At 42.8% G+C, this 211,355-nt stretch overlaps 3 protein-coding genes across 3 annotated transcripts; 1 reads left to right on the forward strand and 2 right to left on the reverse strand.

Moving 5' to 3' along the window:
* Positions 1 to 4,477: 4,477 nt before the first annotated feature.
* On the forward strand, positions 4,478 to 193,501 carry tenm1 (teneurin transmembrane protein 1). Its single transcript, XM_063499046.1, has 38 exons — positions 4,478 to 4,822; positions 18,871 to 19,143; positions 22,767 to 23,090; positions 62,687 to 62,930; positions 70,110 to 70,348; positions 88,582 to 88,755; positions 99,143 to 99,345; positions 101,113 to 101,320; positions 105,381 to 105,482; positions 108,058 to 108,252; positions 110,698 to 110,898; positions 112,747 to 112,932; positions 113,107 to 113,136; positions 113,248 to 113,394; positions 118,943 to 119,177; positions 120,447 to 120,566; positions 120,656 to 120,917; positions 123,108 to 123,393; positions 132,407 to 132,550; positions 133,259 to 133,511; positions 134,284 to 134,304; positions 143,377 to 143,609; positions 164,561 to 164,715; positions 167,649 to 167,732; positions 168,223 to 168,417; positions 174,789 to 174,876; positions 176,444 to 176,640; positions 177,570 to 177,883; positions 178,530 to 178,702; positions 180,330 to 180,574; positions 181,263 to 181,556; positions 182,793 to 183,037; positions 183,604 to 183,746; positions 185,434 to 185,645; positions 186,108 to 186,409; positions 187,355 to 188,061; positions 188,740 to 188,882; positions 191,935 to 193,501. The coding sequence occupies exons 2-38, from the start codon at positions 18,927 to 18,929 to the stop codon at positions 192,688 to 192,690; spliced, it is 8,277 nt and encodes a 2,758-aa protein (XP_063355116.1). The 5' UTR covers positions 4,478 to 4,822; positions 18,871 to 18,926; the 3' UTR covers positions 192,691 to 193,501.
* Positions 193,502 to 194,683: 1,182 nt separating this feature from the next.
* sh2d1ab (SH2 domain containing 1A duplicate b) lies at positions 194,684 to 197,809 on the reverse strand. The gene is made up of 3 exons (XM_063487741.1): positions 197,393 to 197,809; positions 197,027 to 197,090; positions 194,684 to 195,305 (listed from the first exon to the last, which is right to left on the reverse strand). The coding sequence occupies exons 1-3, from the start codon at positions 197,527 to 197,529 to the stop codon at positions 195,042 to 195,044; spliced, it is 465 nt and encodes a 154-aa protein (XP_063343811.1). The 5' UTR covers positions 197,530 to 197,809; the 3' UTR covers positions 194,684 to 195,041.
* A 3,316-nt stretch (positions 197,810 to 201,125) lies between these two features.
* LOC134637342 (type-2 angiotensin II receptor-like) lies at positions 201,126 to 204,192 on the reverse strand. The gene is made up of 2 exons (XM_063487751.1): positions 204,020 to 204,192; positions 201,126 to 203,535 (listed from the first exon to the last, which is right to left on the reverse strand). The coding sequence occupies exon 2, from the start codon at positions 203,470 to 203,472 to the stop codon at positions 202,135 to 202,137; it is 1,338 nt and encodes a 445-aa protein (XP_063343821.1). The 5' UTR covers positions 203,473 to 203,535; positions 204,020 to 204,192; the 3' UTR covers positions 201,126 to 202,134.
* Positions 204,193 to 211,355: the final 7,163 nt, after the last annotated feature.

Consider the following 211,355-nt stretch of genomic DNA (forward strand, 5'->3'; position numbering starts at 1 on the left):
TGTGATGAATTCTCCCGAGAATGTGGTGCCTATGCCAAAACTAGACTCCCGTGGCCTTTTGGACCTCTAAGTTTTATAGACACAGCATCCGCACAATGTATATTGATCCCTGAGACACTGCAAAGCAAGTGCTGCGCAATGTGTTCTTGCATTTAAATACAAGAACATCATTTAAGTGCATCTTAATTTAGCATATAAAAACAAGCAGCACACAAATATACGTGAGCGCAGACGGAGACACGCACGACACTCACACAAATGTTGGCAGTGAAGTAGGCTCGGTATGTCTTTCATAAGCTGTGTCTGTGTGTGGGCTGCTGTGGCATGCATAAAATATTATTTTCTCAACAACTCGAGGTTGTGGAGGAGTTAGTTCAGGAAGGGGTGGGAGGGAAGGCCAGGGGATATACAGTATTTGGGCAGCTGACAGCTGCGTGCGCGTACGTCTGCGTGGGAGTCTTGGAAACGGGAGTGGGAGTCACTGGCGTTTGAAATGCAATGAGGTGCTTTTGAAAGGAGCGCCTGTCACAGGTAAGCAGGGTAGCGAGTGCAAGAAGTGTACAGTGATAAAAGGAGGAGAGGAGAAGTGCCCGTGCTTTAGGGTGGCGTTCGGTATCTGAGGGCTTTTTGCACAGTCTGAGGAAAGCACTCAACGCCACACACACTTAAATACAAAAGCTGCTGAAACATACATATACACTTTGATCCTTTTGGGAACAATCCTCAGATTTTAGGGGACCAAAGTAAAAAGCTTTTTTTTTTTTTTGCCTTGGTTTTGGGACCAAAGAGTGTGCATGAGTGTGTTGAAGCTTTGTTAAGCCCAGAACAAAGACTTGATTCCATTGCTCAAGGTGATTGAGAGATGCTCTTGATGTTCTCTTCGCTTTCATGCATACTGTAAGGATAAAGATATGCCTTATAAATCAATAATTCCTGCATCACGTGCTCGGAGCCCATCTTTGGTGCAGTGATGTCCTCCCCCCTGTATCATTCTGCGTCCTCTGTAGTGCAATCTCCTCCTCGCTCTTCACTAGCTATTGAATGTCAGAGCAGTGCTGCTTAAAAATATAGCTTTCTTTTAAATCCTGCTCAGTTTATACATGTGGATTTTGAAGTGGAATTTATTAATGTCATGCCCTTTCAGGGATATGACTAATTATGAGAGAAAGGTTTGAAGGAGAATGTGTCGCCTGGGTGAGGTTATATAGCTGTTTCATCTGTCAACACTTTGAAACTGGTTCACCGTGCTCACACATTAGGGCTCTTACTGTTGTTGGTTAATCAATAGCTACCTCTCCATGCTCACTTCTTTTCTTCCCCTTTCCTTTTCTCGATGGGAAGCAGATGACAGGCTTAGGAAAGGACAGGCTTTGAAGATGCTGTCAAAATGTGTGTGTTTTTCAGGACAGATTATACCACCCCCTTTTTTTCTAGAGTGCTGAAGTGCTATCGAAAAGTTTTTTTTGTCTTTAGAAAAAAAAAAGAAAAGAAGAAGTAATAATTGAAGATGAAAATACTGGATTCCTGCCTGTAGGTTGAAGGCTGTGGAGGTGTTAATTTGGTTGTGAATGCTTGGAGGAAATGTAAAATGAAATCTGCGAGAATTTATGGTCGTGAAGCGTATGCATCGGGAAAGGTCACAGCTCTGTCATTTAAAAGGGGAGAGAAAAAAAAAAAGATTTCAATAAATGGTTGGCTCTGTCTCCGGTGAGATACTCGAGCTGCGTATGGCTGACTGGGTGATGCTGGAGCACTGGTGGAGAACAGAGGGGAGAGAGAGTGATGGAGCACATCCCTAACACCCTTCCGGAGAAAGAATACCCCAGTTAACTCTTAACGTCCCCCGAGATCAGGCCATCCACTGCAAGGGCAGAATAATACTGTATCTCTGCTGCAGCTGGTGAGCATTGTTGACAGCACTGATCCAAGATCCCTTATTAGAGAATGAGAGAAACCCCTTCAGCAACGTCACCCTGGAGAGAGGATGGTGCTAGGCAGGGGGATTGAGAGAGAGAGAGATGGGGGTGAAATAAAGCAGAAAAATAAGAGAAATTGTAGAAGATGGAAGGAATATTTTTAGAAGACTGCACAGGAAGAGGCAACCACACCGAGGGGAAAATAAAGGAGATAATCAACAGAGAGAATTACAAACTATTGAGAGAATAATTGTTAGTTTCTAGTTGCAACGTGCAACAGCTGCCTTTTTTGGTTTCCGTGGTGGAAAGATTGATCACCGGCCAATCGAACGCAGCCCACAAGGAGCAAAGAGTTCCGAGAAGTAGAAGCTGTGTTGGCTTTGCAGTTTGCATGTATGAGACTAAGTAATGCTCAAGGAAACTGCCTCCAGCTGTGAAGTGAAGTAGTGCAGGGATACTTGGAATCCAATATCAGTGCTAAGGCTTGAAGTAGCTTTAAGGCAAGGCTGCATTATAGATCTAGCCCTTGTTTCATGACAGCATGTGAAGTGCAACGTACCCCGAGCGTGCAGGTTTTAATAGATGTGTCATAGGGGATGAGCATGCTCGTAATCAAGGGGAGAGGACGGGTGGCAGGACTGCGGACAACTTCCCATTAAAGTGATTCCTGCCAGACTACCATCTTAGCATTCACACCAGTAGCGGTTGCTTTCTCTTCAGACTCTCACATCGTCTTTTATGAACCTCTAAATCCACCTCTGTGCTCGCTGTTCCTCCCTGTACACCCCAGCTGAGCTTCCATGTTTTCCAAATAGGGCAGGAATAATTAGATGAGCAAACGTGGTCTTATGGAGAAGAAGCTCATCTTTTTTGTTTCGACCAACTGCATTTATTTATTTATTTATGGCCTGATGAGATACTGTTTAATTAGGTCGTGTCACTTTAACTATAATGCAGTGACACCAGATTCAATGCAACTGACATTACGTCTGAAATGCACTCTAACCAGCACCATACAGCTTCTGCGGCTCTAATGAGGCTTATTATCAAATAAAATGTTGTCTGAGTTCGCTCCATAAACTTTCCCCAGCATGAAGTGTATTAGATACACTGTATCATAGCTGTACGCCAGGGCTAGTTATAAAACATTACTTTCATTTTCTGTGTGTCATCCTGTCTTTAATAAGTCTCTCCTGTATAGCAAGGCCAGTCCCCCCCACCCAACCACCCCCTCTCCACATCTATTATCTCTCTCCTCCATAGACAATAATGTTCAAAAAGAATCACAGTAAAACACTGTGACATTTCAAATCTCTGCAATGAGCTGGTTGTCAAGGAGATGTCTCAGTGATATGTGTCAGGCAAAAAGAGGAAGTGCTCTTTTAAAAGAGCGTTTACCCAGCCACCGGAGGTGTAATGTGCCTGCCATTAGGACTCTGCAGGCAAATAAGGGAGTCAGAGAGACGCACTGTTCTCCACAGTGTAAGAAAGCACCTTTAGAGATCCGGGGGGAGTCCTTCTGAATCCTGATCAAAATCCATTAGAGTCTTGTGCAGTTAAAGGGAGCATGGTCCTGTAGTGACCAGGCAGCTGCATATTGACACACTGACACACACTGGTCATTTCTGCATCAGCCAGGCACCGCTAACATCAAACGGACAAGGACCTGGAGATCTTTTCCCCTCACTGAGGTCTCCTCTTGGATAACCTCATCCCCTGCGGGGGGGCGGAAACTGTTTAGAGCGAACTGGCCGATGAAACTGACGAAAAGTGCCAAAACCTATTGTTGATAAAAGATGCATACTGCTGTGTTGTGTTGGGGGGATATAGCAAGACAGGCTGAAAGGCGGGTAGACTGAAGCAGCTGTCAAAATGGTTGTTTGTAGCCCCGCGCGTACAGCGCTTTGGGGAAATAATAAACTGCATCATTAGAACCCCTGTCATTCACAAGTTGTTTGTAGCAGGCTGGCTGTAAATACCCACTCCAATGCATCGCACATAGAGCACAGGTCAGAATCATTAGGTGGCTAATTTAGCAAAGAAAAACACATCTTATGAGATGGTGTGCAGGTGTAATAACACACCAGGCCCACTGCAGCCATAAATTAATGCCATATTCCATCTTCTGCTTAAAAGTAATTGAAGAGAATGCTGTTGTTTTTTAAGGCTTTCTTTGGGTCCTATATATTTCCTCGCAACAGCCAGGAGTTTATTTTATTTATACTTATTTGTATAATTTTTATATTTTTTTATTATTATTATTCTTATTCTTGGGGGGGTGGGGGTTGAAATTGCACCTCTGCAGCTCTCGGGCCTGTTGCTCCGTGGGACCGGATGAAAAAGCGAAACTTTTCCTTGTCTTAATGAGTCAGCATTCCAGCGCAGGACCACGGTGTGCAGCCATATGGCATCACCTGAACGAGTCTGACTAGTGATCCAGACGACCTCCTGACGCCTGCAAGTGTTTGTGTCTGTGGCCGGTCTGTGCCACACCCCCTTCTCCTCGGTGCGGTGGTATGATCCAGGGATACTGTTATAGCAGCACCGAGCCTCACCAGCAACAGCATCATCGGGTTCAACTGCGGCTAAACGCACCGCGCCGGGATCCCTGTCACACCGCACAGCGGAGCTGGCTCGCGCACAGCCCCGTGCGAGGAGATCCCTTCCTCCCCGCGCAAAATCGTCTAGTCGTCCTCCATCGGCATTTCAGAGCGAGCATCATCAGCATCATCAGCACCGCCGCCTCGAAACCAGACCGCGGAGAGAGGGTGTCTCGTCCACATTTTTTAACCGGAGCTCAAGTCACATTTCTGCCGGTGGTGGGGAGGGGGATAGCACACACTTCAGCTTTTGCAGGCTGCTTATAGCACGGAATCGGACTAAAGGGATGGCTTTACGTCGGGAAGGTAAGCGGCACGTTCAGTTCTGGCCTTTTTAGTGGGCTCATTAAGCGGGGGAGGGAGATCGGGCTACGGTGCTGCTTGGCTAAACGAGGCTCGGGTGCCGAGGCAACGTGAGTTTCACGGGAATGGTGATTATCAGCTGTTCTGATGCGCCGTGCAGTGCTATGACCTGTGCGTGTCTGTGTGCGTGTGTGTGCAGTGTATGACAGACTGAGGCAGACACGCAGAGAGGGAGAGAGTATATAAACGTGTGTGTGTGTGCGTGTGTATGTGTGTGTGTTTGTGTACGTGTGTGTGGTTGGGCTTTTATGAAAACCAGTGCACCTCGTTTGAAGTGTGAGGATGCAGACTTTGTGCCTGTGTGTGTGACAGCCTGTCTAAATGATGACGATCCGAGTACAGTGCGCGGAGCAGCAGGCTGCCAGCTTTGTATGTGTCGTAGCCGTTTTGCTTCGGAACACTCACAGCCTTGAGTTGTTGGGTTTTTTGTTGTTGTGTTTTGCTCCACTTCTGACTCGTCCGCTTCATCTCCATCAGCAATCAGATCCAGGGGGTGTAGCTCTCTCTGACGCGCCTACCCGGGCCCGGGCTAGACGTTACCACCAGTATAGGTCCAACAGGCACCGTGACCCACTGTATTTCTCTGTTATTTTTACATCTCTCATGTCAACTCCTAGCCCTTCTGGATGGCTGGTGAGGCAATTTCTGGCCTAAATTATTGAGCTGCGTGATATCTATTTTCCACGTTGGCGCAGTTTAAAAATGTGTGAGGGTAAATAATTAACAGGCGGCAAATGCATTTTGATAAATCATAATTATTGTGAAGGCAGCGCAAATTGCACCGAGATGGATAGGCTCTGAGAGACTTAAATTAGACCTCCTCACTTCTCCCCTTCACAGCAGATTATAAATAATTGCTTGGAGTAAACCACTCAAGGCACATTTCCAATAAATAAATAAGTCATAGATAAGGCAACAACAAATAAGGAAAACAAATATATGAATAATGCAGATTTCTGAGGAATTCTCCAGATATATTATTCCATTAGCTTTGAACTCTCAGAAGCATTCCACATCTTTTCCGATGGTATTAAATCTGGCTTTGTTTGATTGAGGGGAGGCAAAAGCATTTTAATCATAAGCTATAATTCATCAGCATCTCTAATACATGCATCTAATGCACCACCCACTACAGCCACTGTACACATCTCTCAGAGAGCTGCATTAGTGTTTGGGCTGTTTCACCCATCTGGCATACCTGATTCCTGCATTATTATTTTGGAGTGTTCAAAAAAAAGAAAACAACAAAAGCAAACCAACCCGGTGTGCTTCTGCTGCAAGCTTTGAACTGTGGGGATTTTTGTCACACGGTGTAACCCTCCCGTGTCACTGCCCTACCTGGCTTTGCTCACAACGAAGCTGTAGCTGTGCTTTATTCTTCTTCGGCTCGCACGTTATTGATAGTCATGATAAAAATCAGGCACTTTGTCTCAGCTCCATGTGATTAATAGAGTGCATCTTGTACAGGAGGCTTGATAACACACATACACACATGCTCTCTTCTTCACCATATGGACGCACACTCTTTTAGTCACATGTGCACCGAGTAGGGAGATGATGTGCATGCACTGGACCAGCAGAGGTTGATGGTTGGTGCTCTGGTGTAGATTAGCTTCGCGTCGTGGTGGCGGCCTTCAGTCCTTCCGTGATGATCAACAGTGATTAAGTGCATATTTTTTTTAAATGGCACACCCATAATGGCAACACCTTAACAACCACAGGACAGGCCTTTGAATTGAAATGTCACTTCAGCAATTAAATGCTGCGCACACACCACTGATAAGGCCTTCCTGTCAGTCAACCAACTCACCACACCACCCTTCAATCACTTGGATATTCCAGATTGTACATTTAAACTCGAGCTAGCACACACACACGTACACACACACACACACACTCTCCGGCTTCACTCTCAGCAGCAGTTAGCAGTTGTCGCTGTGCTAATTATCTCCCTCAGTTGTTGCACTTTTTAATTTTCACAATTGTTGTTCTTAAGCGGGCGGTGCATATGGTGTTTTGGAAATCCAAAATAGCTGCTTAGCTCCTTGGCTTGGAGTCACATCATTATTTCAGTGCAACTTCCTGACAATTTGGGCCCCGAGTGCCGATTGTTAGGATGCTGGCATTTTGCCTCGGCTGTCAGCAGATCCCATTGTCCTGAGTCAAAAAAATACTAACAAAAAAAAAACCAAAACAAAAAAACTGTTCGCTTACTTCCAATAATTTGTGTTTTTCTGAGATTTGAGTGATATTGCATGGCCTTTGGATAGTGCAGTGCTGTGCAAGACAGCGGGGGAGTTCTTTTTGTTATCCAGCTCTGCATTATTTATGAATTTTCATTCCAGGAATGCAGTAGCCCCTGGCACTGTAATGCTCCCTTCTCCCATGGAATCGCTCACACTCTTCCCTTCTGACCCACAAGTTTGTCCACAAAACTCATTTTCCTTAATAAAATTGGGGTCATGAATTAGCGAGAGGACAATGTGAAATGCATCAGAGGTTGTTTATTATATAGAGTACAACACTCAGTGCTGCAGCCAGGCAAAATGTGGCCCAGTGGGAGTTTTTATCCCTCTCTCTCCTCTTCTTCCTCTCTCTCTCTCTCTGCATGTCCATCATATAGTAAGAATGTAATTGCTGGAAAAGCAAAAAATGCGTTTGCGTTCGCCACCCTGCTGATAATTTCAAAGTAAAAGCGCTCACGCCAGCCGGCTAATCAGAGTGCTAGACCCCTAGACTTGCACACATATATACACACACACACACATACGCAGCGTAGACACTTAGAGATGTAACCACTGCACAACTTCAAATATTTACCTTCTTGCTGCAATGCTGCTCCATCCTCAAGAGGAATTGTTTAACAAATCCTGCAGTGCTAATTAGCGTTTCCTCTATTCATTCGCCTGTGGTTGGCCTCTGCAGCAAGGAAACTGCCAGCCTGTGATTTTTTTTTCCGTTTTTTTGAATAAAGGAAATACAAAAGCAATATAGTGCTACCAAATTACCCTATAAAAACCTCACATAGTGAGCCCATCATTTAGACTTGACAATTCAGGCACTTGGAATAAGAAAGCAGGGTTGGTACCAAAGTGATTACTGCTAAAAAAGCAGTGAATATGAAAATGGTTCAGCTGATGGCTTTGCAGACTCATTGACATCTAATTATAAAAACAAGATTCATCAAAACAGTTGAACTCTTAGATATTTGGTCGCCATTTATTGATAAATATCACAAAATATTACTTCAGTAAGTATCATGTATTGTATTTTTCTAGTAACTGACCATTATTAAGAATTCAGTAGTTACATATTAAGCTTTGAAGATTTTTTTTATTAGTGAGCGTGTGTGTGTCTAAACCAAAACCTGGACCGACAGCAACAGAGAAACAGATAGAAATAGTAACCAAAATCACCTTCTTTGCCAATGCTACACACACACACACACACACACACACACACACACCTAGAGACGCATAGATACAGTATATGCCCGAGGCACTCTTCTTTAAAGTACTCTGCTAAGTCTCAACTGGCATCTCCAGCCCTCTGTTCTCTCTTGTCTTCTTCCATTGGGCTATGGGCAACAGTCAGGAACTATGTACAGTTCAATAACTACTCAGGTGTTATGTGAAATTTGTATGGCAAAAATGCAATCACAGCCTCCCTTCACACTCCTCCACTTTCATCCTGGTCCCCCTCCTTTCAGATTTCTAGTCTGCACACAGAAGGATCAGAACCACGAGAGGCTGGCTGGTCAAGCCCACTCTACCTCTCTTTAAAATATGAGATTAATTTGTCAAGAGGTGTGTGTGTGTGAAGACCAGTGCTGATGGCACACACCTAGACAGAAATTTGAGATAGAGAAGCTGTCAGAATATTTTTAATTTCAAACCTTAGCGCGTGCGCGTTAAGGTTTGAGGACCTAATTTGCGTATTTATGTTGAATTATATTACACACAGGGATACAGCAGGCAATCTTTTTCATCGCTGATTAATACATTTTCTTGCTTTTTTTTTAAAAAAAATTATGGTTCTTAGAATTTGTAGTGATGCCTTTAAATGTCAGCCCAAGAGCCCCAAGCACAAACATAAAAAAACAACAAGTTAATGTTAGAAGGAGCCATAACCTCGCAATATGGAATATTTTTGCTTGAGTAATTACTTTTAACCCTAGCAGATAAATGTTATTTCAGTCAATCGCTGAGCTATTTCGGTGTAATTCTTTCTTTCATGACAGTACTTTATTTTCTGATATTGCTGTACTGCAACTATCGTAAAAAATGACAATGCAGTATCTAATGACACACATAGAAAGCACTTCTACATGGACACACATCCCACTGTAAAATCTTTTATTAATTCAGTCAGCAGACAACTTTAGCAGAAGAAAAATCAATTTTTGTTTCTTCCCCAATTTATTACCACATAAATTGTCCTTCACCTCCAGGTCCACATCTTGGAATTAGTGTCAAAATAATTAAGTTTAAACCAATTATATCATATCCTGCATTTGTTCACACAGAGGACAAAGGGGCAAGCTGGCACTGGCTAGCTTATCGCCTGCAGACACGGGAGCCATCAGGAGAGGGTACCGGCTGAAATTGGATGCGTCAGATATGCCGAAAAACTGCGCACGATCCACCTTGAGGGTGAAGCAAACAGCCATGGTTTAGCCAAGTTACTAACTGGAGACTAAGTCGCCTTCACGTCTGCTCCATATTAGCGCACAATGAAGCTTAACAGCACGTCACACACCTACAGTTGCACCTCAAGACCGTGATTAATAACTCAATATGAATAAGTTGCATCAGTAGCTTTGTTGCATGCCCATGAAATGATTTATTTAGCACTATGAAACACAGTGATATTACACTGTAGATCTCTCCGCTAAACGAGTTCATCTATTTCCTGCTGACTGGTAAATAGCCTCATGTGTATCATCAGTAATATTCATAGCTCTACTTTCTAGATGATCATGAATTATTAACTCATAGAAAAGATGAATAGCGCCAAAATGGTGCTTGATGCATCTCTGCTGGAAGCCACATTTTGCACAATGCAATGTACAGTAGGGTACAGTACGGTTGGGTTGGGTGTGTTTTTCACTGCCTTGCGAGGAGGTGAGTTGTTTTCATTGTTCAGGTTTAATTTCAGGGAGGAGACTTGATCCACCGTGAACTCAGGGATGTATTTCAAGCTCGTGCATCATCGCACCAAATTGACTTCTGTCTGTAGAGACACATATTCTTCGCTGATTGCAAGCCAGGATGTCAAGCCAAACTGCACAAAGCAAAGTGATGTGAGAAAAAGGAAAACCAAAAAACAAAGCAATATGTACTCCAAGAAAACCAGAGAACGGCAGAGCTGCACAGCCATTTTTCATGCGAACCAGACTTTGTACGCCGCGTTTCCGGACGTAACAATTCCGAAATCTGAAATTTTACCAGATGCGCTCACGTGTCATACCCGCCTTGGTCTCAAAAAGGAATTGTTTGGGGGAAAAAAATCCTTATTTTGTTCTTGTTAATGTGCTCGGATGACACAGTGATTCATTTGACAGGAACCAAAATGAGAAATGCAAATTGGTGAGGAATGTGCCCACTGCAGATTTTGCCTAACAATTTTGAGGAAGGTGAAAAAAAAAGGACTGCAGTGGAAAATAAGATGCAGGATAAATGAAAAAGCAAGGCGGAGGTATGAGATATCGAAGGAAAAAGTGCTTCAAATGTCTCTCTGCCTCTTCCTAACTGTAAATACATTTTACAGTATGTGTGCTATTGATTTCAAATTTATGTGATTTGTTTATCTGGAAATCTGCAACTCTTCTCTTTCGCTGTTACATCTCACCGTGGGCTGCCTGTGCGTCTCACATATATATTAAAGCCTTTAGGGCTGAATACACATTTCTAACAATCCTGCATTCATTCTTGGTGAAAGCTCGAAATTTTTATGTCTGTCTCAGAGCATCGTTAAACAGACTGTCTGCCATAACCTTGAGGCGGATTTATATGTTTATATAAATTGAACAGACGTATAGGTGGGATGTATTCAGCCCATCGCTTCTGTCTCGTCAGCTCACAAAAGAGCATTGCGAGAACGTCGGCTTGTTCCCGACTGAGTCCCGTGGTCTTTGAAAAGCTGCTCCTCTCTTTGTTGAGAAGTATTTTCCTGTGTGAGGCTGCTGAATGCCATCCGTGGCCTCAGTCTCTGAGCCGCCAGGAGAATCAGAGTGAAGGTGAGGGCTGAGAAGAGATCTGAGGAGCAGCAGGAGCCCTCTGGACTTTTGCATTGGGAGTGCCGCAAAAAAGAAAGAAAGAAAAAGATCTCCTCTTACACGCTCCTTGGTTTTCAGAGGCTGAGAAGCATCAAATTGTAACAGCGCAGACGGAAGATTAGCCCACTTAGCATTCAGAAATCAATCTGCTGTGCTGCTCAACAGCTACTAGTACATCGTTTCGGCTGCTCCTCTGGAGGACTAATGCTCTTTACTCACTCATTTCTCCGTAATCAACAACTTCATGAGTGAGGACGCACAGGAAATACTGTCTAAATCGCAAGTCACCAAATCCAATTTCAGGAATCAATGGCATTGATTTATCAATTAATTTTGCATCCCTAATGCTGCCACTTTGCTTGGCTTTGGGTGTTGGGAGGGTTTTAGCGGTCAAATGCATTATTGAAAGAGGCTTTTTTCCAAGCAGTGGCTGATGCAGAGAGCTTAGGAGGTTGTCACTCATGATGTAAAGCTTTATTTGCAAAGCGAGTTAGTGCGAACAGCCTTTTAGTCCTCCGAGGAGGACAGTGACATGTATTTATCTTGCGAGAGAGGAGGAATATCAAATGTGTTGAATAAGGCTTTGCCTTGTCAGGAATATTGATTAAGTGGTTTTGGGTGGTGTCTCTTGCTCCGTGTGTGTGCGTATTTGCGGTCAAATCCCCGTGTGCCCCTTCAAGTGGATGTGAATACAGTACATGTGTGCTGTTGCATACTTGCATCATATTTTGTGTTTTCTTGTTTGCTCTCTGGCCTTCTAGGGAATCAGCAGAGGGCTTTAGATCAGAGAGGAGCAGGAGTGGAGCGTGAATAGAAAGAAGCAGTGGGGGAGACAAAAAAGACTATGGGCTACCTTAGTCGAGATCTGAAAGGAAGAAAAAAGTCATAACTGTAGTCAAGATATAAAAGAAAGCTTTGAAAAGTTAAAGCTTAGCTACTCCCTCGCTCTAGGCCACATTCAGAGAGCATGAATAGTGTAGGACCTTATGGATTTCTCCACACTGCTCAGGCATGAAGCGCTGATGTGGGATTTGAGCCATGTCCACTATAAATAGTCAAATGGCCCAGGTTGGTCCTGACAGCTCCTGACAGCTCCTGACAAGGGCCGATCTGCTCCGTGAGCGGACACACGCAGACTTTATTTCCTGCTTCTTGGTCATGCTCTCATTCTAACACGGGTGGGAATACAACAAGGATTTGCAGGGCTACAAGTGTCACCTATACGACTTGCTTTGCACATGCAGCAGATGCATTAACCTTGGGTTATACGGTGTGCGGAATAATGAGGGCGTACGGTGAACCGGAGGCTGAATGGTGAAAGACACTGCGACGACAACACAGGAACAGCAAGCGGGGGTTCGCACAATGCTGCCTTTGCTGAGAAGGCCAGTGAAGACTGTTGAGCCTCTGTGGCATGTGGGTGTTCAAGTGTGCTGTTTGTCAGCTAGCGTGAAATGCTATAAGAACTTGTAGGCGCAAGGGCACTGAGTGTGTGTGTGTGTGTGTCCGTCTGTGGATGATTGTCAGTGTGTGTTTCATCTTCAAACCCAGGAGCTAATAAAGTCTGTATGCTGAGGTTTATGTGTCCGAGCATGCGTATGTATATATATATTTATATATATTTATATGTGTGTGTGTGTGCTTGTGTGCTACAGTATGTGTTCTGCTGGTAAATTCGGCATTAGCAGCAAGAGATTTCAGGCTTGGTCAGCTATGAAAGCACAACTACGTGACAAGAGTGCTGCTGCCGCCCACAGATAGCTAGCCCTTATCCACTAATTAAAACCCTCTATCACTCCATGTCTCACTTGGCAATCTCTCTATCCTTCAATGCTCCCCATTTTCATAGTGAAATCTCTACATCTCTTATTATCTATCCATCACTCCCCTTATCCTTGTTCGCCGTTCATCCCTCCCTCCCTCCTCTCAGCAGGAGCCGAGGGCTCCCAGTGGGTGGTGCACTCTTTTGTTGTGTTGTGGGTGGTTTAGGTATAACAGGGTCCTGTGGGTCCTTCAGGGCCGCTCGTCATCGTCGTCCCTGTCATATGCCTGAGGAACCGTGGTGGTGCTAACGAATGGAGAAGATAGCTTTTTAAGCCCTATCCCCCCCACACGCACACACGCACACCTCCTCCTCCCATCTCTCCATGCAAACAGCCACAAACACACACAGGAGGCACACACACACAGACACATACACCCTCGCTCTAGGAGAAGCGCTCTCTCTCTGACAGCTCACTGTTTACTCCCGTAGGACCTGTAGCCTGGATCTGCATTTGCAGCTACAGACTGTGCCTCGATAGCTTCTGATGATTAAGCCATTGTAATGGTAGACAAAATGAAAACCTGCAAACAGCGACAGGATTGTCATAACTTCACTTTGGAGCATCTGGGGCGATAAGTCTATGCTGCGGCATGAATATATTTTCTCAAGGTTCCTCATCGTCATTCCTGCGACTCGCCGGGCCTGTTTAGCGAGCAGAATTAGCTTGTCTCTGTGCAAACAAGCTTCAAGGAAACGTATAAAGGCGAGAGCTAACAAAGAAAGTAGCTTCCTACTCACATGGGGTCTCCGGCCTGTTATGAAAATAAGAGCCTTCTCTGCATGGTGGATGTGTGTCTGTAATCCTGGAACGATACTGTATCAATAATCTGAGGAGCTAATATGGTTGGATGCCACTCTGCTCTCCCCGTCCTCCTTGTTTATTTACCAGTTTGAAACTCAATTTCACTGCTTCTGCCTGGCCCCAATCCTCTCTCTGCCTCATTCTCTTTTTCCATTTTGCATGCTCTCTCTTCTTTTTGCTTCATGACTTCAGCACATTCATTTGAGATTGGGAAGCGTAAATCGGTTTTGACTTGTCCTCATGGTCCTTGCCTTTTCACATGACAATCTCGGCCGTGCTGTTTGTGTTATCGTCGCTGCTGTTGGACATCTGAGGGACCCCGCCCCTCCAGAGGAGACTCGGAGCGTAAATCCTGTTTAAAAGCAAGTTGTGTATGTGAGCCTCGATCACTTCTCTAAGCAGATTTTGTCCATGGCTGCACTGTTTGAATAAATAGATAGATAGGACGGAGGATCAAGTGGGTGAAGGGTCCCATTAGATATTATTGCATTTGTGTAGCCATGGATTATCACTCCCGTGTCACTGTGTGTGTATGTGTGTGTGTGTGTGTGTGTGTGTGTGTGTGTGTGTGTGTGTGTGTGTGTGTGTGTGTGTGTGTGTGTGTGTGTAAGAGGGATTGATAAGAAATAGAAAAAATGGCTAGTGGCAGTGGATAAGCACTGGAAGGGGATAACAAAGCAACATGATGCTTGTGTTGTACTCAGTGTTGTCACTTTGTATTAGTTTGGTAAATAAGGAGGATGTAGTCCCCACATACTGAAATAAACACTGACGTTACCTATGAATTCTCTGATTTGTACCACGCTGCTCAAATAAAAATGATAGGTGCACTTTGAAAACGTCAAATTTCAACGGGAAAAAGTCGTACTGGATATCTACACTGATATGGATGAGTAATGTGTTAGGAATGAAAGGATGCCACTTTGTTTGATGGAAATGAAGATTTTCCTCCTACAGAGGGCTGAATTCAGAGAAACCCAAAGTGAAAGGCTAGTCCATTTTCTTGAAATTTCATTGTAACAACTCAAAATGGTCCTCGGCAGTTTGCATGGCTCTCACGTGCATCATTGATAATCTGAGAACTCCTAATGAGATGATGGATGGTGTCCTGGGGGATCTCCTCCCAGATCTGGACCAGAGGATCACTGAGCTTCTGGACAGTTTGAAGTGCAACCTGGCAGCATCCGTGGAACCAAAACATAATTTCCCAGAAGGGTTGTACTGGATTTGCTCAGGCGAGCATGGGGGCTAGATCATTTTGATCATTTCCTTCATCCTTCAGGAATTGCCTCCAGACTCTCACCACATGAGGCAGAGCACTGTCATCCACCAGGGCGAACCCAGGACCCATTGGACAGATGTGGGTGTGATAATAAGTCCAAGAATTTTGTCTTGATACTTAATGGCACTCATGGTGTCACTGACTAGCTTGTAGAGGTCTGTGTGTCCCACCATGGATATGCCTCTCCACACCTTCACCGACCTACCACCAAACCGGTCATTCTGAATGATGTTACAGGCAGTATAATATTCTCCAAGGCTTCTCCAGACCCTTTCATGTCTGTCTCATGTCCTCGGGGTGAACCTGTTCTCATCTGTGAACAGCACAGGGCGCCAGTGGTGGACCTGCCAATTTTGGTATTCTATGGCTAATGCCAGTCAGGCTCCACAGTTCTAGAGAGTGAGCACAGGGCCCACAAGAGGACGAGTTCCTCAGGCCACCCTCATGAAGTCTGTGTCAGGTTGCCTGGTCAGAGACATTCACACCAGTGATCTGCTGGAGGTCATTTTGTAGTCGGCAGCGCTCATCCTACTCCTCGTTGCACAAAGGAGCAGATACCAGTCCTGCTGATGGGTAAAGGACCTTCTACGGCCCAGTCCAGCTCTCCCTATAGTAACTATCTGTTTCCTGGAATCTCCTCCAGGCTCATGAGACTGTGCCACCCTGGAGGAATTGGACTATCTTTGCAACCTTTGTAGGGTCCAGATATCACCCCTAACTTTAAAACCTAATAAAAAAAACCCCCACATAATCCTTGATAGCTGCAGCGATGCAAAAATTATCTATGGGAACAAAAAATGATTTTTGTTCCAGACTGTAATCCTAATAATTTCCTCTTTAAAGTTCAGTGTTTTTAACATTGAAGACTATGGAGATTGACTCACTTTTGGAGCCTGCTTCAAGTGAGCTGTGAATTTTGGCATCTCTACTTTGGCTTCCTTTTTCAGCCTCCAGGGTTGCTGTTTGTGAAATAAAGACAGTGATTGTGGCTGCTTTTGACACCCTGAAAAAGCTCACTGTTCATTTCAAACAGATATTGATAATGTACCTCCAGGGTCAAGGCCTATAATCTCCTTACCGATGAAAACATTAACAACCATGAAGAATGCAAAAATGAGATATTTCTGGCTGCCAGAACAGCTAAAACTAAATTCAAAGTTATACTAAATACATAGCTCCTCCTCCTAAGATGCAGGCTGGTTAATCACCTTAGCAACAGCCCATATGTTTCCCATATTGTTTGTGTCTATCTAACAAGTGAGAATAGATTTTCTATTTCTATTTTATCTCTGCTTTCCATTCATAGCAGAAACAAGTTTATTATGCTATTCACCGAAGAATAAGAGATTCGAGCGGTATACACATTGTCAGTGCATAAAAATATTCACCCATAATCGATTTGTGACACATATCTTATAGCTTATACGTTTTTTTACAGTCTACCAGTCAGTCTGTCTTTGCATTTGCAATCAGACTATGATCATTTTTAGTAACTGGCAGTATGGTGATACAATGAAGCACTTAGCTTAACAAATGCACCGTGTAGTCCCGTGTTCTACAAGTGTATAAATAAATGATGAGAGATGATACAAACCTTGTAAGGAAGGTCTGAAAGAATCCCATATTAAAAATTTACTCTAGCACGGAGCTAATTATAACAACATCTTTGGACCTTTTCAGAGCAATTGTGCTTGTTCTCTTGGAAGAGATGCCAGTAGCTGAGCCAATATGCCCACTCTGCCCCAAGGTGGTTATTCCTCAGCTGTGAATCTCGCCTGGTGTTGAGCTCAGGTGGCACATGCTGACTTGTCCTAGAGAACGCCCCTGTGTCTTGTTTGAAGCGAGCTTGGCTCTAGGAAACAATCTCCAGGTTTCAACATCAAAACCGAGAATCAACCCCCCTAATGGGCACCCTACTGTGGGCTAGAATTAGCAGGAATAACCCCCGCCAGCAGGCTTACTTCTCTAAACGCAGGAGCCTCGAAGGACGAGGTGGAGGGCGGAGAGCGCGCGAGGCAGGGGAAGAGCGGAGAGGAGGGAAAGCAGAGGTGGACCGGTACAAGAAAGAGGGAATTATACATGTCACATACAAGCGCAACTACATTTATTAAGAGCAATGTTCGCTACACCGTCTGTGCGAGTTCAAACGCGCGGCGGAGGAACAAGATGGTGCCCCTTTGTGCCGCGTTGCAGTCTTTCATTTTTCTGTGTAAATGTAAGACAGACATAAAACGGGACAGAGAGCCTCTGTAGAGACAGACAGCAGTCAGTGCCTGAAGCAAGCTCAGAGCTCACAGAGTAATGTATACTCGCTCCTCACCGTACCAGAGAGAAGGTGACACCAGTCAATCCCGTTCTGACAGGGCAGCTGAGATAATAGCGGGCTTTGATTCCTTGCAATAACTTCTGCCAATCAAAATGAAAGGCATCGTGATTGCAGAGAGAACCACAAGCGTGCATGCGTGCGAGTGAGTCCGGAGAAGCTTACTGTACGCTACTGTACGGACTGAGAAGTGAGATAATTGCACAGAAAATGCTCTTGTGCACTTTAAAAGGCCCTGTTGTGCTTAAAGGGGGAAAGATGGATGCAAGCAAAGGCTAGTGGTGAGCTTTTAGGGTTGGGGTGTGTGCAAGATGAATGCGCGAGTGACTTGGCCCATTTTTTGACTGTTTGATGTCAGAGGTCAGTGGGTGGTCTGCATGTGTGTTTGTGTGTGTGCATGCGTGGAGGGGATGAGGAGGGTGAGTGCAAGGCCAGAGGAGGGAGGCTTTCAGGTGGAATAAAAGCGTTACTGCAGTGGTAGAAAGGTCAGCTGTAAACTTGTATCAGGCTGGTGGTGATCACCCTATGCCGCAGATCTCTGAGGTATTGAGCAGGCACGCTCTAATGGCTTTGATATATGGACTACAGGACTCCCTGAAGAGGTCAATACCATAGCACTTTGTCTCTATGAGCAATGACCCTCTCAAGCTCCATTTAAAAGCTTTATAACTGCAGGAAATAGGCTGGAAAGGCCTCGAGCAGGGCACGATGAAAGAGAACTAATATGAATGAAGTATTTTCTAATCACTTCTTCTGTGCTCTAATCGTCGTCCCAATCAATCATTAGTTTGGCGGTATAAGTATATAGCGCTGGACGTTATCGGAAGCAGATTTTGATGTGGTTGAAAGAAGAACAAGAGAATCGGAGCTGAATAGAGCCAAAAGAGCTGATTTATCATTACTCCATTCGGGAGGGCAATGACACTGTAAAGACTGGCTTCTAATAGCATTTCATCATTACTTCAGAATCTGGTGAGTCACAGCGTTTAATGAGAGTGAGAGACACGGCTCTCAACGACAAATTTGTAGATTTATTCGTAGCTTGTCAATGCTCGTCTGTAAAAGAGAGATAAAGCTTAAAGTAGCGAGAGGAAAAATAGAAACCGCAACTGACAGAACACTAAGCTTTGCTTTATTTGGGCCAATTTCTCTTCAAACACGTGCGGACATAATGGCTACCATCGCGGTCCCTTCTGAGCGTATTGATTTGGAGCTAACCTTTGGTGTGAAATATGAAAGAAGCCAAATGCTGTTTATGAATGTCTGCTGTAATTGGAATGAGCAGATGTTGCAATACTGTTCCACTGTGTTCAATAATAGACTTTTGCGCTATTTTTCTCCTCTGCCCCTGTCCGTTTTATCCCGTTTCCTTTCATTTTCCACCGCTGGCCCATCCTTCTTTCTCCCTGCTGCCCTTTTCCCTCCCTCCCTCGCTGTTTCTACCCCATTGCCCTCCGTCTCACCCGCCTCGCCTTCTTCCAGACTCTGTGCTCTGTGCTGTGGCTGTGCTGAGTGACTAAAGTGGAGCCCTGCGAGCCATGGAGGAGATGGACAGCAAACCCTACCAGCCGTTGTCTAAGGGGCGCCATGAAATGGAGATGTCCTACACCAGCTCATCCGACGAGAGTGAGGATGGGCGCACCCATCACCGCTCCTACACATCACGCGAGACCCTGCCTGACTACACACACGAGCTTCGCCTCACCCTCGGTTCGCATCGGGAAAGGCAGAGCAACTACAGCCAACCCCAACAAGGTACAAGGTCACACTTATCATGCTATCAGAGCATGCTTAGGCTGGATATAGTTACCTTGAGATATACGTCCGCAGTTGCAAAGACACTGTATGTGTACTCATATGGATACTGGCACCAACAGATAGGCAGACACACTCATATGCACACACACACACACACACACACACACACACACAGAGGTCTTTAAAAAGACCTCTGTGAATTACCTATTACAGTCCACAATGAGCCAGAAGGACAGTCGGAGGCAGCCAATTACCTCTTCTCCACGGAGGTGATATTTCTCTCCCACAGCTAAACTAGGTCAACCCCAAACCTCTCTGGCCTCACCTGGGGTGGAACACCACCCTTCATTACACACACACACAGATACTGACACGGGCAGACAGAGGCACGCATACATGCACACACGCTTGCATATACGCGCGTGCACACTCCCCGACGCGTACACACCGAAAAATTTCTTCCCTGTTGGTGACAGGAGGAGAAATGGGCCAGCATGCGCTGTGATGGATGGCCTTTATGCAGGTCATGTGTGGTGTTAAAAGAGAAGCAGCGCCTCATCGGTAGCACGCCACTGTGCAGGGTTCATGGTGATCAATAGATACTCTTTCCACTACCTCAACCTTGTGCTCCTCTGCAAGACCTACCCACCATGCTAACAAGCGACATTAGCCATTCATAACGGTTACAACTCCTGACAAGCGGGCCGCTCCGGGGATTTCATGGTTTGAATGCCACCTGCTATGGATTTTGTCGTCCTGTTCGCCCATACGGCAACCTGTCAATGGCCATTAGTCATAATGATGTTGCCTCGATATATTCCACGACACTGCGGTGTCAAAAGAGCACTTGCACTCGCCTTTTTCAGCAGTTACTTGCCTTTCTGTTTCCATAACAAACAACATCCCCTGCCTTCAGTGTCATATGGTAAGGTGCACGAGACCCCCCCAAAGCAGCTTTTCAAATGTCAATGGCAGCCGGTTCTGCAAAGCACATCTGTTCATCTTTGGGCCGCACAGTTATATATAGTATACCCTACCAAAGTAACCAACTGTTAAGGGGGGACATTGCCTCCAGTGACATTTTTAATGGATTACGGTGTTCGTGACAAAGATCAGCCAATTCGTTTCTCATTTAATTCCCCACCCATGTTCTTCATATTTTCCTTCATCTTTTAAGCCTCCCCCTCTTGCCCTCTCCTCCCGTTCCTTCCGGTTCCCATCCTTCCTTTTCTTTTTCCCACGTGTTTCACTATCCACTAATATTACAAATTCCTCTCTCTTTCCATTTAATCCCACATCACCTCCTTTCTGCGCTGCACCTGTCTGTGCTAAGCCTGTTTACTTTGGACCGATACTGTTGATAGATGGCCAGATAGACAGCCAGGTCCCCAGCGACGTGACCATTTTACAGAGCTGAAAAAGGAATGACCAAAATAATTACATTTTTTTCCCCTACTAATGGATGCTAATTAATTCGTGCTTTTTCAGCATGCTGTTTAGAAAGCCAGAAATGCATCACAGTTTAAATATAGGAATTAAGTAAGAATCTGATTATTTATGAACCTTTTTCCACCTAATTCATTTCACATTCTTGCAAAATACCTTCTGATGACACCAAATAGACAAAACCAGAAGTTCTCTGTAAATTGCTCTGTTATTAACATACATATACATAAACATACAAGGCTCCTGCCAACTCTTATACTAAAAAGAGCAAAAAAATAAACAAATAAATAAAAGGGCTGCGCATGAGCCCAGCCGATCACACAGAAGGGCAGTGTACATGCCCCGAGTTCATTAGGTTTACAAAGATTATTGCTAAGCGTGCACAATAACAATTAAAAGTGTCTCAGAGGGGTTCTCGGAGTTTCTCTCCTTTTAGAGAGACTTCAGCTAGTTAATCAAACCTAATCTGTAATTAAGAATAGATTTTAAAAAGCAAGTGGCCGTTTAGAATCCTCAATTAACCTAACCCCAATAAATGCACGTCTTTGGACTGTGGGAGGAAGCCGGAGAACCCGGAGAGAACTTACACAAACACGGGGAGAACATGCAAAGTCCACACAGAAAGACTCCGGCCACACGGCGGAGTCAAACTCAGGACCTTCTTTCTGTGAGGCAACAGTACTACAGTGTGGACTCTATATATGACCCCAAGTTTAATTACATATTTGATTGAAAGAGTTAGAAATACTTTTATAAATGTGTCTTAACTCAAACAGAGAAAGAAACACAAAGCTAAAATTTGGGATCCAATTCAGGGATTTTTTACATTATATTCAGACTACTTTCTTGTGATTGTTTTTACCCAGACTGCTTGGCAAATAATGATTTTTGCTCATGACAGGTACTTACGAGATTGGAAGGAAGCACAGTAATATATAACAGTCACATAAATAGTCCAGAGGCCTGAGCGGGTGACTGTAATGGCAGGAAATGGGAAGTTCTTCAAAGAAAAATATTGTCGCTCTAATCACTTCCACCCCCAGCCTCTTGTTTTATCATAAATACGTTTCAAAACAAAGCGGTTAGACGACTTTTCAGTTTGCAGTCAATCCGTGTTTGTTGCTACTGGGAAATGGCCAATTTGCTCCCAAATTGCCCTCTTGCAGCCAATTTGAGCTAAACAGTAGTGTGTAGTGGTGACCAATCTTTGGCTGCTTTAATTCCAGCAGAACAGTATGTGAGCCAGACTTGGTCTTGACCCCATCAAACAGGCACAGCAGGACACATCGCTGGTCAATGGAGTGGTCAACAGGACTGCGGCTTTTATTGAAACGCTGCGGTTCATGTTCAGAGGACCTGACCTAACACGCGTATTAGCTGAGCTAAGTGAGAAGGAAGGGAAGTGTTTCTTTCCTGTGTTCTCAGAGGGGCCTGCGGTACCAGGCTGCTATCTGTATGGATTTCAATTTATGCCCTCATTTCTTCACAATTACATCAGTTCCTTCACTTCCACTTATACATTCTAAACAGAAAACTCATGTGGTGAGAAAGAAAATTTACTCAACTGCCTCTACAGGAAAAAAAAAAGTAGCACTCAATTGAATTGAATTGAATTGAAGTGTAACCAGAGGACTAACACAGTATATCTGATGTTCTCAGATAACAGGTTGATGCTCGGGATTGGAGGGCGTTCTAATACCTGAAAGCATATGAGGCTCAATTTTTCCCTCAGTCTGAGTCAATATTAATAAGGTTTGATCTTTATCTGATCTCTTCACCCCACCAAGGAGAATATAGATGAGATCAGTGCTCTGTTTGAGCAGCAGTTCAATACATCTCGAGCTCAATAACACACATCAGGCAGCCCGAACAGGATATAGCCTCACTGCAAATGGTTAAGAAAAATTGAGGCTGGCATTTTGATTTGGACCTCTGCTAAAAAAAAAAAAAAAACGAAAAAAAAAAAACTTTTAATAAATGCTTGCTCAAATAACAGCCTGCCTGTTGGAATAATTTGGGAGGTGTTCACTGTTTGGCTTGTAAATGCCTGTCTCTAGCAAACACCTGGTCAGCTTAGTCGCTAAAGCAAATAAAAAACACACGCCAGTATTAGAGGCTTTGCAGTTCTTTTTCTGTGCGAGCTCATTTTGCATGTCTCCTCTCCCTCCCTCTAGATTTAGACTTCTGTAAGGCCGGGCAGTTGAGGAGCCCAGACTTTCACATCCACCAACAGCAGCAGCAGCAGCAGCATCAGGAGGAGGAAGAGGAAGTGTTGTGCTCTGGACCGACCGGGCACGTCCACAGCCACGGCTACTCCCTCGGCGTGGGTTCGGACGTGGACACGGAGCCGGAGGTGGACCCGTCTCCCGCTCACGGCCTGCAGCACATGTGGATGCGCGGCCTCAAGTCTGAGCAGAGCTCCTGCCTCACGAGCCGCGCCAACTCCGCCCTCTCTCTCACTGACACCGAGCACGACAGGAAGTCTGAGCCTGACAATGGTGAGTGGGGGAAAAAAACCCTCTCTTCTTACTCGTTAATGGGATTGTCCATCAGCAGTGGAGATCGGCTTGGCAGATAATTTAGTAGCACACCTTTGATGATTTTCTTTTCTACAAGCAAGGAGAATGCGGCATGTTGCAAAGTGAGATGGTGTTTCACATCCTACACTTATAGCCTCATTATAGAAAAGAATACAAAAAAACGGGCTCGTCAATAAACGCAATAGAAAAACAACACCTAACATTCTCTTTTTTTTTGAGATTTAAGTTACACCCCTGGGCAATTGCGTGATTGAAACTCTCAGTGTTTGAACTAAAGCTAATGCTTAAGTTCCTCTTTCTTTGAAGGCTCTTTGATGTGACTAAATAGAGTAAATGTACTATTGGCTATTTAGTCTCTGAAGTGAGCTCTTATTGAAGGTGAAGCTGGGGTTGACTCTGAGCTCAAGGAAAGTCCAGTGATGAACATCCACAGAATATGAGTTGGAAAAAGGATTGGAGATTTTGGATTAAAGGAATTGTAGAGGTCCCATGTCTACAGTGCCTGTCTGGCTGCCTGAGGGCAGCTGACAACCGCCTCTGTGGGAAGACTCTAGCCTAGAAGGAAGGAGAAGTTGAGAGGCAGTCAAGGTGGGGAGGGGGTGAAGATACTGGGCCAACTAGAGAAGAGCCTGGGATGGTGCCAGCTATCTGTCTTGCGCTGCTGGGCTTGGCTGGGCTCCCTGCAGATGGAGAGTTAGTTAGAGGTGCACGCAAACAAAGACAGAGCTCTCCAACCCGTCCCCAAGGGCACTGTCTGTTTATGTGCCGCAAAAAAGGTGGAACGTATTCAGTGGCTGAGAAAAGGAAGGGTGATGGAGAAAAAGAGAGAGGGGGGAAGGAGAAGGGGCAAGCAAAAAATGCAAATGAGAGAATAGAAATGGTAATGTAATGGTATAATTAGAATGAGAATAAAAGGGAATGAGTGGTTGAGGGTAAAACAGGTGAAGGAGAAGCTAGTTTCAAGTGAGTGCTAGACAAAGATGGTGAAAGACTGGGAAGACAGAGGAGAGAGCGAAAAAGGCGCTAGAAAGGTTTTGGGATGCTTGGGAATAACTGGTGCACTGGACAGGAAGTCAGCGTCACTGAAAATGAGCATGAGAGAGAGTGGGAATGCTTGCAGCAGTACACGGTAATCAATTTGTGATGGCTGCGTGCATATGGTCGAAAGATATTACCATTTGAGATGAGGGACTCTGTCTTTATCCAGGGTCAGAATTAAAACTGCAAAAAAAAAAAATAGAAAAAAAGGTGGAGGCAGCTTTGAATGCAGCAGACAGCAGGGAATAAGGATGGATGAAGTCACAGACGTAAGAGGGGAGGATTAAAATGTTCAAAGTGTTGGGCTTTGCTGCTACAGTGCGCCAGGAAAGCCGGTTTATGTGTGGATTTCATGTGTCACATGATGATGTAATGCATGTCCTGTGGCTCTCTCTCCAAACTTTTCTCAAGAACACGCTCTCCCCCTTTTCACTCACACCTATGCTCCTCTGCTGCGTCCGTATCCTTTTTACTCGGCAACCTTATTCCCTCTCCACCACCGGCAGCAGCCCATTTATTCTTATCCTCTTCCTGTCCATCTCTCTCTGAGACATGGCCAGGTGTGCCCATGCGTGGCATCCTCTAATAGGAAATGTATTATGGATGTCACATTTCTCTCCATCAGCACAACAAAGTCTCACACGCCCCTCTGTTCCCGGCGATAATGAAAGTTAGAGGCACTCGCAAAAAGATGTTGGCGTGAAGGGGCTGAAATCAAAAAGCTAACGTCCCTGCCAAAATGAAAGTGCATTTTAAGTCGGCCCGACCTTGCACTCCCTTTGTCTTCAGAGCTCACCCCCTCCCAAACCTATTAATGATGTCAGCTTCAAACTGGCAGGAATCCTTTTGTTCCTCGTCTGATTGAAGCTGACAAGTCAATTTAGTCCCCGTGTGTGTGTGTGTGTGTGTGTGTGTGTGTGTGTGTATGTGTGTGTGTATGTATAGGTGTGAGAAAATAGAGAGAGGGCTCGACAGATTAAGAAAGAGTAAAAGAAAAGGAGATTCAGCTTGTGTGTGAAGCCACATTTGTACAGATGTCTGTCTTTATTCTCTTTCATGTTTGCGTGTGTGTGTGGGAGGGTGTGTGGTGGGGGGTGTGTGTCCAACTGTGACACCTCCCTTGAGGAAGGCTGCAGGCATTTTCAAGCGCCAGTCAGACCTGCTGACAAACTCAGGAAAACATCAACACCCCGAATTGACGACAGTTCATCGCAAGAACAGAGGAGACTGGCAGTAGAAAGAAAGTGTAGTTCAGCTGGAGTTTACTGCTGGGAGATGCACACACACGTACACGACTTACAGTACATGGACAAAAGTATGTGGACAACCAGGTGTCAGTCTAAAATTATGGGCTGCAGTATACTTTTATCTGGGAAAGCATTACATAAGACTTGGAAACCTGGAGTGGTAGTGAACACTGATTCTAAAGTACTTCATCCCAAAAGGAGCTGGCTGGGAATGCTCCGGAGTGAGTGACCTGAAGGTCCAACTACAGGTTAGTGAGAAAACATACGTGTTATGATAACAAATCGTCAGAAAGACGATAGTTGCGTTGCAGAATAAATGGATTGGACAGTAAAACTGACTGAAGGAGTTCAGGCCTCGGGTGGCCAGCATGCAATAAATCTTTTGACTTGAGCTTGTAAACTGTGTAAGTCTGAGTGTGACCGCTTGTGTAAGTGTAGCAAAGCTAAGGAATCCATTTGATTGTTTATGTTTTTAGGTGTATATATGAATAATTTAGAATGCCATCCCTGTTGTGCTGCATGCATAAATGTGCACAAAACAAATCTTTGGCTTTGGTGATGCACATATCAGTCCTCCCTCTGTAGCTGCAGGGATTTATAATATTAATAAACCTAGAGGGAAGACTCCTACATTCAGCTGTAAGCAACAGACTAAGTCCAGTCATGCTCACTAGTTCTATTTTTGTGGACTTGAAATCAAAGTGAATCAGGCAGAACTGTGGTCAAATGAAACACACACACACGCACACACACACACACACACACACACACACACACACACACACACACACACACACACACACACACACACACACACACACCTCCTTAGTCTCAGGGGCTCTGTAATTTTTATAGACTAGATTCTGCAGCTTCTCCCGTGTGCAGGAGAAATCCTGTTTAACCTATTACAAATATTTTTTTTCCCAAAAAGCAGAGGCTTGAGACAGAGCCTGGGAGCAAGTTCAAACCTGCCATTAACTATGAAGCTTAAGCTGGAAGCCCATTAGTTGATTTCTTTGAAGAGTAGAGAAACACAGAAAGAAGCTAGTCTCACCACCCAGTTGCGCTTTTGTGTTTAATCCATATAAAAACAGGGATGTAAAAATATCCCTTTATTGAGAAAGATACATAGTATTTGTTTAACTGCTATTTTATGTGTAATGCTACAGTCACAAAATTGTGTTGGAGACGGCAGCGCAAACTAAATTATTGCAACCGTGTTCAATGACCTCTTGATCTTGTTGGCTTTTGAAATGGTTATTTGGTGCACATAGATGACAATAAAAGGGCAAACGCAGTCAGTCTGCCATCTGTCTGCAACTGAATGGGGTTAAGGTAGCAATTACATGCAATCTGCTTGTGGTAATACGTGATTATCTGTGGTAAACTGTCAAACAATTGCAGGTTTGTTGCCGTCTGCAAACACATAAATTCACATTAACTATTCAGATTTAGAGTCCTGGCAGAACCTCAAAGATTTGAAACAGAAATTCCTCCAAAAACAGTGAAATTGTCGCTGCAGGAGAGTGATTTAATGTGAAAATGATACGAGGTGCTCAGCAACCTTGCTGTTTTACAGGAATATAACCAAATAAAACCAGCTAGCAAACAGTTAATTTGAGTCCACTATTGGAGAGAGACGCGGTCAACACATTGGCAGTCTGTTCTAATTTATAAGTTAGATGGTAATTTTTCGCAAACCTTCACCAATCAGTCTGAGTCGGACTGCAATTGTTTGGAGACAGGTTGCCTCCCGCCAGGCGACCTTGCGATCAAAAACCACAAGATTGCCAATTTTTTTTTACAAATCACCAGCAGGTTACTGCCTTTTTTTCTTCTATTGAGACTGAACCTTGAAAGTTTGCTCCTCTATTCTGTACATATGAGTAACATCTCTACTTTATGGCAACCCCGCTGTGCTGCAATGACTTCAGAAAGTCACAGTTGCCTTTTACACTGCTGCTTGCGTATAAATTAAGTAAAAAAGACCGGGTTAATAAATAGGTTTATGATGGCGAGGGTCATTGACTCTGGTGTTCAGTTACTTTGTGATGGTTAGAGGCCTATTGTAAATGCTGAGACACAGACGAGAGAGGGCTGATGAGAGAGAGGTGTCAGTCTTCTGAATTACTGCAGCGTGGAATAATAATCATAAAAAACAAACATTAGCTATATAATCTGAGTTACAGCGCTGTCATATAATGAGATGCTAATTACTTGACTTGTTTTTCATCAGTTGAACAGTTTTACTCTTCACCCTCTTCTTTAGGCTTATCTTTCTCCCCGCTACTTTTGAGATTGACACATTGACGTGTATCAGACAGCCTCCTGGTTTTATATCACTGCGCGTTTCATCCATCGTCCTCTGAGCAGAACGGTTTCCAAGGCGTCAGCAAACAGGAGTCCAGTGAAAGGCCCTATCGCTCTTTATACTAGATAACTTTCTGTGCTAAATGCAAATATCTGTGTAATTACCCGGGCCTGAGTAAGCACTTGATCCCGATTGGCCGCAGGATGTCCATTACTTTTTAAAAACTTGACAACTTCCTTAAAACTGTCTGATCGCGGCGCTAAATTAATACTCTAGAAAGGTCTGAATGTTCTATTTCCGCCATACTCTGCAGATAATGGTTTGAAGAAAATGGGTTTTCAAATTGCCTCAAACATTTACAGTCTCCGAGTTACCAATCAGGCTTAATGAAAGCAGTGTTACTCTGAAAACACGGCTCAGCGTGGATGTTGTTCCCACGGGTCGAGGTAGGTTGTCCCAGATTTGCCGATCTGACCCGTCGCCGACGTTGTAAACACATTGAGACAAAAAGCCAAGCAATCACAAGATGGCTTTAATGTGTAATTGATTGTTAATTAATTGAACATTTGTATTCAGTGTTGGGTGTTATCTTTTGTCACTGCTTAGCAGCCTGGTATTAGATGAAATTTTCAAAGGAATCGTGTCAATAAATGAATATTAAAAGCCTTTGATCATGTGATCTAACGCCCAAACATAATTTGAACAGAAAAATGCAAGTCCCCTCCTCGTTCATTCTCACCAGACATGAATTTATTTACACTTGACAGCTTGCGGGTCTTGAATTCAATTTGCCCACACTCATTTCTCAGACAAATTTTCCCTCAAGTACTAATTTCTTTGTTGATGTGTTTAAAATACGTTTCAATTTTTTTTTTTCAAACGAGGAACTGTCCAAGATGGATTGCAGAATTGCCATCAATTTAATCATTTTTGCATCTCAAAAATTAGAATTTGATCCCTTTTTAAAAAAAAAATCTTTGTAAATGGAAAACATTTGGGACGTGTGTCGTCGGTTAGACTAACCAATCTTTTTGGAGACTTTACAAACAGGCGTTGAAAGTCAGTTTTTTGTGACAATGAAAAGATTAATTGCTTAAGTTTGAGGCTTTTTTACGAGTGGAAAAATATTTGGCAATTGTAGCAGTAAAGCAATTTTAAAAAACAAACCACGAGACGACAGCAGTCTCACTCACACGTCTTTGTGAGAATTCAGACATGATTTCAATGCGGCGCTTTCCATCTGCATTACAAACTTACCGCTAATTCAAAGTGCACTATAATTACTGGAGAAAGGCTCTAGAAGGCAATCCTCACTAATTGTCATTTCTCTTAATATGCTCTTTTTTTCAGTAAATGAACGATAAGCAGTATTAATGTTCTCTGCCTTGAATTAGAGTGCGGAAGTTACCCTGTAACAGAGTAGATGCTGCAGGGTTTATACTTACCAACACTAAATGAGGCAAATTGCCCCAAAATAGATTGCTCCTTTTTAGACCTTCAAATAAAGTCATTTAAAATATTATTTTTTTTTCATAGTGTGGCTGTTGTCCTTGCCTTGAAATAAGACAAGCATGAATGTTACCTTAAACATAAATGTTACAAGCCGACTATAAACTAGGTTGCTCGAGGGCCTAGGGGACTGCGCAATGTCATAGAGGAGCCTCATATCCTTTATAAACACGGCCCATTATTTTTATAATGATGTGCCAAAGTTTTTTCAGTCAAGTTTGACCAAGCTGTGTTCAAGTAAGAAATTGCGGAAGGTTAGCGAGGGCACGGAAGGCGACTGGTGAGAGAGCGGAGTACAAAAACTGACCACACGGTTTAATGAGCGCGTGAACGGCTCGGAGAAAGACAAAGCAGGAGAGCAGAGAGTGGAGAGAAAGCCGGAGAGGCTCGCTAAGATTCATCATTAAAAAAAGCACTGGTGAGGGTTTTTTTTTCTTTGATAGCAGTCATTTGATGCGCGTTAAAGCTATGTTTGAAATACCATTCCTTACCATTTCTATGCGCTGATGGAACTGAGTGAAACAGCAACAGGTGTTAGATTTCAGATGGGATTCTGATCCACGTGATGCAATTCTGACAATTATTAGGCAATCTGGACTTTTAATTAGATAGTGAGGGAATTACACATGGCTCGTGTAAGCTCTCTTATCCAGGGGTATCAGATAGGAGCGTTTAAGCAATGTGAACGAAATGGATTTTGTGTGTTTTCCCCCCTTCTGATGTTGCAAGACACAAATCTCCTCTTGGCAGCTCGGCGACCTCGATAACCTCAGGGGAATCCAGAAATGACAATGCCCTCGGAGATTGAGATGTCTGCAGATGTGCCGGTGAAACCGCACATGTGGACACGCACGAGACACACAAGCTCCATCCCGCTGTCTCCTCCGACCTCTTTGGTGTGTTTTGTGTGCGAGTGCAAGCGCAGCTTTAAGTGGACACATCAGGCAAACAGCCACGTACTTTAACACCCTTCTTGCCTTCCAGAGGCCCGAGGGGTTTTGCAGGAATGGATTTGTCTATTAGCTCGTAAAGAACATTGCTCAGTGCCATATCGATCATCGGAGCTGTAACGTTTAGGGTCTTTAAGTTGTAGAGTTGATCTAGAGGTACATGGGCTCCCCTGGCTATTTTACCAGAGTGAGAGATGATCAACTTAACCCTGGTGTTGCGCTTGGCCAGAGGAAACGCTATAAACACGTCCGCTGGAGCCAGAAAGCGTTTTTATTGAACCGCTCGTTCAACCATCCGGGAGAGGCTGAAGAGTTACCATGAATCCGCCAGGTGCCTTGTTGTAGCAGCAGTGCAGTTGTATGGTTTTCCTCTTCTTTAATGGTGGTCTCATCACGCAGTTAGCCATGCAGGCCTCTGTTCTTGACAAGCTGTCAGGATGTCGGACCCCACCCTGTTGTCCTAATGATGGACTCGTACAGCTCACTGATCCAGTGAAGGACCTGCTGGACTGTAGAGCTGGTTGATGCGGGGTTAGGGATGTGTGTTTGTGAGTGAGAGAAAATGAGACGAAGAGAAAGAAAGAGTGAGATGCGGTGGGAGAGAGAGAGAGATAATTTTCTGTTCTTTCTCCCTCACCCCCTCCTCCATCATCATCCCGCTGCCATGGCAACAGTCATCAAATCAGAACATCAGCCGTAGCTTTCATCTCAAGCTGTCCACTGGCTGCCTACAGGCTGTATACATAAAAACACTGCAATGGAAACATCAGAGTCCAGCCATTTTAATAGGCGGCTAAATTGTACAGAATCCTGCAATCACCTACACAGCAGAGGAGGTGAGAGGCAAACATATTTTTTTTCTCTTTTTTTAACATAAACAGTCAAATAAGCAGTCTTAAAACCTGTTTTTAGCTCGCAGCGCTGTTGGTATTAAAATGAGAGGAGAGCACAGTGAGTGGCACATGAATAAGCTCGCAGCAGAAAGGAACAATAGCCCCGAGAGTGTACCGAGAGATTAGTGCAAATCAGAGTGTTCTGCACTAGGGAAGAGAGGCTGAGAGGGGGTGGAGGACACAAAGGTGCCTGTACGGACACGCACACATGCACACTCGGATGCCCACACACGCTCCTGCTGTTTTTTGCGCTCTCTGTGTGTGAGGGGGTCAGTGGGCTATGTATTTTGGAGGTGTGGTAGAAAGCATGAACTGTACCGATAAGGCAGTAGTTGGATGGGAGGATGAAACAGAAAAAAAATGAAAAGAAAAAACAGAAATCAAATAGGATTCTCTTATATCTCAAACGCTTGTATGAGCAAAGACGCCCGTGTGAATGGTTAGCTCGAAAGCCTAAATGAACAATGACTGAAAAATAGGGAGAACAAGTGAACGGGGACTTTTACGTCCTGCACAATGCCATCCTCGGTGTTGATGAACCGAACCTGTCGCTAAGCAGTCTCCTGTAATAAAAAGAAAAAAGCACAGATTCATCGTTAGTCTGACGATCAGAATGTCTATCTGAGCCTGCACGGGGATTCGAATGCCAGTCACAGCAATAACGGCGCGCCGGTTTTCCCACCATTACCGGTTGCTGCCATTTTAGTTTAACCACTTGTAGTAATGGCTGCTCCTCTGTCGCATCAGTCCTCAAACTGCCAGGGATTCTTCTGCCATAGCTGCATCAGTGCCAGTGTTAAAGGCTGCCATTACAGTCATGGTGCCAGTAGTGAAGGCTGTTGTTACGTGGCACGATGCCCTGAGCCTGTCAGACCTCCAGGGTTTGTGCACCACCTGTCATTATCACCGCTCGGCCCTGGCAGCTTCGGACAACTAATAGTCCGCTGGGTCTCACCCAACAATCTGCTGACCAATAGGAGTGCCGCTGGTTGAATGGTCGGACATGCACACGCATGCCAGGGAACACAGTGACATGAAAACACAACCTGTCTACATCTGAGGAAAAATTACTTTTATTTGTTTCCTTTTTTTTTTTAAGTAAGGTGCGAGTTGAAGCTTAAGCCACACTGAGAAAAGTAGTGATGTATGAGTCTATTTCACTCATTCACTTCAGCCCTGGGATGGAGGAGAATTGTCTGTATGATTTATAGGATTGGATTGCAACCTTTTTCACAGACAGCTTTTAATTGAAAAAGCCACAATAGGACTTTGGAAAGCCATTAATTGTTACGGTTAATTAAGGTAAACATTAAATGAAGAGATTTTTAATTGGTTTGCTCTTGATGAGGGAAGGGATCTAGGGTGACCAGAATCTGCATATGTAAATAACTGAAAACTCCTCCAGGCCTTGGCTTATTACTCGCTCCCTCGCCTTTTTTTTCTGTTGCTGTTTGTTTTCCCGTCTGTTTCTGACACTGTACCTCTTTCTGTCTGTGCACACAGTATATGTGTGCAAACACACACACACACACCTTGAGGCCCTACAAAGCTGTCAGAAACACAAATGGGGCGCTTTCGTCTCGTGGCATTGATGTGATGTATGTACATGCTTAATGCTAAACTGGCAGTCCCCGAAGAGATACATTTGCTATGATGAGACATGACAGATTGGCAGAAGACGTCACCTTCATATTTACGACACACGGGATTACCCCCAGGCTTTCAACATGCAAAGGAGGCTGTTTTATTTTTATATATATGTATTTTTGAAAAGTAACTCCTTTAGAGATGTGCGTGCCACCACAGAATGCTAGATTGACCACCATACTGTGGCAAAGATTGTAGGTTTGAAAACTTTCACACATACGTCAAGAATTAGTCTGTTTTTTTGGTGGGGTGGGGCTTCTCATTTGCTTGTCCTCTAAACAGCTGCCACCTGTGCTGGGGGAGAGGGCGGTAATAGCACACCCAGTCGCTTAGCTTGATAGATCGCTCTAACACCAGATAGATAATCATGCTGTTAAATAAATCGCTTCTTAAAATGTTTTGGAATGCCTCTAAAAACTAAAAGCATGAGCATTTTATGGGTGACTTGGGGAAAAAGAGACTGTTGGTGTCAGGGGAGGGGATGGAACTGAATTTGCATTGCGTAGTCTGCAGGTGACGGTGTGTGCGCATGTGTGTGTGCATGTGTGTGTGTGTGTGTGTGGAATGAAGCAGGCAGACAATTGGATGGCTGCTTGGTCACCCGGTCACCCTGCTGCAGTAGGAAAAGCTACTCGTGGCCAATGCAGAGCTCTTGCCAGTGTTTTGCAAAACCTGAATGTGCTAGCGCTGTCCAAACAGATGCACAATGTCATTTCCAGATAGGGTTTGGATGTGTGTACATGTGTGTGTATGTGGCGGGTAGGGTGAGCGTGTGCGTGTGCTTGTCTGCGTGCGCTTCCAAGGGAGTGTTCACTTTGTATTCGTGTCTGTGTGTAAGTGTATTTTGCTCCAAACAGATGTTTTTTGTTTTTTTGTTGTTTTTCAATGTGTGTGTATACGAGCAGAATCAGATCAACACCAGCCGGTGCAGTGAGTTTGGCCAATGTGGATAATATTCAGTAATTGCTGTGGCCAGTATTACACACGTACACATAACACTGAAGAGACGAGGTAAAATGAGATATGGAAAGAGCACATGCAAGCAAGCTTTTACATGAAACGTACTGTGAGATTTTATGCTTCGGCTGACTCTGTGCAAACAGCACATTAACTCAACATGAATCATCATGATTATAAGTAGCTTTGCTATTGCAGGAAATAGCACACAATCAATTGTATACCCCCCCCCCCCCCACCCCCCCATTGAGTACTCAAGTGTTAATGACCAGTTATACTTGTGTGCTTCACAACATACATACAATAGGCTTATTGTTTTTACAGCCTATGACTTTACTAGACCTAAAAGATCTCCATCTCCATTACATTTATATATGTATTTCCAAATCATAATAACAATTGTCTCAATTAACCTTATATTATAAGATAAAGACCCTACAATAATATGAGAAATATGGACAACCCCCTATGTGCAAGCACAATGGCAACAGTTGAAAGGAAAAACTCCCCTTTAACAGGAAGAAACCTCTGGCAGGACCAGGCTCAGGGAGCATCAGCCATTTGCTGATGGGCATCAGAGGAGGAAGACGTGACAAAATACATGCTGTGGAAGAGAGCCAGAGATTAATAATAACTACCGATCAAATGCAGAGTGGTGTATAAACACATTATGAGTGAAGAGGAAACACTCATTGAAAGGCCCCAACAGCCTTGACCTATTGCAGTGCAACTAAGGGAGGCTTCAGGGTCACCTAAACCAAACCTAACTCTAAGCTTTATGAAAAAAGAAATGTTTTAAGCCAAATCCAAGCTGGGAGCTGGTTCCACAGAAAAGGGGCCTGAAAGCTGAAGACTCAGCATCCCATTGTACTTTTAGAAACCTTAGGAACCACAAGTAAACCTGCAATACATCCATCCATACATCTTTCCCTATACATCCGCTTTTTGTGTTGGTATAATGCTGTTGCTTAACATTATATTTGTTGCATCATTTCCTTCTGGAGATCTCCTGCTAGGTTTGTAGCAGTGATCGTTGTAATTGGGGGCAGATGGAGACTGGTGGTTCATTGATCTTATGTATTTATGTCAGCTGAAGTACTTGACATTTGTTCCCTGGGTTTGTTCTGCTCCACAAATGGTGCACTTTTACCTGGTTGGTGATGTTTCCATTACTTGTAGCCAGCACCTACGTCATGACTGTGTTAGGCATGACAGTTCATGCTCACATTATAACAGTGGAGAGCGTCCGAAACGCTCCACTTTTTTGTCTGATGTTCTCACAAAAAAAGGAAAACAAATACTAAATAGATCCAAGAAATTAACAAACAACCATCTGTAAACACTGATGTCTAAAGAAACACATTCTATACCTTGTTGGATCCTAACGGGATGCCTCCAGGTGGAAAAACGTATACTTTTGCTACAAAAAACGGATATTATAACACTGAATAATTGCACATATGCAACCATAGATCTCACACATCTCTCCTTTTATAGGATTTCTGTTCACATTTATCTCCCAACGAGAAACATTTGTCACTCAGAACACAAGAACTTAACAAATCCCTAACTCCAAGAAATTCCAGAAATAAAGTACACCCAGTGAATTAATGAAAAACCGTGGGCACTGTTTGGAACTTGTGCTCAGTTTTAACTCATCACATGGCGACACTTGGTCTCCATGTGGTCTCCCTTGGCTTCACATTTTAAAACACAGTGTTCCCATTAGCGTAATTTCCAACATCAAACACAACTGCTGTCATTTCCTAAGCCCAGTTTTTGTCCCTGAATCGAAGATGGAACGAAAAAGATAATGGCACTGATAAAGCTACCACACAGGACACACGCTCAGTGGTCACGATATTTATATCACCTCTACACCTCCGGCTTCCTTAAAGCAAGAAAAAAAGAAAGATGCATGTGTTTGGTGTCCAACGTTGTTTGGGCACCATGTCAAGGCACAAACATGAATTAAATTAAACTCAATGTTATCTGTTGCCCAAAGGGTGGCGTTGTACTTATAGTCTTTGAGACACCCAGAAGCAGCCATGCCAAATGGTAAATGGACTAGTGCTTTTCTAAGATACTTGGCAGGCGGATTGGAGAAGCCAGGGATGAACCGCGGCACTTCCAACAAGTAGACTTGCTCGACCTCCAGAGTTACAGCCACCCCACAAGTGGTTCCAAGGATTTGAACGTAATCCCCATCTTTATGTTGCCCAATAAGAGACTCTTCATAAAAGACTAAAAGCAAAAAAATCTGTACATTTAAAAAAAGAAAAGAAAAGGCAGCAACATGATTGACAGCAGCATTAATCTGCGAGGTATATGCAAGGATACATGCTGTGACTATTTTTAGTAAAGGCAGCTTTAAATGCCGAGGTACACAGTGCACACCTGTGCAAGCAATCATTAGGAAAATGAAGGCAGGAAACAAAGTAGCAATCAAATTCAAGAAAATGAGGAGGAGGAAGTGGCTGTATAGGCATATCATGAATGAGTGGACTTCATGCTAGTCAGCGGGGCTTCTGTTTGTGTACTGCAACTCTTTTTCTATGCACTTTATAATCCTGCGCTAGTAAGAGGGGTTCGTTTACTTTTTCCCTGCCCGCACTACCCATGTTTGGATAAAGTATCCCGCATTTACACGAACAACTCAAGTTAAAGCAGTAGATTGTATTTGTTCGTAATTGCAAACGAGACGAGGATCTGACAGTATTTCAGAGGTAATCCTTGTTGTAGATTGTAAGCCATCTGGATATGTTAATGTTTGAGGCACATTTGAGGACAGATAACAATGTATAATTGATTCACCTAAGACGTTTGCGCTTGTATTTTGGTTTTAGGAGATTAAAAGACATTGCATCAAGTCTCTTTGAATATCAGTCCTAATAAAGACTTGCTACTCCAAAAGCTTCAAAGTGCCTAAATTATGATTGGACGGCTGCTGTTTGGGGGAGGGGTTTGATTTAATTTGTTAATTTGGAGGAAAATGATGAGAAGGATATAAAATGAAGCATGAAGGTGAGCATCATAAGCCACTTTCCTTTTTGTACATCTCTGTCTTTTTTGGGTTTTTTTTTTTTAAGACAGTAGATATTCTCCTCTTAAGGTCTCTTTCTGTCCCTCGAGGGTCTGGTGTTACATCCGAGGTACATTCATCTATTGTTTTTCTGTCTGTGGTGGAGTAAAAAAGGGAAAGACTGCAGCCCGGCTGGGCTGGATGCACGTACAGTTTGAGAACGAGCAAAAAATGAGTCCGGTCTGTGAGATGTGTTGAGAGATGATCACCTCGGGGGAAGCGTGAGCTGAGCCCCCTCGTAGCTGCAGAGTGAGAAAGAGAGAGAGAGAGAGAGAGATAATGGGCTGTGCAGCCGACAATAGGTGGACACAGGCGTTTCTTCTTTTTCCTTTTTGGGTCAGCACCAGAGACGGGTCGGCACACAGGCAGAGTGAGGGAAATAGATGGGAGCAGGAATGAACGAGTGCTAAATCTTGCCCCCTGGTTGCCCTCAGTCAAATCCTCGCCATTATGCTCTCTTGGCTGATTTATGTGATGCGGGTGGTGCCGCAGTACCTTTTCTTCCTCCTTTGCGAGACAGGAAACAGAGATGGCAACCATCATAAAACCAGATTTCGAGCCGTATGCTTGACCTGTGCCACACAAAGGCTCCAAAAACCCCCCCAAAAAAGCAACTAAATATAAATCTTAGTTTAGTCTGAATGCAATTTCTCGTTCTCAAAGCCCTCTTTTTCGTTCCTGGTGTGATCTCGATTAGGAAGGACTTACGCAAGAGCTGTTTACATGTGGACTATCTCGGCTGAATGGATCTCCCCTGACAGCTCAACCGAGGGGATGTAAAGAAAAAGGTGAGGGAGGAAAGTGGGTGAGACGCGCAGTTGTGTGCTACATTAGCGGAATGAATGTAGGATGGTACACAATCACTTCTAATGTTTGGCTAGAGGCGTAGAGGGAAGATATGAGAGAGAAACATCTACGGATTAATGTTCTCATGACCACTGCACGGCGAATGAGAGGCAGCTCAGTATGGTTTTGTTTTTTTTCACAGATGAAGGTTGTGATTGCGTGGATGTAACACAGGCTATAATTGCCGCTGGAATAAATATGGCTGGTTGGTGGTGCTGCAATCATCGGTTAATACTTTAATGAAGACACGATGGCTCAGAGATCAAAACGTCTCCAGCTGAGATAGCTGCTCCCGCTAATTTTACTTAAACAAGCACCGAGTAGCTCTACACTCCGGCGCGTTGAGCTAAACTATTTCTTTTGTAAAGTGGGTTCTTTCATGCCACAGTGTACACTTTGTAGTTTTGGAGCAACATAAAATAAAAGCCAGAGAGTCGACGTTGAAGTTAGACTAGATGTGTTTTGTTTTGCCAACAGATGACATCCGGGGATCAACCTGCACATGGTGTTCGTTCATTTGTCAAGCTTCTTTCTCTCTCTCTTCCTCCTCTCTCCCTCCGTTTCTCAACACCTCTCAGTATCATCAGCCACAGACTCTAACCACCCGCGGCGAATGTGAATTAACAGACGGCATGCTGCTAGCAGCACCTTGCTTGCCACTGAAACAGATTCATCACACAGACCTAGATTCTGCCTCCCCCCCACTAATACACACATACAAGCATAAACACACTTTCACCCTAGAATAGCGCCTCGCATATCATGCATCCATGGTGTAACACTCTTCGCACTTCCACACTGTACTTTGTGGTCAGGAGAACAAAAATATCGGTAACAGATTCTTCTCTGTGGCTTCCTTCAGGAGGATGCAAAGCCTTTTAGCTCGCCGTGGTTGCAGGTTAGCGGCAGATGAAATGCTCCCCTGTATTTTCTGATCTGCTCAAAGCCCGGTCTACACTTTAAATACATCCCCTCTCATTTCTCCTCAATTGACACATTTATATGAGTGGGAGTTGCTTGAAAATCAATCTCCATCGGAAGTTGAAAGGGAGAGCGAGGCAGGTTTGCCCACAGGTCAGAGGTGCATTGTGGGATATTGACTAGTCCTCGGTGCTGCAGTAGGCGCGGTGAGAAAACACATCTACACGGATATTATTGACAAAGGCAGCACAACCCTGCACCTCTGTAAAGATGACAGATACTTTATTATCCTCTGAGAGGAAATTCGCTTTCGCAGTCGATACATGAAAACACGAAACGCACTCAAATGGAGGCGTACAGGAGGGGTTCGTCTTTGCACTGAAAAGCATATTTCTTTACCACAAAAAGTACTCACGACACTCATCCGCCATAAACAAGTTTCTGACGGTTAAAGATCGAAATGTGGTTCCAGGCTGGTTTAAAGTAAGAGCAGCATTTTCCAATATATGTATCGCATGATGTATACGAGTCATACAATTATTAATGAGTACTCTATAGTTTAACAGTGGTTTAAAAGCACTGTCTGTGCTTTGTCGGTGTCTGTCAGCTGTGGACCTTGAAAGCACTTGCCCAAAGACATGGCAGCACTGCTTCTGGCTTGGCTGAACACGCCATCAAGCATAACTGACAGTGTTTGTGGGTGGGAAGCCAGTGCGGGATCATGTTCTTGTCAGCAACAACAACTGCCCCGTGGGGTCACCTGTATGATGGCAATGGGCTCTAAAGCAAGAAAAACTCCTTACAAAAGAGAAGCAAATAGTTTGTCTACTCCCTCCTAAGGTCAGCAGTTGCAGGGACTGTAACGTGGGGTGGGGGGGGGTAAGTGTCCGTTGAAAAGGGCTATCATGCAGATTTTATACATTTTTAACTAGCGTGATGTTTACGGCGGCACTGAGAGGTCAAATGCACCGTGACTGAAGAAAACACCAGCGAGTAGAAAAATGCTGCTAAAGGAGACACAACAGAATCAAAGCTGAATAAGGCACAACAAAAGTACAATAAAATGAAACCTCACAACAACATAAGAGAAGCGTCTTTGGGGAGATATTAATGTGACGGAACAGCTGCGGAAGTCAAACCAAACCATACAAAGGACTGAAACACACTTAAAGGAAGTGGGGGATTCATTGGTGCAGCGCAATGTGTTGTAGTCACATGATTCACATAATGCTGTAGATAAAGGTTAGCCGTTTACAGTTAGCTTGTCACTTTGCGGTTAGCTTGTCACCTAAAAACACTTCTGTTGTGTTTTGTGAGTTTTATCGGTCTTTCGTTGTGTTTTGTGTGCTTTTACAACATTTTTCTATTTCCTGGTGTTTTCTTATGTTCCAGTGCGTTTGACCTTTCAGGGCAAACGTAGATATTTTTTCTTAAAGGTCTTTGCAATCATCTGGCTCCACAATTGTACCTTTGAAGTTAGAAAAGTTGAAGTTAAAAATGGTTCTGTCCAAGGTAGCTTCTATTGGACTCAACTTTTCTGATTGTGGAGAACAGCCACTAGAAAATTTGACAAAAACAACAAGGTATGGGTGAATGTTGGCCAAAAACAACTCATGGAAAAAAAATACTGGCGCATTATTAAACCAGAAGACATAAACTTTCTTCTTTTGCTTGGTAAAGAATGATTTGTTCTGCTTAGCTTATCTTGAGGTATTAATTATATTCCGGTGAGAACAAAAGTGAATAGAATAGAGACCATGACATAAAGGGCATCTAAAGTTCAGCCAAATCAAGCATTAATAAAAAGCTTCATTGGCTTAATTATTTATTTGTTAGTGCTGCTATAAATCCTGAAAATGAATGTAGGCTCTTTTTTGCTCGTGCATATCAGAAACAGAGTACACCTACAGCCTCAGAAGCATGATCTATCTCTTTGCAAGTACTAGATGATATAGAGACAAAAGCAACAAGTCTTTGTGAATATCAAATTCGTTATTTCTTCTTATTTTTACATCAAATGATCATTTAGATCATTTAAAAAGTCAATGGTGTTCAAGAAAACTCGATTTTGTGCAGCTGAACAAAGTCGAGGTGCACATTAAAAAAACAGAGCATTTTATTTCTTCTTTGTAATTTTCTCTTGTGTAGGATCTGAAACTAAGATTGATAGAACTACGTAGCTTACATAGGCAGGATTAATAGAATGATTAATCCTATCAGGACTTCAAGGCCACAATGCACACATATGTAATTGCTTGTGAAAGGGCACAACGCTTCTGATAGCTTCTGTATATGTGCAGCCTATCAGGAGGTGGGTGAAACACTGGTTGAGGGGGTGTTCGAGTTGTTTGGAATAATATAAATTACAGTAGAGTTAGTCCGCTAGTTCCACACTCCCCTGGAAATACTGACGATTCAGGTTTGTTAGGCTTCTGAAAGAAGCTTGTCATTTCACATTAAAGTAGCCCAACATTGCTGCTTTCATGGATCTCCTCCTCACCGGACAAAGAAATGATATATTTATGTAAAGATTTAAGATGGAAGGAAGACAAGGTTGTCTGCTCTTAGCACATTACCTTCTATGTGTGTGTGTCTATTTGAATACGCGTGTGCTCTTGTGAGTGTGTGTTTGTCCCTAGCCGATATACACAGTATTTCCATTATAAGGCATATGCCATCCTGCGTTATGGTGGGAAGAGATGCTGGCTCTTACTGTGACTGTCACATCTATAGAGGAGAAGGGAAGGGGATATTTCCTGTTTAGATGCCACCAATTTCCTCTTCATGCATGGCGCGCACGCACATGTAACGCGCACACGCACACAACTGATAGATTTATTATAGCGTGTCAGGAAAGTGCAGGCTTCACATTTCAGCAAAATGGACCCATTTGGCGGGTGAACTGCTGCATACACCCCTCTCCCCCCCGAACCCTCCGTTACCTCTCCCCCCACCCAGCTCCTCTCAACTCCCCACTTTCTCCAACCTCACCCCCACCCAGCCGGCGTGCCAGCCCGCTCAGCCGAATCCATAACGGCACCGAATACATGTTTCTGTCACAAGCTTCGCGTCAGCTTTTTCTTTTTCTTTTTTTTAACGCGAGCAGGAGAAATGGGGGAAGAACGGGTCATTCTGACAGTAGGAATCACTCTGTGTGGATCTTAAATGTTTTACCGCCTTAATGGGACTCCAGAAATAGATGCAGCGCTAATGTCCTCTGACGCTAGGAAAAAAGAAGGGGAAGAATGTGTCTATGCTAAGTGTGTGTGCTGGGAAGTTTGTGTGCATGTCCATGTGTGTTTGCAGCGGCCGGTGTGCACGATTCAAATGGGCTCAAGTGAGGGATTCACGCATGCAAATGAAGCCACTTAAATCTGGGTCCTTTCCCCTCTATCTCAAAGGACACCCTTTTCTCTATTTAGAGCACCACTTTGACATCAGCCCTACGGAGGCAAGGCCCTTATGGGGCTTTGGTCTTAAGTGGTGCACTATAGAATGTAAGGAATCATCCAGATTTGCCTTATATAATCTCTCATCCTTGGAGATATCCACAGCAAATCTTCAACAAGCACCTTGCTTGATGCAGACACTCAGCGTAACTTATCGCCCAGCTTGAGCATTAAGCATTACCTTTTGAAGACGTGTTCAATATCGTGGGATTCCTGGCATTGGTTGCTTCCAGACAGCATTTGCTGCTTTAGAACAGTTAACCATCTCCCAGCATGGTTCCTCCTCTCCAGACAGACTCTGACTTAGAATATTGATCTCTCTCCTAGCTGTATCCTTACCCCCTCAGACGATCCATACTAAATGTATTAGCTGTGGAGAGAGCTACAATGTCCTCTGCAGCTAATCATATTTAGCCACAGAGAGAGGTATCTTTAAAGAAGCAGCCCGTTTTTGTGGGGCCAGAGTGAAATGTTCAAACTAGAGGATTCTGCTGCAATGTGCAACATCAAAAGATGGGCTTCAAGGCTGGCGTATTAGAAGACCACTTAGGTTCATCACGAGAGATTAAGGCGTGGGCTGACACATGCTAATGCACGTATGTTCGTGCATTATGGGGGGGGGGTGTCATTTTGACTTGTTCGCGATTTATCGTAATTTCTCGCCTCTCTCACCAGTCGCACACGCCCTCTCGCACACGCACACACTGTTCGTTTCGCACCACGGCAGGCATCATACGGGAGAGCGGCGCTGATTGTTGAGTGGGGCAATCAAAGGCTTTGATGCTAATCAGAGCTCTCTGTCCTGCCAGTTTGGAATGACGCTGGAAATATACAATAAAGAAAGGCTTTTATAGCAGATGCCCGACGCCTGGCTGATGTGATTGCTCTCTACCTCATTCACTGGGTAGCAGGGGATAGAAATCAGACTTGAGCTGAGGGATAGAACTGTATACTGGCTCGTGTGAGCTCCTAATGCAGTGCCACATGTAATGAGCTTTGGATTTGGGCCCCCATCATGCATAGAGTTTTTCCACCTAATCTGCTAAATACTTTGTGAACCGTTCATTACATTTGTTTGGGTTGATTTCCATGCTGCTACTTGTGCAGAGATGACAGTAGTACTTTGTTTGGCGGGATCTCCTGTAAAGCGCTCTGATAACACCTGTGCTTCTTGATGCAGCGACTGTATTCCTGGCACTCATCTCCTCTCTCGGTGGGGGGGCTGCCGGTGATGTGTGTTTTTCTAACTGCCGATTTCTCTGTACGTGCTCGGAGCGCTTCCGTGTTCATCTCTTGCCTGTCTCAGCTCTTGCCAGAACCTTTTTGGACATATGTGCTTTAGCTTTTCGATTTTTTCTTCTTTTTCCCTGTGTGCCTGCGTGTGCGACTGCTTGTGTGTTTAAGAGAGAAAGCGAGACAGAGAGAACAAGTAAAAGAGGGAGTTTTGACAGTCCGTCTCCATTGTGGGGTTTGGGGTTTTTTTTGGTTTTTGTTTTGTTTTTTGCTTTGTTTTTTTTTTCTTTTTTGGGAGTCTGTGTATGTGCTTGCAAGTGTGCGTGTAACCTCTCCTTGTTGGTTGACAGACCGTTGTTCAGCCTTCTGACAGACAGTTCCATTAAATCATGCTGCAGTAGTAACCTGCAGTGACAGGACACCATTGCCTCCCTGGGATTCCTCCATCAGGGTCCCTCATGCGCTTAACGAGGAAGTAAACATGCTAAATTGTCTGCTGGAAGATGAAGTGGAGAGGCTGTCTCAATCCCAGATGTCACATGCGACACCTACACACGTTACTTACCTTCCTTAAATCACACAAGGTTTCTGATTGCTCCTGCCTTAACATTAGCTTATGCGAACACAGGTAACTAATGTTAAATTCTGTATGCTGCCACAACAGCAGGAGACTGTGTGGGCCTGCAGAGTGATGGACCTGCAAACACTTGTGAAAGACTTAATTGTGGTCACAATGGTTAAAAAGAATAATAATGAAAAAAAAGCATGGTGAGGCATAATGCTGCAAAATACTGTCCGCCTACAGTTTTGCAATAAAAATAGACGAGCAGTAATATTTTGCATTGGTTTAACAAACAGACATTTGTCTGTTTGTTAAAGCACAGCTGCTCCGACAGCCTTAAAGAAACAGTGTTGTGGTTTTTGTGGCCAATGGTTCTGCAGTCAATTATTTTCAAGTGCACAGTAGGAGTAGCTGTGCCGTAGTTCCTGGAAGGTCATGCAATAATAAATGCAGCTGCCTTTGATGACTTGTCTAATAAACGAGCGCAGTATTTGGAGATGCTGTTTGTTGTTGCGACTCTTCCTGCAGATTGAGGCAGAGGCTGCCCGCGAGCTGCCTGGTGAGAAAACGCTGAGTGGATTTTGAAGAGGTGTTGAGTGCAGGGGATGATGGCTCCGCTTGTTCCTTTTAAGGTTATTTTAAGCTGCAGACCTGCAGGGTGTATGTGTGTGTGTGTGTGGATGCAATGTGTGTCAGGGTTGTGTTTTAATTAGAGAGACAGGAGTGTGTCCTTGGGCTGCCGCAGAGGGTCAGGAGAACCTGGTAGTCTGGGAGAGCAGTGGCTGGGACAAGTCTGGCAGGCCTGCTAAACACCCATTACCCGGCCGTGTAGACGTGCTCGAGAGTGCACGCTCGCGCCCACACCTGTACACACGGGTGCACACGCAGACGTGCATCTTGGCGCCATTCCTCTTGGCCAGCGATACCATGGTAACTGAGCAGCCCGTGTCTCCATGTGTTCCGCGGCCTTCTCGTGTCTCTGAAAGCAAAATTACCGCTGGCACTGCTCTCAGGAGATGGAGGGAGGCGGGCGGATCGAGAAGGGCCACAGGAGGTGGAGTGGAAGGAGCAGGGGGAAGGTTGAAAAGGTGCTGAGGGGATTTGAAATAGGAAAAAGTTGAGAGGGGAGCGGAAGGATGCATCTGACATTTATGTTCCCGACCGACAAAAAATGCCACTTGAGGCTGGCATCTCTCTTTCATTCTCTGTTGCTCTCTCTAGCCTCCCTCTGACTCTTGCCTATACCTTGGCTATTCCTCCCACCTCCCATCGGTCACCTCTCCTCTCAGTCCCCTGCATCAACCTCTTCTCACTTTAATATCTGTACTATATGACCTCTGGCTTTTATCCAGGCATTTCTTCATCTCCCTCCAGTCATTTCCATATCACAGGCCCCCACCTACGCTACATCACGCCCATCTTTCGTCAGCCTCCCTCTTTGATTCTTTGCTTTTGAATCTTTAGCCTGCCCTCTTTCCCCTCCCATAACGTTATTTGCATCTCCTCCTTTTCTCTCTTTTTCTCCCTAGCTAATCCCCCCCACATCCTTCCCCACGCACCTCCGGTGTGCGTAGCCTGGGTTCCAGGCGATGATGGGGCTCATACAGCCTCCCAGATGAGGCGATAGCTAATGGCTGTTGAATAATGCATGGCAGGCAGGATTTAGAGAGCCCAGTCTATTAGCCTGACCAAATACTCTGGGCTTTTATTAAAGACCAACACTTACAATTACAAACTACATTAAGGCCCAGGTCCTGTCTGAGCTCAGCCTCTCCCATTCGTCGATGTCTTCGGAGTCACAGCTAAGGCAGAATATTATCTTTGCTTTTTAAGATTTTTATTGCCTCGGAGCACCTGACCCTTTTAGAAGGGATCACTGACTGTCTTTTCTGGATGTTGTCTTTTTGTGCATTATTGTGTCATAGGTTAGTGGCCCTTTTAGTCACAGCTGTGGACAGGAAAAGAGATGGGCGAGGCGAAGGGCACAAGTGTCGCATTTTCACTGCTTGTGCCTGGTACAATCACGGCAGGCTGAATCATACATGTACGCTTTTTATGTTTCTCCCACTGTTTGATTTTATGGCTGTGTTGTTTCCCGGAGTTGGTGATAGTTGGTGTGGGGTTGTGTATGTATGCATGCGTGAAATATGTTGCCATTTATGCGTTTTGTAAACCTGCATTGTGCCCCTGTGCTCCACCGCTGGCTGCACAAGTGTCACCAGAATTTAGTTTTCCCTGTGTTTTCTGTGGTGACTGCGGATGAGGCTCCCTTGCATATCATTCCACATGATTATACATGAATGATAATGGCTGCTAATAGCGCTAAGTGTCTGGAAGTGTGTGTCCTGTAAGTGGTTTCTGAATAGTCATAAAGTGCAGTTAGCTAATGGCTATGTAAACATCCTTCTAACTGGAGAAGTGTAAGTGCATACGTAGCTGTCTCGCCGTAATAGTGTATTGACTTATCTTTTAATTTTCAGACTGCTTTGCATGGTTTCATCTTGCATTTGCATGCTATGCACTGACACGTCTGCATATTCTTGACGGGTTTGCAGAGCCAGGTGCTTGGGTGTCATAGTTTGTTGAGATATTTTCAGCATGTGACCGTAGTCACAGGACCAGTGGTCACTGGGCTACTGCCGTCTTTTATGCTCAAGGGCTCGTGTTTTTTTAATACACTGACAGGTCTTTAATCATTTTATTCTGGAAACCAGGGACTATTCAGGCTATGACAGATACCAGAGTAGATAACATGAGGGATGATGGATTGATGTCAATCAGTTCATCCCTGAAAGTCAGCCACAAACCCTTGATCCATCCACACATCTTCCTCCGCTGTCCCTCGCCTGTCACATGTCTGGAGAGCTAAGTGATTACATGTGTGACCAAGGATCACATAAAAAGCTTGTATTTAATTGGTGTTCAACAAAAAAATCGACCACTTGAGCTACCTCTTCTCTTCTGTGTGTGTTTGTCTCTCTCTCTCACTTGCTGATGTTTATTTAATCTGATCTCCTGGCTGACCCTGCAACCAGCGAGTGCACTATATAATAGATGCCCTAAATGTCACCGGCTTTAAAGCATGCTCCTCGAGTAACAAGCACAAGCTCACGAGATTTTTTTTCACATGTGCATTTTCAGTTCATTCGTACATTTATGTATGAATATGTGATAATGAACCAATTAATTCAGTATTGAGCCATAATATATATCCATCCATTCTCTATTCCTCTTTTAAAATTCAGGGTTGCGGGGGCTGCAGCCTATCCCAGCTGTCATAGGGCGAGAGGCGTATTACACCCTGGACAGGTAGCCAGTCTAACGCAGGGCTAACATGAGAGACGTATGATATGTTTAACTGAGAAAATGTATAATTTTTGCAGTAGGCATCAACTCATCTCAAAAAGGTTGGGTTGGGGTGCCATATTTCAGAAATGCTTCTGTGGGCAAAAGATCCTTCAAAATACATTGATGCAAACTGGAAAACTGTTCTGTGGTCAGCTGAACTGACATTTTACATTATATTTCTGAAAATATGCAAAAGCCTGCATCTTTGTTGTCATCAGTGACGGTACATCAGTGCCTATAGAACTGGCAGCTTGTACATCTGGAAAGGCACCATCAGGCACCATCATCACCCATCCAGATGATTTATTTTACAGGGAAGGCCTTGCATATGTCTCCCAGACAGTGCATCTATTACAGCAACATGGCTTTTTAGTAAAAGGGTCTGGGTCTTGAACTGACCTGCCTCCAGTCAGGACCTTTTTCCAACTGAAATTATTTGATGAAATAAAAGATAAAATAAAGAGCCACAACTGTTGATTAGGCAGAATGCTATTCCTGACAGGTATGGGACAACATTTCTCTCAAAAGTCCAGCGGGTGGTCTCTTCAGTTCCCAGATGTTTACAGACTGCAGTTAAAAAGAGAAGGGATGCACAGATGTGTTGCTGCCATCAAATTTACAATGACCTTATTTTTTTTCTGGACACGGTAGATTTAAACATTTTCTATCTGCTGTTACTTTCTATTGTGACTGCATATTGTTTACATACCAACTCAACTTTTTGGGGTTGGGGTGCTGTGGCTCAGGGGGTTGGGAAGCACATCTGTAATCAGAAGGTCTCCGGTTCAATCCCCGGGCTCTCTGTCCTGGTCGTTGTGTCCTTGGGCAAGACACTTTACCCTGCCGCCTACTGGTGTTGGCCAGAGGGGCAGATGGCGCAATATGGCAGCCTCGCTTCTGTCAGTCTGCCCCAGGGCAGCTGTGGCTACAACTGTAGCTTGCCTCCACCAGTGTGTGAATGTGAGAGTGAATGAATAGTAGAATTGTAAAGCACTTTGGGTGCCTTGAAAAGCGCTATATAAATGCAATCCATTATTATTATAAAGTATATCAGCAACAGTTAGCTCTAGCTCCATCTCCACTAGAGTATATTTGATTAGATTAGCCTTTACATTGGTCCCTCGCTATAATGCGGTACACCTTTTGCGGCCTCGCTGTTTTGCAGATTTTTTGGGTGCAATTTTGCATGCTTTTTTTTCCTTGCAGCGCATTGTGTTCTGCGTCCTGATTGGCTGTAGCCCATTGTCAATCAATCTTGTGCCGTGTCTCCTGTACAGTACAGAATTCGTTCAGCTTGTCAAATTTACATAAATCTTTGATCGCTAGCAGTGTGACTCTGAAGTGCTGTACTGTATGTTTGTAAGTTTTTCCCCAACAAACACAGCAATGCCGACGAAACGTCGTCACCTGCAGGTGCCTTTGGTTTCATTATGTAATACTGGGCTTATTTTTCTACAAAGGTTTGAACTGTAAGTGTTTAAACAAGAGAGACAAGCGTGAAAATGTTCATGCTTGTCTGAGAAAAGTCTATAAAGTGTGTTTTGAGAGGTTTTACAGGCTTAAAACATCTGTAATAATTGTAAAAAATAAAGTTGGCTACTTTGCGGATTTCACCTATCGCGGGTTATTTTTAGAACGTAACTCCCGCGATAAACGAGGGACCGCTGTATTGTCTCTCTTATGAGAAATTTATCTTGGAAAAATGAGAGAACACATCCATCATATTCCTCTTATACCTATCTGAGTTACAGCCTGGTATAAACTGTACCTTCTTCCTGAGGGCATCAACTCATACTCTAATCTGAGTCATGTCTTTGTGCCTTTTGGAGTATTTTCAATTAAACTGTCTGACCTGCTGTGAGGTACAGCCTGTCCAAGAAGTTTGGGCTCCAGTTTTGTCAAATGAAAATCTAGTAGTTATATATAAGTTACAAGCCTGAATTAATATTTATCTGTGTCTTTGCATTGCACTCATGAGGTTTATGTATGCACTTGTTAAATAAGCTTTCTGGCATTACCTGGTAATTGATGCACTTTGCTGCCCTTAAAACTGGTCACTTCTTGGTCCAAAAGACCAACATGGCAGCAGCCCAAACACTATGACTGAGATTCACTTTAAAAATCATGGCGGTAAAGCGTGTATGTTAATCTTTTATATACAGTCCTTGCTCAGTATACAGCTAAAGATGCAGCAATAGATATAAATCAAACTTAAAATATGTCAAAAAAATAACAGCAACAAAAACAGGCTACATAGTTGAACTGAACTGCAGCCTGTATTATCATAAATATATCACGATCATTTTGTATCTGCGAGAGATGCACAGCCCTTTACCTTAAAGAGAAAAATTGAAGCTTTCAACAAAGAAGTGTTTTTATTTTCCGCCTCGGTTGAATGTCTGGGTACAAGAGGGTCACTAAATATCTTGTTTTCCTCTTCACCTATCAAAGAAGCTCCTTGAGTTCAACAAGTGAGTAGAGGGCAACAGCAGCCAGGATAAAAAGGAGTCACGTCCCCAGAAGAAAGAAAGCATAAGGGAGGATTGCTTAGAAGTGTTTACAGCAAAAGAGGGAGATGTGATTGGGAGGTGGGCATGAAGCAGGTATTACAGATATTCTGGTTGTATCTCTTAAGCTTTATATTGATATAGACATTAACAAACGACGCAGAAATGTGTGTGCGTGTGTTCTCCGTAGGCATCTGTTAAGACAGCAGAGGACTGCGGGGTCTTATCTTCGTTAACGGTATCCCTCTGTCTCTCTGGAGGCATACAGGGAGCAGAGGGCAACTGCAGTCTGATGTGGGGCATCTGTTCCCACATTTGTTAAGTTTCTCCTGGTGTGTGCGTGTGTGTGTGTGCGTGCACAAGTGTGTGTGAGAGAACGATTTCAAAAGAGAGGTAGACAGATAGAAAGTGGTGGAAGAACGTGAAAGCGTATGCATGTGCATGCGCTGTGATTGGTGTGATAGGTGCGGTCGGTGGAGCAGAACGGTAAGATGTTGCTGCAATAGAGGGCAAGTGCTGACTTGTCATTGGTCTGTGTTAATCCTGACCCGGGGCGTCGGCCGCTCTCACCTCATTGACCGCAAGATGGCCACCAGTCGAGTCTGCAGGTGGTGCTGAAGACACGTCTCTTTCCTCTTATTCTTTCTGTCTCTCGTCTGCTCTCCCGTTGTATCTGTATCTCACTCCACCATCTATTACACCGTCTAGTCGGAATACCAAGCAGCCCCTGGTTCCATCTGCTCCTCTTCCTCTTCCTATATTCAAACAGGCCTGTCCTCTTGTGCAGAGTGCACATATGCGTGGACCTCTCTCTGTGCTTTCCATACTTTAATCTCAGTGGGGACATTACATGCATAATCTACTCTATAATAAGACTCTAGTTGGCCCTGGAAGTCTGGTTAAGATAGAAAGGGAGATGTGTTAATTAGGCGCATTTACTGCACTGGCTAGTAAAGAGCAGGACCCCTTCACAGACGACCTGCTTCTCCTTGAGAGAAGCTGCAGAGTTACTGATCAAAGTTTCACATGGCAAACCGCTGGGAGTCTGCAGGTGAGCTACGCTGGTACTGGTGGGCATCTCTAAGTCAAGAGCAATGCTGGTGGATGTTTTGGGAATAGGAATTATTGACTGGAGCAGCATGGTATGGAAATAGTGTCTCTGGTGTGCCATCATAGAGATGGAAAGCTTATAGTGCCCTGATTTATGACTGCTGTGGAGAATTGAGTGCTTCATAAAGATTTGCCGCTGGCTGAGATGGAGTAATCAGTGAAGTGATCTGACTTTGGTGCATTACAATCCCAACGAGTTGTAAAGTCGGTGACAATGCCTCGACTTTGTCTGTCGGACAATGCATGTGGAAGGAGTTACGGTCTAGCTGTGGCCCTCTGTCAAGGTCATATGGATTAGAAATGATTGGGTTTCCAATACTCTACTGGGGAGTTCTGCATGATGAATCATCACTCCGTTCCAAATCGACACCAATTAAGAAGGGTTTGTTTTTTCCGCTGTGGGACATGCAGTGGATGTTCGCTTGGAACGCACAATTTCACTTTCTCTTTTCATAAGCAACACTGTGCTGTTTGTAGGGATTAGTATAATGTGTGCGCGCGCCTGTGTTGCGTATGTGGATTTGTATCTGTGTGTGCTTCCCCACGCACTGTGGGGTTCATATTTGTTTCATGCCTGCGGATTCGCATTTTATTTACACACCCGTGCACGTCTGTTTCCGCGTGCGGACACGTTGGCACGTGCATGTCCACAGTCGTGTCACTCAGTGTTTACCGTGTAGCCTGCCTCTGTTTGTGCCAGTAACTTCATGTCTGTAAGGCGTGCTATATGAAAAGTGAGGTTGTGGAGCCCATTGCCGGAGCCAGTGAATTCATTTGCATTCATTCCACTGCCTGTCTCTCCTCAGAGCCCATTCTAATTACCAGCAGCTCAGGTCTACTACAACACTGCACATACTCTCTCACTCTCTCAGTAAAAAAATGGATTGCTGGTGGTGCATTCCTGTAGCTTTGATACCACTCTCTCTTTCGCCTGCCAGGAATCTCTTAATGTTGGTTTGTTTGCTGTCAAGCCCAGGCACTTTCTCCTGTTTTACTGTCAGAGGAAATACAGTGTATGCATGTGTGTGCAGGTGAAACTCCTCCTCTATGTACACGCTGTGTGCATGTTGTGATTGTTTTGGGGTTGAGGGAGATGCCGTGTGTGTCGATGTATAGAAGAGAGGGTGAGGGGGATGGAGCGAGACAATGGTAAGGCTTGTAAAAGATTAATGAACTCACTAATCACCGTAATGGTCGCCGTGAGTCTCAAACACCTTTGCCACACCCTTTTCTTGCTGGTGCAAATTTCTACCAAGACTTAGAACTCACATGACATCGTGCAGCCGAGCACGCTCCAAATCTCTGTCAGACTCTAATGTGCATGCTTACGACAGATTTAGACATAACGTAGAAGGCCAACGCTGTTACCAGCAGTCATGCTTTTGCATGCTGTTTAATGTGTTAATTACCATGTGGTCACGTCCCAATGTGTTATATGCAGTACCATCCACGATAGAAACAAATAAAATGCTGGAACATTTTTCTGTCGTCTTTTTTTTTTTCATAGGTTCATTTTTTTTTCAAATAGTTGGAAATGCATGGTCTAAGTTACTGCATAGTTTTTGGTGTACGTTACGGTGTAGGTTTTGGTATAGTCTCTGTGTAGGTTAGCGTATATGCTATGGCATAGTTTGTGGGGCAGGTTACTGTGTACGTAGGCTATGGCGTAGTTTACAGTGTAGGTTATGGTTAGGTTGTGGCTTTGTTTGCTGTGTAGTTAATTGTGGCTGAGTGGTTATGGTATAGTTTATGTTATGATAGATGTTATGGCATAGGTTACAATGTAGGCTACAGTGTAGGTTACGGTGCAGATTATGGCGCAGTTTATGGTGTAGGTTATGGTATAGTTTACAGCGCACAGTAACCTATAGTGTAGGTTATGTTACAGTTTTCGGTGTAGGTTTTATGGGGTTTATAATGATGACATGGTTATGTTATGATGTAAGATATGATATATGTTATGGCATAGTTTACTATGTAGATTTTGGCAGAGTTATGGAATCGTTCTGGCGCGTAACACAGGTTACTTTGTAAGTTACCATGTAGGTTATGGTATATGTTACTGGGGTAGTTTATGGTATAGGTTATGGTGTAATTTACTGTGTAGTTTACTGTGTAGGTTATGGTGTAGGCTATGGCATAGTTTGCTGTGCAGGTTACTGTCTACGTAGGTGTAGGTGTAGGCTATGGCGTGGTTATGGTGTAGGTTATGGTATATTCTACAGTTTAGGTTATGATATATGTTATGGCATAGGTTACAGTGTACGTTATGCCATAGTTTACGTTGTAGGGTGCAGCTTTATGGGGTTTATAGTGATGATATGGTTATGTTATGGAGTCATTTATGGTGTAAGCTATGGTATATGTTATGGCATAGTTTACTGTGTAGATTTTGGCATAGTTTTGGTGCAGGTTACTGTGTACGTAGGTTTTGGCATAGTTTACATTGCAGGTCACTTTGTAAGTTATCATGTAGGTTATGGTATATGTTACTGGGGTAGTTTATGGTATAGGTTATGGTGTAATTTACTGTGTGGGTTTCGGTGTAGGTTATTGTATACATTATGTTATGGTGTAGTTTATGGTTTTAAGAGGTTTCAGAGGGGTTTAAAGTGACAACATACACATGGTGCAGATTTAACACAGAAGAATAAATCCCCTATCATGAGTGTATAGATGGATGTATGGCATGCCATGCACACACACACACACACAGAAATACCTGTACTGCTTAATGGCAGTGGTGATACTGACTGGGCACCCTGCAGCAGTCACAAGGTCAGGAAGGATCAGGACACTGCTGTGCTCTCTGGACAGATGAGCTGAGCTCAGCTAGCTTTTTCTTCTTCTTTTTTTTCACTATAAGCCACTTTCAGAGAAACCTGCTCTGGCCTCTTTTGCCTCTTCTGGCAAAACAGCCAACATTGATTAAGATCAAAAAAAGTTTGGTCGGGCAACTCCTGTCTGCAAAACATCAGCTGATTAATTAGGACTTTTAAGCAAATCATTTAAATTGGAGCTCACTCTACTGAAAATGTAATTTGAGCGCAGGCCCCTGCAGTGAAGTGTTTGAGTGATGGTAAGCCTCTTGCTGTAGCACCGAGGAGCTCGACTCAGGAGGTTTCATGCCTTCTCTTGGGAAACGCTACTTTCAGAATCACCTGCAGCCTAAACACGAGTTTGTGGAGTTTGTGCCGGAGTTGTTTTTGGAGATGGGGGTACAAATAAGCAATTACACAGCTATGCATATCCACTTCTGCATGCATGCATCCACGCACCTCCCAGCTCCTACGCACACAGAGTTCTCTGATATGAAAAAGTCAGATGATGCATGGCTGCTAATTATCAGCCTCTGTATGAGAATCGACTGGGTTCCATAAGAAAGGGGAAAGCTCTTAGAGCACTCTGCTTCTTCATTTGTATTTTCTTGCTTTAATTGGACAACATGATTGTGTCACTTTGTTAAATGGAAATCCCACCGTTTATCCCTGCGTCTGCAGAGATGAATCAATGGCTGTTTTTATTCTAATTGCTGTCTCCGAGCCCACTGTCATCAATGTAATTATCAGTGTTTCTGCTGCCATCGCTGCTGTTTTCATCATCATTGTTATCGCTGTTATTACTGATGCTATCGGCATTATCTTTGTTATTTCCATCGCCACCAGCGCCGCTATCGGTAACATCATTTTCTTCAACATCATCGTCGTCGTCATGATCATTAGCAATATTAGTCCCCGTTGTCAAACGTTCGCTATCATTGTTATTGATATTGTGATCCCTCTTGCCAACTTCGTCAGCATCTGGCTGATGAAAGGAGTTATTGGAACTTATAATGTCTGATGAGATAATGCGTTATCTGCGGTCAGAAGACAGAGACAAGTTATTGCAGCGAGTCCGATGGTCAGTTAGGGCAAGATCCTTTCTCATTATTGCAAAAAAAGAAGAACAAGAACCAGTTAGTTCTAATTTTAGTTGTCTGACCTTTTTATAGGGTTAATTATTTATTTCATTGAAGCACAGCAGCGGAATAAACTTTGTGGCAATTTAATGCAAGTCAATTAAGAAGGAAGATAGATGAAAAGCTATCCTGGGGGAAATTATTAATCTGTTATTTTTAGAGTGGGGTGGGTGATGTGTGTTTTTTTTGTTTTTTTTGTTTTTTTTTGCTGGGCCTGGTGTTAAATGTTCTCTAAAAACGGTCACATTCCTCTGTTTGTCAGGCAGGCTAGGTATTGTTGAGGTCAGGCTCTATGGATTTTATATTGCTTCCCTGGAATAAGTGAAATTAACTCTATGCTAGAGGGCTAGACACAATAATGAAGAGAAGGGGGAGTGAGAGCAAACACGGGGAATGAAGAAGAGGAGAAAACCTCCTGAAATTTAGGCTTCAATATTTTTGCGGCTCCTGTTTTTCTGGTCTGCTTCACATCAAATGCGGTGTGGTCTCTTTTTATTAAAGGAGCTATATGTTTTGGATTTTCTGCTTCCACACTTGACTGTATGGAAATTAGTGGAGTGGGGAAGGTCTGGAAACTTACATTTAATTTTATAAAAGTAAACAAGGTGATTAATTATTTTTTGTTTGAACCTCTACTCTGACTTTGAAAGAAATTGCAGCCCACCCCTAATACACCAAACACTGAGCTACACAATTTTAATAAGTACTGCTAGAAAACGGAGCATAATTACAGTGACTGAATGAGTGAATGGAAGAGCGTGCGTACTCGTGCTGTGGCGAGGCGTTCCTCATCCATCTACAAGTGCTACACTGTTGGGTTTTTTATGGACACTTTTCCATTTTCCTCTTAGATTAGTGAAACCTGCACACAGCACAATAACATGAGTCAGATGAGCCACATTCACGTTCCTTCATCAGATTATCACACAAGCCCTAAAAGTAGAAAAAGAGAAGCTAGTTTAACATTTGAGAAAATACCATTAAAATTTGTCACTTTCAGATATTGCACATCTGTTAGGGCTGTTATGTGCACCTTTGCTTTTGGTAATAATGGGAGCTAAATGTTTCCCGCACCTGTTGATCAGTCCTGTGGAAATTTAACTTATTCCTCTGTAGAGAAGAGCTTCAACTGTGGGATTTTATTGGTTTTCCTCACACGCATTATTTGCTTCAGGCCATTCCACGCTATATCTGATATATCAGGGTCAGGAGTGAGTTGCAGATTTTTGTTTTCTTTAATTCTTTTGTAACCGTTCTTTTGCAAAACAGCTTGTGTGTTTTGGTTATTTGCCCACTGTCCTCCGAGATTCAGGTCACAGGCAGACATCTCTACATGTTGCTGGTATGACTGAAGCTTAATTGCTCCATTAACGATGACTGTCTTGGCTCAGATGGGATAAGATCCGTCCAATATGCTTATAGGGTTGTTCAAATAAATCAATACTAAGATCCTGCAGATTACTATTGTATTAGTAATTTCCAACTGTATTATGGTCTTCTAATATGTTGGACATCACGTCACATGGACACAGGCTTCACCTTAGCAGCAGAAGTAGCTAAAGTTCACAAAACTTCACAGTTTCCTGTCAATAACACTAAACAGTTACCATAAATGTTAACCTGCCCTGCTCACAAGTTAACGTTAGCTGATGACTGCATTAGCCATCTGCTAAATCATCATTAAGGTAGTGGCTAGCTGCTAATGATAAAACGATAATGTTAATGTGGAAGCTATAGTAAACATTAGCGGTGCCCATCTGTAACATTAATAGGCAATATTCATTTAACGGGACAAAACACAATTATCTGTGTCTAAACGGTGTCATGTTTCTCTTAAAGGTCCACAGTGAAGCTGGGGACAGTGTAACAGTAGCAGCCTACCTCACTATGTTTGATCTGCAAATACATAAATAAAATAAAATACTTACTGTAAGATCTACATGTAAGATCGACATTTTAAGATTCTTTTAGGTAGCAGTACTCGTACTGGTTACTGCTATAGATCTTACAGTTACTGTATTTCAACAACCTTGAAAATAGAGTCGTTATTGTTTGGATTTTTCCAATCTTTATTTAAAAAAAAGCCTTTTGTCTTTTTCCCCCCAGTGGTACTGAAAATGGTATTGAGTATTTTCCTGGGTATCAGTATCACGTTTGAAATTCTAGTGTCGTGACAGCCCTGCGTGCTTATGCTTTGTCCATGTAATCCTTAGCAAACTGCAGATGGGCAGCAGTGTTATTTTTGGAGAGCAGCGCTTTCTCCCTGCAGTGCTGCCATCCACACTATTGTACTCCAGTGTTCTCCTGAAGGGGGACTCATGAACATTAACATTAACCAGTGAGAGAACGGCCTTGAGTTTCTATCTGGGCTCCTTTGTGACTTGTCAGATGGTTGCATGCCTCACTCTTTTGGTCAACCACTGCTGCGGTGAGTAACATTGGTCACGAATTGCCTTCATTTGCAAACAGTCTGTCTCGCCAGGCTCTTTAGAGATGGCTCGCTAACCTTTTCCAACCCATTATAAATATCAGTGACGCTTTTTCAGATCTCCTCAGAAATCTCCAATTTTTATCCAATGATTCATTTTCTCAAAAGTGTTGTGAAGATCAGTCTTTCATAGATAAAAACGTCATGCCATTGACTGAAATTACCTGACTCCAATTTCACCTTGAGATCAGCCCCTAATGGCAAATTACAGACTTTGCCACAGAAATGCGTAAAACTCTAAAAGGATTCACAAACACTCGAGCAGTGCTGCAAAGCCCTGATACGTAATCTTGAACTGTTGCTCACTCCACGCAGCCAAAGAAACCCCCTTTTCATGCTTCGTCTTTTTATTGTTTAGCTTTTCCTCTGCCCATTACGACGACAGTTCCATGTGCTGTTAGCGCTGAACATCTTTCAGGCTAATCAAGAAAGAACGTAGATAATTTTAATGAGCATGACAAGCCTTCATTTACAAGATTATTTTGCTCAAGTTATTCATTTCTGCGCTCAGTCAAACAGTTTTATACCCACTTGTTAATATCCCTTCAAGAGAGAATTGTGCCATCATGACAGCTAGCTCATTACGCACCGGTGCTATTACTCAGTGTATGCATACTTGAGTCATGTTTTACTATGTTCTCCTCTCATTTCATTAGTAGGACTTGGCTTTAAATGCCCAAATTATCATAAATACTTAATTACCGTGCTATTTTGGGCCCATCTCACCTCCAGTAATGCATTTTTAATACCTGGCCCCAATACCTGTTACCTGTTACATATCCCAGTAAATCCCCCCAGATCTGCCTTCTACTTGCTATAAAACGCTTTTTCCTCATATCTCGCTTATGTAACCAAAAGCTGATGATTCCAGGAAAATATCTCATAAGCGACTTTCTAAAAGTATCTTTTCTGGAGGACTAAGTCCCAGAGGAACCCCGGGGCAGAGGATGTTCTACACTGTCACGAATGTCATCGAGAGCCTCGGTCTGCTCCCCGCAGACTCGATTTGATGTTTCTGAACTCCTGGCCAAATATTACACGGCCTCTGCCCTACATTTCCAGACCTATTTGGGTTGCTTTTACTTCTTAACAAAATATCACAGCTTGCGTGTTTGATGTGACTTTGTTTGAATGAATGAGAGAGGAGGACTCTTTTCCTGCCATTTGCGTGATTGTGTGAGGAAAAGTTTTTGGATCTTTGGAAGCGCAGACCCAAAGCTGCCTTTACTAAGCCTTCTAAAGCACCATCTGGCAGCCAGGGCCCCTGTGTCACCCTACTCACCAAGATTACATTCTCCTCTGGCCCTCTATCCCTGTCCTCTCTCCTCCTCTCCTGTCCACTTTATATTCTTTTCCTCTTTCCCTTGCCAGAAAACACAAATGTAGCCGGATGAGGGTTTTTTGTGTGTGACTGCAAAGCCTGGGCTGTTGTAGCCTAGGTTTTCTAAAATGAATAATGCACTGGCAATCAGTTGAGACTTAACAGGCAGAAATAATTTGCATGTATTATTTTAGTTTCAATGTAATTGTGACCCATTTGGGCTGAAAAGAATTTCTCATTAAATTTCTTCCTAATTTAAAAACCACTTGCCTGCTTGAATCCAAAGATTGTTGGCAGCCCATTGTGGTACAAATCTATTAATGGCTTCACCTGTTTGAATTTATATGCATTGTTTAATTTGTGGTGTCATATTTGCAGAAAATCACTGCAACGCAGATTCTGATATCACCTCATAATGATGTCGCACATAGAAATGAGTACATGGCATCATCAGATTGTGATGAAGAACTAAAGCTGTTAACATCCAGCATAAATGTATGTACTGGTGTACAGTGATGTGCAAAAATCTTGAGCCACCCCTTATTTCTTTATGTTAGGAGAAGACTTTCTCATTAATATTTTAAAAATGATCTTGAGCAGTAGTTTGCCAGGCTTTCTGGAGATCTTTCTCCAGCTGCTTTTGTTTGCTCATTTTCAGTCCAGTCCTTGTATGAAATTAAAAATTATTATAATTAAATTGTATCTTTAGGCACTGTTGCAAAAACACATCATTTGTTCCCAAATCTTAAGCTGACTCTATGAAAAATGCCAAAGATAACACAGTTTGGCAGGCATAAAATACTGTTTTTCATCAACAAGGTGATTCCCAGAGAGCTGTTAGCTGAAAACGTGGACTATGTTGGACAACTGGAAGCTAAAAAAAGTGTTAGGTCTGAAAAAATCTACAGCAAATGAACAGTATCTGAAAGCCATGTCCTTAAGAAACTGGGGGGGAAAAATCCATGAAAGACCTGATGCAGAACCTGTGAGATGCATCCTTATCAGAAGTTGTCTCAGTGGAAGGGTGGCTGTTAAGAAGCCGTTCTTAAGGAAGAGAAACAGGGAGGAAAGGCTGAGGCATGGCAAATTACACAAGAGCTGGGCTGAAAATCAGTGGCCCAGACCTGAGCATCGTTGAAGCGGTGTGGGATCATCTTGACAGAGAACCAGTCAATATCCAAAATGAGCTTTGGAATGTCCTTCAAAGAGTCTGGAAAACTATTCCTGAAGAGTACCTGAAACTTGAACACATCACAAGAAAGTGATGTGTTGAGGAATAAAGGTGGTCATTCCAACTACTGACTTTCATACTTGTTAGAATTACACAAACTCTGTTGTTGCCTTATATACATGTGTGTTTGCACGTGTTTCAATACATTTTCCTGGCATAAGACTTTTTCACAGTACTGTATAGTGTGTTCTTAGACATCTAACTGACCAGCAGTTAGTTATTATTATGTATTGTTTAATAAATAACATTTGCTTTAGTCAACTGAATTAAAAAAAAGAACTGCATCTTTTGTAATTCAGTATCACTTTTATCTGGCGTTTGTCATGTGAAGCAGAATCAGTCACCTTTGAAGAGAAGTGTTCAAATTTTCTTCACAATTTCTCAATGCCTTGTCGTGTCCTTAGGTGCCACATTCTCAATGAAGTTGACAAAGTCCCACTTAAGTTTGAAGTCTTAAGCTAATTCACAACCCTAAGTGCGATTTGAGTACAAGTTGCCAACTCAAGTGCCCAGTGCTGGCTGGGAATGCACTTCATGTGTGTTTTTTTCTCTTTTTTCCTTTAAACATTTAAAAATATCACAACTGCTAAAAACATCTACCTTCAGTATTTAGAGCTGTGAAAGCAGGGGAATCTGGCAGGACTCAAAGGACTCTAACTTACTGATGAATCAGATCCTTCTAAAAACCGAAGCGCCACTTTAAAAATCCTGCAGCATTACAGCGGCGCACTACAGTGGAGCCCTCACTTTTCCCTAAGCGTGTAATTTTTAATACTCAGGGGTGGTACAGTCAAAAATAACTTCCATTTTCCACATGCATTAGTTTAGACTAAACAGCACCTTCAGGTGATGGCACAAATGCATTTCCTGTCATTTTACTGGGCCCTACATTGTCAGATTGAGCACAGCCTGGCTGTCTGATGAGATCATCGAGTGATGTATTATAGTAATACCAAGCAGATGTATATGCTACAATATCATATTGTCTCAGGAAGCAAATTAATTCTCTGGCTTCACACAAAAACAGTTTGAAATGTGGAAGAAGTGTAAATATCTTGCATCCAGTTAATGCACATTTTCAGCTGCTGTCATGAACTGCATAAGATGTGAAAAAAACTACCAATTTAATGTGTTAGTATAAAATGCAAAGCCCAATAAAGAGTAACGCCACATAAGGGAATAGAGTCGAGCCTCCTTAATTGTCTCAGTGAAACGGTAAAAGGAACGTGTTGCGCGAGAAACGGCGCTTCGTGAAAATCAAGAGCAAATTTTATTATTCAGAAACACATGCTAACTATTACATGCTCTGCATTTGTGCTGTGACAGTTCAGGCATTTTGGGAGATCAATAACCAGCAATGTGTCACAGAGGATGAAAAACCTGTCACGTCTTCAAAGAGCGATTCGACAGCATTCACACACTTATTATGGCGATATTTTTGTCAGATATGTATATATATCTGACAAAAACATGTGCATGCCCACATCCAAACAGTGTTTGCTACTACAAATAAAAATCTTGAAAAATGCCGTTAGAGCTGGACAGATGGCACCGTGGCAATATTTTAAGGAAATGATTACAGGAGCTGTTTTTGTCTCGCCATTATCATTGTTACATTTCTGCCGCGACGTACATATATCTTATAAATATGAAACTTTCAAACGTACGAGTAATAATGTGATGTTTCAGTGGATATGACATAGCTTACTGGCTCACATATCTGCACAGAAGGCAGCAGTAATTTTGAGGAGATCAAAGCACCAACGTGATATCGGTGCCTGTGCACACATTTTCTTATTCTGAAAATATTAACAATAAACCATGCTCTATGTAACGCCATGAGTAGATGTTTTTTAGTTGGAACAGTAACAGAGCTACATATTTCCGGAAACGTGCCGGTGATAGAAAGCACAAAAAATATTAATTTTTTAGTTTCTCAGTGTTCATCTGCCAAGAGTCAATAAAATGTGTTTTGCGGTATTATCTGTGTAATACTTACACTTGAATAGGGAGGGCTGAGGTAATCTCCCAGGTGGACTACACTTCCAGATACTAAATTATTGCTGACATTTTGGCAGCAAATACAATTGAGGTCCGAGAATTCTGGCGGGCAAACTCTTTACCCTCTGGTTTGAGGCTAATGTTACATTCATTGTCAATACAGCTGGACAGAGTCGGTCTTTTGGGACGGAGGATTTGCCTCGTTCGTGGAACCATGCTGCAACCGTATGGCACGAGCTGTCCCCCCTAAACAGTGTTAGCTGTCGTCCCAGCTGATGCACATTCATGAATTCACGCAGCCTGTTACACACGCATGGGCGCATGCACGTATGGAAATGCATGCAAAGCAGCTTTATCTGAAGCCATACCCATACGTTAAGCTGACATGTGCGCGCGCATTGCATTTAATAAAACTGTAATTAGCCTGCTCAGTTATAGAAGACAGGCAGGAATGCGAAAGAAAGCAGCAGGGAGGAAGAGATGAGGAGAGGGAGAGTTATAGTGAAAGAGAATGATAAATGATGGATTGAGAGCGCTCTCTCTAGACCCCGGGGTTAGCAGTGTGAGGGAGTTACAGCTGGCTAGCTCATTCCGTCCAGCCACAGATCTCATAATAAACATCACATGGGTAGTTTGGGCTGGCGGGTGCAGATTAAGCCGGAGCTGTTAGCTCTTTAAAGACTGCTCAATGTTGCAGCCAGCCAAGAACCTATTTATAGGGCAGCTGGAAGTGTATCAAAGCAGGTAGGCAGGAAGGCGCAGGACAGAGACAGTTTTCAAGCTGATTTATGGCTCTCAATCAGTGTAATAACAATAAACTGTCAACTAACACGCCACTTTTATTTGTAATTTATGGTACTGTGCTCCTAATAAACCTCTGTTTATTTCTCCCCTGTCCATCCCTCCCCCTCGTCCCGGGCCTTCTGTTGTGTCTACTCTACGCAGAGCTTCCCAGCAGTCCGGGCGGCCAGTTCACGTTCCGTCCGCTGCCCCCACCTCCGCCGCCGCCCCACGCCTGCACTTGCGCCCGCCCGGCACCTTACACTCAAGTCAGCCTACAGAGGAAGACCATGCCAACTCGGTGCCAAGCCAGCCAGGGCGGCCAGGGGGCAGACACCAGCTCGAGCGTAGACCAGGCACAGCTTCACAACAGCTGGGTGCTCAACAGCAACATCCCCCTAGAGACCAGGTAAGGGAATGCTTTTTTTCTGGAGTTATTTTTAGCGCGGGCAAACACAGGGCTGCGCTCCAAAAAGCTTTCAGTCCAGACTGGATGTCATTTTGTAATGAAATTCTTCAAGTGAAAATATCTTCAAGGCAAACCGCCCTCCCTCAGCATAATGTCACTTGATTAAAGACATTTCTTTAATCTCACAAATGAGGTTCATTAGATTAAAGAAAATTCTTTCATCAGGACTGTGACTTGGCAGACTTCCACAAAATTTCTTCAAAAAAAATCAGAGTATAATGATTAAGAATGAATGCTGGACTAAAGGATTTGTTAGGATGGGCATGTTTTGCACATGTTTGGAGGAATAAGTGAAACACCACGCAGGCCTCTGGGGTATTATTAAAGGACTTCCATCAAAGTAATCATGAAGCTCGTTTTTTTTCCAGTTATTTGGAATTGTTTTTGTTCTCCTACCACACACACCACCGCATTTACTAGGGGACCTGCCTTTGTGTAAAAACTATCCAAAATGAAAGCAGAAATCCTCTTTTCAGGAACACATTGTAATTTCACTTTCAGCTTTAGTACTCCGAGAAATTTTTTTTCTGCCAAAATGCTCGGAGACAAGCCACTGGAAGTCAGTCCCATCAAACAGAATTAAGCATACGCTTGCCGCATAGGTATTAATTGATCAGAGAATTATTTAGGAGATCCTCATTTGTGGGGCTGCTTTCGAGAAGAAGGAGAAGCAAGGTGGAAAAGAATATGTTTGCATGTGTAATGAGCGGCTGGGCGCGGGATTCTGGTATATTATGCGCGAGGATGAGATTGGCAGGCTGCCACACCAGAAGAAGAGATTTTAATAAGTTATGCATTAGGCCATAATTAGATCTTACCTCATTTAAAGGGAAGGAAGAATAAAATTAGATTCAGTGACAATTTAAATTAATCATTGGCTAGACATGAGTATCAATGTAAAGGCTTGTCAGGAGTGCATTGTAATTACATTACTTATCGGTGAGCGTGTGAGCGCGCGTTAAATGAAAACTCACCACAAACAAAAAAATTCGGATCGTTCAAACAATATTTGATAAGCTCAAAGAACTTTTCTCCCAAAGTGAGATGTTATTATAAAAACACAATTTCCGCAGTGACTCAGTATATTAGATGGTGACTTCTTTTTTTTTTTGTAGGAATACATTTCGCGCGTTTGGGACTTTCTAGTCAAATATGTTTTATTTGATAGTGCGCTATTAGTTCTGAACCATAAAATGTAATCATATTCATAGTCAATAGAATAGTGTCCCTGCGTAACATAATTCAGATAATATTGGCTCTTTTCTATCTAGTTTTTGAAGAGAGAGCCCACAAAAAAAGATCCAACTCTTCACTGCTTAACTGTTTTGAGTTTGGATTTAATATTCACGCGCCCTCCCTCCTCTCTCACATTCTCAGATACACTGCTAATCTAATGATTTCATATTTCTGCTTTTACCCTGGCAGCGCTATCGGCTCGATCTCCAGATTAAAGATTAATCAAGTATTTACAAACTTGACACGGGGGCTTATGCTGACAGAATTCTAAGTGATGCTGTGACCTTAATAAAAATGGCAAAACATGGATAACATCTCTTGTTGTCAAGTGTGCTTCCATTTTCCTCGACTTGCGCACTTGATGAATCAGTATTCAAATGTATTGACATTGCATCAGCTGAGATTAAGATTGTTTGAAGTGTGCATAGATTTTCCTTTTCAGCTGCGCATCCGTTATGTTTCTGGAGAGGCCAGCTTGTGTAAGTGGAGGCTTGCGGATATGGATATTCAATCTATCTGACTGGCTCTAGCTGTGGGTGTGTTAAGGGGTACAAATGTTGGGACTGTAATAAATTGACTTGTGCCCTGCCTTCTCTCCTTCCTCTTATTGATAGGATGTGAGTGTATGTAAGTCACACGCTGTGGGTGTGCACCAACACTGTGAAATCAGCTTCTGCATCGCACACACCGCACATTGCCATGCACCTGTGAAGAAAGTCCTCCACCTACACAGGCAGACACACACACAAAGACACACACTTATCCAGGTAGAGACAGCCCCTGGGCCTAGACTCCGACCTCCTGGAGAGCGGGAACTCTCATTTTCTTCCTGTCTCGGGGGAAATCTGCCCTCTGATATGAATTCAGAGCTTCCTGGGCGTCGCCCCTAGATATTGTCTGAGAAGATCAAAGGCGGGGGAGCCAGGAAGAACAGTGAAGCATTTTAAAAGCACCGCACAAGAAGAATAGAGTTCCACTTGCGTTGACAAATGCAATTTCTTCAGCCGGATTCTGATCCCTTTCGCTCTAATCCACCTTCGGCGGAGCAATAAAAGCGCCGTGGTCTTCTCGACCCGTGTGTTGGCCTCGAAAGTGTGAAAATGCTGTATTTGACATCTTTTTTGTGCATGTTTGTCTTGCGCGCCATTCTTTGAGCCGAGCTATGTGTCTCTCTCTATTTGTGTGGCTGTGTGTTTCTCGGGTTTATCTCTGGCCTTTCAGAGTTGAACTGCCATTGACCCGTAGGTGTGTAGCTGCTCTGTGCGCAGTCTCCTGTGTCCTCAATCTAGCTCACAGCCTTCAGCAGATGCTGGATGAGAAAGGAAAGGAGGCAGACAGTGAAGGATGGATGTCATCTGTCAGGCACTGGGCCGCGTTGGAGACATACAGAGAGAGAAACACAAAACAGACATGGGTTTAAGATGACTGAGGCAATGCTCCCTCACATGCTGCACACAAAACATAAATAACATAAGTTTACTGACAATATAAATATAAAAAACAATATATAAATACAATTTATTGACATGTGTTTGTGTGACACGTGTGTACTATTTAATATATATGTTATCCCGCTGTTTTTCCCATGTTGGTGAGGATTAACTTTGCAACTAACCAATCACTTGTTGTGATGTCATAGCTTTGCAATGTGGAGAAAAAAAACGATATGTAAAACTGTCTTCTGGAATATGTTGGGCATTTCAAGTATTTTCTTTATGTAGTTATACAATGTAATAAATTAAATTATCAAGTTAGGTTTACAAATTTGGTTTTCTCTTAATAGTTAAGCCATATTCCTGCCTTATTCTATTAAGTACTTAGCTAATTAGCTACAAATTTAGCATTAGCCATATTCTTTGCTAATGCTAACAGCTCAGTTAGCATTAGCAAAGAATATGGCTAAACTATTAAGACACAGCACACATTTTCCATAAAAATCGATGTGTGGACTGAACATTATTAGTTATTTACAGCCTATTTGTGTATGTATATGTATTATACATACACAAATATATGTATATGTAATAAACAAATTTCCCACGTGTGGGACTAATAAAGGTTATCTGTTATCTTATCTTATATCGATAGATACCTGAGGGTTGTAAATATACTCATCTAAAGCAGTAGAATATCATATTAGTTATTTACATATAATAAAATGTACATCAGAAGCAATCATCCAAGGAGTAATATGTGGAATTAGGCAATAAATCAATAACAGGAGAATACAAACATTAATTGAACTTGAAAAAAAAATGCAATCTAAGGCCAATGTAAGTCCTAGAGAAAAATCCATTAAAAATCTTGCACTGGGGTTCCACTTGTCCTTTTTCTTGACTGCTTTGATGCTGCAACAGCTGTGGCCACAGATTTGACGTTTGGCCGGTCGTATGTCCTCCCATCTGTCCCTTTGTTATGAACACAATATCTATTGGAGGTACTCACAAGAATTTCTTTGAGTCTGGCACAAATGCTCACCAAGTACTCAAGGCTGAACTGACTGTGTTTTGAGAGATCAATAGTCAAGGTCACCATCAACTCACATCCAGCATGTCCTCTTGAATGCGAACACCTGGAAGACATATGTTGTTCTCCTGTTTTACTTTTCAATAAAGCTTATAGTTCTCAGTTGAAATTCAAAGTCCTTCATGGAGAAGTCCACTGTCGCCCCAGCTTTCTTGTTTTTAAGTAAAATGCGCCTGCAGGGCAGGATAACAGTTAAATGGATAAAGGAGATGGATGTAGTTTAGCCATGTATGAGGACAGCGTTAGAGTCTGGAGTCCAGCGATGTTGTCAGTCTGCTGTCTGGCACCACTTTAATGGCCTGTCTTGTGAGGTCCCTTTAGAGACTGGTGTCCTGCCGGCAGCCTGTGACCTCGCACCTTTTACTGCATGGACAGAATAACACTCTGGCGAACTGCACATATCCCCCAACATATCGCACCAACAGCCAATATTAACCCCTGGAGAGCACACAGTAATCTGGAGCAATAATGCTGTCTGTGAATTGCAGGAGCTCAGAGATATTTTCTTGTTGTTTTCTTTGTTTGCTTGGAAAAACACACACACAGTGCAGAGAATAAGACAATGACTCATAGCTGTTTTCTCCTTCTGATGCTGTCTCATAGCCATCCTTTGTTTCCCACCACCAGCAGTCTTTGTTCATTTTTTTTGATAGGATCCGGTATGGCCAGATCAAGCTGGAATCGCTTATAATTGCTTTACCCAGATCTACTTTTCCACGTTGCATAATTTCTATTCCCTGCTTCTCATCTGACACCATCCAACCTTCGCCCCCCATTATCCAAACACAATATAGATGAAATGCTACTTAGATTAATTGCCCCGCAGCTTAGTTTCCTATCGTCAGCGGCAATCTAACACACTCTTTTTCATAATGAGAATAAACCTCATCGTCATTTAACGAATACAGCCATATGACTTAAGTAGTCGCTTTGATGAGTCAAAAAAGGAATAGGTAAGTCATTGATCCTTGGCTGCCGGGGCTGTTTCATTCTCTTTCATATCAGTGCTGCTCTGCATTACAGTAGTGGCTCATAATGTTGCACCAGAGAGAGATACTTGGTCATATATGCCCTTTTTCAGCCTGTCAGCCTATACTTTATCTATAATGTGTTACAGGTGTATTACATAGCTGTTTCTTGCATGCAGTACGTCCCAATACTGTCCGTTGTCTGACTTGTTATAATGCAGTAACTTTGAATAATGTATGTGGTATACATTTGCCACAAAAATTGCCTGCTTTCCAGAACACATTATAAATTACAAGTAGAATCCTAGCGCTCAGGGACTTCCTCAGACTACTCTTCTTCCTTGGATTTGGTTCCTGTATTAATTTTTGATGATGCTTTTCTTGGAAGTTTAACAGATTCCTTAGATTACAGGCACACAAATGCAGGCAAACATGTAAGATATTAACAGTTTAGGTGAATTACTTTCGCACAGCACTAAGTGCTTATTCGGGACAGGTTCAAAAAAGGACTGAGTGTTCATGCATTGGCAAAGTGGAACAGTCTGTCCTCTTTGTGATATGTGAAACCCGAGTCTGTATTCATCATTCAAAAAATAGTGGGAGAGGGGGTCTCTTCTAAAGTCCCCCACCTTGGGGGCTCTTTAAATGAGCTTCAGTCAGGCGTGCATCAGTGTGAGACTGAAATCCACCGAGTACAGATTTGCATGAATAGAATCAGAATATGATACTGGATACCTGAGAAAAATGATGTGTGCGCTGTGCTAATTGGTGAAGCGTTGTAGCACTGTCCTAGATAGGCCTGCATGGTTACTGTGATTGTTTCCAACTGTGTACTGTAATCTGCTTTAGAAAAGCACCAGCAGCGGTCCCAGAGGTAGGAGTTACTTTGCAGAGTGCCGAATGCAGAACAGCTCCTCGCTTGTAAGATTAGGGCAGCAATTAATAGGCCGCTTGCTTAACCTGTCGCCTTGAAGACCAACGGTCCAGTCATAGCTTAACCGTAGCTCTGCTTAACAGAACTTTCAAGCTTTCTCCACTTGAATAGGTGATGTGTGGAGTACTCTAATTGGGGTGAAAAATACAGTATTTAAAGGCTACATGTTATAATAGTTTCAACAAGTTCATTCAGAATGTGTCTTAAAGTTTCAACTGAGAAAAATCCAGATTTTCTTTTCTTTTACTATCAGTATGCTGTAGATCTCTGGCTTTACCCCATTCAAAACAGGCTGTTTGAGTTTCTGTAGCTTTAAATGCACTACACTCTTCATTCAATGGCAGAGAGGAGCAGCAGAGCGTATATAGGTGACCACATGACAGATCAGCAAGTCTTGTTTCAAATTATACAAGATCAGGATTTTAACAGGGGACTGGCAACGGTTTGGAAGTGTAACATCTAGGCTTAGCTTCTTCCCTCATCTGATAACAGAAAAATATATATCTGAAAAAAGCCTTACTGGAAAATTAGCTTTATTAATAGATTATATTTGAAATCAGAGGGTGGGAGAAATGCAAAGAGATGGATGGTCTGAAATGAGCCTGTAGCTAGCACAAAAAGATAATTGTACAGTTTTCAGATTGGTATTACATGGTAATGTCAGCCATATTAGACACAACATGTAAATAGTAAATGGCCTGTATTTGTATAGCGCTTTACTTAGTCCCTAAGGACCCCAAAGCGCTTTACACTACATTCAGTCATCCACCCATTCACACACTGGTGATGGCAAGCTACATTGTAGCCACAGCTGCCCTGGGGCGCACTGACAGAGGCGAGCACTAAACATGTATGTTTGTTTGATGTTGTTGGATGTTGTCATTGTAAATAAAAAGAAATGATGATCCTTTAGTTCTGTATGTATGAATCCATCCAGGCTTCTTAATCTTTCTCAGCTATTTGCGATAAAATAAATGGTCATTTGGTTTCACTAGTTTTGGCATTTTGTGTCATTTTCAGTAATTATCAAATTGTTGTACTTTATCAAATGCAAAAAAAAAATCCTCTAATAAAAAAGGACCCAAAAACCAAACTTGTCAAAAAAAACTTTTTTTTTAACAAGTAAAAATTCTGGTTTTGAACCAACTACCAGAGCCAATGTTAGCTTAATTAGCTGGCTACAGTTGATTAAAATGAGTAATAGCTGTCAGGTCAACTGCCATAATTAGCAGTTCCTGGCGAAAAATAAAAAGCATGATTTGTTTGCTTCTGGCTGGGGCCTAAAAGCCATTTTTTCCATGAACAAAAAAAATTTAGAATTTAGAGTAGTAAGGTCCCGCTGTTATAACTGAAAATTGCACATGAGAGAGCGAGAAAGCATAGCAACAGTAACTGAGGAAGGTAACGGTAAACGGCATTTTGCAATAACACCTTTTATGTATGTTTCTCCTGCAGACACTTCCTGTTCAAGCAGGGGTCTGGTTCATCAGCTCTGCTGTCAGGGGCGGGGCAGGGATACCCCCTGACCTCTGGGACCGTGTACTCCCCTCCACCTCGGCCTCTGCCGCGCAGCAGCGTGACCAGACCACTGTTTACCTTCAACAAGCCTCACCGCTGCTGCAACTGGAAGTGCACAGCCTTGTCCGCGTCACTCCTCACTCTCACCCTGGCCCTGCTGCTCACTTACGTCATCGGTGAGTTGCCGTCACGCACCGAGCCCGTCTCATGAATGAGAAGCACGAGGGGTTTCGCCTTCATTTGTTCTGAGTTTAGCGGAAAATTTACATTCTGAAAAGGGATTGTTAGAGGAGTTGGAAAATTGTGGGACTTGCCAAGAGAGTACCTAATTAATTCATAAAAGGAAGCAATAAAAATACAGAAGCAAACTGTAGCCTTCTAACAGGGAACCTTACGCATGCACAATGTTTCTGTATTCAAAGGGTAATATAAATATAGGAACTTAAATAAAAGGAAAGAAAAAAAGAAAGGGCGATCGATATGGAATCAAAGCAGGCCTGCTGAAATTTTTGCTCTTACTTTGAAGCAGTATTGCATTGTCTTCACTCCAAAGGATATTCTAAATTGTAAATTAGCTGTTCTGGACCAAAGCTCACAAAACTAATATTTGAGGAATCCACACATGCAGTGACTTATTTGATGTTTTTCACACAGTCTCTCTCACACACTCACACATACACACAGCTACACAAAGTTGCACAACCTTATTAAACTTCTCCCTTGGTGATTTTATTATATTAATCAATCCAGGTTTGTCTAAGCTTTGCACCTAATTGCCTGCACCTTTTCTTCTTTTTTTTACTGTTTACATATTTGTCGATTTTTTTTCCCCTTTAATGATTAATTCATTTGATTTTTCATTCGCTAAAAGCAAAGACTTCCTATTTAACCCCCACATTTTATTTCGGATTAATCACAACTTTGTAAATGTCATTACTGCACTTTGTTTTGGTTATTTTTCATCCCTTTTGTTTTGTATCGTTTTCACTAATAAACCAAGATAACCTAAAATTAATAAGCTCAACACCGGCTGCAGAACTATTGCCTGCATTTTAGTATGCTGCACAAAGTACTAGTTCACAGATTTAACATATAAACTGTGCCTATATGTCCCCTCAAGACCATTAAGGTCTGCTCCTCAATCACCCCTGATCATCCTGCGATTGAAGCTTATTTCAAAAGGAGCTTGTGTCTTTGATGCTGTTGCATCAAAACTCCCCAATGACCTCAGACATGAACATGAACTGTGACTGTTTTTAAGTCTAAGCTGAAGGCATTGCTTTTCTGTCAAGCTTATGGAAACTGTTGATTGGTTGCTGTTGGACTGTTTCATGTAAACATTGTGAATGTGTTTAGCATACATTTTTTGGGAATCTGTTTATTCGGTTTAAGTTTTAGTGTAAAAGTGCAACTTTTTGGTTTTAAATGTGCTACAAAAATAACATTTACTTACTTACTTACACATGAAATATTAAATACGGTGTGCTATTATAGATTAAACTAGACAACAGCAAGAGTTAAGCTATAAGTAGCAATAAGCAACAACCTATTTGAAATAACTATTAATATAAAAGTTCTTACATTTTGTCTTCTTGCATAAAATTTTATATTTTAGTATCATCTTAAATTAGTTAAATTACATAAATTGTATTATTGTTCAGCACCCGAAAACATGGCTGATTGCATTTCATCAAGTCTTCTGTTAGTTACGAAGGAAATAATGCGACTCTACTCTGCACTACCTTGTGAAAATTAATGTTTGCCAAATAAAAGTTCAACAGTAATTGCATCTGTGTGACGCTAAATGGAAATGCGGGATCAGACTCAGTTCTGGAGAGGAATAAAAGTTGGAGAATTTAATAAATCAATAATCAACTTAGACGGGAAGGTGTAAAAATAGTGAAGTTAATAATTGAATTGTATTGTCACCGCAGGGCGTTTATTGGTCATACCTTTAATTGTAACGGAGTGCTGTTAAACTGCAGTTTTGTTAATTTTCCTTGTGCAAAGGATCTAAATGTTCTCATGAAAGCAGATCAAGTTCAGTTTTTATGACTGAAGCTATCTTTGCAGTAATTAGAGTCTTAAAAACTGGAAAGTTGTTGAGTAGCTCTGTGGTCTGGAAGATCATTAGCAGAGTTTGTCAAAGTCAAATACCAAATTTAATCATCGATCCCCTCCAATTGCTTCATCTCCCTGCTCAGCCTTAACCTTGGCCGGGCCCTCGACCGCAGCACATCGGCTCCCCTCCGCTGCCCCAAGTGCAGATATCCCAACCCTCCACCCAGCTAGTTCATTTCCCTCCTGTGGTGGTGCTCAAGGTCACGCTGGAGCAAGGCGGGGGGTTTGCATTAATCACACACACACACGCACACACACATCACAGACAGACATCACACATACACAAGCGAATCCATGCAGATTAATCCCCAGGCTGAACCATGCTATTCCATTAATGTCCCAGCCCCGGTAATTAGTGCATTAGTGAGGAGTGTGAGTGATGACTCGGAGACGACATCACCTTTTAATTGGTGTCATGCTCCGCTCCTGTTTGGCAGTGATTGATCTCCGTGTTGACGTCACCATAGCAACCGCACCAAGACGTATGGGATGTAAGCACAGATGATATGTTAGCCTGTAAATCAAAGGCATTCAAATTGCAAGATTAAAGTGGTCATGGACTTAATGTCTTTGTCTAGGGGGAGAGGTTGAGACACAGGCCACAGGATGATTAGGTTCTCTCATTACATAATGATTCAGTAATTTTAATGAATTAATTAACAGCCACTGACAGGAAGAGGGGAAGAAAAAAATGTCCCAGTGCACTTTCTCATCTTCATCGAAATGCTCGCCATGCTGACTTTTGCCCGTTTATTGATTTCAAATCGCTTCTTCTCATTATCATAATATAATCCAGAATGAAATGAGTTCACTCTGCTTTGAAAATGCAGTCATGTTTGTCTTTAGTTTTGCTTTTCACATTATGATCAGTGCCTGCCGTATCCAGTGTCCAGTTGTCAGACTTATGTTATATCTATTTATTAGTTTTACATGTTGAACATGTTTCTCAGCCAAATTATTTTTACCTTTTTCACCCACTAAATGCTGAAACTATTTCTGACAGCCAACAGAAACAATGTGGATAACTGATGAGTCATTTAGGTGAACTGAAGTCAAGCGAGATGTCAAACATAGTAACAGTTCAGCTTCTCAACGTGGACAATTTGTTGCTTTTCTTCCGGTTTTATGTAGGTTGACTTGAAAAACTAACATTTACTACATATTTTGCTTTATTTTTCCAATTCATTCATTTATTTGTTTTGGCTCTTCAAACCTTTTGCGGATTAATAAGAAGGTAGATTCATGGATGCCCCACATACTTTTTCTTTTCCTTATCCTGCAATAGGTAAAATGTTGTGTGTATATCTTCTGCGGTTTTATTCCGCAGACACTGCTGATTATTTGCAGGATATGAACATGACATATTCCTTTACAGTCGTGCCAAGCTGGAGCCTAACATTTCAGAGCGTTGGAGATGGTTCCTCCCCTCGGTGGAAATCGTTTTAACGCAGCTGTCAGTTTTGGCTCAATCTTCGTCTTTTTTTCATGACTCTCGGCCAAACTTTACACTGCTTTCCACAGTGCTTCCGCGTGTAACTAAGCTTGTAACTGATCCCGCGTGCTCTGTGAGGACGCGGAGTGGACGAGCGGTTTAACGGTCAGCGCCGTCCTGGCAGCGGTTTCTTAACAACTGGGAAGCCTTTCCTGACACCCTTCGAAAACCATCGTCTTTATTGTCTCTAAAGCTCTGTGTGTAAGTTATGTGACTTTGTTTATTAATTTGAAGCAAAGTAACCCACCAAATAATGAAGCAATAATATTGTATTTCAAATTAAGAATTCCAATTAGCACAACAATAGGACGATGCATGATTGCGGAGATAATGCTGTGCCTAAGTGATTGCGGTGTGTGCCCCCTGTTGTGATTAGCTAAGGCAGCCATCCTCTCTTTCTTTACTGCCCTCTCTCCTCTCCTCCCATACCCCCTGGTGTTGCAGGGGCTGCGAATAGCTTTGTTAATTTGTTTATCCCCCAACGCGCCCCTCCCTCCCCAAGTCATAGCTTGTTATTAAGCACAACACGGCCATCAGATATGAGAGGCAGGCATTATGATAGTGAAAGGGGCATTTAAGGAGAGATAGAGGACAGATTAAGATTGCATCTGTAATCTTGAAGAATATTGCTACTGACAACACTACCCGTAACTCATTTTTCTATTTTGAGCCTCATTTAAGCCTGCGTTAAAAAAAAAAGAAGAAGAAGGAAAAAAACTACCTACCATTGCTTTATCATGCTGTCAGAAAAAGCTAATTAGAGTATTTTCTGCATTAATGAATGTCTTGCTGTTTTAAATGGTTACAATCCTCAGTTGCTCAATCAAATATGAGAGAGGGTGGGATGTTTCACTTGTGAATGATAATCATCTCTATGGCAACAGGGAGAAGCTTCTGATTCAGGTGAAATGAACAAGTCAGCAGCACCCTGCAATCAAATAATCACCTTCAAATCACATTTGGTCCCACAGACACACACACACACACGCATGCATGCACAAAGACACAGCGTGCACTTTCAGCTATGATCGTCTTTGTGGTTCTGCTGTGCAATATGTGTCGCTTTGGGGGGGCTTTTGGTTCCATAAAGAGCCAAATGACTTGTTAGTGGCTTTAAGTTTATTACATTCATGTCTTTTTTTTCCTTTGCGCAAATCTACTTTCACAGTTTGATGGCAAATCCGAGCATCTGCCCTTAAACGTTACATATTAATCAGAGAGGTCAAACACAGTGCAGTTTCCAACTGTGCTTAAAAGAAAAAACATGTGTTTATTAGAGCTAATGATTATTTCCATTAAGATAAAGCCACAGATTATTGTCTTAATTTGATTTTCCAGAGCCTAGGGTGATGCCTTCCAGTGAATGGCTTTTTCCAAATCTCCAAATATATTCTGCTCACAGGAATAAAAGGCAAAGTAGCACACCAGTCTCGGAGGCTGGAACAAGCAAATGTTTGGCAGCTGTGCTTGAAAAATTCTCATGATTAATCAGTTCTCCGTTGTCAGCTCCAATGTTTATGTACACGGTGCTGAAATTGTTTTTCACTTCAGTTAAAGTTGACAACAAAATGAACTGATAACATTTTTTTTTTGTAACGATTAATGAAATTCATGTTTTGGTTTCGTATTCCTAAATGTGATAAATTGGTGATTTAAATCATTTTTCTGTTGCACAAAACAAGCAATTTCACACTCTAGACACTCTGATAAATCAATTACTATCAGAAAATCAACAGATACATTTATAAAAAATTTTTTAAAGTATCTTCATTTTATGTATAATATAACACATGGTATGTTTGACAGCTTCAAACTGAGGCAGGGTTTTTAGGTTCTTCACTCTCAATGTGGATTTCTCCTCTAAACGTCCTAGCAGGCCTGTCTGTCTCAAAGCTCCGAGCTGATTACAGCTTATCATAAATGAAGTGCTTGTTCTAGTCTGTGTTGTTGACCTCCCTGGCTTCCAAGTTGGGCAACTGCAAATGTGATTTGAGGAGAACATTATGCAACAAAAACAGTGGAGGAAATTGACTTGATGTACAGTCCTTTGCAAAAGTCTCAAGCCACTCCTCATTTCTTTACCTGCCCATTTTCAGAGCAATGTTGTTGTTTTTTTTGTTTTTGTTATTCTATGCAAACACTGACCCACGAATCATTAAAGCATAAAAAACTAAATCAAGGGATGAACCACTGCTGTGTCTACATTTAACAGACAGATAGACTTTGTTAGGAGCAGACTGACATAAAATCCCCTTTTTTTCCCCCAGGATAACACAGTGTCGCAGGCATAAAACAATTTTTTTGCACCAACAAGTTGATTCCCAGAGAGCTATTAGATGAAAACTTTGGCATGGTGTGCAGTGCGTCCTTAAAAAACTGAGGAAACCAGACAAGTGGAGGACAAAAGACGACGTGGCCAACCTAAAGGGCTATCTTGAGCAAACGAACAGTGTGTGAAAGTCATGTCCTTAAGAAACAGGGGAAAAAAATCCAGCAAAGACCTGACAGAGGAGCTGAAAGATGCATCTGGCCCTTCAGTTGATCCATCTACTGTTCAGTGAAGCCTCATCAGTAATGGTCTCAGTGGCAGGGTTGTTGTGAAGAAGCTGTTCTTGAGGAAGGGAAACAGGGAGAAAAGGCTGTTGTAGCCAAATTACACAAGAACTGGACTGAAAATCAGTGTCTGATGGAGTCATAAATCCAGATTTTACTTTATTTAGTTGTCAATTTGTATGGAAAAGGTCAGGAGAGAGTTACAGCAGCGAGTGTCTACAGCCATCTGTAAAACACAGTGGAGGCTGTGTCATTATTTGGGGCTGAATTTCAGTCAGTTGTGTTGAGGTTTGAGTTATGAACACAGAAACTATAGTCAGATTTTGATCCATCACACAATACCATCTGGAGACCATTGCAATGGGAATAGGAACGCTATCAGTGATGGATTGGCCTCCCCAGATCCCAGACCTCAACAGTATTAAAGCAGTGTGGGATCATCTTGACAGAGAATGTAGCAAAATGCATCTGACATCCAAAAAAGAGCTTTGAATATTATTCAGTAAGCCTCCATTTATCAATATTATCATTTTCCTGGCTGTTTCCTGTCAAAAATCGTTTAAAAACAGATAAAAGACACAAATCTGCATTCGTATTATTCTAATTCTTTGTTCATAGCAATTAACTCCAAATTGTAGATATATGCAGATCATAGTTCATAAACTGAAATGAAATCAAAGCTAGAATTAGTCAAAAAAGTGTAATGTGTTGTCTGCTGCTGTTTTTATATACAATGCCTAAAAATGTAGCAGCTGATGTTACAATCAAGGCGTAAGAATTTTTACTCTTTAAGCTGCTTCACCTGCTTTCACAGTGTGACAGAAGACGTTAGGGTAGAGACACTGGCTTTGCAGATACCCACTGCTGTCACGATTGCTGAGCTAATGTGAGCCAAACAAAGAGCATCTACTCTCTATGAATGAATTACAAATCATGTCTGAGATCATTAACCAATAATCTAATATCTAGCTTATCTAGGAAGACTAAGAAAAATCTTCTTACAAAACAAACAGATCTCCATTACAGTTTCCAGCCTATCTGATACAAACCCCACCCACCTACCAGTGGGGCTTGTTATATATATTTTTAAAACACATAAATCCATATCGATGTTTAACTCCAAAAAGTGAAACGTTTGACAAACACAGATTTGTTTGTATCAAAATGACTCATTTAGTACAAATGTTGTAACAGACATTTAAAAGAAGTGACTATTAATTATAAATCATTCATAATTTTTTATGAACATTCATCACTCCTGTGTTCCAGTAGCACATTGTGTTACCAGAAGTAATTTTTTTATAGTTAGAAAACCAAAAAAATCCCAATTATGCAAAAACCTGTTGCACTGATTAAGGAAGCAATAAATTTGGTTATTTGAGTGTGTGTAGCAACAGCCTCTGTGGGTTTGATTATAGCCTGAAAATGGCCATAAAAAAGAAAACAACAGAAAAACAACAACAACTTTGTTTCGAAACTCGTCAGAATAATCGTTCTGTAAAAAAACGAGGGCTATACCTCGTGGGGAAAATGCCATAAAAAACATTACGTTTTAGGCTGCTACCTTCACAGAACAGCACCAGCTGGTCTTAAAATGAATAAAAGAAATGTGAGCAAGAGGACAAGTACATAAGGGTCTGTCGTTTCAGAAGGGGTAACCGCACATAGGAGCTGGCAGCTGCATTAAATGGCACCAGTCTCAAAATGACCAGTTAGGAGGCAACTCCAGCATGCTTACCTTTGAGGCAGAGATGTTGTACATGGGACTGACCACTGAATGGAAACTATTAGGATGGGTGAAAGAGAACCAGTGTTGGATATAAGAACATATGAGGGAGGTGTTGAGATTAAAAATAAGAATATTTGTAGGATCAAGTAAGATGTTGGAGTAGTGCTCATTAGGGTTGTTTGGGTGGTACTAAGTGGGAGTGTTCTGGAAGATAACTGAGAAGTTGAACCAAGAAGGCTACCACTCTATTTTCCAACCCTGTGTCATGCCCTGTGGACATCTATCAGTCACAGCCAGTTCCCTCGTAAACAGGTCAATGACCTCTCAACCGCATCCCAACTGCAAAAACATCAACCACACTTAATGCGTACACAGTAATGTGCATACAGTAATGAACATGATGCAGAGTAGAAACGAACACAATCTCATTTGCCTTTAGAACCTGATTGATCCTGTCTCTGTGTAGGGAATAATTAATAGCTGTGAATAATGATGATGTTACCTCTGTTGTACCCACTATGTAAATGCGCACGACTCTCTCGCTTTGAAGACGCTCGTGGATGGATCCTGCTGCCGTCTGACGCCGCAGCTATTAAATAAACTCCGCAGACGGGCACAGCTCTAAGCAACAAACACAACTTCAGCTCTTGATAATGTTTTATCGAAGCACTTTTATTATACTTGCTAGACATGCCAGCGAGTCTCTCACCACTCACTGGTATGACTTTTTTACGGACATTTCAGTTTGTAATAGATGTGAAATTGCGGAGCAAAGTGAATGAGGCAAGAAATGTGGAAAAAGCCTGCTGTTCAGACCTGGAAGAAAAAAAATAATGTTAAATTTTACAACAGCTTTTTTTTTTTTTTGGTCGTAAAGGCTTTCTTATTTAGCATGAGATTAGTTTGGGCAGTATGAAAGCGTGACACAGACATTGAAAGAGTTTGACGTATGCCAGAAGCATGAGAATTGGCCATTGTGCAAAAAGTCAAGGTTGATTTTTTTTCTCCTCTTGGTGAATTTTATTCTCCCCACCTAAAGCCACTTGGACCCTTTACATCGTCAGACCCCACAGCTTGAGCCCCAGTAAGCCTGTGCTTTAAAACAGTGGTGGCTCCGTACTTTCTAAGAGCTGATCAGAAACAAAGTCAGGTGGTCTCTGCCTGTGATGGAGTGGCCAGCACAATCTCTCTAACTCTCAACCCTGTTGAGCTGTTTGGGGAGACAGCATGACCGTGTAATATGTGAGAAGTGTCCAACTGCCTGTCAAACCAGTTCGTGGGAAGCACTTCAGGAAACATTAGGTGAATACCAAAGATTTGCAAAGTTCTATCTGCTGACACGTGACTTCGTTTTATAACAAAAACACATTTTTAAGGACAAAATTTTTATTTTATTTGGTTTTATTTTATTCCAACCTTGTCATCGTGTTCAGTATAATTCTTTGTCACCTTGCATAAAAGTTAGATTTTTCAAATAAAAACATTTTGAGTGACTTCAAACCTACATAAAGGATTTTTTGTAATGTCCCAGACATACTGTGGTGACAGACTAAAAGTGGCTGTTATATGAGCTAGAGCACTTGCCGTGCTTTAATAAATTACCTTATGTCTGGTCAAAAAGTTCCTGTGGTGTTTTTAAAATGTAGAAAAGTAACAAAGCTAGTGAAAAAGTACGTAACAGAAATAGAGTCAGAATCTTTATTTTCATTGCACAAAAGGTACAGCGAAAATAAATGCAGCCCCATTCAGAGTGCATGAATAACATTGTGTGTGCTTTTATCGTTACTGATTACACAGTTATTCAGAAGTATAGAGTTGGAGGTAGATCTAGGCTGAATATACAGAAACTATATGTAAAAGTAAGACTGAATAGATGTGCATGGGACCTTTAGGCTTCTCCTACCTGTCCATCCATTTTCTTCTACTTATTGAATCACAAGGGGTCACAAGGGGTGGCTATCCCAGCTGTCACAGGACACGAGGCAGGGTACTGCCTGGACAGGCCATCAATCGGGACTAACACATAGAGACAAACCACCACTCCCACTCAAAGTCACACCTATGGCCAGTTTCTGATCACCAACCCCAAGCATCTCTTTGGAATGTGGGAGGAAGATGGTTTACCAGGAAATACTCACATAAATACATTCAGCCTAAACCTTCTTGCTGTGAAGTAACGGTGCTGACCAGCACACCACTTGTGATTCCTGAAAGTTGAATATTATTTGCAAGTGTTTAGATAGTGTAGTTCCTACCTCAGACACAATGCTTGGTAGCTTTGTTCTTTTTCAACACTAGGACCTCACTTTGGTATGGAGCTGAGAAAACATGAAAACTGGTATTGCTAGTGAAGAAAATATTTAGCATTCCTTGCTTTACCTAAGATTTTTTCTCCTGTTGTGACAACACAGCCCTCTTCTTCCTACCAACAGCCAAACACAGGGCCTGCATGTTGCACAGTTAACTGGTATGAACGGTAATAGAAGTGAACTTATTAAGAAATGTTTAATTTTACTAGTAAATACTAAAATATTGAACTTTTAAATGTGTCACAAACTGTGGAAAAAAGCCCCCACTATATTGCTACGTTTTACTAAAACAAAATTCTCAATGTAAATATGTTTCCAGTTGAATTAGAACAGTAATTGCTGTGAATGAGAGTGAAAGATCCATGGCCTGATTTTCAGCGCACATATAGAAAGGACAAAGAAGCAAAGACTTTGAATAAATCCATCTACAAGACAAAAATAAAAGGATGGTCCAAGTCTAAATGGGAAAAGCTCAACTGTGCTGATTCACTCTGCTGAGGATCTCCTACTTTTATTCCATCTGAACTGAACCCTATATGCAATCAGACAGCACAGTCTTCCAGCTACTGCGCAGCATGCTGTGCTAAGCAGTCAGTGCAAAAATGCTTCATGGATTTTGAACCTTCAGTGACATGAGCTACTGAAATAATCGGCATATGGACAAAATCTGGGGGAAAAAACACTGCAAGAATGTGGAGGCAGTACTAATGAGGTCTTTTTAAAAATACTGCATTGCAATGCATTCGTTAGCTTACAGAAACTAGTGTGTAGCAGTAATGACCTCAATAGAGTGAGCAGTTTGCATGAAGAGGTTTGCAGTCTGTTCTGATAGCAGGTGGTGGGCAGTAGGCCAGAGATTGTGTATAGAGGTAACGTTAGAGGGTCAGCTCAGTCTGGTGATGGCTGTCGGGACGAAGCCGTTGAGGTGCTGAGTTGGCGTAGCTCTAATGAAATGTTACCTTCCCCCGAAGGAAAGCTTCTGAACAGGTGGTTGCCTGTTTGTCTGGGATCAGCGGCGATCCTCTTCATTGTGTGGCTCTGTCAAGGAGGGCAACTGGCAACCAATTATCTACTCAGCAATGCTGAGTGGGTAAGATTGGCTGCTACAGCTTGTTTCCAGTAGTGCCGGGAAAGTAGAATCCTTTCTGTTCGGAGTGTTCTGGCTGAGAGCGGTTAAGTTGGACACAAAAAACGCTGTCACACACAGAGCGACTCAATCACAGTACAGCAGCTAACGCAGAGGTGCTCTGTGCTGATGTTGGCTTTATCCTTTTTGTCCCGACAGATGTTTTCAAGCATATTTATCTCATATTTACAGGACAGTCACTTTACCGTATATGCTGTGAGCTAATGACTCATTAGTTAATTAAAAAATATGTATGTATTCAGATTTTGAAGAGTAAAAACATTATTTTTTTAGCACAAATACATGTATTCATACAATTTGCTGTATTTTAGCCATGCATTTCAGTTATTTATTTATTTCTAGGCATACAGAACGATGCATAATGGTGTGTAACTGGCAGCACATTTGTAGATCCTTCTCATTTCTCTCTTTGCTTTGCAATTAATGGAACCAAAGTCTGCTTGCTTACTACAGTCTATCGTGCTCGGTGTTCTTTTGTGTGAATGGAGACCAATTCAGGCTGAATATTGGTTTAAACTGTATTATTGCTTAAATAATGATCCTTAAATACTCGTCCTTGATGAGTCCAAACGTGTGTGTGTGTGTGTGTTTGTATGTGCAAGGCGGTGCATGTGTGACTTTGTGATTGGATTCTGTGTGTTTCCGTGCATGTGAGCACGCGCCTCACCTCCAGCTTCTTTCAGCCAGCTGCTTCATGCCTCATTGGGGTTTGTATTGATTGTTCCAGTTTCTCTTTGTTTTCAGTCCTCTATTTTGGTCGTCTAATGCAGCTCTAAGAAACCCGCTGGCCTTTGCTAAAACTGCCCTAACAGCTACAGGAGCCTTTGGTAAAATTGCTTTAAATGGGTAGACAGACTGTGGTCAGAAAGCTCTGAATGGTGAGAGAGCCCTTTGGTAAAATGTCTCCAGAAGGTCAGAGAAGCTGCAATAAAATAGCCTCAATAACTCCAACGGTACACTGGGCGAGTTCACACACGTGCACGGTAGGCATTGCGCGGCAACTCACACACACGCATTTCCTTATCTTCCCGATCCTCTCTATTACACACACAAATGCAGGCATGCACCCACGCTCCAAACCAGCAGAGATGGAGCTCGTATGTGACCGGCGGTGCTGCGTCGCTGTTTGTCTGCAGCATTTCAGCTCGCAGCGGTTGTAGATGGTGGCTGCCAGAGGGAAATGTAACATGGCGGCAATCCCCTGCTCATTGAGTAATATCCTGCCCGCCGTAACATTACTCAGCTTTCAGTAAGAGACCAGATCAGTGAGACAGCTAGTGGGAGACAGATGGAGAGAGATGGGGGGGCTCTGACAGAAAGAGAGAGGAGGCGTGATGGGAAATGAAAGAACAACAGAGAAATGCGTGAAGAAGAAAGCTGTGATCTGTTGGACTTGGTGTACTGTCGCAACCGTGACTAACTAGATAAGTGTGACAGCGAGTTTTACTGGTAAATAAACACCGGCGTGTACAGCAAATCTCATCATTCAAGACGCGTGAAGTGTGTCACCACCTCCGCTCTTCCTTTATCCTTCTTTCCGTCATTTCATCCCTTTATCCGAGCGAGACGTCCCATTCCAGATTAGCAAGGTCAAACCAATGATGAGTCCTGAGGTTTATACCGGTTAAGAAATTGCGGCAATGAGCCTCTGCTCATGCTCTCTCACACACACACGAAAGACAATCCGTCATGCATGCAAGAAGCACACAGTTAAACAGTCTTGACAGTGGCATTAGTAGCTTTCAAGGAGTTTGTGGAGGGGAGTAAGAAAAACACTTTAGCACCTCTCGTCTGTCAGAGTGAAGCGAGGGTCGACAGGCGAAAATGCGGCGGGGCACGCGGACCCTCGGGCTCTCAGTCTCTACTCTAACGTTGACTTAGACACAGATTTGTTTTATTGGCTCTGAAGTCCCTCTCCTTCACTCTCCTTCACACTTGTTTTTTCCCCATTTGTCTCTCCTCTTTTTTACTCCCCCCGCCTTTCTTTCTCCCATCCCTCAGAAGTTTTGGCTTAGCTAGAGGCTGACACAGCCATGCAGAACTTGGATGAGCAATTGCCTTTACTGTACATGCTAAACTACACACTAAATCGAATGACTGATGTGCTTGAAAGTGTTTGCTGCTGGGCAAAGCCGGCTGTAGTCTTTGGTTGTCAGACAGAATATGGTCGGCGGTTAGCCATGTCTACGAGCGAAAAAGGACTTGGCAATCAGGCCTGGATGTGTTTCCACTTGTGTGAGGGTATTGATAAATCATTTTTAACTGACTGCAGTGCTACCTTGGCTGTAATGCTTATCGATAAGGCAGTATATTCACAGTCAATCACCCCCATTGTGCCCCACAGCTCTGCCCAGGACTGATACAAATACTTGATAACGACATCTGGTTTACTTCAGTGGTTAAAGAGGAATGAACACATGCATGCTCACACGCACATCTCCCACTTTCTCCCACCACAAGTGTGAAATCTAATCGTCATCAGAGCACACAATCATTTTTAATCTAATCTGGAGACACATACATGCCTGACAACAAGAGCGAATGCTGCATGCTAGCATTGTCGCCATGTCGACTACCTGAAATGGTTTGTCTCCTATGTAATCTGTACGTCTTTGCGTTTTAGCCGCTAATGTGAGAAAGCTTATGATGCTGCTGCTATCTCAGCAAGCCTCACTTTGCTACTAAATTTCCACCAGCTTGAATTCTTCTCTGTTCTCTCATTTCTCTCCACGGTAGTTTAAGAAAACCTGAAAAAAAGCCACATCAAGTACCTCCTTCTTTTAATAGTGAACTGTCTGTTTCTTCCTCCCTCCACCCCACGCTCTTCTCTTCAGCTTTCCTCATCCTCCGCACACATCTCGGCGGGGTAGCCGACAGCGAGGGTACAGCACAGAACCCCCCTCACAGCGGTACCGTCCTATTACCTCTGGCAGTCATCTCACTGTCACACTGATCAATGATTCATGTGTGCGCGGGCCTCAGCCTGTTAGCTCACTGCACTGCTGCTCATCGCTGCCACTGTGCTGCTGCTGCTGCCGACGCCGCCGCTCCTTCACCAGTTATAATGACTGGACTAACTCAGAGTCCTCTCACTAACGTGTGCCTTCGCCAAAGCACAAGAGAGAAAGACGGACGCTGAGAGGGATGGATAGACAGGCAGGAGGAAAAGAGAGCGAGAGTGAAGGGTCAGGCTGAGCACATGCTGCTCGCATAACTGGCTGCACACTGTGTGGAAGTGTGAGTCTGTGAGAGCGTCTCTGTATTTTAAATGGAAAGAGGTGCCGGTGTCTCTCTAGATGAAATTCTTGCCACTCAGTAGCCATCTTTGAAATGTCTCCAGGCAGTTATGTGGACTAACAAGTTCAGATTCTTGTGGGGGGGTTTTCTATTATATAAATACTTTTACAACAGTGGATGAGCATGTTACACATGACCAGAGTCTGAAATCATGAGGTCAGTATATCTGTACATGTATTCCTCATGATCTGAAAGCACAGGCTTCGGCTCTCTGTTCAGTTTTTTTTCTACTCTTGGCTCTACATAGTTTAAACTCCAGTGCATTTCCTAAATATGCTACAGACACTGCTCTGTATATTAGCTCAGCAGCACTTCCCACCCTTTTGTTTCTAAGAGGCAGGAAATCGGAAGAAACTCAGTCAAAGGGAGAATCTGCTCAAAGGGAAATGAGTTAAACAGGCAGTGAATTAATGGACTGGACTGAGGCCTTGTTTAAAACAAATAAGAAATATATGGGGCTAAGCTAAGCTAAGCTAATTAGCGGCTAGCTGTACCTGCATATTTACTCTACATATTGCCCTGCCAAGAAAGCAAGCTTATTTTCTGAAACATCAAGTGAAGGTTTAAACGTTCTACATGGTTTTGTGGGAAAAATTATTTTCTATTAAGTTATTTCTTCTTTTGATCTAATAAAGAAATGCGAACAGTCAAAATATCAAGGTGTCACAAAGGGCCTATATTAAACACTCCGTTACTAGCTTATCCAACATTGTTTGAGGGGGTTGTAGTTGACTTCTTTTCTTATATTTCCTCAGGAGAATGTTTGTCCTTTTATCAACACAGATAAGAACTAACACCACAGTTCATTTGACAATATAATCCAGATTCTCCAAGGTCTCTGTGATTTTCTAGAGTGTAGGATAGCGTAACTCAGGACGACAGGACATCTCTATGACGACTGTGCCAGTCTCGTTTGTGTGTCCGAAAACGATATTAATTTGTCTGTGACTCAGGGGTCTGTCAGAATAAAGGTTAAGGTCAAGAATAAACCTTCATGCTCAGCAGTTGCTCATCTTTTTTCATGTCTCTTTGGCACTGAATAACCTGCAGCAAATGAAACCTTGTAACCTCTACATGCCTAAAAGATAGACATATATTAAACTCCCATTCCTGTCCACATTATGGGCTCTATGAGTGCTCAGTTTTAAATGCCCGGAATTCATTTGCTCAAGTGACAAACCAACAAATATGTCCTCACTGGTATTAATATTACTGTTAGGACATTAGATCCTCAAAAGTACAAGAGCATATGCTCAAACGCTCACTCTTCCATCATCTCCTCATCACACTCAGAGGTCCTTGTTCCCTTCTTGCTCCGGTGTGTGTTTGCGTGTGCATGCATGCTGTGCAACTCTAGATGCTAAGTGTTCAAGCAAAAGGTCAACAGCCATAAAGCAAGAGAGTGAGAGAGACAGAGAATGGGGGGAGGGCTGATGAGGAGGAGCAGGAGAAGTGGGGTCTGAGGGTGTTTTGAGGAGAGATGGAGTGGTGACGAGGAGAAGGTAGGAGAGCCGGTGAGGACTGTCGCTGCAGAGTCATAACTGGAGTGGGTAATACTTGGCCAGCAGAGGTGTGGGGGACACCAGACAAACATGGAGAGCAAGAAAAGCAATTCAGATGAGAGGAAGCGAGGAGAGAATGGAGTCTGAGAGACTTAATGGTGGAAATGCCAAATGTATCAGTTTGGGAATAACTTGTCATCCCTCACTGAGCACTCTTACAGACTAATTTATGAAACTATGATAGGTTGTTCCACTCCACTGCCAAATATAATGCTGTACAAACTGTGACGAGGAATACAAACCTACATTTTTAGGTGCGGTATGATATTTTATGGTGTATCTTAAGAGAAAGATAATTGCTGTGGTCGAAAAGAAATTTCAGCGGCGTTCTCGCTAATTCTGTCAGTGTCAAATAAGTGCGATTTTGACCACTGTCACTGTGTGTGTGTGCTTTTTTCATGAGTTTCTTTCTACCTGCTTGCGTTCTCCTCCCACCTGTCTGCTAAGGATGCAGTACGGGCAGTACCAGACAACCGAAAGGATTTTGCTGGAAGCTAAATCCATGAAATTAAATGTACAAGGAAGATCATTTGGGTTACTGTTTGTCATCCCTTTTTTTCCAGCATCAAAATGAATCATCACAGGTACTTTCACAGCAAGGTGTTTATGCGAAAAATCCCCCACGTCGCCTTTTTTTTAAAAAAGAAAAAGAAAACAAGAGATGTTTAAAAATGACTGACTCGTACTCACGCTGACGTGAGGAGCTTGTGCGTGTCCATGTCTGGTCTCGTCACAGACTGACAGTTCAATTAGTTTGAGCTAAATGATGCATGACGTCTCCCTCATGGCCCTGGTAATCGTCAGTGTTCTGCTTTGAAGAGCTCATATTGTGCATGAGTAGATAGCTAAACCAATAGTGGCTAGTGCTAGTCAGAAGTAGAAATGTATGATTTGCTGATCCCCGTAGATGCCAGAGTGAGGCATGGGACCCTGTTGGCTTCAACTCTCAGAGCTCATCATAGATTTGCTGGTATTTTTCATTGAAAACAGTTTTATTTCCCCGCCTTGCACCCCTCTCCTCTGTGCTTCTGCAAAGGAAAGTAGCTGCAAATGGCTTTGAACTATTTGGAGTTTTAATTAGGTATTCTTCATCAGGAGGGGGTGGAGTGTGGGCGACTGTGGAGGCGTGTGCATGCATGCATGTATGCACAGATGAGAAAAGTGCGAGCCTGCGCCGTACCTGTGTGATTGTGTTGGTTGCGCCGTATAATTGTGGATTTGTTTTTCTAAGCAGCCATTTTACGCGAGCGTTATCAAGCTCGTGTCAAGTGCTTTTTCTGGGTGTCGGCAATCAGCAGACAGAGGACAGACAGTGAAGATGTTTGAAGTCCTTAGAAGTTCCCTACCTTGATCTGCATGCAGCAGCCATCCTCTGACTGCCACCAGCACATAGTAACTTTTTGATTTAAGTCTTTGCTTTTGTTTGATGTTCCAAATGTGTCAGAGGAGGGGAGAAAAAAAACTGCAATGATTTATTTCATTTGCTTTGTTCTTCCTATCAGCAAAGGCACATTACCTTTTTAGATTCTTTTAAAGAAATAAAAAAAAACTAAATTAAAGCACTGCTCAAGTATAAGCCTGAATGAATGGAACCTCGTGATTGGTCAGAACACAGCTGAATGTTTTACTCAACACTTTACTGACAACACTCGCAAAATACTAATTCATTTCCTTAATGGGCGTGTGTTAGTTGTTTTTATTTAACAGCATGTTGGTTTCCCGTCCTAGTAAACAATTTTATGAGTGGGAGGGGGGAATCCGGTATCCTCTCTCATACCCTTTGTTGTTTAAAAGGCCCATATGGATTGTGAATCGGCAGCAGCTTTCAAAGCATCATTAGTCATGCATAAAAGCCTGTGTTAGCGCTTTAATACTAGCCCTGGGCTCAGACTCACAAGATCTGCCTTAATTGCCCACCACTGCCACGTTCTGTGTTGGTGTGCACATGTGCCGTGTGCGCAGGCATGCACGCATGTGTGCGTGACAGTTTGTCTTCTCTGCGTGTTTTCTAATTGTCCTTTGCTTTGCCGGACACTAATAAGCACATAAAAAGAGTGAGTGCTCTAAGATGGGCATTAAAAAAAGGATTCAGACACACCCCTCTTGCATGTTTTGAATAATGATCTCCTCTGTCTGTTTTCTTTTCTTTACCCTTGGCTGCCAATCTGTGTGTGTGTGTGTGTGTGTGTGTGTGTGTAGCGGTCCACCTGTTAGGTTTGACCTGGCATCTGCGTCACGGTGAGAGCCAGCTGTATGAGAATGGCCTGAGCTCAGCAGACCATCAACAAGAGGACCGCAGCAAAACCAGACCGACGAGCTCCGTCCACCTGCTGGACACGCTCAACCCTGAAAACACACACAGTGGTGACAGAGGTGAGCTGACACGCACACAGTGTACACTGTAATAACAGATGTTCTGCACTCAGCCACTGACAGGATTTGCCCGTTAGTAACAACAAAACAAATGTAATACAGCAGCTTGAAAAATTTGTATTAAATGTATTGACTAAAAGCACAAGTGATGACTTCGAGTGCTTCACTTCATTTTTCTTGATCTGTGCCTGGCTGTTTTCTTTTTCTTTCTATCGACATTTTTGCAAGCAAAAAGGCAAGGAAAGCATTTTTGACTATTTCATTAAGCATCCCCAATATGGGCGTATTTTGACAAATAGGAATTATTTTCAGGGCCTTCATATTTCAGGTTTTCATGGAAAACCACCCCTTCAGAGTTGCTCTGGACTTACCTTCATGTCAGTCTTTAACCAGACTTATGCGATGTTAGTCAGCTGGGACTTTTCATTTTAACAATGTTTTTAAAAACTGTCTGCGGTGTAGCTTCGAAGTTCTGCAGACATTTGCAGAGAGCTCCTCATCTTTGCTTTAGGTTGTCAGCTCAAGGCTACAAGCCTTTACAGGTGTAACACACCCGACTCATCAAATGGATTATCAGTAATGTACATGCCAAATTTTGAGACAGGAGAGGAATGTGTTAAAAAATTATGGACATGAAGTTGTCTTTGGATAACTGTTGAATCTTTGCCTAAATCCTGGAGAGCGCTCTTGACGGGCTGCAGAGACATAAATGAGTTTTTCTTCTTCATGCAGACTTCTTGCTTTCATGCTGTTTGCCATTTTTTACTTTTGCTGGGTGCACCTGGTTTTTTGGAAGGAGGCCAGCTGTTGGTTTTGATGGTACCTGTGATAGCGCTCTGATAGATTTGTGCTTTTGTGTGAGTCCTGGTATTATCTCCTTCATTTGCATGGCTCCACTCTACTCCTCATATTATCACCTCTGCATAAATGGCAACTTTCAGTCAACTGTCGGTCACATGGCGGCTCTTTTAGGCATGAATTATTGATTAAAAAAATGAGACACATCTGCCCACTTAGTGTCCCAGTTACTTTTGGACCACGGCAAATTGTGCACCATAGCTTAAGAGGATTCTAGTTGTTTCTCTTTAATGATGCTGTGAACCACAGCTGAGACTTCAATTTAGGATCCATTAACTTCTTCAAACTAAACATACGGAACAATGACATGTAATGTTTTAATCACATTTTTACAAACACCATGCACATAAGCTAAAGATTAAGCCTGTCATGTTGTGTTGCTGCAGAGGCTAAAACGAGTACAAAGAGTTGCTGATGAGCGAAAACTGAAGATGCACCAAACACATGCGCTTATATTCAAATCTTCAGGTGCAGGTCTACAAATTTCAATCAGCTTCTAGTGCATTAAGTCCCTGGCTTCGTAAATAACACTCTTCCCACAACTAATGATCCAATACAATAGAGAGACATTAGTCCAGAGATAAGCCTGGCTCTGATTACTCATTTTTTAGAAAGGCTAGGAAACTGGTTAATCGCGTTTTCTTTTTCCTGCTACGTGACTGGAATTGCTTTTCTCCACTCTGCCTTCTCCCAACTAGCCAGAGGAATTACTAACACCAGTTTAACCCCACGATATGGGACATTAATTGTGAGTATCTCAGGTCATGAAGTCAGACAGGACAGAGCAACCTTCATGGTTGGTGTGATTCTGATGGATATTACATCGGAGGCTGTCGGAGCCCACGTTCAGCGCTTACACAGAGAATGTGCGAGGCAAAACTGCAACTCGCTGCAATTTAGGCAACCTGGGACATCCCTGAAGCAACTATTCTTGATGAATCCTCACATTCGGAGGATTAACGCTCTCATCAGTATCTAAATCCTCCAATAGAGCACGCAGGGGTCGTGGAATTCACTTCTGAGTGTTGCGTCACAACAATCTATTGTTTCAGCTCTTATTGCTTTATATGCGCCGTGAAAGCTGGGAAATCAAAATGGGCAAAGCTAAGCTGTTGATGCAGGGGGCTCAGATTAATAAAATTGGCACGGTGGAGGTGGTCCCCAGGCAGAGGAGGGCCAGGGAGATTAGAGATTAGGCTGTAATCCAGTGTGGCAGATTATCACGCTCATCCTGCTGCATCCATCACCTCTCACACCAAGAGACCACACAATCCCCTAGATTACACCGCGAACGATGGCGAGGGAAGGGAGGGAGAGAGATAAGGGGGCAAGGGATGGATACACGACGAAGCTAAAAAAGAATTGCTGTCATTAAAGTAGCAAATTCCTTAAACGTCTTAGAAGAAGCTTTCACGACTTGTCTGCAAACCACCCAAAAAAAAAGAAACCCAAAGAACAACAAGATGCAAAATGTTCAGTTTTTTAAAATTCGGAATAAATTATCTTAGCCTCAACGCACTGCTATAAACACAAGGAACACAAGTAACAGTGGGAGCATGAAGATAGCTGAGGCGGCTGATTGGAGGATAGTCATCAGTTTCTGCTTGTTTTGATATAAACTGATGACACAGTAGGGAGAGATGAAACGAGCTTGGCGGAATGATTGGAAGGTAGTAATCTTCTTGTATTCTCGTTCATGTATTTTTAGTGTTGTTGTTTTTCTGTCAACTTCAATGCCATAAAGATGATTTGTTGGCTCCACTCCGAAATCAGAATCCGGAGCCGCAAGACTTCTAATCCACCTTATGAGGCGGCTCGCGCCACTGTGCGTGATGCTAATTGACATGTTGTGTCATGCGCGTATGGCTAGCGTCTCGTCAAGCCGCGCGTGCTGTTTTATATTCTTCACGCTATCTCTCCTGCAGTTTCCAGAGATCACCAGCAGCCCCTCTAAGCCGACCACACATAAAAGCTTCTCTAATTAGTATTACAGTAATTGCCACTCGCCCCATGATACCCAACCTCGCGCTGATGTGCATGCATGAATGTGTGCTCACAAACACACCGCCTTTCCCTTATCTCTTCTCTGTTTTTATATCAAACAAGCGAGGGTAAGGGCATTTAGAGATGGCCAGCTCACACACACACACACACACACACACATTAATGGAAACTCTTGTGGCGTACATGAAAGCAGATGTGCCCAGAACAGATTTTTTTTGTCGGTGGAATCCCTTCCTTAATGAAGTACATCAGAGTTTGAGAGTAATATTTCACTCAATGTGCAACGTCGGATGTATTAACGATATGAAATGATACAAAGTGACATACAGTAGAGTGGCGCGGTGCCTCATTATAATGTGGAGATGATGAAATGTGGAGCTTGTGGAAAGCCATCTGAGCCTATGTGATGATTGTATAAACTCCTGAGTTAGTGCCGAATTGTTTTCACTCTGTCTGATGGTGTGGTTGGAAAATGGTGTGTAGATGGATGAAATGTGACAGAGACAGAGAGAAGGGCTCTTAAAGAGCACATCAATATTCTAGACTGCGTGCAGAGAGAGTGGAGGGGAGTGAGGCCGAGCAGTCCGCAAGTGTGCACAAGAGTAAGAAAGTGTGTTGATGCTGCGAGCAGAGCGAATGTGTGTGGCGCAGAGGTGAGCGCGTGCGCGTGTGTGCAAATGCTTATGGACTGGTCCCTGTTACACTGGTCTCATTGATTTTCTCACGCTGGGATACAGTCTCAGGATGTAACACATGCGCACACGCCCGCGTTCACACAGACACACACGCAGAGAGAGTATGGATCACTTAGTGAACCCCCTGCTTGAGCGCCTCAAGTTGAGAAAGCCTAACAGCAGTAGCATGTCTGTCTGTTACGCGGCCGGCATTCAAAACATCTCATCCAGCAATATCGGAGGAAATGAAACATAATTTCAAACTACAGCCAGAGTTTACAGTGTACATGTCACGTTTTGTCAAGAGCAGGAACTTTTGACATTTGAGTAGTATGTGCCACAGGCTCTGACATCAATTGTAAAATAAACAATAAAATAAACTCAAAGCTGGTCAAAAGGTGGTCAAACAAGAACTTTATTCAACTGTTTCCATTTGATACTGGTGCACTGTACAAAAGTATTGACCCACCCATCAAGTCATTATAATTTGATTTTTGAATTTTTGTTTGCTATTGCTCAAGGGGTCTAGAGGAATGGTTCTCTATGCTCTCTGAAGGTCTTTTTAAAGCTTTTCTTTGGACATTGGCTGCTTTTTTACTTATTTTCAGTTCAGTTTTGTTTGTTAAGCTACTTTGTTACTGGCAGCCTGTTGCAAAAACAACACATTTCTTTATTTTTCTATGAAAACTGACAGAATAAAAAAGTTTGGCATACAATAGTGTGCAGTGTGCCCTTAAAAATGAGGAAACTTGGCAACTGGAGGACAAAAGAATAAAAGAAATGATAGTGTAAAAAAAAACATCTGTAGCAGATGAACGGTATGTGAAATCGATGTCCTTAAGAAATAGAAAAAATCCAGCAAAGACCTAATACAGGACCCGAGAGACCTGGCACTTCATTTAATACTACTGTTCACTAAAGCCTCATCAGAAATGGTCTCAGTAGAAGGGTGGCTGTCAAGAAGCCTTTCTTCAGGATGAGAAACAGGGAGAGAAGTATGCCGAATTACACAGGAACTGGACTGAATCAATGCCAACAGGTCTGATGGAGTCATGAATCCAGAGTAGTTTTGGTTTAAATAATCATCAGTATGGAGGAGGTCAGATGTCATGTGGTGGAGGCTCTGTCATGGTTTGGGGCTGCGTTTTAGCCAGTGGTGTTGGGGATATTTAAAAATTGATGGAATTATGAATGTCGAAAAGTACTGTCACCATGATACAGCATGTGGTACACGTGGAAAGTTTTATTTTTCACTATGACGCCAAAAACACTGCCAATGCAGCAAAAGCATACCTGGATAGAAAAACGCAATCAGTCATGGATTGGCCTCCCCAGAGCTCAGACTTAAACATTATTGAAGCAGTGTGGGATCATCTTTATAGAGAACAAAATGCAGCCAACATCCAAAGAAGAGCTTTGAATTTCCTTCAAGAAGCCTGAAGAACTATTCCTTAAGACTGCTTAAAGAAATAACAAGAAAGCTGCCTAAGAGAGTTCAGGCCGTTTATTATAATTTAAGCAATCTCTGTATGTATGCACCTATTTCCCACCGTCCTAGCAAAATATAAAGAAATTAGGGGTGGCTTGAGACTTTTGCACAGTCCTGTTAATGCAGTTATTAATGCGTTTAATTAACAGCTTCCTTACAGATTAAAATTACATTACATGCCACATGCCACAGTGAATTGTTAAACCAACCAACAATATCATATTCCTGACTCAGAATGTGCCTTTGGGGAACGGCTCCTCACACAAACATGATGAGTCTGCTTTCGCTGAAGTGAATGAGTCTTGTACCTTAGTTGACAGAAACATGAGTATTTTCCTGTTGTTTCTGACCACATTTTGATTATGCTTGTCAGTTAAATCCCTAACAACAAAACTGGTTTAAAAATAGATCATTTGAGCACAGTGCTGGAGTTTTGTTTCTTTTTTTCTTTGGCTTTTGTTGGAACAAACCTTCGAGTTCCTCTGCGCAGGAAAAACTGGGAAGATACAATTTTTAAAAAGCAGTTAAAGTAGCCTTGCCTTGATTTGTTCCTACATTCAAACGCTATTTACATATGCATCAGCATTAACAATCTAATAGCATAGCATGACATAAGCACATTTGTTAAGGAAATATATATTTTTATTAAGCAGGTAAAAATATCTCTTCACATATCTTTATTAATAGTTTTTAAAATTTTGGAAAACATATTAGATACAAATATTTCATACAAGTGATGTACCAAAATGTTAAAAACACTACAGAGAAGGAAGCCTGTTTTGTTACACAAAGTTGCATCGACCTTGTGCTCTACTTTTTTGGACATAAATATCCAAGAGGGGTAATTTAAGATACTTACAAGTAATTTTCAAACCGCATCACAGTAGTTAAGCCTCTAGACCTGCACCCAGACTACACAGGTAAAGCTTGAAGAAAAATAATCTGTAGGTACTTTATCCATGTTCCAATTGACACAACACATATTACATGTGTAACAATGCATGTGTCGTGCAGTGAATGCGTTTGCTAAGGGCCAGACGTGTCTGTCACACACGTAGCCTGGGGTCTGATGGTAGAAGGTGAGGAAGAGAGAGTAATGGAAGGGCCTAAGGCCAAGAGCATTATCTTCTCCTGACTCTGACTGACACTCATTAGGCTGCACAGTGGAGAGAGGCGGCTGAAAGCTTATTAAGCCACCTGCTCAAAAGGCCCTTAATTGAATCCAAGTAATTATAGAGACCTTGCCCATTGTGATATTTTTATTCATCCTGCGGCAAACTCAATCTCTCTTGCATTTGGAACACTATTAATGTTGTCTGCACCAATATGTGTGAGATTCTGACACAGACCTACGCGTCAGTATTGACGTGCGCACGCACACACACACAGTTCCAGTCCCCTCAGACGTGTCCCGTCACCAAGACCCTGGCTGCACTTTTTAGTCTGTTCTCTGCTTCATTAGAATCTGAGGGATAATAAAATTAATTGCAAAGACAGTTTAGTTCCTTTGAAAATAGATTACAGGTGTAATTGTTTTACCTGAATAACCCGTAGGCAAGAGAAATTAATTAGACCTTGTGTCCCAAGTCCTAATGTAGTTCCGTTCCTTCATTGGCCTGGTGCACCCACACACCCACACGCACACACTCAGAGACACACAGCACATTCAGATGGATGGGCAGGCAAACTCACACTAACTTTTGGAAGCACGTGCTTTGCAAAGAGGAGGGTGAAGGAGGACAATGTGGAGGTGTTAGCGAGTCATTAGAAATGGGAGAGGTTAAGAGTTCAATTGTAAAGCCGTCCTGATCCAGATGTCCTGCGGCCTGGGAACATTTTCAAGGGCTAATTTAGCAGAAAATATTGCAGTGTGTACATGTGTTTGCATATTGCGTGCGACTAGTGTCAGTGGGGGCATTAGGAGCACTATGTGTACAACCAGTATAATTGGCCGAGGCAGCATCATCATTATTATAATGCTCCCTGTGTTGGTTATATCAGACTGACCCACTACCAATTCATCATTCCCATCAAGGCCATGTTGATGGTAGACATGAATGAGCAATGCAACGCTTTTATCTGCCCTTTAAACAGGCTCAACATTTTCAAATATTCCAATTTTTTTTCTTCCCCTGCCAACTAATGATAAAAGGAGGCTTATGCGATGCTGTTGTATTTTTACTCATATTCCAAGCCGCCGATAGCAAGTGTGAATTTCAAGCTGCTTTTCTCTTATTAAAGCCACGAGATAGCAAGGTGCGAAGGAATTTTTGCCTCCCAGTTTGCATATCATCTTGTTTAAGCTTGTATTCTTTATGTCTGCCAGATAGGAATAAACACAGATTTGCTGTTTTGAAAGAGTGGGCTCAGGTTTTGTGCTGAGACACACGGCTGGAACACATTGATTGACAGAAGTAATCTGAGCGGCTTGGCGGTCCTCTAGGAGCCCCCGGTCACCATGTGAGCCGTCTGGTTTCTGTGGGACTCCCAAAAATGCCTCGATCCTCTCCCCTCGTTTTACTGGAGCTGCAGTATTATTCTCTACGTGCTGAGACAGACGGAGAGAGAGGGAGGGAGGGAGAGAGAGAGATGCAAGGAGGGTTTTTCTTCTTTCTTGCATCAGCAGTTGTAACTCGACACAGCCACCTCCTCAATGAGCATGGTTCTCTCATATGTGCTCCCCCCTCCCTCCTTTTTACATCTCCCCCGCTTCCCCCATCTCCCTACCACCCTTCCTCGCGGCTGACCTGAGTGCCGCTTTCTGTCCCCTTGTTGCATCACACTTGGAGAAGCACTGTACAGTAATTAGCATCAGTCCTGCTCATCTGCCCGCCAGCCTGCCAGTCAGCCTGCTTGTGCGCCTGTCTGCCTGCCAGTGTTCCGCCAACTGCCATGCCCTATTCATGTCCTATTCATCTAGAGCTGAATAAAAGACTGCTTTCCTCGGGACATCCATCCCTCTGCTGGCCTTTATATTTTTGTAGCGAGGCGCAGGAGTGAGGATTAGCATTAAAAGGAATAGACTGCTGAGGTAGACTCGGCAGGAATGCATGAATGCATACTTTAGTTCGGCCAAGCTGCTTTTGTTCGGTTTGGTAGAGATTTTAGTGCGGGAACAATTTATGCCTCATACAGACACCTGTCTGTGAGTGTGTGGAGTTTTGTTTTTTGCTTTTGCTTTTACTTTCATTCAAAAATCTTTTTGAACAGTTTTTGTTCTCGTCCCAATCTCATCGTTTTGTCCCTTTGCATTTTTTCCTCTCGTCGCACTAGTTAAGCGCGTTACCGAATTAATCACTTTATTATTTCTTTTCAAGTGTCGCCTAAATGAGATAGAAGGGTAGAAAGAGATGATGTATGATCTTTTGGCATTCATTTGCAAAATTTTTTAAATTCACTGAAATTCAAGTATTCACTGTGTGTGATTTGACGAGTGAGCTGCGAATGTCTTTTAGTCTTGGCTCTAAGATATTTGTCTTGCGTTAAGGTTCAAAGCTGACCCTTTCCACAATCTCGCTGCTACAGATGGCCTGCCAAAGTGTTGGCATCGTCACGTCCACTAACCAACCAGATAGGAATGCAGAATTAGATAACACACACTGATCAACTTTGACACTGGCACACTGGCACAAATTGTAAAGGAGAAAAAAAAACACCAAAAGAAATGGAATGAATGGAGGTAAAATGTGGAAAATGAAGTGTTTGGAATTCCAGCAACGAAGAAAATCTAACTGAGTCGTGGCGGCAGAAGCCACGTTTGTATGATGTGTCTCCAGCTGTTATTATGACTCCGTCAAGCATGGAAAGAAACAGCCGGGGAATTGTGACTGTTCATTGTGGCCTAAGATTCTGTAAGTTTCATCAATTGTGCGGTCCGCATAACTCAACTTGATGTCGTAAGTTTATTTGATCTATGTTGACTTGAGATTGCTGAAATCTCCCAGTCTGCAGGTGCCACAGCTATACTAGAGATGCATGCACAGTAGTGCTTTGAGCAAGAAATGCATTGCTTGTTGTCTTTGCTTTATAGAAAAGGGAAACGACTTGTCCAGGTAGTACCTGTCACCCTGTGATGACCCTTAGTAGGAGATGGATGGATGGATGGATGGATGGTTGCACCTTCTTTCTAACATTTGTGTGCAGACATCCTGCTGTGTAGTTGGAGCAGGGTAGCATGTTTGCTGATTAACCCAAGGCAATCTGACCTGGTGACGAGACTAGAGAAGAAAAGTTGATGTGACATTTCAAGCAAAACCACAAATGTCAGCTTCATGGCGTGACAAGCTGGAAAGACAAAACAATCATCAGACCCAGAATTTTTCTCCGGTCGTCATGAATATCTGTGTTAAACTTAACAGCTGTAGGTACTGAGAGGTCTGGAATAAAGAGCTGGAATGACCAACGGACTAATAAATATTCCCATTGCTTTAGCTTCTGCTAGCATAGCAAGATTCCTGCACTCTCCGCCTCCCTCGCTCTGACAGTACGTGTGATATATGTCAGCTGGCCTGTGGGCACGTATGGTGTCGCCATAATGGAGTGGTAAAGCAGCAGGCATTATGGATTGAGAGCGAGCCGGCTCGTCCATGAATCTGCCCCTAACTGTTCTTCTGCCTTTGTGGCCGTAACGATCGGCTGGCTCCCCTCTGTCACCATATTTCCTCCATCTTAGTTTAGAAGCAGAGATATATCTCTACATAAAGGCTGACACAAAGAGGGCTGGAGAGCCTTGCCTGCTCCCCAACACAAAAGACTCGGGCCTGGTGGTTGATAAAGGCTTATGGAGAGAAGAGGAGCTGATGGCCAGGGGACTGTTGGAAAGACCTATTCTCTTCACAGACAAAGACACACTCTCACTCAAGACACTATCTGTGTGCCGCTGTGACGCTGTTTGTGAATGCGTGCATGTGCCCTCCTCACTTTTTCTCATCCTTCGCTCTCTCTCGTTCTCTCTCTCCTTTCACACTAACACACACACACACACACACACACACACAGACTTTCTTTCTTGTTAGAAGATGCTAATATAGCACACGACAAAGCCCCAGTAGACAGCTCTCAGACAAAACACTTCCTTTTTAAAGCAGTTCATCTTTATGCAGAGCCTATCCAAAGGCCTGCCAAAGCATGGTCTCTTGAAAAGCAGGATTTTCACCACCGCTCAGTCATTCCTGACATCTATTCAGTCTCACTTCATTAGTGCAGCGGCTGATCACGCTGATGTTTGAGGACATCAGGTTGGTTATTAATTGCTCCCTCTGATACTGAATACGACAGCCTGTCCGCCTTGATAAATCTGCAGCGTGTGTCTTTAGCGGCCTCACCTGTCTGATTTTTTATTTATTTATTTTTTTACCTACAGAAAAGTGGGTGCGAGGCCGGGCCATCGACCGTGGCGAGGTCGACATCGGGACTCAGCAGAGCCAGGCAATCCCGCCGGGACTTTTTTGGAGGTTTCATATAACTGTGCACCATCCGACCTACATCAAGTTCAATCTTTCTCTTTCACACAACGCACTGCTGGGGGTCTATGGGCGCAGGAACATACCGCCTACACACACTCAGGTAAAGAAGGCCCCATATCGTAGCGTGCTGTTCACCAGATGGGCTTGTTTGCTTCAGCTGCTACAGATCCCATCCACGCTAATGCACCTATTTCTCTCCACTTTGTCCTTGCATCCGCACTGAGGTGATATTCAGCGGTGGGGAGTGTTAAGCACTTATTTGAACACGATTACATGGCATTATATTCTTTGATCCAGAACTCCTGATACTCCAGGATGCTCTAGACACACACGACACACAATGCTTTTTTATATTTAATCATGAGAAATTATTTTAGTTTGAAAGTCTTTTTAAAAACCTCTATTGTGATACACTGGCTGTCTTTTTTGTGCATTTCCTCTAAAACCACATCTCTTTATTTATCAACATCTTTGTTCTTCCCAATCTCAAACTTTGTCAGTGTGTTCATTCAGCCAGACAGAGCATTACAGCAAGCACATTTTCATCCAATCTGACAGCTGGAATAGGTTTTTGGTTATTTTTTTTTGATTCGCTATTACTTTGTTTCCATTTTGATGTCTCTGGATTTCTTGTCCTAAAAGAGGTGGAAGTTGCATTTTGTTCTTTTCAGTTCAAACGCCGATTTGTGTGGAGACAGATGTCCATAAACTGCTTTTATTCATGTTTTGCGAGGCAAATGTGTTAGAACAAACAAAAACAGTTAAATCGATAACTGACTGCAGCAGAGCATGAATTTGCTGTCTGCCTGTTTAACAGGTAGCATTCATGAACCATGAACCAAAAAAAATCACTGCTTTAAACTTGTTCTGACAACACAAAGGGAAAAAAATGTAAATCAGATCAATTAAATTGTGAGTTCAGCTGCATTGAAACACAGTGTTACAGTTGCTGATGGAAAACTGAGGGTTTTTTTTCTTCTTTAGACTCGTGCGTGTTTTTCTTATAATGAATATGATGCTAATTTTCCAGCTAAGAAAACAAACAAAACATGAGGACAAAGCAATTCTCCCCACACGGACACGTGTTTTTCTAAAACGGCGCACGGCCACCCTAAAAAGTGCGGACGCGCTCGGTTTTTCGTGAAGAAAACGCTGATGTTAGCGTCTCGTATCGTGCAAAGTGTAGAACAGCATTGTGCCATTCAAGACGCACAGATACAGACAAAAATACAACACACACTGAGTCATCTGCTTTTTAACATCAGTGCGCCCCTGCTCTCGCCTGCATGAAGAGGTCTAATTAGCTGTTTTTGACACTAGTGTGACACACAGCCCTCAGGGGAAATAAGACTCAGCGAGTGCTTGCTAGTTCAAGGAGGTTTGAGGATGGATAGGAGGGGAGGGAGAGAGAGGAGATGAGGGTGGTGGGGGAAAGTTAAAGAGGGAGAGAAAGAAGCACGAAAAGGTTAAGACAGATGAAATAATAGTCTGCTCCACTGAAAACCTGGGTGGTAAAGTGTGCCCGTGCTATTAGCAGCATGTCAAGTTTTTGAGCCAGCTGCTGTGGAACACGTCTGGTAGAAAAGGGAGATGCGACGGAAAAAAAGCATTCCTCCTTTCCTTTGGCTTCTGGATTCACATTTGATATGCGCATCATGAATTCTAGTCCCCAATTTCTTGTAGCCACCCAGTTTTCTAATAGCATTCACGCAGCTAGCCCAACAACAGCCACACGCCACTGCACAAGCTTTGCCTCGCTCATTTCTGTTGCCTTTATGTAGCTTTTGCGAATTCCCATGTTGTTTTTGCTGCTGTTGTTTCCTTCAGACTGGTTGATAATGCTGTTTCCTGGTTGTGTTGTATTCAGTTTGACTTTGTAAAACTGCTGGATGGGAAGGCCCTGCCCAGGTCCTTGACTGATCCCGTCTCAGCTGCCAAAGCTCCCAAAGGCCTGCTACTGAGCGGCCTCCAAGAAACAGGCTTCATCGAGTACATGGACCCCGGCACCTGGCACCTGGCTCTCTACAACGACGGCCGCAACCTGGAGCAGGTGTTACTCCACAGCACTCCCATAGGTGAGGAGGATTAGCTTTTTAGCCACTTTTTTTTTTTTGTATTTGTCTTGCTTTACATGTGTTCCACTGATAACGTCTCAGGGCTGCTTCACTCTCTCGTTCTGTCTTCCTTTTTATCTGCGGATATGCAGACGCGTAAGGACATGGTCAAGAGTGGTGTGAAACTCATTGACATTTGAAGGGAACTTTTCCTATTATGCGACTGAGTTTGGCATGGCATGAGACAGCCGTTAGAAAGGGGAGGACAGCTCCTGTAGTAATGACAGGGCTTGCTAACTGCAGCTCATTGCTATGACACACACGGATGGCAGTGTAAATTGAAGGATGTGAATAATGCAAGAGTACGTGGCTGAATATAGACAAGTGGATAATTACCAGGGCAGTTTCTTCACTCCCACTTTGCCCAGTAGTCCTTAAGAGAATACAGTGTTGAAATAACCAAAAAAAAAGTGTTGGAAAAAATGTAGTAGCACAGTAATGCCATGGAGCAACTTGGTAATTTCCATGTTAATACACTCACACGCATATCGTGAGCGACCCTCTATGAAAAAAAAAGTCTATATTTCGGGATGTTTTTCCTCGCGCGTCTCTTATGACGAGGTTTTCCTATTATTCAGGAAATGATCAGGAATATTATGCGCGGCTGACGTGATGCTTTTAGGCTAAATATGTATCAACAACCCCTTCAAAACCCAAGTTGCAAGCCAATCAGTAAACAGCTCCACAGAGGCAAGACATTGTACTGAAGACATCTTTCATCGTCATATTGACAGAGTCTTTTTTACAATGACTGACAGCGTGCGACAGCTAAACACAGATTTTATTTCAGAGCTGTCAAACATTTGTTGACACGTGTGCTGTCTGTAAAGCCTGGAATAGACCAGACTTTTTTTTTCCCAGTCACATATTTCGTTCCAAACAGGAACCAGGAAGAATTTTCGTTGCCTCTCTTTAATAATCAAAAACAAACAGAGGAACAACAATTGGCCTTAGTCTACCGGCCTTTAGTTTGCCGAGGTTGTTCAAAGCAATTAATCGAGCGATACAGCTTGAAAGGCAAAAATAATATTAATGGATTGAGGTCAAAGGTCATTTTACTGCCTATTTACACATCTGAAAGAAGTTACGGCGGGACACCGCTTTCTTTCAGAGGCAGAAGATGAAAGCCGCCCAGCCGCTGTACGGTAAATCCTAATAAGGGACACAATATAGTGTAGCCCGAGAGTTGAACCTTGATGATGAGGGAGAATTGAGATGATCTCTGTCGGGAAACTGAGCTTTTCCGCAGCCAGTAGTAACTGGATACATCGAAGAAACGAGAGAGAATAAATAAGCGAAAAGCGACCGTGAAAATAAATAAATAAAGTAAGATGAAATCAATAGACTGTGGAGTATGACAAGAAGTAAAAATATGAGCACAAAGATGATAGGACAATACCCGAAATGGGGCTGATTGCGGTTTTTGAAAAAAAAATTGCTTGTTGCTTTGGGATGTAAAACATGATTGCAAGAGTAATGAGGCATGGGGCTACCTGAGAGAGAGAAAACCCTGTCATGGATGTTCTCAGTAGTCATTATCTTGGGGGGGAAACAAAAGATGAAAAGAAGAAAGAACTGAGTTGGGTTAGACCGTTTAAAATCACATGTGTTGTCAGCGGATAACTGACCTTTGTCGTTCAGAAGATATTTTGTTCTGTCATCCTTTCACGGGCCATCTCACACACACGTGCAAAAGCAGAAAACAGTCATATCGTACTTGCTTGCAGCTAAAAATTGTCTGCATAAATTCTGATATAGATGCTGTAATGTATGTCGATGTGTGCGTACAGTATCTTGGTGATTCTATCGTATATAAATGGATGACATAAAAAAAAGACTGAAAAGGTACACGCTGATTTCAAAATAGATGCCATTATGAGAGTCAGATTGCATTTTCAAACATATTCTCTGCTGTAAAAAATGCCGGCAGATGCGGATAAAGCTCCTTTTTTCCTGTTCCGCTGATACCGACGTTTACATGTAGGCCACTTTGCCAGCACCGTCTTCTTTTTAAATCTGCTTAGGGAGAGAGTGCTGCTCCCTGCAGGGCTGTTAATTATACATAATTGCTTATTCACCTGCCATCACACGTGTGCTTGAATATTACCTCTTTAAAACAATGGCCATAAGAAAAAGGAAAAAAAAATCCGGGAAAGTTTCCTTCATAACTTTTAATAAAAAAGAGGATAAACAAAACTGGTGGTTGGCTAGAGGCTGGATACTTCTAGTTAGCTGAGCAGCCATTTCATCTTTTTTTTTTCATAAATTCATAAAGCCCAAGGGTCATAAAGCATGGCTGAATCTTTACGGGCTCATAAAGTACAATTGGAATGCTTATTTGACCAATCAGATCACTTGGCTGGAAGCACCCATTTTATAATAGCATTTAACTTCAATAACTTATGGCATGAGTGATTTCTAACTGGCCAGGGTTTAGTCAGTGGAAAGAAGAGAGTGGGCGTCTCACGAATGCCCGCACACGTGCACACTCACACACATACACGCTGTAACAAATAGAGGCATGGCTTTCTTATGCATTACCTCTTAATTGCCCAGAGAGTTTTATGTTTGAGACATTGACCTGAAAAGATACAGAGCTTATATCACTGCTGCAACCCTGCAGCCTTGTGAGAGATCTGACGGATCGCTCGCCTCCGCCCGATTCAAAAGCTACTCGGTGACCTTGCAGATGAGTTTTTGTTCATTACATGTGTCAGGTGCCACAGTCAATATTGGAATTTGTGCATAGGAGGCTCTTTTTTTTCTTCCCCCGAGCGTGAGAAAGAGAAACATTTGTGATTTCTCCCGACTGTGTGGGAGAGAAGATGATTGCCACTCCTTCTCTCCATCAGTGTGACGATGACAGGTGATGGAGGTGAAAATGACTTTGGTTTCTGTAGTGATGCGCTGCTGTGGAGGATAACGCTGCGCTGCCGGCTACTGGCAGGGCCTGTCTCATTAGCATGTGTCACACGCGCCTCAAGGCGGGTGTCACATAATAACTTTGTGTGCATGTGTTTGTAAGTGTGTGTGTGTGAGCCGTGCCACTGAAGGATTTGTCATCCATGCTCCCTGAGCAGAGCGAGCCAGGGGACTGCAGCGGTTTGACTCTGGAGTCGATCCCTGTTCAGAGGAGAGCGAGCAGGACGACGCAGGGTCAAATAAAGGATGACATCCTCCACACTCGTTTTAATTACTTTATCTAGCTTAGATGGAGCTCGCCTGCCACGAGACAACCGGCAGCATGGTTCAAATCGCCAGCTCTGCCAGCTGCTGGATTCTTCTTCACCAGAAACTTGTGTCTTGAGCAGAGCTGAGAGCGAGGCTCCTGTAATGCTCTAAAATCATGAAAGCGCGCTCCGTTTTTATCTCCCCTATCTGCTCGGGCCCGGAGAATGAGCTCTGACATGATGGACGTATCAATAAGAGAAAAAGGGAGAAGAGTAAAAAAGAAGTTCTTCCTTTTGAAGTCTGATTGAGGATTACGATGAAATGCACATAGCCTACAGAGGGATAGGATGAAACGCAAACATCCAGATGAGACAATGCTCTAGTAGAAACAAGCATCACATTGATCTTTTGCAATGCCCAGAGTGCATCTACTGTAGCGACGCGCGATTGTATATTCTCCACTTACTCGTGCACTCACAATGTCAGATTTTATGTTGTTCCAGTCTCGTTCCAAACTGCGGCCCGTGTAAACAGTTTGTTGATTAAGCCTTGATGTTTGTAAATTTGCGTACCGCGTGTTTCCAACCTGTAATGCAGTATAATGTGCTTAGTGCTACTGAGTGTAAGTGAGTGCTTGGCCGTTCCCCAGAGAGTGATAGCAGCTGGATCAGACTAATCTAATATAGCCCCTGTGTCTGGGGAGCCATCCATTGCTTATCAGATCTCTCATTCAATAACAGTGAGCCATGTCAGCTTATGGAGTTACATGCAGAATATTTTCAAGTTCTTGTATTATTTTCTGGCTTTTATGTTCTGATGTGTGTGTTTGTTTGTGTGTGTGGGTATGCAGACTCAATGGACGGCTGTTCCACAGACTGTAACGGAAATGGAGAGTGTGTCGCTGGACACTGCCACTGCTTTGCTGGATTCTTGGGTCCTGACTGTGCCAAAGGTAAGAAATATCTATCTATCTATCTATCTATCTATCTATCTATCTATCTATCTATCTATCTATCTATCTATCTATCTATCTATCTATCTATCTATCTATCTAATTTCTGTAAAAGAACAAGTTTAAAAGAAATGCGTCTTTCATATTTTCCAGCCTCCCAACACGGTCTGGGGGGACTTTTCGTAGCCCTGAGCCTGTTCACTTCTGCTGAAAATGTTTCTAAAAGTTGTCACAAATGTGTAATTCATTTTTATATATATAAAGATTTAGTGATGTCCCAAAACAGCTACAAAGTCATTTTTGTTTTGCAAACTTTGCAAGTCCTGACATTTTTGCAAGGTACTATTTCATCATGCGGATGAATACACACATATACGCAGGGTTTTTCCAAGCACAAAATGGGCTTTTGCGGTTCTCATGCTGTCTTCACATATGAGTGTGTGATATCTTACTAAACAAAGCTGTTTCCAGTCTGTGGAGTTTTCTGTGATTTTATGGCCAACAACCACACATTTGTGTAAAAGTCCTCTGTAGATTTTATATTATTATATTATTTCTGTATATTTTGCTTTTAAGGGGGAAGACTATATGAAGGTTTTTCATAGTTTTTAGACATCGGCTGCTTTTTCATTCATTTTCAGTCCTGTCCTTGTATCTGACCATTTTGTTAAGCTACTTAACAATGACCGACAAGTCATTCAAGCATAAAACAGCCCCCGAACTCAAGGGATGAACCAGTGTTGTGTCTCCACAGAAGACACAGTATCCTCAGTCTGTTTGTTATTACCAAAAACACATGATTTGGTTCCTTTTCTGTAGTTGGATCTCTAAAAATGCCAAAGATAACACAACGTGACAGGGAAAAAACGCCATTTTTGCACCAACAAGGTGATTCCCGGGGATTTATTAGCTGGAGGCTTGACATGGTGCGGTTTGTAAACTGTAAACTGGACAATTTTCCTCAAAAAAGCACAGAAAAAGAAGTGGCAGGCCTAAACAAAGAACATATCAGATGAACAACATCTGAAAGTCTTGTCCTTAAGTAATAGAAAAAAAAATTCAGCAAAGACCAGGACTTAGAACCTGAGAGCTGTATCTGACCCTTCATGGGGGGTTTCATTTCAGCCAGTGGTGTTGGACAGCTTGTCAAGTTTATGTAATTATGAATGCAGAAAAGTACAGTTAGATTTTGATCCACGATGCAGTACCGTCTGAAAAAAGCTTGCAGTGGCAGAATGCTGCTGTAGCTTTTATTCTGATATATAATTAATAATTAATAATAGTATAATATATTTCAACGCTTTCTTCTTTTTGAAGCAAGAGTAAAGTAAATAACTGTTTTAGTTAGTCAGTGGCTACTGGGTGAATTAGAGTACAATAGTGTAGATAGGGAGTGAACAGGCTCCGGTTTGCACAGATTTGCTCTAAACCTTCACATTTCCTCCAACGTTGTTTCTCAATAAACACCTTCTCGTAGCTCAGTGAGCACCACCCTTAATTTCTGATAAACTGTGAAATGTCTGCATGAAGTCATACATCGTATCAAGTCGGTGAAGACATCAGCAGCTGAACTCTTTTGGCTAGTCTTCATTACTGACCGGATCTTGTTTGCTCCCGTTTGCTCTACCTCCCTCCCTCTGCATCTCCACGGACAGACGCTCTATTTCCTCTCCCTCTCTCTCCCTCTTCTGCATTCTCCCCGAAAGAGTCAGTCTTTGTAAAAATTATTGTAGTTGAATCTGTCTCATTGTGTCGAAACAGGTGATATGATATCACTTCCTATGATTTATTTACGCTCATCATTTATTCATACGCTCCTGCCGTCTTTGCTCATTTGCTCGTGCTGTAATATCCTCTGCTCGAAAAAGTTAGACAGCAAGTTTTAGCACGAGCCGTAAAATGTGAAGTGTGATTTTATTACCGTGTGGCACAGAGCGTTCGATTTAACAACGGATCAAACAAACACGGAACACACAAGGCCCTCATTGCAAATTATTCGCGAAAAAAAGGCAATGGCTATGGATCATCTTTTTAATGCATTTGAACTTCCCGAGCTCTGACTGCGAGCGTGACGCGTGACACTCGCTGACTTCTATTCTACCTGTCATTACATTAGCCACACAGCTCTCCATCTCTGCATGGAGATAGCGCTGCCTCATTCTTTAAATCCCTAATGCTCTCTTTCCTAATCTTCGTTTTCACGATTGTTTTCACGGCCCGTTCAGAATGAGTGAGGTGACGTTGGGAGGATTTTCTACAATTCCTGGGTTGCCGTGGTAGCCAGGCTCAGGTGGTGCTTGAGTAAATTGAAACAGCGTGAGGGATAAGCTGGAGTGTGTGTGCGTGTGTACAGGTGTGTGTGTGTGCGTGAGGGAGAGAGAGGGAAAGACAGGGAGACAGAGGCTGCTTGAGGATTTGCTGAATCTGCGCACTACTGAGATAAGAGAGCGTAGCCCCACTCACGGTAGGTTACCGCGGTCTTCCAGCTAATATACTGCAGCACTGTGTGTATGTGTGTTTGTGCATAGGTGTACTACAGAATATGTGAGTGTAATCTGTGTTTGTCCTGTTGCAGATTCATGCCCCGTGTTGTGCAGCGGTAACGGCATGTATGAGAAAGGAAGGTGCGCGTGCCTGGAAGGGTGGAAGGGGGCAGAGTGCAACGTGGAGGAAGGTCAGTGCATCGATCCCACCTGCTCCAACCACGGCACCTGCATCCAGGGCATCTGCATATGCAGTCCAGCCTACAAGGGTGTTAATTGTGAACAAGGTAAGAACTGTTAAACCACATGATGTTGTTTACACTGCTAAAAAGAAGAAGAAGAAAGGGCTCCATCTGCACACAAATGACTTTGCTCTTTTTATTAAAAGCAAGAATTGAATTTAACACCACCCTAATCAATATTTTTATATTGAGCAAGGATCAAATGACTTTGTGTGATACTAAAGGGATCCCACAGACTGACGGACCATGAGAGTCTCTGCAGAGCATTTTACCCGCGTCAGTTTTCACTTTTACATCCCCAAATTGCAAATTTCCTTTCCCGGATGAACTTCATACAGCCTTTGTCCTCGCCCACACTGCAGCTGGAGCAGCCAGCTGTTTTTTACCTGCTGCACCACATGGCAGGCAGACGAAGTTAGAAACATGATAGCGAACTTAATTTTGTTGCGTCTCCTGCCCTGACCCCATCGGGCTGCAGCAGAAGGATGCCCCTCGCTGGTTCTTCCTGTTAAAAGAGAGTTTTTCTTCTCACTGTCGCTGAGCTTGCTCGTAGTGGGTCGTCAGATTGTTGGGGTTTACTCTGTATAATTGCAGGGTCCTTACCTTTCACTATAAAACACCTTGAGGTGACGGTTGTTGTGATTTAGCACAATATAATAATTTTATAAATGGCTCACATCTTTTAAAAATCGACATTTTTGTAACCCAAAGTCAGACCTGAAGCGTGAATAAGTGACTATTTTGTTTCCATCTTCAGTCTGACATTTTTTCCCATTTAGCAATCACATTGAAAAATACTTATTCTTCTTTTATGCTTTCTTTTCCTTTTTTTCTTTTCCTTTTTTTCCAACAAAGCAAAGTAAGAATCTCGTGAAATGCAAGCAAATGTCAGCAATGTTATTGAGAGATCAAACTTTTTGTTTACACCATGTAAAGCACGATGAGAATTCTGGCTTTAGAACTTCAAAACACGTTCATGCAGCTCGGAAAGACCAAGAAAAAAGAAATGTTGTCGAACAGTAACTATTTGTGACACTAGCAAAGTAAATAATGTCTTAGACATTCAAATACTGACTGAGAGTGTCTCATTCACAAAGAGGCAGTCTGAACAAAAGCTGATGGAGACGTAAACACCTTTACTAAAGCTACAACTACTCCTCTACTACCACTACTAATAATATTTATGTTAATAAGGAAAATTGCAGACATATTTTATTCTAAACATGTAGACTGAAGCTTTAGCTGTTTTAACATAATATATTTTAATAAGTGACCTTTTCACTTCTCAAACCAGAAGACGAAACAAGTTTCAAACATTATAGAATCGTGATCACATTTCACTTTTTAATGTTTCACATAATAAACCCACATTCAAGAAAAACACTTCCAAATATCCCAGTTTGGTTTATCTAAAAACTGCAGCAGCAGACAGATCCGATGGTCCTTGTCATACATGCATCTTTCAGGAGAGACTGCTCGGGCCTTGCTTTTTCTTTTTCTCCTTCTTTTTTTCTTTTTTGAAACAATCATCACACCTCCAGGCTAAATGTGTTTCCTCATAAAGAGAAATGGGGGGTGTGGCAGTAAGCAGATTGAAGAAACTCACATGCACATGTCAGTTTAGCATCATTGTGATTCTGTGTATAATATACGCAGAGTGGCAAGAAAGAATTTGGCCTGTGCGCGTGTTTCATGGAGAGGGTAAGAACATCTATTCAGACTGACTTAAGCAGGAAAAAGCGATCGCTAAACCTTCGTTATCAATTAGGCTTTCCTGGAAGCAACAAATGGCATTCTCGGCATAGCAGGAAAAAGACCTGTAAGCAAAGGAAGTAAAAAACAATGACAGTACAATTGATTCGAGTCTCAGGTAGTTAAGGCAGCTTGCAGCTGTGGAGTAAAACAAGCCTTGGGCGTTTGCCACATCCTCTTCATTGTAAAACCACCCAATAAATTACCAAAAACAAACAAAGCTGCAACATTTGAAAACAATTATGACGATACACCTGACAGAAACACCGATGGCACAGCTGTCCTAAAGACCTCCGCGCTGCTGCCTTCTCTGTCTCGGCCTGCAGAGACTGAATCACGTGTTTGACCTTGAGCGGCGGAGCTGAGCTGAGCCGAGTTTAGCCGAACTGTGCTGAGCTTTGGCTCGGTGCTCAGGGCTGTAATTACACACACTAACACAGCGTAGCATGGACCACCGTGACACACATACACACACAGCCGCACACCAACCAACCCATTTCACCCCTTATCAAAGCCTCGGCTCTAAGTGTCCTATGAAGTGTAATGTTGTGGAACAGATACAGGGATTGTATCTGGGGTGGTTAACTCCTGGATGGGATGCAAAGAACACTGCTTTCATACTCGGTGAACTGATGATTATAATGAGACAGGCCCCCGCCGCCCCCCCTCCCCCTCGCTCCTTCCTTTCACCTCTGACTCAGCCGTGCTTTTATACTCCACCCTCCCCTCCGTCTGCAGTGGACTGTGTAGACCCTCAGTGCGGCGGGCACGGCGTGTGCGTGCGTGGGGAGTGCGTGTGCTCGGCGGGCTGGGCGGGAGTTAGCTGCGATGACCCGCTGCCAGCCTGTCAGGAGCAGTGTTCGGGACATGGCACCTATCTCCCAGAGTCAGACACCTGCGCCTGCCAGCCCAACTGGACGGGACCAGACTGCTACACCGGTAAGACCTGAGGATTATTGTTCACAAGCAGGAAAAAAGAAAACAACCAAAACAAAAAAAAAACACTGAAAATTGAAAGTGCACATCGCTAGGTTGCCAGTGTTCTGGTAGCACGCATGGTCTTGCCAGATACTATTTTCTGGGGATTTGATAGACATGAGAGAAATATGGATTGGAGCCACAGTGTGAGCTGTGTGTACGCGCCTGTACATGTGTGTGTGTTCGCATGGGCGTTTTGTGCGCTCACTCTTCATGCTAGTCATAAATGAGATTTCCTCTCATGACTCTTTGAGTGCAGCAGCTATGCCGCAACACACACACATGCTCATGCGCGCACAAATACACAGGCGCTCGGACGCTCTCATTCCCTTTTAGCTAAATGAGGAAAAAAAATTACAGTGAGAAAAATGTGGTTTTTTAAAGACTTCTTCTCTCATTTTTGCTGCAAGGCCTGTCAGAGATCGCAACTCTGAGGAGCATTCAGCTTGGCATTTAAAAGCTCGCCAACATTTATTACCTACCTGAGCACAACATGTTAGTTAGTGAGTGTTTGTTAAATATAGATGTGAAAGCCTTGATAGATCTGAAAGGACTTTTATTCTGCTTGCTTGTAAAGACAGCAGTTCTTCACCGATTATGAAGGATAAAGACTAGAACAAGGCGAGCCAAGCAAGTCTACTGCGGTGTCTAATCATAGGTTACAGCGTAGCGTGGAACACAGTCGGGGAAAAAAAGAAGTTTCCTCGTCCTTGCAGTGTGAGCTGACAGAGAAGAAAATAGCCTTTTTAAGGTTGGCTTTTCTCTGGTTCCACCAGACTAACTTAATGCTGGCGTTGGGAAGAATCCTCTTTGCCATGCACACCGATGATTTGCAGGCAATTGGCATTAGCGCCTGCTCTCAGGTGTGCGCATGCCTTATTATAGTGATATAGCCCATGATAATGATAGACCGTGGCTGAATATCTGAGATATGAGTGGCCTCCCTCTACCTGCTGGGCTTTTAATCAAAAGGACCCAGCAATTCTATGTCCTGGTCTTGTTGAGGCATAGCTAAGTTAATGTAATTCTAATAGAGAGCCAAAAAAAAAACCCTCTCCAACTTTAATCCACTTTTTCCTCCCTCTCCATGCTATGTATATTTAAATTGAAATAACTTTTTACTGCAGCTGGATAAGTAGTCTTTGTGTGCCTCCAGCACTTTGCTCTCTTTACTGATGGATGAGGCTTTGCCTCTGCAGAGGGAGAGAGCGAGGGAGAGCTGGATGCAGAGGAGAAGTACAGAGAAAAGGAAATAGACAAAAACAGGAGGAAAGAATTTTAAATGCATGTTGCAAGACAGAGGGGAAGAAAGTTACGGAGAAAAGAGAAAGTTAACAGAGAAGATGATGGAAAATGAAGAAAGAGAAAAAAGAGGTATTAACATACCCAACATATCTGATCAAAATGTCAGAAAAGAATAATAGAGCCGAATTGAAATCCCTGTAGTTTAAATATGCGGTGCAAATACGAATCATTTGGCTGTTATGAGTGTATTCACTCTTCTCCTCCTTCAGGGAGCTCAGCTATTAGAGGTGGGAAGATTGTGTATTGTGAGAACGTAGACTCTTTAGTCTCTGAGGTTATCTTTTTCTATCGCTTGTTATTTTTTTTCTCACCTGTATCCAATGGCTCACCCCCAACTCTTTGAAACTTCTTTCTGCTCTCTGCGTCCCCGGTGCCTCTTTTACATTTTTTTTTCCTCTTCCACCGCTCAATTCCTCCATCTGTTCCACTCCCTCTCATTCCCTTCCTCTCTCACACTTAAATGCTTTTTTTTCTCACGCATATCTCCCCCCACCTGTTCGGCAGAGCTGTGCCCGGTGCCATGTGGCAGCCACGGCGTTTGCTCAGAAGGCCAGTGCCAGTGCGAGGAGGGTTGGATTGGCGCTGCGTGCGACCAGAGAGCATGCCATCCTCGCTGCGAAGAGCACGGCCAGTGCCACGATGGGACCTGCGTGTGCCAACCTGGCTGGGAGGGAGAGCACTGTAACATTGGTGAGCGGTGCCCGAGTCCACGTGGGAGTGTTCGGTTGTCTTGTGATATTTTGATGAGTATGATTAATGCATTTACAAAAAAAAGAAAAAAAGAGGTGTTGTTGTTGTTCTTTGGATGTTTTCCATTTACAATCATTCTGGTTTTACGCAATTCTCACTTATTTGTCCCCGCAGTTACTCATGATTTGGATGTCGTAGTGAAAGGTAATTTATTTTTACTCAGGTGTTAAATTTCACATTGTGCTCCTCCAGCGTCCTCACAAGCGCTAAAACTCTGTGTCTGTGTGCACGAACACGTGGGACACACCTTTTCAGATGGCTGCCCGGGGTTGTGCAGCGGGCACGGGCGCTGTACCCTGGAGCAGAGCGGCTGGCGTTGCGTCTGCCAGGCTGGATGGAGTGGGCCTGGATGCAGCGTTGTCATGGAAACTGACTGCAGTGATGGAACAGACAACGACGGAGGTGAAATTCTACCATCTTCTGTCATTTTCCATCTCTTTTCCTCTTTCTTTTCTGTCTTTCAGGCAGACTGTCCCTTCTGCCCTGTTACTTCTTGTTCAGTTTCCCCCTAAACAAAAAAAGGAAAAAATCAGCCTCATTGTTCCTCCCGTTCATCGCACTGTGCTGTCCCAGTCCTGCTGAGACTCCCGAAGAGTCCTGCTGGTCATTATTATACTGAATATGTATTTGTGTGTGTATGCCTCTTCATTTTGTGCGAGTGTGTTTGTCTGCTTTTCCTCTTATCACAGCTAAATGTCTAATATGCATACCTCCTGCTAGGATAAAAGGCACTCAGAGAAAATTTCCCAAGTCCAGATACAGCAAACCATGCATAATAGATTTCTGCTTCTTTTTTGCTTATGGTTGTCAGGTGTCTGGTGGCAGGTGAGAGGTTTGTGTCTCAAGGCCATGTAGTTGTATTTTCCTAGCTGAAGAAAGGAACATTTCAGCGGTGGCAGGATCTCTACTCATTACAATCATTCCGTCGCCATTTCGGTCCCATCTGCAGCTCTTTTACAAAATAAAAAAGGTAGTTGTAAGGATGTAGTGCAATATTGCATTGCTTTCAACTGTGCCCATTCACTTTGAAACTCTATCAAATATCCATTATGGGCATGGCTGTTAAGCCGGGGCTGTAATCCATCATTGCAAACAAGGTAGTGTTGCTTTTGTTTGGAGGAAAACCCTTTTTTCCTTTTTTTTTTTGTTTGTGGCTCCAAGTTTTTTGATGAGAGTTGTTTGAATCAGCCACAGGAAACCACAAACACATACATATTTTTTCTGGTTTTTGGTTGCACAGGGTTTTTTTTTTAGGTAGCTACAAAGCAACTCTTTTTTTTCCCGTCTGCACATTGTTTACACAAACTGCATGATTGACTCAGCGACACTTCACAAAATCGGCGCTGATGGCTGTTCAGCACATGAATTACAGGTCCTTATTTTGGATTATAACGTCAGAGCCCGGGCAATAAAAAATGTTTTGTGGACTGTAAAATAAGGGCTGAATAGAGGAAAGGAGTCCTAGCAGGACTGTGCCTTGGCAGCGGTGTGGTTATGCTTCGGTATTGTATCGATGGATTATGTGTTTTTGTTCGGTCTATTTTTGTGTGTGCGTGTGTTCATTTGTGGTTTTTAAGGAATAAAGGACTGTTGTAGTGATGAATAGCATTAACTGTTTATTCAGTCACACTCATTTCTTCATTTAACGGTGCACTTACACCATTTTTTTACATAAATGTCAGCATACTGCTTAAGGGAATACCATCAAGCCTGGGAAAAAGCTATACAGTGTCTTCTGTGGCACTGCGGGAGTTTTGTAGATCTGTAAGAAATGATGACATCAGGAGTTATCTCAGCTAGCTACAAAGTTAGATAAAAAGAGAAGTATTAGAAAAGAAAAGTATTAGAATTTGAAGACATAAGATTAACTTATCGAGCTAGTCTTGGAGCTTTTCCCGGCTTAAGTTAGGGTAGACACTGAGTGCATTGGCAGGCCATCACGGGGCTTTATGTTAAGGTTGAAACAATTATCCAAGTATCCAAGTACAAGTATCCACTGTTATAAGGAGATCTGACATCCTGGATTCTTGTTGTCTGACACTCTGACAGCCTCGTGTCTGGTTTTCTGGCATGATGCTGGAAGGAGCCAGCCAGCACACACTCCAGGAAGTCACTGCCCTGCCAAGAAATAGTCTGACCCATAACCTGCCCTGCCATCCCCATAAAACTGCAAACTGTTGTTATCGTTTTTGTTTAGAATAGGAAAAAAATATGATTTTTAATTTGTAATCGTTAAAGCTGCTTATTGGTTTTAATACCTTTGAACAAAGCCAGCTCGACTGTTTTCCGCATGCATCCACTTTTAGGCTAATTGGTTGCTGGCAGTAAACATATTCTGAACAGAGTGGTATCGATTTTCTCATCTGACTCTCAGCGAGAAATTACATTTTCTAAAATTTCAAACTGTTCCTGTAAAACCAGGGTTTCAAACATGAGGCCCGGGGCCCGGAATCAACCCTGCAAAGACTCCAATCCAACCCACTTTGGGAAACGTGAAGGACATTTGGTACCTACTGCGTTCTCATAAGTTTTACAACTACACCAAAATTATTAAATAACAGATGAGCAATCACATGTCAGAAAAGTTTCAGGTTTTTTCTCTGTCTGCACATATTTCTGTCAGGTTCACAGTAAAGAAAAAGAAAAATAGGACATTTTCTATTAATTAATTAAAAAAACTTCTGTTTTATACTGTAATTACAGGACAGTCTGGGCAGTGAGCTACCAGAACTTCTCTGTAATTTTACACATTTAATTTTTAAAATTTAAGCCCAAAGAATTGTACTGACAGATTTCTTTAATTTACTACAGCAGAATTACTTAATGCTAACATAGAAAAACTGAGATGTATTATTAATTTGCACTTCATTTTCTTATATTGAGATCGCAGGGATTAAATGTGCAGTTAAACTTCTTTTCACCCACAGAAAAGGGAGTTTCACTGGTCCGGCCCACTTAAGATCAAAGTGGGCTGAATGTAGCTCACAATGTAAAATGAGTTTGATTCCTTGCTGTAAAACACACTGTTCCCAGCACTTCACTTGTTTCACCTTGTGTCAGGTTACAGCTTTAGTCCAAAATGGATTAAATTCATTTTTTAGCTGCAAATCTTTTTCTTTGAGATTCTTGTAAATTTATAAAAACAAAAAAACAAAAATATGACATGTACATAAGTATTCACAGCCTTTGCTCCCTACTTCGGTGAAGCACCTTTAGCAGCACCTTATACCCTCAAGTCTTTTCAAGTCTGATGCTACAAGCTTGGCATACCTATTTTTGGGCAGTTTCACTCATTCTTCTTTGAAAAACCTCTCAAGCTCCATCAGGCTGGATGGAGAGCGACACTCGAGGAGATTCACAGAGCGGTCCCAAAGCTGGTTCTTTGTAATTTTGGCTGTGTACTCCAGAGCGCTCTGGAGCAGATTATCATCAGGGATGTCTCTGTATGTTGCTGCATTCATCTTTTCTCGACCCTGACTAGACTAACAGTTCCTGCTGCCCCACAGCATAGTGCTGCCACCACCGTGCTTCCCTATAGGGATGGCATTGTCCATATGAGAAGCGGTGCCTGGGTTCCTCCAGACATGATGTCTTGCATTCAGGTCAAAGAGTTCAATTTTTGTTTCATTAGAGCAGAAAATTTTTTTTCTCGTGGTCTGAAAGTCCTTCAGGTGACGTCTGGTAAACTCCAGGTGGGCTGTCATGAGCCTTTTACTGAGTGGCTTTCATTTGGCCACTCTACCATACAGGCCTGATTGTTAAAGTGCTGCAGAAAAGGTTGGCTTCCCGTCTCCATAGATCAACACTGAAGTTCTGTCAGAGCGACCATTGTATCACTTTCTCAGTCACTCATGTTTGCCGGGCGGCCAGCTCTACAAGACGTCCTCGTGGTTCCCAGTGTTTTCCATTTACAGCTGAGGATTTATGAAGTCCACTGTGCTCATTGGGACCTTCAATGCTGCAGAGGTTTTTCTGTACCTTTCCCCAGATCTGTACCTCAATACTGATGATTGGTGGAAACAACATGCACCTGAGCTCAATTTTAAATGTAACAGAAAAGACTGTGAATTTTTATGCACATGTTAAATTTTAATTTGTTTTTATTTTGAATGAATTTTAAGCAGAAATTTAGCTGCTGCTAAGTTGGCTCTTTTTTCTTTGGGAGTGTGGGCAGGTAACCATATCATAATGGCAACGAGTTGTGATAAGGTATCAGCTAGCAGCTAATTAGCACTAAGAAACACACCAAAATATCAAAATTTCCCTGAGCAAACGTCTTGGTCTGTTAGTACAATTATTAGCACATTTTTTTAGAAGGCTGTAAACATGCTTTTTTCTGCTTTGAAGTTGGACATTTTAACATGGGAGACTATTTGCTTTTGGAGCCAGCCTCAATTCGAGGGACTGCAGATTTTGGCACGTTTGTGTCGCCTTCATTTTCCAGCTCCTTGGGGTGCAGTTTGAGCTCGTCCCACATGAGACTAAAAGACAGGATTTGATTTAATATATTTTTTTCTTTGTGAAAGAGTAGGTTAAGTAGAGGTTGATGTAGCGAGCAGATGGAAGCCAGACAAAAAAAAGATGCAATGAATACACTGTATGGCAGTATATGCAAAATGGGATCACTGTAAACATACTGCATTAAAATACCATATGAATATTAATCTTCAAATGTCTAAATGTCTGTACTGAAGGTATGAAAGTGTTCACTTTACTTGTGCTTATGCCAAAGAAGTGCTTGCTGACAACGGCTTATGCAGTCGGTTTCTACTTCTCTTACGTTGCAGTGCTTCAACCTCTCTGCGCAGCTTTTCAAATGCCATAATTTCCAACCGCACAATTCAGCCATCGCTCTTAATTGGCAGATATACGGTAGGCTCTCATAGCCTTCTCTCGACGCAATCTTTTTGTCTCTGAAGATAGACAGAGATGGAATGATGCTATCACAAGTAATCAGAGAATAAAGAGGAACGTTGAAGAGAGAGTTTCAATTATTCTGCCTGGATGGGAGCGAAGAAAAAAATGTATTGTGCTTTCTCTTGAAGGAAAAAATAGAAAAAGAGCATTTATTCTGCACATCTGAGCAGTAAAATCACATGCACATACATATTTATATGTATTACACGTGTTCCAAATTTCCATTTTTACTGCTCGTCTTTGTGCGCAGCGTTTAAGAGCCGCGCCTCCCTAATAAGCTACAAACTTGTCTGTTCCTTGAATGATATTTCAAATTCAATTAATAATGTGCTTTCAAGTTCAGATAGTGAATCTTATGGAATTCAGCCATTGTACTGAGTTATCTTTGCAGGGGGAGGTTATAATAGAATATTGTTGGCCTTTAGCTCCCTGCTCTGTGGTCAGATGCATTTAAATGTCAGCACTGTTTCCTGCCTTTTCAGAAACAGGCTTGAAATAGGAAACACAAATGCCAGCCTGGGTCCTATTACCTGCCGCCCTGCTTTGTATCCGTGGCTCATTGTTTATGTCAGCCTTTTATGGATCACATTCAAATAATGCTGGCGATTCAAGTCTGATTTATAGCAATAGATGCTATAATTGTACTCTGATGGCCCCTAATAAATTTCATTTGATTGATTCTTGTGATAACGATGATGCATGCATAGTTCGTTATTGCAGATCGCATTACTCCGAAAGAGTTTCTCACTGGCCGGCACTGCAAGAATCATTTATTTGATATTATGTCTGAGGTTTTATTGGGTCTGCTTCTAGTCTTTTACTGAAGGTGCATAGAGTACCTTGGCCTTGGTCCTCTTAACCTTATAGCCACTTACAAATATTAAAGCCTGTGTTAATTATCCATTCTAAGGTGAAGTAGTAAATTTAATTCCCCTCTAAACCAGCTCTTCTGTAGTGCTTGTTTGAAAATGCGTGCCTTTTTGCAACTGTTGCTCTTCTCTTTTGTACAATTTTAACCTCCTGTGCATTTCAGATGGCTTGTTGGACTGCGTAGATCCCGATTGCTGTGAGCAGCTGAGCTGTGGCTCGGACCCCCTGTGCCAGGGTTCGGCCGACCCGTTGGCCCTGCTGCAGCAGGGCTCGCTTCCCCTCACCACACCCCATTCTCCCACCAGCACGCACACTCACAGCTTCTACCACCGCATCCGCTTCCTTCTCGGCAAGGCAGCCACACACACTCTCCCTGGAGACGTGCCCTTTGATACCAGGTATGCGCTTATTTACTCTTTGTGCCGTATTCTTATATGTAGTCTAGTATTTGTGTTTGCGCATCCATATCCTCGAGTTGTTCGACTGCACAGTGCGCTGAAAGACCTCAGGAGTAGACGATGGACAAATACATCCATTTTAATGACTTGCAACGTCCACTGGATGTCATTTGTTTAATGAGGATTTGTGTTTGCATGTGAATGGGGCATGTCGTGTGTTCAAGCGCCTGCACGTACATTTGTTACCCCGAAGATCGGCAGTCACACGACAGCACATTGTTCCTTCTTCCAGGATCCGTGTCAGAATCCGGCTACAGAGTGTTTGTTTGGTACATATTAATGCTTTATGTGTCATTCAGTTACACCAGTCGTAAAGGTGTCACCATAAATTTTTCAGCACCCTCTGACTGCCGTCTAAGAGCGCAAATCCATCTCAGCGACATTATGATGACCTAGAAAATTTGGTTTGGAAAACAAAAGGGGATACCACTCTGAAAAATGGCAAAATGCTTCTTTTTTTTTCCCCCGACCCCGTTGGTTCACTTGTAGAATAAACAAATAAATTAATTATGTGGCATTTTTTTCTGAGGGGAAATCGATTGCAGCTTTCAGGACAGGAGTAACAAACGGGGCTACGCAGTCACCCGGAGAACACCTCACCATCCTTCATTTATCCTTTTCTCCGGAGTAACAGATTGACTCCATCGTGAATGTGTGCGTATGTGTGTGCGTGTGCAACGCATGTGTCGGCCTAAATCTGTCTTCATCGCACCGGGGCAGCTGTTAGTCCAGGTTCAAGCAGTGTAATCCATTCTTTACCTGCAAAATCAAGATGAATATTTTCAAATGGGAGAGATGCTTCTCATCATTTAGGGCCTTTTTAAAGAACAACCTGGCCTGCTTTGTTTTTTTCTTTTTTTTTGCTGCAGGTAGCGCTGTCACTGTAATATAAAAATGATGTGGAAGTTTTGGTCTCTTTATGACAAGGTGTTGAAAGGTTTTACTGTGGGTGAAGCTATATTTGTGATCCTTGTATCCTGGCAGTCTCTGGCAGATTTTTTTCTGTGCTGAAGAATGGAATTGTACTGAGAAGAATAAACTCAGCTGCTTTTTTATTCGCACAAGGTCATTTGGCAAGTGCGTCACAATGTGCCTCTCTCTTCAAACAGTGATTATGTTCTCTATCATTGTAAACCTGTCATCTCTCCCTCTCTTTGTTTATCTCCATCTCTTTTTTTCCCTCTCTCTCTCTCGTCTTTGTTTTGGCAGTCGGGTAGCTGTGATCCGAGGTAGCGTTGTGCTGCAGGATGGCTCTCCTCTCGTTGGAGTCAACATCTCTTTTCCGCAGCACCCCGAGTATGGTTACACCATAAGTAGGCAGGATGGAAGGTACAAATTTAGGCACAAGAGACACACAAAAAAGTACATTTCTAATTCCTTTTCTCCTCCAAACTTAGTTCCTCCTCATTTCTCTCCAGCTTCGACCTGGTGACCTTGGGCGCCATGTCTATGACCCTGATGTTCCAGCGTCCACCCTTCCTCCCTCAAACACGAACCATCTGGACCCCAAATAACAACTTTCTGGTTCTAGATCAGGTGACAATGTCCAGGGAGGAACCTCAAGCTCCTAAATGTGACATCAGGAGCGTTCTGAGTCCCTATCCTCTCGTCCTGCCCTACCCACTTTCCAGATACACCGCAGCATGTGCAGAGAAGGGGCCAGCCATACCTGAGCTACAGGTAAAATCCCTGTTGACAGACGTAATCCCTGTTCTCAAACACAAGTCCACGACTATGGTAGCTATGTGATGGTGCTGATTTCCTGATATCTTTTTTCACCTAATTAACTGAACATAATTGCCTGGATTCATAAAGAAGTCATAAAGAAATAAAAATAGCAAGAGTAACGAAGCATTTAATGTGTGCGTGTGAGTGTCAGCGAGAATGAAGCTTACATAAACTTTGTAACAGCTCAGCAACAAACCAACCTGGCCTCACAGGATTGAGACAAACAGGATTGTGCAAATTTAGCTCGGTTCATATTTGCATCATGCAAACACCAAATGAACAAAATGCAAATGTGTGCTACATCCATACACTTCCCCACCACAAAAGCAAATTAGGTACCTGAAAATCAGATGTGAAGGTCATTCAGGTGGTTACATATTTACTTCACAATGTAGCGCCAAAGATTGGGGTTTTTTTGTTGTTCACAGAGAACAGGACCTCACCCTGTGACTTTTTTTTTCTCTCTCACTACATTTTTTGTGGTTTTTTTGGTAGATTAAAAACACAAAGCACATTATCCCTTTTCGCTCTCGCTTGAAAATATCATCATTCATGGCCACAGACACACTATCTGCACTTCGTATCAACAGAACATCAAAACAAATGAAGGGACATTTTTTATCTTAGCTTAGCTCACACAAGCATCGGGTAAATAAATGGAAAGAACAGCACTGACAGTTCGTACATGTAACATGTTCATTGACTATAGTGAACACAGGCAGCTGGTTAAATGAAAAACTTTATGAATAGAGTAATACAGTATATACTGGATATACAGTGCTGTGCAAAAGTCTTGGGTTGCCACTCATTTCTTTATATCTTACTAGGAAAACCGGAAATGCATCCAGTAATTTACTGAAACATGTGCAAACATACTTGTCAGTGTATGTTTGTATTATCTTTGACGTTTGCTTCCAAGAAGCCAGGCTATCAAGAAGTCATTCTTACAGAAAGGGTAAAGAATGCTGAAATACACAAGAACTGGACTAAAGATTGGCCAACAGGCTCTATCATGGTGGCTGTGGGGCTGCATTTTAGCCAGTGGTGTTGGGGATATTTAAAAAGTGATGGGATTATGAACAGAAAACGACCTTCAGATTTTCATTCGCCATGGAATACCCTATAGAAGATGTCTGAGCTTCATTTTTCAGCATGAGAACGATCCCAAACACACTAACTGTGCAGTAAAAGCATATCTAGGTAGAAAACACCTACATAATGGAACACTATCCATCATGGATTGGCCTCCCCAGAGCCCAGATAACAATATTATTGACACAGTGTGGGATCACCTTGACAGAAAACAGCTCAAAAGTCAGCCAGCATCCAAAGATGAATGTTTTTTGTTTGTTTATTAAGTCACTTAAAACTGACCTATAAAACACTGAGGCACAGGCAGCACAACCAATTTTAAATGGTAGCTTTTAGTCCTTTGTTACTGTCATGTGAAAACTGATGGAATTATGAACGTGGAAAAGTACCATGAGATTTTTATCCACCATGCTATACCAGCTGGCACGGATCAACATGACAGTGATGCCAAACACACTTCCAGTGCAGTAAAACCATATTTGGATGGAAAAACACAACATCAGTCATGGATTGGCCTCCCCTGGGTCCAGATCTCAGTATTATTGACACAGTGTAGGATCGTCTTGCCAGAGAACAGAACAAAAGGCAGCAACATCCAGAGAAGAGCTTTAAATGTCCTTCAAGAAGCCTGAAGAAGAAATGACAAGAAAACATCAGTTTTTGCCTTATATACTATATTTAATATATTTAATGCATATTTGCATGTTTCAATAAATCACTGCACTTACTTCCCATTTTCCATCCATGACTCAAGACTTTAATACTTTTTCTATTTTCTACAGATATCATTGTGGTGCAGACTTCATTTCATTTATTAAAAAAGATAAGAACACATTGACACATACTCTGTGTACTTACTGCACCCTACTGTTGCAGCTATTTTTTCTGTACCTGCCAATAACACTTATTACTCTAGCTCATTATACAAATACAAAGTCATGATAAAACACCTTTCTTTCCTATATTACTCTGTCACTCTCTTTCATTTCTCATTTATGCTCTCACCATCACCTGTATTTCTCACTCTGCTCCTCTGCTTATTCTCCCTAGGCGGTGCAGGAAGACGTTTCAATCCCAGGAGCCTTTGTGAAGCTGAGCTACTTGAGCACTCGTGCTGCTGGCTACCTCTCTCTCCTGCGAATCCTCCTCACTCCTCCCTCCCCATCATCCCCTGTCTCCCCGCTGGGCGGTCTGTCCAAGGTTCATGTCCGCGCCTCTGTCCAAGGGAGGTTGTACCAGCGGTGGTATCCTGCCGGGCCTGGTCTGGTCCACAGGCTCGTCTGGAACAAGACGGATGTTTATGGTCAGGAGGTCTGGGGTCTCACTTATGCAACTGGTAGGTAAAATATGAAATTATTCATGAATGTCTTCTTTCTTTTTTCACATTTGGCAACAAACATTTAACTTTCATGCCAAATACCACAAAAGAAAGAAGATAAGATAACTTGTGGATCAAGAAAAGGACTACAAACTATTGATTTGTTCTTAGCCACGGGAGAGTCTGTTAAAAGCATAGGTAAACATCCAACTGATCTCAGATAAATTAAAACCAGCAGCAGTCCTGAGTGCCATGCGAAAGGCGTCTACCTGGGGAAACATAATAACAAAATGAATGATAATATTATGATAGGCCTCCTGCATAGTAAACATAATGATGCCATCAGTCCATAATAATTTTCGCATTCAAAAATAATCATAATAATCTCTCAGTGTGTGTGTGTGTGTGTGTGTGTGTGTGTGTGTGTGTGTGTGTGTGTGTGTGTGTGTGTGTGTGTGTGTGTGTGTGTGTGTGTGAGAAAGAACGAGAGTAGGAGATTAAAAAAAGGCCTATTTTTCAGCCCATTAAAGTTTTAAGTGTTGAGTTTGATCTCCTATGATTGGGTTTGGTGAACTTGTATCTTAAATGAACGTTTCAGCATTTTACTTATTTGCACTCTTTCATAGCCTCATGATACGATCATACCATCTCATGTTCATAAGGCAGGGCCAGACTATTTTTTGAACTCATAGACTTGTTTCCACTAAACATTAACTGCACTAATAAATAGCGGGGTTAATGCAGCAGTCTTGAGAGCTTGAATAAAAGAACCTCTGGATTGGAGAAACCAACCAGCCACTCCATAAATGCATGGCACAATGGGACAACACTGAGCTGTAAATGTGCACCTAAAAGACAAACGACGCTCTTTCAAGGATGATGATGCTCACATTTTGGACAGGAAAGACAGATGGTTTGAAAGAGGACTGAAGGAGGCCATCTATGTGAACAACAGTCATTGAACAGAGGGGAAGCTTCACAACACCAAAAGACCCTGCAATAACAGAAAAAAACCCCCAAACAATCAGATGACCCCCTATGAGGGAGCACTTGGCGTCAGTGAGAAGGAAAAACTGAGTTTTAACAGCTTTAAATCTCCAGCAGAACCAAGATCAGGGAGGGGCGGGCATCTGCCACAAAGGGTTGGGGATGAGGGGAGGGAAACAGGACAATAGACACACTGTGGAAGACAGCAGAGATTCATAAAACCAGTGATTGGATGCAGAGTGGTGTATGAACTGAGTGAAGAAGAAACACACATGATCAGTAGTAGGTCAATGACTCCCAGGACCCCCTCCAAAGGGAACAACCCCCACTAGGGGGTAAATGGATGGGACTCTCCACCTTTGATTTTAGAACTGAAGATGCCTCTTGGATGAGAGTCTTCACAAACTTGAAGAAGTCCAGTGGGCTTCTTCTTTTTTTCAAGCTCTGAAGACGATCACGACCTTGATGAATGCGAGCCTACACAGATGGTTAATGTAACAGTTTGTGGTTTGGGAGTTGCTTTTTATTACTTTTTATTAACAAAAGGATTGGCAGTTTAACTTTTCCCATCCACTTTATATTTCTAGCCACACTTTAATACTGCGCTTTATTCTGTCTACCTTGGAGCTTTATCTGAAACACACAGTCACACACCGATGGGTGCTTTTGGGATATTTTTGGTTTTAGTATTTTGTCGAAGGACACTTTAGCATGCAGACCTTCCACTTACCTTCCAAGCCCTAGCTGCAAAGTAATTACAAATAAGACTGTTTTTCACCAAGAAAAAGAAAATGTAGCGGAACACAGCTTTTCCCAAAAAAAACCCACAGTTTGTTGCTTGGTTTTACAGTTTTGTTTAAGCTAAACTGCATTAATTAGTGAGCTTTGGAGGCATATTTTTAGGCGAGCTTTGTGCACATTGGAGGGAGCCAGGGTAGCTCTTTCCCCTTGTGTTCCCCTCGCTCCAGTTAATTCACAGATATGAGAGGGCTATCAATCTTTTTTCGTCCAACTCTGGACAAGGAAACAAACAAGCCTGCCCACAGAGATATTTAACTATTCCTTCAAGCAAAGCTCCTGTTAGCTTAGTATACATCAAATCTGAGGGATTCAGAGAAATGTTTTTTTTCCTCTTTCAGACAGGATGCAGGCCAGATGAATAAAACCCTTTGAAAGACAGAAAAACAGATTTTCTTTTATAATCGTCCCTATTAACTCTTAGGTCTGCGAGGGAGCGTTTCAGCACTGCGGTTTGCACAAAAGCCTGATTGGAAGTCATTGTGTAAATGATTGACCATTCAGTGGGTAATCACCCAACTGTTAATAGACAATGTCCTGCTACGAAATAACAGATGGGAGATTTCAGTGTTTGATTTAAACTTTTTAACAGTAGTTCAACAACTGCCAATTCACTGCAGCACACCAAAGGGTTTCCTATAAGTGAAATATCATTATGAAATTAAGAACATGTCGTGAATGCGGTGAGAAGGGAAACATTTTCTTCTTTTTCCCTGTCCTGTCTGTCACTGTAGCAATCGGAATTGTTGACTGAAGGCAAAAAAAGGCCAAAATTTATTAGAATTATGTATTTATTTTGGGTTATTACAACCAAAGAAAGTGGAGTTGGGGAGAAAGTTAAGAGTAGAAGAGGAAGAGAGAGAAAAAAAACACTGAGAATCTGCTTCAACACCTGTTGCGGTAAAGAAAACAGCAGAGAAACCACAGCAACTAACAACATATGTATAAATAACAGTGACAGTGTTACTGAACAGCACTCAGCTTTCGACTCCGTCCAAGGTCCCTGAAACCTGAAATGGCGCTGACAGCAAAGAAGAGTAGAGATGTACGGAGAGGTAGGAGCGAAAAGACGGAAGGCTACAAATACTCTGCAGAGATGTCGTCAGCTATGACAGGGAGATAGCCCCTTTGGACGCGTTTGACGGCGCTGGTTCTGTGGGATAAAATAAAAAAAAGTAAAATGCACATAAATACAAATCTGTGTACTGAAGGTTTTCATTACCGCGGCCTTCTGTCTCCTTTTCCCCAGTGTCTTCTCTCACCTGTGTGAAAAACAGATTTACAGGATGTGAAACTGTTACTGTTATTGCACTCTAGGTTCATTATGGCAAAAAACAGCCCTTTGTAAGATGCCATCGAGGCTTAAACCATTGAACTTTCTGCTATCTGTGTCCGCGGCTTCCTCTTTGTGGAAGAGTGTGCGCAAACAGTGCAGCAGCAAGATAGAGCTTTCCATAAGCACTGAGATCAGGCTTACCAGACTCTTTGTCCACCAGAGTGTAGGGCCTCATACCAAGATTGCATCTTTCTGTCCCCAGGCCTTCTTTTCCCCTCGTGATCCCTCCCTCTCCTCTTCTTATCTGTTCGAGCGGCATTTCATCTGCTCCGGCTCTCTCGTGATCTTTCACCTCTTCACGGCTCACATGATCCCTGTTTTTATTTACCCTGCTTTGCTAAACCACTTCGCCCTTCTTGCCCCCTTTCCCTCGCCTCCCTCTTCCTCTACCCAGGCGGGTGATTTCCTGTGTTTCCGTCCTGTCCTGATCTCTCTTTGCTTTTCTTCCCTCCTTATTATTTCCTCCATTCTCTGTGATCTCCCCGGTTACCTCGCTCCTGTTTTCCTCTGCCCTTCATTGTTTTTGTCTTCTCTACCCATGTTCTCCCCTGATCCTCCCCTCTCTATAGTTCCTCGTGCTATGTTGGTGCAAAGACACAGACGAGCACGGTCTCTCGCGCACACACACACTTCCTGCGATACGTCTGTGCATGCACACACACCCATGTGCCACAGAGAGCCAGAGAAAGGGAGATCATGCTCTGTTTGCTGGGGTGAACACATTGCCTGAGGCTTCGGCAGTGGGGAATGAAAGCTTTCACCTGTGAGATATTGAGTGTGCATTTATGGACTATAGTGTGCATGCGTATTGTTTGCGAGCGAGTGTGTGTTCTCGCGCTGAGGCTTGTATCGTTTCTTGTAATATAGCTAGAGTAATATTCGGTTGTGAAGCAGTTCTCCAAACACTGACACTTTCCCTTTGAGATTGCTTCGCCTGTTTTGTCCTGGAAAAAGCTTTGTTCTTCATATTAAGTCAGTTTTATTGTAGGTTTGGTTTTTTTTTTAAAGAAAACAGAAAAATGTTCCTATTTACAGAAATGTATTCATGGCAACTTTTAATACATTTTACAAAGGCTGGAATGCTTTCCAGGTTGTCAAACAGGCTTTTGAAGAGGGAATGCAATGTACCTTCAAGGGTCAAAACACGCACAATGCAAATATGTGTGCTTTGGGGTTTTTTAGAAAGGTTTTTTTTTGTGAAGAATATATTTAGCTTTGCATTTTCCGATCCCTCTCACTTCTCTTTCTGTCCTTTAAGCCTGACCTTAAACCTAAGATTACAAGCCTAACTGAGCTTAAGGCAGATAAAATTGAAACAAATGGACTTTTTGAATGAAAACCAAAGCGAGAGTTCCTAGGCTCTAAGAACTTTTGTCCAACACTATAAGGTTTCTTTTTCTCTTCCATGATCCCCAGTGCCCCAAATTACAGATTATTTTCTCTCCCCAATCACCTTATCGATCGTTCCCTCCGACTCGGAGATTTAAGTCGGCCACGTGTGTCTGCTGAGAGTTTCTCTCCGCGTTAATGGGAATCTCCTGAGTTTCTGCATAATGCGAGCGCCCCTACTTACGTATTCCGGAATCTCATCTGATCTTTATGCTGACTTTGCCGCATGGTTTCCCTTGAGCGCCCGTCAGTTCACAGGCATGTTGGTCTACAGTGAAGTTAAAAGAGATCAGTGCCAACAGTGATTGACAACGACAACTGTTCTTCTCCAGCTTTTGTGTAGATGTGTCAACCTAACCTTACTCTACAGTATATCATTATATTCATTTAAGAACACTGTATCATCTTAAAATGTGCTCTGTACTGAACCCCTGCAGCTTTAAAGCATCTTGTGGTTAAGTAAGGAAGATAGAACGGCTTTTTCTTTCGTGTTTGCTTGGCTACAGCAGCGAGGTACCAAACACAGTAATGCCCATCACTCACTCAGAGCAGTTTAACACTGAATATGATATTCTTGTATGATTTACCATAATCATACTGATAATAGGGGATTATCAACTAATGCTAGCACTGGCTATCAGGTACGTCCATAATTCAATGTGATTTTAATTTGACTGCTTATTTTGGCTAATAGAATAAAGGTGTGCTAATACATCTGTGCTGCATCCATGCAACTTCATGAAATGTGTAAGACAACCAAACACTAAACAAAATTAAAAGGAATCCAACTGCCATTTAGATAGTTACCTATAGTGTATTAGAGTGGCATTTATGTAATGCTGTTCCAGTTTTACTCACCTCTCAAGCTAAATTTAACCATGCATTCATACAGCACTATACACTTCTCATATCCATGAACAATTTAGAATCACCAGTTAGCCAAACATGCTAATGTTTGGACTGTGGGAGGAAGCCAGAGCGCTCAGATGAAACACATGCAGGCACAGAGAGAGCATGCAAGCTCCACAGCCGGAGTTCAAACCTGGATCCTTCTTACTGTCTGACAACAGTGCAAACCGAAGCTCAATCCTGCCTTAATATGGGTAGGTAAATATGCATTTAAAATCAGATGCATTTAGCTGTGAAAGCCAGATATTTAATAATGAAAGGGACAATGAGTGTTACCTAGACTTAGAATGACCAGCTGGATGGAAACATGATTACTAATGAATTATAAAATAGCTGTTTCTGCTGGATTGTAACTCAAAAATGTTTACCATCACAGTTTTATTAGTAGATAATTTGCCCGTCCCAGTGTGTTTGCATTTTGTTCTAAATCATTTTCACCTAATTTCACCTTTTCCTATGCTGTGTTCTGTATAGTGTTATTGTACAGAACACTGCACATTATCGTGGCACGGTGGCATAATGGTTAGCCCACATTTACCTCAGTTACCTAACAGACCTTCTCGATGTGTATAGCCCCAAGAGATCACTCAGATCCTCTAACCAACTGCTCTTAGTGCAACAAAGGCCCCGACGAAAGACTACAGGGCACCGAGCTTTTGCAATTGCCGCACCCAGACTCTGGAATAATCTTCCTGTCGATGTTCGCATGTCAGATTCCATTCAATCGTTTAAATCACGCTTAAAAACTCACCTGTTCCATCTAGTTTTTGAAGCAAATTAGTTTGGACTTCCACCTGGTCTGCATTTGTGTTATGTAACTGTAAATGTCACTGTAACTGTAACTATAATTGTTTTTAATTGTTTTTAACTGTTTTTGTTGCCTTTTGTTGTAATCTGCTTTGCTGCCTTGTGTGAAGCACTTTGATGGACACTGTCCTTTTTAAATGTGCTTTAGAAGTAAAATATTGATTGATTGACAGTCTCACAGAAACAAGGTTCCAAATTAGAGCCCGGGCTGTGGGGTTTGCATGTTCTCTCTGCACATGTGTGGATTTATTGAGGGTACTTTGGCGTGCATGTTAGGTTAATTGGTGTTTCTAAATTGACACTGTACTCTGTGTCAGACTCAAAGCGTGCTACATAATGCTACAGTCACACTACGTAAAACAGTGCTGCATCCAAAACTGCAAGAAGACAGAGTCGGTCTGCCATCAGTCTGGGTCACGTTGGCAATAACATACGATTAGTTTGTCATATTAGTGAAACTAATTGCGATAAATCAGGGAAAATCACAAACCTCTTGCCATCTGCACCAGAGGTGTAGAGCTAAACTTGTCTGCCAGCGGTAGAGTGGCCACTTGGAAACACTAGGATATTTCTCATTGGCCTGGGGGTCCTTTTGGCCGGACACAGCAAAATCCACACATAAGGCATGACTCTCTGAGCCACAGACTCAGCCAGGCTTACAAAAAAGGGAAAACTTAGAATTTACACATGTATAAACATACAAAAACGCACAGCTTGGTCATTTTAGTAATGACCAACGTTTTACAAAGGGCAGTGCAAATTTGTGGCTTAAAAATCACAGTGTAAGCACAGGTTTTACACACATGTTTCTCTCTTAAAACATTTTGGCAGTTCAGATAAATGAGAGGAGGCTGACGGAGAATCGATATGTTTACGATATATGAGGATGAACTCTTTCTGACAGACATTGCTGGGGACTGTGTGTGGACCTGAGGACTGAAACACAAGTAGAGTCCAGGATTAATCCAGAGAAAACTATTCCTCCATAGAAACCGGAAGTACGTGTGTAACAACTGATATGCACCATGTGCAGAAGAACAAAAAAAACCATTATTTCCCATCTGATCCCGAGCTGTCTGTGTGAAGATACTGTTACTAAGCCAGGTGTGTAAATGTGCACATCCCTCTGGGTGTTTCTGCAGGCTGTGTGAAACTGTAGGTCCTTATTAAAGTCAGTGTTACGTACAGGCATGTGGTATTATATACCAGTAGATTATATGACATTATGTGATGAAGGGAAGTTAAAGAAAGAAAACTGAGAGTTGGTCTGTGTGTGCACTGCTGAGATGCAGACATGCAGAGAGTTGTTTTCATTGTGTACTGATCATGGTGTAGAAATGCTGCTAAAAGCCTTGAAACATTATTTCCTTAGGGATTAATAAAGTATTTTGATTCTGATTGTGCAATACAAAGATGTATGTTTGTATGCATCTTGCATTAGAATTGTTACTTCCTCCTCCTCCAGCTTCAGTAATTATTGCCGAGCAGGAATATGTGGGGCTCGGTTGTAAACACTCAGAGCGAGGACTGAGTAAAGAGTGCCAGGACAGTGCCAAAGTTTTGGCGCTGCACTCACAGGTTTGAGCCATCCACTCCACACTCCTTCTGATAACATCTCCCCCTCTAATTCCAAGTAAATGAGAACTCCTCGCAGCAAGGTGCAAAGTAAGACATGTGCAGCTTGCAGTAAATTGCCTGCCACAAGTCTTAGTAACTCACATTTCTGTGATTTATTATGTTGTATCCTCACTTGGAGAAATAAATGGTGGAGCAAAAGAACTGCACTGATTACGTGCTGGCAATCTGCATTTACAGATTGAACGGTGAGTATTTGCAAACATTCTGCAATCTGTCTGAGAGCGATTGCAGTCAGCACGATAGTCGCAAGGATTTTGTTGTCCTATTTTTGCTGTAGTGTGAGCCATGCTTAAATACAAGTACACATTAAGTTGATTATGAGAGAACCATTTTACAGTTTCTGCTTCAGCAACGGCATATTTCTGCAAATACTTTTACAGGTGGTCTTGTTTATCATAGGACATCGTACAGCTTTAAAGCTATGGAGCTATTTTCAGAGTGACTATAGGCATACAGTGACTGGAATGTGTGAAAGAAAAGGCAGCAGAAAGTTGCCATTAAAATTGTAATGAAGCACTTGCTTAATTAGGTAAATGTATTGCTTGTGTGTTTATTTTTTCCACCTCTAATGACTCATGTGCATGGGCTTCTTTCCTTCGGTGTGTGCAAGCGCGCCTGATTACACACTGCAGAATGACATGTATGTAAGTATGTTTGCGTGTTTACTTTGAAAGCTCCTGCAGCTTGGTCACCTGCTGCCTTTAAACATATTCCAAGTGGCAAATTAGTGCCGAAACATATTTAATCCTGCCAAGCCAAAAAAGAAAAAACAAAATCTGTTGATAGTTGTTAGTTGTAGTGGGAAGCTGCACAGCGTATCATTACAACTAAGAGGCCAAGCAGCTAATTCTAGGGCTCCTTCATGAAGCCGTACTCCTTCTGATTACGCCCCCACTCCTCACTGATCTCTCTCAAACACAAACACTGATGAGGTCTCCCTACAGGCCTTTTATCTATCTCACCACTCGATACAATATAGCTTTGAGAAAGATATGGGGAAACATGTGTGTGCTTTGCCTTGTTTTCAGGCTCTGTTCAGATACAAGCGCGTGCAGTCATTCTGCGCCACGTGGTGCAGCGTTAAGCACAGTCGGTCTGCAGCACATAGGAATTGCACGCTACTGCTTAATGTTAAGCTCTCGATGTGTGCACATGTTTCTGTTCCAGTGGCAGTCGGCTATGAGTATGAAGTGTGTCCCGGTGTTATCCACTGGGAAAGAAGGACCGCTCTGATGCAGGGATTTGAACTGGTCCCCTCTGACCTTGGAGGATGGTCTCTGGACAAACACCACGCCCTTAACATTCGCAGCGGTGAGTTTATCCGCTTGTTTTTGGTGCTTGGAGGCTGGCTGCGTTTTTAAAGCCACAAACTGAATTGGAGAAACTTGAATTCAATTCAAATTAGTTTTGTCTTTTATGAAAGAAAAAATTGATGTTTTTTGCTTTCTTTGACATTGAAATAAATAAGAACCACTGTGTTACTTCTTTTAAGTTATGTGTTGATAGTCTAGACAGACTACATGAAATGATACAGAGCTTAGAAGTCCAAGATGTCCTTGAAGTAAGGACATCAAAACGCTGTAGTCTGGGTGACTCAGCTACAATGTGCCGTTATTGCCATTAAAGCTGCTCAGAAAGTGGTTTGAGATATATCAAATTTTTATTTTCTCACACAAAAAATCTTAATTTGTTACTTGTTAAGAGTTAGGCACACAGAAGAGGTTGGTCCAGATTGAAACGAGTCCAAAAAGTCAGACTGACAAAATTTTGGTCGGTGCAACGGAGTGAAAAACATCGCCCTTTCCCAAAACTCTTTTACCCCCTTAAATCCGGCGTGATGAGTTCAAAGGAAAACAAAAAAGACAGACCCCAAATCTGACAAGTGAAAGAACTGAAACTATTCTTACTTTGGAAAATTGTTGCATTCATAAATGATTTCAGCAACATTAGCATGCACCCACTGATAGGAAGTACACTTAAAGGGCCTTTCATGTCACTTTTGCATTCCTCTCTCCCCAGGAATCCTTCACAAAGGGAATGGAGAAAACGTCTTCCTGTCCCAGCAGCCCCCTGTTATCGGCACCGTGATGGGGAACGGCTTCTATCGGAGCGTCCCGTGTGGCCCGAGCTGCAGCGGCGCGGCGCGGGACATGATGCTGTTTGCCCCCGTGGCGCTGGCTAGCGGCCCCGACGGCTCTCTCTACGTGGGGGACTTTAACTTCATTCGCAGGGTCCACCCAGACGGATACACCAGAACCATACTGGAACTCAAGTGAGAGCAATGATCTTGTTGGGTGTGCTCGTGATAAGACCGCTTTTGGTAGGGATCTCTCGCAGTAGGAAGCAGTGGGATTTGGCGCATCGGATTCACTCGAACACAATGTGAAATAAAAAATTAGCTCAGCTGATACGGGTTAGCATGGCATTAGCTGCGGATGGGATCTGCAGCTGCGATCTATTTGATCTCGGTGGAATTCTTTCTGAAGTTCGTCTTCATGCAGAAGGAGGAGCGTGTGAGGTTTAGAGATCACAGACTCTAATCTACCTCTTTAGGATGCGAGAGAAGCTGAAAGTCTCTGCTGAGAGACAAAGATACGTTTTTTTTCTTCTCCTTCTTTTTTTTTTCCTCTGGATTATGACGATGATATCTCCTACTGTGCTGCAGGCATTACATTCTCTCATTTCTGTATTTTTTCAAGCGTAGAATCTCAATGGGATTGCACAGTCATTTGTCCTGTAGACTGTTCTCCTTATGTATCTTTACTCTCATTCACTGTTTTTATTCTATGTCTGACTAATATTTCTGGTTCAGGCAGAGGTTTCCTCTGGGAGGAAACACCCCAACCCTCCAAAAACGGCTTCTTGTTTAGGTTAATATTAAATGTGAAACAATACAACTGTCTAAAGCAACCCCAATTTCACTTTATGGGGAGAAAATTTAGCAGCCTATGAAATTCTGAGGGCCTCTCGTTAGCCTCATAAATAATTGTTTTTACTTTCTCTTCTCTCCCCTTTTGAAACGCTCCTTTATGGCTTGTTATCAGGAACCGGGATACCAGACACAGGTGAGAAGTGGTGATTTACACCTCCTTTATATACCTGCACAAATGTGTGTCGAGGGAATAGACAGTTGCAAAACGCCCCGCAGAGCTTTAACTTTGTTTGTTTGCCTCCTTTTAAATTGCATTGACCCACCTTCACCTGGAACACGCGCATGCGGGTTCTGCACACGCTCCGAACACAGTTAGATCTATGAATGTCTCATTTAAATTTCACTAGGTGATATTAAAATTTGTACGCTGGACTGCAGCCAAAATGTCAAGGATTTCATTTTTTTTAGAGGATTACTGAAAGTCTGTTTGGAGGATGCCTCGGTTCATTCATTTCCCGAGCCAGACCAAAAGGCCCGAGGCCGGGAGTGGCCTCAACGTCGCCCCGGTCTCAAGCCTCTGTGATGCTGTGAGCGCTGTACGCTATGTTTGACAGAAGATTAGACAGATGTTATAGGGTTTCTGTGCGTGCACGTGTGTTGTGATGCTTGCATCTGTGCATGCACTGCTATCGTGGGTTGTACTGAGCCGATTGTGTGTGTGTGTGTTTGTGCTCGTGGGTGTTTGTGGAAGAGCAAGAGAGGGTTTATCCAATTTCAAAAACCCTGACTATTTTTCACGATACTGTGCCAAAATTTGAAACCGTGCAGAACTGATAATATGATTGCGATGTATTTTGTGGGTGGGTAGGAACAAATGTCAAAAAAATATATAAATATGCAAACCATTGGTAGTTTTCTACTGTAAAGCCATGTAGCCAGTGTTTCCCATCTGGAGCCGCTTTACCTCAGTGGAGTACTTCTGCATTTGGCATGTGGAGAGATTGTTGAGTAGCTCTGGAAATTTAAATAAAAAGAAACAGGAGAAGCAGAAAAGCTGACACAAGTGAGGTAGAGAAGGAAAGGAGGCGGTGGAGGTGTGTTGCCTTGAGATCGGCCAATCTGCTGGGATTGTAGCTGAACTCGACTTTGTGACCCACCTGAACTTACAGTATGCTCTGTTAAGCTGAAATAGATGCCAAAAAATGAATAAATAGCTGTCTTTGTTAGGCATTTAGCCATAAGTAGCTGAATAAATGTTTCAGACTGCTTAAAAATAATAGCTGAAGAAGAAAGCTTAATATGTAATGGATAAACGGTCTTAGATGTATAAAATATTTGGGCTATTGTTGTAGCATAAATGCAGATTTTTCAAAAAAAATCAGCTAAAACTTTGCTTGAAAGAATCCACTAATATATATATTATTAACAGAAAATTTGATCCCAGCCTGAAATAAATTCAAATGAACGCATTTACAAGATCATGGGTTGTGTTAGTGAAGGAGTATTTGAGTAAATCTGGCTAGCGTGTCAGATAAAACGCAATAACGAGATTTGGAGCCTATACTGCATGAGCTGGATTCTTCTGAAGGCACTTCGGGTGGTGTTTCCTTACCCTGGAGGCTTCTCTTTTAGCTTCTGCTCCCTTCTTTTCCTCCACAGCAGCTTTTTACTGTTAGCAGCATGTTAGAGTTTCTCCTTTATTCTGTGCTATTGTTCTCCTAAGTCAAATACATTAATTATTCATCCATATTCAGCTTTCAAAGCTTTTCACTATGCATTCTTGCCAGCAAAGTGCCGATCAGCCAAAAGGGCTTCAAAACAAGGTGCTCTCTGAGGGGAAGACGGTATGGGAAGTGCTCAACATGAAACCGCTGTCTATTCTTTCCCCCCCTTTAAGAGTCGGAGCGAGGAGTTAAGCAAACAGGGGAGGAAGTCCTCTACAATATTATCTGAGAGCCCAGACGGTCGATTTAGAGAGACAGTCAGGAACCGCTAGATCACTGTGTCTATCAACTCTGATCACTGTTTTGTTATTGCGTGCGGTGGGAACGAGCAAGGCTGGAGTGGGATTGTTTGTGCTCCGGTTGTTATTGTTGTTCATTTTCCTTCCACTGGAGGAAAGCATTCGGAGCTATGAGCATCTAATTGAGGAAAAGACAGGTGAAGCGATTTGTAATCAGTCATATACAGCGCGCGATGCTCACGCTAGCTTCAAGAGGCCCGGCAAATACGATGCGCCGCACGCCGAGCAGTGGCACATTTTGAATCTCGGTGAATATAACTCTCTTAGGATCGAGTTTAAATTATGTATGTGCAGTTCAGCGCTGAGCTCTGTAAACAGTTATGCACTTAATGGACTAGATGACTGACAGCATGCCTGCCGATGTTGCTGTTTTTGTTTTTTTCTCTCTTCTGGGCATTGAGAAGGTTCAGTAAGTAAGTATTCTTCTTTAAAAGAAAAGGATATTTAGGGTACAAAGGCTGTCCAAAGCAAACTGGAAATCATAAGGACACGCTGGCTACAAAAAAAAAGAAAAAATGAAAAGGTTTGCAGCCCCGTAAAAATATTTTAATTGAGCACGAGCGTGACAACAGAAATATTTGTTTTGACATTGTAATTTTCCTCGCAGGACATTTTTTTTTATTGAATAGCTGCCGAAGAAAGGAGGAAAAAAGGAACCTTTAACAGAGTGTCTTCAAGTTTAATTGGCAGGAAGCCTTTGACCAGACCCAGCTGACATTGGATTTCATGCTACAAAAGTAATTGCCCGGAACTCAGTTAGTTACAGTGTTCAAAGTGCAAAATTTAAATTCCCTCTCACTTTTTTGATCACTGTGTTCAAGTCTTAATAATAATTCAACACAATGCAACACAATAGCATGACAGTATCAAAGGTTTTATGTAATTAATGAACTGTGGACTATATGTGGAGAAACAAGTCACATCTTGCCTGCACAGCTGCTTGCCCACACTGTTGGAATTCATCCGACACAAAGGACAGTATGCAGCTTGCAGGAAGCGTAAGGGCCAATAAAGTCAGTTGTGCAAATGTTTGGCTCAGGCTTTGAGGAGAAAAGGACAATTTCTTATAAGCAGTAGGACATGTACATGACGCCGCACGGAGGTATTTCTTCCTGTGCAACATGCTGTCTATTTGAGACTCTCAGTGAATCAGTTCCAAGGCTTTTGTCCACTTTTCATCAAGCAACAATAACAACAACAATAACAACGGGCAGTTGTTTGTCCCCATGACTCATTCAGCTGAGGTCAGATTTGCCTGGGTTTAATTTTGGACCTTTGTTGCACTCCTTGTTATTGTTCCCTCTTATTTTCTGTTGGGTCAGAGCTTTTTTTTTATGCCGTACTGCGGTCCACTGAAAGGCCATGAAGTTAACAGAAAAGATGATCCTGTATATACTTCTAAAAAAAATGAAAGGACCACTTTTTCATCAGAGTAGAGCTTTAAGTTGATTAAGCTTCTGGGATATTGATTTGGTCAGTTAAATAGCAGAGGGGGTTGTTAATCAGTTTCAGCTGCTTTGGCGTTGATTAAATTAACAACAGGTGCACTAGAGGAGCAACAAGGAGACAACCCCCAAAACAGGAATGGTTTTATACATTTTTCCCATGTCAGTACTCATCTGACGGGTTTTTCTCTAGTTTTGTATTTGAAAAGTGTCTGTGTCACCACTGGTAGCATGAGGTGATACCTGGACACTACAGATGTAGTCCAACTCCACCAGGATGGCACAAAGGTTTGCTGTGTCTCCCTTCAGGGCTGTAGAAGGTCCTTTACCCACCGCTTTTCCCAAGTAGGAACAGGATGAGCACCCCCAGAGCTACAAACTCACCTCCAGTGAGCGAGTCTGGCTAAACAATCAGAAAAAGACTTCATGACGGTGGAATGAGGGACCAATGCCCTCTAGTGGGCCCTGTGCTCACTGGTTGGCACTGTGGAGCTTGATTGAAATTTGCCATAGAATACCAGAATTGGCAGGTCCACCACTGGTGCTCTGTGCTGTCCCCAGGTTCACCCTGAGTGTGTGTGACAGACATGAAAGGGTCTGGAGAAGCAGTGGAGACATTATGCTGCCTATAACATAGTTTAGCATGATGGTGGGGGGTCAGTGATGGTCTGGGGAGGCATATCCATGCAGAGACACACAGACTTCTGCAGGCTAGTCAATGACTGCCATTAGCTATCAGGAAGAACTCCTTTGACTTATTGTCAGATTCTACACTGGTTCAGTGGGTCCTGGCTTCTTCCTGGTGCACAATGATGGCCGGTCTCATGTGGTGAGAGTATGCAGAGAGTTCCTGGAGGATGAAGGAATTGACTACCCCCCATGCTCGCGTGACCTAAATCTAATAGAACACCTCTGTTTCAGTCCATCTGAAGCTGCCAGGAGCTCGGTGATGCCCTGGTCCAGATCTTGGAGGAGATCCCCCCCTGACACGATCCATCGTCTCATTAAGAGCATGTCTCTGTGTTGTCAGGCTTGAATTACAAGCACCTGGCACCCATACAAACTACTGAGTACCATTTTGAGTTGCTGCAATGAAATTTCATCAAAATGAACTATTTATTAAATAGCACAACAACAGTCGCCTCGAAGCCTCGCCACATCATTCTTTCACTTCGATTTTTGGGCTGTCTTTGAATTGAGCCCTCTGTAGGTTGATGATTTTCATTCTCATCAAACAATGTGACATCCATCCATTCTAGCACACTACTCAGTTCATATCAGTTTTTCCCCCATTGAGCTCTGATGTGTTTTCAAAGTGTTCCTTTAATTGTTTTAAGCAGTCTGTTTGACATCAGGTCATTTTCACATTATTGTTTTTGTAACCAAAGTGTCTCAACTCAAAAATATCATACACTGACGCAGCTGTTGGAAAGATTTCCACATGCAAGGATTATGCTGTTCCCCTCCTTATGCAGCCTGCGCATACATTTATACATAAGGCTTCTTATCGCTGCCTGACATGTGGATACAATTCTGCTGACAAATATATATATGTGACACTATAAAATGTTAGCAAAAACATCCTTGTGGCTTTATTGTAGGCAGTTGTAGGTTTGCTGTTTTTATACTTAGTATTATACAGGCGTGCCATTGAAAACAGAAAAAAGAGGCACTGACATCGGTTCTTCTTTACTTCGTTATCAATGAAAGCCAGTTTAAGTTAATGTAACTGGTGTGGCCCAGAGCATGTCCTTTCACCTCAGTGAAGGAAGAATCCATTAATACATTTCATACTGGAGTTGTTGCTAAAGGGTTTTTTTTTAAATGGCCTGTGCAAAGTTATTGTAAATTATTGTTAAGTCATTAAAATAAGTATATTTTTTATTTGCTGTCATAAATTTTTATTACAAGTGTCTGTCCATCCACTCATTGGATAGCTCAGTGGTTGTCTTTTAGGCCAGCACGCCCTCTTTACTGAATCCAAATCCCTAAAATATAGACTAATTAACATCCCTGAATGTTAATAGTGGGACTACCTAATAGTGTGACTACTACTTATTTATTATAAATTCATTATATTTTCATTATTCAGTTATTTTTATTAGTAATGTTAATATTGTTTGATATCCTGGGGAAAAAAGCAATGTTATTGCCAAATAACTGATTTAATTTAGCTGGAATATTGTTTGACATATGGAAAGAAATTATTTCAACAGTTAGAAATTTTACATTCAAATTTTAATTACATCCTGTTATTGATCACGAGCAGCAGCATAACCAACCATGCCAAACAAGAAGCATTTAATTGTTCCAGATCACCGAAGCAAGGGAAAAAAGTCAGAAGCAACAACAAAAAAAAAAAAGAACCCCAGAAGGATTTAAGCTTAACTTTCAAAGCAAATAAGCTAAATTGCTTTAAAGTTGGCGTGAGCCCTGTGCCTGGTGGTTCTTTGCCAGCTCTTTTCTTTTTTTTTCACTGCGGGTTGCAGAGAAGTTAGTTTTATCCATAGTGCGCCTGAGGCCATCGAGTCCAAGCGATTGCTGTACTTGGACTGCATGTAGAGGAGCTGGCCGAATCTCTGCTCAACAAGATATGTTGTTTGGACAGCAAGAAGAAACAGGCCAGTCGTCTTCCAAAGAGCTGCATAACACAGGGCATGCTGACCTTACAGTTCCTTTTATTCACACATTCAAAGGGTTTTAGCAAGAACTTTCAGACTGAGCAGCAGTGCAAGTTTGCCCGGCTCCACTGGAACTACGGCAGGCTGCTGACCGAGCTTGTCAGGGGTCTTAGTTTTGGTTTTAGACCAGAGCTATCAGTTTTGTTTTGGGGTTTTTTGTATTTGTAAATCAGGATCCTGCATCACAGGATGGTGGGAGGAAGCAAGTGAAAACCCACACAGTCACAGGAAGAAGCCAAAAGCGAGCCACGAGTGCGAGCCACCTCCACCGCTGTGCTGCCCCATCGTGGGTTTCTTCATTCTTATAAGCAGTTCAACCGGGTTTTATATGAGGAAAGTACTTTGGTGCTGTTATTGCACTGAACACAGACGTGCGAGTTGTCTGAGAGGATAAGCCCGACGCTCCTGTGACCACAGCTGCTAGTGTTATTAGGAGTTGATTCATGGGGCTGTAGGCAACCTCTCTGTGTGAGGCTGCAAGAGGAATGCCCAAATTGACCAGAAGAAAAGTTTCACTGAGTTAAAAAAAGAAAGAAAAAGGGGAAACTTCAAAACAGAGACAAATTCCAAGAGCTTTCTAAATGATTGTAAGCTCTATTGAAGAAGGCAAAGGGAGGTCCAGCTTTTGGAAGTCAAACATAAAAACTGGTGTTTAGTTAACTCTGTGAGGTCGACTTTACTCTAGCCCTATTTTTTATTTTGGGAGGATGGGGGATGTTCGGTTGCTCTTCTGAGTTTCCTATTCTTCTCTCTTTTTTAAAAAATAGTAGGCATAACATTAGAGCTAGGGTCGATTAGACCTCAGATAACAGCAAAAAGGGTTTCTTGTCCCTCATAAACACGAAGCAATAATTGTAAGTATAATCAAAGGTTTATTAACCAAATTCCAAGAGCTTTCTAAATGATTGTAACGTTAAATGTAACATTTTACATTACACTTTTGTTACAAAATTACAAGTATTTAAGTCCATAATGTAATTATACGAATCTATTTACATGAAATTAAATGGTACCGGTTACATGGTTACATACATGTAATCAGATTACTTAAAATCAACATTTTGAGCATGATTTTTTTTTTTTGAGTGCAGGGTTGTAAAAGTAAAAAGTGCTGGGAGACTCGCTGTAATGCTGGGAGAACGTCCTTTGAACACATCAAACTAATTCCGAGCTTTTTGATACGGCGCACGAGTTCAGTGTTCAGAAGAAAAAAACGCCACCGGAAAACACAACCCCCTTCTCACACGTTTAAGATGTACTCGCACTAAGTATGGCTGCTGAAGCATGATTGTTGTGTGTGTATGTCCCCAAAAACCCCTGCTGATCGACTCTCGTATTACTCTTTCCCTCTCTCGCTCTTTCTTTTCGATCACACATGCTTTCAAATCGTGCTCCTTGAGTCATTCTGTGACTCAATTAGGGAAGGGGTGACACGTTGTCCTCACACTAGCTTGTTAATTACTTAAGAAAATGTTCACAAAGACATCTGTTGTTGAGAAAGCGTTAGAAATCCATGCGCAGCGTGCACAAGTCCAAATGAGCTGCACCCAGGTCCAATTCTTCCAGCGAGCTGGGGAACAGTTTGCTTAATCGCTAATCAGACAAACTGGACTTGGGGGCAAAGGAGCCTGGTGCGACGCCTCCTGTAGCTGTGTTTTAGAATCAGCCTGCTTTGCTGCGCCTGGCAGAGGGTCGAATCTGTGCTTATCAAAGGCATTTTAGAGCGAGACGCGCTGCCTGGTGTCAGAGAGCTCCGTTTCAGTCGTAGGTCGCGGCTCCTCCGACAGGATGAGAGCCCAAAACACACGTTTAAAAGCACCCAAGAAACACAGGGCCATTTGAAGTGGTCAGCTGTGTAATCTTAATCCAACTGAATATTTATGGAAAGAACTGAGACGCACTGTTGGGATAAAAGCAGCCATAAACCTGAAGGAAGTGCAGTCGTTTGGCTAAGAAGTTGCTGGAAGTCGCATTAAGAGTGATCCTTTTCTCAGTGATTGTATTAGTTACAGTGATTTTTTTTTATTTAAGTGAATTCAGAGAAGGGCATTTGTTCTACAAACAATAAAAATCATGTCGAGTGAAAGGAAAATATCAGTTTATTTTTAAGCAGACAAGGTCTCTGATTAGGATGTAAGAGTCATGTAAGTTCAGTTTTACATCATCAGTGTTTTTACGTCTTGTTGTTGTTTGTGTGGACAGATCAGCACTAAAAGGAGGAATTACTTATCTTGATGCAGTGTTACGTCTCCGCGAATTTAGTCTGCAGTCTGTTCATTACAAGGATAATGTGTAGCTCGTTACAAAAGAGAGTTATCTCTGGATACAGTGGTGCCACTTTCCTTTTTAACAGGATTTCTGTCCTTATAAAAAAGGGTTTACAGTAGCTCAGGAGGAATTTGTACTGTTTTTCTCTACAGTCTAACTAAACCCACTGGTTGTTTGTTCTTATGCTCTGAAAGGACCCATGTAAATGCTTTTGAAACAGGAGTAAGGAGTGGTTCCATCTGTTCAGCTTTCACTTCATTTTACCGTAGGTAAGCTGTGGTGTCTTTACCGCTAGCTTACAGCAGGGAAAACATCATGATTTGGGTTAAAATCCACTTTCTACAATGATAAATGCATATGCGAAAGCTCCACTCTGGCCCCAAATGTAAAGAAAAAAAAGAAAACATACTGTGCAACATGTTGACATTTTGAATTCATAACCATATTAAGAATGTCCCTAACATACACAGTGCTAAAAATAAGATTATCACTCAGGACTACTCTTCAGCTGCAGTGGCTGTGGCCATCTGTACTATGTAAATTAGAAGGCATTAATCTTGTTGCTTCGGCACAGGCGCAAATTTACTCCAGGAGTCTCACAGTGATGCTATTCACTGGGATGACCTAATTGCCTCTAAATACCTATACTTCAAGTGACGGTGTTGTCTAGGCAGGAGTATGGAGGTGTAGTATAATTTTGCAAAACTAGGCTAGTGTCTCAGTCAGTGTCACTTTGAACTGCAGTGTAATAAATACAACACCGGGCAAGCAAGAAACAAAAGAAAGTAGCATGCACAGCTTCACTGTATAACCTGTTTCAACTAACTTTGTCCACCTTGTCTCACTAGCACCAGCCCTGCCCACAAGTACTATCTGGCCATGGACCCGAGGGGGGAAGTTCTGTATGTGTCTGACACCAGCAGTCGCAGAGTTTACAGGGTGAGGAACCTCGGGCAGCCAAAAGATCCATCTCGCAATCTGGAGGTAGTTGCTGGGACGGGGGAGCAGTGTCTACCTTTTGACCAGAGCCACTGTGGAGAGGGCAGGAAGGCCACGGAAGCTGCACTCAATAACCCTCGAGGTAGGACAGCCTTCAGCCCTCCAGGTGAATATTTACAGATCTGTTGGTCGGTACACACGGATCGGTTTGGCAATATGTGGTGCATTTAGCTGGAGTTGTTGCCTTTGGCTAGAAAAACAGCCGTAAATATCAGGATTTTGATATTGAGGCGGCTTGTTACGCACCCACATTTTCTGCGGACTGATTGTGCTTCAGCACATCTCACCGTTCAGTTTCATTCCAGTGTGTTAACTATCAGGATTGAGATCATTATAGGATACAAAGCTTCTATGACAATCTCAAAAAGCCACACTGATAACATTGGAACAGTGATACTCTGTGTGCTTTAAACATCTTTGGTTCAATATCCATGTGAGAGAGTGATAGCATCTTTTTAAAATCATAATATTGATAAAAAGGCCTTAGACACTTTATCATGCTTTCATTACTATACTGATAAATCCATTTCAGTCGGATGCTTTTTCACAATATATTGAGTTATTGATTATTTAGATATTATATATTAAGTATGAGTGATGCTGCAGAGCTAAAAAAAACTATAAAAGCATGTATGCTTAAGAAGACAGCGTGGTGAGCTCTTGTTATGGAAAGTAAGTGACTCTCAAATCATTGTACCAGCAGGAAGCTGCAGCCACAGTGAAGTGCATGCAAACGGGGCTGATTAACTCACTGAAAACAGCCACAGAACATTGAAAATTCAGCGTAACAACGATCCAAATGTTGTGCACCGCTGCCTCGGAAAAAGGTCATAAAGACCCGGTTCATGCCGTGTTATTATGGTTTCTTTCTGCCTTTCCTCATCACTGTAGAGCTGGCCAGGACAGTAAAGGCTAATTACAAGCTACGAGCACGGCTGGAGTAAAGACAGTGCGGCTATGGGAAGATAACCTGTGCACACATGTAGCAGTGAGCAAGGAAAGAGAGATAGCCCTTTACAAATCTTTACAAATGAATGCAACCTGCACAGCCAGTGTTAAACATAGTCAGTATTATGGACATGGGTATTTGGTTATTGTTTTCTTTATAAATTATTTTTCCCTGCATTTTGTGTACAGGATACATTTTTGGATTTAAGGTGCACAGTGAGCTCATGTTCTGTTTGTCAGACAAAGGATAATTATAGTGCAAAGTGATTAACATGACTCTTTAAATTATCCCGCCGACTTCAGAACACGTTTCAGTCGGGTGTATACTTATTATAATGAAGCGAAAATTAGCTGTGCACCTAGTGCAGGAATGACTCATGTTATGTTTTGACCAAAGTGACATTTAAAGCTTTGTTTCTCATATGATTTGTTGAATTAGCACGTGCACCACATGCCCTCAAATATTTAGATAATCCCATGGCATTAAAATTATGTTTAATTGGTTCAAAGCTCCAACTGTTCACTGCCACAAAACACCCCATCACAGTCTCACCAGCAGCTCAGCTACACGGATAGATTGATGGATTCATGCTGGTTGTGCTTTTTCGCCACCCTGCCGTCATTATTTTTTATTTTTTTTTTGATGTAAATTGATTTAACCAGGCACCACTATTATATAATACAATTGTTATATAGCTCCTGCCATTCATTTGTATGGTGCTAAAACTTGAAAGTTGCCTTTTAAAGTCTTTATCTAATTTACCCTAAAAAATAACAGTAATACTGTTATTTTGCTGGATTAAAAGCAGACTGTGTGCCAGGGTACAGCTAGACCTTTTCCACAGCAGACACTTTGCCATGGCACAGTAGGAACAGCACAGGTGTGACTAATAAACTAATAATCATGGCTGGAGTCCATTGAGGTGCTCCAGTTTCAGGCTCTGGTATTATGTATGCTGACTCACTGTCAGGGCTTACACTTCAATGGAATAAGGCCATCGTTAATGCTGTTCGTTGCACCTGTGCTTTTCTTGCTTTAACAACTCCAAATGTCTCTGTGGAAAAAAAAGTATAAAAAGGTCTGTTTTTGGCTCTGTGGTTCAAAACACCCCACAATGTAATGACTGGAAATGGAAAAGGGAAAAAAAATCTATTCTTCGTTCCACGGACTTGTCCACAAAGCCTAATTTAGAAGAATTACCAGAAAATATGTCATGAGGATGTGACGTAGAGCTTGCTTTCCATCATTTTTTTTGTGCAGACTGCTCACGGTAACACAGTGCACCCTCGGGTTGCGTTCATGGACATTTAGTTTGTGTAAGCACCTGTTTTTCACCTTTTAAAAAAAAAAAAGAAAGAAAGAAACCATTAAGTTGATAAATTAAGCATAGTCTACGTAAACTTAAACGTAAACCCAAATTACTATCACACCTACAAACAAGTTGAAAAAAAAAATCAGGTGTAGGGATACAAAAATGTGTGAGAAGTGTTCAGCATTGTGTAAAAATCTTGAGTCACCCCTCGTTTCTTTATATTTTGCTTGTGATGAGCCAGAGATACCAAACTATAAAGGCTTACAGGGTGACTCAAGACTTTTGCACAGTACTGTGTCTTGCATTAAACTGCTGTATGTTTAGTTTGAGTGCAAATGTGTGGCAGTATTATGATAAATCAATCAAACATCAATAAGTTTGGATCATGAATTCATTAGAAAGTAAAAAATAAAAGTTTCCAACCTTGAAATGCCAAGTTTATCGTATTTGATACATGAGTTTTTAAGACCTCTACATCATCAGGGGGATTTTTATTTTTCATAAACAACCTCATGTATACAATAAGACACATGCTGTGCTCATACATGCAAATTTATATTATCAGAAGGTTGAATAAACACCTTTTACAGGGTTAGATTATAAACTATAATAACAGAAAGTTACAAAATTGTAACAAATTTTAGCATTCAATAGATTGTTTATGTGCATTAAATTAAGCAACTTACGAAATTATTAACTTATCTGCGTTTGATTCTTGGCTTTTAGGGAGAATGTTGGCAGTTGTGTCCTTGTATTTCACACAATATGGGTTTCAGATGGTCTCCTTTTGAATATACTTCAGATATTTTCTGCAGAAAATTCTACGCATTATAAACTGAAAGCCTAAATTTACCTATCTCCAAATTGTCCTGGTCTACTCCCTAAAATATTCAGTTTCAAATCCTTCTCTTTATTCACACTGTGGCTGTGGTAACAGTCATAAATTCCTGTGACGCAGCAGCGCTGTACTCTTCTGTCTCTTCTGTAGATTGATTAAATCGCCACGTTATTTTGCTCATTTCTGGCTACAAGAGAAATATTTTTATCTTGTTCCTAAGGCAAGGGAAGTTTGATCTTTGTTAAAATGACAATAATAGTTCAACTAATAGGGTAAGCATGGCTTCCCCTGGCTTACAGGGGGAGAAAGCACTTGTAGGCATAAACTTAAACCAGAATATGCCTGTCATATTAAGCTTTTCTAATGCACAGAAGTCTGCAGATTTAGTTCTTGATTCCCTCCTAGCTTTAGCCGGGTTCAAGCAATTTAAATTAATGCACATACATTTCAGACATTAAGCCCGGGGTGTTGATTTGAATTGGTTAATCGTTCTGCCCTCACTTATTAGCTGACAGGAGTGGATTCCAGCTTTTCCTGCTATTGTCTGCTATTGCACTACTACATTTTAATTCCTTTTGTTCTGTCCTGGCTCTGAGCTGTAGCAAAATTAACTGGTCTTGTCTGACTTTTGTCATCAACCCACAGGATACCTGGGGTTAGGGATTTTTTTTTCCTTTTCTTTTGGTCCCTTACACTCATAGCAGTTTGGACAATAGTGGTGAGAGAAACAGTCTTCGTCTATAAAGCGGCGCTGAATGTGTTTATTGTATATAGTGCTGCGAAATGTGTTCCAAAAGAAGAACGACAACAGATGGTGTGACCTCCGCAGGCTGATATAACCTCAATATCATAGCGACAGAAGCCTAAATCTGCAGAGAAACTGCAGCAAGTTCTCAAAGATTCTCACGACAGCTTCTCTGTGTGTGTAAGAATCTGTGCTGTTTTAAAAACACAGAGAAGCAAACACAGACGACTGATTTAATTTATTTTTCTGTTAATGTTCATCTGCATCTTCACGTTGCAGAGATCCATATTTTTGCAAGCGTATGTTGACAATTCATCTCAATTTAGCCGTCCTTCACACCCACACGTTATATCGTTTATTCTGTGATGTACTGTGCACCGTGACTGTATGCACAGACAAAGGGTGATGCAAATATAACTGCTCAAGTAAAGCTCCAGGTTGCCCACTGACTAATGCTACAGTTTGCAGTAAAGCACGAGCGCTCGTATGCAGGAAAAGCTGCAGTTCACTTTATTTGGTCAGTGACTCTGAACTCACCGCGGATTAAAATCAAATGTCATATGCTACATCAGTTGTCCTCCAGGATGTCACACTACAAAGGTTAAAATGGCAGATTTTTTGTTCCTGCCTTCCAGCGTTCGGTCTCCAGGTGCCACGGGAGATTTTTTAGCCACAGGCCTGTCACTCAGGCTACACCCACAGTCCTGCAAGGCCTGTTCTGTCAGTCATACTCAGCGTGCGCCTGCGACGCCGTACGACGTCGGAGGCAGACAGCCGGTCGATACCGAGCGCAATAAATAAACGTAGCGTGCCTCCGTTCTTTAAATGTCACTGACTCTAAACACAGGGAAGCTTCAGGTTTGATGGGGGATGTTTGATTTTAATTTCCTCCATCTTCTCGAGTTCATTCAGATATATAAAAGGGACGAGAGGAGGAAAAAAGAGAAACAAGAAGATGATAAGCGAAAAAGATCGCGGGTGACTCGTACTACCATTTGACACATGATCTGTGGCCTATTATTCTGTGTATACGCGCTACTTACACCTTAGAACATGCCGTATCTCTGCCTTCATGCAGTAATAGAATATTCTGTCCCAAGACTCCTCTTGTTCACTCAGGGTACGGTAATTTATACTGACTCATTGGAGTTCACAGAGTCTCTTCTGTGGCTATTGTGCTCCTACTAACCAGCTCTTATAAAGGATCTAGAGATTTCTGCCTGGAGCCCCTCGGTTCGCTGTCATCTATCTGCCACAGCCCACACTCCCCCCCTCCCATCACCCTCTCTCCAATGGTAATGAGTGGTAGACTTCACAGAGAAATAGCTGTCCCCTTCTTTTTTGAAGTTGTGTCTCTGTGATTCTCCAGCATTGATCTCGCCTCTCGTCCTCTGGTGAGCTCCTCGCTCCAAATTAGCACCTTCCTCTTTTTTCCTTATTTCTTCCATCTGTTTTTCTTCCCCCTCCACCAATCGCGTCGATGAATCACCCCCGTGCCCCGGTGTTCAAATAGCAGCGGTAGGCCTGCTGCGACACATAATATTGTTGCAGCTCGGCAAAACAGCTGTTAAACAGTAATCCATAATTTTAATTTAGCTGACAGCGTTGCGATGTTGCAGAGCGTTCTCGCTTATAGTCCCCCCCTCACTCCGCCCCACAATAACCTAAGCTACAGGGATTATCGTGTGTCCTTCAAACATTCACTTATGAATACAAGATCTGGGGCATTGTTTGGAGCTGGCTGCACATTTGCTTCTGCAGTCAATTAGCTTGGTAAATAAAAGGCCTTGCTCCATTTAGGATGGATCCCATGTCTGACATGAAAGAGGCGTCAATCCCTCAGGAACAGGAACAGCCTTGGCTCACATTTTAGACTAATTCCGTTCACAGCGTAAAGGGGTCCCTTTTTTTGTTTGTTTGTTTTTTTTGTTTTTTTAAGCAATCGTCCAATAAAAGACACACGTATGTAAAAATAGCAGAGTGTTCTGTTTCTTTCATGTGTTGGTTTGGACAGAGGACTTCAGAGGGAGCCCGGTGATTGAAGGTTTAGTTGTTGGCGGCTGCAGTGTGCAGGTCTTATCTTTAATTTGTTGACTAGTCCCAGGCAGCAGAGCTGACATCCACAGAGAGAGGTGTGCGCGTCCATGCGCGTGCACGTGGTGGTGGGAGCACTTGTATTGTCAGTCTCTCTTTCTGACCCACAGGGGGCAGACTAATGCCCTTATCAGAAGCTGACATGCTGCCACCACATTTCTCCCTTTGCCCTGTCGGCCCTCTCTCTCTCTCCCCTCCCCTTTTTTCTTTTCTCTTCTCCGCTGCTTTCATTCAGTCCCTTTCTTTGCAACTCTCTCTCTCTCTCTCCCCCTCGCACTGACAGACACATTTGTCCCCCATCTCACTCGGCAACACAGCTGCAAGGCACGCCATCGGTGATGAGATAGCGGGGCCTGGTTGCCGAATGAAGCTGTGGGGTTTAAACTGGTTGCGGTTATTTGCATGTTGAACAGCCTGGGTGTGTAAAAAAAAAAAAAAAAAAAAAAAAAAAAAAAAAAAAGCATCAGAGCCAGGGGTGAATACGCTTCACGTGGCACAGAGCTGCTCAGAGACCACGACAGCCAGGCTTTCATTCTGTACAGTAGCTGTCTTGGCTGGTGGTTGACATATAAGCAGCTTAGGTGAATGAATATCTTCACACACTGGGTGCTGGTCTCATTAACAGAAATAGCTGGAAACGCAGCAGCGCGCGCAGGATCACTTCCCAGTTTGTTTCAGCAGCGGTGAATCAAACGGTGCTTTGCTGTCAGCCAGGCCGCACTCAAACCATTAACTCAGCAAACACTGGTCCCCTGCCTCTGCTCAGGCAGTGATGCCTTATGAGTGGTACTGTCCTTTAACTGCACCGCTCTAATCGCCGCGGCCCGCGTTCCACTTTTCTTAAATTTGCTACTTCCCAAAACTGTGTTAGCGAGAGGCAGTGAGGGAAGTTCTGAGGTCTCCTACGGCTGGGAGGCTGGTCTGTGCCAGCTGCTCCGCGTTATAGCACCGGAATGAAAATGCCATTGTTATTCTACCAAGTAAATACAGGCCCAGTACTGCCGATACCAACGCCGAGACTAATAACATGTCACAGTAACACTGTGTTGTGATTTATGAGATGAATAATAATCAATTAGCAAATTCTAAACACATTTTAATGACCAGTAAAATACTGTAATTGTTACTTTCCACATTAATTAGTTAATGCAACAAAACAAAACTTTCAGCTTTTCATGTATTATGAAACTCTGTTTTTTGTCCGTCTCTAAAGCGCTTTGGGTCGGCTTCTGTTGTTCTAACTTGCTTCGGGCTATAAACAAAACAGACCTCACAATCAACACAAAAAGGTTCTGACATTTTTCATAGTTCATGTTTAGGGATATTGTTTCTTTTCTAACAAAATAACTTATTTAACATAACTATAGACGGGCTCAGACTATATTCAATTAAAATAATACATTCTGTTATTTGAATGTCTGAATATAGTCTGTAGGTACTCAAGTCTGCTAAAGTAACCGCTATGATGACCAACAGCACTTAATGATAAAGAGACGGCACACCAGAGTAGGGAGGAGGGGGTGGAGTAAGATGTAGCTGCACGAGATGAGCAGTGTTTGTGGAGACACGTCTCCTGTTCTGCTGAACTTAGAGGATGGAAACAAACTTAAGTATTGATCCGGTTATGCTAATGTCCATCCGAACACCAATACCAGCACTGCATTGATACTATAAATTGAATTGATCTGCCCACTTCTATTGCTACTGCTACAGAAGTAGATAGATTGAAATATTATTATTGTTGGTATTCGTATTGGATCGATACTAGCATGATAGGAACGATACTTTAGTTTGTTTCCAACCTCAAAGTTCAGCATGTAGGACACTGAATCGTGTTAAATAAATAATTTTTGTGGGAAAGAAAAAAATATACCTCAAACATGCACTGCGAAAAATGTCTGAACCTTTTTGTGCTGGCTGTCACGTCTGTTTTATTTATAGCCTACAGCACATTTAAACAACAGAAGCCGACCCAAGTGCTTCAGAGACAGGCGCATTTACCTTCCAGGTCTCCAAAAAAGCCCAGTTTCAAATACACAAAAAGTTTGTGTATTTGTGTTAACTAATTATTGTGAGAAGCAAAATTCACAGCGATTTCATGAAAATGTGTTCAGAATTTTCAAATTAATGATGATTCACCTGGTATTGTGCTGGTATTGGTATGGACCTGCGTTTACTTGGTGTAATTACTGGGTACTGGACTGATACCAAAATTTGCCTTATCACACAGCACTAAAGTGAAGTCCTACGGCTGGGTAGCTGATCTGTGCCAGCTGCTCTGTGTTATGACACCGGAATGAAAATGCCATTGTTATTCTACCTCTGGCTCCCATTGCATTTAGTGCAGAGAGACTGTTGCACCTCGCAAAACAGGAGAGCGGATTAAATTGATAGAGAAACAGAGGGAGCTCAGGACCGAGGGAGGAGGAGAGTTAAAGATAAAGCGAGCGCAGCCGAGAATGAAAAATAATATGACATTAATAGAGAAAAATAGAAAATGGAGAGAACCAGAGAATGCATGAAATGGATGAGGAGAGAAAGAGAGCGAGAGTGGACTGAGTGTTTCGCATCCAAATCCTGCAGCATGCAGCAGTCCCACTCCTCATCTGCATATTAAACTGGCCCTGTGGCTGCTTTCCCGCTCAGTGGGTCAACTATCATTGTTTTTGTTGGTTTAAACAGAGCGCTGTTTCACAAAAACAAGGGCATATGATAAGTCACACTGCGTTTTTTGAACTCAAAGATTCGGTTCGTGTGTGAGCATGTGCACGTGCGCGCACAGCCTGCCCCCGTGTTTCCTTTCGCATTGACCGAGCTTTTGTCTTTGCCCCTGGACATTCCTGCATTAATGATACACACATGAATTAATCACACAGCAAGGCAAACAGCAGCATACTCTATGATAATGCAAAATAGAGGAGACGCCATTGGGTCATGCTAGTTCTACCGCAGCTCGTTTTCACACCGCAGCATCCATGATAATTAGGAGAGCGGCGGCGGTTTTGTCGAGGCAGAAATGCATCATTGAGCAGCCACAATATGAAACTGTGCCAGAGACTCATTTTCTCTCAGAAATAATGCTAAGAATATAGCTGCCAGTGGCAAATCTGGAGGGCCAAGCAAAAGAGTGTGAGGCAAGGCACATAGCAACACAGGTACATCAGGACTTTTTCAGCAGGTGAGCAAAGTTTGACATAGCTGGGGAAAGAATTGCAGACACATGGCCCGTGTCATGTCTGCATTTTTACTGCTGACTTTGTCGCTGTATGAAACAGTGACAGGCCCTGCTCGACTGCATCGCATTAAAAGATAACTCTGAGTAAATAATGCATGCAGCCTCACTTTATGCTGCATGTTTTTCTGAAAACTTCCAGCTGACCCACTGCCACAAGTCACACTAGGCTCTTTCCAGATGGTCTAATGAAACACTTGACAATAAAAAACACTAGAGCTCTGATGTTGAATGTTCTTTCAGTCACAGCTAAACAGCTTGGATTTTTATAAACATATACACAGAGAGAGAAAGTCGGCTTTTTAGTTTTCTGTCAGTGCTTCTCAAATAGGCTTTAACTGCTGATCTGGTGACACTGGTGACCAACACGTTATCATCAGTTTAAGTGAGAATCAGTTTTGCAGCAGATATAAGAGCTGAAGTGCTTTGGACTGCACTGGACTGCTAATAATAAACAACTGTTAATAATGTAATCCAGAAACTGTAAAACTGACACTTTCAGAAACTGTAAGTTCTGTTTGTCTGTGGTCAAAATTTGCTTGCAGAGCTGGGAGAACACCGCTGCTCTGCACTGTCAAACAAAATGTCAAACTTTCTGTTTGTGTTTGTGTTTCTGGGACTCAAGTCCCACAGGGGGCATCCTGGCTTTGTGACAAGGTCACGCTACTTTGGTGTTGTCATTATTTATGAGAGGTAAAGAGGTTGCTTGTCAGGAATTGTTGACATATGTCATTTAAGCATCTGAGCAATGTTTTCATGCTTTTGCACTGGTGACAGCTGTGGCCAGAACTGCTGCATTTAAGGCCTTGTCTGTCTGCTCTCATGAAAGTGATATTTTTGGTGCGTCTTTAGGGAATTTAAGTGAGTTTTTCGGGATTCTTCTAATATGGTAGAAGTATTTACGTGTAAAAAAGCCACCCTGACCTAAGAAAAAGTACATAGTTGACAATAACTATTAGCTAATCACGACAGGATTTTACACAAACGTCAGATGGCACGAAAGATGAAGTGATGTTCATATTTCAAAGGTGAAAGGTCAAATTCACTCTGTAGCGTTTGGAGAAAAGACACTCTTTTGACCCTTCCTCGCCAACATCACTCAGAAACACATAGTGTGACCATATTTCACTTTGTCAGATACTGGACTGATGTTAGTAACCTGTACTGTAGATAAAAGCATTTATGTTTTAGAAGCTGCAGAACTCCATATTTGGAGGATTTTCTGCTTTCGTTGGTTCAACATTGTGTTTTGTTCAGAATTAGCCTTATGTGTAAAACTTACAGGGATGTTAACTCCAGCCTGACTGTCTGGCTGAGGCTTGCAACCAGTTCTAGACTTTCTGGTGAAGAATGCTTTGAGTTTGATTAGACAGCTCCTTTCAGCTGCTTTCAGACAGAATGAGGACTTAGCTGTCAGTCAACAAAAATAAGTTCAACAAAACTCCAAACTGTGGATTTTTCAGTTTATTATATTTGCTAAAGTACATTCGCCTGGACCTCTGCTGACCTTCTGTACAGTCCTAAAGAGAACGCTTTTCAATAGATGCATGCTACAGCATTCACAATGTGTTATTCTGCATGAGTAATAGCAAGTAATGTGAAATGAGTCTGATTTTTTAAATTATGATTGGACAAAGTCATTTACTGAAACAGCTTACTTTGCTGCCTTACAATAAATGCCAATGGATTTTGTATGTAAAGTGACCTTGGTTTTCTTGACAGGTGCTAATTCTGATTTAATATTCTGATTTTTTATTATAAACCCTTTGGAAGATTTTTAAATTTTTCAGTCAGGTACTTTAATTCATAGTGTGCCAAAAACATTTTGGAGTCTCTGAAATCCCTTACAGAGGAGAATATATTCAAAACACCTCATAATCCCAACAAAAATATGCTATGTTACTGAAAGTATTCACTCCTCTGTCGTCACAAACATAAGGACTTGAGTGGGATCCCATTCTTAATCTATAGGGTTTAGTATAATGTTGGCCCACCCTTTGCATCTATAACAGCTTCAGCTCTTCTGGGAAGACTTTATGCAAGTTTTAGGAGTGTTTATGGGATTTTTTTTGACCATTTTCCCAGAAGCTCATTTGTCAGGCACTGATGTTGGAAGAGATGCCCTGGCTCGCAGTTGTCGCTCTAATTCATCCCAAAGGTGTTGTGTCAGGCTGAGGTCAGGACTCTGTGCAGGCCAGTCAAGTTCTTCTACACCAAACTCACTCATCCATGTTTGTATTGATCTTGCTTTGTGCACTAGTGAGCAGTCATGTTGGAAGAGGAAAGGGCCATCCCCAAACTGTTCCCAGAAAGTTGGGAGCATTATGCTTGGAGCATGATGCTTGGTGATGTTGCAGCTGCTCGGCCATGGAAACCCATTCTATGAAGCTCAATGATCTTGAGCTAATCTGAAGGTATCGTGAAGTTTGAAGGGCTATAGTGACTCTGCAGAAGGTTTTCGACTTCTGAGCACTATGAGCATCAGCATCATTGTTTCAGAGACCTGGTAGTCCTCAGACTCAGATCTAAGAGCCACACCTTTGCATTAAAACATGAGATGGAATTCATCTAATGGCAGTAGCGGGATGGTCAGTTGAACTTTATTTTTTTAGCTGAATCAGATAGATGAATCAGGCTTATCTGGGATTACTTGGAAGAACAGGGACTGCTTTCAAAAATTATTCGTGCTACGTCCGGATAAGGTCAGGGTCAGCGGAAAACTGATATTCTGAGAGGAAATAGTCTGCTGTCAAGGTATACACAGGACAAAAGAAAGTACGATTATATACTAACAACAAGGCTCTGCCTTTACAATGCCTCCTATTCAAGCAATAAATAGGTGGTACGCTATAGAGACTGACAGCTACCTTGTTTGTAGTCGGAGTGTGTAGAGTAGCTTCGGAGAGATTACTGAAGCTCACTGTGTGTGTAATGAAGCGCCGAGTCAATAAGACATGCAGGCTTAAGGCCAAGGGCTGAGCCTTTGCGCCAAAGGTGCAACGTGTGTGCCAGTCAGCAAACTTGTATATGCTTGTTTTTGATTGACAGGCCGCTGGTCGCCGGACCTTCTGTGTTTCCGATTCTGAAGGGACAGGCAGTTAGTTATGGAAGCCTCGTTAAAGGTATGTCAGGCTGACAACGTCAGCGTGATCATGGGAAATGTGACACGCGTGTCCCTTTAACTGGTCGGGATGGCCACTGCTGGCAGCTGGCCTGTCAACCTCCACTGGGAGCTTGGCACACTGACAGGAGGAGTGGAGCTTTGCCACCGCGGAGGAATAAATTGCATTTACTCGAGGTGAAAACCCAAAATACAGGCGATACACACAGATGGACGCATTTGTCTCGGTCACGGGGGTGGAGGGAGTTCTGATGAGAGGGGAGAGATAGTAAACTCGTGCTTGCTGTTAGCCAGTCAGTTCTTTAGACGTACTGGGCAGAAAGATGAAAAAGCGGAGCGATGGTAGCGGACGTACTTGCACATAGCAGTTTAGCTGAATTTCCCTGTGTGAGAGTGGGGGTCAGCAGCTGTTAAAGGGGGTGGAAAAACAGAGCCAGTAATTGTTCACACCTGGGCACTATTATCACCTGCAGCTCTCCAAGAGTCCATTTGTCACATCTCAACCCGAGGATGTGCTCACACAGTTGTTTGGGAAAACGATGAGGCAAAATCTTAGATGGCTGTGATAGAGACTACACTGGTGCTGCCTCTGGCTAGGACACTGGGACGTCTTTGTACGTGGGACACTTTGTTTGGGTGGGAGCTGCATAGATTTGCACGCTATAGTAGTTTTCTGCCGCTCTTCCGTTTCCTTTTTTCAGATGTCAGAACATTTGTTCCTCCCATCTGATCCCACTTCCTGTTTTTTGTTGCTGTTTTTTCTTTTTTGTTGTTGCCATTTTCATGGCATCGTGCAATATTGCCACGATGGCGTGTTTGGTAAAAGAGCGCCTATTGATAGACCTTCTTGTATTTTGTTTGATGTTCTAAACAGTGCGACATAATCTCCAAGACACTCGCACAGATCCAAAACCCCTCAGCCTTTCATGGAGCTTTCTAGTCCAAAGCATTTCAATTGCTTTTTATAATTGAGTTTGTCTGCCGCTTCTGTGATTGCTTTGGATCTCTCTTTTGCTATCAAACAAGGCAATTACCACCGAATCGCATATTTTTCTGAAAAAGAAAAGGGAAAAAATGTTTATTTGCACGAAAATTAGCATGCAACTAATTCAAAATCTCCTTTCAGTTCTCTGCATGCGAGAATTCCTCGCCTCGCCATACATGTGTAGTTGGGAACTATACCAGCTCAAAATAAAGGAGAACGCTATCAATAATTAATTAATGCGGGTTAATATGTTAACAAACTTATAGTGGTTGGTAATTAGATGAGCCACAGTGTCTGATTCAGACTTAATTACTAAGCCACTGTCTGTTCTGTGGGGCTTCAATGAATAATTAATTACAAGAAGCATGAATTATTTCTGCTTACCAAAGATCCACAAGAAATACACGCCTCTCCTATTTGGTATTGATCGATAGAACGTGTTTGATTGGGGAAATAGGAGCAACTATAGCACAGCAGTTCAGAGATGAGCATGTCATAGATTATAGAGCTGTTTGCTGCAGAAGGTACAGGATCGGGGACTGATTGCAGCACTAGCAAAATGTGTACAGCATGACTTTTTCTTCTTTGCACAGGTGTGCAATCAAACATTGTGTGAAATGAACACATTTGGACTCACACCTATACCACAGAGTGCACAGAGGCGTTTCACAATTCTGAAATTGAATGAGCCGGTTTATTTTCCCTCCTTTAGTGCACATGGGCGACCCTAGTGTCTTGATGAAAGTTGTGCGTGCGTGTGTGTATCTGCAGACGCTCTGATTTACCCGCTCTATATTTGCATATGCACAATGTGATTAACTGCCAAGCCTTATCTTTTCCACCTAGCTTCTTCATTGCATGCATTGCGCGCGCACAAACACTCACACACCTACACACCCACAAGCTACCGCAAACATGTGCACACATTCACACTTTTACGTACCGGCAGCGTCGTGTGTTTTCAAGGAGAAATGATGAAGGTGAGGTGCAAACCACACAGCAAGCTAAAGACTCTGAGACAGTGTGTTATTCAGCTTCACTCACAATTGGACTGCAGCAGTTAGTGAACCCTGCAGGCTTTCCCCAGCTAATGTGGTTGACTTTATTTATGGCCGGTGTGCCTCGCTTGGGCCAGTCGTGCAGGTGAAACTGTCTATCGGTCTGCATTCAGTTGTCAGTCACATACAGTTACTTTGTACAGAAATGCCACGGGCCATAATCAGCTCCAGCTCGCATCATTTACTGTAGATGTTGTAATAATATGTCAGTCCATGTCATTAACACTCACTGGGCCTGGGGGATACGGGAGGGCAGATTGAATGGCTTACACCTCGGGCTGCTGGCACCCTGTGTGTGTGTGTGTGTGTGTGTGTGTGTGTGTGTGTGTGTGTGTGTTCCTCTCCCCCGTGTGCTGTGCTGTGATTGTGTGGGTGCGTCAGAGTTTTCAGATATAAACGAAACTGTGCAAATTATGCTTTCTTCTCCTGTTTACCACATCCCTTTACATTGTGTTTCTTCTGTACATGTACCTGCTGGTTTACCTGACTGACAGACACCGATGTGTGTGCGATTTTACGTTTCTTCTCTCTTTCGTCTATAGCAGCACCTCTTTTGGCAGCTTTGCTGTCAACGTTTGAAAGGTGAAAATACTGTTAAGGAAAACTTGAATAGCACCATAAGGCTGACTTCCTGTGCTCTCGAGTTCTCAGGTGTTAGCAGTCACTGTGCACCACATACTTACACAAACACACACACACACACACACACCACATCCTGATGTTACTGTAAGCCTGTAGGGTTGTCTCCTAGTGCTACTAAATAAGATATATAATCCACAACTTGTGTTCTAATGACCGTATTACACATTATCTTCTTTCTCACCTTACACCTTTCCTCACCTCTCCCTCGCTCTTTGCTCAGAGAACTCCTGGTGGCATCCTCTCTTCAAATAGCTGTAATCAACACGGATGTTCTCTAAGACCCCCCTCTTCAAGGCATTAATCAGATTGGATTGTACTGCAGTGCCACAGGGGGCCGTTAGAACTGATATTCTTTTGACAAGGACACAGAACAAAGAGATTCTTTGATTGAGAGTGATTGGCCTGTAATGGTTAATTGGAGCAATTCCTCATCACGACCTTTGTCTTATTACCACCCTTCTTCTCTTTCCCACCTCTTTTGGCACTGTCTGTCTTTTTCCCCCCTATTTGGCTGCATTTTCTCCTTAAATCTGAGCTGCATGTGAATAGCGTCACTGTATCATCCTCCCCTTCCCTCCGCTCCCTCTTCCCTCTGTTTTTTCCAAGGTCACCGCAACTCAGTCTAATTCACTTTTCTTTGATGATAAAATCCTGTCCCAACTTTAGCCAAATGTCCGTTTCCCCGTGGAGTTGAGATTTATCTCAATTACTTCTCCGCCGGTGTGTCTGCCAGCTTCTAAACATGAGTATCAGAGTGCCAGGTTCACCCAGGGAGAAACAGTAAATCTTTTGATGTCTTCTGAGTATCCATTGGCTATACGGCGGGGCTGTAAATTCCCTTAAAGCAGCACACAGCTTTATAAAAGACAGCAGGAAATCCAGTCCCTGACAAGGAGAATGTGGACTAATCTACCACCTTTTCAATAAATACGGCAAAATGCTTTTAAATAACACATAAACTGGTGTAAATCCTGTCACCAATGTCAAGCAATAACAGCAATATTTCTTCATTTTCGTACTTGTGTGTGGATGAATAAGACTTTGTTTACTGTTAATGGTAGTTTGGCATCTATTTAGAACCTGTTTGTATAAATATGTGATATGCCGATCCCGAGTATGCGTAATAAGGATGTCATAATACAGGAAAAAACTAGTGGAGAGTGGGAATTTTATGCTGGAAGTCAGTGAGACCAAGGCGGGCAAAGAAAGAATAATATCCAGGGGCAGAGGGAGAGAACAGAAATCAGTATTGAGAGAGAGTCCTGGCTGACTCGTCATGTCCTTGTGCAGGATTTATGAGCTCTAAGATCAGGGACAGGTTTAGCGAGAAAGTGCTAGGAGGAGGAATGGATGGGAAAGTGAAAGGAAAGTAGGAGGAATACAAGGATGGTGTTACAGCAGGGAGAAAGTGCCAAATTTCAGGCCTAAGTGGGCTCAGACTGCACTGTGGGTTGAGACGTCCCTCTTGCATAATAGCAGGTGACAGGAGGAAGAATGGCAAGGCCAAGAGGAAGAGATGGAAGAATAAAAAATGGGCTGAATAGAGAGAAGATGAAAAAAAACAGAGCCTAAACATTATCCAAGCGTCAGAGGTCAGTGATTTGATTAACACCTGCGAGATACAGGGCAAGACACAGAGAGTGCGACAGCAAACAGAAAGCAAAGGACAAGAAAAAAGCAAAGAGAGGAGAGGAGAAGATAGGCGGAAGAGAGTGGAAGAAGATCAGGTTAGGGAGGATGGAGAGCTGGGGAAATGCAAGACGAGGAGAGGAAAGGTGTTGCCAAGGAGGGCTGAGGCTGTGTGGGTGCTGTAATCTGTCTGTGTCAGAGAAATGATGAAGGGGCCAGGAGGGAGAGCTCTGCAGTTCACCTTCTGGCCCCTGGAGGAAACACACTGACCCTGGCCCTCCCCCTTTGCCCACCTCCCTTTTCCACCACCACTCCACCTGAGCGATTTATGACTCACCGGGTCGGTCCAGGGTTGCTCGGTCTGAGGACATTTGTGAATCTAGTTGCGGCGGCAGTGCATCACTTTTTTTAGTGCGCGTCTACGTGCGTGTGCGCGCGTTGAACACAAAGCATGTGTAAAGAAAGCTATTGTATGTCAAGGAGGATGAGACATTAGAGCTACCTGGGGAAAGGGCAGTAATGATTTTTATCCTGGGCTCTGAGAGTGAACAGAGGCACATCTCGAAATAATCCAGCGTGACAGAGTTTGGAAGGAGAAAGACTGACAGAACTAGAAAAGATGACTGAATGATGGGGGAGTAGTTGTACTGCATACTGATCATTTCACTCCACTGCCCAATTTAATCACGATAAGCTGAATGTCTCAGTGAGCCCATTAAATCTTAAAAACAAAACAACAACAAAAAAAACAGTAACTTGAAACAATTATCTTCTGTTCCAGGAAATTTCCACTGTGTTCTGACATTTTAAAGCTGCACTAATCAATATTCTTTAGATATGAAAGAAGTGATTCAGTGACTCTGTGTGCTTGTCAGAGGGGTCACTTTTATTAAGAAACCCACACATAACTAATACCACTCCACTCTTCCCCCTCAGCTCCAGTGTGTTTTAACATATTTTGTTTATCTTATGACTTTGCAACTTTTTGATGTTTTGGTTCACGATAACTACACTCATCATTTCAAGCTCGAACAGGCAATGGATAGAGCTCTGATTGTCGGTATGTACAACATGCTGTGTAGCTCTCACAGACACAGGTCGGTTCTTTGAAACAGGCGTTTATTACTTGGGCTTTCTCTCCTCCTTAGCTTCATCATCGCCAGTGTTGGGAAGGTTACTTTTAAAATATAATCCACTACAGATTACAGAATACACGCCCCAAAATGTATTTTGTAACGTATTCCGTTACGTTACTCAATGACAGTAACGTATTCTGAATACTTTGGATTACTTAATATATTATCATACTTTTTACAACTACATGAATGTACTATTGCTGTGTGATTTATTACTATTACTGAAGGTTACTCGCCATACCAATACCAACTAGATTTTTAAATCTTAATATAAAATGAGTAACAGTAGGGTGGACATTAGGTAAGGCTGCACTTTTTGCAGCGATCTCATATAAAAAACTATTCCGCGCGTATATAAAACAGGTCTGCAGCTCCGAACCGTAGTAAAGGGACATCTGGCTAATACGTCGGGTTCATGTCGGGCTCGTAGCTGAAAACTAGCTTTACTTTGTTGTGTGGATCAACTTTGCTAGCGAGAGACAGAGAGAGGCGTTGAAAGGCTGCTCCAACTGAACTTATTGTTTCGGAGGAAAACACGAACACAGTGTACAGTCGAGTCTTAATAGCTTACTTACAACTGGGCTCGTCAGGCACTCTTCTTGGCTGCAGTGGTTATTATTATATTTACATGCTTCCAGCTCCCGTTTCTGCTCGGTGACAACTCGTACTTTTCCTTTTTCTCCCTCCCTCGCTCACAGACACCTAACGGGTTTGGCAGTCCATTCTCCCTGCAGCACGGACTACACTGCCCATGAGGCTACATTCTTTGGGGCGATGCCTGTAACACTCTGCCTATTGCCTTCATATTAAATCATTTTTTGAATAATTTTTAAAAATATTTCTTCACGTCATTAGGCCGCAAGTAGGGATGACATGGGCCGCGAGATTGAGACATAGGCATTAGAGCCTCTTGATGCGTGTTTTGTTTGGGTTTCAACCGGCGTGGAATTACCAAAAATAGAGGGAGCATAGCCTAACATATGCTGGATAAATGGATCCAGCATATGTTAGGCTATGGAAATAAATGGAAATAAATGGATTAGCATAGCCTAATCCATGGTGACTCAGGGGTCACCATCTTGGCTAGAAGGTCCAATTATCAGTCATCAGATGAAGAATATGTGATGCCAGTGCTAGCTAATTAGCTTACAGCAGCAGTTTTTGTGGCATTGATGTCACGCTACAGTCATAACAGGTAAAACAGTGGTTGGAGACCTTAGCACAAACAGAATTTTTGTGAACTTATTTTTTCCCTTTAAGGACAGGGACGAGGCTTGTGACCATTCACTGTCACTGGCTGTCTTCAAACCAACTCTGATTCATCAAGACGCTGATAAAACAACAGTCAGGCAGAATCAGTCTGCCATCAGTCTCCTATTAGTTTGCAAATGAATGGGGACATGTTGGTCATGACTGTTTGTGATAATATGCTGATTAACTGTGAAAACACTGTTGCCATCTATTGCAAAAATGTCATCTGCATACACAGAAATTCACATGAACTACTTACTTTCAGAGTCCAGCCAGAACATCAAACAGAAAATCAGAAACGTATCCATAAATAGTGACATAGTTGCTGCAGAGATTTAACTACAAAATGGCATAGCTAGCTTTCATATGGGAATATAATCAGATTACAACCAGTTACCAATTACCTGAGTCAGTTCCTCTATTGCAAGGAGATGCGTCACAGACATTTATAAATTGACATCCTGAGTCAAGCTGCAACCAGGCCATGCGTTCAAAAGTGTTGCCCAGAGGTTGAGGGTGTTGCACACTTGCAGTCGGTTGCCTAACACAAAAACAGTCCTGTTTTTACTCTAGTGTGTCTGGGTCATTTCATGTGTTGTGCCGTTATTTATGTTAAAATGTCATCTTCACTATTTCATAATAAATATGTTGTCAGAGGATAAAGTTTTGCAGCACGGCCAGTTCCATTAAGTGCAGAATTTGCCGTGCTAGATTGGTCACAACAGTGTCGAAATTACAGCACTCTGCTAGTAATTACTCGTTCTTTTACCTAGTAAAATTACACAGTAATTACATAGTGTACTTCATGGAAATATACTAATGGTAATATTCAAAGTGAGACAGCAATAAAGGACAAAGTTAGCAACTAGGAGGTTTACACATAACATTTATCTGCTAAAAAGTCAGATATTTCCCTTATGGGGAAAAAAGGGAGCTGAGTCAACTATGAACTTGGATTCAACCAATGACTCCATTTTTTCTATACCCTTATGTGGTTAAAGAGATGAAATGTTAAAGACAAAATTAAGGAACAGAATCTGCTTATAAGACTCTATGTTGTCGTGCTATTTAATGCTTTCTACTGTTTTATGGTCTACTATATTTAAACCGTTTAGTTCTGTCATTGATTGGAAATGCAATAAGTAGGTTTTGTCTCCATGAAGTCCTTGGAGGCCAGTGTGAGATGAAATTATATACACAGCGCATAAACATGTTGTGACTTAATGATGCAGAATAAAAAATAAAAATCATTCGTAAATGGCACACATGCGCTGGAGATGGCAGGTAGAAATGCTAAAAAATGGCTTATTGTCACAGATGCTAAGTGAAAGCAATCGAGTGGGATCGGTGTTATAAGAGGTGAGGGCTGAGTAGTGGAGTATTATTGAGTCAAAGGCCTATTCTCGGTATGAAGATGAGGCGGGGATGAAGGTTGCTCCTCATCCATAACAGATGATTCATAGGCTGCCCTGACCTTTAATACCTGGACTTACCTCTTTTCCTTTCTCTGCTGCAGAACTCCACTGCAAGGAGAGTTCAAGTATATGCTGTTAATAGCAAACGGCGCTGGCAAAGCTTGCGTCCCAGAGCACTCTGCAAACACAAGTGCGCATATATGCACATGCGGGCATGCGCACGTGTGTTTGAAGTGTGGATGCTCATTTATAAAGCACATTTGCAGAAGCATCAAATGTCAAAAGTTCACTGCGGCACCCTGCTCACATCTAATGTGACAAATAACTTCTTCCTCCAGTTGCATTGTTCTAATCCCTTTAGTGGGCTCTGGAATGGAAATATAATTACATTTCCGTGGTGCAGTGCCTTTGATAAGACAGCCACTTGCTGAGCTGAATGTCTAACTGAGTTGGATGCCTCTCCGAAGCCCTCTCCTCTCTCCACTCTACTTCTCTCCCCTTACTCATCTCCCCTCTTCCTTTCTCTCCTTTAGGTTTTCTCGTTTTCCCTTTTCATTCTCTCACCCCCCACTCGCTTCTCTCTGTCATCTCCAAAAGCTCATTCTGTCTCTCTCTCACCCGCCTAGGTATTGCTGTGGATAAAAGAGGTGTTGTCTACTTCGTTGATGGCACCACCATTCAGAAGATTAATGAGAGGGGTTTGCTCTCCACCGTGATTGGTTCAAACGGACTGATGTCGACGCAGCCGCTAAGCTGCGATGCACGCATGGACATCGGCCAGGTGAGTTAATAATGCGGCAGAGTTTCGATGACCAGCGGAAATCAGATTTGCTGTGAATGCTGTTGTTTTAATAATCTGTAGAAAAATAAGCCTGCTTATTAAAACAAAATGGCAGTGTACACTGCAAAGCTTCTTCTACTGAGAACCTTTATCATTTCTTCAAGGTATGTGTGCTTGTGTGTGTGAAGGAGAGACCAAAGACTGCATAGGTTTGATCTGGCAGCCTTCAGATCACACTGCTAACTTATATCAGGCCTATTAGAGCAAAGGATGAATTATAGATGAGCTACTGGCTCTATAGAGGGATCTCTGCCCACACATAGGGATGTGAGCGCCTGTGTATGTGTGTGTGAATATCAATGTTCAAGCCAGGTGAATTCCCAGAGGGGATATTATGTGTCGTTAAAGGGGCCCGTGCTGCCTTCTGGCTCTTCTCGTTGTTTGTTAGTCATTGTTCAGATCATGTCAAATTCATTCTTCGTTGAATTAAAAAACAAAACAAAAAAACAATGTGTGACCTCAATGTGTCATCTTTGCTCATCATCTCTTGGCTGTTGTAGCAGTTTGTCTACATTCAACTTAGCTTTCTCCTGAAAGTACAAGCTGCCAAGCTAGGCTATCATTTCTGAACTTCTCAGTTTGATAGTTTAACTCACTAAATCTGCAAGGATACAGATTATTAATACTGGAAATGATTACTCTTCCTTGTCCTTTATGTTAATGCTATTCCAGCACTGCAGAGTCATCTGCCACTCACCTACACAGCTGTGTCTCGCTAATGTTAGCTGTCTGTAATGAATGGGTTTTATTGGGTTGATTACAAAAAAATGGGAAGGGGATGAGTACACAGAGCTACTTTACTGTGTGTTTTAAACCAAAAAGAACTGCTGAACTCCTTGATGGTGTCAAATAAGGCCTAACAATGTTATCTCTCCAGCTGGTTTCAGGTATAGTCAAGTACTGCAAAGTGCAGTTTTGACATCCTCAAGGGTGTCTCCCGCTTTAGCCCTGTGACACCTGCTTTCAGGCTCTGCCTCACACTGTCACGCTGCTCACAGTAATGTCAGGCCAAATAAGAGAAAGCCTCAAAGCCTCTCTTTTCTGGAAAAAAAAGGCGTAAACAGGCTTTCTCTGCACACAGGACAACATCTGAATATGAGGCTTTTTTTGTATTTCAGCCACAAGCACAAAAGACAGTTTTCAGTGTAGTTCTGTGTAGTTCAACAGTTTCAAAATAACATAATTCAATAAATAATTGAAAAAGAAGGGGAGGCGTTGAAAATGTTTATCTCAAATATTTTCAGAGAATCGGGAGAAATAGAAATGGGACAAAATCAAAAACTGAGTGGCCGTGATCTTTGGGTTTCCAGGCAGCACGCTAAAGAACACAAATGTGATTCGGGAGAAGAATTCACAGCTCAGGAACAGTTTTTGTTGCTGCCTCCATGATTCGACATCCAGAAACACGCTGCCTGTTTGGTCACATCAGTGGAGGAAGTCAATCAGAATCTGAACTTCTAAAGAAGCGAGGGTTCCTCCAATGATTATCATTGTACAGACCAGTGCACATAACATAGGAGCAGCAGGTTTTGAAGCAATGTATGCTGTCATAGTAATGATGTCTTTTTAAGGAAGGCTTTGCTTATTTCAGCAAGACACTGCAAAAGCACGTTATGCATTACAACAACAGTGCATTAAAGAAATCCAGGTGCTAGACTAGAGTGCCTGCAGTGTCAAACCCAACACCCAAGTGGAAATATGTGGAGTATTCCAAGGCCACAGACTGTTCAGCAAGTGAAATCCTATATTCATCAAGAACAGGTAAACACTTTGCTTTCAAAACTGATGAGGTGATGCAACACAGTGGGAAGCATGTCCCTACTGCTGTATCTACTTCACTGATATGTTAAACAATGTTACACTTTACAACATCTCCCAGTGTTTTTAGAAACTGGATACTCTAAAATAAATACAAAATGAGTGCATTTTTGTACCTTTTACCTTTTTGTAGATAAGTTTTTTTTCCCTGCAGTACTCGTCTCTCGTCAGTACGTATGGTGAGCAGTGTAGCATAGCAACACTCTAAATCAATCTCCTACCACCGGTGCTTATAAGCAGAGATACTGCATTGCTCAAATCTCTGGTAATAATATTGGCTTTCTGTTTAAGAGTAGTGGAAGTGCAAGCTGAAGCTCTCTCAATATATACAAATGAAAAACACAAAGAACTTTAAAAATAAATTTGGATTTCAGCTCCGTGTGCAGGTCAGCTCAGCTTCTCGAAGCAATCGCCTGCCGTCACAGCAAAGTTCAATATCGTGTGCTGCAGGGATTTGATGCATGGGACACCGTGAGTCCTGCTTGATGAATCTCTCTATCTTTAAAAATGGAATTTCAGAGTCAACCTTCTAGTCTCTCATTTGACAGGGCCTATAATTGGACATGTCAGTGGCAATTTAACATGATCCATTTATTTACCAATCCGTCCTCGGAGTCATCAATCACCTCATCCTTCAGACGCACCGCGTCGTCTCCGCAGCGGTCGCGGGCGCCTGCGTGCAAGTGAGATGGACAGTCATGTGGGTGGCTGTGCGCTGGTGTAGGTTTGCCTGCCTTTGACCCCCACAGTGTTAGCGGACAGGGTGTGCTATTTGAGCAGGCAGCGATCACGGTTATTGGATGACATTTGGAACAGTGCCGAAGCGAGCCAGTGTGAGTCTTGAATAAACACAGGGAAGGCTCCCTGCCCGCTACTGACCTTTGCATGAGCAGGGAGGGTCAGGAGGCCTAATACTATGTTATTAAGGAGATGTTATTTGTATCACCTGTAACTGACTCTTGTGGGCAGCTGCCACCAAGGACTTCTTTGCTCTTTTGTTCTCGCTTTTTTTTTTTCTTCACAGATATATACAATAAGTGTTTGTCATTCCTCAGGTGCGCCTGGAGTGGCCAACAGACCTGGCCATTAACCCACTGGACAACTCCCTGTACATCCTCGACAACAACATCGTCCTGCAGGTAGAGAAATATGCACGAAACAAAGCAGAGACTTGCAAGAGAGGGAAATATACGCCTGCTTCTCATTCATTCATCTGCTTTCTTATGAGACATTGGGACCATATGTAGCAGTGGAAGAGAGGCTAATAAAATATTTTTCACAAATTGCAGTGCTGTCACTTTAGGTGAATTTAGAGTGAGTGAGGCTGCTAACATAAAAGAAAGCAAAAAAAAAGCACCTTGTTAAAAAAAAATAACATGCTATCGCAGGTCTCTGCAGGAGTTGTTTTTGAGAAAATGTCACTCAGCTTTTTTTCTCCAAAATTAATGAATTGCCTGTTTGAGTATGTTCAAAAGTAATGAGTCAGGAGATGAGGCAGGCGATGTTTGATACACCGGATCAAAACCAAAGCAATTCAACAGAGTGGCTGACTCTGTTGAATTGATGTAAGTGTCTGTATTGTGCCTCTCTCTTTTATAACAGATAATACGTTGTGGTGTATTTCCTTAGGTGTCAGAAAGTCTGCAGGTGCGGATTGTAGCAGGACGTCCCATCCACTGCCAGGTTCCAGGTATTGACCATCACTTGGTGAGCCGGGCGGCTGTGCGCGCCACCCTGGAGGCAGCTAAGGCCATCGCCCTGTCCCACCTGGGCACGCTGTACATCGCTGAGACTGATGAGAGGCGAATCAACCGCATCCAGCAGGTCACTAAAAATACTTTTGAGGGCACCTGTTAATGATGCATTTATCGCATAACAGTTCTCATGTTGCAAATTTATACTGAAGTTGCAAAAGACCATACTTATCCAGATTGTTAATATACTGCTCAAAAAATGAAAGGAACACTTTGTAATCAGAGTAGAGCATCAAGCTGATTAAACTTCTGGGACACTGATCTGGTCAGTTAAGTAGCCGAGGGGGTTGTTAATCAGTTTCAGCTGCTTTAGTGTTGATGAAATTAACAACAGGTGCACTAGAGGAGCAAAAATGAGACAACCTCCAAATCAGAAATACTTTTAGAGGTGGAGGCCACTGACATTTTTTCCCTTCTCATCTTTTCTGGCTTTTTTTCACTACGTTTGTATTTGGCTAGTGTCAGTGTCGCTGCTCATATTCCTCCAGGATGACACATCAATAGGTTTGCTGTGGCTCCCAGCATAGCATCAAGAGCATAGAGGAGATTTCAGGAGAGCTGGTCAGGGCTGTAGAAGGTCCTCAACATGTCAGCAAGACCTGAATCTGCTCCTTTGTGCAAAGAGGAATAGGATGAAAAATGACCTCCAGAAGGCCACTGGTGTGAATGTCTCTGACCAAAACATCAGAAACAGACTTGGTCCTCTAGTGAGCCCTGTGCTCACAGTCCAGCACCTTGGACCCTGACTGGCATTTGCTATTGAGTACCAGGATTGGCTGGTCCACCACTGGTGGTCTGTGCTTTTCACAGATGAGAACAGTTTCAGCCTGACAGACATGTAAGGGTCTCTACAGACCTCTACAGGCTAGGCATTGGCATCCTCACTGCCATTAGGTGTCAGAATGAAATCCTAGGACTATCAGACCCTGCACTGGTGCAGTGAGTCTTGCGATCCTCCTGGTGCACAACAATGGCCTCATGTGGCAAGAGTATTCAGGCAGCTCCTGGAGGCTGAAGGAATTGATACCACTGAATGGCCCCCACGCTCGCCTGACCTAAATCGAGTAGAGCACCTCTGGGATATTATGTTTTAGTCCATCTGACACTGCACCTCAGACTGTCGAGGAGCTCGGTGATGCCCTGGCCCAGATCTGAGACGAGATCCCCCAGGACACCATCCATCGTTTCATTAGGAGCCCTGATCTTGTCAGGCATGCATACAAGCACGTGGGGTCATACAAGCTACAAACTAGAACCATTTTGAGTTGCCGCAATGAAATTTAAGCAAAATGGACTAGCCTGCAGCGTCATTTTTTCACTTTATTTTTCACTTTGTCTTTGAATTCAGCCCCTCTGTAGGTTGAGCATTTTCATTTTCATCAAAGGATGTGACATCTTTTCATTCCTAACACATTAACCAGTCCATATCAGTGTAGATCCAGGCTTTTTCCCCATTGATATTAGAGATGGCACGATACCACTTTGTTATGTCCGATACCGATACCGATATCATAAATTTGGATATCTGCCGATACCAATATGAATCCGATATTGTGTGTTTTTTAATCAATAAAACTGTTTTTTTAATATCTTGCTGCATTTTGTATAAGTTCATACTCAAGTTTAAATAAACAACAACACTAAAGCTATTCTGTTATACCTGTATGTAAAAAAATACACTGCGCCCAAAATATTTCATAGTTCAGCAATACTGATCAATCTAATAAACTTAAACCTACTCCATCCTCCCTATTCTGGTATTTTAAAGAGTACTTAGCAGAAATATTAAGCAACCTAACTAATAGGGTTGCAAACTCCCGGCAAAAAAAAAAAAAAAATAGGGAACCACCCCCCACCCTCCACCTCATGATGCTTAATTGATGTAATCAACTTTAATTTGATGCAGGGTGAAATAAAATGCACAGAAATAAATTATTTTTCAAGAATAATTAAATAAATTCAACATCTTTCTTCTACAGAATTGCAGACTGCACAGATGGTACCTTCCCAAAGGAAAAAGTACTATAGCTTACTAGGGTATATTAGACTTAACAGTTACTATATACAGTAATGGACTTCTATACATTTTACATCAGATTAAAACTTTGGGTGTAAGATTCAGATAAATATTTATTAAAAGCTAGATATTTTAAATGAGAATAAGAAAGATAAGTATGTCTTTGTGCCCCCTTTTCCCTGTTCATGCCCTATCGGCCCCCCTGGCTAAACTTTGCTAGATCCGCCCCTGCACAGTCACCAGCCGTCAGCTACGTAGAAAAGGATCCTGGTCTAGAAAGTAATATTAAATACATTCTAACAACAGCTTATCAAGCTTAAACGTGCTGCTGTTGTTCAGCCACTGGTTTCCTCTTTCTGGTGCAAAGTGGGCCAAAAACAAAGAAGAGAGACGGACTCGCGACAGAAAAGCCGATCAGCTGATCATTAAGCAGTTTCACGATTGAAGTAGCAGCAGGAGAGGGAGGGAGAGAGAGAGAGGCAGTCGCTCCATATATCGGTTGTTAAGCTTAACATGGGAACACTTTACAAACATTCAGAGATAAACTTACACACTTGCTTTACTTCTCTCTGGGATAACTTCCTCGGAGATGAAATGCTGGTTTGGTAGCGAGGCTCCAAATACACACAGCTGCTCTATCAGGTGACCACACTGCTCCGGCGTGCTACGGTTATGAGCCGAGTTACTCCATGTCGCAAGTTTTGTGAGGTGCTTTTTTGATATTTAATGGATCGGATTACATTTTTTATTTCTCGCCGATATCCGATCCAGTAATTTAGGTCAGTATCGGACCGATACCGATACGTAATATCGGATCGGTCCATCTCTAATTGATATCTCATGTTTTTGAGCAGTGTATATTCCTCCATATTATCCTGACATTGCAATGCATGCCTCTTGTCTCTTTGCATGAACGTTTTCCACGTCTCTGATGAAAATAACAACAGGAAAAAAGAAACAGCTCAGCTAGAGCTGACACTGGCAATCCATCTGGCCTTATGACACTAATTTACCTTCACACTTGTTGCATCACGAGTCCCACTGTGATCAGGTTGTTTGCCTAACAGATGCTACGCAGCAAGGTAGTGCGCCGAGTCTGTGTCTAGGACGTAGATGCTCAAAATCAGAGGCATTCAAAAAATAATCAAGAAGTACGGTTTCAGTTTTAGAGAAAAAACAAGTATATATAGTATATTACTTTTTTTCTGTCCATTTGCTCCATTAGGTAGCAGCATGTTGTCACAGCACTGCAGCATTTTGGAACCAACAGCACAAAGGTAGTGCCTGCTGGACTCAATCAATAGCACCTTTGTGGTGTGCAGCAACACGCTGGGTCCATGTGGAGGCAGACAGGAACATATAATACCTCAGATGCCTTTTTATTGGGTACCGACCAGCCATGTTGCAAAGGGCAATGAAAAGTCCTTTTTTTCACACTGCGTTTGTCACACCTGTTTTATGTTTGGCATTTTTAGGCTCCTATTTATCAAGCGTCTCAGTTGGACTCAGACAGAAATGGATCCATCCACGTTTGTTAAGGTTTCCACACTTATTCAGCAACAGGTGCCAGACTGACAGTGAATGACACCGCTTTGTAACAACGAGCCGTAAAGTAAAATTAATGATGATTTGTTTAGATGTGTGTGATGACGAGTTGAGATTATCTCAGCAGTTTGTGACGTGCAATCAGCGCATTGAAAAACAAAGAACAGCCAGGCAAATACAATGTGATGCAGGAGAAATGAAATACGGAACACTTCAGGTAAATTCGCTGCACACAGATACACCTGACATGATGTTTTAAACTGATTTTAAAAATGATGCGTGAATTAAGTGCTCGGTTTCACTTTCAATGGTTTGCACCAGCTTGTACTGTTTAGCCAGCAAGTCTTTTTTTAGTGTAATAAGCTCTATTAAATGTGAACGTGCCTTGGCCTTCATACTAAGTATTTAGGCGATGACTTGGCACCGCCTGCGGTCTGCGCTCACGGTCCAGGCACGTCTTCCCATCACATAGACTCAGAACATTTGGCCAGAACATCAAGGACCACACATGCATAACCAATATGTGCTTTTTAAAATTTTTATCTTGCATAAGTTGCTGTGTTATTCGTTATATCACACTGGAGCATTACAATCAAAATCATTACATGCCACATTTGCTCCGTTGTGCCCGTCTTTATCTGGTTTAAATTAAGGGCAATTTGCAACAACTTTTTATTTTCTGTTTATTGGGCATATGTTTAAAGATGAAGCATTTGTTGTACTGTGAAGAGGAAACGAGCTGTTTTTTCCCTGTGTGATTAGAACAGTTTGCATGACAAAACGAATTACACCTTAAATATCAGAACATAATAAGCACGACATAAAACATAATCTTGTTCTGAGAAGGCTGAGATGAAGAACAGCACATGATCTGTTTCACCATGTCACTGTTTGTTTACCGAAAGTCAAAATTCACAAGCAGTGTGTGAAAAACCTAAACACACCCCATGATTCAGTACCTTGTAAAACCACCTGTGGCAGTAATAAATGGAATTAACTGTTTTCTCGATGACCTTATCAGTCTCTCGCTTCGTTGTGGAGGAATTTTGGCTCTCACGTCTTTACAGCGCCGCTTCAGTTCATTGAGGTTTGTGGTTCATTTGTGCACAGCTCTCTTAAGAGCCTGCCACAGCATTTCAGTCAGTTTGAGGTGTAGACTTTGACTGGGCTAAGGCAACGCTTTGGTTCTTTTCTTTGTCAGTGTTTCTGTTGTGCTTTTGATCACCGTTCTGTTGCTTTACCCAATTACTGCCAGGCTTTAGGCGTCAGACAGATGGCTTCTAGAATACTTTGGCGCTCTACTTTGGGCTCAACGATTGCAAGGTGCTAGACGAGCTCAAATCATCACCCCTCCACCACCGTGCTTGACGGTTGATATGAGGTGTGTTTGTGCTTATATGTTGAGTTTGGTTTTTGCAAAATCTGCGCTGTGCATCGTGGACAAACAGCTCCACTTTGTTCTTCATTGTCCAAAGGGCATCGTTTCAGAAGTCTTGCGGTTCGTTCAGATGCAGCTTTTCAAATATGAATCATGCTGCCATCTTATTTTTAGAGAGAAGAGGGTCTCCCCTGACATCCTTTCATGCGAGCTATACTTTTTCAGTCTTTTTCTAATTGTGCTGTCTTGAACTTTAACATTTAGCTTGCTGATTTAGGTCTGTGGACTCTAAAATGTAGGTTTTGGGTGTTTTTACGGTTTCTGCATTGACAATGCATAGACTGACCTTAGGGTGAATTTGCTGGGACTTCCACTCTTGTGAAGATTAGCAGCTGTCTTGAATGTTTTCCCTTTGTGACTCTTTCTATCTGATTGATGGGAAGCAACGGGTTGTTCTTCCTCCAGACCAGCAAACTGCCAAAGCTTCTGCTTTCATAGAGGTGCTCACACTTGCTGATGATAAATGAACAAAGTGAATTTGATTAGCAGCACATGGCTGCTACTTACCCTCTAATTCTTATTGAAGCTGTACATAAGGGTGTACTGTTTCCTCACTCACTGCTTCTAAATTTGGCTTAAATTAACACTGACATAATATATTGTGTTGTTATTCATCTGTGGTTGTATCTACCTGCTTTTATTATGTCCTGATCCGTAAAACCTTAGATTCGAGTATTTTATAGGTCAAGGTGATGAAATTCTGCTTCTAAACCTAAAATTAGGAGTAAGGTTTTCTCTACTCTCAGATGATGGATGAATGGAGATTTTGGAAAGTAGTTTTGCGGGAACTGTGCTTATTTACTTATTTTTTTTCCCAGACACTGGAAACATGGGGTTTTCTGGATTTGGCAATGCAAACAAACGAGCTGCAGTAGGGAACGGCTTTATAATAAACACCTCAGATAAACCTTCCCCGTGGAATCATAAAGTTGATAAAAGCAAGTCTTCATCAAACATATCATCTTCGACAATTATCTTCCAACAATGCACGGTCCTCTCGGGCTAGTTAAGCAGCATCGGCCTCCCAAGATTAATCAAAATCAAGCTGTTGTTGCAACAGTTTTCACCTCCATTTGCAGCTCGCCTCCCCATCAGGACAATCAGCTTAATTTGTTTGGAGAGGGAGACTTAATGTTCCAAAGATCTGTCAATCAGTCAGCAAGGGAATAGTGTCATACATCGAAGATGCATAATGCCTTTGTTTGTCTAAACTTTGCGGAGAGGCATCAAAGATATCATCAGTGATGTTTTTGGCTCAAGGAACAGCGGATACACTCAAAGCGATATTGTAACTCAGCGCATGTTTTTATATGAAATGCCATCATTATCTTGTTTGCCGGAGAGACGAGACATCACAAAGGCTGTTGAGGAACATTACCTTCTGTTTAACAGTGGCCTCCTGCAGCACATTGTGACATGTCGCTTTTTGAAAACTCCACAGGTGTCAACCAACGGCGAGATATCGATTATCTCCGGAGCCCCCACGGACTGCGATTGCAAGATAGACCCCAACTGCGACTGCTTCTCTGGTGGGTCACCAGGCGCACATACGCACACTTGTTATGTGAGGAGTGCAGGATTAAGTAATGTGAACGTATTAGATTATGCTTAATAGGATTAGAGGGCTACAAAACATGCAAAAGCATTTGAGAATTAATTCTGGTGGCATCATACTGGGCCTGCTTCAGAAGTATTTTTAGAGGAAACAAAAACTGGAGCATTGTGAAGCTCAGAGGATTTGATTTAGTCTGTATATCTTGATATTGAGTGGGTAAATCTGGCTGCCCTGTGCGTCCCTGCTGGACAATAATTTGATTAGCAATGTTTCCCTCCCCGACTTATTAAAGTCAGCTGGAATCTTAGCGTCTAGGAAGAGCCGCTTCGACTCTCCTTGAAAAACAATAAAAAATATGACAATGACTTTTATATAAATGATGACAATACCCAGGAAAGAAAAGACCGTCTATAACATCAGGCTGGAGAATTAAGAGAACGACTTGACTGTGAGCGTTTGTGTGTTGGCTAAACAGAAAGTGGATGCTTGTGTGTGTGTGGGTCGATGTATTTATATTTGTATTCATAGGAAGGCTTCTTCTTTGTGGAGACCTCCAGCTAAATTCAGTAGCAACCAGCTCAGGAGAAACCTTTCAAATCCATTCAAATTACAGCTGGTGAAAGAAAATGCTCACTTCCACACGCCGAATGTTTTAACTGGTTGCTGTATCATGGATGGGCACCTGAAATGCAATAAAAGGAAGAGGAAAAGGACCAAACAAATAAGCAGATGTTCTTTTGACAGTTAGGCCGTGCTTTCATTGTAAGTGTCAGCGGATGTGATTTTATCATTTAATTCTGCTCATAAAAATCAGTCTCTTTTCTATTCAAAATGGAGGGAAGTGTCTCTCCCATGCCACAAGCCAATGGGCTGTAACCATCCCTATTCCTTGAGTTGTACTTTGCATATTTTCAATCATGTCTCGCTGTTAACAGATGATTACTCTCTTCAGAGGCTTTCCGTTTCCATCCCTTCGCCGTAAACACTCACGCAGTGTCTTTGAACGCGGACACGTATGCGAGCGCACACCCGCCGATACTAACGGACACGAGCCCGCGCGCGCTCGCGCATAAAAGCATACACACATAATGCGCATGCTGTCGCGAGATAAACTGCCACCCTGCTGTCTGCACAGACCCATCAGAGGCCCCAGGCCTACTGCTGACAACATCTAAAGGGCTTCACCCAGCTGTTATCCTGCTGTGCAACCAAAGACATCTGGATGCATTCAGTCGCCTACTACCACCGTCTGATAAGACTGAGGTCACTATCAAGGTGGTCATATCCACTCCACTGGGAAGTTACCATATCCCAATAGGTCCACGTCCTGAGCCAAACTGATAACCGCTTAAGCGGCACCATGGGATCCTCGTATTTTGCCAACCTGCGTGTGGACTGGTTGTGACTTCTCGCTTTCGCTGGAGAACGATTTGTATTTCTCAGTGTGGTTAGAACTGATGCTGCTTTGAATTATGCTTTTTTGTTGATAAAGAGCTTTTCCTGTCCTTACCGAAATGACGAGTTCCTGTTTTTCCTATCAGGAGACGGAGGCTACGCCCGTGACGCTCGTCTCAAAGCCCCGTCCTCTCTGGCAGTGGCCCCCAATGGCACCCTGTATATTGCTGATCTGGGCAATATCCGGATCAGAGCTGTAAGCCTCAACCAGCCCCAGCCCAGCCCAGCCGGACTGGTGGAAATCAGCTCACCTCTGGACCAGGAGCTCTATCTCTTTAGCCAGGTTCTTATCACAGTGCCTAATGTGTGTATTTGCATGTAAAATATTTGGATACCAGCAAATTGTCTTTTTAATTCATAATTTATTAGCAAATTTAACAGACTAACTCAAGTGTTTACTGGGATTTGCACATTGCTAAATTAAAACGGATTAAGCCACGCAAGCTCATTTGTACACAAAAATTAGTCTGAGATAATTAGTTATTAATAATTGACACACAGTAACTGCTAGTTGGGCCTGTTAGAAAGGTAGCTAACTGAACCAGCTAACAAAGCTAGCATTAGCTTTCTAATATGACCCATTTAGAGAAAAATAAAGAATAAAGGTGGTAAACTGGCTAAACTTTAATAACTTGGGATGATTTTGGATTGCATTTCACAAAAATAATATTCCTCACTTCAAGTCTCGTTCTAATAGCTTTGAATGATTGAATGATCAAATAATGTCAGCTAGGTTAGCCTAATCCAATCAGGGTGTTTACTGGCTCAGAGTGGGCTTTTGTGGGTGACTAAGCACGACAGTAAGCATGATCGATGCACACAAGATAGTGAGCCTATTGCCTTATGTTGCAGAAATCTGGCCTTTCCTGTTATTTCTGATCATTTAATAAACAAAACGGTTCATTCTGCCTGAGAAAATGAAACTCTTATTTCAAAAAATGATTTAAAAATTTCATACAGACAACAGTTATTCATTACATATTCTAAGCTCTAAAATGAATGTGTTTCTTCATCTTTAAATATATAATTAAAAGAAATAAACCTTTCTGTTTATATACTTCATTGTTTTTGGAATCATTTTGTTTTGTTGATGCAACAAAATTAGCAAATCACTAGTCTGAGAGTACAGAGTACCTAATAGTTTATAAATTTACAGGTTTTGTCATTTGCAGAAGCCGAATCCTCAACAGTGTCTCTCTCTCCCTCTGACAGAATGGCTCCCACCTGTACACCAAACACCTGATCACAGGCCACTACCTGTACAACTTCTCTTATGGCACAGACGGCCAGTTGTCGGGGGTGACGAGCCGCGACGGCCGCAGCCTCCAGGTGAGGAGGGATGCTCACGGAGTGCCTCTCTGGCTGGCTCTACCTGGCGGACAGGTGTACTGGCTGTCCCTTAGCAACAGTGGCACGCTGAGGAAGGTGTCCGCCCAAGGCCACGACATCGCCCACATCACTTACCATGGCAACACAGGTCTCCTAGCAACCAAAAGTGATGAGAACAGTTGGACCACTGTTTATGAGTGAGTTTGTGGTTTATTTATAAAGCTCTTTATCTGCTTATTGCGATCTTCTTTCTGTCTGTCCTCGCTCTTTCTCTCTTCTCCTTCCTTCCTGTTCTCGCTTTGTTGCTTGATTCTGAATGTTTGAGCTAACACTGCATTGCATGAATGTGTATTCATATGACAAGGTTTACGTTAGGGGTATGAAATGTGAGTGCCATCTGGTGGTCACTTCTGCATCACCAAAGCTGGAGAAGGCCTGGGGTGGGATTGGGCGGTGTGACTTTTTTTTCTTCTTCTTTTTAGTCTTTACTTAAAGTGACTGATTAGCTGAAGGACGTCTTGTGCAACTCTTTGAACACATGCATGTTTAGTATTGCACATATAGTACAGGCAGAAAAACACATCTGTCTGAATTATTCACCACTGCCTAGCCGGTCTCTGTCTCAGATTCCACAGCTGGATAATTACACATATAAATCATAGTTGACACTCACTGCGAGCTCGTGCTAGCACACGGGAGCATGCATATGTGTGCCTGCGTGCTTTTTGCGGGCTTGGCTGTGTTCATTTGCCTGCGAGCGATGGATTTCTGCGCGTTTGTGCATGTGTGTTTGCGCGTCTGTGTGTATTTGTTTGCTTATTGCCTTTGTGTTTATTCTCCAAGGTACAACAGCGAGGGTCGAGTGACCAACATCACCTTACCGACGGCGGAGGTGAGCGGTTTCCATGGCAACCTGGAGCGCTGGTCTCGGGTGGAGGTTGAAGCGTCCAACCGTGAGAACTTTGTCACCAGCACAAACTTGTCTGCCAGCGACACCATCTACATGTTCAGACAAGGTGCAGCATCACAATGAGTTCTGCGCTTTTGCCTTTTAAATTTCTCACAGCTCATTATTCAGACTGTTTATGCATTGCAGCCACAGGTGTACTGGTTTTATCTATTTACTGGTTGATACAGAGAAAAGATTACAGCTTCCGAACCGTGCATCTACCCTCAGCTTCTATAACCAGCAACTTGCCACAAGGCTACTTATGAGTCATGTGAAGAGGCACTAAACCATACACCACATACTCAGATGAGGGCAGGGCGTAAGGTTACAGCGATGTTTAAACATTTATGCCGGCAAACGTGGCTGTTATTCTCGTTTAAGTCAGAAACTCTGACCTGTGTTTCTCTCATTCTTCATCGCTGGAGATTCACAGCTTTAAGTAAGCATTTATCCGCTTCTATAAATAATTTCACATTCAGATCTGATGCGACCTCTTTACATAACCGGACGAATGGGCAGCGGGGGGAGAAAAAAGTGCTGCTTATTTACACAAAACATGCTACATTTGACTGACTCGTGAAATGCCTTAACAACTGCTGGGGCAAAGCAGAAAAAAAAATGGAAAAGAGGGCAGAGATGAGAAGAGGAGAAAATGAGAGTGGAGTGAAGAAGCCACTCATGGGAGCAGTTTCTTCTCATGTCATCCCTTTAATTGCTTTCTTGCAGTTGTCACACTGACAGGACTGCAGGGAGGGAAAATCTGCGCCAACTCGCACGCGCTCAGTCACACACGCGCGCACAAACACATGCATGTACGCCACGCTACAGTGTGACAGAGCTGCCAGGGAAAAAAAGTTGAAATGACCCACTATTTTTCGAGCACCACCTCTCTCTCCGCCGCCCACAATTTCACCGTGTCCTCGCCTGCCTCTGAGGCAACAATAACCATATGTACAGAATAGGCTTTTTTACGGCGGCGGAGGGAATAGAAGTTAGTATCCGGTTTATTAGCCGCGTTAAGTTTTATGGTTAAAATATAGTTTTATGGTTATTTTCACTCCTCTTTTTTTAAATTTTTGTATTAATTGTGTTTTAAACATGAGACAAAGCCATATTGGCATGTGTGAAAGTGTGTGGAAGCCTAACTGAGCAGGGTAGAAATGAAAGAGCAGTTTCTGAGAATGCTTTGCAATGTGTGAAAAGCTGCTATACCCCACCTTCCTCTCCTTCTTTCTCTCTCTGTCCTCTCTTTCTCCTTTCATTGCCCCCCCTCTCTCTCACTCTCTCATTATCTGTCTCCTGCGTTCCTCCTTTCTAAAGATGTAATAGCTGATGCAGTACAATGCTAATGTTGCAGAGAGAACGCTTAAAAAAACCACTCAGCACAGTGATTTAAGCAATTAATTCAAATAAAACGCGCACACAAAGAGCCAGACATCGCATTCATGCAGCCCGCTTCTCACAGATTTCTTCTCAAGGCTGATTTTTTTTTTTTTTTTGACACACGCTGACTGATGTTTTCTTCACACTTCTTTTTTCTCATCTGTTGTTGCATATTTGCATCTCTGTGCGCGTGTGGTTTTTTTGTGTGTGTGTCTGACCCACCCACGACAAACGGTCGACCCTCGAAACCCACCCTCCTCCCCTTCCACATCCCCGCAATTCACACTTACGCTCACACTTTCCCACTCCAGATCACTCTCAGAGCTCGTACAGAGTCAGCGCCGACGGGTCGTTTCTGGTGACGCTGGCCAGCGGGATGGAGCTGTCGCTAAGCACCGAGCCCCTCCTCCCGGGGGGCGTCGGGGGTGGAGTCAGTCCCACGGCCAGCCGCTGCAACATCAGCTTGCCTGGAGACCACGCCCCGAGCCTGATAGAGTGGAGGCAGAGGAAGGAGCAGAGCAAGACTAACTACAGCACTTACGAACGCAGGCTCAGGGTAAAACACTAAATCATCTGCCTGTTATTACGCCAACTGTGATAATATATAAAACACAATCCTGCAGCATCAGTGCTGCACAAAGGCATTGAGAATGCACGCAACTAGCCGAATATCCCAGAATCCCATATGAATGGATCAAATAAGCAGCCCGGCAACATTTTAGGAGTATGCCTGGTTAAGTTGTGCAATTTGACATTTAACCAGGGGGACAAAAAGTGTCACTTTTAAGTGCTAAGAGTTGCGCAATCCGGTAGATTTTGAGCGATTGGTGATGTCAGCGGAGGTGATAATAGGTCAAATGACTCGTAACCTGTTAGCTGTACTTTCCACACGCACAGGCTGCAACACCTCTGCAGTGGCGATGAAAGCACAAACAGGAGATTTCCTGAGAAAAGGGCATTTATGTTACGTGCACCAATTAATTAGCATTCCCCAGGAAACAATTCTCTCACTTGTTCGCCAGGCAGCTTATTGTTTATAAATGCAGGCCGGGGTTTGCTGGAAATGTCACAATTAATTCATCTGGACTAATGAAATCTTTGCTGCTCTCAGACATGCCACTTCATTCGTATATTTGCATGTCTGCAGCTTCAATCACCATTTATGATGATTTTAAAGCTGTTAAAAAAAAAGCTTCTGTTTGTGTTCTTGCCACTAGCTGACATTTAACTGCTTTGCTTTCCAGGCACATAACAGGAACCTGCTGTCCATAGACTTTGATCAAAGCACCAGAGTTGGGAAGATATACGATGACCACAGGAAGTTCACCCTCCACATTCAGTATGACCAGCTGGGCCGGCCTGTCGTATGGTCACCCAGCAGCAAATACACTGAAGTAAACATCAGCTATTCAGGTGGAGGACTGCTTTCAGCCATCCACCGCGGAGAATGGTCCGAGCGGCTGGAGTATGAGAGTGACAGGGTGACGTCCAGAGCTTGGGTCAACGGCAAGATCTGGAGCTACACGTACGCAGACAGAGTGAGTAGAAAGCACGTTTGAAGCGAACGTGACAGACAGCTTGTGACGAAGTCCTGCTGAGATTTGTTTTCAGGGCTCCTGTCGCTGTTTTATTCTTGCCTTTGCTGCTTGCAGAAATCTAACACATCTTCTCCACTTACGCTTCCTTCTTGGTGCAGCTATCCGAAACCGGCGCTGAGATTAAAGGCAAACCAAAAAAAAGCGCCTCAGTTGTGGGAAACGAAAGTAAAGAAGTGAAAGCATATTAAAATCAGTAACAGGTGCTATATTACCAAGCATCTTTTTAATGTGTTTCCCTCAGTTTGAGGGGCTTTCCATTTAGGTTATGAACATCAGTTTGCAGAGCGAATATTAGATCTGCCATAAGTTTAATGGTTGGGCAGACCTTTTAAACGCGGCCTTGTGTCTTCACGACTGCAACAGCGCGCACAGTCGAGAGATGTAAAGGCAGACGGTGTGTTCTTTCTGATCGATTGCATAACTCGAGCATGTTTCAAGGTTCGGCAAATAGATTTTCTCAAAAGAAAACAGCAGTAAAGTCTTTGCAGTAAACACTCGTCGTCCTCTGGCAGATGTTTAGAAGTTATATTCGCTATAAGGAATTTTTCTAGTCAAAGAAACTCAAACAGTGTGTGCGACTAAGCTGAGAGCTACCAGAAGGTATAATTTCCGCCCTTGAAATTAATTGAAATATTTAATGACATGATATTCAGTCTGAAATATATTTAGTGTCAAGGATTTTGGTCTAAGACAAAATTAGAGTGAAAATGAGCTTATATTACAGAACCATCTAGAAATTAATACCACCTTCATGTATTATTAACACATTAATATCATACCTTACAGTTGAATAAAGACATTAAAGAGAACATTGTTTTAGTGCAGCTGAAACTGTGTGAATAGCTACAGAGATTTTTAAGGGGGGAGCAGCAGTAAACAAAAACGCTGCTGTCTGAAAACCAATTACGGTTTTTCTTTTTTCTCGTTTTGTTTTTTCGACGCGTACGTCTGATAATTAAATAGCTTTCAGTGAATAACTGAAGCGGTCTCAAACTAAAACCAAGGTTGCTTTTGAAGAGCCGATTTTTTTTTTTTTTTTATTATTGAGGAGAAAGTTTTAACCCAATGGCATTGGAATTTAAAAAAAGAGAGTGCAAAAGAAAAAGAGAAAGCCGTGAAACCACAGAGCTGCAGTGTGTTGGAACTGTCTGTGCATATCTCTGTGTGTTCTTACAGTCCATCATGCTGCTCCTGCACAGCCAGCGGCGCTACGTCTTTGAATACGACCAAACGGATCGTCTGGTCACGGTGACCATGCCCAGCATGGTGAAGCACACCCTGCAGTCGCTGCTGTCCATCGGCTACTACAGGAACATATACGCCCCGCCCGACAGCCAAGCCTCCTTCATCCAGGACTACACCCTGGACGGGCGCCTGATGAGGACTCAGTACTTGGGAACGGGGCGCAGAGTCATCTACAGGTGTGGCACATCGCTGTTTTAGCTCCGTACAAAGACATAACACTGATCGTCTTGATGAAGGTGATATAATTAAAGCGCAATCTTAAAATTTAAAAGCCCAATTACGCCAACTCTAGCGGACACTAGAATGCGCGGCACACATCCATCCATCCTTGCAAAATCACACTGATTGGACCGATTAAAGGTCACACCTTTTTTTATCGTCGCACTTTGTCAGACAAACTGATCTGATTTTGATGAAAGTCGGAGGACTGATTCAGGCAGCGTTCTGGCGTTAAACATTTTTAATACTCGTTGCCTGGATGAGGATACTGTAATAAATGGTCCCATTTTCAAGATTTGAAAGGCTGTAAGTGCCGCAGCAGCTGGTTTGCTTCTGATGAAATGTTGAAGGATGGTGCAACTTAGCGACCCAAAGGGATCCGTGTATTATTAATGTGGCATAGCATGTTTACTTACATTGAAGATTAAATGCATCCTAGTGTGCTTTAAAAAGAAGGTACTTTTATTTTAACATAACTTACTTATCGATCATCTATTCAACAATCCGTTTTTTCCCTCGTCAGGTATACAGCTGCGGCTCGCCTCTCGGAGGTGGTTTATGACTCCACCCTGGTGACCTTCACTTATGACGAAGCCTCTGGAACAGTCAAGACCATTCATCTCACACACAACGGCTTCATAAGCTCCATACGATACAGGCAGACGGGTACGTACGCATATGTGCTCAAAGCAGCCGACAGAAACACATTTTAGATATTCACAATGTGCAAAAGGATCATAAATCAATCCTGGGAGCAAAATTTTAAAGTCTATATAAGTGATTGTGCACGGTGTGCCAGATTTGAGGAGTGATGTCAAATTCAGTAGTCTGGCTTTGAGTCAGACGTCGTGCTATTTCATCTGTGACTGATGCAGCCACAGTTAGAAGTTTCAGTAGGCCAAGGCATGTTCAAGTGGAAGAGCCTGTGGTCTACCACAGCTGTAAATTCAAGACCACCCCCCGGGCTCTTACCCACGTCGTCTCTTCCACACCTCCGCAAAAAGGCTTCCTGATCAAAGCAAACAAATGAATGTTTGAATGCAAAATTATATGCGGTGAGCTAGGTGTGGACATACTGCATTTGTTGTTGCATGCCTGAACACTAAAAGTAGCACTTTGCTGGGTTCATATTCGCTCTCATAGAGGAGGCAGGAAATCAAAAAACCATAGCTGAACTTAATATAACTAAACAATGCTTTTAGTGCTGAAGGAGAAAATGAGTGAGACAAGGCGTTTTCTAAATGGCGGCGCTATCGACGATGGCACGCCATCGCTGCAGCTGCAGATATAGCATGTTAGGATACGGCCATTGTTAATACAGTTGAGCAGTCCCCTTAAGTTCCATAGTCGGTCCAGGGTCATGGAGAGTGCTCTCATCTCTGCTGCCGGTTCACTTCCCATAGCTTTGTGATTGGCTCGCCACCATCAGTTGTCACTAATCTGCGAGGCGCAGCCGTGTGTGAGTGTGTGTGTGTGTGTTTATCGCTTTGCCCTCACTGTGAATAGACTCTCACCTTCCTTTAACTGATCTCATTTCAGCAGAACAAACGGAGCCTTGGAGAGAGGAGAGATAGTGGTAATTGTCCCTTGAGAGGAGACAAGGAAAAGTGTGGCACCGGAAAAAGAAAGATGGGGATATAGAGTGGTGGGCGAGGGAAGGGAAAAGGAACAGAAAGGGAGAAGGGGGAACGATGACAGCTGGGGGAAAATGACAGCTAGAAGAGCGAGATGAACAGACTGTGAGTTCCCCAGGGCTGCGGAAAAGCCTCCACCTCGCTCTCAGTACTTCTGCCATTTTCCCATTAGCGCAGGTTTAGAATCAACATTCCACAGAAAATAAAAATAGAAAGATGTAACGCTGATCCAGCTCTCTACAGTCTCCAAAGCTAGGCACTCAGTCATTTTAACTGCAATCAGAGTCATCTCAAATAGCAGCGTAATGGTGTTTCATTAGCAGGCCCTTTTTTTTCCAAACAGAGGCTTGGCTGCAGAAGCTCGGAGCAGATGTGATGAATGGTGTTGTTAAAGTTGATGCTCTGACATTAAGGAGCACATTGGCCCATCATGGCTATTGTCTTTAGATTTCATTATCTCTCCATATTAAAGGTCACCACAGGAAATACCATAGAGGTGTGGGGATAGTTAAGATGGAATGGATTGCGCAGTGTGTGTCTCTGTTAATGACGGCGAATTAGGCCTTGATTTGAATTAATTAGGCAGGGTTATGCGGGCGGTGTGACATCCACTTGTAAGGGCTATATGTGTGCTGTGTGTACAGTTCATGTCCCTGTATATTTCTGTAAACGCTGTTAAGGGGATTCTAATGTAAATCTGTTCCGGTTCCTCTGCGTAGGTCCCCTGACAAGTCGGCAGATTTTCCGCTTCAGCGAAGAAGGCTTGGTCAACGCCAGATTTGACTACAGCTACAACAACTTTCGAGTCACTAGCATGCAGGCCGTCATCAATGAGACCCCTCTGCCCATTGACCTGTACCGCTATGTTGATGTGTCGGGGCGGGTCGAGCAGTTTGGCAAGTTCAGCGTCATCTTCTACGACCTCAACCAGGTAGGAAGTCACACCAGTTATCTTACTCGGTAGTCGAAATGTGGACGTTTTAAAGCTGCACCAATCAGCTGTTTACGCATTTTAAAAAAATAATCACGTGACTGTGGAATATAAAATCTGACTCTGCAGTTCAGCTCAGATCAGCGGAGCACTTTAGTGTCTTTCAGCTCGTTGTTTTGGCCTGCATCTTAGTCGACTTTGTTTCCGGCTTTAGCCGGCTGTTTTTACTTGTGGGTCTAATAAATCTAGCCTAGACAGCACAGACAGGCTCATGAATATAGCATTTAGCAGCTAAAGAGTCAGATATATAGACCTAAAAGAGAGTGAAATAATCAAACTTGTGCAATTTGTTGCAATTTTGTTTCCAGAGCGTGCTGAATGTGTAAACAGGCAACTTTTTAGCCCACGAGTTTGGTGTGACATTTTCATGGACTCTTATGGACTCAATATGTGTTTGTCTAGGTGATCACCACCCATCTGATGAAGCACACCAAGGTATTCAACTCCTACGGCCAGGTGGTGGAGGTCCAATATGAAATCCTCAAGTCCATCGCCTACTGGATGACCATTCAGTACGACTCGTCCGGACGTACAACCACCTGCGACATCAGAGTGGGCGTGGACAGCAATGTGACCCGTTACACTTACGAGTATGATGCAGACAGCCAGCTGCAAAGCGCCTCAGTCAATGAGCGGCCTCAGTGGCGTTATAGTTACGACCTCAATGGGAACATTAATCTACTTAGCCACGGAACCAGTGCAAGGTATGTCGGCACACAAACCCATTTACTGTACAGAAAGCATTGAATATAAAAGAAATTGCCTGTTTGTTATTAATAAATCGATAATTCAGATCAGCTCAGAAATCTTTATTATCCATTGCAAGGCAGTGGATAAATATCTTAAGCATGGCTCTCAGAGGAAACCAATAAAATAGCAAAATAAGACATTGTTTATTTATAAACACAAACGTGTAAATAATTGTCATATAGCAGTATTGACAGTATTGGTTCTGGCTGCAGGGACATTATAGCAGTGGTCTGATAGGAGGAGTTGGAATGAGTGGGTGTGAGAGGCGTGCATGATAGTGCTGACTTTACATTTAACTGCCTTGGTGTGGAGATCTATCACAGTCGACAGTGACGGTGATGTTGTTTAACCGTTTAATGACTCATAACAGTTTTGATTTGTTTTAAGCAGAAGGAAAGGTGTTCGAGGATGTGATGTCTGTAGGTGAGAACCGAGTCAATGAGAGACTTACAGGCAATTTTCTGTTTACATTAAACGATAGTTATGGAACTGGAAACTGTCTTTCAGCCCATCAACTGTAACCTTTGTTATGTCACCTTTGTTATGCTGTCTAATCGGGGATATCTGTTGTCATTAACGCCTTCTTTGTTATGTACTGAGATCTTGCCGGTGTTTCCCCGCTGCCTCCAGTTTTTCACATTTGCTCATGAGCTTGCAGAAAGGCCACAGAACAGAACCTGAACGACAGATGAGACTGAGTGCAGACAGACCGGGTGAACTATTAAATGGGCTGAGACAAACTTTTGCACAGATTTGGCACCAGAATCCCGGTTACACTGTGGTTACATTTGTTGCATACTAACATGATTTTTTGAGCAGTTGCCAACAAAACTGATGCACAGTTGTAGTTGTGTACAGCGTGCGGTAAACATCACTCAGGGTCTGATGTTTGTTTTCAGGCTCACGCCGCTGCGCTACGACCAGAGGGACCGCATCACGCATCTCGGCGAGCTGCAGTACGGCGTGGACGACGACGGCTTCCTCCGCCAGCGAGCAAACGACCTGTTCGACTACAATTCCAACGGCCTGCTGACCCGCGTCTTCAACCGCGTGACCGAGCGCACCGTGTGGTACCGCTACGACGGACTGGGCCGCCGCGTGGCCACCAAGAGCAGCCAGGGCGAGCAGCTGCAGTTCTTTTATGCCGATCTGTCGCACCCTACCAGGGTCAGCCACTTGTACAACCACAGCAGCAATCTGATCACGTCGCTGTACTATGACCTCCAGGGCCACCTTATCGCCATGGAGCTGAGCAGCGGAGAGGAGTACTATGTAGCCTGCGACAGTGTGGGGAGCCCGAGGGCGGTTTTCTCTAGCAAGGGGCGGCTCGTCAAAGAGATTCTTTACACCCCCTATGGAGAGGTTTACCAGGACACCAACCCAGACTTCCAGCTTGTCATCGGCTTCCACGGAGGCTTGTACGATCCTTTCACAAGACTGGTCCACTTGGGAAGGCGGGACTATGACACGTTAGCGGGCCGATGGACTTCACCGAATCACGAACTGTGGGGGGAGCTGAGCAAGGAGCCGAAGCCTTTTAACCTGTACGCGTTCAAAAACAACTGCCCGGTCGGGAGGGTGGAGGAGGTGACGCAGTTTACAACAGGTGAGCGTCACACATGCGCAGACACACTCACGCACACTGCTGCCAAGTCAAAAGCGAATCACTGACTGACTGACAGAAACTAAGTGATACAAAAAGATAGATCACTCAGTGACACCTACTCCTACACGCGCACCTACAGGGGAAACATCTGCCATAAAGAATGAGTGAATGGGCCACATAGCTAACCACAGGTGTGCTGGGTGTCAGAGACGTGAAGCTGTGACAGACAGGATTTACTGGCAACAGAAAGGACAGCCATGCCTCTGATCACATTGTTCTTTAACACAGCCGGTTGTGTTTTCTTCCCTCTGCCTGTCAAGAACATACTGTTTCCCGAGAGACAAAATAGAAACTGAAACGAGGGAAAGAGATGGGATAGGAGAGTAGAAGATGAATACAGGATGTCAGCGGGGGCGTCTGTCCTTCTGCTTAATAGAACATTCATTTGGCCTGTCACGTTTCCCTGCAGCGGGATTGTTTGTTACACAAGGAATGTGTTTGTGGGACACGCGCGCACACCAGCAGACCCGTCTCTGCCGCACGCTGCACTCATGCATTGTGTGGTTTCCCATACAAGGTGTTGTTTTCCCTGCCCTCATGACTGTCTGTTTGCTTTGCAGTATACACATTAAATTCTAAACTTTCTCCCTCCGTGCAATTTTCTCTCTTCCTGTCCAGACATCGGTAGCTGGCTGCAGCTGTTTGGCTTTCAACTTCATAACGTGGTCCCCGGTTTCCCAAAGCCTGAGGTGGGAAGAATGGAACAAACATACGAACTGATGAAGGCGCCGACCAAGATGCAGGACTGGGACTCCAGCAAGGTGAGCCTCACACTGCTGCTAGATTCTTTCAATATCTAACACTGTGTGCCTGTGGTAATGCTTTGTATATTTAAACTATATGTATAACCTTTTTTCAAATGTACTAGGGTCTTTGATGTGACTGCGAAACACTATTTTTCATAAAGATATGTCATATATTAGGGGTGCAACGATACTCGTATCGATATTGAACCGTTCGATACAGTGCTTTCGGTTCGGTACGCATATGTATCGAGCAATACAAAATTTTTTATTTATTTTATCAACTTTTCTTCTGACGATGCTGTCTGTGTTGAGCGCTCAGTGGATCTGCGTTCGACTACTCCGCCTAGGCTGCACTGTCGAGCGCAGATCCACTGAGCGCAGCGCAAGCTAGCAAGACAGAAGCTAAACTTGTTGCAACAAAGCAAACTGAAACTCCCCCACCCTCATTCAGATCTGGCCTTTGGAACTATTTTGGTCTTCATGTGAAGTATGACCCTGAAGGTAAGCGCGTCATGGACAAAAGTAAAACAGTATGTCGGATGTGCCACGCAATGCTCAATTACATGTGTGTGAACTACTGCGTTAGCGCAGTTTGCTCGTTAACGTGTTGACGTCCAGCCCCACACACTGGGCGATCCGCGGTAGCTCGTTAACGGAGATTTGCCGTGTTGTGGCGTTAACGTCATTTCAGATAAACGCTGACAGCACTAGTGGGAACACAATGAATATGACTGCACATTTACTCTGACATCATCCTAGTGCAAAGACAAGTGGAAGCAGACAAAAACAACAAGCAGGCATGCTACAAACTTTACCCGAGTCATTTAGACAGCCGTTAGCACATGATTCTCCTTATGTGGACCTGATATGTTTAATATGCTGCTGAGAATATAGCCCAGAAGAAGCGTATAGTATAGCTTTTATTTTGGAAAGAGCCATTTCTCTGTAATAAACTCTCTTTTCCAAAGATGAGGGATTTCTCCATCAGATATTTATTTTTTTATTACTTTGTCATTTCATCAACATTAAATTTAAAAACTGTACTTTTGAGTTAAAATATATATTTATAATTTTAATAAATGACAAATTAAAAAAGCATGAACATTTTTTTGTATCGAAAAAATATCGAACTGTGACACCAAAGTATCGAACCGAACCGTGAATTTTGTGTATCGTTGCACCCCTAATATATATATATAAATGTGTTTGTGTGAGACATAGCCTATGTCAGTGCTTGTGATTAACACTTTCATAATTACTCATTTATCTAATTCGTTTAACACTTTGGGTCTTCGTGTGAGATGAGGCCGAGAATCCTCCGCAGAAGCATGAAAACTCAAATTACCTGCTAATTATCTGCCACTTTTATGACCTTAGTGATTCTTTCTAATCGGCTATATGGATGAAAATCAACACTGAGTTGATTATTATGAGAATATTCTCCAGAATGAGTACGAGTAATGAAATGATTAGTTGATTTACTAATTAGTTCATAGACTGATTGTCGTTAAGGTAATTTGGCACAAGCGTTTGAGGGTCCCAGTTTTTCTGTTTTATAGCATTGTGCACAGCGTGGTAAGGCCACAGTCACCTTGCAGCAACAAGCTACTGTATTCAAACCTTGCGGGTTTAAAGCTGGGCCACCTTCTTCCTGTTCGTGCATGTCTTTACTTCTGCAGTCCAAACACAAACATGTTGTGTTAACTGGTGGGTTTTAAGCTGGTTGATGTAAATGGGCGTTTTGTCTTCCTGTCAGAGACGCGTACGACGTAGCTCTAACACATCAAAATTTTTCTTACATCCACTGAGGACTTCAAGGTCAACTTAATGAGAAAATCCTTATAAGATAGAAACGTGATGGGTATTCTCAACATATAGAAAGTACCTTGTTAAGTTATATTTGACCTCTAGATTGATCTGAGGGTCAAGCATAACTATGCTGTGTAGCTTTTTATGTTAGCTATTTATTAAAACTCTGTTTCCTACTGCCGTTGTTTTTATTGACAGCATATCGTCATATAAGAAAAGATATGTGGGGATTTTAAATATCACTGACCTTTTCTTCAAGATCAGATAAGGTCAAACTTTGATAAAAGGTCTTATCTTCAAAGCTGTGATTAAAATATTGAATTGGTTGTATTGGCAAAAGTAAGGAAATGATACTGATATGGGTGGATTCTAAATATAATGTTAATTATTTAATTCATTACTCACCTCACTTTTAAGTTTCACGTCTGCTTTTCTTTCATGTTGACACCAAAATGTGTTACATCTTTAAAGAAAATATTTTTTAGAAATATATATTATATTATATTATATTATATTATATTATATTATGAGTTCAGGTTATTCATGTCCAGTTATTTACATTTGTACTTTAGTATCCATGACCTGCTCCTACATAATGTTTGTGTAATCCGAGCAGCCTTATCTGATTTTCTTTGCTGATGTCTATTAGACATTATCAGTAATGTTAAAGTTACTCTAGTGCTCGGGCAGCTAGCCAGTATGAAGCTACTGCCTATAGCTAGCACCGTCTGTCACATGTTATCAGTGTCATGACACATCAGTGCACATTTCTTTAAAATTCTGTTAAATGACGATACGTTTTCACTCTGACCAGAACATGATGTCATACTTTTTGAGAATAGTTTGTTAATTTTGTCCTGTACATGACAGCAACAACTTATATTTATATTTTTTTTAAATAAATGTGTGATCAAATAAATTTTTTTCATTACTAAATATTAAAAAGGAATTTACTGAACAATAAAATGTAATAAAAAATAATAAATATACTCCAAAGTATGTGAAGTATATTAAAATGGTTTTTAATATTTTTTTTATTGCATTTCCAAACTTCCTAAAGTCGGTTTAAAAGGAGCCAGGCAAACTGCAAATAAAACATGACGCTATTTTTTTAAAAAGTTGCCCAGAAAGTGATGTGTCTCGGAGGAGGTTTGCCTCTCAAAGTGCTTCATGTTTTCTACGTGTCTAAATATCTAGTGTGGATCGTGTGTTTTTGTACGTCACGCTGTAATAAATGAGTCCTTCTGTTTTTCTCTAGTTGGTTTTGGGAATCCAGTGCGAGCTGCGGCGCCAGCTGAGGAGTTTCATCTCCCTGGAGAGGTTACCTCTGGTCTCTGAGCCCGTGGGCTCCACCTGCCACCGACCGGCGCACCCCCCTCCCTTCGGCTCCCGGCCCTCCATCCTCGGCCCCAGCATCCGCTTTGCAGTCTCTCACGGCCGAGTGAGCGCGGAGGTCATCGGAGTGGCCAGCGAGGACAGCCGCCGAGTCGCGGCCATCTTGAACGGCGCCGTCCACCTCACGGGGCTGAGCTTCACCGTGCACGGCTGCGACACCCACCACTTCCTCCAGTCGCGGCCGATCGAGGAAGACCTCGCCCTGGGGCTGGGAGTCGGGGGCCGCGTCCTGGAGAGCGGCGTGAACGTGAGCGTGTCTCAAATGAGCGCGACGGTGAACGGCAGGACTCGGCGTTTCGCCGACATCACTCTCCAGCAGGGGTCTCTGTGCCTGTGCGTGCGCTACGGCGGGAGCGAGGAGGAGGAGAGGGCGCGGGTGAGGGAGGAGGCGAGGAAGAGGGCAGTGGAGGGAGCTTGGGAGAAGGAGAGAAGGAGGGTGGAAGCGGGAGACGCCGGGAGCAGGGCGTGGAGCGAGGTTGAGAAGCAGCAGCTGCTGTCCGGGGGACGCGTTCAGGGTTACGACGGCTACTACTCCCTGCCTATAGAGCAGCAGCCAGAGCTGTCTGACTGCCCCTCCAACATCCACTTTATGACACTGAGCGAGGTGGGGGGCAGGTAACAGAGACACACGAGCGGCCCCCCACCCCACCAAAGACTGCCTGTTTCTACTCTACTCTGATTTGTTCTACTGTTTCTATACTGTATCGGGGGAAAAAAAAAAGAAGACGACATCAGAGAAGAAGAAGAAGAGCGAATGTGTGGGGAAAAAAAACAAAAAACTTCCAAATGCCTTTAATTGTGACAAAATGATGGTATTTTATTATTATCGTCCAGTTTCTCCAATTTCTAACAGTGGCACAAGCAGTGTGGTTTGGCTGTGGCTTTGCTTTTTTGTATCTCTGATCAACCCGACCGACTCGCTGACCGACCGACTCGCCGACGGACCGACTGCCATTCGCTGTTTCAACACTGTTCATCGTTTTCTGGACTCTGCTCAACATCACGGCACTGTAGGGAAGAAGACTTTTAGGATCCTGCCAGTGAATAATCCTCTTCGTGACTCGAATCGAGAGCTCTTCGGTTTGCCATTTGAGTTCCTACATGGTTTACCTCGGATATACTATCGTTTACATATTGTGTAAGAGAGGCCTTGTCGACTCTGACACTTCCCCCCTTTAGAGAAGGAAAGCTCTTGTGGTTTTCCGCCTCTGGTGTGCTCCAACAGTAGTTTGTATGAGTGTGTATACTTAAAAATCAAGAATGTATATAGCCAGTGCTTTCTCACACTGAAAAAAAAGAAGTGCTCAACTGGAAGTTCTGTTGTTCATAAGTGTCAGTATTGTTAATCAATAGAAAAACAGTTACATTTTTGCAAAGAATTATACATGGCTATAGTAAATATTCTCGCTGAAAAATCTGACTTTATTGGGTTACAATGCTGATTAAAGTTATTATGTGTGAATTACCAAAATCGCTGGCTGGGATTTCATAGATGTTGTTACTTATTATTTCTGCCCCTCTCCTCCGCTCGCTCTCGTTCACGTCGTCTCCGCGCCTCCCCTCCACACATTTGTTGTGCTCTCTTTGTTCTTGTTTCTGGGAGTTTGTAACTTTTCAAATCTGTGCTGTCATTATCACCCATCATTATGGCTCGAACCGAGATATGCACGAGAAAACCTGCGTCGTCTGTCAGAGGAGAGGGAGCAGAAGAAGAAGAAGAAAGGGGAGGAGGGGAGAAAGAGGGAAAGAAAAAAAAAAAGCACAGAGGAAAGGGAAAAAGAAATGTGACAGCTGAGGCTCAGCGAGTGGGTGGTGAGTGCAGAAGGGGCAGGACCTGGAGTTGGCTGTGCTGTTCTCTCCAGCTTGTCTCCTCTCATTAGGAAATGCCAATCAGACTACATGTGAACCACTTCCAAGCCTCTCCCCACAAAAAAAAGTTTAAAAAAGAAAGTAAAGAAGTTTTTTTTTTTTTTTTTTTTAAATGTTGCTAATCCACCTCCCTGTCTGTCTGCCTCCCCCATCGCCTCCCCCCCCCACACACACACTCGCCTCCCGCCGTCGCTCCACCATCTGCCCACCATTAATTGTTTGTGTTTCCTCTCCCGGGCCGCGGATGACAGACACACACACACAATGCATATGTTCTGACTGCGAGCAGGTGATATACATTCCCGACTAGCACTCTGCCGATCGGCCGCGATGCACCTTCCCTTCGAAACCATATGCTCCGTTAGATACTGTCCAACCTCATCTCCGCGGTGAAAAGATGGAGGGTCCGGTTGCTAGGAGACCGCTGCACTGAAGAATTGTCTGCGCTGAATGGATGCTCTCCTCTTTCAGCTCCTCTTTCTCTCTCATTTTTTTTTTCATCATGTAATGCCAATCAGGCGAGTGAATGATGGACCCACACACACGCACGCACACACACCAGTAGTCAGCATTCTCTCTGTGGAAATCAGCACTCCAATATGTCAAATTGAATTTTTTTCTCTCCCCCCCTCCCTTCCCCCTCAGCATTATGTCAAACGCAGGCTCGGGTGTGTACGGCTGTGTGTGCATGACCTTATTTAAAAGAGTTTATTTCAGCCAATATCATTTATTTTCTTTGCCGCTCACACAACTCTATTGCATTAAGAAAACAGAGCACAATATTTGTTGTCAGCTTATGTATGCGGTAATGGATATTAATGATTCTGCAGCTGAATCTTTTACATCCCAGAAAGTTAAGAGGGGAGGAGAGAGGGGAGGGAGGGGTGCACTTTCTGTGCTGCATATGCAAAAAAAAAAGTAGAAGGAGGCTGAGATCTGAGTCACTGCTGGAGCCTAAATGAGCTCAATGTAGCAAATGGGGGGGGGGGGAAATGACATTTACTTGATGCACATTATGCAAAAAACGCAAACAGCAGGAATGGTGCCCTGGCAGTATTTCTGCTTAGAAATGAGGTCAGTGGTGCAGCTTAGGGTTCGCCCCTAACCAAAAGCTTGTCGCACCTCCTTCTTGTTCCTGTTTTTCTGTCCCTGTGCAGCATGTGGCATCCGCTGCTGGAAGTAAGGGTTCGGGCTGCTCTCCGTCGTCGACAGGCTATTACCGGGCTCCTCTGTGTGTGTTTGCGCCCGTCTCTGAGCGGTGACAGGGTAGAGCAGAGGCATGGCAATTCCTTGTCCAGGCTTCTGGAAAGCTGCTATCAAATTCTTGATTTGCCGGAAATATCGTTTCTGCACACCAGGAGTGGTCTGAAACATGAGAGAGAGAGAGAGTGAAAAAAGAAGTAGAAGAAGTGCAGAGGAGAATTCAGAGCGTTTCCCCATCTCCACATCAAAACCCCAGTGGGGGGATGAAGAGGACGGGACAGAGCCGCCTTGAAATGAGCTCTCACAGATTTTACCTTATAAAAAGACATCAGATACGCTGCCAGTGGAGGCAGTAATACAAGTGCGTCGCGGGGATGGACTGGGGATGGTGTCAATTATGCATTTTTTGCATATCTGGATTCAGTAATCCAAAGTAAAAGGACAGATGAATAAATAAGACGAGGCGGAAGAAATAAAATATATATAAGAGCTGTAAAAAAAAAAAAAAAAAAAAAAAAGTGCTGTGGAAGGGAGGGAAACATACTGATGATCTACTCAAGGAGTTTAAAAGCTACACTGGGAATATACGGGATGCAATTACCTATGAAAACATCCTCTCCTGTGGGTATTTTAGATAGTTTTTTTTAGTCAATAAAAAGCATTATTTTAGGATTAATGCACCAAAAGATGCTTTAACAGTCCAGTTATCTCAAGAGCCTTATTTGTAACAGAGTAGCACTGAAATAAAACTTAGAAAACACACACAAATATCTTTTAAAGAAATGATGATAGCTTAGTAAAGTCATTTTTCTCTCTCACAGGGAGCTTTGCATTATTTCTAATTGAAAACACTCTCATCTTTCTCTTTTTCTTTTCTTTCCACCCCCTCCCTGCACTTGTTTGTTTGCCCACAGCTGTCACTCCGGCGTTTAATATTCCTAAACCACTACAGCGCTATAATTTTGTCAAGTAAGGCCTTTAAAAAAAAATACATTATGTGTTTTCATTCGGCCCCATCAATCAAACTGCAAATAAATAAATAAATAAGTACAACGGTGAAAACGGTTTTCTTTGGATATGTTTTTTTTTAAGAAAAAAACATCATTTAATCAAATGTGGGGAGCTCTCCCGCCCAGCACAGCACTTTGGATGTTTCCTGTCTCCGGCCACAAGTGTTACCTCTGCTCCCGAGAATATTTCATTAGAGTGATTGATATTGCGCATGAATAATGGAAACTGTTATCGAGCTTGTAGAGAAATTCTTGTAATTCAAGCCTCCCCACCGAAACCCAAACATGCACACACACGCACACCGCTCTCCTTCAATCCTTCAATCCATGCCCATCTGCTCGCCTGACGCCGTCAGTGAGAATGAGCGAGGTTAAAATGTCGCTACGAGAGCGTCGCGCTCAGTCGTCGGAGATAGACGCGGCCTTCAGATGTCTCTATACATTCCCAATCCCGGGGTGTTCGCCAGCCCTCGGTGCTCAATTACACATCCCATCAGAAATGCTGTCAAATGCAATTCTGCACACACACACACACACCCGTCTCTGGAGTATATGCTGATGCTGTGGCATCTTCACAATTTGAGGTGGGGGTGGGTGGGAGATGGATCTCACTGGGTGTTATTGCTAAAGCAGAAGCGTACCCATTTCTCAGTGCTGTCACTCCTCAAAAAAACAAAACACATGTTTGTGCCTCCACAGCTTGTTGAATTACAGCCAGCACCAAAACTACTTCTAAACCAATAAGCGAGGCAGATGTGTGCAGCTGCTTCTGCAAACTTTTCTGGGGAGGGAAGGGAGTGAAAAGAGGCACAGCACAGACTAAAGAGCGAGACGCAGGATGAAAAAAGAAATATTAATAGTAAAATGTCTTACCTCTGCCGCCCATGAGCCTGCATCATCTCTGTGGATTCTATATGTGTAGACGTATCCTTGGGATCTGCATACAAACACACACAAACAGAAACATGGGTTTGTATTTCAGTGTTTCTTCTTACTGTCACTATCACTTCTCCTTTTGGGGATCTTTGTTTGATGCTTATTAAGAGACCACAGTTACTTATTACTCAGCCGGTTGCCATATTGCCTTTGCGCTTGCATTTCTCTCTAAACGTGAGGGGATCGATAATCTCTATAACAGCACAAAATAGGATTATGTATGTGTTGATGTGATTATGAGGTCTCAGCCTAGAGAAGTAGAACAAAAGCAGATGTTGCACTTTTTTCTTTGATTGTACTCACAGCACACACAGGCAGTAGACACCCTCCACGGTGTCACTGTTGCGGACTAGATAGCACCCGTCTCGGCCGTCCTGGCCCAGCCGCCTTTCTCCCTCGTCCTTGCCGATGGGTCCGTGATAGACGGGCAGGTTTTCCATCACAGTTATTCCCCCAGATGCTCTTTTTCTTCTGCTCCCAAAGTGTCTCTTTCCCCACTTTACCTTTTTTTCCCCTCTTTACTACAGGAAAGCTTTTTCTTGCCTTTGCTGCATATGCTCTGGACTGGGAGCACAGGTAAGGCAAGCTGTCTAGCCTCTCCTTCGATCCCCGCTTCTCACCGGTTCAAATATCTGCTCAGGGAGCCTGAGCTTTGGCGTACGAGCTCTCTGATTTCTCTACACTTGTTTACCTACAGTGATAGCAGCTCTCTCACTAACCTCTAACCTTTCTGGTTTGGCTCTTACAGTCTTCCTCTTTCTTTATACCACGCACACATGTGAGCACGCACACACACGCACAAGTAAAGTGTGGGTTTGTCTATCTCTCAGGAAATGATTCTATTTTTTCTTTCTTTTTTGACAGGAAATAACATAAAAGATTCTAACGGAACATTTCCACAACAGAAGAAAGCACAACAGAGGGATAAAGTGAAGCAATCTCGCCCTTTTTCACATAGGAAAAACGTATGCTGTGATGATGCACTAACGTGCACTGTTTCCAGCCTCACTTTGGTTTCTTGTCAGCAGAAGTTTGCTCAGACTCTATGGTTCTGAAACAACTTCTATGAATTGTGTGGTACAATATGTAGGCAGTGCAGTCATGGAAGATGTGCTCAGATCCTTAATTATACATGCTTGTTAAAAAAAACCATGTAGAATATATCAGGATGATTTAAAATTCCTAATTAAGTTTTTAAAAACATTTTGAAAAATAATAAATGCAATAAATAATACGCAACAAAATTGATTTAACAAATGAAAATAACACAGCTGTTTAAAAAGTTTCAAGCTTGTTTTTACACATTTAAACGATTTATTAAAAATGGAAACAACTATTTTAATTTCTCAAATCTTTTCTGTTTTTAGTGTAATTGTGAAATTTGTTGGAATGTCAGATAAATTTGCCAACATAACTGATGCCTAGTTACACTGTGTACACACTCACCAGCCCCTTTATTAAGTACACCTGCTCATTTAGGGATTTTAAGCATGAAGAATATGTCAAGACAACCTCTAAAATTTTAACACTTCAAAACGGCAAAGAAAGTTGATTTAAATGACTTTGCATGTGGGGTGATTGTTGGTGTCAGAGGCTGATCTGAGTGTTTCTGCTGTTCTAAGATGGGCTACCACAGCAGAAGACCACAGCGACCATTACCTTATCTGATGAGTCTCTATTTCTGCTGCAGCATTCAGACAGTAGGGCGAGAGTTTGGCATAAACAACATGACGCAGAGACTCCATCCTGCCTTGTATCAGTGGTGTAGGCTGCTGGTGGTGTAATGGTGTGGGAAGTATTTTCTTTGGCACAATTTGGCCCCCTCAGTACCACCTGAGCATCATTTCAACACCCCAGCCGACTTCAGTGTTGTTGCTGACCATGTCCATCCGTTTGTGACCACAGTGCACCCAAGCAGGATAACATCTCACAAAGATTAAAGGTTTCTTGATTATGACAGTGAGCTCAGATCTGCGTCACAGCGGTAAATCTCCAGTAACTGTGATGTCAAGCCAATATGGACCAAAATCTCTGAGAAATGTTTCCAGCACCTCGTTGAATTAAGGCAGTTTTAAAGGAAAAAGTGGTCCGACGTGGTACTAGCAAAGGATACCTAACAAAGAGGCCAGTGACTGTATTACTGCAAATAGTGGAACTATAAAGTAGTTCAAAATAATAACTACATACAGCTCACAGCAGTGCACTGCAGCTATTCTCACTTATTTTCAGTAGTTTGTTTTAGAAATGTGTTTAAATGCATATCCAAGTTTCCTGATACCAGGACAGGAGCCTCCTCATAATATTTCTTTTTAACTGCCACCTCAGCGTGCTCAAGATTCAAATGACAATATTTCAAGATTAAATTTGCCGTGACTTTTTTTCCAACAAGCCTTCCACCTACAAGTTTATGTGGCATGATGTGTTAAAACTTCAGCTCATTTCGGCGTTGACAGTTTTAATAAAGGGGCAGATTCGTCCTATTTTCCTACCACTGGCCTACCTCCCTTTGATGCGTGGCAAAAAAAAAAAAATCTCAGCAATTCTTATTATTTCTCTACTTTAACTTGTAATGGAACACATAAAGAGGAGACAAGAAAAGAAAGAAAAGTCTAATTTGCACTTGGGTGTTCAGCTGAATTAAACTGATATGTCAGAGGAAGACATTTTAAAGCAGATAAAGGAAGGGAGAAAAAAACCCGAAGCAATGTGCTTCTCGGTATTTCTCAGCATGCATTTTCTCATCACATGGCCACACATCTCCTCAGCCACATATCTCTTAGTTTGTCTTCTGCTTAAACGTGTGTTAAAAGACACTCCCACCTGCTCTGTAGAAGAGCGAGGAATCAGCTAATGAAGCTGCGCGTACAACAAGCTCATCCAGCAATCTGTCCCATCAGTAGGAAAGTTCTGTCGTGTCAAATTAAGAGTCTGGTGATTAAAATATTCAATGTTTACTGCGGTGACATTACCACAGGAAACGTCAATTTGCTGATAGCACGGCGTCTGGTACTCTGAGCTCATCTGTCATGTTCAGATGTAGGCTTTTTTATTTGCAGGACTGAATGCTGTTCTTGACCGCATGGTGTCCTTCACATCACTAAAAAGCTTCTGTAAGAAAAAACCCCTTCAGAAAGGTTACCCATGTGACTCTGGCATTCAGCGTATTCTCCAAGCGGGTGGCTCTCTTTAATGCGGCTTTTGTCGCGGGTGTCTGTTTTTATACATTCAGAAGTGTAGCCTACATGAGTCATCAGTCTGTGTCACAGCCATTTTTCCCTCGGCTCAGAAAGATCATGAGCAGTGGGACTTTGGGCCTTTGACTGGGTAAGCAGCCAATGGCATCTCTTTCAATGATTCTGCAGCATTTTAGCGCCACCCAGTGGCAAAAAGCGGGAAATATTCATCTATTTCAAGTAGACCGAAGAAGTTTTCCTCACTTAATTATCAGCAGCCCCCCACCCCTACCCCAAAACAAAAAACATTCAAGGTAGAAAAGAAGAGTTTACCATTTATTCATAATAAAGCCTTTCAGTTATTATTAATTTAGCTTTCCTGCTTGTAAAAATTCCTTGCAACCACCAGTCCGGAACAAAATTACACCATGTTGTATTGGCTCTCAGCTCACAGAGAGACAGCCCAGGGTCAATGCAGAATGCAGCAAATCTATACTGGACACAAATAGCAGGCAGAGATATATCATTGATCAGCTGCAGGCTCCCTCAACCAACACAAGCGGCTGGACTGGAATGCATCATAAAGATATTAGTATGAGATTATGATATCTGGCCTTGATATGTGCGGAATTCGTGTGAGGCTTTCTGGAAGGGGAGACTGGATGTCCATCTGCCAGGCTGACAGTAATCTCAGCTCTCATATTCCCAGGTGGGGAAAGCTCGGAGTCACAGCTGTTAGAGGGTAAGACGGGGGAAAGGAACATTTGAAATCTCTAGTAAATTGATCGGGTTTCACAAAACGGAAGACATAGTCATTTTGGAGAACTGTATCAAGCAAAGGAAGTGGCATATGGAAAGTGGTTTTTGCTTTATTTCTTTTCCCAAGTCTTTACAGAATACATACAGATAAATGTCAAGTACACATATGATACTTTGGTCCCACAAAAAAGAGGAAAAGTAGACCCTTTTGTGAAATTGATGTATTTCTTTTTAGCTTGTTATGCTCTACGAAAACAATTTGAGAGCAATTATTAACTCACTACATTTGCTTAAGCATATAAAGTATTATTATACAATGAGATATTTCCTTTTAGAAAAATATAGGATATAACATTTGTATAAGAACAAACCACACTTAAAAGCATACTATTAAATTAATGCTAGCTAGTGAGATGTCTAGAGCTAGCCTAGGCTAACGCTAAATTATCAACTAGACTTTTTAAATAATGTGGTCTGATTACCCAACATAGCAACACAGGAACACAATGTAGTTTCTTATACTTCATAGTAATTTGGGCTAGAGGAACATAAAAACTAAAGCAATGCTTAAAAATCTTAAATTAGCATAGATGTAGCTTGCACTGCTTATAGCTAACAGATTTTTTTTAAATCTGTGAGGCTATAAAACAAGCTGTGAATAAATCATCTTTATATACAGCAGCTATGGACAGAGATATGATCATTTGTTTAGATTTGTGTTTATATCCAGATGGTGAATTCATATGCAGTATGTGTTATGTTTTAGCTTTGTTTGTAGTTTCTAGCAACTCCTGGGGGAATATCTTCTTCATTAGCTGCTAATTGTGGCACTCTGTTCAGTTGCTAGGCACAAACTGTGTCTGTCAGCTGTTCGGTTCTTATCAGGTACTGTACATTAAGTTTTGACAATGTTGTTTTTCCAAAATGATTCCTGCTGTAGCCAGAAATGACATCGTGTGAGTGACTCACAAGAGATGCTTGATCACTGTCCAAATCAAGTGTGGAAAAAATGTTTTATCTACAGTTATTTTTTGTAAAGCAGAAATGACCTCTGCTAGAATTTGACTTAGTTTTAGTAACAGCGCTGTCTCACACAGCCAAGCTCATTGGTGTTCAGCAGTTATCACTGAGGGGATGAGAAAGTCTCCTCGCTGGAGTCAGGGCTGGGAGTTGGGGCAGGTACGCAGAGCCAGAGGGCTCCACAGTCGCCAAGTCTTTGAGGTCACTGAGTTTTCGAGAGAAGGAGCTCAGCCTGGTGCTGAAGGAGCCCCTCTTCTGGCTGTGTTCTTCCCCTCGGGCCTTTAAACAAGCACACAGGCCCTTGCATAAGCCTCCTAGACGGCCACGGAAATGGTTCCCGATGAAGCAGTAGAGCACAGGGTTGATGGCCGAGTTGGAGAAACCCAGGCAGAGTGTGAGAGGGGTGAGGTTTTGGATGCTCCAGCTTACCCAGCAGCTGTCCAACCAGCCTTCACTATGGAGCACAGCCAAAAAGGTTACGCAGTGGAAGGGGAACCAGCAGAGGAAAAATGCCAGAACCACTGCAGCTACTGTCCACAATACCCTTTCAAGCCCCCTACCCTCCAGGGGTCTGGCCCCACTTGAGCTGGGACTCACAGAAGGGGTGGGGGGTCTCTCCGGTTTACTATAGCCCTCGTGGGACTGCAGCGATTTAAAGGATGACATGCTGTGTGGGTGAGACAGACTCTGCATTCTTACCAACCCCGTATCAACCAACAAATGTCTACCAATAGCACAGTAGCAACAAGAGATGACAAAGAGTGGTAGAAGAAAGGCCAGAACGATCTTTATCCAGGCCAGGGTCCGATACCAGGTATGATCAGGATATAAAATTGCACAGGCCTCCACACCAAGCGCATCCAGGTAGTAGGTCTCCCTCAGAGCTAAGGTAGGGCCTGAGCAAGCACATGCCAGAACCCACACAAGGATGCAGGTGAACCGGGCGCGCTTGGCGTCTCGTGCACTTTGGGAACGGAGAGGATGAACGATGGCCAGGTAGCGGTCTATACTCATGCATGTGATAAAGAAGATAGACGCATAGAGGTTGAGGTTGAGGAGAGCGCCGCAGATTTTGCAGGCTACTCGGCCGAAGGGCCAGTTGTAGCCCTGGGAGTAGTAGACGGCCCACAGCGGGAGCGACAACAGGAACAGCAGGTCGGACACGCAGAGGTTCAGCATGAAGGTGTTAGCTACTGTTCTCCTTGAGGCACTACCATGTGCCAGGACACACACTGCCAAGGTGTTGGCTATGGTTCCCAGCACACAGATCACACTGTAGACGGTGGGGATGACTGTGGTCATGGGCACAGGAGGCCAGTCCGAGCAGAGCGGAGCAGAGGGAGTCGGGGAGGTGTTCACAAAAAGCTCCGTCGTCGAATAGAGGGAAGAGGTGGAGTTGAAAAGGGAGAGGTCATTTGGGATTGCCATCATGGAACTGGATGTACCGTTGCCTCACACAGTTTAACTTCCCTCCTTTGAGTTTTCCAAGGTCAGCTGGAAATAATGCAAAACAAGAGCGTATTTAAAATTCGGCTGCCTTTTATGGACAAAGTTTCTCCACACAGGCATCTTTATTTGGTGCGAGCCTTTATTAGGTGTCTTACTTGATATCTAATCAAAGCAAAAATACATTACGCCATACTTCATACACTGTAATCCAGTGGCTGTAATCCAATATTATTGGAATACTGTAAAAAAACATCTTTCTTCAATTAAAGTTTACATTTTTGAAACAATCATGAATTCATTTGAAAAAGTTTTAAAAGTGTTAAAAAGAATAAAAACTGATCTTGTGAAAGTGAAAGCACTACTAACTGCATAAATAAATCAAATTCAAAGCAATCATTCGTACATGGAAAATTATCTCATCGACTACGCTGATTCCAATAAAAAATGATTCTGACGGTTGACGTTGTGATAGAAAACAGATAGAAAACTCTCGCTCTTAGACTAGAAAAGCCATTTATGATTTCTTTACCTGATGTAATTGAGCGTCCAGTCCAAACAGTCTAGCTCTTTTTCAAAGCTTCTTTTGGCTAAAATCCATGTCTTGACAATTTCTCCTCGACCCCTTTAAAAGAAATCTGCACAGCTGAAGACCCCGGACTGTATCATGTTCATGAGTTGGACCGCCTGTGTGTGTGTGGAGAAAACAACCTCCAGACTCTGAGAAACCAGATGACGTTGGGGGTCTTATAGGCCCCGGGAGTCTCTTGACGATTGCACAACAGGGAAGTTGCTGTACGTCACACACCTTCATCACTACCAAGGGGCTGGACTGTACCTGGACGTAAGCCAGCCTGCACAGAAGGAGAAGAACAGAAAGAAATAAACTTGCTCTGTTTCTTTTTTTCCCTGTATCCTTTCTTTATCCCTCCCCGCCCTCCCTCCAGGAACTTCCACCAGAAACGAACAAAATCAAATCAAGATGTATGTTGTAGTAAAACTTTGTCTCCAGCGACTGCAGCCACACAGCGGCGTGTCATACCTGACCGTAATAAATGGGACGCTGGCGTGTTCTGTATTTCAAACTTACAGCTCTAACTGCCCCCGACGGGGCCTCTGACCCCAGAAAGAGAGGCTCTGTTAATTAGCAGAGCCTCGCACTTTGTGTCATATTGGTCCTGCTGGCGGTCAGATAAGCCATGGGAAATATTTACTCTGTTTGAGCGGAAGTCAAACCAGCTCCTGGGCCAGAGAGAAAAAAGGGAGGGGGGTGGGGGTGGGGGGGAAACAGTATGGAAGATAGATGTGGAGGAAGATGAGCAGGAACTGTGGGGAGTGAAGATGCGAAGGCAGAAGGGAGAGAAAGACGAGGGAAAGGAAGGAGAGAAAGCGGAGATTCCCTCCAGTGGTTTTTCATTAAGGCCTCTGGTGAAAGTTAATGAGGGATGCGTCCAAAGCTCCGAGACTGATTACATCACAGCTCCTTTGATCAGCACGGATCTCTCCCCGCCCGCGCACGTTTGCACCTATGCTGCACTTCGTGTAGATGCGGGTGCACTCAGCCCGGCGTGCGTTCATCGACGCCAGCCCACTTGGATCTGTTTACATGTGCGCGCACTCTGCTCCATTGAGCATCTATCAGGACGTGATGTGTTCTAATGGCCGTGGGAAAGCTGACAGGAGGATGAAGGATGAAGGCGAGACAGAAAGCAGAAGATTTTGAAGGCCGCAAAATGAGGAGGTTCGCCGTGGCGTGCTTGCAGGATATGAGAAACTGGGAACGTGCTGCAACTCGCAAAATTATTAAAATGCGATAGCTTTGATTCTCCAGAACGGAAACTTTGTCATGCACTGGCATGCTGGGTATGCACAGTTGTTCTCATACTCAGACACGTCATATTTTCATGAGGACTTTTGCAGATAATAACGCATTCCCGAGCTCCATAAGATGAACCTTAAAAACCACGTTTTACATGACATACGACCCTTTAAGGCATCCTGTCCTAAAGGTCACTAAAGCTTTAAATCAACAGTCCTCTCAGAGACAGGAATGCAAACACACACACACGCACACACAGATAGACAGAAGCCAAAGGCCTTTAGTCATGACATGCAACAACTAAAAACAGAAATTTATGCTTTCACGCTGGCCAAGAGAAATACCAGATGACAGAGAAAGCAGAACTATGTCTGTGCCTCACCAGTTCCACCATAACAGAGTGATGAAACTCTCCTTACGTCTCATCAGAAGATATTGTTCTTTTTACTCTACTAGACTTAGTTTGAGCTAAAATAAATACACAGAAACTAAATAACCAAATTACTTTTTGCCATATGTATGCAGAGTTTCATTGATAGGTGCTCTTACTAAACAGTGACAACCAATATCCTTAATGTGGTCGTCTCAAACCATAGCTGTGGCTGTGGGCACAGGAACCCCACCCACCTGCTTTTCAAACCTAATATTTGTGACAGGCAAAGGAGGGTGGTGTTAAAGGGGGAGGATGCAATTGCACTTTTATGTAAGCTTAAATATGGCTATATAATATGGCTCCAGACTCAGAACATAATTCCCCTGTAATTACATGGAATTTCAATTATTTTAGTTATAATTACAAAGTCATTTACATATAAACACACTAAAATAAGGCGACAAGTCAGGCTTATAGAGGAAACAAAGTCACTACTATACAGTTAGTACTGATTAACTGATTAACTTCCTGGTAATTTAGGGGAAAACGATCTTGCACTGTGTGCTGTGCTTTTGTTGTGCAGGCTGTAGTATGGAGCTACTTAACCATCTTTATTTTTTTACATCATTATTTAACATTTATTACATTGATGGGCATGCTATACTTAAAATTACTTACAGTAAAATGGGTGTCTAGGCCCAGAAGTACAGCATACCTAAGATAAGATAAGAAGAACTTTATTTATCCCGAGAGAAATTCTTTTGTCATACACATGCTCAGTGCAGCAAGAGAGACAGAGCAACAGAGGAATAAGATATACAATGTATACAATAAGAATACTAGTATACAGTAATAAACAGTAGGATAGTGCAAAATATGATATCCAATAACTCTAACGAAGTAACAATATAACTATATCCTGAAAAATAAATAGCTTAGCTATCAGTGCAGGTGATTATATAAGAGTGAAAAATATTGTTTCTTTTACCACTAAATTACCAGGATTACACAGTATTTACAAGTATTTCCACACTACTTAAATTTACTGCAAGTATAATTAATTTCTCTTAACATCAAAGCAACAGAAAACAGCTGTTATACAGTAGGCCATTTGGACCGTGGGAGGAAGCCGGAGTACCAGGGGAGAACCCAGTGCTACCCACCGTGCCATTGTGCTGCCCGTCATCGCACTTGTAAATCTAATTTAGTCAGATGCATTTTAACGTTCTGCTATTAGGCCTCCGCGGCCAGTGTGATTATACTGTTACAGCTTTATAAACACAAATAAGCTTAAAAAGTTATTTGAACCTTCACAGTTATCACGATAATTACATTTTGTATAGTTATTATAACGGACCTGGTTTGACCTCTGTTGTGCTTTAGCGCTAAACAGATTTTAAACACTGTGAGGCTGTAAGTAGGTTAAGAGGAATTTCAATTTTAATTCTGGTGGAAGGCCTGTGCGGAGGATTGTGAGCAAGACAATGAAATGGAGGATGATGGAAGTGAAGCGAGAGGAAAAGGAAGGTCGCCCTGAAGGTAACAGGAAGGACAGAGGGTGCTCGACAAGTGCTACAAAACTGACAGTGGAGCTTTTTTATGTCACTGGAATCATAAATATTTAAATAAAATGAGGAAAATAATACAGTCTTAAGCTTTATACTCCAAGCAGACTGCAGGATGTTGGGAAATGAGTTTAAATATGAGATTTCAAACAATAAACAATTCATTACTGGCTAATGACCTCTGTAGATAGTTGTGTGCGGTTGTCTGCTCAATTAATTGCCAAAAAATATTTAAAAATCAGAAGATATGTGAGAAATATGTCTCAAGAAGTGATGGTGGCTCACAGACACCGATTAGTTCTGTGCTTCACCCCTGACCGCTACACCGCTGAAAAATGTTCAAAAATCAAAATGTCTTGCTCAATCACACACACACACACACACACACACACACACACACACACACACACACACACACACACACACACACACACACACACACACACACACACACACACACACACACACACACACAGAATGTTTTCTTTGACCTTTGTCAACAATTGGAAAGGCAATCACACAACATCCTATCTGCAGACAATCAATTAAAGCGGCTCACAGTGAATTCACTCTTCAAGGCGGTGATTGCACGTTAAAACGAGGCAGCGTCTGCTGCACGCTCAGAAATCCCCAAATCACGCATTCACTCGAGCTGAGTGAGACCGAGCACGTGTGGGAGAGCGGGAGGCTGTGTGTGTGTGTCTGCACAGTCAGGCACCAGATAAGGAGAGCAACGGAGCAGAGAGCATCAAACCTCGGCTCACCTCGCAAACTATTGCTGGACATCACTCTCCCAGCTAATTATTTTTTTTTCACAGTTCATTTTAGCCTGGATTAAAAGCATGACATTTAATTCATTATTATTATCATCATTATTATTCCACTAGCGTAGTTTGCCAGGTCTTTCTGCTTTCTGTTTCCTTGGCGCTCATTAAATAAAATGATATTAACAGCTGTAAGGAAAAAGGAAAAAAAACTACAGCTGATATCAGCAGCCTGAAAAACGTGCCAAACTCTGCTAAAACCAGTTTGTTGCTCTTCAGCGGGCTAAATTGCTACCATCTGATTTAATCCCACACTCGCAGGAAAAACATGTACTGCGAACACATGCTGGCTTGCATAATCAGAGGAGGAAGTTGTGCTCCAGTAAACATGCACGGCTTCCATGACTCTTGTGTTTATGGTTTTTTGCTGATAAATGTGATATGTGTTTATTTGCTGGTGGTGGAGGCGGTGGGGAGGTGTCCCTTGCTGAACAGACCTTGAGAAGATAACCACCACAAACCATAACCCCCATAAAGTCCTCTGTGGAAAATCAAGCTCATGGGGGTGAAAGGTGAGAGGTCAGGGTTGTAGTCCCCCCCCCCATTTCCTCTGTGCTGGTCAAAAAATCAGATCTGAGCGCACTCTGGCCTACATGAGTCCAGTCTTCTTATTAATTCTCAGAACATGGCTGTAGCCGCTGTTCGTGTGGGATGCTGTGAGGAAAGGGGACCCTATATGTGAAGGGGACCCTTGAGGGAAGCCAGATGAAGCTATACTTAGTCACATCTGTGTGTGTGTGTGTGTTGGGGGGCACAGCTTATGGCAACAAGATGTCCATCCTTCCCTAACAAGCTGTGAGAAGAAAGGATTTCTCTGATTTCCAGGATTCCCAACTCTTTCTGGTCACTTCTATTTTGAACTGAATCAATATGTTCCATATGGGTTTTTTATTATTATTCATGCTGCTGGTCGCTACAGTTGTTCCTGGAGGAACTGTCAGACTTATTTTATTTATATATTTTTAAAAAAAATACAGACTCCCTCCAGTCAGTAAGTCTTTTGCTCCCGTGACTCAAAGCAGCAGCACAAGCTGTTGTTTTGATGCCACACGAAGCCAAGTTCCCGTATGTGCGCCCTTCTCCATATATTCCAGAAAGAAGAACGTGCAAGTACGGACATCTTGTGACTCGCACTACATACACACAGGCACAGAGGATCCCAAGGGTCGTGACTCCGGACAGACTCGTGCAGAGTTTATGAGGTCCGGGGGTCCAGCTCCAGTTCCTCTAAGGGGCCGTAAAGAGCCTATAAAGATGTGAACAGATACCTCAGCCCGTCTTTACAAATACAGAAATAAGCAAAAATATGTGGCACCGGGAATGCTGTTTTTTTTGTGAATGTGTGTGTAAACGTGACGCAGGTGATTTAAAGCACTGAGCAGCCTACAACAGCCGGTGTGGCTTATCTGCTGTAGCTGCAGTTACTGGATTTCTAACAAAGGGAGGAAAGGAAAAGGGGGCAACAAAAAAAGCTGTATCTCAGCTGGACAAGCAAAACCATCCACTAATGGAGAACTGGGAGTATTCTGCCTGGGAGAAATGTAACATAAGATTAAACATAAAAATGTGCACCAACAAAAGATATCATCTCCAACAATACCAAGACCAACTGTTTGCAGGACTGGAAACGAAGAGACAGGGTTAAACCTAAATCTGCTAAATCAGGGCTTAAATGATTGATAATAGCAATAAATGTAAATGACCACTGAAATATCCAAAAGTAGAATAATAACATGAAAAACAGAGAGATGTTATGACTTTGCAGTGTTAGATTGGCCTTAGTTATCCACCTCTTTCCAGCTTTTTCTAATTACAGTAAAGCCTATGGCAGACCAAATAAATCAATAATTAAAAACATACAGTACCTCAGGGTGCTTCAGTGCCCGAACAATAAAAACACTAAAGTGCATATAAAACAGTTAATGGTGAAAACAAAGGTGTCAGCCACACAGGGAGAGCACACAAAGCATGATCGGAGCGCGGGGGGGTCAGCCTGCAGTCTGCACAGCTGCTAGCCAGGAGCCTATTTATTAATTTGTGATTTCGCACCTGATTGGCTGCTGGCTCCTGCTTGGCTGTTAATATTCTCGAGCCACACACACACACACATACGCAAGCACACAAACAAAAATCACTTTTCAGAGAACACAAGGCATTAATGCACGCTTGCTGTTCAAACTGCTCGGCATAATCATTCCCATGAATAATAATTGCTCGGGTGCTGGGCTTACATTATGATTTTATTGCAACTTTGAAAACACCATTCAAACTTTTGGTTTCTGTAAAGCATCGATCAGTAGGGATTAGCTTTTAGATTATCTGACCCAGTGTCTGACTTGTTACAACCTGATTTGATTCAATGGTTAAAACGTGGCTGTTAGCAGCCACACTGGTGAGTCTGGTACTGTAAATCATAGCACACGTAAACCCCAAAACATTAAAAATGTAAACACAGTTCTGGAGGAAAAGTCAGGGCTCATTATCTCTTCTTAGTGGGTGTGAAAGAATTGCAGTACATTTCATGCATGTCAACGTGCTGATTGTTATCAGGAAGCCAAATAACTTGCGTGATATTTACACATCATGTGGAAAATGTGAAGGTGTGATGACAGTTTTGTTCTAGTCAAAACATGTTTACTCTGCTGAACGAGCAGAAGTGTTGGCACAGACAGATCGAAACAGTCCCCTCTCACCCAACCCATCGCAGCACATGGCCGTCCCTCCCTGAGCCTGGTGCTGCTGGAGGTCTCTCCTGTTTAATGGGAGGTTTTCCTTCCCACTGTCGCCAAGTGTTTGCTTATGGGGAGTCATCTGATCGTTGGGGTCTTCTATTATTGTAGGCCAGGGGTGGGGGAACTCCAGGCCTCAAGGGTTGGTGCCCTACAGGTTTTAGATGTGTTCTTGATCCAACACAGCTGATCTAAATGGCTAAATTACCTCCTCAACATGTCTTGAAGTTCTCCAGAGGCCTGCTAATGAACTAATCATCAGATTCAGGTGTGTTGACCCAGGGTGAGCTCTAAAACCTGCAGGTTACCGGCCCTTGAGGCCTGGAGTTCCTCACCCCTGACTTTTAAATATAAATCTAAGAGTACTCAATCTTCATAATGTTTTTGATATATGGATTATAATTAATAATGTCTACAAACTGTAACAGAGCTTATTATGGCAAATTCTGGGAATCTGTTTGCACCAAATTTGGCCACTGCTGTTGATACGGGATTAGCACGTACTAAATGCGTCCTTCAGTGTAAGATACTTTGAACAGAGCTGCGAGTGTGCACCAT

The sequence above is a fragment of the Pelmatolapia mariae genome, linkage group LG2 (genome assembly GCF_036321145.2).
Source record: "Pelmatolapia mariae isolate MD_Pm_ZW linkage group LG2, Pm_UMD_F_2, whole genome shotgun sequence".
Lineage (NCBI taxonomy): Eukaryota > Metazoa > Chordata > Actinopteri > Cichliformes > Cichlidae > Pelmatolapia > Pelmatolapia mariae.

Coding starts and splice junctions, on each gene's coding strand:
- tenm1 (XM_063499046.1), top strand. CDS start 18,927: ATGGAGGAGATGGACAGCAAACCCTACCAGCCGTTGTCTAAGGGGCGC. Junction 105,483..108,057: donor GGGTCCTGACTGTGCCAAAG/GTAAGAAATATC, acceptor GTCCTGTTGCAG/ATTCATGCCCCGTGTTGTGC. Junction 183,038..183,603: donor GGGCGCAGAGTCATCTACAG/GTGTGGCACATC, acceptor TTCCCTCGTCAG/GTATACAGCTGCGGCTCGCC.
- sh2d1ab (XM_063487741.1), bottom strand. CDS start 197,529: ATGGAAAACCTGCCCGTCTATCACGGACCCATCGGCAAGGACGAGGGA. Junction 197,091..197,392: donor GTCTACTGCCTGTGTGTGCT/GTGAGTACAATC, acceptor GTTTGTATGCAG/ATCCCAAGGATACGTCTACA. Junction 195,306..197,026: donor CAGGCTCATGGGCGGCAGAG/GTAAGACATTTT, acceptor CTCATGTTTCAG/ACCACTCCTGGTGTGCAGAA.
- LOC134637342 (XM_063487751.1), bottom strand. CDS start 203,472: ATGATGGCAATCCCAAATGACCTCTCCCTTTTCAACTCCACCTCTTCC.